Raw genomic sequence first — 288,358 nt, 5'->3', positions numbered from 1 at the left:
GGACTTTCTTTAACTAATTATGTGACTTCTGAAAGTAATTGGTTGCACCAGATCTTTTTTTAGAAGCTTCATAGCAAGGGGTGAATACATAGGCATGCACAACTTTTCATTTTTTGTATATTTGGAACTTTTTGAACAAGTTAGTTTTTCATTTCACTTCACCAATTTGGACTATTTTGTGTATGTCCATTGCATGAAATCCAAATAAAAATCTATTTAAATTACGGGTTTAATAAAACATAATAGGAAAAACGCCAAGGGGGGTGAATACTTTTGCAAGGCACTGTATTAGGCTAGCCATTAGACAGATTTTCTGTCTAGATTTTTTCTGACATGAAATTGTTTAGTGCAAATCCAACCCTTGTATTCTAGGTTTGGTACTGTACCTGAAAGTAAGGAGTTGACAATTTGTTGGCTAATTAAAAGGGAAATAATCTGGTGTGGGGAGTGTTGTAATTAAATCTTGTTTTTTTGTTGAGAACGAATTTAGAATACCGAGACAAAATCAGAAGGTCAATGGCATGGAGGTGGATTCCAGAGATGTTGGTGTTGATTGTGGGTAAATAAATATTTGCACAACAATTTTTGCAAGTCAAAGCCACAATTTCCTTTTTCTCAATGTACAAATTCATCTGCATGTAGGCCCAGGTATTTTACAGGAAATGAGCTGTCGTCATCAATGTCATGACACAAGTATAATGAAAGAGCCATAAGTTATAATATATGAGAATCATAATGTTAAGAGCCAATTGGTAGCATATTACATGGGAAATTAGTGCTTAGTGTATAATTTGCAATATTATATTGTGTGTTAATGGTGATTTACATTTTTTTGGTAGGTTAAATTAGCAATTTAATTTACTCAACATGTTCACAAACTATGTTTAATGAACGGAAGATTTTCAAGCAAACATCTGCTCATTACTGGATTGGTTAACGGCAGCGGTGGCCGCATGCAATTGACATAAAGTAGAGCAGAGCTGAACTTTTTATATTCCGGTTCAAGCAGGGTTCATGCCGCTCACCTTCCCACAATCCCCTGCACATTGCTCTGCATGCTCCCATTGAACATGAATGGGGGCAGAACTTTGTCTGGCGAATTCAGAAGTGGTAGAAACCCTATGTAAGGCAGAAAAGGAACCAGATGCTACTAATGGAAAGTGATGACTTCTGTTGGCTGCTCCCCATGGCAAGCTAAAGCTTTGCTAATTTCCTCCCATCTTGATTCAGCTCCGTGCACTGCTCACTGTCTTTAAGATATTTAAAATTGGGTATAGACAGGTGTTAAGTAGAGAGCCAAGGCTTCAACAAACCATTGGTGGCCATTATACAGTACACAAGAGAGGGGCAGTTGGCAGAGTGACAGGGCCAGAAGGAGTCTTTTTTATCGATTCCTCCTCAACGTCAGTACTGTCTTTGGACAATTCTTATCAGACATTTGTCACCTTTGTTTTCCTCTTTAAATCTTCTCCCTAAGTGGTTAATGTCAGCGTCAACATCGGTCTCTCTGGCTGCTTAGCTGGATTCTCCTGGTGATTTGGAGTGACACATTTAGCTGGTGCCTGTCACAGCAGCTAATAGACACACTCACACAAGAGCATCAACAGCCCATCCCCCGTTCCTCCTCTGATCACCCATCTCAGTTCTCGTCAAGACTTACTGTACCTGATCCACCTTCCTGTGTCCCTATCTTGCAACCGCCTCCTTGCCAATAGAGAACGACTGGGAAAGCCGCATGAGGAGAGTGGTGGTTGGCTTTCACCTTTCACGCCACCTCAGTGACATGTCTCATCATGCACTGCCAGGAGGAGAGGCTGTACCGTTCAAAGAGCTGACTTCCTATGGGAGTGGGGCGAGGAGGAGATATTTACTCCAAATGCAGTGTGCTTTTCTTATGAGCTCAGTAAAGTAGACTGGAAAAGTTGTGCTACTCTGAGTTAGTCATCTCTCTGCCCCTCAGCACTTCTGGTCTAGGTCTCTGAACAATTATATAAAAAAGAACAAAGGGTTCACAGGGGGGATGGGGGATGGGGAGCCCATTTCAAACGAATCTATTTTGAGGAGCGCCAATGGTCAAATTCTAAGTTGACTTTGTTTGCCTATGAAAATGTATTAATTCAACAGAATTTATTTCGTAATCAATAAAAGTAATTTGTATGTTACTAACATGCCTTTGTTGATATGTTCAGGTATATATTTTCCATCCAATTAAAAATCTTCAATTGTGTTTTTATTTGTCTGTTATGATTTAATACACTGCATTCGGAAAGTATTCAGGCCACTTGAATTTTTCAACATTTTGTTACGTTACAGACTTATTCTAAAACGGATTAAATTGTTGTTTTCCCTCACCGATCTAGACACAATACCTTGTAATGACAAAGGAAAATAGGTTTTTTGAATTTTTGCAAATGTATTAAAAATAAAAAACGTACATATTACATTTACATAAATATTCAGACCCTCTACTCAGTACTTTGTTGAAGCACCTGTGAAGGTTTTCTTCCGGTGAAGGAGAGGAGGACCAAAATGCAGCGTGGTTATCTTGATACATGTTTAATAAAAGATAAACACGAACAATACAAAACAATAAACGTAACGTGAAAACCTAAACAGTCTTATCTGGTGCAAACAAACACAGAGACAGGAACAATCACCCACGAAACACTCAAAGAATATGGCTGCCTAAATATGGTTCCCAATCAGAGACAACGATAAACACCTGCCTCTGATTGAGAACCACTCCAGGCAACCATAGACTTCTCTAGACAACCCCACTAACAACAATCCCATAACCTATAAAAAAACCCTAGACAAAACACACCACATAAATAACCCATGTCACACCCTGGCCTGACCAAAATAATAAAGAAAACACAAAATACATAGACCAGGGCGTGACAGAACCCCCCCCCCCCCCCCCCCCCCCCCCCCCCCAAGGTGCGGACTCCCAGCCACACACCTAAACACATAGGGGAGGGTCTGGGTGGCCGTCTGTCCACGGTGGCGGCTCCGGTGCGGGACGTGGACCCCACTCCAACAAAGACTTAGTCCACTTGCATCACGTCCTTAGATATGCGACCCTCTCCGCCAACCTTGGCCTAGTAATCCTAACCAAGGGCCCCACTGGACCGAGGGGTAGCTCAGGACCGAGGGGTAGCTCGGGACCGAGGGGTAGCTCGGGACTGAGAGGAAGCTCAGGCAGGTTGATGGCTCTGGCAGATCCTGGCTGGCTGGTGGTTCTGGCAGATCCTGGCTGACTGGCGGATCCTGGCTGAATGGCGGATCTGGAAGATCCTGGATGACTGGCGGATCCTGGCAGACTGGTGGTTCTGGCAGATCCTGGCTGACTGGCGGATCCTGGCTGAATGGCGGATCCTGGCTGACTGGCGGATCTGGAAGATCCTGGATGACTGGCGGATCCTGGCAGACTGGCGGCTCTGGCTGCTCCATGCAGACTGGTGGCTCTGGCTGCTCCATGCAGACTGGCGGCTCTGGCTGCTCCATGCAGACTGGCGGCTCTGGCTGCTCCATGCAGACTGCCGGCTCTGGCTGCTCCATGCAGACTGGCGGCTCCTTGCATACTGGCGGCTCTGGCGGCTCCTTGCAGACTGGCGGCTCTGGCGGCTCCTTGCAGACTGGCGGCTCTGGCGGCTCCTTGCAGACTGGCGGCTCTGGCAGCGCTGAACAGGCGGGAGACTCCGGCAGCGCTGGAGAGTAGGAAGGCTCCCGCAGCCCTGGACAGGCGGGAGACTCCGACAGCGCTGTAGAGGAGGAATGCTCTGGCAGCGCTGGACAGGCGAGGCCCACTGTAGGCCTGATGCGTGGTGCTGGCACTGGTGGTACTGGGCTGAGGACACGCACAGGTAGCCTGGTGTGGGGAGCTGCCACCGGAGGGCTGGTGCGTGGAGGTGGTACTGGATAGACCGGACTGTGCAGGCGCACTGGAGCTCTTGAGCACCGAGCCTGCCCAACCTTACCCGGTTGAATGCTCCCGGTCGCCCTGCCAGTGCGGGCTATTCCACCTCACTGCACTGGCAGGGCGACCGGGAGCATTCAACCGGGCTATGCAGGCGAACCGGGAACACCGTGCGCAAGGCTGGTGCCATGTAAGCCGGCCCAAGGAGACGCACTGGAGACCAGATGCTTACTCTAGCCCGGCCGATACGAGGAGCTGGTATGTACTGCACCGGGCTATGCACCCGCACTGGAGACACCGTGCGCTCCACAGCATAACGCGGTGCCTGCCCGGTCTCTCTAGCCCCCCGGTAAACACAGGAAGTTGGCGCAGATCCCCTACCTGGCTTCGCCATACTCCCTGTGTGCCCCCTCCAAGAAGTTTTTGGGGCTGACTCTCGGGCTTCCTTGCCAACCGTGTTCCCTCGTATCGCCTGCCCCTCTCTCCGGCTGCCTCTGCTCTCCTAAGTGCCTCCACCTGTTCCCATGGGAGGCGATCTCTTCCAGCCAGGATCTCCTCCCAAGTGTAACAAACTTTGCCGTCCAAAACGTCCTCCCCATGTCCATTCCTCTTTTCGCTGCTCCTGCTACCGCTGCCTGTCACCACGCCGCTTGGTCCTGTTTTGGTGGGTGAATCTGTTATGGTTGTCTCCCGGTGAAGGAGAGGAGGACCAAATGTAGCGTGGTTATCTTGATACATGTTTAATAAAAGATAAACATGAACAATACAAAACAATAAACGTAACGTGAAACCCTAAACAGCCTTATCTGGTGCAAACAAACACAGAGACAGGAACAATCACCCACGGAACACTCAAAGAATATGGCTGCCTAAATATGGTTCCCAATCAGAGACAACGATAAACACCTGCCTCTGATTGAGAACCACTCCAGGCAACCATAGACTTTTCTAGACAACCCCACTAACCACAATCCCATCCCACACCTACAAAAAAAAACTAGACAAAACACATCACATAAATAACCCATGTCACACCCTGGCCTGACCAAAATAATAAAGAAAACACAAAATACTTAGACCAGGGCGTGACAGCACCTTTGGAAGCGATTACAGCCTTGAGTCTTCTTAGGTATGATGCTACAAGCTTGGTAAACCTATATTTGGGGAATTTCTCCCATTCTTCTCTGCAGATCCTCTCAAGCTCTGTCAGGTTGGATGGGGAGCGTTGCTGCACCGTTATTTTCAGGTTTCTCCAGAGATGTTCAATCGGGTTCATGTCCGGGATCTGGCAGGGCCACTCAAGGACATTCAGAGACTTGTCGCAAAGCTTCTCCTGAACTATGTTGGCTGTGTGCTTGGGGTCGTTGTCCTGCTGGACGGTAAATATTTGTCCCAGTCTGAGGCCCTGAGCACTCTGGAGCAGGTTTTCATCAAGGATCTCTCTGTACTTTAATCATTTCATTTCCCTCAATCCTGATTAGTCTCCTAGTCCTTTCCACTGAAAAACATCCCCACAGCATGATGCTGCCACCATCATGCTTCACTGTAGGGATGGGGCCAGGTTTCCTCCAGATGTGACACTTGGCATTCAGGCCAAAGAGTTCAATCTTTGTTTCATCATACCAGATCATATTTTTTCTCATGGTCTAAGAGTCCTTTAGGTGCCTTTTGGCGACCTCCAAGCGGGCTGTCATGTGCCTTTTACTGAGGAGTGGCTTCTGTCTGGCCACTCTACCATAAAGGCCTGATTGGTGAAGTACTTCAGAGATGGTTGTCCTTCTGGAGGGTTCTCCCATCTCCACAGAGGAACTGTGGAGCTCTGTCAGAGTGACCATCGGGTTCTTGGTCACCTCCCTGACCTAGGCCCTTTTCCGCCAATTGCTCAGTTTGGCTGGGTGGCCAACTCTTGGAAGAGTATTGGTGGTTCCAAACTTCTTCCATTTAAGAATGATGGAGGCCACTGTGCTCTTGGGGACCTTCAATGCTGCAGATATTTTTGTGTACCTTTACCCAGATCTGTGCCGCTACGGAGTTCAACAGACAATTCCGTTGACCTCACGTGAGACCTTCTATAGACAGGTGTGTGCCTTTCAAATTCATGTCCAATCAATTGAATTTACCACAGGTTGACACCAATCAAGTTGTAGAAACATCTCAAGGATGATCAATGGAAATAGGATGCACCAGAACTCAATTTCGAGTCTTATAGCAAAGGGACTGAATACTAAATACGGTATTTCAGTTTTTTATAGTTAATACATTTGCAAAAACTTCTAAAAAACTATTTTTGCTTTGTCATGGGGTATTGTGTGTAGATTTATGAGGAAAAAATGTGTTTAATTTATTTTAGAATTAGACTGTAACATAACAAAATGTGGAAAGTCAAGGGGTCAGAATACTTTCTGAATGTGCTGTATTGACAGCATCAAATTCAAGTTTAGGACTTCACTGACAAGGTATCTCTTTATTATGAAATGTGTGCTGAGTTTATACCTGGGTCCATCTTTAGTTGGAACAATGATTAGGAGGTCACACCCTGATCTGTTTCACCTGTCTTGTGATTGTCTCCACCCCCTCCAGGTGTCCCTTATTATCCCTGATGTATATATCCCTGTGTTCCCTGTCTCTCTGTGCCAGTTCGTCTTGTATATTTTTCAAGTTAACCAGTGTTTTTCCCGTACTCCTGCTTCTATTATCTTTTGCTAGTCCTCCCGGTTTTTGACCATTGCTGTTTTCTGGACTCCGTACCCTCTTGCCTGACCATTCTGCCTGCCCTGACCCCGAGCTTGCCACTCTCTACCTCCTGGACTCTGAACGGGTTTTGACCTTTTGCCTGTCCACGACCATTCTCTTGACTACCCCTTTTGGATTGTTTAATAAATATCAAGACTCAAACTATCTGCCTCCCGTGTCTGCATCTGGGTCTCGCCTTGTGCCCTTATAAGCAGCTTATCCAAAATGTATCTTCATTGGCCTTTACAACTTCATGCTCATTATGTAAAGCTCAGATATAACCTATTAGATCAATAACTCAATAATACTCTCAATAACCATTCCATTCAGAGTGAGACATCTATGAAAACAAATATTCAGTCATATCTCTGAAGCAATTCACACAGTTACTTCTGTCTTTGGATGTTTTGGTCCAAAATGTGTTTTTCTTTTTGCCTTGATATTCCTTGCCTGGGTTTTTTTTTTACCTCTAGCTGAAGGATTGAAAGGTTGTAGTTGCCCCAGTCAAATAGATTTATGTTCTTGACTAGAATGTTTTATTGAGCTGTGTTTTTTACCTGCTGTGCTGTCAATAATCTGAACTTTTGAAGACTGCCCTTGATTTCCTCACTCCAGTGACTTTGCTTTGACCTATTATAAAGAGGAGTGTGTGTGTGTGGGTGTACGTACGCTCGCGCATGTGTGTGTGCGTGTTTGTTTACTTTCCAACTCTCTTTGTGACATGTACATTTCAGCTTTTGTCACATAAAAATGTCAGAGTGCAGTTTTAAATACTGTATTTGATTTAGCATTGAATGGTAATAGCAGCACTTATGAATCCCCAGTGGTAATTACATAGTTGAAACCCCATTAATGACATTTTTAAAAGCAAATGTATTCCACTTGCAACATGTTTCATTTCTTTAAATCAACTCTAGACACATTTCTTTAAACTCCTTGTCTTATCATATTTAACGTCTCTCTCTTTATATTTGACTTTCCCCACCTCTTAGACCCATAGATCCAATACATTCAAACAGCTCGCAATTTCAAGAGTTTGCTACTGATTCATTCAACATTTACAGTAAGTGCAGCAACAGTTTCATATCCACCGTAGTGTTATTGAAAGGGACATTCTATACATTTTTTTCTGACTTGCCTTATTGCATTTTCCTCCTTCTGTCCCACTCCTTAACTGTGCCCATATGTACTCGCCAATCAGCATGCGTACCATATCCTGGTTAGTGCCTCTTAATTCCAGCCAACATGGTGTCGAAAATGTAGCCATTTGGCTAACCTATGTTACACTACATGTATCTGTTCATGCTTGAAACTGATGTTGAAACTTGAATGGGTTAGTCAGTGGTACATTCCACCAAACCAAGCATACCCAAACAACAACATTGATTAAATAATGAGTATAAGGAAGTGCATAACATTTTCCAAAACCTAAATGCACGTTGTTCTAATTGTGGCAGGTTGTATGAACACTTCCCTTGTAATTCATGGTCATTCAACGTCACATTTCAATTGGCCTTGTAAACAAAATAAAGACTTTTGTTTGATTCCATTCTGTAGCTGCAGCTTGCCTTCCCCCTCATAAGCACCATCTATATATAGTGCTAACATGCGTTCTTTGTCGTGATCTTATCCACATTCTGATTGTGGCTTTTCTACAGAAATGTTTGTTGATCGACAAGGAATGCTATCAACCGGTTGGTCACCACTGCTATTTCACGCAGCAACAGCCATTTTGTTGATGGGTTTTGTATTGGAGAGCCGTTCTGGCACAAGTGAATCTTCTCACACCAGACTTTATTATATACATGTCCTCCACAGCTCTGGGTTGTAAAATATATAACAGGAGTGTCAGAGACAAAGTGACAACATGTCAATAGATCACCTGTAGGATGTTGTCCTCCACAGCCGTGGGTGGTAAAAGGAGCATCAGTGACAAAGTTACAACATGCCAATATATCATCTGTAGGATGTTGTCCTCCACAGCCGTGGGTGGTAAAAGATAGAACAGGAGGGTCAGTGACAAAGTGACAAAATGCCAATAAATCATCAGCTGGATCTTACGGTGCTTTGTAGAAGGAGGGGACAGGCTGTCGTTACTGAAACACCTGGGTCAATGGTGTCAGCAAAAGAAAGAGAGACAGACAGACAGACAGAGGTGGTAGATACGTATTGTATGTCTCAAAAGTAACGTTTTTCTCAACAAACAATAGAACAACCTTTCAATAGAAAGAGCAGAGAGAGTAGATACTTAACTGCTAAGTGGCTTCAAAGTATATTAGGTGTTTTTTTGGTGAATACTGATGTGGACATGACATGAGACTGCATGTTTTCTTTCCATTTGGCGGTCTGGCAAATCAACAGATTCTGATTGAACAAAAAGATTAGTAGAGCTTCACCACTACGAGAGAAGAAACATCTAAAGTGTCTTCAAAGAAAATGAAGGTGGCATCAGAAGCAATGGCTAAAGTACCAGCCTCTATTAGAGGAGGAGAGTGCCTTTGGGTTCACCTAATGTTGTTCCAGCTGAAAATACTGCCAGTGCCTGAAACAAAAACAAATCAGTTTTGAAACAGAGCTTTTCTATTGAGCCAGGTGGGCAACTCACTCTGAAATAGTTACAGCTATCTTCCTGAAGTTAGCGGAAACAACCAATGACTCTGGGTAATAGATTATCTTAGTGGTAAGAAATCAAAAGCATTTGTCAACAACAACTGTGATGGCAGTAAAACTAGGCTACCCACGACATGCAGTGTTGACTTATGAGGAGCTCTGCAACACACAGGCCTCTTTTAAATGTTGAGGCAGATTTTACAAGTCCTTTTTGAATACAGAGCAAAGTTAGAGTGATTATACCTTACAAAAGCCAAATTGTGTTTCTGAAATATGGAGGCTGAGGGTGCTGTCCATGGTGCTGGACACTTCCGCTTGGGTGTTTTGAAACTGTGCTGTTGTGAATGTTTTCATGTCTGTGCATATAATATATATATTTTATTGACAGTTGATTTACCCCAATTATCACAATTCACAACCTATGTCAAGAAAATAATAAGCTGTGAATTGCTCAGTATATAGTCATTTTTATTGAAACACTAGACATTTTTTATAACCATAGCTTAACTTACATGATATTATAATGTGTGTAAAGATTACCGCACTGAACAGAGTGTGGATATATTGTTGAGGGTTTATTAAGTTGGAGAAGCCATAAGAGTAGACCATTTGCCACAGCTTTAACCCACCCCAATTACCCACTAGCACATCAGACAGGTCTAGCATTGAACAAAAGTAACATCAATGTGATCCGATTAACAAGGGTTTGCTCAAACGATCTGAATCCTAATTAGGTTTTGTTGAACAAGGTAAAGCTTACATGAAGCCGAAGTGATCAAGATTAATCAAAGACGGATGCTGCCAAAGATGGTGGTTTTTGGGCCTTTTTAACCCAATGTTAAGTAATTTCAACACACTCAAGCATGTGGGAGAGCTAATAAGATAGTATGCTCAATGTGCTAGCTTTCTAATGTGTAAGATGCCCTAGGGAGTGGTACAAGCTTTTACATAAATGTATTTAATAGAAAAACAGGTTTAGGGGAAGCTTTTGAGGCTTTTAGGGGGAGCTTTTCAGGCGTGTACGATGCATTGCCTGATGCCCTCAAATAAATGTGTATTTGTCATATTAGCCGAATACCACAGGTTTAGACCGTACTGTGAAATACTTACAAGATCTTAACCAAGAATGCAGTTTTAAGAAAATAGTGTGAAGAAAATATTACTAAATTAACTAAAGTTAAAAATATATATATTTTTTAAAGTAACACAATAAAATAACAATAATGAGGCTATCTACAGGGAGTACTGGTACCGAGTCAATATGCGGGGGTACAGGTTAGTCGAGGTAGTTTGTAGGAAGGGGTAAAGTGACTATGCATCGATAGTAAACAGCGAGTAGCAGCAGTTTAAAAACAAGGGGAGGGGGGGTTGCCAATGCAAATAGTCCGGGTGGCCATTTGATTAATTGTTCAACAATCTTAAGGCTTGGGGGTAGAATCTGTTAAGGATCCTTTTGGACCTAGAGTTGGCACTCCGATACCGCTTACCGTACGGTAACAGAGACCACAGTCTATGACTTGGGTGACTGGGGTCTTTGACAATTTTTGGGAGCCTTCCTCTGACACCTAGTATATACATAGGTCCTGGATGGCAGGCAGTTTGGCCCCAGTGATGTACTGGTGTGTACGCACTACCCTCTGTAGTGCCTTATGGTCGATTGCAAAGCAGTTGCCATACCAAGCGGTGATGTAACTGGTCAGGATGCTCTCAATGGTGCAGATGTATAACTTTTTGAGGATCTGGGGACCCATGCCAAATCTTTTCTTTCTCCTAAGGGGGAAAAGGCGTTGTTGTGTCCTCTTCATGACTTTCTTGGTGTGTTTGGATCATGATCGTTTTTTGGTGATCTGGACACCAAGGAAGTTGAAACTCACATTGAGGGAGAGGTTGTTGTCCTGGCATCACACTGCCAGGTCTCTATCCTCCTCCCTGTTGGCTGTCTCATCGTTGTTGGTGATCAGGCCTACAGCCGTTGTGTCATCAGCAAACGTAATAATGGTGTTGGAGTCATGCTTGGCCACGCAGTCATTGGTGAACAGGGAGTAGAGGAGTGGACTAAGCATGCACTCCTGAGCGGCCCCCTGTGTTGAGGATCAGCGTGGCAGATGTGTTGTTGTCTACCCTTACCCCCTGGGGCGACCCGTCAGGAAGTCCAGGATTCAGTTGCAGAGGGAGGTGTTTAGTCCCAAGGTCCTTGGCTTAGTGATGAGCTTTGTCGGCACTACGGTGTTGAATGCTGAGCTGTAGTCAATGAACAGCATTCTCACAGGTGTTCCTTTTGTCCAGGTGTGAAATGGCAGTGTGGAGTGGGACTAAGATTGTGTGATCTGTTAGGGCGGAATGCAAATTGGAGTGGGTCTAGAGGTTCCGGGATGATGATGTTGATGTGAGCGATGACCAGCCTTTCAAAGCACTTCATGTCTACAGAATGAATGCTACTAGTTTGTAGTCATTTAGGCAGGTTACCTTCGTTTTCTTGGGCACAGGGACTATGCCCAACAAAACGCTCTCACGCTCTCTCTCTTGCTGTTTCTCTCTCTCTCTCTCTCTCTCTCTCTCACACACACACACACACACACACACACACACACACACACACACACACACACACACACACACACACACACACACACACACACACACACACACACACACACACACACACACACACACACACAGAGAGAGAGAGAGGCACACATGCTCATATTGCACATAGCATGCTTGTACACTATTTCCACCTTGTGCTGCCTGGGCAATCATCCATTATCCTCTGCATTGTCAAGAAATTTGGAGGGAGTATATATCGCAGTCAGGAGATCTCTTTATTTTGGCAAAATTGAGACCCGAGTTATGCATGTGTCAATGTACCATAATTCCCTTTTTATCCTCTCTATACGTATTCTGACCTTAGTCTTAAGTATGAGAATATGCTATTCACCTGCTATTTGTTTGAGGTGGAGCTCGAATAAATTAAGGTGTGGCAGAGGTGTGTCTACAGATCCGCCGTAATCTGTCATTTATTTAATTCCCTATTAATTCCACCACCTTTACACATGAGGAAACAATGAACAAGGTCTAGAAAAGCTGCCTGGTCCAAGAGGAAAGAGCATCTACTTCATTTTTTCTGAAATAAATAACACAATTCTCCATGTAATGAAATGTAAATCTTGATAAGATCTATTGATATGATCTCGGTAAGTGAGTAATCAATTTGAAGAAGGGGATTGTAAAGAAACAGCAATTATGTTATATTTTTCCATATAATCCCTGGAGACAAAGGTGAAACCAGCCATATGGAAACAGGCTCTGTTCCCTTATGGCGACAATGTTGCAGTAGAGGGACAGCATCCTCATGGGGGCCTCTACATTTTTTATTTAACCTTTATTTAACGAGGCAAGTCAGTTATGAAAAAATTCTTATTTACAATGACGGCCTAGGAACAGTGCCTTGTCCAGGTGCAGAACTACAGATGTTTACCTTGACAGGATTTGTTCTAGCAACCTTTCGGTTACTGGCCCAACGCTCTAACTACTAGGTTACCTTCCGTCCCCATGCCCTCGATCTGCTGGACATGGCCTCGATCCCCAGTCCTTCTCTTCACGCCAGCGTGTGGCCTGGTCTGGAGCATGACATGGGGCATGAACTGCATCCTTTTACTAGTGGTCATAGTCCAGGACAATTGCACCTATCTGGCTCGAAGGACCATGAAAAAGAGCGTCACCATGTTGTGGTCTCTGATAGAGGTGCCGATTTAGATATATGTGCAACTGTCCCGGCGTCACCCGTTAACAGGATGGAAATGACCAGTAGAGAACAGGGATAATATTCACACTTTATTTCCATACACCACACACACACACACACACACACACACACACACACACACACACACACACACACACACACACACACACACACACACACACACACACACACACACACACAGCAAACAGAAAGAGGATTGATAGTAGTGAATAATGATAGTAATAGTGGTTTTATGTTCAGTGACGCGCTAACACATGGTTGAGGAAATCCAGGGAAGGCCAGAGAGACAGTTAAGGAGAGTTGTTTTTTTAACACATTTTCAAAAAAAGTTGGTTCTACTTTTGATTGTATTCCTCCTTGGAACTAACAGATCTGCAAAACAAGTGTAAACTGTAAATACTTAAGCTGCCCCCAAGTATTAAATGATGTGAGAGCACATGTAGAATAACTTTACTGTAGTGCTAATAGAGAGTAGCATGTTAGCACTTTTGAGGGGAGTAACCAAATACACATTTTTTTTACATGAAAGTTAGTTTTTTCATAATATTTTATAAATGAATGATAATCTAAATCCGTCTGAGTAGCTCTCTGCTTCAGCTCTAACCACATGCATGCAGTAGTTGCTCAGTAAGGCCACAATCTCCAATCGGATTTTCCCCAAGCCTCATTCGTCTGTGTTCCTTAGTGCACAGTGTCCTTCTATTTAATTCCTATCCCCTAATTGTCAATCATCCTTATCGCTCCTGTGAGCAGCGAGGCGAGCTGCTACCTCTTCCCCTCCTAGTTTCCTGTGTCTCATTATCCCTATCGCATCTTTGCTTTCATTTGGTTAGATGTGAGGAGGTCTGATTTTGTCTCTTGCTCATTATCTATTTATCTCTTGCTCAATCTTAAAGTGTGAGCATGTCTGTCTGTGTATTACTGCATGGCTTGATTCAGTCTAGCCTGAATTGTAGTATTTACGTAGTAGCTTTAGGGAAAACTGTGATCAAATAAAGACACAAAATGGTTTGACTGTAATAACCTTTTTCTCTTTCCGCCTCCTCTTCCTCCTTTACAACAAAGATTTCTTAGTGTCCAACAAGCTTTCTCTGCCCTTAACCTTGTTCTGAACACCTCCAAAACAAAGGTAATATGGTTTGGTAAGAAGAATGCCCCTCTCCCCACCGGTGTGATTACTACCTCTGAGGGTTTAGAGCTTGAGGTAGTCACCTCATAGAAGTACTTGGCAGTATGGCTAAACGGTAGACTGTCCTTTTCTCAGCACATATAAAAGCTGCAGGCAAGGTTGAGTCTAGAATAGATTTCCACTATCGTAATTGCTCCTCTTTCACCCCAGCTGCCAAACTAACCCTGATTCAGATTACCATCCTACCCATGCTAGATTACAGAGACGTAATTTATATATCGGCATGTAAGGGTGCTCTTGAGCGACTAGATGTTCTTTACCATTCGGCCATCAGAATTGCCACCAATGCTCCTTATAGGACACATCACTGCACTCTTTATTCCCTCTGTAAACTGGTCATCTCTGTATACCTGTCGCAAGACCCACTGGTTGATGCTTATTTATAAAATCCTCTTATGTCTCACTCCCCCCTATTTGAGATACCTACTGCAGCCCTCATCCTCCACAAGCAACACCCATTCAGCCAATCACATTCTGTTAAAGGTCCCCAAAGCACACACATCCCTAGGTCGCTCCTCTCTTCAGTTTGCTGCAGCTTGCGACTCGAACAAGCTGCAAAAAAACACTCAAACTGGACAGTTTTATCTCCATCTCTTCATTCCAAGACTCAATCATGGCCACTCTTACTGACTGTTGTGACTGCTTTGAGTGATGTATTGTTGTCTCTCCCTTCTTGCCCTTAATGCTGTAGTCTGTGCCCAATAATGTGTGTACCATATTTTGTGCTGCTACCATGTTGTGCTGCTGCCATGTTGTCTTGCTACCATGATGTTGTCATGTTGTGTTGCTACCATTTTATTCCCTGGAGGACGTTTGCCTTTTCGCAGGAGGCCTTAAGTCTTTTGGTAGGCCTTCATAAAAATGTGTTGACTAGTTAAATAAAGGTCAAATAATAAATAAATAAATACTCCTTCTACTAGCTTACTCCTCCTGGCCGTCCTCCTCCTCCTTCTACTACTACTATGACAACTACTTATTTCAGGTTTCTAAATAAGTGAGTGTACAGTACAAGAGCAGTAGTTTGCAAACAAATACACTTTGTAAACGTTTCTATGATGGGTTCGATTGATTTTCCACCCGAGTGTAGCTGTTGTCCTCTCTCATATATTAAAGGCCATGTTGCAAGTAACATTTGTAAATATAAATATAATATATTGTGTATTTTTTCCCTGGGCTGCTATGTGTGAAGCATGTGCCCTATGTGTGAAGCACGTACGCTTGAAAGAAACGGCCCTTCAAGTGCATGACGCAGCCTGTCATTTTGACTGTGATATTCATACAGGTGAAGACTCAGGAGCAGACTGGAGACAACATATGGTGACAACGCCGGTTCTACAAACAAGTAGCTATTACTCCTCGGTCTGAATTCCTAGAAAAAAAAACTAAAATGATCTGCTTGTCTCTTGTATACGTGTTCATGATTTTTGTAGGTAAAAGGCATGAACTTGGCATTGCTAGCTGGCTTCTAACATATTTATCCTACTTTACTAGCACTGGCAAGCTGTATCAGGCAGCATTAATTGTGAGGGAAACACTAATAGCTATATTTACTGAGCTATCCATCTGATTGATAACGTTAATAAAAATTCCATAAGCTAGCTAGCTAGATTGCAACTGCTAACGTTAGCTAACTCCCACCATCAGTCTGAGTTCACCACCACTAGCTAAGTGGACTATAGCTTTGTTTCTAGAAAATAACAACTATATATTTAATAGCTATAATATTGACTATTGTGAAACTCTTTTTGTCAAACTACTTCGTTCCCCTACCAGTTTGACGCACTGGTGACTGAAAAAGTTGGCATGAGAAATGCCCTTCTTGATTTCACTGCAAGTTGGCTGTTGTTTTTGTGTAATTTGGCTGAATAGGCTTGTGCACATTTACATGAGTGTTTCATTAGTTAACTACATTACTGACCTACTAGGCTCATTCTTATTCATGTTTTGGGTGTTGTTGCATTTCAGATTAAGAGGGAGTTAGAGCTCTAGAAGCAGCATGCAGATAGACCAGGGCCCGTATTCATAAAGCATTTCAGAGTAGGAGTACTGATTTTAGGATCAGTTTTGCCTTTTATATCACAATGAATGATTACATTGACAAGGGGGAGCTTGTCCTAGATCACTATTCCCACTCTGAAGATGCTTTGTGAATATGGGCCCGAGAAGAAAGCTGTTGCCAAATACCTTGCACACCATTCTTTTACCACAGGACCCTAGAGTGGTTCCGGAAGCAAGGGCCTTACTTGAGAGTACAGCAACAGTCTCTCACAGCTATCCTGTCAATATGTATTGTATGTAACCACTCAAATTCATACAAACTACTATGGACCCAAGCACCAACTTATATTCACTTTGTCCCATTGTTTAATCTTGTCTGGGAAATATGTTTTAGTTGAGACACCTGTATGATATACATTAATAAAAAGGTATTCACTCTGAGACTTACATTTATTTATTTGAAACATAGCTTTTAAGTATTCTATTCAATATGGCACACTCAAATCTCGCAAATATAATGACTATAATTGCTATTTATGACAACAATAATTTTGTCATTTTTTAACATGTATGTTTTCATTTCCATTATGTCATGCAGAGTTTTCATAGAAATCTGCTCATTTGTGTCTTGTCTCAGCTATAGCCTCGAAATGCAATGGCCAACAATTAATTGTTTAACAATGATCAAAGTTACTTTGTAACTGAATGTACATAGAACACCTTTCCTTTGGGGAAGTCTCTTCCATCTGAGTGTTTGTAACCATATACAGTACCAGTCCAAAGTCTGGACACACCTACTCATTCAAGGGTTTTTCTTTATCTGTACTATTTTCTACATCAAAGCTATGAAATAACATAGGGAATCATGTAGTAACCAAAAAAGTGTTAAACAAATCAAAATATATTTATATTCTTCAAAGTAGTCACCTTTTGCCTTGATGACAGCTTTGCACACTTTTGCCATTCTCTCAACCAGCTTCATGAGGAATGCTTGTCTAACAGTCTTGAAGGAGTTCCCACATATGCTGAACACTTGTTGGCTGCTTTTCCTTCACTCTGTGTTCCAACTCATCCCAAACCATCTTGATTGGGTTGAGGTAGTGTGATTGCAGAGGCCAGGTCAAGAAAGTCTCTATTTCTCATTGGTGACCTTTAGTAGTGGTTTCTTTGCAGCAATTTGACCATGAAGTAACTACCTCATGAAGCTGGCTGAGAGAATGCCAAGAGAGAATGCCAAGCGTTTATTAAGGCAAAGGGTGACTACTTTGAATAATCTCAAATATAAAATATATTTGGATTTATTTAACACTTTTTTTGCTTACTACATGATTCCATATGTGCTATTTCATAGTTTTGATGACTTCACTATTATTCTACAATGTAGAAAATAGTAAAAAATAAAGGACCTTGAATGAGTAGTTGTGTCCAAACTTTTGACTGGTACTGCATGTTGCTGAGCTTTGATATTTGTAAAAAAGCTAAATGGATTCAAACACATCAAAAAGGAAAACCTAAAGTATTATGCAACATTTAACACACTACCAAGGATCATATCTATCATGACTGCTTCCAACAATAATACATCCTGATAACCTTTGAGAGCTGAGCTGTAATTAAAAAATATTTTATTGTGAGATTATCAAGCTTGTCTCTCCTAAAGTCTAAATGTCTATTCTGCACTTGGTTTCAATGCAAAATTTGTTTCTTAAAAATACCTGTGGCTTTACAGAGAGTTGGAAATGAAGTCAGTTGGGATTGTGCTGATCCTGATTACAAGATCCTGCCAAAGTTAAATAATTCAATCATACAACTCACAATGGCTTTTTTAAGCTCTAAAGCAAACAATACCTTGTTCTTGATTGGTTTTCATGCAAATGGTAGCTATTAACAGCTTTCAGAAATAGCTATTCTAACATTAATGCCAAACTGGGGTTACTGCTTAAAATGTTCTCCAAACAAGACATCAGCTTAGTATTTGTGTTCCAAATCAGCAAATTAATTAATTGTTCCACAGATTTTTGTCTAGCTTTTACAATTTTTTAAGTGCTAATGCTGTCTTTAGACAAGCGAGGAAACAGGACATGGTAAATAATATGTTTTTGTTCTCTAAAAAAGCTTGTCAAAATGTAACAAATTAAACTAAAGCCTCTTCATCAAACACAAGTGTTAATTACTGTCCTCTTCAGAAAATCACAGGGTAATTAAGAGCTAAAACATGATGGGAATGCAAAATCAAAATTTAATACATTTCAACTCTATATCTGACATGGTACAGGTGTCTTCTTTTTAAGCCCATAACCATGTGTATGATGAGGTGTATACTTTTGTCTCAAAGTAGACTTGTTTAAGTCGACCAAGAAACACTCTGTGTGGCTCTGATTTAGCCCACTGCAGTAAAAGGTTCATGTGGGAGGCAAACCATCTGCCTAGGGAGACTATTTGCTAAAGTTTACTTTAGCCTGGTAGACATACTGTCTTCATCACATATGTGCCTCCAGAACTGTATCCAGATTAGTGATGTGATTATTAGTGATATGTGAAAGGCATGGGGAAGCCCTTAGGCAGTGATTATGGTAAACAGAGTAGTGGCCAGAAAGGGAGTATAGGGAAATGTTGTTTTCCTAAGGCCTGTTATAAATTTCTAGATCGTCCATCGAGTTAGCTCAAACATGGCCTTTGGGTTGTTCCTGTCAATAAATGGAGGGAAAACATGTGTAGTGGGGAAACAGATGTATTAACATAGTGTAAAAGGACATAGCAATGTGAACTAATAGTTGAACTTGTGATAGGCCTGCCAGGACGGTAGGTAGTACTTTGTTTGTGTATGTCTGGTAATACCAATGACGCATCTAATTTTTCAATTGTCAAGTTCTGAGGGCGGGAGATAGCCTGGTGGTTAAGAGCGTTTGGCCAGTAACTGAAAGTTTGCTGGTTTGAAACCTCGAGCTGACTTGGTGAAACATCTATAGATGTGCCCTTGAACAAAGCACTTAACACTAAGGGCTTCTGACAAATGACTAAAATGTCAATTTCATTTGGCTACAAAGACTTTGTTGAGTAATCAACCAGTGTATCTGATTATTTGGCAACTTTCTCATTAGGTTTGGCAGTATGTTATCCCACTGACGTTCTGAGAATATTGTAGGAACATCAAAACATGAGAAGCGGTGCAGGCTGAAGTTACTCTGTCAGACCATTTGTTTATATAAGGTGACTAAAAAGCACTACATGACAGGCTTTTTAGTTCACAGCTCAGCCAGATTCACAGCTCAACCAGATGCAATTGATTTCATATTCTGGGGTCAATTTAAGCATTTTAAATGGAAGCTTATGATACTTATCTGAGGGTGTAATGAATGGTAATGTCCCTTAGATTGGATGGTTCAGTTACTAATGAACAATGCACAAAGTAAACCAGTTGGAGGTAACTGATATGGCTGAGGTCAGATAGAGATTAACAAATCAGATTGTGATGTTGTAGAAACTACTTCTTTACGTGTGAACTTTTTTCTTTCATTACAGCAAGATAGGCTACTCCACTGCATTATAATTCTAAATAAAATACCTATAGATGTAGACATTGTTTGAAATTCAGATAAATCAGATAATCACACAGAGACACAATCATGTTTGATCAAAAGACAGCCATCAGCATCAGAAATGAATATGGAGCATTTGTTTTGCATGATGGTATGACAAAGACAGAGGTGGATGACTCAACTGTGCTGACACCAATATTTCACCAGCCCCTTTAATGTAGGCTAGGGTCCTTTTTTCTCAAGTAAACTGCCTGTTGCTCAAGCGCTGAAGCCAGGATATGCACATAATTGGTACCATTGGAAAGAAGACAAGTTTCTAGAAATGTTAAAAATAATGGAGACAATAACACAATAGATATTGTAGGAGAAAGTCCAAAGAAAAAGCAACCAGAATATTTATATTTTGAGAGCCCATGCTCTTACAATGGAACAAATAGTGAAATAATTCAATCTAGCTCCCAGTATGCAATTCCTATGGCTTACACTGGGTGTCAGTAGTCTTTGTTCAAGGTTTCAAGCTTGTTTCTTCCAAAATGAGTAAGAATAATGAGTACAAGAACATCTGCTTGGAAATTTGTGTGTGCCCGCCATAAAGACAACGCGCACCTGCTAATATCGCTTTCCTATTGAACATACTTCTTTCCGTACTAAATATTATAGTTTGATTACATTTGAGGGTATCTGAGGATTAACCAGAAACATATTTTAACTTGTCGTAACAAAGTTTAGGGGTAGATTTTCAGATTCCTATCTTGGCATGTTAAACGACTGGAATACTCATATCGATGGTGCCAACTAAACAGACTTTTTGGGATATAAAGAAGGATTTTACCTTACAAAACGACACTACATGTTATAGCTGGGACCATTTCGATGACAAATCAGTGGAAGATTTTCAAAAAGTAAGTGAATATTTAATCGCTATTTGTGAATTTATGAAACCTGTGCCTATGGAAAAATATTTTAATGTGTGGCGCCGTCCTCAAACAATCGCATGGCATGCTTTCGCTGTAAAGCCTACTGTAAATCGGACAGTGCAGTTAGATTAACAAGAATTCAAGCTTTCAACTGATATGACACTTCAAATCAAATTTAATTTGTCACATACACATGGTTAGCAGATGTTAATGCAAGTGTAGCGAAATGCTTGTGCTTCTAGTTCCGACAATGCAGTAATAACCAACGAGTAATCTAACCTAACAATTCCACAACTACTACCTTATACACACAGGTGTAAAGGGATAAATAATATGTACATAAATATATATGAATGAGTGATGGTGCAGAACGGCATAGGCAAGATGCAGTAGATGGTATCGAGTACAGTATATACAGTGGGGCAAAAAAGTATTTAGTCAGCCACCAATTGTGCAAATTCTCCCACTTAAAAAGATGAGAGAGGCCTGTAATTTTCATCATAGGTACACTTCAACTATGACAGACAAAATGAGAATAAAAATTCCAGGAAATCACATTGTAAGATTTTTTATGAATTTATTTGCAAATTATGGTGGAAAATAATTATCTCAATACTTTGTTATATAGCCTTTGTTGGCAGTGACAGAGGTCAAACATTTTCTGTAAGTCTTCACAAGATTTTTACACATTGTTGCTGGTATTTTGGCCCATTCCTCCATGCAGATCTCCTCTAGAGCAGTGATGTTTTGGGGCTGTTGCTGGGCAACACAGACTTTCAACTCCCTCCAAAGATTTTCTATGGGGTTGAGAGCTGGAGACTGGCAAGGCCACTCCAGGACCTTGAAATGCTTCTTACGAAGACACTCCTTCGTTGCCCGGGCGGTGTGTTTGTGATCATTGTCTTGCTGAAAGAACCAGCCATGTTTCATCTTTAATGCCCTTGCTGATGGAAGGAGGTTTTCACTCAAAATCTCACGATGCATGGCCCCATTCATTGTTTCCTTTACACGGATCAGTCGTCCTGGTCCCTTTGTAGAAAAACAGCCCCAAAGCATGATGTTTCCACCCCCATGCTTCACAGTAGGTATGGTGTTCTTTGGATGCAACTCAGCATTCTTTGTCCTCCAAACACGACGAGTTGAGTTTTTACCAAAAAAATATATATTTTGGTTTCATCTGACCATATGACATTCTCCCAATCTTCTTCTGGATCATCCAAATGCTCTCTAGCAAACTACATGTGCTGGGTTAAGCAGGGGGACACGTCTGGCACTGCAGGATTTGAGTCCTTGGCGGCGTAGTGTGTTACTGATGGTAGGCTTTGTTACTTTGGTCCCAGCTCTCTGCAGGTCATTCACTAGGTCCCCCCGTGTGGTTCTGGGATTTTTGCTCACCGTTCTTGTGATCATTTTGACCCCACGGGGTGAGATCTTGCGTGGAGCCCCAGATCGAGGGAGATTATCAGTGGTCTTGTATGTCTTCCCTTTCCTAATAATTGCTCGCACAGTTGATTTCTTCAAACCAAGCTGTTTACCTATTGCAGATTCAGTCTTCCCAGCGTGGTGCAGGTCTACAATTTTGTTTCTGATGTCCTTTGACAGCTCTTTGGTCTTGGCCATAGTGGAGTTTGGAGTGTGACTGTTTTAGGTTGTGGACAGGTGTCTTTTATACTGATAACAAGTTCAAACAGGTGCCATTAATACAGGTAACGAGTGGAGGACAGAGGACCCTCTTAAAGAAGAAGTTACAGGTCTGTGAGAGCCAGAAATCTTGCTTGTTTGTAGGTGACCAAATACTTATTTTCCACCATAATTTGCAAATAAATTCATTAAAAATCCTACAATGTGATTTTCTGGATTTTTTTCTCTCATTTTGTCTGTCATAGTTGAAGTGTACCTATGATGAAAATTACAGGCCTCTCTCATCTTTTTAAGTGGGAGAACTTGCACAATTGGTGGCTGACTAAATACTTTTTCCCCCCACTGTACATATGAGATGAGTAATGTAGGGTATGTAAACATGATATTAAGTGGCATTGTTTAAAGTGGCTAGTGATACATTTTTTACATCAATTTCCATTATTAAAGTGGCTGGAGTTGAGTCAGTATGTTGGCAGCAGCCACTCAATGTTAGTGGTGGCTGTTTAACTGTCTGATGGCCTTGAGATAGAAGCTGTTTTTCAGTCTCTCGGTCCCTGCTTTGTTGCAACTGTACAGGCAGTGGCTCGGGTGGTTGTTGTCCTTGATGATCTTTATAGCCTTCCTGTGACATCGGGTGGTGTAGGTGTCCTGGAGGGCAGGTAGTTTGCCCCCGGTGATGCGTTGTGCAGACCTCACTACCCTCTGGAGAGCCTTACGGTTGTGGGCGGAGCAGTTGCCGTACCAGGCGGTGATACAGCCCGACAGGATGCTCTCGATTGTGCATCTGTAGAAGTTTGTGAGTGCTTTTGGTGACAAGCCGAATACTTGTATGTATCTAAATGTTTAATATCCATCATTTTTATGATTATTTATTTGAATTGCGCGCCCTCCAGCTTCACCAGAAGTTGTCCCGCTAGCGGGATGCCTAGCCTTGGATCAAAACAGCAGAGGACAAAAATGACCCAAACCCACTAACATTATAATGTCACACTAACAATGAGTGTGGGAGAGAAAACAAACTGAACATCTGAGATCAGAAGGAAATGGTATTGATTAAAACGTATTGGGTTATTGTTTTTCTGAAGACAGTTTTCCTGGTTTAAGTTTTAAGTCATAGCTGAAGAAGTTTCCCAAGGCATTTTAAATTCCTGACTACTTTGTGCAACAAAACATTCCAGAGATTTTTCTCATTTTCATAGACTCCCTGTGGGTGCCTAGTGTGCCTTTATCAAAGTGGCATTCGAAAACAGAAATTGCAATTCACCTCAACCCAAGTCAACTGTATGAGCATGTAATGTTCTGGGACTTTTAAACAATTTAGATCCAGGATTTCTACACTGCTTAATTATTATATTGTTGTTGCTTTTGAAACCTCCCCTTTGGTATTCCAAGATTGAAAGTCTTCTGCCTCCTTTAATGAAATGGTCTTTTACATGATTTTATTAGCTAGCATGCGCTGTCCAATTCCCAGCCTGCTCTGTCACTTGAGAGCGGGGATTCCAAATCAAAAAGGATGATGAATCCCACAAGAGGGAGGCCAATTTCCTTGCCTATCAGACTTTCAGGAGAGGGGTATACAAAGACCTGAAGAGAAAAGGGGGATTGGGGGTTAAATGTGGTTAGATGTGGGGGAACTATAGGCCTAAACTCTATGATCACTTTCCAAATTTAGCAGGAGTCTCACTATAGGGAAATTCCCCTCTTAAATTCTGATTTGCCTTCTGGAATGTACAAGAACTAAATGTGTTTCTTGGAGGACTTTACAGAAGGGTTTTGAAAATGATCCAGCCCTTCACCCCTCCCTCTCACATGCTGGCAGTTTAGCACCAATCAAGGTTCTCTATCCTCTACCCCCCCCCCCGACTCCACCGAGCGTACAACTCACTTCCAAGCAGCAGGGGGCATGTGAGCTGCTTTGATGGGACCTCATCACACTCTCCCAGTGTCAAATCATTTCCCTGACCTCATTACTCAGTTGCAGTGAGCACATGGAATAGAGGAGTAGGAGGAGGTTGGATTAGAGAGGACGTGGGATGCCCATACGATGTCCACTAGCCTCACAAAACTCATTTGAAGGTAACCCAGTACAAGTTTAAAAAATGAATGAAAGTATGGAAAAAAATGGGTAAATATGGGTAAAGAAAAAGCAGTATATAAATAATTTCCTGAGCTTTCTTATATCTCATAGATTTAGGACACACATTTCAAAACATACTTCCTTTTGATTTATTTTTTGATGATCTGTTTTGCCATTTTTTATGGGATAATAGCAGTAGCAGTCCAAATTTCAATGTTAAATCACATATATTCTTTTTTTATATGTTTTTTTATATCTGCAAAAGGGTCCTAAAATTCCAAATCAAATAGCTAAATGATTCTTGGTATGTCCATCTTAAAACAATTCCATATGTTAGCTTAGTAGAAACCCATCCCCGGGCGCTTGGGCCCTTAGACTCTTCGGTGCTGTGCTTACTAATACCCAATTGCCGTAGGCTATGCCATGTTCTAGAATGTTATGTATGTCCCTTATTGACTGAGAAGAATTAAGCTACATCAGCCTTAGAGAAAATGACTGGAGCTTGTTTTTGCTTTTCTACAAATATCATTTTACAGCTTTATTAAAATTGTATAGAAATGTAGTAAATATTTTCCTTGAAGGGGTACATTTTATATATCTTGAATATGGATCAACATGGATCACTTGAAATGGATTTGTTTGAATAAATTAGGGCTGATACAAATTAACAGTTGAAACAATTATTCAATACAATGAATCAAGGGTTCAAGTACATTTTCAACACTAGGTGATAAAATTTGCTGATTTCCCATGGCCACCAATAACTGTTTTTTCGTCCTCCATAGGACACCCCATAAAAAAAATCCTGGAATCACACTGCCCTGTAGATGACAAGGAGCCCACAGGAGTGTTGATTAAGTGATTTTGCTGAACAGCAGCAAACAAAACAGCTCAAAAAGAGGAGCCTAGCAGGTGATAGGATTTTGCAGCCATTATAGCCTAAGCACTGGCAAAGAGAATATTATTATAGATTTTTATCTTGAGTTACAGGCTATTGAATGCACCTACTCGTTTTTCTATAGCTAACAACAGGACTGGGAGCTATTGCTCAGGAGTAATGACATCATTTGCAAGGAACTTCTCTTTTGCATGGGCCATAAATGCCTTATTGGGAGGAGATTATCCATCCAAATGATTTGCTACAATGAATGCTGTGTATCATGTTTGTGTTTGATGTGATGTGTATATTAAACACATTTTCCCATCTCTGTCACATTTTCAAAATAGCAACAAAAAAATAACAGCGTTATCATGTCTTAAATGTTTGTTGGTGTTGGAGATGTTCTTTTAGATCTGCTTACGCAAGCCCCACCTGTCCTTTCTTTCACCTAGCGGATGCTCCTTTGTTTCCCCTCATTCTCTTCCCTTTCCCAGAGAGATAATCATGTATCATGTACAATTTCTATTTCAGGAAATGCTTTTCTATTTCCAGAATTAACACATTTAGATTCAACATTTGAGGTTGTGTAAACAAACAAAAAAAGGATGAAAAAAATACTCACGTGAAACCTTTTAGCCCTAATCACCTGTAGTTGTCTTTCCTGATACCTGTACTATTTTATGTGAATCAGAATGCAGCTTAATAATGAATTCCATCCCTTGAAACACACACACAATTCCTCAGAATCCCCCTACAGTACACTTAGGAACTCTGTGTGTGTGTGTGTGTGTGTGTGTGTGTGTGTGTGTGTGTGTGTGCGCTCGTGGACACATGAATAAGAATAGTAAATTAACAGAATTTTGACCAACTAGGGACATTTTGTTGGTCCCCACAAGGTCAAATACTACTTCTAGGGGGGGTGGGGGGGGGGGGGAGCGCGTCCTCCATCACACAGCCGTCCTCCATCGGATCGGTTCGGTGATGGACCTGACGATGGAGAGGATGGAGCGATGGGAGAGAAATGGTCTCCCGACATCCACCCCAGCTCCCCCACAGACGACGCAACCCACTCCTCCAACGTCATTGTCTGGTTCCGGCGCATTGCGTCTCGGCCCCCCGAGGGAGTACGATGGAGCGGCGGCTGGGTGCCAGGGTTTTTTGCTCCAGCTTGAGCTCTACCTGGCTACCGTTCGTCCGACTCCCTCGGGTGAGGAGAGTGTGAGCCTCCTCGTCTCATGTTTGACGTGTAGAGCCCTGGAATGGGCCAACACTGTCTGGAACGGCCCAGACTCGGCCCGGGACCACTATCCGGACTATCCATTTTCGGGACGTGTTCGACCACCCTCCGGAGGGTAGATTCACGGGTGAGCGACTGTTCCACCTCAGACGGGAGACGAGGAGCGCGCAAGACTTCACCTTGGAGTTCCGGACCTTGGCTGATGGTGCGGGGTGGAATGACAGAGCCCTGATGGACCACTACTGATGCAGCCTCCGGGAGGACGTCCACAGGGACCTAGCTTTTCGGGACACCACACTCTCCCTCGACGAGCTTATAGACATGTCGATCCGACTGGACAACCTGCTAGCTGCCCGCAGGCGTTCAGAGGGGGTCCTGTCAGTTCCACCTCCCAGCCCTCCCGCTCCAACTCCGATGGAGTTGGGAGGAGCTGCATCTAGGGGGACCGGAAGAGGAGGCTCCTCCTGCACCTACTGCGGCCGGAGAGGACACACTTCGGACCGGTGCTGGAGGAGACCGTCTGGGAGTCGAGATGACAGGTGGAACACTCACCCCAGGTGAGTTGGCACCAAACTCACCCAGAGCTCCCTGTTGGTCACGTGTTTTTATTTCGTTTTTTCCCTCTCTCCAGCATAGGGCGCTAGTTGATTCAAGCGCAGCTGGGAGTTTTTTGGATCGCGGACTCACCCGTAAGTTGGGTAAGCTGCACCGTTGGTGCAGATAGACCTACCTTTCCCCGTACACTCCTTAGATAGCCGACCGTTAGGGTCAGGGAGGCCACGATTCCGCTGGACATGGTAACGCAGCGGGATCATAGGGAGCAGATCAGTTTCTACCTTATTGAATCACCTGCGTTTCCAGTGGTGTTGGGGATTCCCTGGCTGGCTATTCACAATCCCCTCATTTCCTGGAGACAGGGGGTTCTTCAGGGGTGGTCAGAGGAGTGTTCAGGTAGGTGTATAGGAGTTTCCACCTGTGCCACGTCGGTGGAGAGTCCAGACCAGGTTTCCACTGTGCGCATTCCCCCAGAATATGCCGATTTGGCTATCGCTTTTTGTAAAAAGAAGGCGACCAAGTTACTACCCCATCGACGGGGGGAATGCATGATAAACCTCCAGGAGAACGCTGCACTTCCCAGGAGTCACGTGTACCCATTGTCACGGGAGGAGACGTTGGCTATGGAGACATAGGTCACGGAATCTCTGAGACAGGGGCACATCCGGCCCTCCATGTCACCCGACTCCTCAAGTTTATTTTTTGTGAATTGATTATCGAGGTCTAAATTCGATCATAGTGGGATTTAGTTGTCCGCTACCTCTCATCGCTACGGCGGTGGAATCATTCCACGGAGCGCGTTTTTTTTTTACAAAAATGGACCCCAGGTGGGCATATAATCTGGTGCGTATTCGGGAGGGAGATGAGTGGAAAACAGCGTTTAGTACCACATCAGGCCACTATGAGTACATCGTCATGCCGTATGGGTTAAAGAATGCTCCAGCTGTCTTTCAATCCTTTGTAGATGAGACTCTCAGGGACCTGCACGGGCAGGGTGTGGTGGTATACATTGATGCCATCTTGATCTATATTGCCACACGCGCCGCGCATGTCTCCCTGGTACGCAGGGTACTTGGGTGTCTGCTGGTGCATGACCTATACGTCAAGGCTGAGAAATGTGTGTTCTCCAAATGAGCCATTTCCTTCCTTGGGTTATCGCATTTCCACCTCGGGGGTGGTGGAGTGTGACCGCGTTAACGTTGTGCGTAATTGGCCGACTCCGACCACAGTAAAGGAGATGCAGCAGTTTTTAGGGTTTGCCAATTACTACCGGAGGTTTATCCGGGGTTTTGGCCAAGTGACGGTGCCTACCTCACTGCTGAAGGGGGGCCGGTGCGTTTACGGTGGTCGGCCGAGGCAGATGGAGCTTTCAACCAGTTGAAGGCGCTGTTTACTGACACGCCCGTGTTTGCGCATCCGGACCCTTCGTTAGCATTCATAGTGGAGGTGGATGCGTCCGAGGCTGGGGTTGGAGCCGTGCTGTCACAGCGCTCGGCACGCCACCGAGCGGAACTATGATGCGGGGGACCGGGAGTTGCTAGCTATGATAAAAGCCCTGAAGGTGTGGAGACACTGGCTTGAGGGGGCTAAGCACCCTTTCCTCATCTGGACTGACCACCGCAATCTGGAGTATATCCAGGCGGCGAGGAGACTGAATACGCGTCAGGCTAGGTGGGCCATGATCTTTACCCGATTTAGATTTACGATCTCTTATAGACAAGGTTGCCTCAACACTAAGGCCGACGCGCTGTCCCGTCTCTATGAAACTGAGGACCGGTTCATCGATCCTACTCCCATCCTTCCAGGTTCTAGGCTGGTGGCTCCGGGGGTATGGGAGGTGGACGCGGACATCGAGCGGGCGTTGCGGTTGGAACCTGCGCCTTCACAGTGTCCGACCGGTCTCAGGCACGTTCCGCTTGGTGTCCGTGATCAATTGATTCGGTGGGCGCCCACACTACCTTCTTCAGGTCATCCGGGATTGTGAGGACAGTACGGGGTCTTAGGGGGAAATACTGGTGGCCCACCTTAGCCAAGGACGTGAGGCTCTATGTCTCCTCCTGTTCGGTGTGCGCCCAGAGTAAGGCTCCTAGACACCTGCCTAGAGGGAAGTTAAAGCCGCTCGCGGTTCCACAACGGCCCTGGTCTCATCTATCGGTGGACTTTCTTACTGATCTTCCCCCATCTCAGGGGAACACTACCATTCTGGTCGTTGTGGATCGGTTCTCTAAGTCCTGCCGTCTCCTCCCATTGCCTGGTCTCCCTACGTCCCTACAGACTGTGGAGGCTCTATTTACCCACGTCTTATCGTATCTGATCGAGGTCCCCAGTTCACGTCCCGTGTTTGGAGGGCGTTTATGGAGTGTCTGGGGGTCTCGGTCAGCCTGACCTCTGGTTATCACCCCGAGAGTAATGGGCAGGTGGAGAGAGTGAACCAGGAAGTGGGTAGGTTTCTGCGGTCGTATTGCCGGGACCAACCAGGAGAATGGGCGAGGTACGTCCCATGGCGGAGTTGGCACAGAAATCCCTCCGTCACTCCTCCACGAACATGTCGCCATTCCAATGCGTGCTGGGCTACCAGCCGGTCCTGGCTCCGTGGCATCAGAGTCAGACCGAAGCTCCTGCGGTGGAGGAGTGGATACAGCGCTCTAGGGAGACCTGGTGGGCAGTCCAGTATGCACTCAAGCAGGCCGGTGTACGGCAGAAGAAGAGCGCTGACAGGGTCTGGCTCTCGACCCGAAACCTGCTCCTCTGCCTGCCCTGTCGGAAGATGGGGCCATAGTGTGTCGGGCCATTTAAAGTCCTGAGGAGGATAAACAAGGTGTGTTATAGATTGCAACTTCCCTCTTACTATCGCATTAACCCCTCGTTTCATGTGTCTCTTCTCAGGCCGGTGGTAAATGGTCCCCTACAAGAAGGTGAGGTGCCGGAGGTCCCTCTGCCCCCTCTGGACATCGAGGGGTACCCGGTGTACACGGTACAAGCTATTCTGGACTCCAGACGTTGGGTGAGGGGCCTGCAGTACCTCGTGGACTGGGAGGGGTACGGTCCGGAGGAGAGGTGCTGGGTACCGGTGGGGGACATTTTGGATCCTTCCCTCTTGAAGGACTTCCGCCGCCTCCACCCGGATCGCCCTGCGCCTCGCCCTCCGGGTCGCTCTCGAGGCCGGGGTTAGTGCGCCGCGGGAGCCGTGCGTCAGGGGGGGGGTACTGTCACGAATCCCGCCGAAGATTGTGCCTCTTAGTTGTGTCTGATTAGTTGCACCTGTTTCGTGTTTACGATTTGGTTGTGGGCTATTTAAACCCTTGTTTTTCTGTTTATGGTGTCTGATTATTTTGTGGTATTAATTTTTCCGATCAGTTTCATCCTGTTTGTTTTAACTGGGTCTTTACGCGCCCTTGTGTGTGTGGCGTGACCGTCTCTCAGTTTTTTTGGAAAATAAAGATCCACATCTTTTGAACTACCCTGCTCTCTGCGCCTGACTCCTCCACCCACTACTTATAGAAGCTGTGACATTAGGGTTAGGGTTAAAGTTATGTTTTGGGGTTAAGGTTAGGGTTAGGGGACTGAATTACGTGTTGTATTGAGGTACAGTTCATATAAGGAAATCAGTCAATTTAAATAATTTATTAAGCCGGAATCTATGGATATCACATGACTGGGCAGGCGTGCAGCCATGGGTGGGACTTGGAGGGCATAGGCCCACCCATTTGGCAAACAAACCCACCCAGTGGGGAGAAAGTCCCAGCCAATCAGAATTCCCTTTTCCCCAAAAAAGGGCTTTATTACAGACAGAAATACTTCTCAGCATTTTGTGGGGGTTGATCCACAAATTGCACAAAGATTCAAATTTAAAAGTGGAAATGTCAGAAGCCTTTTTAAACATCATACTACACATTTTAAATTTCCTGCATTGCTCTCCTGCAACAGGGTGATCAAATTAGACACTTAACTAATGGTGGATTATGTGCTAAATGCAATTAGTTAAATGTATGGATGTCATTGCTTGGGGCAAATCCGGCAAATTCCTATCATACTCTCACAATAATAGAGGGTATTTGAAGACCACAGGTTGTATTGTTAATTTATTAAAACCCCTGTCTCTTCTGATGGCTACCACTGATCTGAGAGCAGTAGTTTTGGTTTTTAATCTATCTCTCACCCCCCGCAGCTAATTGTCCAAGCCTCCCAGCTTCTACTTCACCCAAATCCAGAGAGCAGATGTTCTGAAATAGCTGGACCCGTACAAATCAGCTGGGCTAGACAATCTGGACCCTCTCTTTTTAAAGAGCCATTGTTGCAACCCCTATTACCAGTCTGTTCAACCTCTCTTTCGTATCATCCGAGAACCCTAAAAATTGGAAAGCTGCCGCGGTCATCCCCCTATTCAAAGGGGGTGACACTCTAGACCCAAACTGTTATAGAACTATATCCATCCTGCCCTGCCTTTCTAAAGTCTTCGAAAGCCAAGTTAATAAACAGATCACTGACCATTTTGAATCACACAGTACCTTCTCCGCTGTGCAATCAGGTATCCGAGCTGGTCAAGGGTGCATCTGAGCCACGCTCAAGGTACAAAACGATATCACAACCGCCATCGATTAAAGATTGTACTGTGCAGCCGTCTTCATCGACCTGGCCAAGGCTTTTGACTCTGTCAATCACCGTATTCCTATCGGCAGACTCAACAGCCTTGGTTTCTAAAATAACTGCCTCGCCTGGTTCACCAACTACTTCTCAGACAGAGTTCAGTGTGTCAAATCGGAGGGCCTGTTGTCTGGACCTCTGGCAGTCTCTTTGGGCGTACCACAGGGTTCAATTCTCGGGCAGACTCTTTTCTCTGTATATATCAACAATGTCGCTCTTGCAGCGGGTGATTCCCTGATCCACCTCTATGCAGATGACACCATTCTGTATACATCTGGCCTTTCTTTGGACAATGTGTTAACAAACCTCCAAACAAGCTTCAATGCCATACAACACTCCTTCCGTGGCCTCCAATTGCTCTTAAACGCTAGTAAATCTAAATGCATGCTTTTCAACCATTTGCTGCCCGCACCCGCCCGCCCGACTAGCATCACTACTCTGGACGTTTCTGACATAGAATATGTGGACAATTTCAAATACCTAGGTGTCTGGTTAGACTGTAAACGCTCCTTCCAGACTCCAATTAAACATCTCCAAACCAAAATTAAATCTAGAATCGGCTTTCTATTCCACAACAAATCCTCCTTCACTCAGGTCGCCAAACATATTCTAGTAAAACTGACTATCCTACCGATCCTTGACTTCGGCAATGTCATTTACAAAATAGCCTCCAACACTCTATTCAGCAAACTGGATGCAGTCTATCACAGTGCCATCCCTTTTGTTACCAAAGCCCCATATACCACCCACGACTGTGACCTGTATGCTCTAATCTGCTGGCCCTCGCTACATATTCGTAGCCAGACCCACTGGCTCCAGGTCATCTATAAGTCTTTGCTAGGTAAAGTTCCGCCTTATCTCAGCTCACTGGTCACGATAACAACACTCACCCGTAGCACGCCTCCAGCAGGTATATCTCAATGGTCATCCCCAAAGCCAACCCCTCCACAGCCATTGACTGGAACGAATTGCAAAAATCGCTGAAGCTGGAGACATATATTTCCCTCACTAACTTTAAACATCAGCTATTCAAGCAGCTAAACGATCGCTGCAGCTGTACATAGTCCATCTGTAAATAGCCCATCCCAATCTACCTACCTCATCCCCATGTTGTTTTTATGTACTTTTCTGCTCTTTTGCACACCATTATTTATGCTAGCACATCATCATCTGCACATCTATCACTCCAGTGTTAATTTTGCTAAATTGTAATTACTTGCTAATATGGCCTATTTATTGCCTTACCTCCTATTTGCACAAACTGTATATCTACTTTGTTTCTATTGTGTTATTGACTGTACGCTTGTTTATTCCATGTGTAACTCTGTGTTGTTGTTTGTGTCGCACTGCTTTGCCTAATCCTGGCCAGGTTGCAGTTGTAAATGAGAACTTGTTCTCAACTAGCCTACCTGGTTAAATAAAGATGAAATTAAATAAGAATTAAAATACCATGATATTTACGTTGCTACTAAGTAAACTTCCAGTTGTTCCCCACTATTCTACCTGCTAAAACCCCTCCCCATCCCAAGTTTAGTTGTTATCCCAGTGACCGGCAGACCACGCCCGTCCCCCCAGATCCCAGGGCCACCGAGAGACCGGGACATATCCTTCAAAAAGAGCATACAAGAGAGGGTACAAGGTCGTCAAGGTTCACATTAGCAGCTTTGAGAATTTACTTGTGTATTATGCTCACCCCTCAGGGGGCTTTGGTTTTGTAGAACCAACCCTGCCAGGCAGGCTCGTAATCTTGAGGGGGCGTTGCTGCTTTAGTACGTCTCCGACCACATTCATCTTTCTGATTTGGCTGCGTATAGGCTACTTACAGTAAGCACATAAAACATTTAAGGACTTCTCCTTAGTGTTTGGGTTGCTCAGGTGTGTGTCTAGGGTATAGGGTTGGGGACCATTCCATCATGATAGGACAGTAAATAAATAAACTATATTCATAATTTATTTAAAAATGTATATCCCATATCTGCACAAAATCGAAAGCTCTCTCTCACAACCCCTGCTCAGAAACACACATGGACTCTGGGATTTGCAGCCCCTATCGTTTTTTCACTCACTTAAACACTTTTCGAAAAACAAAAACACACACCCAACCTTCCATCACAATACATTCACACATACCCACATATTGTGCCTTCTATGTCCTCTGTGTTTTATCTATACCATGTTGATTGAGTACTTTTGTGTTCCAGTTCCTTATATTTGAAGATGTATTATTTAGCTAATTATCATTTTCTCTAATGCTGTCTTATCAATTTATGAAATACTAAAAATGGAAAGTCTAAAACAAATGATTTTCCAACATTCCCAATCTAGAATGGTATAGCGTAGTTGTGGTTTATTTCTTTAACAATTGTTGTATTTTATAACTTTTCTCTCTATATTGTTTTATTACAATCCCTATCATGGCTAGTATTGTATGTTCCATTATTAGACTCCTCTATGGTAACTTTCTAATATTTAGAATAACCATGGAGTAGTCTTTGTGTCTTGGAAAATTTGGCTATCAATATACAGCTAATCAACTACGAGAGCTACACGTTTCACTTTTAATCTATTTTCCTTGAAAATTGGATACAACACTTTGTGCCGTTCTGCAATTTCCTTTGGGAACTGATCATTCATGCTTATTTTCATGCCTGCAAGTATTTTACCCAGGCTTTTAACCATTATTTTATCTTTAAAGAAAGCAAATTTGGCAACGATTGGGCGCTCATATCTCTGTCAAAAAGTGTGCAAACGTTAGAGTTGGATTTCTTTGACAGCTTCGCGTGGGATCTGAAGCTCTGTAAGGAGGAACTCTCTAACTACACGCTCATGAAGTTCTCCTTCTTTCTCTTGGATACCAGTAAGTACCAGATTTTCTCTCCGTGGATCTAGTCTGTATGTCAAGTAAGGCTTCTCTCAGAAAGATGTTCTCCTTTTTAATTTCATTAACATCGGTTTCAATCTGATTGACTGTCCCTTTTAGCTTGTTTGTTTCTTTCTTCAATGTCGCAGCTTTTTCATCGCTCATCTTGAGGCTTGCCATCAACTCCTTTATATCCTCACTGACTAATTTGAGTATGCCTAGTTTGTCATGATCAATTTTAACAGATCGGTCTCCAGCCTTACCATTCCGGGTGGTGAAAAGCTTAAATCGTCTGTGTCCGTCGAAGAGTCGTGTTTTCTTTTCGGGATTGGTTCTCCATTATGTTTGGGTGTTGCTTGTTTTCATAATATTTGTCGATACATTTCTCTAGCCTTATGATTTGTTTTGTGTTGTTATCCAGATTTAAGGTTATTACCCACCAGTTTGTGAAGTGCTAATATTTAGACTAACTTACTGATATTGAGTATTACATGTTTATCTTGAGGTGCTCTACACTGCTCTGTTTTGTCCACCATCTTGCTGACTGCGACTATTGTGACTTTGAAAAACCCATATGGCAGTGCTCTGCGGTTTTGGAAAAGGGAATTGATTGGTCAGGAATAAAAGGTCCTACTCCCAGAGCTGCTCAAATCAACTGTTCTCGTTGCAAATCTCTTTCTACAAATGTACAAAACTTTTTACAAGCTTACGAATATCTTGGTAATGTGACAACAGTGACAGATCTCCGAGCATGTGCAGATTTAAAATCTGCAAGTGTATTTAACAGAATAGTCATACTTGTAAATGTATTTGCAATAATTTTGAAAATAAATGATGCTTGCAAGTCTTATTGAATAGATTCAAATGTAAAGTTACAAGTTTGCGACCGTTGTTAAATCTTTAACACATCATGATACAAGCTTGCAAAATGCAATAACTAATTTACGAATCGTACTTGCAACCACGAATCTCAATGTGTGACCACGATATTCAAAATACTAACTTGCGTAGTTCTGTCATCAGTATAATCCCATATAGGAGAGAGTGGTTTCGTCAATCTAGCACATTCTTAGCTGAATTTAAAGCTAACTTTATAAAAGTAATCTAAAATAATTTATAGATTTTTAGAGATTTTAAACTAAAACACTTTCTCTTTGTCATGTATGGACAAGGTTAATATAAACTGAAAGGTGAGTTACTAAAGAGTTCAGGAGCTCTGTTTGACATTCACAGTGGTGGGGGCAGACATTTTGATCAAGAGAGACCTTTAGAAAATATGCATATTTTCTCTAACATTAAACATACAAATATGTATTTTCAAGTTATAAAGAATTTGAAATCTTATAGTTAGTAATTGTATACTTTTGATTATACTATATTAACAAAGCATATAAGTAATTTAAATTGTTATTCATACAGTTTTGCTAAATAGGAAATACTGTACATTAAAAAATATTTCATATTTGTACTGTGTACTTGAAGCTTGTGTCTTCACAATTGACTACACCTCAGATATGTGTAACTATTTTTACCAGAAAGGTGAGATTTTAACCTTTCTTGGAGTATCCAGCATTTTTTTCAAAATATTTTAATCTCACTTTCCACCAATGATCTAAATATACTTTTCTGCAACCTGCCTCACCCAATGTGGTACGGATCTGCTTCTTTTATACCTTATAACTGGAACCTCCATCAGAAGCTAACCAGCTAACTAGTCACTAGCTAGTAGTCACTGTTAGCCACGGCTAGCTATCTTAACCTTAAGCTTGGACACCAGCCAGCTTTAGCTCGGCCAATACCTGCCAGTCTGCAGCGCGATATCAAGCCAGAGCATACCGGACTGCTTTTCTCCACCACATCACCGGATTCCTGTCGCACGCTCTGGGCCATTACACCGGCTCATTGCAGCCAGCTAGCTACAACCGAGTGGCTACTGCTGGCTAATGCCTCTGTCCCGAAGCAAGCACCAGTTAGCCTTGAGCTAGCCTCCAGCTAGGCCCATCTCCCTAAAAAGGTATAACCCCTAATTTGTGGGCTACAATACCTCTTTTGCCAATTGGCTTGGACCCTTTATTGCCGACACGGAGCCAATCCATTATGACTGGTCTGCCGACGTAATCATCCGATGTGGTTTCAACAGGCCTTTCCATTGCGATGTAGCCGGTGACCCATCTGCTATCCCCGGCCAGCTAGCTTTCTGAACGTTGTGCCTCCCGCTCGCCTAGCATAGTAGTGACTACCGAATGGCTGCCTGACTCCCTGTTGCTGCTCATTGGACCCTATGATCACTCGGCTACACATGCCTCTCTCTAATGTCAATATGCCTTGTCCTCTGCTGTTTTATTTCACCGTAGAGCCGCTAGTCCAGCTAAGCATGCCTTAGATAGCTCTTTGCCACACACCCACACATGGGGAGACCTCATCTGGCTTAGCTGGTGTCTCCAGAGATGCAAGGTCTCTCATCATCACTCGATGCCTAGGTTTAACCCCACTGTACTCACATCCTACCATACCCTTGTCTGTACATTATGACCTGAATCAATTCTACCACGCCCAGAAATCTGCAACCTTTTATTCTCTGTTCCCAACGGACTAGATGACCAGTTCTTATAGCCTTTAGCCGTACCCTTATCCTTCTCCTCCTCTGTTCCTCTGGTGATGTAGAGGTTAACCCAGGCCCTGTAGCCCCCAGCATCACACCTATTCCCCAGGTGCTCTCATTTGTTGACTGTAACCGTAAAAGCCTTGCTTTCATGCATGTTAACATCAGAAGCCTCCTCCCTAAATGTGTTTTATTCACTGCTTTAGCACACTCAGCCAACCCTGATGTCCTAGCTGTGTCTGAATCCTGGCATAGGAAGGCCAACAACAATTCTGACATTTCCATCCCCAGCTACAACATTTTCGGTCAAGATAGAACTACCAAAGGGGGAGGAGTTGCAATCTACTGCAGAGTTCTGTCATACTATCCAGGTCTGTGCCCAGTTTGAGCTTCTACTTTTAAGAATCCACCTTTCCAGAAATAAGTCTCTCACTGTTGCCGCTTGTTATAGACCCCCCTCAGCCCCCAGCTGTGCCCTGGACACCATATGTGAATTGATTGCCCCCCATCTATCTTCAGAGTTCGTACTGTTAGGTGACCTAAAGTGGGATATGTTTAGCAACCCGGCAGTCCTACAATCTAAGCTAGATGCCCTCAATCTCACACAAATGATCAAGGAACCTAGCAGGTATAACCCTAAATACGTAAACATGGGCACCCTTATAGATATCATCCTGACCAACTTGCCCTCTAAATACTTCTCTGCTGTCTTCAACCAGGATATCAGTGATCACTGCCTCAATGCTTGCGTCCGTAATGGTCCCGTGGTCAAACGACCACCCCCATCACTGTCAAACGCTCCCTAAAACACTTGAGCGAGCAGGCCTTTCTAATCGACCTGGCCCGGGTATCCTGGAAGGATATTGACCTCATCCCGTCAGTAGAGGATGCCTTTATTGATGCCTTGTTCTTTAAAAGTGCTTTCCTCACCATCTTAAATAAGCATGCCCCATTCAAAAAATGTAGAACTAAGAACAGATATAGCCCTTGGTTCACTCCAGACTTGACTGCCCCTGACCAGCACAAAAACATCCTGTGGCGTACTGCATTTGCATCGAATAGCCCCCGCGATATGCAACTTTTCAGGGAAGTCAGGAACCAATATACACAGTCAGTTGGGAAAGCTAAGGCTAGCTTTTTCAAACAGAAATTTGCATCCTGTAGCAGTAATTGCATTAGGTTTTGGGACACTGTAAAGTCCATGGAGAAGTCCCAGCTGCCCACTGCACGGAGGCTAGGAAACTCTGTCACCACCAATAAATCCATGATAATCGAGAATTTCAAAAAGCTTTTTTCTACGGCTGGCAATGCTTTCCACCTGGCTACCCCTACCCCGGCCAACAGCTCTGCACCCCCCACAGCAACTTACCACGCAGTTGTAAGTGAGAACTTGTTCTCAACTGGCCTACCTGCTTAAATAAAGGTGAAATAAAATGAAACTATACTGAACAAAAACATAAACACAACATGTAAATTGTTGGTTCCATGTTTCATGAGCTGAAATAAAAGATCCCAGATTCCATTTGCACAAAACTATTATTTGAATACATCACTGTTAGTTAGCATTTCTCCTTTGTCAAAATAATCCAGCCACCTGACTGGTGTGGCATATCAAGAAGCTGATTAAACATTATGATTATTACACAGGTGCATCTTGTGCTGGGGAAAATTAAAGGACACTCTAAAATGTACATTTTTGTCACACAACACAATGGCACAGATTTCTCGAGTTTTTAGGGAGTGTGCAATTGATATGCTGACTGCAGGAATGTCCACCAGAGCTGTTGCCAGAGAATTTTATGTTCATTTCTCTACCAAAAGCCGCCTCCAACTTAATTTTAGAGAATTTGGCAGTATCCAAATGACCTCACAACCACAGACCACGTGTAACCACGACAGGCCAGGCCAGGACCTCCACTTCCGGCTTATTCACCTGCGGGATCGTCTGAGACCAGCCATCCGGTCAGCTGATGAGACTGTGGGTTTGCAGATTTTCAACACAAACTGTCAGAGACCGTCTACGGGAAGCAAGCTCATCTGCGTGCTTGTCGTCCTCACCAGGGTCTTGACCTGACTGCAGTTTGGCATTGTAGCTGACTTCAGTGGGCAACTTCTCACCTTCGATGTCCACTGGCACGCTGGAGATATGTGAACTGTAACTCAGTAAAATATTAGAAATTGTTGTATGTTGTGTTTCTATTTTTTTCAGTGTCGTTTTTGTTTATGGCCCTTTCATGATAATTACCTTTGGACATTACGTGAATTACATTTTAGAGTAGATTTAGTTACATTTAACTGGTTTTAACCTTTGTGTGTTCCTATTGTACTTAGATTGGGATCAACCGTGTATCAGTGATCCACAAACAGAAAATAAAATGATCACATAATCCAGTGATGATTTATCCGTGAGGCACGCATGCACACACATATAATGGCCATGTGTTTGGTTGTTTTCTTATCCTATTCAATCATGACCACTAAATAGATTTGCTTTCATTTAATAGAAAATAGCATAGTATGAGTATGTTATTAACTTTTGAATGCAGACTATAGGTAAGCCTAGGTTTGGTTAGCCTGTAATGTACCTCTATGTCTGAGTAAATCCTTCTGCATCTCTCCCTCTATCTCTCTCTCTCTCTCATAGCCATTAACTAGTCTCCTGTGAGTTCCTGCATCCACCCACGTCCTCCCCCACACACTCCCAACTCCAGGTTGACCTCACCAGGAATCTTCAGATATTATGACGATTTTTTATATTCTATGGATCCCTGAGCTGTGCTTTATTTAACTTTATTAGATTTCATGAATTCTCAAGCACATGCATGAAAATGATGATGAATGATGAGCTGTAAAACTTTCTGTAGCTGATCGTTATTTTGGATCAAGCACAAAGCATGGCAGGTCATTCTATAATTTGCTGAATTTTCCAAACGCTGCAAAATAAACACATTATTTTCATTTCTTTGGATGCACTGAAATAAATAAGGCGTGCAACACTGAAGATTCAATTTTATTGAAAAAAATAATAAAAAGATAAACAAAAAACTAAAACAAAAAATCCATTATATCATTTTTTTAGGGGTATCACTGAAATAAGGTTTTTCACTACCATGAACAAAAATATGACTGTTTTTCATATCACAACTGGAATATGTTTTAAATTAGCCAGGATCATTTAGGAAAACTCTATAGGTTAACACACACAAGCACATGGAACATCTCTCGAGTTAAAGACGTGGATTTCAAGACCCATTTTAGACCCATTCTTATTTCAAACATGACCATTTGCAGTGACATGATATGAAGCTAAAGGATAATGTAAATATAGCCTAATCCATATAGTTGTCTGACCAGTCTGTCATAGAATGACATTGAGGCAACAGTGGGTCAAAACAACCTTAGTTCACACTTTATGTCCGGATGCTAAATCATCATGTAACTGCATGCCAATTGTATATAATCATTGTATAACAACTATGTAACAACCACTTGTCACATACTTAGAACTATGAAAAGGCTGTCGGTTCAATTACTATAATATTATTTTAGGGACACTTGGCTGAAACCAAGTTTATCAAACCTGGTCTGACATTTTACAATAGAAATCCATCTAGCTATAATCCCATGCTTATCTCAAATCTAGCTCTGCCCTGATTATTTTCATTAGAATGTATGTAATAGTTTTGTTGATTGGTTATTGTAACACTTTTACCATTTGATCACCTCTAAACCTTAATATTTGAGTGCAACAGTCAATTCAATATGTGACCTAGATATTTTTGAATGAATACTTGAGTAATCAGAACATCCTGTGACTGAAGATGAGTTCCAGCACCAGTAATGCATACATTGGTACACTGAGCCTGACGAACATTACTAATGCATTTCACACTCACTCACACATTCACGCACACACGCACACACACATACAGTACACAGACTCATGCACACATGCTTTATCAAATGAGATGCAAACACACACGCAATAGGTAAAAGTACAGCCATAGTGGATTGTTTCTTTCTTTTCTCCGTCAGTCTTTTTTTGAAGGCAGATCAGCTTTACACAAAGGTTTACCCATCCACTGGCTCAGAATCTTCACAAAGGATTCATTTTTCTATATGCCTCACTGCACAGCACTGAACAAACTTTAGAGTATGAAACACAGGCCTTTTGAAATGGAAATGAGCAATGATCAATAATTTTCCTGCTGTGAGATTGCACCTTGGACCTCCCCCCAACCTGGATTTGTCTCAGAAGAACAAACCTGATAAGGTATATTTTCACAGAAAACTCTCACAAAATCTCAGATTACACCCCCACATTTATCAGGGTATGGGATAAAAGGCTCTGCATCACTGGCATTGGCTGTAAACTGCTCCAGTGATTTGTGGGATAGTAGACAGTGTACTTGGCCTCCCAGTCTCTGGCAGGCATGCAGTTCACACAGCCACGCAATGATGGGGTTGCTTTCCCTGGCAGTCAGAGGTCTTTGTGGATCAAGCTAGACTCTTATATGTTTGGCCTGTATGGTCTAACCATGCCATCAACACCTAACTTCTCTACTGCTGTCTGTCCACTACTTAAACATACACTATGAGCCCACGTATACACTGTTTTAACTCATATAACCAAATGCATGCAAGGAGTCATGCATACACAAACCCATGCACGCACACACACACACACACACACACACACACACACACACACACACACACACACACTTACACAGACATACCAGAAGAAGAAAAAAACACACACACACAGAAATGCATAAGCATACACATAGATTCACAGACATACAAATGTCTTGAGAAATTTCAAAAGTGAGGAACTCTAATATAGAAAGCCTGATGTGTTCACCCTAGTCTTGAATCATTTGCAGAAAAGGGCTATGAGTTTTTTTTAAATAATTTCAAGACAGGCGGTCATATGGCTGGCCCTTTTTATTTAAAGTTAACGGAAATAAGTGGAGTGTAGCAGTCAAGTGTTCAATTATTGGCACATGTAATGTAGTGTTCAGATGTTCAGAGTGGAAACGAGAGATGCCAGACTTAAAATTAGTTTTCATGATTTCATGAAAACCCATTCAGCAGGGTGGATGTACATTAGAGCATGTATGATTTCAATACCCACCATTGAAAATGGATTGCAAATGGTTGCAGGTAAAGTAATAAGCTTTAGAGGTTTACAGATAATGGCACATTTCCACTTGATGTCTGATGACCAAAATGGGACTGTTGGTTGTCAATGCTTGAAGTACATCATATGCAGCATGATTTACGTTCAGTTTGTTAAACATCAAATGGATATGCCCTACACATAAATCACTCACTTTTATCTGTAAACCTCCAACGGTTATTGTTACTGCTATGTTTCGTTTGACCTCATTTCGGGAGATCACTAGCAATAATGTAACTTTAAAATAACATTAAAAAAACTTCTGTAAGGGTTGTTGGCTGTATGAAACCCTACCCTGCATCTACCAAAGCCCTGGACAACTATGGCCTGCTTAAAAACCTCTCTGATAAGGGCCTATTTGATTTGAATGTGAAATTCCAGGCATCGTGAGCTAGATCAGCAACTCCCTACAAAATATTGGTGTTAATCTGAAAACAAATAGTATCTGCATGCACAATTTCATGGGTTTGGGAGGGCAGGGGGGGAGGGGAGGGTAGAACCATTGAAAACAATCAAACAATCAACAGCTACAGAATCTCCATCATTATTCTTTTTTTAACATTTGATTGTAAATGAAAAAAATTGAATTGATGTCCGCAATCCATAGGTAGCACAGAAACATTTTTCATTAACACCCCTCTCCAGTCTTCCTTTACCCCCAGAAAGCAGCTGATTGTTCATCACGAACAATATGAAAAGAAAACACAGAAATTCCTCCACTTCCTCTGGCGTGTTGTCCTTGGTCCGTCCCTCCATCGCTGTGTACCCCCAACACACTGGTGCATGTTGTTGTGTGTTGAGGGAATGTGTTTGTGTGTGTACTCAGGGTTGTGTGGGGTTAAACAGAGGAAATAACACCCATGCTAAACATACGACGTGGTCAGCAGAGACGGAAATCCACTCACATACAAAAAAGGAATAAGACACCAAACTATCCAACCGTGTTACTATCAGGTTTGTCTTATTAACACTGGGTACACCTGGAGTAGGTTATCTGCAAAAGTCTTTTTATATCAGTCTGCAATGGTTCCTCATCGTACTGTTGTGGTATATCCAAGGCAAAGGAGGACTGTTATAATCCTTAGCTAGGTAGACTCACCATGGTAGTTGAGAGTTTGTTTTACAGTAGACACTGTTGCTCTGGCAGCCATGTTTATCAGCATCTTCGGTTCACAACAGGTGGCAAAATGGAGGGGTAAGGCTGCATGGGGTACATACAACCTTGCTCAAAGCCTGTAAAATGTGGAGGAATTCTTACAAAAAAAGGAAAAAGGTACATCATTCCTGTATTCCTCAACTGAACTTGGTCACCTTTTAATTTCCATATATTTGTAACCATATATATATACACTACCAGTCAGAAGTCTTAGAGCACCTACTCATTCAAGGGTTTTTCTTTATTTTGACTATTTTCTGCATTGTGGAATAATAGTGAAGACATCAACACTATGAAATAACACATATGGAATCATGTAGTAACCAAAAAAGTGTTAAACAATATATTTTATACTTGAGATTCTTCAAAGTAGCCACTGTTTGTCTTGATGACAGCTTTGTACACTCTTGGCATTCCCTCAACCAGCTTCATGAGGTAGTCACCTGGAATGCATTTCAATTAACTGGTGTGCCTTGTTAAAAGTTAATTTGTGGAATTTCTTTCCTTCTTAATGAGTTTGAGCCAATCAGTTCTGTTGTGACAAGGTAGGGGTGGTATACAGAAGATAGCCCTATTTGGTAAAAGACCAAGTCCATATTATGTCAAGAACAGCTGAAATAAGCAAAGAGGAACGATAGTCCATCATTACTTTAAGAATGTCAGTCAATGCAGACATTTTCTTCAAGTGCAGTCGCACAAACCATCATGCGCTATGATGGAGCTGGCTCTCATGATGATCGCCACAGGAAAGGAAGATCCAGAGATACATCTGCTGCAGAGGATAAGTTCATTAGAGTTAACAGCCTCATAAATTGCAGCCAAAATAAATGCTTCACAGAGTTCAAGTAACAGACACATCTCAACATCAACTGTTCAGAGGAGAATGCGTGAATCAGGCCTTCATTGTTGAATTGCTACAAAGAAACCACTACTAAAGGACACCAATAATAATAAGAGACTTGCTTTGGCCTAGAAACACGAACAATGGATATCAGACCGGTGGAAATCTGTTCTTTGGTCTGATGAGTCCAAATTTGAGATTTTTGGTTCAAACCGCTGTGTCTTTGTGAGACGCAGAGTAGGTGAACGGATGTCTCCACATGTGTGATTCCCACCAGGAAGCATGGAGAAGGAGGTGGGATGGTGTGGGGGTGCTTTGCTGGTGACAAGGTCTGTAATTTATTTTGAATTTAAGGCACACTTAACCAGCATGGCTAACACAGCATTCTGTAGCGATACGTCATCCCATCTGGTTTGCGCTTAGTGGGACTCTCAATTGTTTTTCAACAGGACAATGACCCAACACACCTCCACGCTGTGTAAAGGCTATTTGACCAAGAAGCAGAGTGACGGAGTGATGCATCAGATGACCTGGAATCCACAATCACACAACCTCAACCCAATTGAGATAGTTTGGGATGAATTGAACTGCAGAGTGAAGGAAAAACAGCCAACAAGTGCTCAGCATATGTGGGAACTCCTTCAAGACTGTTGGAAAAGCATCCCAGGTGAAGGCGATTGAGAGCATGCCAAGAGTGTGCAAAGCTGTCATCAAGGCAAAGGGTGGCTACTTTGAAGAATCTCAAATATAAAATATATTTTATGGTTATTACATGATTCTATGTGTTATTTCACAGTTTTGATATATTCAGTATTTTTCTACAATGTAGAAAATTATTAAAATATAGAAAAACCTTTGAAAGAAAACTTTGAAAAACCATTGTCCAAACTTTTGACTGGTACTGTATATATACAGTTGAAGTCAGAAGTTTACATACACTTAAATTGGAGTCATTAAAACTCATTTTCAACCACTCCACAAATGTCTTGTTAATCTTGTTAACAAACTATAGTTTTGGCAAGTCGGTTAGGACATCTACTTTGTGCATGACACAAGTAATCTTTCCAACATTCTTTTACAGACAAATTATTTAACATATAATTCAAGTGGGTCAGAAGTTTACATACACTAAGTTGACTGTGCCTTTAAACAGCTTGGACAATTGCAGAAAATAATGTTATGGCTTTAGAAAATTCTGATAGGCTAATTGACATCATTTGAGTCAATTGAAGATATACCTGTGGATGTATTTCAAGGCCTACCTTCAAACTCGGTGCCTCTTTGCTTAACATCATGGCAAAATCAAAAGAAATCAGCCTCTACAAGTCTGGTTCATCATTGGGAGCAATTTCCAAACGCCTGAAGTTACCACGTTCATCTGTACAAACAATAGAACGCAAGTACGAACACCATGGGACCACGCAGCCGTCATAGCGCTCAGGAAGGAGATGCGTTCTGTCTCCTAGAGATGGATGTACTTTGTTGTGAAAAGTGCCAATCAATCTTAGAACAGTAAAGGACCTTGTGATGATGCGGAAGGAAACAGATACAAAAGTATTAATATCCACAGTAAAACTAGTCCTATATCGACAACCTGAAAAGCTGCTCAGCAAGGAAGAAGCCAATGCTCCAAAACCTCCATAAAAAAGCCAGACTATGGTTTGCAACTGCACATGGGGACAACGATCGTACTTTTGAAGAAATGTCCTCTGGTCTGATGAAACAAAAATAGAACTGTTTGGCCATAATGACCATCGTTATGTTTGGAGGAAAAAGGGGGAGGCTTGCAAGCCGAAGAACACCATCCCAACCGTGAAGCATGGGGGTGGCAGCATCATATTGTGGGGGTGCTTTGCTGCTACTTCACAAAATAGATGGTTTCATGAGGCAGGAAAAGTATGTGGATATATTGAAGCAACATCTCAAGACAAAGCTTGGTCGCAAATGGGTCTTCCAAATGGACAATGATCCCAACCATACTTACAAAGTTGTGGCAAACTGGCTTAAGGACATCAAAGTCAAGGTATTGGAGTGGCCATCACAAAGCCCTGACCCCAATCCTCTAGAAAATGTGTGGGCAGAACTGAAAATGCGTGTGTGAGCAAGGAGGCCTACAAACCGGACTCAGTTACACCAGCTCTATCAGGAGGAATGGGCCAAAATTCACCCAGCTTATTTTGGGAAGCTTGTGGAAGGCTACCCTAAATGTTTTACCCAAGTTAAACCATTTAAAGGCAATGTTACCAAATACTAACTGAGTGTATGTAAACTTCTGACCCACTGGGAATGTGATGAAAAAAATAAGCTAAAATAAATCATTCTCTCCACTATTAATCTGACATTTCACATTCTTAAAATAAAGTGGTGATCCTAACTGACCTAAGACAGGGAATTGTTACTAGAATTAAATGTCAGGAATTGTGAAAAACTGAGTTTAAATGTATTTGGCTAAGGTGTATGTAAACTAAGGTGTATGTAAACTTCTGACTTCAACTGTCACCATGGAGATGACAGACTATTTGGTTTATTTTGTCGAAGAAGAAGCATTAAATAAATGCATGTACATAATTGCTCTCTTCATAACTTCATAGACCATCCCTCTGTTCATTCTTCCATACAGTATGCACATTGTTTTTTTTAATTATATTTTTTCACTATTGAGTTTCATCTCATCCCTCTGATGAAGAGGTCTCTGCAGTCTGGATTTCAAGACACCAGGGTGGTTTTACTGTAGATCCAGACAGGACGTTAGGGCTTAGACAATCTCATTGGCAGGGCTGAGTTGAGTCTGTGTGGGGTTCTCTAGGGCTCAGTAACTGGGTCTCAATAGGTCCATTAGGGCTCACACTCCTCACTCCTCCACCATTGAGTGTCAGGAAGCACACAGTCTCTCTGGGCGGTGAAGGGGAAAAGCTGCCGCTTTCTTCCTGCTTCCTGTTGGCCAGAGCCCTGAGATTCTCCTGGGCCTCCTCCAGGATAAGGGCCATCTCATTCTGCTGCTGGCCCCCCGTAGAGGAGGAGCAGGAGGTGGAGGCGTGGTGCAGTGTGATGAGGGAGCATCCTCCTCCTACTTCCATACTGGGCGTGGCGCTGCAGGTGGCTGAGCCTGTGGTGGCCGTTTGCAAACAGGATACCTCATCCTGGTTGCCCTGGACCGAAGGGATGATGGGGATGGAGCAGGTCTGAAATGGAGGAGGTGATGAGAGGCTGGGATGTCTGGGGCACCTGAGGTTCCTGGTCGAAGTGGAGATATCATGGTCCTGGCCCTGGTCCAGAAGACTGCAGCGCACCTCCACCCTGCTCTCCCATGACCGCTCAATCAACATGGGTGGTTGCATATTTAGAAAGGCATCCTGTCGCGGGTCGCTCCCAGCCCCCACAATCTGGTACCTGAAGGAGGGAAGAGAGGCAATAGAGACAGACAGACGGACGGAAATTACAATTGCTGTCAATTCCCACATGTGTACTCATTTCACTTCAAGAAAAGGTAATTGCTTTGAGTTTCATTTTAACTCAAGCCTTTAAAGCAACTGCCCAAACAAAACAAGGATACTCAGGGAGACAAAATTCACCTTGCCATCTCAGAGGCATGAAGAGCACACAAAGAAAAAGATGAGCTTGACATTTCTCTTTCATGTCTTTATCTAGCCAAACTCTCACAAAGTATGAACTGGATTATTAGTTGGGAGAGGTAAGAGGGAGTTCAGATACTACATTATTCATTTGACACATGAAATGGGGATACTTTAGTAAATGGAACAACCATGAATATTTAACTCAGCAAGAATGTGTTTGACACCTCTGAGTATCTAGGATTATTAATTAAGTAATCAACGATCAATAATATCCCATTAATATCGACATTTGTTCATGCCTTCACAAAACACTTTCAAAGTGATTGTGTTGTGGATATCTAATATAGACTTTTGCTCTCTCTTCTTTTTCTGTTTGTGACGTGGCATAAGCTACCGCACAATAGAGCAACACATCCTCTCTGAAATATCAGTCTGAATCGAGGAACAGTCTATGGCTCCCAGCTCATTATCTTTGTATACACTCTTAGAAAAAAAGGTTCCATATAGAACCAAAAAGGTTCTATCACTTGCTTCACATCTGAAAACCTTAAAAGTTCTATATATAACTATTTTATGGGGTTCTTTGGTCAGAACCCTAGGGGTGCTTCTTCACTGAACGTAAAATGGTTCAATATAGAAGCCTGTGTGGTGCAATTGATAAATATAAATATTTCTATGAATACTATTAAATAATGGACAAAATAATGCCAGCATAGTTTTCAGAATGTATTGTCATTATATGCAAACATAGTTAGGAAATATGCACTGGTGGCCAGGGAGGAATCTTTGTTTGAATGCTGGACCTTTATGGAACAGGTTCCTGAGAAGAACAAAAAAGGAGCAAAAACATGAGTGAATCTTCAGAAATTAACATGAGTTAATCTGCCAAAATAAACACAAAAATGCTATGCAGACATATAATTATTATCCCAAAAATGTTTTCACATGCGCCGAATACAGTGAAATGCTTACTTACAAGCCCTTAAGAAAGTTTGTCCCCTCATGCCTGGAGGGAAGCAAAAGTCATTCCCCTACCTATGACTGAAGAAGTAGACCAAGGTGCAGCGTGGTAAGTGTTCATGATCTTTAATACACAGAAAACCAAAAGGAATCACGAACGTCACGTTCTGCCGGCTTCACAGAGCTAACAAAAAACAAGATCCCACAACATAGGTGGGAAAACAGGCTACCCAAGTATGATTCCCAATCAGAGACAACGAAAGACAGCTGCCTCTGATTGGGAACCACACTCGGCCAAAACCAAAGAAATACACACAGCTTCTACTGCGCTGGAATGTCCGTTAGCTATTCCAAGCATAGCGGGCTCCATTGCAACTAACTAGCTGGCTAGAGATAGCTTGGTTTCCATTTTTCAACAATGTTTCTAATCATTAATGCTTACTGGTATTGGATGTCACGCGTTCACTAGAAAGGGATTCGAATTACGTGAACAAGTACAACATTACATGTTTTTTCCCGAGATGTGAGATGATTCATTTGTTTTCTGTAATATAGCTTTGAATCATGATATTTTGTACTGTTGAGGAAAATAGGCAGGTTTTTCGACTCATATCCTGACTTTTGAAAGGATTGCGTGATGATTAGCTTAGCAACCGTGTGATGCAGCATGACAATGTGAATGCAATTGGTCGACATTGAGCTAGGTGGAGTGTTATACTTTTCTTCATGTATTTGCCACTGGGATTCCTATCTCGTCCTTTCCAAGTATCTCTGGCTAGATACTGTAGCAAGCTAGCTAACAATAACTAGTTTGGTTGATGCAATCATGCTAACATTAATCATTTAGACTCTGAATAAATGTATTTGGCAAAAATAAAAAAGGTTAAACGATCTGCTGCTGCTACCCAAGGCCAAGGGGCACTGAAGTTTCTGAAAAGGCTAGTCCAATAATGTTCGTTGGCATATTATTTTATTTCCACTGATGGTGATTATTCACAAATGTTTGGGGTGCACATTTCACTGTCTTAAAAGTAAAAAATAAAAAAACTACAAATTCTGCTACAGAGCTGTCTACAGCGACAATATGAACACATTTCTCCAACCATAACATATGGATGGCCAATGCATAAAGAGAGAATTGATGGATTCTAGCACCATCATAACTTTCACAAATACAGAGACAAGCAGCAATCACTGTGTCTGTCTTTTTCAACTAGCTAGTGCATAGTGAAACCTACAGTTATGAACTGGTAATTCAGGCTTAGTTGGAATACAGTGCAATAGAATGAGTGACATTAAATGAATTCTACTTCATGGAAAGGGGATATTCATTTCAATTCACTTTTTCAAAGTAGTTGATGTAATCATTCAATATTTCAATTTGACAGGAAATCCGTTCCTACAGTTCAGTGCCAGGGAACCAACATCTGGTGGGCCAGATGGAGACCAGGAGGGGGGGGGAGCATCATAGGAGGATGGGCTCATTGTAATGGCTGGAATGGGATAATTGGAACAGCGGCAAACATGTGGTTTCCATATGTTTGTTGTGTTTTATACTGTTCCATTTATTCCATTCTTGACATTACAATGAGCCTGTCTTCCTATAGCTCTTCCCACCAGCTGCCACAGAAGTCTACTGTGTATAGTGATGAATGCATCCCTGCCTTAAATACATCTTACAGAATGAATAATTGCAAAAAGGGTTAGGCTACTTTAATTAACCACTTTACAAGCTAGCTTTCTAGGTAGCTAACGCTTGCAAATAAATGTGCATTTTTCTGATTGAATATGGCAAATGAAGCTATAGACTACAGCCTGACAAAATTAGCTAATTGTCACTTTATTTCTGTATTTCATTGAGTCAGATGAGGGGACCATGTTTCATGAAGCAATTAGAATACCTTTGTTGCTGACCTCTATGGAATGCACGTGATGTTAAGTGGGCTGACTGAACCAGTTTGTAGCTTTCAAAATGATTTATAACACATTATTTGTAATAAGTATTCGTGATTCAATAGCCAATTTATTCATTACATTACTTTTAAAAATATCTATATTTAGCTCAGTTTGGCATTAACCCAACTGGGGATCTCTGACAACAACTGCTTGTAAGTTGTTCTTATTAATCATAACATCTCCCTCAACCTGATCAAGACAATGGAGATGATTGTGGACTACAGGAAAAGGAGGACAGAGCATGCCCTCATTCTCAACAATTTGGCTGTAGTGGAGCAGGTTGAAAGCTTCAGGTTCCTTGGTGTCAACATCACCAACAAACTATCATGTTCCAAACACACCAAGACAGTCATGAAGAGGGCACGACAAAGCCTATTCCCCAACAGGAGACTGAACATTTTTGGCATGGGTCCTCAGATCCTCAAAATGTTATAGAGCTGCACCATCGAGAGCATCACGAGTGGTTACATTACTGCCTGGTTTTGCAACTGCTCGGCATCCGACCGCAAGGCACTACAAAGGGTAGTGCATACAGCCCAGTACATCACTGGGTACAAGCTTCATGCCATCCAGGACCTCTATACCGGCGGTGTCAAAGGCCCTAAACATAGTCAAAGACTCCAGCCACCCTAGTCATAGACTGTTCTCTCTGCACGGCAAGCGGTACCAGAGCGCTAAGTCTAGGTCCAAACGACTTCTTAACAGCTTCTATCCCCAAGCCATAAGACTCCTGAAGACTTAATCAAATGGCTACAGAGAGTATTTACATCGCCCCCCTTTTACACTGCTGCTACTGCTCTCTGTTTATTATCTATGCATAGTCCCTACATGTACATTTTACCTCAATTACCTCGACTAACCGGTTCCGCCACAAAATGACTCTGTACCAGTAACCTCTGTATATAGCCTAGTTGTTGTTATTTAACTGCTGCTCTTTAATTATTTGTTACTTTTATTTTTTACATATTTATTTTTCTTAAATCTGCATTGTTGTTTGAACACTGTTGCCCATGCTTCCGTGAAAGTTTCCCATGCTTCCCATGTTCAATGAACCATAAACAAGTAATGAACATGCACCTGTGGAACGGTCATTAAGACACTAACAGCTTACAGACAGTAGGCAATTAAGGTCACAGTTATAAAAACTTAGGACACTAAAGAGGCCTTTCTACTGACTCTGAAAAACAGCCACATTGGACTGAGACTGTTGTCCTTGCAGGCAATCTCAATGCTGTGCGTTACAGGGAAGACATTCCCCATTCCCCCCAGAAATGTCTGGGAACTTGACAGTGAGAGGACATTTCCTTTTTTGCTGAGTTTATTTGGAACTCACATGTGAAAAGGTTAACAAAGAGCTGCAGTTTCTTTCAGAATGGATGGCAAGGAATAAGTTAGTCCTACATTTTTCAAAAACTAAAGGCATTGTATTTGGACAAATCATTCACTAAACCCTACATCTCAACTAAATATTGTAAGGAATAATGTGGAAATTGAGCAAGTTGAGGAGACTAAACTGATTGGAGTAACCCTGGATTGTAAAACTGTCATGGTCAAAACATATTGATACAACACTATCTAAGATGGATAGAAGTCTTTCCATAACAAAGCGCTACTCTTCCTTCTTAACAGCACTATCAACAAGGCAGGTCCTATAGGCCCTAGTTTTGTCGCACCTGGACAACTTTTCAGTCGTGTGGTCAGTTGCCACAAAGAGGAACTTAGGAAAATTGCAATTTTCTCAGAACAGCGCAGCACCGCTGGCCCTTAGATGTACACAGAGAGCTAACATTCATAATATACATGTCAATCTCTCCTGGCTCAAAATGGAGGAGAGATTGACTTCATTCACTGAGCTGTCTGTTTGAACTACAGTACTGGCACACAGCTCAGACACCCATGCATACCCCACAAGACATGCCACCAGAGGTCTCTTCACAGTGCCCAAATCCAGGACAGACTATGGGAGGCGCACAGTACTACATAGAGCCATGACTACATGGAACTCTATTCCACATCAAGTAACTAATGCTAGCAGTAAAATTAGATTTACAAAACAGATTGAAATACACCTTATGGAACAGAGGGGACTGGGAAGCAACACAAACAGGCACAGACACATGCTTACAAACACGTGACAGCATACGCACTATACACACACGTATACATGCGGGTACAAATACCCATACCAACATGAGTATATACTACATACTATATAGTATTATGTCATTTCAGTATACTGTAAACTAACGTTATCATTTCAGTTGAGCATACTAGCGCTTCGCCTGTCTACCGGAAGTTGATGCTGTTACTATGCAACCTCTTGCTAGCTTGTTAGCATAACAAATTACTCGTTAGACATTTTACGATTTCGGGTGTGTTCGTAAATTCAATCTGGAGTGCCAAAGTGCGCTCTGGGTGTTAATAAATCCGCTCTCGGACCATTCAGAGTGCTCACTAGATGCTCTGGCCGATCCGATCATTCAACGGCAGCCAAGCATCCAAGCTAACTGGCTAATGCTGGCGAGCAACATCCAGACACAAATGAGAGAACACCCCACTCTGACCATTTTTCTCGCCCTTGCAGAGCTGGTTAGGCTGTTTTTATGTTATCCAGAGTCTTGGTGACTGTAACTGTGCTGCTGGCAACAATTTATTTATTTATTTGAATATGGCCACCGGCCATATTCAACGGGTGTTGAGCGTTAGTAAATTCCTCAATTATTCTGCCCTCTGGCACACTCAGACGAGAGTGCTCTGAAATCAGAGTAGAAAGTCAGAATTAACCATGTCCATTGAAACAAACAACGACTTTACCACATTTATAAGAATTATGTGAATAATCAAGTGAATAAACGTTGGGTAGGTAGTTAGATAGCAGATAGGTAATATCTGCCTGGCAAGTTCGATGTATTAGTATCCAACTAACGTTAGGTAACTAGCTAACATACCGGTACATACTGATGTAATGCTATGCGGTTCGTAAGGATAGCGTAACTAACAAATTGTCAGTAACTTATTTGAAAAGTCATGACTTTATTAAATTGCTCAGCATTTTTTAAACATTTGTCATAATTAGTTAAAGCAATGAATTTGTGTCAGCTCTCGTCAGACTTCGGCTGCATATTTTCCGCCATTTTCTTCAAATCTGAAAACGTTGTGACGTTCCCCCATTTTCTGAAGAATTGCATTATGGTCCCTAAAAGCACAGAAATAGTGTACACTGCTTGTATACTACGTGTTTTGGCCAATTTAGTACTACATCCAGGAACTTTTGGCATATCTATACTATGACCAATAAGCATACTATATACACAAATCACGTCACAAATAGTACGGTTAGTGTGGTTATTATGAGTATTCGAACACAGCTATGGATTGTGTGTTGTCGATATGTGGTAGTAGAGTAGGGGCCTGAGGGCACACACTTAATGAGTTATGAAATCTGTTGTGAATGTATTGTAATGTTTTTAAAATTGTAAAACTACCTTAATTTTGCTGGAGCCCAAGAAGAGTAGCTGCTGCCTTGGCTAATGGGGATCCATAATAAATTCAAATGCTCATGTTGGGTTTTTGAGCTAGCGCCCACTTGACTCCCATTCACTCCTTGTCCCAGAATCACCCAGAATGTACCACGTGGCCCATTGACGACACATGGGCAATGTCCACAATGGGCGTTGATAAGATTAGAATTTAGTTACCCATCTCCTCAAATTACTGTATATCATCCATGCACCCAACAGAGTGTGAATATACAGTGAGCTCCAAAACTATTTGAACAGTGACACATGTTTGTTGTTTTGGCTCTGTACTCCTGTATTTTGGATTTGAAATTATAATGACAAAGAGGTTAAAGTGCAGACTGTCAGCTTTAATTTGAGGGTATTCTCATCCATATTTATTTATTTATTATTTATTTACCTTTATTTAACCAGGTAGGCAAGTTGAGAACAAGTTCTCATTTACAATTGCGACCTGGCCAAGATAAAGCAAAGCAGTTCGACAGATAAAACGACACAGAGTTACACATGGAGTAAAAACAAACATACAGTCAATAATGCAGTATAAACAAGTCTATATACAATGTGAGCAAATGAGGTGAGAAGGGAGGTAAAGGCAAAAAAGGCCATGATGGCAAAGTAAATACAATATAGCAAGTAAAATACTGGAATGGTAGTTTTGCAATGGAAGAATGTGCAAAGTAGAAATAAAAAATAATGGGGTGCAAAGGAGCAAAATAAATAAATAAATTAAAATTAAATACAGTTGGGAAAGAGGTAGTTGTTTGGGCTAAATGATAGGTGGGCTATGTACAGGTGCAGTAATCTGTATATCGGGTGAACTGTTTAGAAACTATAGAAACTATAGCACTTTTTCTACATAGTCCCCCCATTTTAGGGGACCAAAACTATTGGGACAAATAGTGTATATGTGTATTAAAGTAGTCAAATGTTTAGTGTTTGGTCCCATATCCCTAGCACGCAATGATTACATCAAGCTTGTTGGATACCTTTACCTCTTTTTTTTAGGATGTTTCAATTTTTTTTGTAAATAAGAATATAATATGTTTCTATACATTTCTACCCTAGCTTCCTGGGTCAGATATACAGTACAGTATGGTTTAAGGTACATAAGATGTTTTTTTTATGGTTAATTTCTTATTTTTTTACCTTTATTTAACCAGGAAGGGCTCATTGAGATTAAAATCTATTTTTCAAGAGCGCCCTGGTGTAAGGGTTTTCTTCTGACGAAGAGGAGTAGTATGAAGGATCAGAGGACCAAAATGCAGCGTGGTAAGTGTTCATGTTTTTTAATGAATAACGAACACTGAACAAATCAATAAACGTGAATAAATCAAACCGAAACAGTCCCGTGTGGCACAGACACTAACACGGAAAATAAACACCCACAACTCAAAAGTGAAACCAGGCTACTTAAGTATGATTCTCAATCAGGGACAACGATTGACAGCTGCCTCTGATTGAGAACCATACTAAGCCGAACACAGAAATCCCAAATGATAGAAAAACGAACATAGACAACCCACCCAACTCACACCCTGACCATACTGAAACAAAGACATAATAAAAGAACTAAGGTCAGAACGTGACACCTGGAATATTAGGATTCCACTTTGTATTATGATCTATATGGATTTAAAGAGATATCTATATGGGTTTTATGGCTATGTAGATAATACTGTAGTGTTTAATTATGGTTTATGAATGCAAATGACAAAGTGCTTGGGATAGTAGAGCCTGGGATAGTAGTGATGATTTTCCAAATTGAACTGATGAATGAACAAGCTATTGCAGCTGTCAGACAGGAGCGTTCCAGAAAATTCTGGGACAGACTATTGGCCTGTTCATTCAGGAGTAATATCCTGAGTAAATTAAAATTCCCTAAATAATTAGAAGACCATTAAAGATAGACAGAATAGTGTATTAGAATGATATTGACCAGTGATGTGTAGGCCCGTGGAGGGTGAGGGACTTACGACCCAGTCTGACGGGGGCAGAACAGCCAAGGTCGATCATCAACGCTCCCTTATACTGTTTAAGTGACCTTGTCAGAGGAATCAATTACAGTGATAATGACCTTGTAGAAAGGAGCCAAGTTACAGCTAAGGCAGGTACTTTGATATCTGATTTATGCTGAAGTATCTCTACGCTCTGTCTGCAACACTTCACTGCAATGACAGACAGGTATTTGCATATTTCAACTTTGCCTCTGAATTCTTCAACTGGGGGATTCAGAGAAAGCCCTGAGAAACCTGACAGGTTTATCTAAAAATACTAGTAACAATAGAACACAAGTGGAGTTCTGTGTCCATGCAAGTCATTTTGGAGAGATAACGGCAGGTTTTCTGACAGGCATGGAAGAAGAGGGATAGCACTTCTTACTGGTTTGTTTGACTATTGTATGCAAAACATGTAGTTTATACATTCCTCCTCTCTCTCTCTCTCTCTATCATTGTGCTCTCACCTGTCTCCCTTTACCGCAGAGTCTCCATGGCAACTCAAGCTTGCACTTGAATGGGGATTCTCTATCTCTCTGCGCTAGTTGTCTGTAATCTGGAAATAGGTCAGTCTTTCCACCTAATCATGTGCTTCTGCCTTCGGGTCAGCTGGAGCCCATGTCTAGCACCTGGTATGTCAGCAGAGTTAGGCAGTTCCCCTGTAATTGCTTATTCTACAAGCACTTGACAGTGGTCTGGTCACCGAGCACAAGACATACTTACAATATCAACCAATTAGTTGACTGTAACAGTCCCTGTAACATGTGACCAACCTTATCCACATTTCTAAAGCATTGCCCTCTATTTAGAAGTTCCTGCTCAGATGGAACACCCCCAGAGCCTGTCTGTTTTAGTGAGTCATGCCTGGTGTCAAGGTCTCGCTGTAGAGCTGCCCACTGAATCCCTCCTCTCTGTAAGGCACTGACAAACTAAGAGAGAAGAATGGCAGCGCATGACTGTCATTGAAAAGACAATCCACAGCCGACAGGCCAAACACTCCTTTTGAGCTAATAACATTTTACTGCCGATCATAACACAACCTTATTTGTATCGTTGCTTAGCACATTGAAAAACAAAGAGAAGGAGCAAAAAACTTGTGTGCAGAGGGTCCCCTCCTTTATTCAGTTCTTAAAACAAGCTGCCTCTGAAATTTCTCCCCTTGAAATGAAATCTAAAGCTTTGTCGGTGCCGAGGCAACAGCGTTCCACATTCTGGGGCTTTTTTTAGAATGACGCGGCGAGGAGAGAAAGAGAAATTGAGAGAGACAGAGAGAGAGAGTGAGAGATAATATGGGAGTAAGAGAGAGAGAGAGGGTGACTTGAAAAGGAGAGAATTAAATGGAGAGGGAAGGGACTTGAGGAGGAGAGAGCGAGAAAGGAAACAGGAAGGAGAGAGAGAGAGAGAGAGAGAGAGAGAGAGAGAGGCAGACAGAGAGAGAGAGAGAAAGATTGACAAAAAGAGAGAGAGAGCGAGAGAGAGCTAGAGCAAGTGAAGGAGAGAAAGCAGCCGTCGCCCTGTGGGATTTGGAGAAAGGGACTCTTGTTTAAAGAGTACAGGTGGATCCATAAATCAGAGATGAAAGCTGTCGGAGGTGTGATGACGGAGGCAAACATAAGGGCCGCACAGCCAGGGATAAGAGCCTGGTATAGGCTGGGCCCATTATGCACCATTCCTCCTCTCCAAAACAGCCACAGCAGTGCTTTCTCTATGCTACAAAATAATGACTCCGACACCACTGCAGCGAACGGAAACAATCTGAATGTACCTAAACTCTTGGAGTCTGTGGCTAGGTGTGTAATCCATTTTGCTGTGATATGTTGCTCTGTCAAAAAACACATTGTTTAATATGTTTTGCTTGGCAGGCAAAATTTACAAACAAATGAATTCTGAGTTAAGTCATGGTTGCAGAAGTAGTATTCAAGGTGAAGGACATGATGTACACATTTCCACTATTACTGCTAAATTGAATGACAATTGACATGTAGTCATTACTAAATGTATCTGATAAACCAACAGCTTAACTTACCCTTTCAACAATTCAACTTCCCTCTCAGAGGACTCCAATTCCTGGAGGTGTTGGTAGGCGGGGCCAGAATGTTTGGATCCTCCAATTGGATTTCGTCTTCCTCTGGGTATGGGCGGAGTTTTACGAGGTACTGACCAATGGGTGGCTTTACTTATCTGGTCTGGACTATGAGACAGGGAGCTGCTTCTAAAATCAAACACAGGGACAGGGATCAAAAGTGATTTTTGTCACTTAAAGGTATTCTGTATGATACACCACATTAACTGTAGCCTACCATGGTTATGTTACTATCTCTATTGTGAGCCATCACATGGCTGTGGATGAGAAGATTTAACACCAGGAGTTCCCTCGTCCAGAAAATGAACAACTGAAAATTCACATCAAAACTGCCACAAGGCAACACACAGCTAGAATGCCCATCCTATTCAGAGGAAGAACATAAACTACTAAAGACATATTATTGGACAAGTGTGGCGATTGTCAATCCATCAGGGATAAAAGGAATCATGCCATTTCTCCAGTCAATTAAACTAGAGTTTCCCTTGTCACACAACTTTTGTGTCCCTCTGCTAATATTTCCTGTTTCCTGCTGCAGTGTGGGTTTTTGGGATTCTGCTGTGTTTTGACATGATTGAAGTTTGGGGTGTGAAGTGATTAATTTATCATGTGCAGTGAGGACTTTGAAGACTTCTCTCTGTCCCAGATCATATTTTTATTGGTAGTTTATCTCTAATGCACATAAAATGCTTATAGACAATTAAAACACATGTCATTTAATTCCAGATAAGCCTTGCAACTAACCAGCTGCCAAAGGAGTGAGGATAGAACAATGCGATGCACAAATAGTTCCTAGACACAAAATCCACTAAAGAGCTTGTCAAGTTTCAAGCTGTTTTGGAAACATATCTTCACTTCCATTTGCTGAAAACTGTATCCAAATGCCCCCTAAGCCGACACAATTCCAATCATACAAACTGAGATGATCCTTTAAAGTCCACTTATGGCAAGGTCGAGGACTGTAAGCAAACAATATACAATCCAGCCACTGAAAAAAAATGGGAATCAAATTGTTGTCGGATCTTAAAATGTAAAAAACAGGCGGGTGTGGATTAAGCCAAACAGACATAAAATGATTTGTTTATCTGTAATCCCAACAGACATGCATGGAAGGCTAAGGCGCGCACACAGACACACACACACACACACACACACACACACACACACACACACACACACACACACACACACACACACACACACACACACACACACACACTGACAAGGAAAGGTAGATCTCTAGAGCCACCATAATGACCTTGTAATTATGCAGGCAGGTTGGTGTGCTGGCGAAATTCACAATGCGTTATGAGTGAGTGCGGTTTTCCTAGTCCTGAAGTCATGTAAAGTCAATATAATTCCTTGGGTCCCGGCTCGCATGCAGCTCACTGAATACAAATGGAATACGAAAGCAGAGGATAGCAGGAAATACCACTGAGCAGTTAATGATGGATATCGGGCCTTTGAATGAGAGAGATCAGCTTGACTGTGATTGGACTTCATTGTAATGCTAAGGACTAGCTGTTCCCAGAGCTTTATATATGGCTAGCGCTGACATTTGAATCATATGGGATTTTGAATAATGTAAGTCTACGCAGTTATACATCTTTTGCCTACATGTGGTCTTCCAGTAAGCTAATGTCGTATAATGATTTAGGACACAACAGATCATTCCATTAGCGCATCATTCCGCAATGTGGCAATTTACTCAATGTAAATACAGCAGTTGGCTCATAAAGAACATTTAATGTAGTTGGAGTCAGATCTCTGACCCTTCGCTGGCATGTTCATCCCGGTTACAGATATGCGCATTAAAATGTTTATCTACAATTTAATTACTATCATTCATTAAAACATACAATAAATCCACAATTATCTCCGGCTGCACTGTAATGTGGTTAATTTGATTTCTCTCTTCTCTGCGTCTCTGTGAATTACTGTAAGGGGCATAGAACCAATCCTCATAGCACATTATTAGGATAATCACTATGATTTTTGTCCTTGTACGATGTTGTTCCACAAAGAAGTATGCATCATTCAGACCACTGAGATCTATGTGTGAACATCATACCTGTAATGTTTTCCTGTGTCTGGACCTCTGGAGTCGTCGGTAGGAGTGGCGTTGCACTGGGAAAAGCTGGACTTGCAAACAGCTCCCTCATGTGGCTGGGAGGACCTCTTACAATACTGCAAAATAAACAAAGACATTTAAAAACATATAACCTATTACTGTATCAGCATTAATCTATATTGATTAGATGGATCATATTGCTTGTTTAGGCATACCATAAAAATATGTTTGGACTATGCAAATAGTTAAGTACAGGTAGGCACAGATGTTTTCTTTTTAGCACTCCATTTCCAGAGTCAGTATGGAATGGCCATGTTCTTTTGGAGGCATATCTAAAAATGTACATCACTTAACATAACCCAGTGTGCTCACACACAATCCCCCCTTTGATTGCCACAGCGTGAGGTAGACCATTACGGGACTAGAGAAGAATGATTACAGGAATCTAAATGGCATTCCTGCTCTCTATATCTATTCCACTCTCCTTCCTCTATTTTGCTGTGTCAATGAGGGAGAACGGAAGAGAAATTGAAATTGAAGTAGAACTATACATCTCAAGTGTAGCATAGGAATGCTGATAGTTGATAAAGGAGTGATGTAGAGAAGGAGAGCCACTATAATTGGATATTACGCCCGGACAGACAGCAGATTAACCCAAGGAGGTTCCTGGTACCACTATCCCTGATAGCAACCATGCATTAATCCAAGATAAGATTATATTAAATAATTTCTCAGATTTATTTTATTATTGTCGCCTAGAGCCTAGAGCGCGAGCATGATTTATTAGGAATTCCTCACACTGAGAGCCATTTCTGATAATGGAGCTCTAATAATGAATTCACTGACACAATAGAAATAATACTAGGTCAAGTATAAATGGTTCCAATAAGGGTGTAAGAATCTGGGTTAAATAGATGGACTCATGCAGCAATTTGCCAACCAACCAGTTTAACTTGTTGGTGAGCTCAATTAACAGTACACGCAGACAATGATGATCTAGAATTTTCATTTTTGTGTTCATTTGGGAAATGTTAACTCATTAAAAAAACGTTTTCCGTTGTGCCCCAGATTCCTAATGAGTTAATTGTTACATGATTGATTTAATCGGGTAATAACTAAACATAGGAGGTAATTATTTGATGAATAGCAGTCTTCACATTAATGTAGTCACGTCACGACACTGCCATTATTCTCCTGACGTTGTCGGTAATAGGCTACTCCAGTGGTCGGCAACCTTTTCCATTTGGAGTGAACGTATCTTACCATTAATACCAATCTGGGTGCCAGTGATGATTTTCATAAGCACATGTTTCATTTAATTTAGAATAAATAGTATTGTATCTCAAAATCATTGTCTGTAGTTAATCTAAATCTAAATTATTATTTTTTTCACCTTTATTTAACCAGGTAGGCAAGTTGAGAACAAGATCTCATTTACAACTGGCCAAGATAAAGCCAAGCAGTTCAACACATACAACAACACATGGAGTAAAACAAGCATACAGTCAATAATACAGTAGAAAAATAACTCTATATACAATGTGAGCAAGTGAGGTGAGATAAGGGAGGTAACGGCAAAAAAGGACATGGTGGCAAAGTAAATACAATATAGCAAGTAAAACACTGGAATGGTTGATTTGCTGTGGAAGAATGTGCAAAGTAGAGATAGAAATAATGAGGTGCAAAGGAGCAAAATAAATAAATAAATACAGTAGGGAAAGAGGTAATTGTTTGGGCTAAATTATAGATGGGCTATGTACAGGTGCAGTAATCTGTGAGCTGCTCTGACAGCTGGTGCTTAAAGCTAGTGGGGGAGATAAGTGTTTCTAGTTTCAGAGATTTTTGTAGTTCGTTCCAGCATTGGCAGCAGAGCACTGGAAGGAGAGGCGGCCAAAGGAAGAATTGGTTTTGGGGGTGACCAGAGACATATACCTGCTGGAGCGCATGCTACAGGTGGGTGCTGCTATGGTGACCAGCGAGTTGAGATAAGTGGGGACTTTACCTAGAAGGGTCTTGTAGATGACCTGGAGCCAGTGGGTTTGGCAACGAGTATGAAGCGAGGGCCAGCCAACGAGAGCGTACAGGTCACAGTGGTGGGTAGTATATGGGGCTTTGGTGACAAAACAGATGGCACTGTGATAGACTGCATCCAATTTATTGCGTATGGAATTGGAGGCTATTTTGTAAATGACATTGCCGAAGTCGAGGATTGGTAGGATGGTCAGTTTTACAAGGGCATGTTTGGCAGCATGAGTGAAGGATGCTTTGTTGCAAAATAGGAAGCCAATTCTAGATTTAACTTAGGATTCGAGATGTTTGATGTGAGTCTGGAAGGAGAGTTTACAGTGTAACCAGACACCTAGGTATTTGTAGTTGTCCACATATTCTAAGTCAGAGCCGTCCAGAGTAGTGATGTTGAACAGGCGGGCAGGTAAAGGCAGCAATAGGTTGAAGAGCATGCATTTAGTTTTACTTGTATTTCAGAGCAATTGGAGGCCACGAGAGTTGTATGGCATTGAAGCTCATCTGGAGGGTTGTTAACACAGTGTCCAAAGAAAGGCCAGAAGTATATAGAATGGTGTCGTCTGCGTAGAGGTAGATCAGAGACTCACCAGCAGCAAGAGCGACATCATTGATGTACACAGAGAAGAGAGTTGGTCCTAGAATTGAACCCTGTGGCACCCCCATAGAGACTGCCAGAGGCCCGGACAACAGACCCTCCGATTTGATACACTGAACTCTATCAGAGAAGTAGTTGGCGAACCAGGCGAGGCAATTATTTGAGAAACCAAGGCTGTCGAGTCTGCCGATGAGGATGTGGTGATTGACAGAGTCGAATCCTTGGCCAGGTCAATGAATATGGCTGTACAGTATTGCTTCTTAAGATATTGTTTAGGACCTTGAGCGTGGCTGAGGTGCACCCATGACTAGCTCTGAAACCAGATTGCATAGCGGAGAAGGTACGGTGAGATTCGAAATGGTCGGTAATCTCTTTGTTGACTTGGCTTTCAAAGACCTTAGAAAAGCAGGGTAGGATAGACATAGGTCTGTAGCAGTTTGGATCAAGAGTGTACCCCCTTTGAAGAGGGGGCTGACCGCAGCTGCTTTCCAATCTTTGGGAATCTCAGACGACACGAAAGAGAGATTGAACAGGCTAGTAATAGGGGTGGCAACAATTTCGGCAGATCATTTTAGAAAAGAAAGGGTCCAGATTGTCTAGCCCGGCTGATTTGTAGGGGCCAAGATTTTGCAGCTCTTTCAGAACATCAGCTGACTGGATTTGGGAGAAGGAGAAATGGGGACTGCTTGGGCGAGTTGCTGTGGGGGGTGCAGTGCTGTTGACCGGGGTAGGGGTAGCCAGGTGGAAAGCATGGCCAGCTGTAGAAAGATGCTTCTCAATTATAATGGATTTATCATTGGTGACAGTGTTCTATCATCAGTGCAGTGGGCAGCTGGGAGGAGGTGTTCTTATTCTCCATGGACATTACAGTTTGTGTTGCAGGAAGCACATTTTTGCTTGAAAAAGCTAGCCTTTGCTTTTCTAACTGCCTGTGTATATTGGTTTCTAGCTTCCCTAAAAAGTTGCATATCACGGGGGCTGTTCAATGCTAATGCAGAACGCCATAGGATGTTTTTGTTTTGGTTAAGGGCAGTCGGGTCTGGAGAGAACCAAGGGCTATATCTGTTCCTGGTTCTAAATTTCTTGAACAGGCTAGTAATAGGGGTGGCAACAATTTCGGCAGATCATTTTAGAAAAGAAAGGGTCCAGATTGTCTAGCCCGGCTGATTTGTAGGGGCCAAGATTTTGCAGCTCTTTCAGAACATCAGCTGACTGGATTTGGGAGAAGGAGAAATGGGGACTGCTTGGGCGAGTTGCTGTGGGGGGTGCAGTGCTGTTGACCGGGGTAGGGGTAGCCAGGTGGAAAGCATGGCCAGCTGTAGAAAGATGCTTCTCAATTATAATGGATTTATCATTGGTGACAGTGTTCTATCATCAGTGCAGTGGGCAGCTGGGAGGAGGTGTTCTTATTCTCCATGGACATTACAGTTTGTGTTGCAGGAAGCACATTTTTGCTTGAAAAAGCTAGCCTTTGCTTTTCTAACTGCCTGTGTATATTGGTTTCTAGCTTCCCTAAAAAGTTGCATATCACGGGGGCTGTTCAATGCTAATGCAGAACGCCATAGGATGTTTTTGTTTTGGTTAAGGGCAGTCGGGTCTGGAGAGAACCAAGGGCTATATCTGTTCCTGGTTCTAAATTTCTTGAATGGGGCATGATACAAAAAATAACCAGGCATCCTCTACTGACGGAATGAGATCAATATCCTTCCAGGACCAAGGCGATTAGAAAGGCTTGCTCGCTGAAGTGTTTCAGGGAGCGTTTGACAGTGATGAGTGGAGGTCGTTTGACCGCTGACCCATTACGGATGCAGGCAATAAGGCAGTGATCGCTGAGATCTTGGTTGAAAACAGCAGAGGTGTATTTAGAGGGCAAGTTGGTTAGGATGATATCTATGAGGGTGCCCGTGTTTACGGCTTTGGGTGGTACCTGGTAGGTTCATTGATAATTTGTGTGAGATTGAGGGCATCAATCTTATATTGTAGGATGGCTGGGGTGTTAATAATGTTCCAGTTTAGGTCACCTAGCAGCACGAGCTCTGAAGATAGATGGGGGGCAATCAGAGGGTGGTCTATAGCAGGTGGCAACGGTGAGAGACTTGTTTTTAGAGAGGTGGATTTTTAAAAGTAGAAGTTCAAATTGTTTGGGTACAGATCTGGATAGTAGGACAGAACTCTGCAGGCTATCTTTGCAGTAGATTGCAACACCACCCCCTTTGGCCATTCTATCTTATCTGAAAATGTTGTAGTTAAGGATGAACATTTCAGAATTTTTGGTGGTCTTCCTAAGCCAGGATTCAGACAGGGCTAGAACATCCGGGTTGGCAGAGTGTGCTAAAGCAGTGAATAAAACAAACTTAGGGAGGAGGGTTCTAATGTTAACATGTATGAAACCAAGGCTATTACGGTTACAGAAGTCATCAAATTAGAGTGCCTGGGGAATAGGAGTGGAGCCAGGCACTGCAGGACCTGGATTCACCTCTACACCACCAGAGGAACAGAGGAGGTGTAGGATAAGGCTAAAAACTATGAGAATTGGTCGTCTAGAACGTCTGGAACACAGAGTTAAAGGAGGGTTCTCGGGGCGATAAAATAGCGTCAAGGTATAATGTACAGACAAAGGTATGGTAGGATGTGAATACAGTGGAGGTAAAGGTATTGAGTGATGATGAGAGAGATATTGTCTCTAGAAACAGGATTGAAACCAGGTGATGTCATCGCATGTGTGGGTGGTGGAACTGAAAGGTTGGATAAGGTATAGTGAGAAGGGCTAGAGGCTCTACAGTGAAATAAGCCAATAAACACTAACCAGAACAGCAATGGACAAGGCATATTGACATTAAGGAGAGGCAGGCTTAGTCGAGTGATCATAAGGGTCCAGTGAGTAGTGAGGTTGGTTGGGGTCACGGCGATTCAGACAGCTATCCGTGCCATCGGTAGCAAGCTAGCATAGGATTGAGGTTTGTTTTTAGCCACCTCGTGCATTTCCATCGGTAGATTAGTGGGGTTCCGTGTGGTAGAGGGGATCAATCCAATTGGCAAAATAGATATAGTTATAGTGACCCAAGAAAGATTATCCGAATAGACCTATTCAGATAGCAGCCGATAAGACAGCTAACGATTAGCTGGCCGTAGATGGGCATTCAGGTAACGTCACAACCGAGGGGCCAGTTGGATAACTCCCTCGGGCAATGCTCCGCATTGGCAGTAAAACAGGTCCGGATAGGTGATTGTAGCCCAGGAGTGGCTGATGGAACTCTTCAGCTGGCTAGCTCCGGAAAATAATTGACCCCAAAACTCAAGCATGAAACATATTTGTCAGTGTTTTACACTTACAGCACTGGAATTACATTTCTGGGTGCATGATATTCAGTTTCACTGGCATATAGGATGTTCTATGGACGGTCTTAAACTGCAGTAATTTATGTCTGAGATTATATGAACATGACTGGGCATTCAAACAAACCTGTATCCATCCATCATCATCAATATTATGCTGTGTACTCACTGGGCACCATGACAGTGTAGTCTGTAGAACTGTTTATACTGTGTCTGTGTGAAAAGTAGGGAATTAGCTATAAGTAGTACCTAGCCAGTTAGTATTATTGAATTACTATGGGTTTATTACCTACACACACTTCAGTGGGTATTGTAGGCAGGTAACCATGCAACAATTAAGATCAAATATTGTAGCCTTGCAACGTATGTGAATAGGCAACATTTCATTCTGAAGTCAGAGTTTATTTTCTCTCGCTTCAGCTCAAATAATGGACACCATTGATTAAGATCATTTACATAATTGTACATGGTTGCATGCTGCATACATAAGTGTGCATTCTTTGCATACTGTCTGTTGAAGCTTGCATCGAAAAAATGCTTAAAAATCTGTAAAAATGGAGTACGCATTTGAGAAGTGCCCTCTGTGCTCCATTTCACATACTTCGATTTGGACTCATTTGCGTGCTTGTAGTATGGTAGTATGCATTTTGAGAAACACCAATTAGCTAACGTTACACGTCAGTTACAATACTAGTTCAGCACTGGGAATAAATACTCAAACAGCAGTTGCCTTGCCAGCTAGATCAGTCAAATAAAGTGCAACCAGTTTCTGCTCTGCTTGCTTTTACAACTTTGAGGAAAAAATGCAACACATAGACAGTGTATTCACATAGACAGCAGTAGCAGACAGCAGCACCGTGCTGGTCAGAAGCTTTGCCTTCATACAGCCTGTCCAAACACTCTGTGGTGTCTGTGTGGTCCTAAATAATCCAGCCTGGTTGAAACCGCCAAACAGTCTACTTGACTGCTCTGAGGCCTCCACATGTTCCTAAATCACACCGAAGCCACTTTTTTTTAATAACAGGGCAATGATAAAACACAATGATAAAACAAAAATTCAATTTTAGAATATGGGGGGTGGGTCATGTCCCCCCCACCCACATTGAAATTTGAGCCACTGTTATTATTGTTTGCTGAATGCAATATTTATTTTCAAATTGATGGTAATAAAGTGTTATGACAATTCAGAAATCTCTAGACTAGAGAGGGAGGGAGGAAGGAAATTAGGATGCATGAAAAAATGTGACACGCTCCCACACAATGGGACTATGAAATGTCTTATTTTCAAAATAGACAGCTTCAAGGGCTAAATATTACACAAGGAAGAATTGCACCATGTCTGCTTTGTAAAAAATAGAGAGAGAAGCTCATGGTTTTAAAGATTTTAAAAGAGAGTCAGACATGGCTGCAGACAAGCATCATCTCACTGTTAATCCCTAGAAGCTCTCAGTCTCACATCAGAATTAGACATTCATCCATGTTTTCAAATGTCAAATTCCGAAGTTGTTCCAATCGTCACCTTTACGAAAAAAGATTGCAGTCAGAATGCAGTATAACTGAAGTACACAGCAGTATAACAGCAGTAGAACTGCAGTATGCAGAAAATACTCATCCAAAATCTTTTTTTTTTACTGCAGTAATTTTGCAGTGTAACTGCAGTAAGAATGCAGTTTATTCTGCAATTACTGTGTCCAAAAAACCACAGGTTACTGCAGTTACTGAACTTTTACTGCAGTTTCAAATCTGCCCCCCAAAAAATGATAAAGGCACATTTTGTCATACCCTGACCTTAGAGAGCCTTTTTATGTTTCTATTTGGTTTGGTCAAGGTATGATTTGGGTGGGCATTCTATGTGTTGTATTTCTTTGTGTTTGGCCGAGTGTGGTTCCCAATCAGAGGCACCTGTCTATCGTCGTGTCTGATAGGGAATCATACTTAGGTAGCCTTTTTTCCCACCTATGTTGTGGGATCTTGTCCTTGTATTGTTGCTGTTGAGCCCTACAAGGCTGTAGTGGTTCTCGCTTTCCTGTTTTTGTGGTTATCATTAAAGAATATGATTAACTTACCCCACGCTGCATCTTGGTCTAATTCGACCAACGACGATCGTCACACATTTTGAAGTGTTTAAGGTTAAGTTTAGGGATTAACTCCACATTTTTAAGGTTACGTTTAAGTTTAGGCATTAACCCCTAGAGTCAATTGACACACCGGTGCATCAGTCTAAATTACATAACAAAAAAATCCCCATCAAAATCAGTCAGTTTAAGCTAAAGATATGTTGTTTTGCATTGGATGCGTCTCAATCAACCGCATCCGCCAGTTTCGCACTTCCGCATCTGCGGTGAAAGGTGGCAGACCATGAGACATCCCAAAAATCGATCTTCTCATGAAAACGGTTCACAAGTGTCACGGGACTCGTCTGAAGGTAACCGGTATCGGTTGTAAAACATGTATGGAAGTATGTAGGTAGTTTTATGCCTAACCCCAAAAAAGGTTGAAATACGTGTAAAATAAATAAATAAACATATATATACAGTATCAGTCAAAAGTTTGGAGACACCAACTCATTAAAGGGTTTTTCCAACAGTCTTGAAGGAGTTCCCACATATGCTGAGCACTTGTTGGCTGCTTTTCCTTCACTCTGCGGTCCAATTCATCCCAAACCATCTCAATTGGGTTGAAGCGTAAACCAGATGGGATGGCATATAGCTTCAGAATGCTGTGGTAGCCATGCTGGTTAAGTGTGCCTTGATTTCTAAATAAATCACTGACAGTGTCACCAGCAAAGCACCTCCACACCATCACACCTCCTCCTCCATGCTTCACGGTGGAAACCACACATACCGAGATCATCCGTTCACCTACTCTGCGTCTCACAAACATACGGTGGTTGGAACCAAAAATCTCACATTTGGACCCATCAGACTATCGTGATGTTGTATTAGTTAATGTGACAACTGTTGCTCATAGAATGATTAAAGGTTTCTAATTTGCTTGATTAACTGATTCAAGCAATTATTAACTCATTAACCTGGGGCACCATGGGGAAATTAGTTTTATTGAGTTTCTATTTGCCAAAGTAACTCAAAGAATATCAGAATATGGATTTTACAACAGCCGCTAATTAATCAGTTACCTCTACAGTCTCATTCTGAAAGTCGCATAATCCCGGAATCTGCACGGACCCGGGTCTCACCAATGAGTTCGTACCACACCAATCTTAGTTGAGTATTTATTTACTAGAAAGCAAAAATTATGATAAAAGATACTCATACACAAAAACACATTCTAGGCTATTGATTAGAACTTAGTATAACGGGCCAACACACTATGGCGTGTGTTACCCAAAATGGGGATTTAAAAGAGAGAAAAAGAGAATGTAGACGAGAGAAATATACATTTGGGTGAATTTGTCAGTTATGCTTATTATAACCCTAGCCTTGCCCCAAACTGCCACTCTTATGGGTCAGAATACAATGATGTAATTAAGTGTGGAAGATCTCCGTGGATTCCCCGCGTGGACCGTTCAGGCTGCTCAATGACGCACAATGACGCACTCCGGCGCAACTCTCTGGTTGTCCTCACGATGTCAGGGTCCTTTTGGCTTAGGGGTCTGTTCCCTCACCCTTGCTCTGGAAGGTGTCTTCTGTGGACAGACAGCTATGTAGCTCAGAGCTCACAGCGTAGGTATGAAGCAGTGTAGATATCTACACTGTGCGTCATAGATATCATTGTGCGTCATTGTGCGTCATTGAGCAGCCTGAACGGTCCACGTGGGGAATCCTTGGAGGCAAGGTGGTCCGACTTGAATTCACCCGCTTAGACACAGCTACTCATCGATAGCTTGGGTAGAAAAATAATTATTTGTCTTCAAACTTGTGTTGCGTTTTGGGTTCGTTTACTTTTTAGACCTCGGCAGCAGCTTGGGTCACTTAGTCAGATCTGTTAATTCTTCACTCACAGGTTTTATACCCTCGGGTCAGAAGTGGGCATTACCGCCTTTAGGGCAATTCTCTGGGCGTACCAAGTTAAAAGGCAAGGTCTAGATTTGACTCAAATCCAATTTTAGACAACTAACTTCACATTTCATCTTTACCAAAACATTCTCTTTGATTTGGACATTTTCCACACAACGTACAATGTATAAACATCAAACATATACTATGAAAACTCGTTTAACGTTACATTGTTTTCGTAATAACTTCATAAATAAACCTTTAATAACAAAACAAAAATGACATACATTTTCATATTCCCTCTATCGTCATGACCACCATTGTGACTGATGGAAACCATTGTTCCAATGTCCCTTTATTGCATGTTTAATATTCTGAGGTTGGTTCTCCATATTGAGAACACACAGGAATGTTGTCTGTGGCCTAAGATTTACCATGGGCGTGAGGGGTCATAAAAGCCCCACATCTTCAGACCCCTAGATCTCTCCTCCTCTGTTGGGGTTGAGAGATAATCTGTAGGGTTGTGGTCTCCTGTAACCTGACCTGATCAGGACAGTCATGACAAGACCAAATGACAGATTACCACCGGTCTAATGCCCATTGCTCTCGTTTCTTGGCCCAAGCAAGTCTCTCCTTATTATTGGTGTCCTTTAGTAATGGTGTCTTTGCAGCAGTTTAACCATGAACGCCTGATTCACGCAGTCTCCTCTGAACAGTTGATGTTGAGACGTGTCTTGAACTCTGTGAAGCATTTATTTGTGCTGCAATCTGAGGTGCAGTTAACTCTAATGAACTTATCCTCTGCAGCAGAGGTAACGCTGGGTCTTTCTTTGCTGTGGCGATCCTCATGAGAGCCAGTTTCAACATAGAGCTAGATGGTTTTTGTGACTGTACTTGAATAAACGTTCAAAGTTCTTGGCTGACTGACCTTCATCTCTTAACTTGAGACTAGCCATCCCGGATCTGGGATCGTGAATACAGCGTCTAGCTCATTACCATAACGCAACGTTAACTATTCATGAAAATCGCAAATGAAATTAAATAAATATGCTAGCTCTCAAGCTTAGCCTTTTGTTAACAACACTGTCATCTCAGATTTTCAAAATATGCTTTTCAACCATAGCAAAACAAGCATTTGTGTAACAGTATTGATAGCTAGCATAGCATTTAGCGTAGCATTGAGCGGGCAACATTTTCACAAAAACAAGAAAAGCATTCAAATAAAATCATTTACCTTTGAAGAACATCGGATGTTTTCAATGAGGAGACTCTCAGTTAGATAGCAAATGTTCAGTTTTTCCTTAAAAGATTATTTGTGTAGGAGAAATCGCTCTGTTTTGTACATCACGTTTGGCTACCAAAAAAAAACGAAAATTCAGTCATCAAAACACCTAACTTTTTTCCAAATTAACTCCATAATATCGACTGGAACATGGAAAACGTCGTTTAGAATCAAGCCTCAAGGTGTTTTTCACATATCTCTTCGATGATATATCGTTCGTGGAAGTGTGCTTTCTCCTCTGAATCCCATGGAAAAATGCTTGCAGCTGAAGATTACGCACCAATTTCAACAAAGGACACCGGGCGGACACCTGGTAAATGTAGTCTCTTATGGCCAATCTTCCAATGATATGCCTACAAATACGTCACAATGCTGCAGAGACCTTGGGGAAACGGCAGAAGGTGTAGGCTCGTTCCTGGCGCATTCACAGCCATATAAGGAGACAATGGAAAACAGCGCCTCAAACATTTTGCTCACTTCCAGTTTGAAGTTTCATCTTGGTTTCGCCTGTAGCATCAGTTCTGGGGCACTCACAGACAATATCTTTGCAGATTTGGAAACGCTGTCAATTATATGCATAGTCGAGCATCTTTTCGTGACAAAATATTGCACTTAAAATGGGCACGTTTTTTTTATCCAATAATGAAATAGCGCCCCCATAGCTTCAAGAGGTTTTAAAGTAATGATGGACTGTCATTTTTCTTTGCTTATTTGAGATGTTCTTGCCATAATATAGACTTGTTTTTTTTTACCAAATAGGGCTATCTTCTGTATACCACACCTACTTTGTCACAACACAACTGATTGGCTCAAATGGGCAAGGCCCCTTTTTTTCTCAATTGCGGCCTGAATGACGTGCCCAAAGTAAACTGCCTGTTGATCAGGCTCTGAAGCCAGGACATGCTGTGCGTTTTCTTGCTAACCTTACATTGCTACCTGACAACTTTACGTTTTTTACTTTTTAATCAACGTTTATATTTTTTGTTTTCCCTCACTCAACTTTCTTTCTTTTTTTCATTCAACTTTTTCACTCCGGGCGCTATATCTGGACGTGGTTCGTCAGGACCTCCACCAGCCGAAGCTAAGTAGTAACATTAACATGATGCCTTCTAATTGCAGTCGCTGTACTCATAATATACAGGGGAACGATCGTCTTACAGCGAGGATAGCTGTGCTGCAAGCCCAGCTTCAGACGCAATAGTTAGGCAAGGGTAATTTCAGTGTGGGAAAGGATGAAACAGCGTCTGTGCCAGCAGTATAAATCCCCTCGCATGGTCCCCGCAGCCGGACAACTTTCTCATGACTTCTGGAGGGAAATGCTGTAGGAATGCTCAACCGGTGTCGCTCATTCAGCCGACAGAAACTTTCAACCGGTTCTCCCCATTGAGGAGCGAGTCGGAGTCAGAGGCTGAAACTTCTCTGGTCTCTACTCCCGTTACGGGGTCTGAGTCGCCGAAGCCTCCCACCATTAGCTCTGACAAATTGAAAACCCTAGTCATTGGCGACTCCATTACCCGCAGTATTAGACTTAAAACGAATATCCAGCGATCACACACTGTTTACCAGGGGGCAGGGCTACTGACGTTAAGGCTAATCTGAAGATGGTGCTGGCTAAAGCTAAAACTGGCGAGTGTAGAGAGTATAGGGATATCGTTATCCACGTCGGCACCAACGATGTTAGGATGAAACAGTCAGAGGTCACCAAGCGCAACATAGCTTCAGCGTGTAAATCGGCATTGAGTAATTGTCTCTGGCCCCATCCCAGTTAGGGGGAGTGATGAGCTCTACAGCAGAGTCTCACAACTCAATCGCTGATGGAAACTGTTTTCTGCCCCTCCCAAAAGATTGAATTTGTAGATAATTGGCCCTCTTTCTGGGACTCACCCACAAACAGGACCAAGCCTGGCCTGTTGAGGAGTGACGGACTCCATCCTATCTGGAGGGGTGCTCTCATTTTATCTACGAACATAGACAGGGCTTTAACTCCCCTAGCTCCACAATGAAATAGGGTGCAGGCCAGGCAGCAGGCTGTTAGCCAGCCTGCCAGCTTAGTGGAGTCTGCCACTATCACAGTCAGTGTAGTCAGCTCAGCTATCCCCATTGAGACCATGTCTGTGCCTCGACCTAGGTTGGGCAAAACTAAACATGGCGTTGTTCGCCTTAGCAATCTCACTGGAATAAATACCTCTTCCATTCCTGCCATTATTGAAAGAGATTGTGATATCTCACATCTCAAAATAGGGCTACTTAATGTTAGCTCCCTGACTTCCAAGGCAGTTATATTCAATAAACTAATCACTGATCATAATCTTGATGTGATTGGCCTGACTGAAACATGGCTTAAGCCTGATGAATTTACTGTGTTCAATGAGGCCTCACCTCCTGGTTACACTAGTGACCATATCCCCCGCGCATCCCACGAAGGCGGAGGTGTTGCTAACATTTACAATAGGAAATGTCAATTTACAAAAAACCCTGATGTTTTCGTCTTTTGAGCTTCTAGTCATGAAATCTATGCAGCCTACTCAATCACTTTTTATAGCTACTGTTTACAGTCCTCCTGGGCCATATACAGCATTCCTCACTGAGTTCCCTGAATTCCTATCGGACCTTGTAATCATAGCAGGTAATATTTAAAAACAATTCACATTGAAAAGTCCACAGACCCACTCCAAAAGGCTTTCGGAGCCATCATCGACAGTGGGTTTTGTCCAAGATGTCTCCGGACCTACTCACTGCCACAGTCATACTCTGGACCTAGTTTTGTCCCATGGAATAAATGTTGTGGATCTTAATGTTGTGGATCTTGGCTCGTAATCCTGGACTATCGGTCCACCATTTTATTCCATTTGCAATCACAACAAATAATCTGCTCAGACCCCAACCAAGGATCATCAAAGTCATGCTATAAATTCTCAGACAACCCAAAGATTCCTTGATGCCCTTCCAGACTCCCTCTGCCTACCCAAGGAAGTCAGAGGACAAAAATCAGTTAACCACCTAACTGAGGAACTCAATTTAACCTTGTGCAATACCCTAGATGCAGTCGCATCCCTAAAACCATTTGTCATAAGAAACTAGCTCCCTGGTATACAGAAAATCCCCGAGCTCTGAAGCAAGCTTCCAGAAAACTGGAACGGAAATGGCGCCACACCAAACTGGAAGTCTTCCGACTAGCTTGGAAAGACAGTACCGTGCAGTATTGAAGAGCCCTCAATGCTGCTCGATCATCCTATTTTTCCAATTTAATTGAGGAAAATAACAACAATCCCCCCCAAAAAATTATACTAAAAAGCAGCATTCCCCAAGAGAGGATGTTCTTTCACTTTCAGCACTAATAAATTCATGAATTTCTTTGAGGAAAAGATCATGATCATTAGAAAGCAAATTACAGACTCCTCTTTAAATTTGCGTATTCCTTCAAAGCACAGTTGTCCTAAATCTGCACAACTCCGCTAGGACCAAGGATCAAGGGAGACACTCAAGTGTTTTAGTACTATATCTCTTGACACAATGATGAAAATAATCATGGCCTCTAAACCTTCAAGCTGCATACTGGACCCTATTCCAACTAAACTACTGAAAGAGCTGCTTCCTGTGCTTGGTGCTCCTATGTTGAACATAATAGACGTCTCCCTATCCAACGGATGTGTACCAAACTCACTAAAAGTGGCAGTAATAAAGCCTCTCTTGAAAAAGCCAAACCTTGACCCAGAAAAGATAAAAAACTATTGGCCTATATCGAATCTCCCATTCCTCTCAATTTTTTTTGAAAAAGCTGTTGCGCAGCAACTCACTGCCTTCCTGAAGACAAACAATGTTTCAGTCTGGTTTTAGACCCCATCATAGCACTGAGACTGCACTTCTGAAGGTGGTAAATTATCCTTTAATGGTGTCAGACCGAGGCTCTGCATCTGTCCTCGTGCTCCTAGACCTTAGTGCTGCTTTTGATACAATCGATCACCACATTCTTTTGGAGAGATTAGAAACCCAAATTGGTCGATACGGACAAGTTCTGGCCTGGTTTAGATCTTATCTGTCGGAATGATATCAGTTTGTCTCTATGGATGGTTTGTCCTCTGACAAATCAACTGTAAATGTCGGTGTTCCTCAAGGTTCCATTTTAGGACCACTATTGTTTTCACTATATATTTTACCTCTTGGGGATGTCATTCGAAAACATAATGTTAACTTTCACTGCTATGCGGATGACACACAGCTGTACATTTCGATGAAACATGGTGAAGCCCCAAAATTGCCCTCGTTGGAAGCCTGTGTTTCAGATATAAGGAAGTGGATGGCTGTAAACTTGATACTTTTAAACTTTAAAACAGAGGTCCTTGTTCTAGGTTTAAAGAAACAAAGAGATCTTCCGTTGAATCTGACAATTCATCTTGATGGTTGTACAGTCGTCTCAAATAAAACTGTGAAGGATCTCGGCGTTACTCTGGACCCTGATCTCTCTTTTGACGAACATATCAAGACTGTTTTAAGGACAGCTTTTTTACATCTACTTAACATTGCAAACATTAGACATTTTCTGTCCAGAAATGATGCAGAAAAATGTATCCATGCTTTTGTCACTTCTAGGTTAGATACATGCAGCACAATTCTTTCTATCATCTAAGGCAGTGGTCCCAAACTTTTTATAGTCCTGTTCCCCTTCAAACATTCAACCTCCAGCTGCGTACTCCCTCTAGCACCAAGGTCAGTGCACTCTCAAATTATGTTTTTTTGCCATCATTGTAAGCCTGCACATTATTAAACATACTGTAAGAATGAGTGTGAGTTTTTGTCACAACCCGGCATGTGGGTAGTGACAAAGAGCTCTTTTTGGACCAGGGCACAAATAAAAATATAAAAATAATCAATAATTTTGCTCTTTATTTAGCCAGTTTACATAGAAAACTTTATTTGTTAATTAAAAATAGCATATAACACACTATGGATGAGGAAAGGCACTTACTCCCAATATACGTGAACTCCAAGTCAATGTAGTTCTAATCATATTTGCGCCTCTTTGATGGTCCAACGTTCCTGTCTGTTGTTCAGTGCTTTCCCGAGTAAGGGGGCAGTAGCTCTTTGGGCTGCATCAGATTCACAACAGTCAGTGTCCATGCTAGCTGGGCTAACAACAAATGTAGAATTACTGATGCTAGCATTGGATGTGCTCATGGAAGCAGAACTTGTGTCGTTGACAGGTGCAGGTGTAGTGCTGCTGGTAACCATTTATCCATTTTTTCTGAGCAAACGGAATGAGCATTAGCTACGTTTGGCTACATACGGACCGTTAGTGGAATTCCCGCGAGAGAGTAACGGTTAATGTGATTGGATGTTAATTATTTGACTAGGCTACCTATATTTGACATTGTGTTGTTATTTCACAGAACACTAGATGGTGTTGGCAGTGAAATGCGGCTACTCAGGTGAGAAAAAACCTCACCCAAACGTATAGTCCCATCGGAAAATTTAAATGGACTGTTTGAAAATGTGAATACATGTGAATGTGAATATATATATATTTTTAATAATATATATATTGTTTAAATGTGAATCACATTTTTATTTGGCGTACCCCAGACGGGAATACCTGATCTAAGGCATTTGCAATATATTTTACAACAAACATGGTATGGCCGTAGTGGGGTTGTCACAGCTCTCCCCAGAACTGTTGCACATTCTGTTCACCAGTTCCAGAGGTCTAAGTCACCAGTTTTCTAGGCTTCACTGAACGGGATTCATTATCATCAACCCCGGACTGTCTTGTCTTATTACACACCCCTGCTTCTCATTTCCCCTGATTAGTATGTTATATACAGTATGTTCCCTCTGTCCGTTATTGTTGTTCCCATGTCCGTTGGTTGTGTGAGTACCTATGCGTTGGTGCAGCTGTTATGCTGCGTGCTTTATCTATTGTGTATTACAGGTATTATCCTGTGTTGTTCAACGAGGTTTACCCTCGCTCTTTTGTTTGGGTACAGTCCAGTGTTTTGTATACGACTGGCCATGCCTTCCTCCTGGCGACTCCAACCCCGGCCAACAGACCCCCCCCCACCCCCCCACCCCCGCTGCTCCTTGCCCAAGCCTCCCCAGCTTCTCCTTCACCCAAATCCAGACAGCAGATGTTCTGAAAGAGCTGCAAAACCTGGACCCATACAAATCAGCTAGGATAGACGATCTGGACCCTCTCTTTCTAAAACTATCCGCCGCCATTGTTGCAACCTCTATTACCAGCCTGTTCAACCTCTCTTTCGTATCATCCGAGAACCCTAAAGATTAGAAAGCTGCCGCGGTCATCCCCCTCTTCAAAGGGGGTAACACCCTAGACCCAAACTGTTACAAACCTATATCCATCCTGCCCTGCCTATCTAAAGTCTTCGAAAGCCAAGTTAATAAACAGATCAGTGACCATTTCGAATCCCACCGTACCTTCTCCGCTGTGCAATCCGGTTTCCGAGCCGGTCACGGGTGTACCCACGCTAAAGGTACTAAACGATATCATAACCACCATCGATAAAAGACAGTACTGTGCAGCCGTCTTCATTGACCTGGCCAAGGCTTTCGACTCTGTCAACCACCGTATTTTTATTGGCAGACTCAATATCCTTGGTTTTTCTAATGACTGCCTTGTCTGGTTCACCAACTACTTTGCAGACAGAGTTCAGTGTGTCAAATCGGAGGGCATGTTGTCCGGACCTCTGACAGTCTCTACGGGGTACCACAGGGTTCAATTCTCGGGCCGACTCTTTTCTCTGTATACATCAATGATGTTGCTCTTGCTGCGGGCGATTCCCTGATCCACCTCTACGCAGACGACACCATTCTGTATACTTCTGGCCCTTCCTTGGAGACTATGCTAACTAACCTCCAAACGAGCTTCAATGCCATACAACACTCCTTCCGTGGCCTCCAACTGCCCATAAACGCTAGTAAAACCAAATGCATGCTTTTCAACTCATATTAAACATTTCCAATCCAAAATCGGCTATCTATTTCGCAACAAAGACTTCTTCACTCACGCAACCAAACTTACCCTAGTAAAACTGATTATCCTACCGATCCTCGACTTTGTCATTGTCATCTACAAAATAGCTCCCAAACCTCTACTCAGCAAACTGGATGCAGTATATCACAATGCCATCCGTTTTGTTACCAAATCACAAATCGACCCCACTCTGTGCAACTGGTCCACCCACACAGACAGTGTGGTGAAGAAGGCGCAGCAGCACCTCTTCAACCTCAGTAGGATGAAGAAATGTGGTTTGTCACCAAAAGCACTCACAAACCTTTATAGATGCACAATCGAGAGCATCCAATCGGGCTGTATCATCCTGCCGGGCTGTACGGCAACTGCTCCACCCACAACGGTAAGGCTCTCCAGAGGGTAATGAGGTCTACACAACGCGTCACCGGGGGAAAACTACCTGCCCTCCAGGACACGTACATCACCCAATGTCACAGGAAGGCCAAAAAGATCATCAAGGACAACAACCACCCGAGCCACTGCCTGTTCACCCCGTTATCATCCAGAAGGCGAGGTCAGTACAGGTGCATCAAAGCAGGGACCTAGAGACTGAAAAACAGCTTCTATCTCAAGGCCATCAGACTGTTAAACAGCCACCACTAACATTGAGTGGCTGCTGCCAACATACTGAGTCAACTCCAGCCACTTTAATAATGTAAAAATGTATGTAAAAAATGTATCACTAGCCACTTTAAACAATGCCACTTCATAGAATGTTTACATACCCTACATTACTCATCTCATATGTATATACTGTACTCTATACCATCTACTGCATCTTGCCATCTTGATGTAATACATGTATCACTACTTTAAACAATGCCACTTTTATATGTTTACATACCCTACATTACTCATCTCATATGTATATACTGTACTCGATACCATCTACTGCATCTTGCCTATGCCGTTCTCTACCATCACTCATTCATATATTTTTATGTACATATTCTTTCATTCCTTTGCACTGTGTGTGTAAGGTAGTTGTCGTGGAATTGTTAGGTTAGATTACTTGTTGGTTATTACTGCATTGTCGGAACTAGAAGCACAAGCATTAGCTACGCTCGCATTAACATCTGCTAGCCATGTGTATGTGACAAATAAAATTTGATTTGATTTGGCAGGTGCTATGTTTAGGTTTGAATCTGGATTGATTAACATTAAGAATACTATTTACAGATAGAAAATAACGTATCTGTTTGTTGACCAATGATTCAAGTATTTTTGCAAGACAAGGGAGCCTAGAAATGGATAGATACAGTGCATTGGGAAAATATTTAAACCCCTTGACTTTTTCAACATTTTGTTACATTACAGCCTTATTCTAAAATTGATAAAATTATTTTATTTCCTCATTCATCTACAGACAAAACCCCATAATGACAAAGCAAAAACAGATTTTTTTGTACTCAGTACTTTGTTGAAGCACCTATGTGTAATGCGATGCTACTGGTGGCAGAGAAGTCAGACACAGGAGTGCGGAAACTGATTTCAACAGTTGTGTTTAACAACCATAAACCACCGTAAACAGAATAATAATAAATAATGGGTTAAACAAAACCCGGTAAATACCAGCATACCGTGCACACGCATTACAACAAACAATTACGGACAAGGACATGGGGGGAACAGAGGGTTAAATACACAACATGTAATTGATGGAATTGGAACCAGGAGTGATGGAAGACAAGACAAAACCAATGGAAAATGAAAAGTGGATCGGCGATGGCTAAAGTCGGTGACTTCGACCGCCGAACGTCGCCCGAACAAGGAGAGGCACACCTGCAATCTTGGCACACCTGCATTTGGGGAGTTTCTCCCATTATTCTCCCTTCATCTCAAGCTCTGTCAGGTTGGATGGAGCTTCGCTGCACAGCTATTTGCAGGTCTGTCCAGAGATGTTCGATTGGGTTCAAGTTCGGGGTCTGGCTGGGCCACTCAAGGACATTCAGAGACTTGTCCCGAAGCCACTCCAGTGTTTTCTTGGCTGTGTGCTCAGGGTCATTGTCCAGTTGGAAGGTTGAACCTTCATCCCAGTCTGAGGTTCTGAGAGCTCTGGAGCAGGTTTTCATCAAGGATCTCTCTGTACTTTGCTCTGTTCATCTTTCCCTTGATCCTGACTGGTCTCCTAGTCCATGCGACTGAAAAACATCCCCACAGCATGACACTGCCGCCACCATGCTTCACCGTAGGGATGGTGCCAGTTTTCCTCCAGAAGGGACACTTGGCATTCTGGCCAAAGAGTTAAATCTTGGTTTCATCAGACCAGAGAATCTTGTTTCTCATGCTTTGAGTCCTTTAGGTGCCTTTGGCAAATTCCAAGCAGGCAGTCATGTACATGCTACTAAGGAGTGGCTTCCATCTGGCCACTCTACCATAAAGGCCTGATTGGTGGAGTGCTGCAGAGATGGTTGTCCTTCTGGAAGGTTCTCCCAGCTCTGTCAGAATGATCATCGGGTTCTTGGTCACCTCCCTGACCAAGGCCCTTCTCCCCCGATTGCTCAGCTGGCGGCCAGAATTTTCTTGGGGACCTTCAATGCTGCATAATGTTTTTGGTATCTTTCCCCAGATTTGTGTCTCAACACAATCCTGTCTTGGAGCTCTAAGGACAATTCCTTCGACCTCATGGTTTGTGTGTGCCTTTCCAAATCATGTCATATCAATTGAATTTACCACAGCTGAACTCTTATCAAGTTGTCAAATTATCTCAAGAATGATAAATTGAAACATGATGCACCTGAGCTCTAATTTTGAGTCTCAAAGAAAAGGGTCTGAATAGTTATATAAATATTTCAGTTACATTGTTTATACATTTGCAAAAGAATTGAACTTTTTTCACCTTTTCATTATGGGGTATTGTGTGTAAATTGATGAGGAAATAAAATACTTTTATCCATTTCAGAAACAGGCTGTAACATAACCAAATGTGGAGAAGGTCAAGGGGTCTGAATACTTTCCGAATGCACTGTAATTATCAAGATCACTACAATCCCCACACGTATGGGGTGGTAGTACAAAAGCTGCTTTCTGCACTTTTGGAATATTTCTTGATAATGAAGTTAAATACAAAATGTGTGTTACTGAGCCAGCATTGAGGGGTGCTGCATACTTAAGCAAAGACGGGTCCAAATTGTCAGCCCCTAATGACTTCTTGCTGTCAATAGCTAATAAGGCAGTGAGAACAGCTGTTTCTGTGAGTTACCAAAATTAAAAACCCTTACTTTTATTTCCCATGTCACGTGAGGTTGACTGATCATCCATCGAGGCAACTGGAGGCTGTACGTGGGAAGAACAGTCAACTGACTGGCCAAGAACAGTATGACCACCATTTATTTTAAATAGGAAACCAGCTGAGATAAATTATGATTAAAATAATCACAAATCTTGACTTTTTCAATAATGATGCAGGAGTCTAAATCTTCTACAAGGAAGTAGAGGAATTACCCCACTTCAACTAATTCATGCTTTTCCAGAATTTAGAGGGATCACTAACATAATCTGTCATAGCGCTAAGAATGTAGTTTGATTTGGCCAATTTTTTTATAATTTTTTTTATTTTACTAGGCAAGTCTGTTAAGAACTAATTCTTATTTTCAACGATGGCCTAGGAACAGTGGGTTAACTGCCTGTTCAGGGGCAGAACGACAGATTTGTACCTTGTCAGCTCTGGGATTTGAACTTGCAACCTTTCAGTTACTAGTCCAACGCTCTAACCACTAGGCTACCCTGCCGCCCCAATTGAAGCAAGGCAGTGCATCTATTTCTCAATTACCTAAATAGCTGCCAATAAGCTAACGAGACAGTTTGTCTAACCTTGGCCCAGGCTAGATTTCTTGTCAAGAGGATGCCTGAGAGTACAGGAGAGTACCATGGGATCGTTTGCTTTTTGGCTCTGAGTCGCTTGGAAGGGGTATGTTTATCATCAATAGAGGTAAAAATGAGCATAAAAATGTAAGTGCCAAAACAGGGTCTGGTACGCATCTAGTAGAAAAAAGATCTGAATAATATGCATCATGAAGGAGCACCTGCGGAGTGAATTTGAAGAGCAAAAATCACAATTTTACGAGGGTCACAGATTTTCAATTTGGTATCTCTAATGCAAGCAATAGGGCAGTGGTCTCTGTTATTGTTTGCAAAAACACCACTCAAATACTCATGGGGACGGTTAGTCAGGATAAGTTCAATCAATGAGGAGTTTTTTATATTCATCTGAGTTGGTTTCATTGTCAGCTGAGTCAAGTTGAACTCAAGACAGATATTCTTAAACTGATCTAAGGCATGTGTATCAAGATTTAAATCTCCTAACACAACCATTTCAGATACCAGAAAGGATTTTAAATAATCAGAAATACTACCAACAGCCTCCGCCGAAACTGCTGAGTGGCGGTAGACCGCAGCAATAAATGCATATGCATATTTTGGCTTACGGCCACTTTTATAACGAACAGCTCACATATTTTAGGGACAGAAATACTGAGAGAGCATGATGCCATAAGAGAAGATCTTAGATAAATAGCCACCCCTCCCCCACTTTTTCACGTGTGAAAAAGTCCAGGCTTAAAAATGCATTTTTATTAAAGGGGTACTTCAGGATTTTGGCTTTATCTACCACCCCAGAGTCAGAATTTGTGGAAAATTTCAGACCAAAATACCATTTTTATGTCTCTGTGCAGATTGAAGGAAGTTGCTAATTAGCATGAACTCAATTACTAACTAGCGTTAGTGCATTGTCTACAAGTCTATGGGAACAGCTAGCATGCTATCTGTTCCTGTAGACTACCAGATATTGTGCTAACACTAGTTAGCATTGGCTTGCAAAACTACCTCTAATGTTCTTCATACTGGACGCAGAGACATAAAAATGGTATCCAGAAGTCTAACTCATCTGACTCATCTGGGGGAGTAGATAATGGGCTTCTTTGTCAAAATCCCAAAGTATCGCTTTAAATTTACTGAGGGAAACCCCATGAATGCAGTACTCATAACAAATATACTGTCAATCCTTTGGACTTAAGACCAAAATGAGGACAGTCTATACCCAAGACTGCTCATCTAATACCACATTTTTTTTCTCTAGAACTAATCTAATGGATAAAAGAGTACCAGACACTGGTAGCAGATGTGTCCTGCAGTCAGTCCAGTAGTTTTGCTCTTTTTAAGAACCAATCAGAGACTTTGCACAGAGCCCAATACATCAGCACTGTTTCATGAAATCAACCCAGGTATTAATCTCAATAAAGAGAGGAGTAATGCAACATGTAATAGATGTGGCACGCACGGCGTTGACTGTTATGGCACAGCGGGGAGCGTGTTAGTGTAATAGATGTTTTAATCTAGGGGAGATAGTGGCCACCATCCGCCAGCGGGTTTCAGCTGCGACCACCCAGAGCAGAAACAGCTTTTATGATTTTGCGAATACGTTGTCAGGAACACATTTAATTGTTTTCTTTCACCCTAGCAGACTGCTGTAGCCTGAGGGATTCTGGGGGAGAGAGTGAGCCATCATTTAGCGTAGTACCTCCACAGAGTGTTGCTGCAGGTAGGGAGAAAAGGGTGGTATTGCAATTGTTTTAAAATCTGACTGCGAGACGCTAGAGCAATTGTATCATTTGACAGGAAGTAGGGGGTTGGGAGGGCAGGTCGAGGTGTGTGTGTCTGTCTGCGTGTGTGCTACTATCACTGATCCCCCCCCCCAGAGATGTTGTGAAATCCTGGTAACTGATATCTTGCAGACACAAATCGATATGAATATGTGCATGAAACAAATAGCCTGCATCAGCATCATTTCCCAATAGATTCCATTGGAAAGAAAACAGTCTCAGAAGATACATGGAAAGTGGAACAGCCAAACTCTGTTATTAAAACAAATAACAATAGCATCGACTTGAAGCCCAAGGTAATATAGTGATACCTAAATTCTGTGACGAGATACGTCATATGTGTACAAGTTACATGCGTGGAATGTTGAGTATATAAGTACCAACATCTTTGGTAATTAAGGTAATTAACAGAAAATCTATGGCAATCTATGGTAGCTTTTGTAATTTATTCTTGAATAACTTGAATATAAATCTATATTCATATATTGTATTCATTTTCTACATCTGTGTCCATATTGTTCATGAGTTTCTAGTAGACACACCATATAGTTCAAGAGAAAATAGCATAATTGATACCAAAAAATGCATCTAATCAACAATGGCATTATTTTCAATCAACTCTGCAACAAGTCCAACTATTGACTTTTTTCACAAATGCCACCAGTTTGATGCGAAAACATTGACAATAAATACTTATTGACATAGTCAAATAAATTAGTGTGTTAAAAAATACAATATAAAAATACAGTTTCATGCTGAAACCCTCATATCAAACACCAATGGTATTCACTAAGTTGATAGTTTATTAAGGATGATGTTTTACAGCTTTGTCATTACATTTTTCTATTTTAAAATCATCTTATTTAATGATTTCATATAATGTATTTTACATGTTATAAGGCCACACAGAGGGCCAGCAATAATTACAGACATCTGTGATAATCTGAAGTACCCCAAAAGGCCAATAGATGTCTTCTTATAAAATTCCTTGAAAGTTACACAAATTCTGGTAGTTTACTGGTAAACTTAGGTTTTCAGTAATATACCTTGGTTTTGCAACACTACGTGTATCACATTAAAACGATGCCTTCATTAGTGGCTAGATCTATAAGAAACCTTGAGAGCCATATCCTCAGGACTTAGTTGATGGTGAGTCTGAATGGAGCAGATCTATGGAGTGGTGTGTGATACCCAGACATCCCCATCTTTCTCCCGTGCACAGGCAATAACTTCGACTGATCTTCAAATGAACGCGGTGTTTGCATGAAAACAGCACAGATTGGAATATTGGACATAAATCTGTTGACAGAGGCTATTTAGCGGATGATGAATGACAACAATACACAGCCTAGGGTCCCAAATGACTGCGCAGTGTTCTCTGAAAGACTTCTCTGCTAACAGCGCTAACTCTGAACAGTTTGGGTTGGGTGGAAGGGGTGGAATAGACAGTTGTTTAGCATGCCAAACTTCAAAGACTGCTTGCTGCTGCAGCCCTGAGCGAACAACATATCTCCAACAGTTCTGCAGGAAAAAGACACTCTGCATAACTGGGTTATGAGATGTAGGCCGACAGCATGATCAGTCACCCTAGATACATGGAGGATGCAGAGGAAGAGGAGAATCCCCTCAGCATACTCACATTCTGCAGCTGCAGGCCCGTGTCAGGCCTCAGGCTCGATTTGGACGACTCCAAAGCAGAAGCGTTGCCGCTGTAGTTTTTGAGGCTGCAACTCTCTTTCAAGTGGGCCTGGAGTTTTTCTCTGCGTCTCCTGAGGGGGCGAGGGGGAGTACATATACGTGGCATGTTAACTAAATCACAGCATTGCCTTGACCTTTAACCCTCAGCCCCACTATGTGCCTCTTCACCCCTAGTCATTGCAGTGAAGAAGTGTAAATTTAGCAGCTCTGATGGAGTTGATAGGTTCCTGTGCTGTAACTCCATTATAGATTCCTTCCAAATGGCACTAGATCAAGGTTTTATCCGATTATCTTGTTGTCAGGCTGCTCACTCACTCACATCATTATATTACAGACCCTATAAAATTACAATGCAATTTATCAGAGGGCTTTCTGCTCCATATACCATGAATGACAGTTTGCCATTACAGCTTTGATGTTTGGCCCAGCGTGCTGGATGAATATATAAAGGATATACATTCTAGACAGGTGCTTTCAGGCGTTAACAGGATGTAAAACATACATAGACAAATATTGTGTGCAGGGCCCATACCAACACAATAAAACAAATTGTCAAGTTCCTTAAAATTATGTACATGTATTAATGTTAATTGGAGGGATATAATTGTGAATCCGGACTCTTACAGTAGGCTCTTTGACATGGAGTGGCAGCTGAAGCTAGATCAATAGCCAAATGCCTGTGGTGTGTGCTATGGTTTTAGGTGTATGAACTGAAATCCGACCCTATGGGTGCTCGTGTCCACCTACTTGTTCCGACAGTAGAGAGCCATACAGAGAATGCCCAGAACACTGATCCCCACGGTGATGCAGGTGATTGACAGCACTTGTCTCTTGTACACCTCCTTGCTCTCTGTTGAAATGAAGAGAAGAGGAAGAGCTGCCATTGACAGAGGAACAAAGAGCACAAAATAGGAAAAACTGGGAGAGAAGTTAAGGAACAGATGATCACAGAGAATAAAACATGGCGGCCCGTAGCTCGCTGTAATAATAATGTCTTATTTTCAAATGCCACTTTACAAACCCAAACTACCCCCCAGTTATTCTTAACAACGTCATATCATCGGATGCAAAGCCTTGTAATAGATGCTAGTAGTAATGTAGCCATGTCTGATTACAGAAGATAAGAGTTATAGCTGTAATGGTCATCATTAACACTAGAGCCGCTGGGCCTCGAGGAACCCCCCATAAAGCTCATGAGCTGTCATTCTAATTGCAACATGCTAACAGTGTAATTTCATATAAGCTATTGCAAAAATAGTAATTTGGTTGTGTTTATGAAGGTCTTAGGTAATATTAGAATACGAAAAATATATATATTTCAAATAACATGAAGCATTTTCATTAGTTTATGTTACTGTAGGCCATATGTAAAAAAAAAAAAAAAAAATGTAAAAACACAAAACACCACAATTCATGTGTTCAATAAATTATATTAGTGGAGTGCCTTTGTTACAACTATGAAACAGAAAGCATATGTCTTGGAACATGGTAACAGCTTATTTTTATAATGACAAAATAAAAAAAATACCTCAACCACCAAGACTCACGGTCAGCAAGACGAGCGGACAAATGAACATCATTAGACTAAACCTCATTATAAGAGCCAAGTGTCCTTCATAAATTGTGAAAATCAGAACCAAAACTATAACAGCATTATAATGAATGTACTGTACTATATATGTGTCTATAATGCAGCAGTAAAATATTTTGGATTATTGTCAGCTTGTGCTCACATGGTGTGGGTCTTCACAGAATTGCATCAGTTGGAGCATGTTCATGTCACATAAACAGCGAAAGCTGGTGAGTGCATTGCTGATGTTTTTTGCTTCAGATGTAAGCTCTCTAAGTGATGACATTTTGTGCTGATAATCAGCCTGTAGCATTGTCACCGGCTTGCTCTATCCAAACAGGGCTGTCTCCTGTCTCACCGTTTCATTTGGTACCACGGGCACCTGCTCAGTGTGCGCTTTTCTGGATTTTTTTGCATTTAGGCCATGAAGGTTTAGGCTGAGCCTCAGAATCAGAAGAAAAATCATCAGAAATGTCATGATTCATTTCTTCCCCACCATCTGAGTTATTTTCATTCAGATTTTGTTGCAACGCTAAGGTAGAATCTGCATCCATTTGTCTTGGACTGTGTCCATTCGTCTTTCACTATGTCCTTCAAGTGGGCCAGAATAGACTGATAAGACTGCTTGGATTTGGTGGTCTGATATAGAGTACATTCCACTTTGAGATTATAATTAGAATAGACAGAGTGTGAATTACACCGTGATTATAATAAAGACATAATTTATAACACACTGGTTGTGTTAATTTTTCAGTAGTCATGATGCTTTCATCTGTCAAACAAATGACTTCGAAAAGTGTGCCACCTGTGTATGTTCGTCCGTTCCAAAATAATTAAAACAGTGCAATGGATATACACTTCTGCCATTTAATGAATGGAAATAGTCATCTCTTACAAAACACCAAAAAGTGTTCCTAATGACATTGGGCCATTGATTAGGACTACATTAATTGATGCGTCTTGCTGACAAAATGTACTTTTTTTGTAGCTTGAAAAGTCAGGACACCTGAAATGGGGCTGAAACTCTCTCGGGAAAAATGGGATAGTCACCCTAACACACATGGTCAATTTACTAGACTAGGCTACAATGTGTAGGCCTATTACTATGAACTTCAAATAGGCCTACCGGTAGACAGTGATGTAGTAGCAAAAAAATAATAATAATAGGTTGGTAAACTTTGATTGGCGGTTATGGTGAAAAAAGTAACACTGCCTATACTTTCATTGCATTTTTCTGAAAAGGGCCTACACAACTGCCTGTAGCCTACCCTCTCAGCCGAGGCAATTTTACACACAGTGAGTTTACTACTTTTTTGTCTTCACTTCATGTTACATAAAACACTACCTTTATTTCCTTACATTAATGACAGTGTTCTTTGTAATTATTAAGCATATAACAAATTCATTAGAACTTTGCACTTAAACCCTGTACTATTCTTGGATCTTGGAGATCTCAGAAAATGCACTGTAATTGTAACTATGCCTATGTAACATTTCATTATGTTTTGAAACGAAAACAGTTCTCATGAGTACACAAATCCCAAATAATGTAGACCTATGCCAATGCAAAATCAAATGCTTCTAACCGAAAGAGCCAACTATAGGCCTACTCTTATTAATATTGGATGGATTGGATGTGCATTGGTGTTTAGCTGTAGACTAGTAGTCTAGTGATATTGGCGACCATTATCAGCTGATCCAGGAAGGAAAACATATATATCTAGAAAATAATAACGATAAATAAATGGTCTATTTATTCTGACCACGGACTGCACAGAGAACACCAATACCCGGGAGCACCTTAAAAAAAGAAAGCAATGAGCGCTCTGAACAGCTGACTGACAAAAGCAAACAATGATAAATCAACGGATAAATCTAATGCATTGGAATAAAGTCAGGCTATTTTTATCAAGGGCGCATGGCAAGCAGATGGCGAAAATGAGAATGTAGCCTTCAAAGGAAAATCTATGAGTTGAAAGGAGCTCAGCTGAGGCCAAAATTCAGCACTACTGCATTGTGGACAGGGAGGCGGTTTGTGATGCCACACAGAACTAAATGGTTTAAACCATGAAATGAGAGATGGGGTTGTTCATTTCATTTGGAAGCTTTTATTTTCATATTTACCACTGTAAAACATATTTACCACTGTAAAACATATTTACCACTGCATTTCAACAAAATAGGAGAATATTTTGGTTTGTTTTACTTTTGTTGCATTTAGGTGACTACTGTCTCATTCAGGGGAGCTGAGTACCCCCTGGCTCCCCCGTATTTCGTACCCTGAGAATAGATCAATACAATCGAATGGCACATCCTGTTCTTCATTTATAATTGGTGGTAACATCATTATGCATAGTTTGCTTCCCCTCACTCATCATCTCATCAACCCATTCTCCCCCTTTCCCTCCCATCATTTACTTCATTTATTTAATCTTATATGTATGAAAGTAGTTTCGGTATAGTTTAGGTTCAGTTGTGAGGCAATTATCAGTGTGATTATCACCTGGGCATGGCATCTTCAACTATCAGGAGAAGGAGCAGAATAAGAAAAGGCAATGGGGGAAAACCATTCAAAATATGAAATGCCCTCCTAAAACTGGGTATAACTCCAGTTCTGTTTGTGATATTAAGATTCTAACAATGACAGTGTGCTATATAGACGTATTTAGGAAAGGTCAGGGACAGATAGGGGCATGACTTTAAGAATGGCAGAGTAATGTTTATTTATTTATTTATTTATTCATGAGCAGTCCAAATGACTGTTTTAGTAGTTCTACTGTTAAGGGTGAAAAACGTTAGCTGCCGCTTTTCATATGAAAAACTAAATCATAGTTGACTTCAGAAGCATTAAAAGGCAATCAATCAGATATTGGCCGCACATTCTGTAAGATGGATTGTCCTTTTGAACAATTTACAAGTAAATGCTATGTCCTGCCTTGGTATAGAATCTGAAATTAGATCAGCTAGGCTATTGCAGTCCTACACACAAAAAAATGTGGGTTCTTCAAGGGGAAGGGAAGGGTGATGGTTCTATGTGGAACCATACTGACCAAAATAACTATTTGAGCCCTCAATGGTTCTTTGCAGTTCAATAAAGGGTTCCGTCCTCTTTTAGTAATAATGTAGGGGTGGCGGATCATTCAAATATTTTGGGAAATGGTTTGCTCACAGCTCTTTTTGTGCAACCATGAGTGAGTGTCATTCCAGTTTATCTAATCTGTTGGGTGTTATGTTATTAAATGTTATATATGAGTATGGCCAGTTACAGTGTATTGTGAAAGACTCACGTATGGAATGTGTCAATTGAGAATAGTTGACTAAATCTGCAGGTCTCAATTCTCTCCTCAGGGACGCCAGCTGTTCCCGAGCTAGCATACCAGATTAAAGTTCTTAATAAACACAGTAATAATTTTTACAATTTTAACAATATAATAAGGCCTTTAAACCAGAATGAATAACCCTGTATGGTTCTACAATGAACCTTTTGAGATTGAGAAAGTTTCTTTATAGAGCCATTCTCCATAAAGGTTCTATAAGAACCATAAAAAAGTGTTATATATAGCCCGCAAAATGGTTGTAACCATGGCGAAACCCTTTTTTGGTGCTTTATAAAATCATTTTTTAATGGTTCTTTATAGAACCGTAGGAAAAGGTTATTTAGAGCACCGTACAGGTTCCATTTAGAATTGTATGAGCATGGTTCTTTATATAACTTTAAAGAAAAGGTTACATAGAAGCACCAAAAAGGATTATGCTATGGTTACAAGCCAAATAACCCTTATTTGGCACTATATACACTGTAGAACCATTTGTTTTTAGTGTGTATCAAACAGGAATAATCCTACTGTAGCCAACCCATACTGTCAAGGCTCACTGCCTATTTACTTATGAGCATGATTGGCTATTGAATGAATGATTGAAACAAATGTAGTCTACTATTTGTGAAGCCAGTCATGTCAGAAAAGGAGAGACATCCTGTAGATGATGATTTAGGTCTATAAACTAAAACTTATTTTAACTTTTTGTATTATAATTCCTGTGCATCAAACACCTCCCATTTTCCCCAAACGAACAATAAGCCTATTTGCTTGCCTTCTACAAGTTGTGTGCACGCATGGTTTGAGATTTGTCTGGAGATACACATACTTTCCCTTCAAGTTAAACATTTCTAAATACCAACCTTTGCGGGAAAACTGTCTTACTCAAGGTTGAGAGTTTTTTTGTGCAAACGTACCTTTGATAAATGAGGCCCCTGGAGAGCTTCGGGCTCCTATTGGCCTTTATAGCCAACTGTAGAACACGCCACACATGAACCAGTAATACATTAATTTACTTTATCTTATCAAAATCAATATTGAAGCCAAAAGACTTGAAAGCTAGGCTAATTAACCACCTTCTCCCTCCCTCCCTCCTACCCTCCTCCCCCACCAGTAGATTCCAGGGTCAGTATTGTTGTTTTGATGTCTCTCAGCCGGAGTCATCACGTCACCACATTTACTGTAATTATGAGAAGAGAGGAACCCTGTTGTAGATGTAGGTAAGTGGCATCTGTAATTCCATGATAGCTAACACTCCATGTCACTCACAATATTGCCATGCTACCAAACAACTTCACTGATCATGGACTGTTTTATGTCCATAATTTCCCTGCATAGTATTATGATACACCGATGGGAAAATATTTTTGACGCTCTTCCTCTAATGCACGTCATAAATGCTGTGTGTACAAGCCCTGCTTGAAGGTATTTAAAGTGTGTTGTCAAGGTCAGCCGACATTACATGAAGATGTAGCCTACAGTACACAATCCCCTGTGCTCCCATTCACTGATTCAGAAAAATATTGTATTTATTTGCAGGCGTACAAGGTAATAATTTGTTTTCATTCGACTATGAAGAAGTCGAGGGATTTGAACGTAATTTTTTTTACATTTTTTTTTTTTGGGCAGAAAATGCCTTCTGGAACAAATTGTTAAATTACAAGCCTAGTTGGTTTAGCTACAAAAATATATCACGTAGTAGAACTGCATAAGTGTTGCTCTCCACTTTCTGGAGGAACAAGTTTTGAAAGTAGAATTAGAGTATGATAGCTAAGATGGGGAAAATTCTGGCGTTTGATTGCAAATTTGTAGACAGAGTTAAAAAGAGAACACACAGAAGGCTGTGTTATATAAAACACCTATCTCCGGATTACATCTTCAAACTAAGGGGCAACAATGGCATCCATGACAGAGGGAGAAGCGTCCATCCATGCATATGGGTATGAGAGTCTAGCTAGCTACATTTACAGATAATACACGTTTCTAATTTTGTCAGAAAGTACTTTTCTTTTCAAGTTAAAGTGTACCGCTAGCTAGCTAGCTAACGTTAGCTGGCTGGTTAGCTGGCTGGCTTGCTAACGTTACATGTGTGATCTGTGTAGTAATATTATTTTTACCTCAGAGCCATTTGCATTGCAAGTTATAGCCTAATGTTAGCTACCTAACATTGAACCTGGCTGGTTAGTTATCTGCAGAACCATGCAGGGTAGTAATGTTGAGTTGGGATTATGGTTCATTGTTTAGCTAGCTAGCTAGCTACATTTCTAACAAAAGACTCCGCTATGCAAGTAACTATTTCAATAGAATGTGAGGAATATTTTGGACTTTAATAAAGCCCTTTTGTGCGGAAAAACTAATTTATATTGGCTGGGCCTGGCTCCCCAGTGGTTGAGCCTATGAAATCCCAGTCCCACCCATGGCTGTGCCCCTGCCCAGTCATGTGAAATTAATAGATTAGGGCCAAATGTATCTATTTAAAATTGACTCATTTATTTTTATAAACTGTTAACTAAGTAAAATCTCTTGAAATAGTAACATTTATATTTTTGTTCAGTATATATAAAGTCAAAAGTTTGGACACACCTACAAATTCCAGGGTTTTTCTTAATTTTTTGTATTTTCTACATTGCAGAATAGTAGTTAACACATCAAAAATATGAAATGACACACATGGAATCGCGTAGTAACCAGAAAAGTGTTAAACAAATCCACAAATATTTTAGATATAAGATTCTTCAAAGTAGCCACCCTTTGCACACTCTCACACTCTTTGCACACCAGCTTCAAGAGGTAGTCACCTGGAATGCATTTCCATTTTTATTTAACTAGGCAAGTCAGTTAAGAACACATTCCTATTTACAATGACGGTCTACTGGGGAACAATGGGTTACCTGCCTTGTTCAAGGGCAGAATGAAAGGTTTTTACCTTGTCAGCTCGGGATTTGATCCAGCAACCTTTCGGGTTACTGGCCCAAAACACTAACCACTAGGCTACCTGCTGCCCCAATTAACAGGTGTGCCTTGTTAAAAGTTAATTTGTGGACTGTCTTTCCTTCTTAATGCATTTGAACCAATCAGTTGTATTGTGACAAGGTGGGCATAGCCCTATTTGGTTAAAAAAACGAGTCCATATTATGGCAAGAACAGCTCAAAAAAGCAAATAGAAATGACAGTCCATCATTACTTTAAGACATGAAGGTCAGTCAATCAAGTTTCTTCAAGTACAGTCGCAAAAACCTTCAAGCGCTATGATGAAACTGGCTCTCATGAGGACCAACACAGGAAAGGAAGACACAGAGGTGCCTCTGCTGCCAATGATAAGTTCATTAGAGTTGCCAGCCTCAGAAAATGCAGCCCTTATGAATGCTTCACAGAGATCAAGTAAAAGACACATCTCAACCAACTGTTTAGAGACTGTGTGAATCAGGCCTTCATGGTCAAATTGCTGCAAAATACTTGGGCCAAGAGACACGAGCAATGGACATTAGACCGGTGGAAATCTGCCCTTTGATCTGATGAGTCCAAATTTGAGATTTTTGGTTCCAACCACTGTGTCTTTGTGAGACGTAGAGTTGGTGAAATGAATGATCTCCACACGTGTGTTTCCCACAGTGAAGCAAGGAGGAGGAGAAGGTGTGGTGTGCTTTGCTGGTGACACCGTCAGTGATTTATTTAGAATTCAAGGCACATTTAAGCAGCATGGCTACCACAGCATTCTGCATCAATACGCCATCCAATCTGGTTTGCGCTTAGTGGGACTATAATTTGTTTTTAAACAGGACAATTACCCAACACACTTCCAGGCTGTATAAGGGCTATATGACCAAGATGCAGCAGGATGGAGTGCTGCATCAGATGACCTGGCCTCCACAATCACCTGACCTCAACCCAATTGAGATGGTTTGGGATGAGTTGGACTGCAGAGTGAAGGAAAAGCAGCCAACAAGTGTTCAGCATATGTGGGAACTCCTTCAAGACTTTTGGAAAAGCATTCCAGGTGAAGCTGGTTGAGAGAATTCCAAGAGTGTGCAAAGCTGTCATCAAGGCAAAAGGTGGCTACTTTGAAAAATCTTGTTTGTTTAACACTCTTTTGGTTACTACATGATTCCATGTGTGTCATTTCAGAGTTTTGATGTCTTCACAATTTTTCTACAATGTAGAAAATATTAAAAATAAAGAAAACCCTTGAATGAGTTGGTGATTCCAAACATGACCATCTGATACTGTTACATGATTCAGTGCATTATTTTAATATGAAGATATTACTCTTCCTCTGTAGTTTGTGCAGGAACTATAATCACAAAGTCGAAGACCTTTAATCACATACAGATGTAAGATCTTAATTTGATCACTCTTTTGTTGCTGCGAATTTTCATGCACTGCAGGAAGTGCAGATGAACTTCCACCGATCAAGCAACATTATGGAGTAAACTGTCACGTTCTGACCTTTATTTCCTGTGTTTTGTATTTAGTTAGTATGGTCAGGGCGTGAGTTGGGTGGGCAGTCTATGTTTGATTTTCTATGATTTGGGGTTTTCTATGTTTCGGCCTAGTATGGTTCTCAATCAGAGGCAGGTGTCATTAGTTGTCTCTGATTGAGAATCATACTTAGGTAGCCTGGGTGTCACTGTGTATTTGTGGGTGATTGTTCCTGTCTTTGTGTTTGCACCAGATGGGACTGTTTTAGGTTTTCTCACATTTGTTGTTTTTGTTAGTTATCTCGTGTGTAGTTTCTTTATCAATTAAAGAATATGAATAACCACCACGCTGCGCTTTGGTCCGCCTCTCCTTCAGATGAAGAGAAACATGACAGAATCACCCACCAACCAAGGACCAAGCGGCGTGGTAACGGGCAACGGCAAAAGCAGCAGCAAGAGAAGCAGGAGCAGCAGCAGCAGCAGTGGGAGAGGCTGCACTATTTGGAGAGATGGACTTGGGAGGAGATTCTAGACGGTAAAGGACCCTGGGCAGAGCCAGGAGAATATTGCCGCCCCAAGGCCGAGCTGGAGGCAGCAAAAGCAGAGAGGCGGCATTATGAGGAACTAGCACGGCAGAGCGGATGGAAGCCCGAGAGTCAGCCCCAAAAATTTCTTGGGGGGGGGCTCACAGGGAGTATGGCTGTGCCAGGTAGGATACCTGTGCAAACTCCCTGTGGTTACCGGGGGGCAAGAGAGACCGGGCAGGCACCGTGTTATGCGGTGGAGCGCACGGTGTCCCCAGTGCGGGTGCACAGCCCGGTGCGGTACATTCCAGCTCCGCGTATCGGCCGGGCTAGAGTGGGCATCGAGCCAAGTGCCATGAAGCCGGCTCTACGCATCTGGTCTCCAGTGCGTCTCCTTGGGCCGGCTTACATGGCACCAACCTTGCGCACGGTGTCCCCGGTTCGCCTGCATAGCCCAGTGCGGGCTATTCCACCTCGCCGCACTGGCAGGGCGACCGGGACCATTCAACCGGGTAAGGTTGGGCAGGCTCGGTGCTCAAGAGCTCCAGTGCGCCTGCACGGCCCGGTCTATCCGTCACCACCTCCACGCACCAGCCCTCCGGTGGCAGCCCCCCGCACCAGGCTGTCTCTCCGGCCCATCCTTACAGGGGCTCGCTCCTCTCCAGCGCTGCCGGAGTCTCCCGCCTGTCCGGCGCCGCTGCCGGAGTCTCCCGCCTGTCCGGCGCCGCTGCCGGAGCCTCCCGCCTGTCCGGAGCCTCCCGCCTGTCCGGAGCCTCCCGCCTGTCCGGCGCTGCTGCCGGAGTCTCCCGCCTGTCCGGCGCCGCTGCCGGAGCCTCCCGCCTGTCTGGAGCCTCCCGCCTGTCCGGCGCTGCTGCCAGAGCCTCCCGCCTGTCCGGCGCCACTGCCGGAGCCTCCCGCCTGTCTGGAGCCTCCCGCCTGTCCGGCGCTGCTGCCAGAGCCTCCCGCCTGTCCGGCGCCACTGCCGGAGCCTCCCGCCTGGCCGGCGCCGCTGCCGGAACCTCCCGCCTGTCCGGAGCCTCCCGCCTGTCCGGCGCCGCTGCCGGAGCCTCCCGCCTGTCCGGAGCCTCCCGCCTGTCCGGCGCTGCTGCCGGAGTCTCCCGCCTGTCCGGCGCCGCTGCCGAAGTCTGAGGCGCCAGAGCCCCTCAGCCCAGAGGCGCCAGAGCTTCCGCCCCTCTGTCCAGAGCTTCCGCCCCTCTGTCCAGAGCTTCCGCCCCTCTGTCCAGAGCTTCCGCCCCTCTGTCCAGAGCTTCCGCCCCTCTGTCCAGAGCTTCTGCCCCTCTGTCCCGAGCTGCCCCTCTGTCCAGTGGGGTCATTGAGAGGGGTGGCCATGATGAGAAAGCCACGGAGGCGGACAATAAGGCGGACTAAGACAATGGTGAAGTGGGGTCCGCGTCCTGCGCCAGAGCCGCCACCGCGGACAGACGCCCACCCAGACCCTCCCCTATAGGTCAAGGTTTTGCGGCCGGAGTCCGCACCTTTGGGGGGGGGGGGTACTGTCACGTTCTGACCTTTATTTCCTGTGTTTTGTATTTAGTTAGTATGGTCAGGGCGTGAGTTGGGTGGGCAGTCTATGTTTGATTTTCTATGATTTGGGGTTTTCTATGTTTCGGCCTAGTATGGTTCTCAATCAGAGGCAGGTGTCATTAGTTGTCTCTGATTGAGAATCATACTTAGGTAGCCTGGGTGTCACTGTGTGTTTGTGGGTGATTGTTCCTGTCTTTGTGTTTGCACCAGATGGGACTGTTTTAGGTTTTCTCACATTTGTTGTTTTTGTTAGTTATCTCGTGTGTAGTTTCTTTATCAATTAAAGAATATGAATAACCACCACGCTGCGCTTTGGTCCGCCTCTCCTTCAGATGAAGAGAACCATGACATAAACATTTATTTAGCTGTGACAAAGGTCAAATTAAGCCTATACATTTGTAAACAAATCAAATCAATATGAGAGAAACACATGACAATTTTGACATTATTATAGACCATTATTCTACTAATAAGATGCAATTACGCTGGAATAACTATGTAGCTAACAACTATATCTATACCTCCTGATGCATTGGAACGAATATGAATGGTAAAACTGGTATCTGTGTCGATTCCCTCCACTGTGTCTGACACCATTCCCTATGACTGTGAAACAGACAGATAACCCAAAACGCCATTTTTATCACAGAGCCCCTGCTGTTCCTAGTTTCAGCTGACAGACAGCCTTCTCCACCTTGCCATTAAAGGACTTGAGTCACGGGAAGAAGACTTTTTTGTGACATCCCTATATAGATGTAGATTCGAGCCAGATTGCTACAGCAGGAAAATAATCCTGGAGCAACAGGAAATTTGAATTATTATATTGATTAATTCATGCCAAAAAATATTTTTTTTTTGGGGGGGGGGTGTAAATATTTTGTTAGGGCAAATAAATTCTGACATTTTAAAGTGGAAATTACAAACTTTAGAGGCCTTTTTAAACCTTAAATACTCTACAAGTTTGCATTTCCTGCAGTACATCAGTGTGAGTACATGGTTTATTTGACCTGCCATGCCTTGGAGTAGAGAAGTTGGGGGGAAATAATAAAATAATGCAAGTGTGCACGTACAGGGCTGTCCAAAAGTCAGTGCTATTTATGTTTTCCACTCAGTGAAGCCTTTGATGGTCATGTTATACAGGGCAGGGGACTTTGGCCTTGGATGGTATCAACTCCTCTATTTTGCAGATGACTTCCCTTAACTGGATAATGACAGAGGAGACTGATATTTCACTCTCACTCCAGGAATCACATCAAAGAATATAACCCCCTCAATACATACATTCACACAAACAAGCACGTGAGCACACACACACACACACGCGCACGCGCACGCACACACACACACACACACACACACACACACACACACACACACACACACACGCACACACTAATTATGTTTTCTTTTTCTTCACATGGTCTCTTTTTAGACAGCATTCGACTTGCAAATGCAGTGTGAGTGATTGTAATTAAAATTACAATAGCAGAGCTGTAGGCGCCAGGCTGTCTCCTCATTCCTGTGTCCATTGTGAAGCTGTGGTCCAGAGAGCAACATGACATTCCCTTCCCAGTTATCACTTTGAGCCCCTTGCATATGCGTGGCAAGGATCAAGAAAACAAACCAAGCAAACAGAAGAAAATGCACAATGAAGCAATCTGTCACTTCTTCAGTCCTGCCAGTTGGAATGCAAGCCTCACAGTGGACGTAGGTAGCAGTCTGCTCAGGGAATGACGTGTGTTGACAAGCAAATACTTTTTATTGGCCAACAAAATCAAACATTATTACTCTCCCTACTGACGGAGGGCCTGGAGCAGCACACCCCTTTTATCTACCTGAGATCTTTCTCCACCTTCAGCTGTCACTGCCCCTCTCATTCTGTTTCTCACACCATTCCTCTGCATCCCTTTTTATATCCTCTCATCTGGAACTCCCTCATTCTTTTTTCTCTCTCTCTTGCTGCAGTATCTCTGTCCCCTTCAAACAGAAAAACAATTAGATTTCCCCCCATTGTATCACAGAAGTATGTTAGCCAGCAATACACAGTATGGGTTTCAGTAGATACGCTAAAGTTTGCTAGCTAGGTGGCTTGCAGGAAAAATAACTTAGGTAGGCACCATATTTGTCATCTGCCCTTTGTTGGAGCTGGCATCGGCTTAGCTACCTGAGCTTCTAACATTAACTCTTTGTTTGGAACCCTCTTCGCTATATTCCGATTGAGACATGAATGGTTGAATGTCACCATGTAGCCCCCCCCCCCATTCATTATAGGGTGTATCATTCAGCGCCTGATGCCCAGACCTGCCTTCCTCTTGGGCAATTATGTGTGAAACACATCCTACTGTCCAAGAAATGTCTCGGACATGATGAAAACATCCCTAGATTCCCCCAGTGTGAAATTCCCCTTTAAGTAGAGTGCATTGCAGTGGACTAGATTGGAAAGGAAATGTTACAGAATCCCCCTGCCGAGGGCACTGTAGGACTATTTTCCAGCGTGTGTTGTTTATTTGTCCGGCTGGCACCATAGAGTCTAGCTCTCACTCATCCTCACCCTTTCTCCCCATCACATGAGAGAATCAACATCACATCCAGCTCGTGGTCCCAGCCAATCAGACTGTCCCCCATGCACTCCACACTCTGGCCTTGCACTGGTCATGCATCCTCTGATTGGCCAGATGCTAGCTAGCGTTGCACTGGCAGGACAGATCCATGGCGTGCTTTGGTATATGTACATGGGATGCATGACTACAAAGTAAGTTGTTGTTGTTTAGCTTGGCTTTGTATAGCTCTACGTAGCTATTACTATGTTATATGCTGAAGTTGTTATTAGTATTGGTTATTGTTACCTCTAGTGTCATTTCTATGTATAATACTTGCTAATTATGTTGCTCATTTGTATAGCCTCATTGAATGATATTAGGGAACATGTTTACACAAACTATGTTGCTGTTATTATTGTTAGCAATCATGCTAGTCATTTTTCCTATATTGCTATGTAATACCTGGTTATTAGATACAGTCCTTACTAGGGCCGTGGCAGACATTACATTATGTCAGCTGGTAATTGCCATGCAAATGACTGCCGGTTTCACGGTAATTGACCATCAATTAACAAACACATTTAGCATCTCCAGGCCTACACGTAAACAAGCTGCTGATGCACGCCTTTGGAACAATGACAAAAAAGTGTAATAAATTAATATAATATACATCACAATAAATACATTATTTATTCTAACTACAGCAACAAGGGACAGCACATCTAACTACAGTTGAAGTCAGAAGTTTACATACACTGAGGTTGGAGACATTAAAACTAGTTTTCAGCCACTCCACAAATTTCTTGTTAGCAAACTATAGTTTTGGCAAGTCAGTTAGGACATCTACTTTGTGCATGACACAAGTAATTTTTCCAACAATTGTTTACAGACAGATTATTTCACTTATAATTCACTGTATCACAATTCCAATGGGACAGACGTTTACATGACTGTGACTTTAAACAGATTGGAAAATTCAAGAAAATTATGTTATGGCTTAAGAAGCTTCTGATAGGCTTATTGACATAATTCGAGTCAATTGGAGATGTACCTGTGAATGTACTTCAAGGACTACCTTCAAACTCAGTGCCTCTTTGATTGACATCATGGGAAAATCAGAAGAAATCAGCCAAGACATCAGAAAAAAAATAGTAGACCTTCACAAGTCTGGTTCATCCTTGGGAGCAATTTCAAAATGCCTGAAGGTACCACGTTCATCTGTACAAACAATAGCACGCAAGAATAAACACCATGGGACCACGCAGCCGTCATACCACTCAGAAAGGAGATGTGTTCTGTCTCCTAGAGATGTACCTACTTTGGTGCGAAAATTGCAAATCAATCCCAGAACAACAGCAAAGGACTTTGTGAAGATGCTGGAGGAAATAGGTACAAAAGTATCTATATCCACAGTAAAATGAGTCCTATATTGACAAAAACCTGAAAGGCCACTCTGCAAAGAAGAAGACACTGTTCCATAACCGCCATTAAAAAGCCAGACTACGGTTTGCAACTGCACATGGGGACAAAGATCATACTTTTTGGAGAAATGTCCTCTGGTCTGATGAAACAAAAATAGAACTGTTTGGCCATAATGACCATCGTTATCTTTGGAGGAAAACGGGGGAGGCTTGCAAGCCGAAGAACCTCATCCAAACCATGAAGCGCGGGGGTGGCAGCATCATGTTGTGGGGGTGCTTTGCTGCAGGAGGGTCTGGTGCACTTCACAAAATAGATGGCATCATGAGGGAGAAAATTACGTGGATTTATTGAATCAACATCTCAAGACATCAGTCAGGAATTTAAAGCTTGTTCGCAAATGGGTCTTCCAAATGGACAATGACCCCAAGCATACTTCCAAAGTTGTGGCAAAATGGCTTAAGGACAACAAAGTCAAGGTATTGGAGTGGCCACCACAAAGCCCCAACCTCAATCCCATAGAAAATATGTGGGCAGAACTGAAAAAGCGTGTGAGGAATGAAGCCTACAAACCTGACTCAGTTACACCAGCTCTGTCAGGAAGAACGGGCCAAAATTCACCCAATTTATTGTGGGAAGCTTGTGGAAGGCTAGCCGAAACTTTTGACACAAGTTAAACAATTTAAAGGCAATGCTACCAAATACTAATTGAGTATACGTAAACCTCTGACGCACTGGGAAAGTGATGAAAGAAATTAAAGCTGGAAATAATCCTTCTCTCTACTATTATTCTGACATATCACGTTCTTAAAATCAATTGGTGATCCTAACTGACCTAAGATAGGGAATTTTTACTAGGATTAAATGTCAGGAATTGTGAAAAACTGAGTTTAAATGTATTTGGCTAAGGTGTATGTAAACTTCGGACTTCAACTGTATGTACCATATGCTAGCTCATTTAACTAGCATTTAACAAGATATGTCATTATTCTACATTATATCATTTTATAGTAAGAAGAATATAATTGAACTTAGCTGAATAAAATAGGAAGAATATTTTTCCCATTCTGGAACTAGTGCGCATCTGAGTAGGTAGGTATGGTATGTTGAGTGTAAAAGTGATCATTTAAAACAGGTGCTATACGCTAGATCAGGTTATTTGTCATCTTTAGTTGTGAATGATGAACCTTAGAAATCAAAAAATATGTGGGCTGCATGATGCGATTATAGGCTTTAGATGATATGAAAAAGTAGCAAAGAAATTGTGCTGTCCCTTGCCTCTCATCAAGTAATCATATTTTCACCTGTCAAACTATTCTCAAATTAACTTTCTTTACTAATATGTCAACTTTGCTTCGATTTAGAATGGCCCATTATCACATGGGGAAGAACAGGAGCAGGGAAAACAAACTGCAAATCGCTAATGGAGGGCTCTTTCCCGCAGTTAGTTTTTTTAAATCATGAAGGTAGACTCCCCTGTTTTTATAGCAGAGCAATACTTAATATTAGTAGCTGAGAAATAAATACACTGTAAGCCCTGGCATTTCTATATAACCATAAAAACACAGTCTTTGAAAGTAAGTTTGATATAACATATGCATGTTACATGTGTGCATACATTATCATGTTACCAAAGAGCTCTATTTTCATGTCATCCAACAAATGTAAATGTCTGGAGTTTTCTAAATGGCATTGGCACTTGGATTGGAACTAGTGCTTTGGTCAGACGACATGAAAATAGAGCTCTTTGGCCATGCACACTAGCAGTAGGTTTGGCGTTGCAATGAGAATGCAGGAGCAGAAAATAATGCCTCCTGTAAAATATGGTGGTGGATCGTTGATGTTATAGAGCTACTTTGCTACCACTGGTTCTGGTGCCCTTGTTAATGGCATCATGAGCTTTACCCAGTACCAGGATATTTTATACAAAAACCTGGATGCCTCTGCCAGGAAGCTGAAACTTGAAGGCACACATCTAAATCCAAAAATAAATGGTTAATTGACCACAAAACATCTCCGGAATTGAACCCCATTGAAAACCTGTGGTTTGAATTGAAGAGTGCAGTCCATAAGCGCAGATGAAGGATAGCGTTTAGGTTTAGATTCACCCGCAGAGCGCTGCAGGTGTTTAATGTGCCTTCGCAGAAGGCAGGAATCGTGGTCACAGGCAGGCAGCAGTCATACACAGTTAGGCAAACGGCAGGTGAATCAAAACTAGGACTGAAGGCTATAACTGGTTCTCACAAACGAGCTAGGAAAAGGCTTAGTAGAGTCCAAATGAACAATACCTCACAAAGGCACAAACAGAATGAACTGAACTAAATAAGGAGCTGATGAGACCAGGTGAGTAACCAACACAGGCAAAATCAATGAACAAAAATGAAAGGCTGGGCTACGTCCAAGAACACATCGAAACAGTACACAAGGTTGACTTAGAAAATAAATACAGAACCTTACAGTACCCCCCCAAGGAAAGGCTTTGACGACCCAACGGTATGGGAGGGTGGAGTGGGCGGGCGGGGGAGCATAGGCAGACGCGAGGTCCGGCAAGCTGGTTCGACAAGGTCGTGGGCTGATCCGACATTCTGCATTGACGCTGATGTCCAGTGGGTCTGTTTGGGGGTCGACCCCGAGGTCGGGGAGCGGGACGATCCAGACGGTTATGGTGGAATGCCTGAATCATCTCCAGGTCGAGGATGTACTTATCGGAGACCCAGGACCGGTCTTTAGGCCCATAACCTTCTCAGTCCACTAGATAGTGGATGCAACTAGGCGTTTGGAATCAAGGATGGCCTGAATGGCATAGGCAGGTTCCCCTCCGACGTACAACGCTGGGGGCACACTGCGGTTTGAGAGTGGAGGATGAAGAGGACTGTAGGTGACCGGTTTTAACAGAGATACATGGAAGGTTGAGAAGATTGTATACTGACTCGATAACTGGCAGCAGTACATGACAGGGTTGATGTGATGGGTTATCTTGAAAGGACTGGCATAGGTCGGCGGCGTATGTTGGCAAAGCATTTCTGGGTTTTAGAGAATTCCTGCAGATGCCGGTGAGCTGTATCCCATACCGCTCACTAAGCTGAAACCAGTCGTCGACAGCCGGAATGGTACCAGGCTCCGCCTCCCAGGGAAAAATGGAGTGGTTGGTAACCATGTACACTCTGAAACGGAGTATGCTAGAGGGATGAATGCATGAGTTAGTTCTGAGCGTATTCAGCCCAGGCCATATACCGACTCCAGTCGTGTGGAGAGGCAGAACATTGCTGGCGGAGGTACTTCCCTATTTCTTAGTTCAGGTATTCCGTCTGCCCGTTGGTCTGGGGATGGTACCCGGAGGAGAGGCTGAGGGCGACCATCAGTCAGTCACAGAAGGCTCACTACACCCGGGAGACATATTGGGGCCCGCGGTCAGAGACGATGTCCTCCGGAATCCCATACAGACGGAACACCTGTTGCAACATACACTCAGCCAATTCCATGATGTTAGGTAAGTGAGGAAGAGGAACCAGACAACACATTTTTGAAAAACTGTCTACTATGATGGTGGATGGTGGTGTTACCAGAAGATTCAGGAAGGTCTGTGATGAAGTCAACAGCTATGTAGGACCAGAACCTGTGAGGGGTTGGCCAAGGTTGAAGCTCACCGGAAGTGAGATCATGAGGGCTTTTGATTTGGGCGCAGACTGGACAGGAGAGTACGTAATCCCCACCAGTGGCACCACTCCTCAAGGGCCAGCTTGATGGCGAGGAGTTTTCTGTTCCCCACATCGCAATTGTGGAGGATGGTGGAGGATAACTTCCTGGAGAAGAAGTATGGCTCCTACTCCTACTTTGGAGGCATCCACCTCCAGGGTGAAAGGATGGGTCGGATCAGGTTGGCGAAGGACAGGAGCTGAGGTGAAGAGGCGTTTCAAGTTGTTGAAAGCAGTCAGGGCGATGACCAGGTATTCGTAGTGCCTTCGTGTGGTGATAAAGGCCTTCTTCCATTCGTCGCCTTCACGTATACGATAAGGTTATATGCACTTCACAGGTCGGGGTTTGTATAGATGTTGGCGCGGCCCACCTGTTCAACGATCAGAGGAAGAGGGAAACGGTTCTTGACCGTGAAGTCATTCAGGGAACAGTAATCAATACATGGACCACCGTCCTACTTTTCCAACGAAGAAGAAGCTCGACGCAGCCGGGGAAGAAGAAGGACGAATGAAATGGTTTGTGTTTCGTCAATGTAGTTCTCCATTGCCTCATTTTCGGGATAGATGGGGTTAAACACGGCCCGTCGGTGGGGACAGTCTAGGGAGTAGGTCAATAGCACAGTCCACTGGGAGATGTGGTTGCAGAGTGGAGGCCTTGATTTTGCTGAAGACATTGCTGTACTGGGCGTATTCAGATGGTATGGTGGGTGGCACTGGAGAGGCAGAGTCCTCAATTGTGCTGGCTCTGCAGGGTAGGCTGAGACAACCGGTGAAGCAGGTAGAAGACCAGGACAGAAGTTCACCTTGTCGCCACGAGATGGCAGGGTCGTGATGACAAAACCAGGGGTGTCTGAGGCTGAGTCGCTGTTTGGGGGATGAGAGTTCCATGAGTTGAATGGTTTCGGTGTGGAAGACTCCAATCTGGAGAGTGACGCTCTGTGTTAGGTGCGTAATGAAGCCTATGACCAATGGCTGCCCGTCCAGGGTGTTAATCCTTAAGGGAGGGGTGACAGGTGTTAGATCAATGTCAAGCTCCTGTACTAGCTGGTGATCGATACTGGGATGGAGAATTGCTTCTGGGAGATATTTAGAAATAAGGACATGCCTACATGCATGGCAGAGGAGGGACTCTTCTCATCTCTCGGTGACAATGGCTGAGTAGATGATCTTTTTCAGTCAGGTAGCCTGACTGCCAACTTTCCTTCCACAGTATAGGCAGAGCCCTTCTTGGATCCGCCTTTGACGTTTGATACACGGGAGAGGAGCATAGCCCAACTGCATGGGCTCTGGAAGACTCGGACGGGATGACGGAATCATGGAAAGAGAAGGTTTCGGGTGGCAGAGTTCTTCGGTGGTGGTGGTCGATGGAGATGGACATACGAATGTATTGATTTAAATCCTGAAGGTCACCTCTACAAGAGGTCTCCAATAGGACGACCAGAAGGAGAGTGATCGAATACCTCTTTGAAGAGGGTGTGGAAATGGGTCTCGGATCTGAGTTCTGTGCTGTTGGCAGTCCATATTGCGGTGGCCCAATCCAGGGCTTTGCCTGTGAGTAGAGACACAACAAAATCCACCCTGCTCTTGCTGGTGGCGAAGTTAGTGGGGTTGTGCTCAATGTATTTGCTGCATTGCATCAGAAATCCCTGACATTTCACCGATGAAGCGTCATATTTTCCAGGCATGGATGTGAATGAAGGAGGTCTATGGGTTACGATACCTGGCATCGGAGGAGTAGGAATGGGCTGGTGGAGAAGATGGCAAATTTGCTCCATACGCTCCTCTTGCTGGGTTAGGCGCAGCTGTAGCTCCGCTGAATCGATTCCGTTTTTTGGGTGAGGTATTCTGTAGTGAATACTCAGGGAGAAAAAGGTGTAGATTCACCCGCAGAGTGTGGCAGGTGTTTAATGCACCTTCGCAGAAGGCAGGAATCGTGGTCACAGGCAGGCAATGGTCATACACAGGTAGGCAAACAGGCAGGTGAATCACAGCTAGGACTGAAGGCTATAACTGGTTCTCACAAACAAGCTAGGAAAAGGCTTAGTAGAGTCAAAACGAACAATACCTCACAAAGGCACAAACAGAATGAACTGAACTAAGGAGCTGATGAGACCAGGTTAGTAACTAACACAGGTGAAATCAATTAACAAAAATGAAAGACAGAGCTACGTCCAAGAATACAACAAAACAGAACACAAGGTTGACTTAGAAAATAAATACAGAACCTTACAGATATCAAGGATCTGGAAAGATTCTGTATGAAGAAATGGTCTAAGATCTCTCCCAATGAGTTCTCCAATCTCATAAAACATTTTAGAAAAAGGCTCAGTGTCGTTATCCTCGCAAGGGGATAACAACACTGGGGATACAACACAGGGGATACAATATTTTTGTTCAAAATATATTTCTCTGCGTAATTGTATTGGCACAAAATAAAGTTTAAATTTATTTATTGTACAATTCTACAACATACTATTTGTATTTTATTTAAATTTGTTGCTAATCTGGAAGATCCAATAATTCCAGACCACACTGAATATAGAGTCTTCCGAGTGGCACAGCAGTCTAAGGCACTGCATCTCAGTGCATGAGGTGTAATTACAGACACCCTGGTTCAAATCCAGGCTTGGGAGTCCCGTAGGGTGGTGCACAATTGGTCCAGTGTCTTCTGGATTTGGCCGGTGTAGGCAGCCATTGTAAATAAGAATTTGTTCTTTAGCTGACTTATATATTATATAAATATAAATTAAATATATTCACTGCTCAAAAAAATTAAGGGAACACTTAAACAACACAATGTAACTCCAAGTCAATCACACTTCTGTGAAATCAAACTGTCCACTTAGGAAGCAACACTCACTGACAATAAATGTCACATGCTGTTGTGCAAATGGAATAGACAACAGGTGGAAATGATAGGCAATTAGCAAGACACCCCCAATAAAGGAGTGGTTTTGTAGGTGGTGACCAAAGACCACTTCTCAGTTCCTATGCTTCCTGGCTGATGTTTTGGTCACTTTGAATGCGGGCGGTGCTTTCACTCTAGTGTTAGCATGAGACAGAGTCTAAAACCCACACAAGTGGCTCAGGTAGTACAGCTCATCCAGGATGGCACATCAATGCGAGCTGTGGCAAGAAGGTTTGCTGTGTCTGTCAGCGTAGTGTCCAGAGCATGGAGGCACTACCAGGAGACAGGCCAGTACATCAGGAGACATGGAGGAGGCCGTAGGAGGGCAACAACCCAGCAGCAGGACCGCTACCTCCGCCTTTGTGCAAGGAGGAGCAGGAGCCCTGCAAAATGACCTCCAGCAGGCCACAAATGTGCATGTGTCTGCTCAAACGGTCAGAAACAGACTCCATGAGGGTGGTATGAGTGCCCGACGTCCACAGGTGGGGGTTGTGCTTACAGCCCAACACTGTGCAGGACGTTTGGCATTTTCCAGAGAACACCAAGATTGGCAAATTCGCCACTGGCGCCCTGTGCTCTTCACAGATGAAAGCAGGTTCACACTGAGCACGTGACCGACGTGAGAGAGTCTGGAGACGCCGTGGAGAACGTTCTGCTGCCTGCAACATCCTCCAGCATGACCTGTTTGGCGGTGGGTCAGTCATGGTGTGGGGTGGCATTTCTTTGGGGGGCCGCACAGCCCTCCATGTGCTCGCCAGAGGTAGCTGACTGAAGGTCGGTACCGAGATGAGATCCTCAGACCCCTTGTGAGACCATATGCTGGTGTGGTTGGCCCTGAGTTCCCCCTAATGCAAGACAATGCTAGACCTCATGTGGCTGGAGTGTGTCAGCAGTTCCTGCAAGAGGAAGGCATTGAGGCTATGGACTGGCCCGCCCATTCCCCTTTCCTGAATCCAATTGCGCACATCTGGGACATCATGTTTCGCTCCATCCACCAACGCCACGTTGCACCACAGACTGTCCAGGAGTTGGCGGATGCTTTAGTCCAGGTCTGGGAGGAGATCCCTCAGGAGACCATCCGCCACCTCATCAGGAGCATGCCCAGGCATTGTAGGGAGGTCATACAGGCACGTGGAGGCCACACACACTACTGAGCCTCATTTTGATTTGTTTTAAGGACATTATATCAAAGTTGGATCTGCCTGAAGTGTGGTTTTCCACTTTAATTTTGAGTGTGACTCCAAATTCAGACCTCCATGGGTTGATACATTTGATTTCCATTGATCATTTTTGTGTGATTTTGTTGTCAGCACATTCAACTATGTAAAGAAAAAAGTATTTAATAAGAATATTTCATTCATTCAGATCTAGGATGTGTTATTTTAGCGTTCCCTTTATTTTTTTGAGCTGTGTATATATGTATAATGCATCTGATGGTTTATCATTTGTGGGTAGATATCGATATTTCCCAGGTATCTATGGTCATGTGTTTCTAAGAAGGAGAGTTATTAACAATGTCTCACAGTACATCGTCATTAACTACAGCTGATGTGCCAAACGGAGAGAGGCTGGCAGAATGGGGACACACTCTCCCGGCAAGACCCTACAGACACACGTACAGGCAGTGTCAGTGTGCAAGGATGCTGGTAGTTACTGTGCCAACAGTAATAAATCTCCCTCACTGTCTCCTGCCTCTCTGTTCTCTGCCGTTTCCAAGGAGACGAGAGAGAGAGAGGAAGGGGAGTTGCCATATCCCTCTGTGTAAAGGAAATTGCCTCCCTGTTCTCTGAATTACATTACATACATTATGGGATAGTGAAAAGTTCCCATCAAAACTAACTAAGTTATGTATAAAATAGAAATGTGATTTATAATTAAAAATGTGAAAAACAAACTAACAAACATGAAGGGTATGCACGTCATACCAGTATGATCATAAACATTATACACATCTCGTGGTTGCACAACCTGATTTCATTTAACAGGACTCATAGCAGTAAAAAAAGAGAAGCTTTCTTACCCATAAACTCAATGCCCAAGTGATCTGCTGTTCCGGTGAAGAGAAGAGAGGAGAGGAGGGGAGACAGGGACAAAGGAGGGAGGGAGGGAGAGAGACAGAGATAAAGCTATTAGAAACAATGCACTTTAACATCCTGTCACAGCATATATTAACAATGTCTGTGACTTGTTGTTGTTTCATGTAAGGAAGCTCCATAGCCTTCTGTATTCACATCATATAACTTCAGTAGACGCATGCTCTGGGCATAATCGGAGCTGACACTCAGCATGACTGCACCAAGAGACTGTGGCTCATTGTCCATGCTCGAAAAACACACCGTGCAAGAGTTGAGGTCTAGTCAATAACATGTATAAACCCTGGATGACTAACAATGTGCACTGTATTGAAGCCACAGCGCAGCCATCTTGGTAATCCTCCTCAAGACATCTTGGTATTCCTCCTCCTCAAGACGTGTATTCTATTACAGATCTCTCTCTCTCTCTCTCTCTCTCTCTCTCTCTCTTTCTCTCTCTTTCTCTCTTTCTCTCTCAGGACTTGAGCCCTAAGACCATGCCTCAGGACAACCTGTCTTGATGACTCCTGGCTGTTCCCAGTCCACCTGGTCGTGCTGCTGATCCAGATTCGGGCTGTTTTGCCTGTGACTATGGTATCCTGACCTGTTCACCGGACGTGCTACTTGTCATGCTGCAGCTCCAGTTTCAACTGTTCTGCCTACGGCTATGGAACCCTGACCTGTTCAGAGGACGTGCTACTTTGTCCCAGACATGCTGTTTTTGACCCTCTCTCTCCCTCTGTCCCTCTCTCTCTCTACCACTCCTGCTGTCTCGACCTCTGAATGCTCAGCTATGAAAACCCAACTGACATTTAGTCCTGAGGTGCTGACCTGTTACACAATCTCTACAACCAATGTGATTTTTATTTGAACGTGCTGGTAGTCTATGAACTTTTCAACATCTTGAAGAACGATCGGGCCTTAATGGCCATGTACTCTAATAATCTCCACTGTGCTTCTGTGCTTCTACACCTGCATTACTTGCTGTTTGGGGGTTTTAGGCTGGGTCTCTGTATAAGCACTTTGTGACATCTGTTGATTTAAAAATGGCTTTATAAATACATTTGATTTGGATTTGAGAGTACTAATGTTACTGTCCCCACTACAACAAAACACATAATTTAATACATGCAATTTTGTCCTTGAAACAGTTAATTGAAATACCGTAGAACGCTATTCATTCCTATTGAGGACTGGTCTACAAGGGAGTGACCATATGGCCGAAGGGTGACTTCAAAGCCTCTCAATGGCCAATACATAGCATCAGAAATGCAGGGTTTATATATGTCATTCGTTCTAGTGTATGTTACCGTCTGGAAAATAAATCAGTGAGTATTGAGATATCCTGGCATAAGACTTGTGCATACTGTACATCTTTGTTTACAGAAAGTGGAAGTTTGTTAACACAGTTTTGACTGTAGAGCTTAAATGGATGCACAATTGAGTTGCCATATATACAATTCTGTTTACATTCTTTATGTTCTACAGTGCATTCGAAAAGTATTCAGACCCCTTGATCGTTCCCAAATTTTGTTACATTAGTCTTATTCTAAAATGGATTAAATCATTTTTTTCCCTCATCAATCTACACACAATACCCCATAATGACAACGCAAAAACAGGTTTTTATAAATTTTAGCAAATGTATAAAAAAAAATTACAACTCAGTACTTTGTCGAAGCACCTTAACCAGCGATTACAACCTTGAGTATTCTTGGAAATTACGCTACAAGCTTGGCACACCTGTATTTAGGGAGTTTCTCCTATTCTTTTCTACATATCCTCTCAAGCTCTGACAGGTTGGTTGGGGAGCATATTAGATCTGGTTCAAGTCCGGGCTCTGGCTGGGCCACTCAAGTACATTCAGATACTTGTCCCAGAAACCACTCCTGTGTTGTCATATCTGTGTGTTGTCATGACTAGCCTGTGCGTGTCAGGTTACTGTGGACCATAATCCTACGGAGATATCTCTCACACCCACCAGCGGGGGAGAGATCGAGTGGGTTGGAGGTGGGGGGGGGGGGGAATCTTAGGGCAGCAGACAAAATCCCTTTGTCCTCTTGTATGGAGGAATGGAATGTATGATGGGCCTATGGAGAACCTACCTCAGAACAGTCAGCCAAAATGGTAGTAATGACGATAGATGGAATATGAAAATGAAGGTTGTTTTTTGTTATGTTATTAAAAGTTAAATGACAACGTTATAATGAAAACATTGTAACTTGAAGAGTTTTCACAATATGTACTTGATGTTTGCAAACTGTACATTGTGTGGAAAACTAACTAGGCGTAACTAGTTACACACAGAGAACTTGCCCTAAAGGAGGAAACACCCATTTCTGGTATAAAACATGTGAGTTAAGAATTAACCTTATGACTAAGTGACCACGGGCTGCAGCCACGGCCCAATTAGTTGTAACCCCAAAATGTAACACGAGTTTGAAGAAGACAAAGGAACCTTTTAAAATCTATGCTACGGATGAGTAGCTGTGTATAAGAGGGTGAATAAAAGCAGGAACACCCAGTTACCACTCTTCAAGGAATCAGGTGTCTATACTGTTTTCATTCCCACGCTGGAACCATCTACAGAGGTGATTAGCCTTCCTCAAAATACCCATCTTTCAGAACAAGGGTGAGGAAACAGACCACTAAGAGAAAGGACACTGACATTGTGAGGACAAACAGAGAGTTACACCCGGTAACCAAAGATGTGCCGCCAACCCGGTCCATGAAGAGACACCCCCATTGGAGACCTTCGACACGTAATTACATCATTATATTCTGACCCATAAGAGCAGCAGTTCAGGGCAAGGTTAGGGTTAAACTAAGCATAGTTTACAAATGTAGTGTGCTTTTCTCTCGTGTACTCTCTCTTTCTCTCTTGAAATCCCCATTTTGTGTAACACGTGTCATATTGTGTTAGCGCACTAGGGAACTGTTCTAAACAATAGCCTAGACTGTGTGTTTGTGTATGTGTATCTTATATTATCATTTTAGTTTGTTAGTAAATTAATAATCAACTCAATTGGTGTGGTACGGATTTTTTTGTGAGACTCAGGTTTGTGCAGATTCCCGGATTATGCAATGTTCTGAATGAGACTGTAGAGAAAATTAATTAATTAGCGACTGCTGTAAAATCAATTTTCTGATATTCTTTGAGTTAATTTGGGAAATCATTCGATGAACAGCAGTCGTCACATTAATCAATACAATGTTACAACAGTGCTTAGGGTCGTTATCCTATTGGAAGGTGAACCTTCACCCCAGTCTGAGGTCCTGAGCGCTCTAGAGCAAATTTTCATCAAGGATCTCTCTGTACTTTCCGTTCATCTTTCCCTCGATCCTGACTAGTCTCCCAGTCCCTGCTGCTGAAAAACATCCCCACAGCGTGATGCTGCCACCACCATGTTTCTCTGTAGAGAGGGTGCCAGGTTACCTCCTGATGTGACGCTTGGCATTCAGGCCAAAGAGTTCAACCTTGGTTTCATCAGACTAGAGAAACTTGTTTCTCATAGTCTGAGAGTCCTTTAGGTGCCTTTTGGCAAACCCCAAGCAGCTGTTATTGACCTTTTACTGAGGAGTGGCTTCCATCTGGCCACTCTACCACAAAGGCCTGATTGGTGGAGTGCTGCCGACATGGTTGTCCTTCTGGAAGGTTCTCCCAGCTCCACAGAGCAACTCTGGAGCTCTGTCAGAGTGACAATCAGGTTTTTGGTCACATCTCTGACCAAGGCCCTTCCACCATGATTGCTCAGTTTGGCCAGTTGGCCAGCTCTAGGAAGAGTATTGTTGTTTCCAAACTTCTTCCATTTAAGAATGATGGAGGCCACTGTTCTTGGGGACCATCAATGCTGCAGAAATATTTTGGTACCCTTCCCCAGATCTGTGCCTTGACACAGTCCTGTCTCTGAGCTCTACAGACAATTCCTTAGGACTTGTTTTTTGCCCTGACATGCACTGTCAACTATGGGACCTTAGATAAACAGGTGTGTGCCTTTCCAAATCATGTCTAAACAATCACATTTACCACAGGTGGACTCCAATCAAGATGTAGAAACATCTCAAGGATGATCAATGGATAATGTGTGCACCTGAGCTCAATTTCGAGTCTCATAGCAAAAGGTGTGAATACTTATGTAAATAAAGTATTTAGTTAACTCTCTGAAAATGTGGTTGGTTATTGCTCTGAGTTTGGGAGATAATGAGATGTAGACAGGGGAAATTAAAGGATGCAGTGGTGCGTCAGATCCATTGAACACTAATGAGGAGACCTCTCCATCTCTCCCTTTAATACACAGTGGACGGGAGAGGAACACAACAGAATATGTATTCTACGAAAATACTGTCGATGTACTGTATTGTACCTGTGAATAGAGAGAAAGGGAAAACTGTACTGCTGCCCTATCTGGATAAACTTTTAGTTTTTCATAAACTAAGGTTTAAGTTTGAAAATAACAAATGTGTACAGCAACATTTATCTAAATCCAGAGGTGTGGCAGTAAGGCAACAGGCAGCACAAACAGATGGTACCATTCACCCAGTTTGAACTGAACTGAGAGCTGTAGAACATGTTGTACAAATCTAAACTAGGTGCGCTGTAACAGTGCGAGAAGCGAGTAGTATAAGAATGGTCCTACACGGTAACCATAGCAGCCATACCAAAGGGAAAAATAATCTATAATTTTCAAAAATCTTTATTATATCAACGTCATGTATTCTACACCGTAGTGTCTGAGGCAGAAGAAAAGTTAACTTTGTTATTCAACTGGAGGTGACATTTGCGAATGACATCTCCCCTGTACCAGTGTGGGCAGGACTACGCGGAGCCCCAGGTAGAACAATATGGCAATGTTTACAATGGTGTCTGTTTGATTGTGGCCAGACGGAAAGGCAGGTGCAGCCGGTGGGGTACCTGTGACAGCAGGTAATCCTGCTTCCCTTCCACTCCACGTCTCCCTGAAGAACATCACTCACCATGCCAACATAGCCCGTCCACCTGTATGCAGGTTAATGTGGACTTAGGCAAAAGCCACTAAAATAGCCCAGAAAACAGCATCAAAATACAGACTCCCTAAAGCGGATCTTCTTGGAAAAAGCCCCTCTGTGATGGGTTTGAGCCCTGGTTGGCTGACATGATGTCCCATGTTGCAGTTGCATTTTCCAAATGTTTCTTCTTGTTACTGCTTCCCCCATCCACCAAGGTAGCCAGAGTAGCCTGTCAAGGTCAAGCCTTTGTGGTGAACCCTATGACGTGGTGAAAGAATGCTGAAGTACAATTGCAGGAAAAGGAAGTATTTAGCAGTAAACTACCAGTTTATTTTTTATCGGGAATTCATTCTAACGATTCACTATAATTGTCTTCTAATGGAAATCATATCTAGAGAAAGTCCCTGTCTACTTGCAAAGGTTTTTAAAGTTCATTACCTGAACTGTAATTAAGAATAGCAAACATGAGGAACAAGCAAATTCCATCTCTTAGACTACATCATTAGCTGTGAATTGCCCTTCTACCCATAGTGATGAAGAGTTGCTATACAGTCATTTCAACAACTGTACTTAATAATTCCAGAGGCTGCCCCGCACTCTCAGTTGACTTTGGTTAGAGAGAAGTGATCTGCTAAAGTCACAACTTCTCTGGTTTAGATCTCAGGTCAGGCAAAGCCTCTGTTGCACCCTTGAGCTTGAAACTTCAGATGTCATTGTCTACTCTAGCAGGATAAATGGATTCTGCTTCTTTCATAACTTTTGTATTTTGGATGCCTCCCCCCTCTTTGATATGGTACCATCAAATAAGTTACTACATATTCAGAGTGCAGTTCCTGGGAAGTTGTGTGTTACCGTTTTACCTTTGAGAGGTGAATACTTCTTGAGTATGAGTTCTCGTCAGGTGAAAGTGAGACAGCTGACTTTCTCCAAGTCTATAACCTTCCTCTATTGTCCGCAGACTGTGAATCTTTCGAGTTTATAGAGTTGCTATCAGCAAGGGAAAACTCTAGCCCTGACTCTCTTATTCTGTCTGACAAAATAAATTACTGTATCAACATGCTGAGGGATTGCATCATGTTAAGATTTTCAGAATAAAAGTGGTACGAGTATATAGTTTTTGACACAAAACTGTTTTCAATTGAAGTGTTCTAATTTCTAGCAAAGAAGTCAATGTGTTGACAGACAGCCTCCTCTTATAAGCTGAAATTACTTGAATTGACGATTACTTGAATTGGTGATCCGGGGTAATACTCCAGTTTATGACGTCACTCTGAGGTTAAAAAATATATATTCTGAGATTAAAGATGGATAGACTAGATTAAAGAAACACATTGGCTTTGACTATTTCTCTTTCACACACGCACATCCATTCTCTCTCTCTGTCAAGGTTTCTGAAGCCATTGTGCGGGTCGTTAAGACTAGCTCTGTACTGATGCCTGGAGGCTAGCATGTCCTTGCCTATGTCTCTCTCTGTTTCCATCTCTTTCTCTGTTGTGTCTGGAGGTGTTGCTATGGGAACCTGGTCCGCCTGAGAGCCTGCACACACCTTGTTTTGCCAGAATCTCTCTGACACCCATTCCCCACATCATAAATAAGTCAAACCCTAACTCAGGCTTTGAGACCTATGTATTCTACAGTGCGTCCACATCCTTTGAAACTTCTGTCACATTTTGTCCCAGGAGCATATGCAATTTAAAGTACTGAGTCTCGAGATTATTATTTTATATAAAAATGTTCTGACCCAATTTGTCAGAGGACAAAAGTAACTTTGTTTTATATACAGTGCCTTCGGAAAGTATTCAGACCCCTTGATGTCACGCCTTGGTCATAGTGTTTTGTGTTTTCGTTATATATTTTGGTCAGGCCAGGGTGTGACATGGGTTTATGTGTTTGGTTTCGTATTGGGGTTTTATAGGATTTGGGATTGCTATGATTAGGGGTGTGTCTAGTTAGGCTTGGCTGCCTGAGGCGGTTCTCAATCTGGAGTCAGGTGATTCTCGTTGCCTCTGATTGGGAACCGTATTTAGGCAGCCTGGGTTTCGCTTTGTATTTCGTGGGTGATTGTTCCTGTCTCTGTGTAGTGTTCAGATAGGCTGTATTAGGTTTCACGTTCCGTTTGTTGTTTTTGTATTTATTAGTTATTTCATGTATCGTCACTTTATTTTCATTAAAGATCATGAGTAACTACCACGCTGCATTTCGGTCCGACTCTCTTTCAACAAACGAAGAACGCCGTTACACTTGAGTTTTTCTCATTTTGTTACGTTACAGCTTTGTTCTAAAATTGATTAAATTAATTTGTTTCCTTATCAATCTACACACAGTACCCAAATAATGACTAAGTGAAAACAGGTTTTCAGATATTTTTGCAAATGTATTAAAAATAAAAAACTGATACCTTACATAACTATTCAGACCCTTTGCTATGAGACTCGAAATTGAGCTCAGGTGCACAAAGTATCCATTGATCATCCTTACTACAACTTGATTGGAGTCCCCTTGTGGTAAATTCAATTGATTGGACATGATTTAGAAAGGCACACACCTGTCTAGTTAAGGTCCCACAGTTGACAGTGCATGTCAGAGCAAAAACCAAGCCATGAGGTCGAAGGAATTGTCCATAGAGCTCCAAGACAGGATTTTGTAGAGGCACAGATCTGTGGAAAGGAACCAAAACATTTCTGCAACTTTGAAGGTCCCCAAGAACACAGTGGTCTCCATCATTCTTAAATAGAAGACGTTTGGAACCACCACCCTGGTTGTTCGGGAGGCGCTCGGCGGTCGTCGTCGCCGGTCTACTAACCGCCTCCGATCCCTTTTTCCTTTTCTGTTCATTTGGTCTTATTGGTTGCCTGTCCCTTATTTTGTTTCTTGATTTATGTCTATTTAAGCCTGTTAGGCCCGCCTATGTTCATGCGGGATTATTTTCTGTTAGTCGGGGTGTGCGTGTTTGTGTTCCTGTCCGTTTGTGCCCTGTGATGGGTTGGACTATTTTTCTGTCTGTTTATCGCCTATGGTTTTTGGCGTTCTTGTGGGAATCCCAATAAAGACGGTTTTCCCCAGTATCCTTTGCTCTGTGCAATTGACTCTGCATCCACCACTCCAGGCGATTGTGACATGCATATGTATTCACCCCCTTTTCCATGAAGCCCTTAAATAAGATGAAGTGCAACTAATTACCTTCAGAAGTCACATAATTAGTTAAATAAAGTCCACCTGTCTGCAATGATCTGTCACATGATCTCATTATATATACACCTGTTCTGAAAGGCCCCAGAGTCTGCAACACCACAAAGCAAGGGGCACCACCAAGCAAGAGGTACTATGAAGACCAAGTAGCTCTCCAAACAGGTCAGGTACAAAGTTATGGAGAAGTACAGGTCAAGGTTGGGTTATAAAAAATATACAAAATTTTGAACATCCCACAGAGCACCATTAAATCCATTATTAAAAAATTGAAAGAATAGGGCACCACAACAAACCTGCCAAGAGAAGGCCGCCCACCAAAAACTCAAGGACCAGGCAAGGAGGGCATTAATCAGAGAGGCAACAAAGAGACCAAAGATAACCCCGAAGGAGCTGCAAAGCTCCACAGCGGAGATTGGAGTATCTGTCCATGGGACCACTTTAAGCTGTACACTCCACAGAGCTGGACTTTATGACAGAGTGACCAGAAAAAAAATAAGAAAACACGTTTGGTGTTCACCAAAAGGCATGTGGGAGACTCCCCAAACATATGGAAGAAGGTACTCTGGTCGGATGAGACTAAAATGTAGCTTTTTGGCCAGCAAGGAAAACGCTATGTCTGGCGCAAACCCAACACCTCTCATCACCCCGAGATTACCATCCCATGCTGTAGGGATGTTTTTCATCGGCAGGGTCTGGGAAACTGGTCAGAATTGAAGGAATGATGGAAGTCGCTAAATACAGGGGAATTCTTGAGGGAAACCTGTTTCAGTCTTTCAGAGATTTGAGACTGGGACGGAAGTTCACCTTCCAGCAGGACAATGACCATAAGCATACTGCTAAAGCAACAATCGAGGGGGTTAAGGGGAAACATTTAAATGTCTTGGAATGGCCTGGTCAAAGCCCAGACCTCAATCCAATTGAGAATCTGTGGTATGACTTAAAGATTGCTTTACACCAGTGGAACCCATCCAACTTGAAGGAGCTGGAGCAGTTTTGCCTTGAAGAATGGGCAATAACCCAGTGGCTAGATGTGCCAAGCTTATAGAGACATACCCCAAGAGACTTGCAGCTGTAATTGCTGTAAAAGGTGGCTCTACAAAGTATTGACTATGGGGGGTGAATAATTATGCCCACTCAAGTTTTCTGTTTTTTTGTCTTATTTCAAAGTGGTAGGCATGTTGTGTAAATCAAATGATACAAACCACCCAAAAAATCTATTTTAATTCCAAGTTGTAAGGCAACAAAATTGGAACAATGTCAACAGGGGTGAACACTATCACAAGCCACTGTATATGTCTTTCTCTGAGACTAGGTTGCTTGTTGCACCATAAGAACAAAGGACAAATTACAGGCAGAATTTACATTGGTGGTTAGGGGAACTAATAATTTATGTAAAAGGTTATGAGAACTAAAATTACAAAGGTTAAGAGAATTTACATAGCAGGTTAGGTGAAATAGGTTATTTTTAGAATAAGGGTTAGATAAAATCCTACAGTTGTCCCCAGCGTGACACAAACACGCAACCAGCTTGTGCTGACCACATGTGGCACATCTGCCCTGTTACCTATGATAGACTATTGGTAGAGGGAATCGGAAGACTATTTTGTCTGAATGCGATACCTTTACAACCCTAGGAGGAAAATATTAGCACACTGCCAAATCAGTGTGCTAATGTGGCTATTAGTAATAGGCAATGGTAATAGTCACGGTATAAATTATTATAACAGAAGTGATGACATTAATGTTCATCATTTACTAGATTAAGTAGTGAAAGTTCATTTAATAAATGACAATAGTGCGCACGTGTACACACAGGCACGCACGCAGGCACGCACGCATGCACACGCACGCCTGAGTGTCTTTATTCTCTCACATTACATTAGTCAGCTAGTTTCTCTACTGCTGAGGTCTCTCTTTGCTGGAAAGCACTGTACGAATATAGAGTTTGAAAAAAGGGTCCCAGTAGAGTAGCAGATATAGTAACACTGTGTCTCAGAGTGCACTGCCTGAACCCACCACAACCCCACTCTCCTGAGATGGAAATGAAAAATGTGTCTTTCATTCTCACCCATTTGCAATGTGGTAATAAACAGTGGAGCTGACCCAGCACTACATACAATAGCAAGTTCCACTGTGACGGGGGAAGAGGCAGCTTTTGAGTTCAGAAAGTGCATGCTCCTTTGCTATAGAATCACAATCCCATATAGTCTCCATCACTTTCCCAGTCTCAGCTGCAGCAGATAAGGCTACAAGAGACAACCATTTTGAAGGCTGTGCTTCTTTGTGACCGGCTGAGGCGAGGAGGAGTAAATTAAGCCCACTGAGACCGGTGTCTCTGCAATGGGGATCTACCCCCAGCTTCAACCATTCACTGAGCCCCTGCTACCACTTACACACACCGACAGTGTCAAGCCCACTGGCACAGCCAGATTGCCAGATTGTCTCTATGTGCAGGATGTGTGTAACTGTGCTTGTTTGAAGTGGTAAGTTAATGGCAGTGCATTATCCTCAATACTCAGCAAGAGGCATTTATTTTCCATTGTCTTTACTTGCCCTCTGTGAATACCCATACAATCACATTTGTATTTGGTGTCATTAAAAGACTGAATTAATTAGCCTCCTGCTATACCAATATGCTTCTTCTGCAATTCAGAATACTGTATATACACTGCATCACTACCGTACCACCATTTCAACCACAATTACAAGTACTGTAAGGTGCGTATTAATATTTACCAGTAATAATACAGTGCACATGACCTAGGAGGCCCTTGAAGCGAGTATAGTGAAGCTGGTAGGTAAGGAGGTCCTGTCCTCTAGAGTAAGTGAGATGTACTATACTCTACACCTTTGTATCTGTACCCTCACAAAGGGTGGTAAATTTGGGGGGACTGCTAGTGGAGTCAGAGTAAATCACAGCCATAACAGCAGTAAAGCAAAACACATCCGCACACGCTCATGCACAAACACACACACACGTACATCACTGGGGCCGAGCTCCCTGCAATCCAGGACCTCTCTACCAGGTGGTGTCAGAGGAAGGCCCGAAAAATTGTCAAAGACCACAGCCACCCAAGTCATAGACTGTTCACTCTGCTACCATATGGTAAAGATGGCCCCGAAAAACATGACGTTTTACATTCTCCCAACCAATTGTACTTTTTTGTCATTTTTTTGTGTTTTGTATAACTTATTATTTTTATTATTGTGTACATAATGTTGTTGCTACCATCTCTTATGACCGAAAAGAACTTCTGGACATCAGAAAAGCGATTACTCACCGCGGACTGGAAGAAACTCAACACTTTAACGAGTCCGATGAGAAGGATATCCTGCTTTCACAGGAACAGGCCCAGATCCACGTCTTTTGCATGAAGTAAAGACACCGAAAAAGGGGCCGCAGCTCGGGCATCCTTATGAGAATCCGGAGACGAGCGAGTAAACTCCAACTGCCTTCCATTGTGCACGATGGCTAATATTAAAGAAGACTCAAGGTATTGGTCGCCTGAGGTAGAGTACATTATGATAAGCTGTAGACCACATTGTCTACCAAGAGAGTTTTCATCTGTGTTATTCGTAGCCATCTATTTACCACCACAAAATGAAGCTGTCACTAAGAATGCTCTCAACCAACTCTCAACCATAAGCAAAGAAGAAAATGCTCATTCATAAGCAGTGCTCCTAGTGGCCAGGGACTTTAATGCAGGCAAACTTAAATCAGTTTTACCATGTTTTAACCAGCATGTCACATGTGCAACCAGGGGAAAAAAATTCCTAGACCACCTTTACTCCACACAAAGAGATGCATACAAAGCTCTCCCCCGCCCTCCATTTGACAAATCTGATCATAATTCTATCCTCCTGATTCCTGCTTACAAGCTAAAACTAAAGCAGGAAGTACCAGTGACTCACTCAATACGGAAGTGGTGAGATGACGAGGATGCTTCACTACAGGACTGTTTTGACAACACAGACTGGAATATGTTCCGGGATTCATCAAATGGCATTAAGGAATAAACCACCTCAGTCATTGGCTTCGTCAATAAGTGCATCGATGACATCGTCCCCACAGTGACAGTACGTAAATATCCCAACCAGAAGCCATGGATTACAGGCATCATCCTCATCGAGCTAAAGGCTAGAGCTGCCGCTTTCAAGGAGCGGGAGACTAATCCCACTTATAAGAAATCCTGCTATGCCCTCAGACATACCATCAAACAAGCAAAGCGTCAATGCAGGATTAAAATTTAATCCTACTACACCGGCTCTGACACTCGTCGAATGTGGCAGGGCTTGAAAACTATTACGGACTACAAAGGGAAACCCAGAAGCAAGCTGCACAGTGACGAGAGCCTACAAAACAAGCTAAATGCCTTATATGCTCACTTCGAGGCAAGCAGCACTGGAGCTTGCACGAGAGTACCAGTGGTTCTGGATGACTGTGTGATAACGCTCTCGGTAGCCGATGTAGACAAAACCTTAAAACAGGTCAACATTCACAAAGCCGCCGGGCTAGATGGATTACCAGGATGTAATCCGCATGCGCGGAACAACTGGCAAATGTCTTTACCGACATTTTCAACCTCTCCCTGACCGAGTCTGTAATACCTACATGTTTCAGGTAACCTGCCAAAATGATTACCGCCCCGTGGCACTCACATCGGTAGAAGTGCTTTGAAAGTCTGGTCATGGCCACATCAACAGCATCGTCCTGGGCACCATTGACCAACTCCAATTCGCATACCGCCCCAACAGATCCAGAGATGACGCAATCTCAATCGCACTCAACACTTCCCTTTCTCACCTGGACAACATTCTCACCTATGTGAGAATGTTGTTCATTGACTACAGCTCAGCGATCAAACCAAAGTGCCCACGAAGCTAAGGACTCTGGGACTAAACACCTTCCTCTGCAACTGGATCCTGGACTTCCTGACGGGCCACCCCCATGTGGTAAGAGTAGGCAACAACACGTCTGCCACGCTGATCCTTAACACTGGGGCCCCTCAGTGGTGTGTACTTAGTCCCCTCCTCTGTTCCCTGTTCACCCATGACTGTGTGGCCAAACACAACCCCTAACAACATCATTAAGTTTGCTGATGAGACAGTGGTAGGTCTGATCACTGACAATGATGAGAAGGCCTATAGGAAGAAGGTCAGAGAACTGGCAGTGTGGTGCCAGGACAACAACCTCTCCCTCAATGTGAGCAAGACAAAGGAGCTGATCGTGGCCTACAGGAAAAGGCGGGTCGAACAGGCACCTATTAACATCGACAGGGCAGTAGTTGAGCGGGTCGAGAGTTTCAAGTTCCTTGGTATCCACATCACCAACTAACTATCATGTTCCAAACATACCAAGACAGTCGTGAAGAGGGCACGACAAAACCTTTTCCCCCTCAGTAGACTAAAAAGATTTGGCAATGGTCCCAGTTCCTCAAAAGGTTCTACAGCTGCACCATCGACAGCATCCTGACCGGTTCCATCACCGCCGGAAATGGCAACTGCTCGGCATCTGACCGTAAGGTGCTACAGAGGGTAGTACGAACGGCCCAGTACATGACTGGGGTCAAGCTTCTTGCCATCCAGGACCTATATAACAGGCAGTGTCAGAGGAATACACATAAAATTGTCAGAGACTATTTTTGTACACTGCTGCTACTCGCTGTTTGTTTGTTACCTATGCATAGCCACTACATGTACAGATTACGTCAACTAGCCTGTGCCCCTGTATATAGCCTAGTTATTCTCATTGTTACTTTTTATTTTGACTTTTTATTTTTGCCTACTTGGTAAATATTTTCTTCTTCTTGAACTGCACTGTTGGTTAAGGGCTTGTAAGTAAGCATTTCACGGTAAAGTCTACACTTGTTGTATATGTATGCTACAGAGGGTAGTGCAAACGGTCCAGAACATCACCGGGCCAAGCTCCCTGCCATCCAGAACCTATATATTAGGAGGTGTCAGAGGAAAGCCCATAAAATTGTAAGAGACTCCAGTCACACAATTTAAAGACTGTTTTCTCTGCTTCCACATGGCAAGTGGTACCGGAGCATCAAGTCCAGGACCAAGAGGCTCCTCAACAGCTTCTACCCCCAAGCCATAAGACTGTTGAACCATGAATTAAATCACCACCCGACAATTTACATTGACCCCCCCATCCCTTTTGTACACTGCTGATACTTGCTGTTTACTATCTATGCATAGTCACTACACCCCCACCTCCATGTATAAATTTCCTCAATTAACCTGTACCCCCGCACACTGACTCGGTACTGTTGTCCCTGTATATAGCCTTGTTTTTGTTATTCTTATTGTGTTACTTTTTATTATTACTTTTTATTTTAGTCTACTTGGTAAATATTTTCTTAACTCTTCTTGAACTGCACTGTTGGTTAAGGGCTTGTAAGTAAGCATTTCAAGGTAAAGTCTACACTTGTTGTATTCTGCGCATGTGACAAAGTTTAATTTGATTTAATTTGGTAATCAAAATCGGAGTGCCAAAAGCTACCCCCAAGCCAAAAAGCTACCCCCAAGCCATAAAACTATAGAACAATTAATAGATTGGCTACCCAGGCTTTCTTTGCTCTGACTCTATGCACACTCAATGGACTCTAGCCACGTACTCACACATACTTACACTGACACTCCAACACACACACACACACACACACACACACACACACACACACACACACACACACACACACACACACACACACTTTTACACTTTTACACTCTTCGCTTATGCTACTACTATTCTGTTTATTACACTGAACAAAAATATAAACGCAACATGTAAAGTGTTGGTCACATGTTTCATGAGTTGAAATAAAAGATCCCAGAAATTATCCATATGCACAAAAAGCATATTTCTCTGAAAGGTTTTGGACAACTTTGCTTACAGCAGGCCTCTCGGGTGGCGCAGTGGTTAAGGGCGCTGTACTGCAGCTCCAGCTGTGCCACCAGAGACTCTAGGTTCGCGCCCAGGCTCTGTCGTAACCGGCCGCGACCGGGAGGTCCGTGGGGCGACACACAATTGGCCTAGCGTTGTCCGGGTTAGGGAGGGTTTGGCCGGTAGGGATATCCTTGTCTCATCGCGCACCAGCGACTCCTGTGACAAGTGTGGCATATCAAGAAGCTGATTACAGCATGATCATCACATAGGTGCACCGTGTGCTGAGGACAATAAAAGGCCACTGTAAAATGTGAGGTTCTGTTACACAACACAATGCCAGAGATGTCTCAAGTTTTGAAGGAGTTTGTAATTGGCATGCTGGCTGCAGGAATGTCCACCAGAGCTGTTGCCAGATACTATAATTTTCATTTCTCTACCATAAGCCGCTTATGAGAATTTGACAGTTCATCCAACCAGCATCACAACCGCATACATTGTGAAGTCAACGTTGTGAACAGAGTGCCCTATGGTGGTGGTGTGGTAATGGTATGGACAGGCATAATCAATACATATAGACAATGAACACAATTGTATTTTATTGAATGCACAGAGATGCCGTGACAAGATCCTGAGGCCCATTGTGAGGCCCATTATTTTAACGGTATCTGTGACTAACAAATGCATATCTGTATTCCCAGTCTTTGGAAATGCATAGATTAGGGCCTAATTCATTTATTTTAATTGACTGATTTCCTTATATGAAATGTAATTCATTAAAACGTAAAAAAATGTTGCATGTTGCTGTTACATTTTTGTTCAGTATATCTATTCTGTTGCCTCGTCACTTTTACCACTACTTACATGCTCATCGGATGTGGCAGGGCTTGAAAACTATTATTGACTACAAAAGGAAACCCAGTCGTGAGCTGCCCAGTGACGCGAGCCTACCATACGACCTAAATGCCTTTTATGCTCGCTTCAAGGCAAGCAACACTGAAGCATGCATGAGAGCACCAGCTGTTCCGGATGTCTGTATGATCACACTCTCCGTAGCCCTCCCTTTGTTTTTAGAGTGCTGCTACTCACTGTTTATTCTCTATGCACAGTTACTTTACAAATTACCACGACTATCATGAATTACTAATGATCTACCACTAACCTTAAATAAAGCTTGTATGTCTATGTACGCAGATGATTCAACACTATACATACACCCACAGCTAGTGAAATCACTGCAACAATAAACATAGCAACCCATTCAGTTGTAGAATGGGTTGCTATGAATAAACAGGTCCTAAACATAACTAAAACCAAAAGCATTGCATTTGATAAAAACCATTATTTAATTACTAGACCTCAGCTGAATCTGGTAATGAATGATGTGGCTGTTGAGCAAGTAGAGGATACTAAATGTACTGGTGTTACCTTAGATTGTAAACTGTCATAGTCAAGGCATATTGATTATATTGTTGTAAAGATGGGAAGAAGTCTGTCTGTGGTAAAGAGGTGCTCTGCATTTTTAACACAACATTCGACCAAACAAGTCCTGCAGGCTCTAGTTTGATCACATCTTGACTATTGTCTGGTTATATAGTAAGGCACTGCAAAAAAAAGGATCTAGGAAAGCTAGCCCAGAACAGAGCAGGACATTTTGCTCCTCACTTTAATCAGAGGGCTAATATCAGCAAGATGCATGCCAGTCTCTCCTGGCTCAAAATAGAGGAAAACTGCATCGCTTCTTGTTTTTATCAGAAATATTACTGTGTAGAATATCCCAAATTGTCTGTATAATCATAGCTCTGACAGACATACTTACCCCACCAGGCATGCCACCAGGGGCCAATTCACAGTCCCCAAGTCCAAAATAGGGATGTGAACGTTTAAATGTTCAAACAAAATTGGGATCCTTAACAAAAAATCCCAAATGGAAAAACAATTACTTTTTATATATTTTTACAACAATATTTAAATCACAGTGCAGCTGGCTACCATGCTATTTCTCTTCCCTAATGATGCGAGTGTGTTCAGTCTTTGGTCTGTTGCGTGTAGAATATCCTAGCCAATTCATTGATGATAGGCCCTGCTTTACTGAAGTTGTGAGACATTGCAAGCCAAGAAATTGTGAAATACAGTATTCCATTGCAAGATTCAGCTTTTGATTGCCTATAGATAGGCCTAGTGCACGGTTCTGATTCTGTCTGCCTGGTGGCCGACCTGCCTATACTGTGCCCTTCCCTATCTCTCTCCATCTCTCGCTAGCTTACTATGAAGGTGTTTGTGTTCCTCAGAAGTACAGCAACTAATCAGTCTCCTCAGTTCCAAAAATACTGAATCTTAAAGAGCTTAAATAGCTTAAATAGCCAAAATGATTAGTCACAGGAATCAGGACTAATAAAGCCAATGCAACTGCCTGTTTACAAACTGTCGGCCTACCACATGGATGGGTATTCATAAAATTCCATTGCAGCCGACACTGTAGACTACATCCCAGTACCCAGGACCGAGTTTGGGAAACCCTGCTCTACAGAGCTGTACATGCTCGTTATCTTGCTCCCGGCTAGAGGCCACTCTCAGCCAGAACAAATCTCTGCCACCCTGACACACAGTACTGATCACCCGTTGCCCAAAATAACATCTACTGTCTATCAGTTATCAGTTGTTGATGCTGCCTAACACACTAGTGTTTAATTAATAGGGCTGTTATTATTTAGGTGTTCCTTCCTGTTTGCTCAGATCTATAAAGATGGGAAGTGAACTGGGATTATCCAGATGCCTCTTTCACAAGGATGGGAGTGTAACTTGTAACTCAGTATTTATGCTGCAGTAGTTTATGTGTCGGGGGGCTGGGGTCAGTTTGTTATATCTGGAGTACTTCTCCTGTCCTATTCGGTGTCCTGTGTGAATCTAAGTGTGCGTTCTCTAATTCTCTCCTTCTCTCTTTCTTTCTCTCTCTCGGAGGACCTGAGCCCTAGGACCATGCCCCAGGACTACCTGACATGATGACTCCTTGCTGTCCCCAGTCCACCTGGCCATGCTGCTGTTCCAGTTTCAACTGACCTGAGCCCTAGGACCATGCCCCAGGACTACCTGACATGATGACTCCTTGCTGTCCCCAGTCTACCTGGCCATGCTGCTGCTCCAGTTTCAACTTCCACCTGACTGTGCTGCTGCTCTAGTTTCAACTGTTCTGCCTTATTATTATTCGACCATGCTGGTCATTTATGAACATTGAACATCTTGACCATGTTCTGTTATAATCTCCACCCGGCACAGCCAGAAGAGGACTGGCCACCCCACATAGCCTGGTTCCTCTCTAGGTTTCTTCCTAGGTATTGGCCTTTCTAGGGAGTTTTTCCTAGCCACCGTGCTTCTACACCTGCATTGCTTGCTGTTTGGGGTTTTAGGCTGGGTTTCTGTACAGCACTTTGAGATATCAGCTGATGTACGAAGGGCTATATAAATACATTTGATTTGATTTGATTTAACTGCCAGAGTCGGTCTCTGATTTACATTTAGAGGGGTGATGTAAGCCTGTTCACCGGTTATTTTCTTTAAGCCCTGCTCTTACTTTACCCGGCAGATTAAATTGGACTAGTGATGTGTGTACAAGGCTTAACATCCCATGAGAGAATGTCCTTAATAAGGGCCTGCATTGTCCTTCTCTCCTTTTATTCTTCCCTATCTTTCTTTCTCTTGCTCTCTCATTCACAATTTCTCTCCCCCGTCTCTCATATCTCTCTCCCCCATATATATCTCTCTCTCTCGCTCCCCCACATCTCTCTATCAATTAAATTCAAGGGGCTTTATTGGCATGGGAAACATATGCTAACATTGCCAAAGCAAGTGAAGTAGATAACATACAAAAGTGAAATAAACAATAACAATGAACAGTAAAAGTTACACGAACAGAAGTTCCAAAATAATAAAGACATTACAAATGTCATATTATGTATATATACAGTGTTGTAACAATGTGCAAATGGTTAAAGTACAAAAGGGAAAATAAATAAACATAAATATGGGTTGTATTTACAATGGTGTTTGTTCTTCACGGGTTGCCCTTTTCTTGCGGCAACAGGTCAGAAATCTTGCTGCTTTGAATGAGTAGGTGTATCCAAATGTTTGGCTGGTACTGTATATTGAAAAATATACAATATTTTATCAGATACTAATTAGAGGATTTATTAGACTTTTTTATGTAATATTCTTTAGCCATACAAGAGTCTTATTTGTTTTTCATGAATCTTTTCCATATGGGAAGACCGTTTGAAGTATTTGAGCAATTTGAAAGGCATATGATAAGGTGTGAAAATTATGTGACCACAGTGATATCTTCACATTTCAAAAAATTGTATTAAGATAACTCTGGTGACTTGTTCAACTTACTTCAAATTCACTGAACAAAGACACTAATTGGAGTATGTCTCATTTACAGTACAAATACACTGGTGTTTGCTTCAAGCAAATTGACTTCTGACATTAAACAAATGTCATCTCTCTTAGTGAGTGTAAAGTGCCATAAAGGGATCATGTGAATTATATTTTCATTGGCAAGGATAACTTCTACATGATGGGAGCTGCTCGAAGCATAATGTTCCATTTCAATCCAAAACAGTTGTATTCAGCAGTCACTGACTCCCCTTTGAACAATCTAACAGCATTTGATAGGTGAAAACAGTGGAAGTTATATTAAGGACCATTGGTATGCTAGAACTTACCCCTTTGTTTTAAATCCATGAACAAGAGTAAACAAGGACAGAAGAGAGGGGAAACCTTTTGGATTGGAATGCAGCCCCAGAGTCAACTCCTCACGTATTCCCTCGTCCAAGTATGTTAGTTTGGCTAATGTGAGAGTGATACTGATAGACAGGCTGGCCGCTCCAGCAGCCCTGTGCAGGATGAGAGGGAGGGAGTGAGGGTGATTGGGAGGTGAGTTGGGAGGTGACTGCCCGCCAAGCTTGTGAGACTGTGTGCCTGTACCTGCAGGGCAGTGGGACCAGAAGGGAATCCAGGTAGACTGTTAAATGAGCTTCATTAATTCAGTATAACACCAGTCTGTCTAAGTTGAACCGTCTGCAAGGAGAGGTGGAGAATGCCGGATTCAGCCCGAGGTAAATGAGATTGAGGAGAGGCCTGTCAAAGAGAGCTGCTCACTTCAAGTTGGTTTGAGGATCCATGTTAAGTCTCAGCTACTGTATGAGCAAGGAGAAACAAATGGGTGTGACGATGTAGCTATACTCATATACTGTATATAACTTAAATTCTATACTCCGGATCATATTGGGTGACGGGGGGAGTAATGTGTTCTTACATATTGACATGACAGCTGATAATGTCATATAGTGTAGGTGACCAGCATTGTTGGGGGTAACGCAAAGTTACAAAGTAATGCGTTACAGCAATAATATAATTTTCTTTGTGGTAACGAGTAATATAACAGAGTACACTTAAAAAGGGTTATTCAGCTGTCCTCCCAAGGTCCTATCTGGAACCGGAAAAGGTTCTACCTGGAACCGAAAGGGTTCTACCTGGAACAAAAAAAGGGTTCTCTTGTGGGGACAGACAAATAACCCTTTTTTTAAAGTGTGCTCTGTTATATTACTTGTTACCGCAAAAAAATATATTATTACTGTAACATTATTTTTGCTGAAAGGGTTCTACCTGGAACCGAAAAGGGTTCTTTAAAGGGTTCTCCTACCTTTTTATCCATTTCAAGAAGTGAAATAGGCAAAGGCTGGCGTTTCAGATTAGAAAAAAACAGACTAATTTAAGGAGATTATAATTTAATCAGTAAATCATAGTGCTCACGATCACCATCCCTGAGTGCCGAAAATACGTAACTCAACCTTACCTCTCTAGTCTCATTTGTTTCAATGCAAAACAGCTGACTCCTATTCTCCACTGATTCTCTTCCACTCTAAACTCTTACTTCAACTCCCACACTGCAGCCTCTGGGAGCAGCCTGCCTCCTCCTGAAGCTATTGGCCAATAATGTAACAGCGAGTTGGCTTGGAGCAGCAGAGGAGGATAGAGAAACACATCTGACTACAATCATTACCACAGAGCTGTGTGGGGCAACTCAGGACAAGAACAGAGGCCTGGATTTATTTTTTACTGAAGTCCCTGAGGCTTTTTTTTACCACTCATTCGGATAGCCATGTTCCCCCAAAGTACTGCAAAAGCAAGTGATTGCAGACAATTGCTAAATTGTTTAATTTAAAGGAGATAGTTTAATTCTATTAAATAGCTTACAATGCTGCTCTTTGCTCGGCTGACATGTGTACTTACAATAGTACACTCTAATGATAATCACACCCCAGTCCTCTATAAGAAACGAACAATGGTACTAAATTCAGTGTCAACTTGTAAAACTTCTAACGAAAAGCATTAAAAGGCCATTTTGATCTATACTGAACAAAAATACAAACGTGACATGTAAAGTATTGGTCCCATGTTTCATGAGCTGAAATAAAAGATCCCAGACATTTTCTATATGCATAAAAAGTTCAGTTCTCAAAAATGTTGTGCACAAATGTGTTTACATCCCTGTTAGTCCACCTAACAGGTGAGGCATATCAAGAAACATGGTCATTACACATTACACAGGGCCTTAATAAAGCCCTTTTGTGGGGAAAAACTCATTCTGATTGGCTGGGCCTAGCTCCCCAGTGGGTGGGCCTATGCCCTCCCAGACCCACCCATGGCTGTGCCCCTGCCCAGTCATGTAAAATCATAGATTAGGGCCTAATGAATGTATTTAAATTGACTGATTTCCTTATATGAACTGTAAATCAGTAAAATAGTTGAAATTGTTGCATGCTGCATTCATATTTTTGTTCAGTATAAAATGAAGCAATTCTCTGTAGCATTCCTAACCATTAACATATCCCAGCCATGCAAATCACAGAGCCAGACAATAATCACTGTTTTCACCAGTCGACCTGGCAGGCTGTCATTATAACTTTGCAGCTTCTGACTGCTGTGGTTTTTACTGGGGACACTCACAACAGTGGATAAGAGAGGAGACAGTTATAACACAGCCAGGGGTGAAAGTAAACTGATACTGTCCAGTACGGCATCCCGGCAAAATAAATAGTGGGGTATGCCATACCGGTAAAACATGAGCCTATCACAATAAATAAAACAAAATGTTACAAAAACTGCAGGCTTTTACAACATTATTTACCATGACCGCATGTCAGCTGCATGAAAAATGTGCGAATGGACTTGAAAACGGGTGGTCGAGACTGCTCCAAAATGTGGTGTGGTTTGATGAGAACACTGACCTTTTTCCAAGGAAGAGATGACTGGCCGAGTCTGACGCACTTGAAAGCATTAATTCAGGCTACAAGTGTTAAGTGGTAGGCCGTAGATCGATCCCCATTGAGGGAGGAGCGGATTTCTTGTTTAAGACAATAAAACATTCTTATGATAACTAACAATTGTTTGTACGTTCAATTCTAATCATGTTTTGGCATGATTATATGCCTCATTTCAAGTAACTAGCTGCATGCTTAAAGCTGCAATAAGTAACTTTTTGGGTGACCCGATCAACTCAATAGCAAGCAAGTCTAAGAAGCGGTAGATATGTTCTATGTGCACTATTTCTATGCTTCCCGTCTTTTACTTTCGATTTTGAACACCTGCTTCAAACAGCTGAACATACATCGGGGAGAACAAGTATTTGATACACTACCAATTTTGCAGGTTTTCCTACTTACAAAGCATGTAGAGGTCTGTAATTTTTATCATAGGTACACTTCAACTGTGAGAGATGGTAATTAATTTGCATAGTGGTCCATCAGGGCAAACAGGGCCCTGTCCGCAGGTAGCTTTTGACGGGACGCCATCCTCACCCTCGACGAACTCATTGACATGTCGATCCGACTAGACAACCTGCTGGCTGCCCGCGTGCATCCAGAACGGGCCCTGTTGGTTCCACCTCCCGCCCTCCCGCTCCAATCCCCATGGAGCTAGGGTGGGCCGCATCGAGAGGGACCGGAGGAGGAGGAGGAGGCACCTGCACCAGGTGTGTTCAAATTAATTACTTAAAAATCATACAATGTATTTTTCTGTTTTAGATTCCATCTCTCACAGTTGAAGTGTACCTAGGTGTGTTCGGAGAGGACACACTGCCGATCGGTGCTGGAGGAGCTCGTCTGGGAGTCGGAAGGGCAGGCAGAGAACTCCTCGTTCACCCCAGGTGAGTCAGCACCAGACTCATCCAGTGCTCCCTGTTGGTCATATGTTCCTACTAATTTCTTTCTCTGAGTTTTCTCCCTCTCTGTTCCTACTAATTTCTTTCTCTGAGTTTTCTCCCTCTCTACAGCATAAGGCGCTAGTCGATTCAGGCGCAGCTGGGATCTTTATGGATCGTGGGCTCTCATTAAGGCTAGGGATTCCCCTGGTGTCGCTAGACCAACCCTTCCCGTGCACTCCTTAGATAGCCGACCATTAGGGTCAGGGCTGGTCAGGGAGGCCACGGTTCCACTGGACATGGTAATGCAGGGGGATAATAAGGAGCGGATTAGTCTCTTCCTTATTGAATCACCTGCGTTTCCAGTGGTGCTGGGGATTCCCTTGCTGGCGAATCACAATCCTGAGATTTCATGGAGACAGGGGGCTCTCCGAGGGTGGTCAGAGGAGTTTTCAGGTAGGTGCATAGGAGTTTCCATCGGTGCGACGACAGTGGAGAGTCCAGACCAGGTTTCCATTGTGCACATTGCCTCTGAATATGCCGATTTGGCTATCGCCTTCTGTAAGAAGAGGGCAACCCAATTATCACCTCATTGACGAGGGGATTGCGCAATAAACCTCCAGGTAAATGTTGCACTTCCCAGGAGTCACGTGTACCCGTTGTCAGTGACAGTGGCTATGGAGACATATGTCACTGAATCTCTGGGACATGGGTACATTCGGCCCTCCACGTCACCCGTCTCAAGCTTCTTTTTTGTCAAGAAAAAGGAGGGAGGTCTGTGTCCGTGCATTGATTATACAGGTCTAAATTCCATCACAGTGGGGCTTAGTTACCTGCTACCTCTCATCGCCACAGCGGTGGAAGCATTTCACAGGGCACGTTTTTTTTTCTCACAAAACTGGACCTTAGGAGTGCGTATAACCTGGTGCGTATCCGGGAGGGAGATGAGTGGAAGACCGCGTTTAGTACCACATCTGGCCATTATGAGTACCTTGTCATGCCGTATGGGTTGAAGAATGCTCCAGCCGTTTTCCAATCTTTCGTAGACGAGATTCTCAGAGACCTGCACGGGCATGGTGTGGTGGTGTATATCGATGATATACTGATCTATTCTGCCACACGCGCCGCTCATGTGTCTCTGGTGCGTAGGGTACTTGGGCGACTGCAGGAGCATGACCTGTACGTCAAGGCTGAGAAATGTGTGTTCTCCAAACAAGCCGTTTCCTTCCTGGGTTATCGCATTTCTACCTCTGGGGTTGTGATGGATTGTGACCGCGTTACAGCCGTAATTGGCCGACTCCGTCCACGGTAAAGGAGGTGCAGCAGTTTTTAGGGTCGGTTAATTACTACCGGAGGTTTATCCAGGGTTTTGGTCAGGTGACTGCTCCCATTAACTCACTCCTGGGGGGGGCGGCGCAATTGCGCTGGTCAGCGGAGGCGGGCAGAGCCTTCAGTCGCCTGAAGGAGCTGTTCACCGACGCTCCCGTGCTGGCTCATCCGGACCCCACTTTGGCCTTTATAGTGGAGGTAGACGCGTCCGAGGCTGGGGTGGGAGATCCGCCCCTGCGCTTTCTTCTCAAGGAAGCTCGGTCCGGCAGAGCTGAACTATGACGTGGGGGACCGGGAGTTGTTAGCTGTAGTCAAGGCTCTGAAGGTGTGGAGACATTGGCTTGAGGGGGCCAAGCACCCTTTCCTCATCTGGACTGACCATCGTAATCTTGAGTATATCCGGGCAACGAGGAGATTGAATCCGCGTCAGGCCAGGTGGGCCATGTTTTTTTTAACCAGATTTCATTTCACGATCTCCTATAGGCCAGGCTCCCTTAATACAAAGGCCAACTCGTTGTCCCGTCTCTATGACACCGAGGAGCGGTCCATCGAGCCGATTCCCATCCTCCCAGCTTCATGTCTGGTAGTACCGGTGGTATGGGAGGTGAACGTGGAGATCGAGCGGGCGTTACAGTTGGAACCTGCACCTCCTCAGTGTCCAGCGGGTGTGCAGTACGTGCCGCTTGGTGTCCGTGATCGTTTGATTCGATGGGCCCATACACTACCCTCGTCGGGTCATCCTGGTATTGAGAGGACAGTGCGGAGTCTTAGGGGGAGGTACTGGTGGCCCACTTTGGACAAGAACGTGAGGTTTTATGTCTCCTCCTGCTCGGTGTGCGCTCAGAGCAAGGCTCCTTTACACCTGCCTAGAGGGAAGTTACAGCCCCTCCCCGTTCCACAACGACCGTGGTCGCATTTGTCGGTGGATATTCTCACCGACCTACCCCCGTCTCAGGGAAACTCCACGATCCAGGTCATTGTGGATCGGCCTGCCTTCTCATCCCGTTGCCCGGTCTCCCTACGGCCCTATAGACTGCGGAGGCTCTGTTTACCCATGTCTTCCGGCACTATGGGGTGCCTGAGGGGGTCCCCAGTTCACGTCCAGAGTTTGGAGGGCGTTCATGGAACGTCTGGGGGTCTCGATCAGCCTGACCTCGGGTTTTCACAAAGAGAGTAATGGGCAGGTGGAGAGAGTGAACCAGGATGTGGGTAGGTTTCTGGGGTCGTTTTGCCAGTACCAGCCTGGTGAATGGGCGAGGTACGTCCCATGGGCGGAGGTGGCTCAGAATTCCCTCCGCGACTCCTCCACTAACATGTCACCGTTCCAGTTCGTGTTGGGCTACCAGCCGGTCCTGGCTCCATGGCATCAGAGCCAGGCCGAAGCTCCTGCAGTGGAGGAATGGGTGCAGCTCTCGAAGGAGACCTAGAGAGCCGTCCAGGAATCATTGAAACAAGCTAGTGGACGGCAGAAGAGAAGCGCTGATCAGCACCGCAGTGAGGCCCCCATGTTCGCACCGGGGGACCGGGTCTGGCTCTCGACCCGAAACCTGCCCCTCCGCCTGCCCTGCCGGAAGCTGGGGCCGCAGTGTGTGGGTCCATTTAAAGTCCCGAGGAGGATAAACGAGGTGTGTTATAGGTTACAGCTTCCTCTTTACTATCGTATTAACCACTCGTTTCATGTGTCTCTCCTCAGGCCGGTGGTGGCTGGTCTCCTGCAGGAAGGTGAGGTGCCGGAGGTCCCTCCTCCCCCTCTGGACATCGAGGGGTCCCCGGCATACACTGTACGCTCTATTCTGGACTCTAGACACCGGGTGAGGGGCCTACAATACTTTGTGGACTGGGAGGGGTACGGTCCGGAGGAGAGGTGCTGGGTACCGGTGGGGGACATCTTGGACCCATCAATACTGAGGGACTTCCACCGCCTCCACCCAGATCACCCTGCGCCACGCCCCATCGCCCCACTGTCACCTGCCTGTTCGGGCGGCACTCGGCGCTCGTCTACTATCCGCCACTGATCCCCTTTTCCTTTTCTGTTTGTTTGGTCTTATTGGATGCACCTGTCTCTTATTTTGTTTTTTTGATTCAGTCTATTTAAGCCTGTTAGGCCCGCCTGTTTTTGTGTGGGCTTGTTTTTCTGTTAGTCAGGTTGTGCGTGTTGTGTTCCTGTCTGTTTGTGCCCTGTGTTGGGTTGGACAATTTTATGTCGATTTTCGCCTGTTATTTTGGGCGTTCGCTTTGGAAACCTATTAAAGTCGGTTTCCCCAGTATCCTTTGCTCTCTGCGTTTGACCCACCACTCCAGGCGTTGTGACACACCTAGACCGTTAGCCATGGTCTTTGATGCTACTCCATCTGGAACTCTCATGTTGTTTAGAGGTGTAACCATACCTCACCTCTCTTTTTTAATTTCACCTTTATTTAGCTAGGCAAGTCAGTTAAGAACAAATTCTTATTTACAATGACAGCCTACTAGTAACCAGTGGGTTAACTGCCTTGTTCAGGTGCAGATGGACATGTTGTTACCTTGTCAGCTCGGGGATTCAATCCAGCAACCTTTCAGTAACTGGCCCAACTCTCTAACCACTAGGCTACCTGCTGCCCTGCTTAAGCCTGTTGACTCTCCAATAGGAAAAATGTTTTTTTTTTTATGGGAGAATGTGCTGCGCAGTTTCCTTAACTATAATAAGGATGAAGAAAAACAATTATACCTAATAAATCTAAATGTGCTAATGGAAAATGTCCTATTCATAAATGTAAATTCACTAACAAAAAAACACTCTTCTGTGTTCTCTATAAGGATTTTGAGTAGTACATTAAGACCATTCTACATTATTCTAATAAGAAAGCTGTTAAAACAATCAATACATCTGTATCTTTAAGGTCTTTGTATAATTTGTAATTTGTTGAACCCCCTAGCATATGTTATCATTGTCTGTTTGTATACCTCTTGTATGTATACTGTTTTTTCTGCTAAAAATAATTTTGACAGAAAGGGAGCGCTGCTATCGGATCAGCTTTCTCCATTCAAATCTTACCTTAACATTAGAATTATTTCACAACACTGACGAAGGATCAGCTGCTGTAGAGATATTACCACCTACGGCTGCAAATATTGAGGTGGCTTAGTCTAATGCTTGCCTAGTTAGATGAAGGTAAAAATATATATATATATTTGATGAGCAGGTGTCCACATACTGTTGGTCATGTAGTGTATCTGCAAATGACATAGTAGTATGCCATTTTTGGGGACCACTTTTGGCTCGTGATCACTACTTTCACTACTTTCAGAACTACTGTCTAAAAAATATATAAAAGTACTGGAGAATCTCATTAAGACAACTAGGTGAGGTTATCACAGTCATAGTAAGTACATTTTTCATCAGTAAAGAAGTTATCAGCAAAGTCAGTGCTATTATGAAAAGACAAGTACATTTACTCACATTTCTATTTATATGAGCTTGACAACACTGGATCTCCATAATGCTGCTTTCTCAGTGCATGGCACTTGCTTTATGTGTGCTACAGTACAACAGCTTTGAGCTTTCAGATTCTCTGAATCACATCCATAGAAAAACAATATTCTACATTGAACCATAAGGAACAGTCCACATAAAACGTACAAATACATTAATACACAGTAATAGACAAGAACAACATAAGATACTACATTATATTCAAAATAAAACATTAAATCAGTTATATATAGGAAAGACAGCAAGAGACAGCAAAAATACTGTTTACACACTATTCATATATAGATATTCATTTTATTGTATACCCTACAGTTACATTTGATTTTTAGAGAGAGGAGAGACACTGGGATACAGTAAGTTTTTATCTTTTTTTTTAAGCTAAAACTTGCTTTTTGCCTGAGTGACCTCTGGTGGCAGAGCATTCCAAGATTACATGACACTATACATAACTAAGTGCAGGCTAAATGTTGCTCTAACCCATATATTATCTAAAACAGAAATTACTACTACTGTATTACTGTGTCCTGCGAAAATCACTGGTAGATTTCAAGACATTCAAGACATTAGAACACTGTGAACACTGGTTAGCTCTCCACCATCAGAGAGCGAGAAGGAGGGAGGGAACAACCTCCCATCCTCACTCATCCCAGCTTTAATGGCCCATCACTAGGGAGAGCGCAATCCCCATGCAGCAAGCCGTTACAAAGCCCTAGTATCATCTGCATAGAACTCCCATATTCTTCATTACAGTCCAGATGACAATATCCATATGTCACTGTAAATGGCCCATCCAAAACCATTACCATGAACTTGTATAAATATTTTACAAGTATGAACAAGCAGAATCGCACAGAGCCTCGCCAGATGAATTGCCGCAATCAATATGAATTTACTTGTGCGCCTGTTTTATTCTTTTCCCATGCAGAAAAGGTAAATTGGCTTCAGCAATTGCAATCCATTAAGCCTACTGCATCGACATTCTATATTTACCTCTGGGGGAGGAATGTGATTTGTAGGACATAGATGCCTGGCTTGTTTTGGTCTAATTCTATACAGGCATAATAGATTTGGTCATCAGAAGCACAGAATTCTCATATGGGGACATTAAGGTATTATCTAATACTTTGCTGACCCTGCTGGAAAGCATCTCCTGGGGAATGATTCATGTGAGTAACTACTTATTTTGTATCCTCAGCCATCTTAAAACTGATCCAAGACTGTGCATAACAGAAAAAATGAATATGTTGCATAAGCTTTTCTCTAACATTGTAATTTGATTGACTTGAAGGATTACTGTGCAGATGAAATGCTCTTTCAGAGGGCTTATTCCTTTGTACAGCCTTAGCCCACCTTTGTTATTTATTATTAATAATGCAGCTCATTTTTATTCACCACAGGCCTACCATTCATCAAGACACATTTTAATTGTGACAGCAATTTCTGGGAGTTGTGCTTTGTAGTCTGTTGAATTTCAAATGCCTTTTATTATGGGATCTGTCCTCACACCTTCCAATGTTCATAAATGTACTTGCTGCTAATGTATTGTGATAGGGTTGCATACAAGCAGAAAGTAACTCAGGTGCTTATCTCTCTGAATAGGTGGAAGTACATAATAGTAGGAAGGCTGGAATACAACGGGTGTTTTTTTTTACAGAACGGGTGCTGAGTGCTGCTAAACCACCTCTTTCCATTCTTGCCAATTTGAATGCGGCATGGCGACGTCTCCAGAGATCAGCCGTTACACTTTTCACTCCTTTGTGGGAGAGGCGAGACGGTGCTTAAAGGAGTCTGCAGACATGCAGGGCCCCTTGCTCTATTTCAGGTGAATGAAAGGGGATAGAAGCGTTCTGCTGCAGATAGAGAACTGTTCAGTTTAGAACGTGTTTGATATGAAACAGCACAGTGTCATAAAGTAACATGTGGCATTCACCTGTTACTGAATCCTCAGGTTCATCTGAAGTGGAGTATGTTGTAGAACCTTACTGAATATATAGTAGTTAAAAGACCACAAATACATACGTTAATTGTAACATAAATAATGTTAACATCTGGACTGAGACTGATAGGCTGCGAGAGCACCTTGTGGTGGGGACAATAAAAGGCCACTCTAAAATGTGCAGTTTTTACACTGCACCATGCCACAGATGTCTCAAGTTTTTAGAGTGCAATTGTCATGCTGACTGCAGGAATGTCCACCAGAGCTGTTGCCATAGAATGTATTGTTAATTTCTCTACCATAAGCCACCTCCAACATCGTTTTAGAGAATTTGGCAGTATGTCCAACCGGCCTCACAACCGCAGACCACAGCCCAGGACCTCCACATCTGGGATCATCTGAGACCAGCCACCCAGACATCTAATGAAATTAGGAATATTTCTGTCTGTAATAAAGCCCTTTTGTGGGGAAAAACTAATTCTGATTGGCTGGACCTGGCTCCCAAGTGGGTGGGCCTTTGCCCTCCCAGACCCATCCATGGCTGTGTACTTGCCCAGTCATGCAAAATCTATAGATTAGGGCCCAATGAATTTAGTTCAATTGACTGATTTCCTGTAAATCATTGAAATTGTTGCATGTTGCATTTGTATTTTTGTTCAGTTTAGATATGGATTACAATGCGACTCAGAGCTCAAATGGCTGTGAGAGGTGGAGCCCCAATGTGGTAGGAGTGCAGTAGTGCACTAATGACTGACCACTAGAGGTTGAGACTCCATAGTGAGCTCACCCTTGAAGTCATCTGAACGCCTACTCTCTACAACCTAATCGGCCCAGTTGATTTATACTTTTGCATTTTCTATTATAGGAACGTGGGAATTAAACACATGAAGGCCTTTCTGCATTCGGACATGACTTTAAGGACTTTTTATGCATTCATAACCTGCAATCAAATATGCAAGTTATATTCTTCTAAATGGGAATTGTGCTGTGCTACAGATTTACATGGCCAAAAGTATGTGGACACCTGCTTGTCGAAAATCTCATTCCAAAATCATGGGCATTCATTTGGAGTTGGTCCCCCATTTGTTGCTATAACAGCCTAAATTCTTCTGGGAAGGCCTCCCACTAGATGTTGGAACATTGCTTCAGGGACATGCTTCCATTCAGCCACAACAGCATTAGTGAGGTCAGTTACTGATGTTGGGCAATTAGGCCTGGCTCGCAGTCGGTGTTCCAATTAATTCCAAATGTGTTTGATGGGGTTGAGGTCAGGATCAGGGCTCTGTGCAGGCCAGTCAAGTTCTTCCACTCTGATCTCAACAAATAATTTCTGTATGGACCTCACTTTGTGCACGGGGCATTGTGATGCTGAAACACGAAAGGGCCTTCCACAAATTGTTTCCACAAAGTTCGTCTAGAATGTCATTGCATGCTGTAGCATTAAGATTTCCATTCACTGGAACTAAGGGGCCTAGTCCAAACCATTAAAAACAGCCCCAGACCATTATTCCATTATTGAAATTGTCCGTGAAACAGAGTGATGGCCTCTACTAAAAAGAGGAGCATTCCATCAGCTTTCTATAGCCTAGACGTACTATTTATTTCTCAACTTTCCTAATAGTAAGCACATTGCTTATATTCACAACAGGATTATAGCCTACCTAGCAGGCATGAAAATAAACTACGGGAAAAGCTTCCTCATTCACTAATTAAGTGCATAAAGGACATATATTTTTGGATACATGTGCATGGTTTTCTTGCAACATTTTATAATCATAGTCGCACACCTCATTTTGTCACAACTTCCGCCGAAGAAGGTCCCTATCCTTGTTCAGGTGACGTTCGGCGGTCGACGTCACCGGCCTTCTAGCCACCGCCGATCCACTTTTCATTTTCCATTTGTTTTGTCTAGGTTTTACACACCTGATTTCAATCCCACAATTACTGTTTCATTATTTAACCCTCTGTTCCCCTATGGGTTTTTGTGAGTGATTGTTAATTTAGCATTTTGGTCTGTCATGGTGTGCTTGTCTTTGTTACTTTGTTTATTTGACATTTTGAGTAAAATTACGTTGATTGCTCATATCTGCTGTCGTGCGCCTGACTCTCTACACCAGCTACACATAGGACCCGTTACACATGTAGCTTAGCCCATAGGCCTACATGTTTTCATAAGGTTTGTATCACAATTAAAGTGGCCAAATAACTTCTTAAAATTAAGCACATGAATCCGCTTTACAATGGGTGTAGAGTCTAACTGGTATACATAAGCAGGGCGTGAGTTTCAAGTTTGGGGAAGATCATTTTCACGATAAAAATGCACCTTTATAATAAAAGCATTACATGCACAATTGCATTTGCGGTCACTTTTGATGATGGTGTTTTCTGATAATGGTGTTTTCATTCCCACTTATAGCTTACTACCATGTGCGCATTGCTGCGCTTATAATATGAAGACATTGCCTAATAGTTTATTAACATTTTAAGCTAAACGTTCTGTTGCGTCAGCCACATTGCGTAAAAATGTTTTTTGATACTAGTGGTTGTATTAATTTGGGATCTTTTGCATCCCACAACTGTCCAAGACTATGTTTGGAATATTTATTTCTCACACAGACTAGAATAGGTCAACTTTTGTACTATGGGGAATAGTAGATTGACATAGGCTAGTGCTTTTGCTGTTCACTAGGCCTACTCATCTTGTTGGCGGAAGAAAAGTAAATGTGTACAGTTATTCCAATATCTTCAATACGCACCTCAGAATTGGATAAAGACATGCGCAGTTGCATCCCTGATGTGTCTGTCTTCACTTGTAGCCTGTGAGAAAGACCTGATCATATGATGGAAAGCTACGTGAGCGAGAGGTGACTCTGGCCGCAAAAGGCATGGATTTTATAGGGTGCATTAAGGCCACACGAAAGGGATGCCGCCATGAAATAGTCATTTTCAAGTGCATGTCAAATTGAGAATGAGTGACTGATGTAGTGTGTGCAGCCTGCGCAAAAAAAACCAAAGCAGAGCTCAAGCCTTTCAAGCGACTTTTTTCAAAGCATCATTAGTCACATCATGCAGCTTTACAATGTATTAAAAATCAAAACATATAGCCCTAACATTTGTAGAACAACTAAAGTTACATTAATAACTCTAAATTAGACATATAGCAGTACCTATTTCTTTGTTAACCACTCAACACAGAATGGCCGCATGTGCCCACTCCCTCAAATCGGTTGGAGAAAATATCCACTATTTTATTCAGCTTTGTTCAATTGTATTCTTCATACTATTATACAATGCCATGGAATTCTGAGCTAATCTTGGCTGCTAAATGAACTAGTGTAGCCCACAGTCATTTGGCATAGCGAGATCAGGACCTAACATAAGGACAACTCAGAGTATGCTATTTTGTTCTTCTGAAATAGATTACATTTTCTTCATATCTTGCTTCTTAAGACCTGTGTAAAATAAATAATGGATTTATTGTGATAGCGTAGGCTATATTACATGGATTTATTAGACTTTTAAAATGTAGAAGTTCCAAAGGTCTGCATCAGTGGCTTGAAGACTATGTGTGGAAGACCGGAAATGCTAAATGTGTTTATGTTAATTAATGTTCAATTACCATGAGACTGACAGTTATTTGCTTGACAATCACGGCTGTCTAAATTTCGTGACCGCTGTTGCAACCGAGGACAGACGACGTTTGTGAGCTTGTGTAATCTACCATTTTGCTGCTAAGCTGTTTTTGACCATGGCAGCTCTAGCAGGTCTGAAATTTGAAGAACTGATTTGTTGAAAAGGTGGCATCCTATGACGGTGCCATGACTTCCATACGGGCCATTCTACTGCCAATTGTTTGTATTCGGTGATTGCATGGCTGTGTGATTGAATTTTATATACATGTCAGCAAAAGGTGTGGCTGAAACAGCCAAATCCACTAATTTGAAGCGTCCACATACTTTTATATACAGTATATTGTGTATCATAGGCCTGCAGTAGCTAAAGCTTAACAATATCCAAACCATACCAAACCTTCACAAATGTTTTTAAACTTTATTAGGGTAATATCAAAAGTAAGTCAAGCCATTGTTTATACGGAAAATACAAGTAGAAGAGCAAACGTAAACCAGAGAAAAAACGCATTACCCTCCACTGTGACCCTCCACCCCAAAAAAACACAATCCTCCCCAAAGCAACAAAAACAATTGGACAACTCTCCCCTATTTTGGACCACCAGGTTGCATTTTGATATGTCCCTTAGAGCCATGCAAAGGAGTATGCCTCAACAGCCCAGCCTAGAGTTTTCCTCAGCGATTTACCAGGTTGAAATGTTATTCTGTACCCAAGACACTGGGAGCGGAGGAGTGCTGGAGATGAAAGGAAGGGTGTTTAACATGGAAGGAGAGAGAAACGGATGGTGATTACATTCCCTATTCAAACAGAATACATTTGGTTTCACTTGACTCCTGCATGGCACATTATACTGTGAATGTTCATACAAATATAGTGTGCCAAGCAGTGAGATATTCTTTTCACAAACAAATCAAATATATGTTAAAGCATATCTATTCTGTTCCCTTACTGGTGGAATTTTGGCTGAATATAAGACTGCACTGGGAACTAACCTGGGCCAATCTGTTATTATTACATTTTGGCCAAATGACAGGAGAAACCCAATAACCCAATAACTTAGATCTAGAGTAGCAGAGTAAAACTATCAGCAGTTTGAAGCCATATTCCTGCAACAGATATGGGGTCTAATCAGTGAAAGGCTCCTTGAACTTGTAATAAGATTTGTCTTGGCAGGCAGAGTTATCCGAAGATCCCAACAGGCTAGTTCCAGGGGGAGACAGATGCTCCCATCCTCTTCTAAATCTGGACTTTGTCCTGCTTTGATGGAGAGATTAAGCCATGACCAGCATCCCAGTGGAGCTTTTGAGGATGAGGACAGTTCTTTTGAAAGGTTCCACCTCTCTTAGACCCACTGTGCCACTCATGACAGCCTTGGTGAGCCAAAGGCCTTGGCAGAATCAACCTGGCCTACCAGTGAGGCCCTGTATGTAATATTAGTTTACCTGGGGGACAGTGTGTGGAGGAAAGGAAGGAGAAGAAGGGGAGAGGCTGGGACAGTTTGAGCTGTAGGGGGCTGATGGGACAATGGAAGCCCAGATCATTTCTAATTGGGAGAAGGAGAATAGGGGTGAATAATATAACTGTTTAAACTACATGGTCCAAATGCCATGGTTGACAATAAAACACACCCTCCGCTTTTTGCTGAATGGATTTGGACTTCTGCAAGCTACAGCAAGGACTGTCGGTGCCAGTTTAATTTGGGCAATAACTTACACTCACTCTCTCAAATGACCACTCTTATGAATCTGTCACAGGTCTCAAACTAATCTTTTTTGCATTAAGTTTATTTCCCCAAACAAGATCAAATCAATAGAAATCACTTCTCGGTAGATAATCATGTCTTTAATTAACCTCTTTATTAAAAACTGTGAGGAATAAAAGTCACACAACGATTCAAGAGGAATCTGTGGTTAAGAACATGATACCCATGGAGCTTCCAAGGACGAACTCAATTAAAATCTCTGTACACAGACACTTAAAATGGCCGTGCATATGGACCAGGTGGATTTTGATGCTTTCTTCTAATTTCCCCTCAAGTCAAAAATGCAACATATTTACTCAGACGCTAGTCTGTAGTACTGCTGAGCCTAAGTAGGCTGACTCACTGAGGTTAGTGAAAGAACCAAGACATCAATGGCCCGGTATTGTGAGAGGCATTATGACCCTAACATAGGGTTGTTGTGGTCATGACATTTTGTCAGCTGGTTATTGTAATGGAAACGACTGCCTGTCTCCGTTATTTAACTTAAACTCAGAAGAACAGAATATGAGTCGGCCTACTGTATGTTATCTGGCTATGCGCCATGCCATAGGCTGTAGGCTTGTTCATTCAGCAGACAAGACTTGCTTACAAGTTCCGTGCCATTATTTTATATGATATGCTTTTATAGTAAGTAGAATGTAATTGAATTTAGCTGAATAAAATAGAAAGGATTTTTTTCCATTCCGGAGCAAGTGCGCATTTGAAGTGGCTATGTTGTGTGTAAAATTGATCATTGAAACAGGTCACAAACACTAGATTGACAGTTATTTGGCAACTTTAGTTGTGGATGATACAAACCTTAGAATGTCTTATAAATCAAAATGGCTGCATATATGGCTGCATAGTGCAACTATAGGCTATTTGTCTGCTTCTAACTCATGATCTCAAACACATAGATCCCCTGAACGCAGCTCACTCTCTAGATCCCAATCACCTGGATTCTGATCACCTGTTCACACACCTTTATGTTATTATCACACACTATGTAGTTCAGTTCTTTGCACCCCATCATTGTGAGGTATTGTTTGTTTTGTGACACTTCTATTCGGGGCTCTGTTTTTCCCATAATTTACTCCTCTCGTGTATGGTAGTTTTTGCCTGCCTCACTAACGAAGCCTTTTGCATATTCCTGCCTGTACTTTAGCCTATCGGATTTCATGTTATCAACCTGCTGCCTGATCTCCCAGATGACGTTACTAGCCTTTTCCCTGCCTGTACTGTTGCCTTTTTGGACCCCCTGTGTATGAATGTCTGCCTGCCCCTGGATCCAGCTACCTGCCTCCTCCTGTGGTCCTTTACAATAAACTCCTGCTGCGCACCCTGCGCTTGAAACCAGCTCTCTGTCTCCCATCATGTTCATTACACTATTGATGATTTAAGAAAGTCGCAAAAAAAGCTTGAGCTCTGTTCCTTGCCTCAGGCTGCACAGCTGTTCTCTCATCAAGTGATCATATTTTCACCCATCTGACTATTCTCAATTTAATATTGTCTTTATTAATATGTGACCCGTTTCAGGAAACTAGGCGTATGTCACGGGTCACTACTTCACACAAGAGCCATTTGAACTTAATCTTTTTTTATCAAAATGCGTTTTTTTGGCAGAAATGTCTTCAAAAAAACATGTCAACTTTCATGTGCCTTAATAACAAACGTGTATGCCATCTGTAAATACGAATACATTGATACATTACGAGCCTAATTGGTTTAGCCACAGAAAAAGTCAGCAACCTTCCCGCTAGCCATGATTAGCTGAGACAATGAGTGGCATGGACATGCCGAGAGATGAGTGTGGATTGGTCTGCCATATAGCATGCTTCTGTCTGTTTGAGCTGGTTAGTATATGTAGGTAATCCTGTCTAACGCGGCTTTTTAAAAATATATATTGCTTAGTAGAACTGCATAAGTGTTGCGCTCCACTTTCTGGAGAACAGGGTTTTGAAATCAGTGGAATTACAGTATGACAGTTAACTTAGGGCTAGGCCCCTTTTAATGTCAATTTCCGCCTGATGCACGTGACCAAAGTAAACTACCTGTTGCTCAGGGCCTGAAGCCAGGATATACATATAATTGGTACCAGTGGAAAGAAAACACTTTGAAGTTTGTAGAAATGATCAAATAATGTTGGAGAATATACACGTGACCATATTTTAGCGCCCCAAAAATGAACACTTCCAGTTCAACTGTAATATGAATATCACTGTAAATCACAATTTCTCCGCTTTCCAGCTAAATCAATGACGCGACCTTCATGCTGCCCTTCTCTGCATGATTGAAGAAGGCAATGGCGCTCTGCCCGATTTTTTTTTTAATTGAGGAGGGGGAAGCGAAGGCTACTGAGTAATAGTGAAATTTGGAGATATGTCCAACTTATTACCTCTAAAATGTTAATAAAACACTATAAAGAGCATATAAGGTGTCATTACATACCTATTTGAAGGGTTGTGTTGAATTTGAATAGGGTTTTTAGAGTGATGCTAAAGTTATCTTCACAAGTATACCGCGGCTGTCGCGGCTTTTGAGAGTCATGATGGCTTGCAGCGATGACACAGAAAATCAGAAAATGCATGCATTCAGTTGTACAATTGACTAGGTATCCTCCTTTCCCTGTCCCTTGGTGGAAAGCACTACCCCTGGTAGAAAGAAGCTGTATGGCAAGCAATGTGTTGAGTAATGCGTGCCATACGTGACGTCATAATACATCACAATGTATTGTACAGGGTCAGAGGGGTCAGTTTATTAAACTTTTCTCGAATACTATTGGTCTGTTACCATGTCAATCAACGCTTGAATAGAAACGTAGTTTACACCCAACACAGTCGCTACAGTCCAATTAGTTTTCATGGCAGGCCTCGTTTAAATACCGCGGGAACACAAAAACTGTACGGAACAGTGTTAGCTTCCGTTACATCTTCAAACTAAGGGCAACCATGGCATCCGTGATGTATATGGGTAAGATAGTCTAGCAAGCTACATTTTTAGATATTATGCATTTTTAATTTTGACAAAGTTATTTTCATTTCAAGTTAAAGTGTACTGTTAGCTAGCTAGCTAACGTTACTGGCTGGCTCACTCTCTAACATTACGTGTATGATCTTATTATTTTTATCTCAGAGCCATTTGCTTGGCTAGTTTTAGCCTACTGTTAGATTGCTAATATTGAACCTGGTTGGTTAGGTCCCTGCAGATCCATGCAGGGTAGTAAAGTCATGAGTTGGGATTATGGTTCATTGTTTAGCTAGCGAGCTACATGTCTTAACAAAAGATTCCACTATGCAAGTATGCATTTCAATAGAATGTCACAACGACAACTGTTGACAGACGTAGCTGTTAAATTCGCTCTGGCTATCTACTCCAATTTCAGACCAAGGGTAATATAGTGTAGCTAGCTATATTTTCAGATATGACATATTTCTAATTTTGACATACAGTCTTTTAATTTCAAGTTAAACTGTACTGTTAGCTAGCTAGCTAACATTAGCTGGCTGGCACATTAGCTAACGTTACGCGTATGATCTTATTATTCGTATCTCAGAGCCATTTGTTATAGCCTAATTTTAGCTAGCTAACATTGCATCTGTTTGGTTGGCTACCTGAAGATTCATGCAGGGTAATAATGTCATGAGTTGGGATTATGGTTCTTTGTTTAGCTACCTAGCTACATGTCTTAGCAAATTTCTCCACTTTCCAAGTATTCATTTCAATAGAATGTCACAAAGACAACTGTTAGCTTGGGTGCTTGATTGCTGTTGTAAGGACAGAATGCTCGGATCAACCCTTAAAGAGATTGGTGGAGCTAAAGCTTGTGTGAACGATGTGAATGATGCTGAATGGGTGTAGACAAAGAAGAACTCTCCAGTAGGTACCAAAAATTCAAAGGCCATTTTCTCACAAGTGAAGTTACAAGTTTGTCAACTTTCAAAGCATAAATACTTTCCCATTGATCCTCAATTGCAGTGTATGATATAACTTTTTGTTGCTAGGTGTCTCTGCTTTTATCCAATGTAAAAAACACAATTTCACATTGTGCTACAGAAGAGAGAATCAAGGCGGTCGGTCACATATGTCAAATTAGTTTAGATTTAGAATGGCCTATTATCAAATGGGAAAGAACAGGGGCAGGGAATAGCTCGAAAAGCTAATTGAGGCCACTTTGCCACCTGTTCGTTTTCCAATCATATGCTGTCTGGTCCTCTGGCAGTCTCTATGGGGGTGCCACAGGGTTCAATTCTCGGGCCGACTCTTTTCTCTGTGTATATCAATGATGTTGCTCTTGCTGCGGGCGATTCCCTGATCCACCTCTACGCAGACGACACCATTCTATATACTTTCGGCCCGTCTTTGGACACTGTGCTATCTAACCTCCAAACAAGCTTCAATGCCATACAACACTCCTTCCGTGGCCTCCAACTGCTCTTAAACGCTAGTAAAACCAAATGCATGCTTTTCAACCGGTCGCTGCCTGCACCCGCATGCCCGACTAGCATCACCACCCTGGATGGTTCCGACCTAGAATATGTGGACGTCTATAAGTACCTAGGTGTCTGGCTAGACTGCAAACTCTCCTTCCAGACTCATATCAAACATCTCCAATCGAAAATCAAATCAAGAGTCGGCTTTCTATTCCGCAACAAAGCCTCCTTCACTCACGCCGCCAAGCTTACCCTAGTAAAACTGACTATCCTACCGATCCTCGACTTCGGCGATGTCATCTACAAAATGGCTTCCAACACTCTACTCAGCAAACTGGATGCAGTTTATCAAAGTGCCATCCGTTTTGTCACTAAAGCACCTTATACCACCCACCACTGCGACTTGTATGCTCTAGTCGGCTGGCCCTCGCTACATATTCGTCGCCAGACCCACTGGCTCCAGGTCATCTACAAGTCCATGCTAGGTAAAGCTCCGCCTTATCTCAGCTCACTGGTCACGATGGCAACACCCATCCATAGCACGCGGTCCAGCAGGTGTATCTCAATGATCATCCCTAAAGCCAATACCTCATTTGGCCGCCTTTCGTTCCAGTACTCTGCTGCCTGTGACTGGAACGAATTGCAAAAATCGCTGAAGTTGGAGACTTTTATCTCCCTCACCAACTTCAAACATCAGCTATCTGAGCAGCTAACCGATCGTTGCAGCTGTACATAGTCTATTGGTAAATAGCCCACCCTTTTTCACCTACCTCATCCCCATACTGTTTTTATTTATTTACTTTTCTGCTCTTTTGCACACCAATATCTCTACCTGTACATGACCATCTGATCATTCATCACTCCAGTGTTAATCTGCAAAATTGTAATTATTTGCCTACCTCCTCATGCCTTCTGCACACATTGTATATAGACTCCCCCTTTGTTTTCTACTGTGTTATTGACTTGTTAATTGTTTACTCCATGTGTAACTCTTTGTTGTCTGCTCACACTGCTATGCTTTATCTTGGCCAGGTCGCAGTTGCAAATGAGAACTTGTTCTCAACTAGCCTACCTGGTTAAATAAAGGTTAAATAAAAATAAATAAATAAAAAAGTAGGCTACTCCGGTTATTTCACTCGCATCAACCACTGTTTGATGAGCATGCATCCTCTTGCTGGATGACAGGTGATATTTCGCCCCAAACTCTGTATGCTATGTGCTCTCCAACCATGTTCCTGCAGACACCCAGTGCTTAATTTGGGAAACCAAGTGAAATCTTTTTGGGAACATCGATAGGAACATGTTTTCACAACAAAATATATTTAAACAACTTGACAGCCCCTCTCTCTGCACGCTCAAGAAAGGAATGAAGGAGAGAGGGGAGGACATGGAAATGCACAGTGGTGAGATATTCTGTTGCTAAAGGTAATGTGTCAGCTCATCAATTACGCAACAATAAAAAAAATCCCATATTACTAGGCTATTCAAAATCAAATAGAAGGGAGGCTATCTTTGTAAGCCTGAACATCAATGAACCAACAGCATCGGCAAGGCCTATAGTTCTCTCCCAGACTCACGGATACAAACTTTGGAGCGTAGTTTATGGTAACCAGTCCAGCCAGTATGCATTATAATACAGTACACACTCAAAGGTGATTACAAAAATTTGTAACATTTTGGAGTATAGGTTAAACCAATTATGTACCAAAGAGATCTTAATTCATTCTTTCTTTTAAATATTTTTCTGCAATGTGTAATATGCAGTAGGCTATGTATTGTATGTTGGCACCAGTGGTGACCATTCAGGGCAGGGGGCTTGGGGGCTTGGGCCCCACCTGTTTTGAGCCCTACCTTTTGTGTTATTTTGTTATTTTGACATTTATATGTGTCACATATCAGTTTGCAAACAATGTAATAAAAAATGTTAATAAAACTGCACACAAACTTGGTCTCTTTTTTGCTTTCTTGAGTAAGGCAGCTCCAAAATGCAGCTGTTTCAGGCTACCTCAGTGCTTTCTGTGATGGTGGGGCAGTCAGTGGAAAATATGAAGCGTGGGGGTTGGTAATGTTCTCTAGTTGCGCCGTGATTGGCTCAGTGTTCTATGACTCATGGGGACACTACGTCACCGCCAAATGTAAGGGTAGAGCTTGAAAATTCAAGCTCCGTGGGTGCTGCCATAGAGTCACATTAGAAGTGCCCATCTAACATGCTGACCAGACCAGACACGTCGCGTGCGTGAGCGTCGCAAATTAAATTTAGAAATCCACGTTATGCAATTATTGCACCCACACTGCTTGCGCGCCAACGAGCGTCTGCGACACCAAGGGCTAAAATAGAACTCATTCCTAATTCTGACGCAGATCGCGCTGAAAGTCCTGCCTCTCCCATCTCCTCATTGGTTTATAGAAACAGGTACCCATGTGCCATCTCCTCATTTGTTATACCCACGTGGGTGACTGAAAGACGAACTGTTTTGCCGGTAGTTGTGGTAATACAATGAAAGTTTAGATGCGATTACCATGTAAATTATACGATGAAAAAACCTGGAAGGAGGAGAGATGACTAGAAACGATTTGGTTGGCCGTTTTATGTGTGGATTAATTGTCGGAGTAGAGGTCCTTGTGCATTTCAGGTAAAATAACAACTTAATGTTTATAAATTAGCTAGCAACAGCAAGCTAGCTAAATAGGACACATTAACGTTAGCTAGCAAGTGCAAGCTAGCTAGCTAAATTACATACATGTTTAATGATTTTTGAACTGTCCCCAAATTAATGTCATTGGTTCAGAGTTTGTTTTGATATTTTAACCTGCGTGTCGTGATCGCGTTTGGTGTGGGGGGGCAAAATACATTTATGCACGATAGCGCACGATGGTGCACGCGCGCAGCCGGTTTGGGTTCCGTGTTAGAAAGCTCAAGGTCATTGGCCACAGATACAATTACGTCAAATCACATTATATCTACAATAGCTTTGATTGGACTGATCATGTCAACATCATACTTTCAAAATATTAGCTAGTAGACATCATCATGAATAAAGTCAACAATGTAATGTACTGGCAAATGCTTTTTAATCCATGTTAAATGAAGAGAAATAATGAAGAGAAACATATCAGTGCTCATCGACCATTGAACATAAACATTACACAAGTTGGAAATAGCAAATTCAACAAATAGTGGTTTGGAAGGAATTAGTGGTTGACTGCAAGCATTGCAAAGCAATCACAAGCCTGCTATTCAGTGGGGTGGGTGTGTGGTTCCAAGTCTGGGATTAAGAGTCTCTTTTCCAAGCTTAAACGGATAAACATTCAATATTGGCCATGCTGTCAATCCAGCATGATTTCTGACACCCCAAAACAACTCGAAACTCAGAACTGGGAAATCTGACTTCAGTGGGTTCAAGACAGCTGAGAACTCTGAAAGAAACAAGCTCTGACTGAGAAAATACGTTTTGAATGGTCATCCAACTCGGAATTGCAAGTCTAGAAATTGGGCCTCTTTCTAGAGCTCGGACCTGAAGATCACTGACGAATATTGTAATTGCTTTCATTGTCTGCTTATAGGCCCCCATTATTTAACCTACGGTTCTGACTTGGTGTACATTGAGAATATTGTAAGAAAGGCCCCTTTTCTGAATTCTGTTCCTGTACATTTCAAAAGTGCTGAACAAATAGTTATATTGAGTATGTCAGTCCTAGCTCGCTTATTAACGTCTTAATCAAAATTCAAAATCAAAATTACAGATGGCCTCTTATCAGCTCGTCGTCCCCTTATGCCATAGTTTGTACATCACAATTGTTTTAGAACCCACATTTGTTTAAGCAAGTTAGCCATGATTTTTTATAGGCTGTAAATTAGGCTGAATGAACTGTCTTGCTGCCAGACAAGGCTCCACTGATAACTAGGTGTGTTAGTGGTTATGGTGTTGGGACAGCTTTATATAGGCACATTGTTTGTCAGCGTTATAGAGCATTAAATGTTTTGTGGCATTTTGTATTTATTTTACTAGGCAACTCAGTTAAGAAAAATTCTTAGTTTCAATGATGGCTTAGGAACAGTGGGTTAACTGCCTTGTTCAGGGGCAGAATGACAGATTTTTACCTTGTCAGCTCAGGGATTTGATCTTACAACCTTTACGGTTACTAGTCCAACGCTCTAACCCCTAGGCTACCTGCCTCTTTTGCTGGCATATATATTTTTTAAAGTGTGGGGGGGATTTGCACCAACAAGATTTACATGCTAAAATCGCCACTGAATGGCACAATCATTATTTGAATTCAGGTTCTTGTTTTTTTTGGCTTGGGCTCATATATAGGCCTATGCATATGCATATGCTCTAATATGCCAATGGGGGTTTTGAATTAGTCATCACCTTAGAAAGTGCTGTCCATTTCGTTGTTAGGCTTTGAAACAACATCCATAATGACAATGTTTTTCAATCAGGTTCAACCTTTTGTTGAATTTCTTTCTTCAAATTGATCAAGCACATTGAGGTGAGTTTAAAAGCAAGATACTGTTTGATGTGATTTTCAATTGTATTTGCATTGATGTCAGAGTGGTTAGAGGGACAATAGAGCCATGCGTACCAGGCCATTAGTGACATGATGGTCGGTAGTAGTGTACTAGTAGACTACCAAAGCATGTCCAAAGTGCATAAAAGCAGATTACAGTGCCTTAACGGTCACGTGGAATTTTACTGCGGTCATGACCTGTGACCTCCAGTGTGGCGGAAATACGGTCACCATAACAGCCCTACACATGACTGCCGGCGTGGTGGTAATATTGTCACCGCAACAGCCCTACTCTAGCAAACATACACAAATTAAAGAAACTCTGTTCCTTTCAAACGTTTTTTTTTGTAACTTTTCTTTTATCCCACTGTACAGTACACACACCCACATATTGTGCACTCACCAATGAAAGGAGATAGACAGCTATTGAGAATAAATGTCATATTTTTCAAGGACCTTTTTCCTGTGCCTCTGTTATATTCCAGAGGGCATTTTATCACTTCATCATGAAGGCAGGACATATCTGCTTTGATAGGACTGTACTAGCTTAACCATTATGTTCTGTTGGGGGGAGTTTCAACCTGGTCTCAGAGCATTTCTCTATTATTCTGAATGTAAATCCGTCACACTCCATTTAGAATGATAGATTACGTTTTGCATGGTATGTATTAATTTGTGGATGTCCATCCCCCATTCCATATTATATGTTATGTTACAAATTGGCAAAACATACAATATGTTACAAATTTGCAAAAAGTTTGATATTTTACGAATTCTAGCTAGGTAGCTAACGTTAGCTAGCTGGCTAACATTAGCGAGGTTTTAGGGTTATGGGTTAGGGTTACGTTTAGGAGTTTGTTTAAAGGATTAAGGTTAGGGTTAGCTACAATGTTTAGGGTTAGGGGAAGAGTTGGCAAACATGCGAAGTAGTTGCAAAGTAGCTAAAAGTAGTAAGTAGTTGAAAAGTTTATATTTAGCTAAAATGCTCAAACTGTCTATGATAAGATTCAAATCCACATCCTTTGGTATGCTAGACATTTGCATTATATGCTCCCCATCCCCCCAACCAACCACCCTACTTTCATTTTTGCCTTATGTAACAATCTGTCTTATGTAACCATACCAAACATAACACAATGTACATTTTACATTGTTAAGTCTAGTCTATAAAACCAGGCTGGGAGTTTAGGTGTGAGGAATAGAGGGACCATCCACAGCGACAGATTGATTTCTTCAGAAACTGGCATTGAGATAGTAAGTGTTTCTATTACAACACGGTAATCAAACTGAGAAAGATTACTGATTTGAACCTTCCCTCTTTACTGCCTATGCACTTTTGATACTTGTGAAGAGACAATGCCCTTTAATGTTCATGTTTATTGTATCTAATATGAATGTAGACCTGAAACCATGAAAACAAATAGGTGCAATGACTATTTCCGAAGTTTGTGTTTAGTTCTCATTAGATGATTTTAAGGAAAGGTTCTTACTCGGATCAGATAAGATGGAGTCGGTCTTCGGCAGGAACTGGTCGCAGCGTATACCTTGGTAGCCTTCTTTACACCTGTAAATAAAAATAAATGTCAGTCAACACATTGTGAACTTGGGGTGAAGCAGGGTTTGAGAAATTTGTTTAAAGGTTATAGTAGATTGCTGACAAGTGAATATGCTGTTTCATGTATCGTTCAAGCTCAACTCTATTATATCTGTGTCAGATATTGAATCCATCTTCCTTTTCTATTTGCTCACTCTTTCCCTCTTGCCCCTTCCACTTCTCAGAAGCTCTCAGCCCTATCCCAGTGTCAGGCAGTAACTTACTATAGAAACATGTTCTCAGGACCAACCTCTGAAGCACACACAGATTGCATATAATGCATGACCTTTCCACACAGAGCATAAAAACTGCATATACGCTAAGGGGCTTACACCAGGTCTAGGTTTGACATATCCAAGCTCGAGCAATCCTCTAAAGGCTCAGAGCTTGTTTAAACTCAGCTTCTTTTGTCTAATTGTTTTGGGGTGCTAAAGCTTCATTTTCAGTCATTAGGCAGACATGCTATTTCACACATAGTCATGCATTAAACCTATGCATTGATAAATATGAGCTTTGCTGGAAAATGTGCCCACACCAAGACTGAGTAAAGCACGATTCATGAACATTTCTATAAAGCTATGCAAATTAAGTCAGGGTTGTGGCCCGAGCACATATTATATGAGTCACATTTGTTCAGCATTAGACATTTCCCAATGTCCATGAGCCAAAAGGAGGAGGTTCAATTTCTGAAGCCTCATACCCAATAAGAAGGTACAGTCCTACCAGGATCAGAGAACATAATATGAAACATGCAAACCGGTGACTTGTAACAAAAATTTATTTTTCATTCTTGGTCAACCAGCAGTTCCTCTGACAGCCATTAGGACCAATTGTGCAAGCGAGAGGGAGCAAGATGCTGTGATTAAACAGCCAAAAAAAACCAGGGAGGGGTAAAGAGGAGAGAGACAGAGAGATTAGAGCTTAATTCAAATGCATGTGCACACGCACGCACACACACACCATGGTGCACACGACTTCGACAGATTTAACATGTTATCATTCAGATTGTGTCCACTCCTATTCCTTGAGAGAGGTGCAACACAATAAAACGGCAGGGTGTTTCAAATGGGCCCAGAAGGTTGCTTAGCAAGCAGGTGTATCCACGTAATTATTATTTCTCTCTCTTTTCTAATGTCTGTCTGTTTTGGACCCAAGACCAAACAATGTAAATGTTTTCTCTGGTGAATGCATGAGAATGATATAATCAGTATCTGTAACGGTTCTCTTGTGGTGAAGGAGAGTCGGACCAAAATGCAGCGTGTAGATTGCGATCCATGTTTATTCAACAAACGTAACACGAATCTAAATACAAACACTACAAAACAATAAACATAATGAAAACCGAAACAGCCTAATACTGGTGCACATACACACAGACCAAGGACATCAAGACACTAAGGACAATCACCCACAAAACCCAACACAAAACAGGCTACCTAAATATGGTTCCCAATCAGAGACAATGACTAACACCTGCCTCTGATTGAGAACCATATCAGGCCAAACATAGAAATAGACAAACCAGACACACAACATAGAATGCCCACCCAGCTCACGTCCTGACCAACACTAAAACAAGGAAAACACATTCGAACGATGGTCAGACCGTGACAGTATCCTTTGAATGTATATTTGTGTATGGTCATTGTATTTATTTGTATAATGGGAAATGTATGTGCATATATTTTTGTGGATTATGTACATTTTTCCTTGGCCATAATTACATTTTCGGTCCCACTATTCTCATGGCAGGCCCGTCTCCTGCCTGTATCTCTGTCTAGTTGCCATACTCTCTCCCACTCCCACTTGGCACAGTTTCCTGCCACTGCGTTTCTCGCCTGAAAACCTGCACCAGAATATTCATTAGGCTCTGGGACAAGTAAATGGAAATGTGAATGTTTCTCTGAAGGAGGCAGAAGGTATTGAGAGCAGCTCTGGTTTTAATTAGTGTCACAGTCATTAATTAGCAGGAACAAATAGGGGAGGGGGTTTGTAGAACGAGTTGTAGATATCACTAACCAATGGAGCCTGATGCACAAAGCTCAGTAGGCAGGAAATAAATATAAATACAAGGCCTCAAGCTGTCAGGTTTAGCCGAAGATGTGGAGAACACACACATCACAACATATGCAGGGCATCAACAGACTCAAGGAGCACCGCAAAGTCACACTGAAATGGAAAAGTTCAGATGTTGACATATGGAAAACAATTCTGTGTAGTATGAAACAATATACTCCAGTCTACTGTACTATCATACAGTATTGTATTACAGTGTATAATTTCTTGTTGTTCAGATCTTTTCATGACTTCAAAATGGTATGACAATATTGCGTTTTATCATAGCATAGCCTACAATTATGATTTAGCCTATTAAAGCACTAAAGAACATTCATTGGATTGGTAGAATACTTGTATTCAATTTTCATTACGAAATGGTGGACACTGGGAAATGTCAGTTTAGTGCCTTAAGTTTGATCTGGTGAAAAGAACATTTAGCCTGGTTAGCATCTGAGCGCTTTGTGCTGCTCTAGACAGTGGGCCTTTAATTAGGCTGAGGTGGTATAATCCCAGGGGGCTGAGAGGTGTTAGCTTTGAACACTGACTAAAGGAGATAATCTTGTTACACAGAGGTAGCTACACATAGTAACAGATACAAGTTAGGACGATCTGCTCCTAGCTGGTGGATTCAATCAAACCCGCCTTAGTAACACTATAGCCCCCAAGTATACATGCCATATTTCCAAAACTGAAGCATCTGGAGGAGAGACCGCCTAGTGTATGAGTGTGTGAGACAGATAGAGAGAGGGAGAATGTGCATGCGTGCAAGAGAGAGTGAGCAGCAAATCACTTTCTGGCTACTCGTGTACTTTATGCTGTGTATTTTGGTCAATAATACTTCCTCTTTATTGTGTAAGTGCTATTCTGGGTTTGTGTGCCTTTAAAAGACAGTAGACATTCATCGTGCCCCATGATTTAACATCAGATGCTAAAAATCTCAGTGCCAAGCAACACAAAATAGATTATGGATCTAAACCATTTCCACTCATGTTACCGTCTGGACATTTTGTCTGCAGTCGGATGTGCAGCAACTGCCCCGAGTCAAGCGTGAACGTCTATATAAAGACAGGGCACCACAATACATTTCTACAACGTTGACAGGACTTTTCAATGATTGTGTAACCTATCAGATTGCAGGCCAATTTTTGAGCATAACATTTCATTTTGGGCAAAGTGAGCAATGGATATACAGTATATTGTCTTGATTCTGTCCTCTTAGCCGCTTCACTTCACAAAACCTTATACTGCATGACCAAGTGGGCTTGACCCAATGCAAGGGTAGCAATAACTGTTAGCCACAAGACTAGTGTTCATTCCCCCTGCGCTCTCAGGTTAGGAGACCTATTGGAACAGTTGGTGCCGAAGAAGCACTCTCAGAGAGTCATTTTCTCAAGAGTGGACGAGCCATCATGCTCAACGGGGAAGCTTGACACCTACACAGGGATGACAAGAGTGAGGACAATGATCCCAGCATGAAAGCCGAAGGTCCCACACCTAGCAGTGAGGAAGAAAAAGTGGCACACCAAGATGAAAAATTCTACATTCCTATCAGAGACGTTTGCCTTTCCAACAGTGAGAGGAGACATTTAACGTTCTATAGACGGCTTGCAGTTGCATCACAAATCACCTAGCAACCCCACCAGGCGCCATGTTAGAATACCAGAGACTACTGTCTAGTGGAAGTCAGCATACCAGCAGAATACCACCCTGCATTCCACTGCTGGCTTGCTTCTGAAGCTAAGCAGGGTTGATCCTGGTCAGTTCCTGGATGGGAGACCAGATGCTGCTGGAAGTGGTGTTGGTGGGCCAGTAGGGGGCACTCTTTCCTCTGGTCTAAAAAAAATATCTCGGTGCCTTCTTTCAAATGGGCTGTGTAACGGGTGTGCTGACTCTCTGATGTCATTAAAGATCCCATGGCACTTATTGTAAGAGTAGGGGTGTTAACCCCAGTGTCCTGGTTAAATTCCCAATCTCACCCTCAAACCATCATGGTCACCTAATAATCCCCAGTTTTCAATTGGCTCATCCATCTCCCCTGTAACTATTCCCCAGGTTGTTGCTGCAAATAAGAACCTGTTCTCAGTCAACTTACCTGGTAAAATAATGGATAAATTAAAAAGTCCTCCAATTGTCCACATGGCCACCTGTGTTCTGCTTCCACCAGAAATATTGGGAAGAGGCAGTGTTTACTTACCTATTCAAGTAAGAAAACATATTTAGAAAATGATCAAAAACAATGTATTATTATCTAGCTAACAGCCATGGAAGAGGGTGAAAGGATTAGCTAGCAGTTCCAGCTGTCCGAGAAGGGAGAGTAGGCTCCTCTGGATAGGGTAGGTACCTTTGTGGGAGGACAGTTCCAGCCCCTAGCGAGGAAAACTACGAGGACAGAGAAATATCGCAAAATAATATTTAGTGCTGTCTAATTTTAGTATAATGCAGCCTGTTTCTTTGTGATATTTTCTGTCCTCAGATACAGAGCATTGAAAACTTGAATGCAGATAAAAAGGTCCCAATGAATGTCCCAATAGGGCACAACCTTGTGTCCAACCTACACACAACCGTGTGTACCATGTATTATATGTGTACCTATGTTAGCAAAGTTTGTAAACAAAAATGCAGTTTAAAAGTCACACACAAGGGGGCCACCCGGGTGGCGCAGTGGTTAAGGGCCAGCTGTGACATCAGAGACCCTGGGTTCGCGCCCGGCCGCGACCGGGAGGTCCGTGGGGTGATGCACAATTGGCCTAGTGTCGTCCGGGTTAGGGAGGGCCTGGCCAGTAGGGATATCCTTGTCTCATCGCGCACCAGCGACTCCTGTGGCGGGCCGGGCGCAGTGCGTGCTAACCAAGGTTGCCAGATGCACAGTGTTTCCTCCAACACATTGGTGCAGCTGGCTTCCAGGTTGGATGCAGTGCAGCTTGGTTGGGTTGTGTATTGGAGGACTCATAACCTTCGTCTCTCCCGAGCACGACAAGATAATAGCTACTAAAACAATTTTTTTTTGTTCACCTAAAACTATGCTTCAGTAATAATAGCCTACTTGTTACTAAGACATCTAACCTTTACATATGAGTTAGCCTACTTGTACACTTTGAAATTATATCAAATAGTGTTGATTCTTTGAAGTTACTATGTGTTTAAACTTATTTTCATTGTTAACTTAAATGTATTATTCAAGCTGAATTAGTGTCGATATTGATTAATCACAGATCACAATCCTGCAATAATGAGGGGAAGGGAATCTGTCTCAAAGTTTTCTGTTTTTCTGTGTTGTATTCTCGAATGAACATGTGCTTTTTGTTCAGTCATAAGCGCTCCAATTAGTTTAATTTGATGGTCACTCTTTTTTAGGATATCAGCCATGTGAACCAATTTTGCTGCTGATAATGGAATGCAGCGCCATTGCAGCCATAGGCTACAGCAATGGTTCAAAACTCCAGTCCTCGAGTAGTCCAACAGCACACATTTGTGTTGTAGCCCCGGACAAAAATACCTGATTCAACTCATTGAGGGCCTGATGATTGGTTGACAAATTTAATCAGTTGTGCTTGTCCGGGGTTACAATAAAATTGTGTACTGTTATTTGTACCCGAGGACCAGAGTTGGGAACCACTGGCCTACAGTATGATGGCATTAGCCTTATGGGCATTTGCAATGCACCCCTTGACATTGTGCATCTGAAGCAGAGAATAGCTTAATTCACACAATGTTTACATATTGTTCAGCTATATGTTCTCATTTAAAAAATTATACCATTAGACAATGTACAGTGCATTCAAAAAGCATTCAGACCCCTTCCCTTTTTCCAGATATTGTTACGTTATAGCCTTATTCTAAAATTAATTAAATACATTGTTTTCCTCATCAATCTACACACAATACCCATAATGTCAAAGCAAATTAATTTATTTAGTATTTAAAAAAATATGTACAAAATAAAAATCTGAAATACTTTATTATTTACACTCAAAATTGAGCTCAGGTGCATCATGTTTCCATTGATCATCCTTGAGATGTTTCTACAACTTGATTGGAGTCCACCTGTGGTAAATTCAATTGATTGGACAGTTGACATTATATGACAGAGCAAAAACCAAGCCACGAGGTCGAAGGAATTGTCCGTAGAGCTCAGAGACAGGATTGTGTCTAGGCCCAGATCTGCGGAAGGGAACCAAAATATTTATGCAGCATTGATGGTCCCCAAGAACACAGTGGCCTCTAACATTATTAAATGGAACAAGGTTGGAACCACCAAGACTCTTCCAAGAGCTGGCCGCCCAGCCAAACTGAGCAATCAGCGGAGAAGGGCCTTGGTCAGGGAGGTGACCAAGAACCCGATGGTCACCCTGAAAGAGCTCCAGAGATGGCAGAACCTTCCAGAAGCATCTCTGCAGCACTCTACCAATCAGGGCTTTGTGGTACAGTGGCCAGATGGAAGCCAATCCTCAGTAAAAAAGCACATAACAGCCAGCTTGGAGTTTTCCAAAAGGCACCTAAAGGACACTGTCCAGGAGAAACAAGATTCTCTTATCTGATGAAACCAAGATTGAACTCTTTGGCCTGAATGCGAAGCATCCCGTCTGGAGGAAACCTGGCACCATCCCTAAAGTGGAAGCATCATGCTGTGTGGATGTTTTTCAGCTGCAGGGCCTGGCAGACTATTCAGGATTGAGGGAAAGATGAATGGAGCAAAGTACGGAGAGATCCTTTGACAAAAACCTGCTCCAGAGCACTCAGAACCTCAGACTGGTGCGAAGGTTCACCTTCAAACAGGACAATGACCCTAAGCACACAGATAAGACAACATAGGAGTGGCTCCAGGAGTAGTCTCTGAATGTCCTTGACTGGCCTAGCCAGAGCCTGGACTAGAACCTGATCAAACATCTCTGAGAGACCTGAAAATAGCTATGCAGATCTGCAGAGAAACATGGCTGTGATTGTGCCAAGCTTGTAGCATCACACCCAAGAAGACTTGAGGCTGTATTCACTGCCAAAGGTGCTTCAAGAAAGTACTGAGTAACGGGTCTGTATAGTTATGTGAAGTTTCAGTTTACATTTTTTATGAATTTACAAAAATGTCTAAAAACAAGTTTTTGGTTTGTCATTATGGTGTATTGTGTGTAGATTGATGAGGAAAATAAATAATTTAATACTTTTTAGAATAAGACTGTAACATAACTAGATGTGGAAAAATGCACTGTTTATGGGGCTAATCATCATACGAGATTTTGTACATGCCTTTTTTAAATGCTGGAATTAAATCGTTTAGTGCAAATCCAACCGTTGTAATCGGTGTTGAAATGTATGGAGGCAGGAGTTGATGAGATCCTTAGCTTAAAACATACACACACCTCCTCCTATCAAGTTCAATGCCAGATACTTTCCTCCCAGATTGTCTGAGTGGCACTTGGAGGTGCCGTTATGATAAGACTACCACAACAATGACATTGTCGATGCTAAATGTTTTTACATTTTAAAATAAATAAAGATTAGTTAGGCGATAAGAAATACATATTATTCAATGCAAGGCAAAGCAGAGATGACACACAAAAATACTTTTCATTTCATATAACAATATAGCCTACTATGAAAGTACAGTATGTTTACAATATCATAAATAGTATTTTACATGTTGTTCCAAATTACATTTTATATATTCATATGGTTGAAGGGGGCACTTTTGTCATGGTGACAAGATGAAGGTAATCTCTACTTCAATGGCACAACAGAATCAGATTGACCAAAGCACAGCATAATGCCAACCATATTGTATAACTGAGGGATGTCTCTTTCATACTGTATCTGGAAAGGGACAAAGTAGTCTCTTTCAAACTACAAAGTAGTAGAAGTAAAAACGGATGGTGCTGCAGCATTGTTCATCTTTACAATGGCAATCCAGTCGACATGGGCGTCTTCATAGAGTTCAGCTGGTAAACCTACAGTACATAAACAAAATGAAAAACACCCCTGATGTTAGAATATCACTTCTTCACGTCACCTATACCATCAGGGCACTGTAATTGTTTGGTTGTGTTTAATTCATTCAGGTGTTTTAGTGCTATATAAAGATGAAATATATTGTTGGGCTGGAACAACCAATAGTCAACACAGGAGGTTGTCCTATCCCATTGAGGCCTTTGTCCTATGATGTAAAGTTCATACATTTTCACTTATATTATGAATAAAGTTCTCAGTAACACTTTAATTGACACCCAGCGTCATAACCCATTCTAACACTGTTATAACCATGTGGCAGCGTAGCCTAGTGGTTAGAGCGTTGGACTAGTAACGGGAAGGTTGCAAGTTCAAATCCTCGAGCTGACAAGATACAAATCTGTCATTCTGCCCCTGAACAGGCAGTTAACCCACCGTTCCTAGGTTGTCATTGAAAATAAGAATTTGTTCTTAACTGACTTGCGTAGTAAAAAAAAAAAAAGAACAGCTGACAAAACTTGCCATAAAATGGTCATGACACATTTATTTAGGCCTGTTGTGACACATGTTGCATTATTTTGTGGCTGATTATGACACCTACATCAGTGTCAAAATCCACAAATCCTACCACACAAGGCAAAACATCACATTACACCGTAGCCTAGAGTACTTGTTAACAGTATGTTTATGTTTAAAAACATTTTCAGAACTTGACCATTTTAAATTATCATTGTAATTGAGCACACATTGATGTTACTTTCATTTAATATTTTTACTTATCACTGAATATTTTTTACTTTACTTATCACTGAATAAATGTTGGTTTTGACACTCTTACAGTATGTAGATGTCATAACCAGCCATAAAATAACACAATTTATGTCACAACAGGTGTAAATATACAGGTCATGACAGTGTTATGAACATATTATGACAGACTATGACAAGTTATATCAGCTGTTATGACATATTATGATATGGTTATGACCGAGTTTCGTAACATATTAGAAGAACTTAAGCAGCAGGTTAGGATAATTAAAATAGCAGTTTAGGATAATTAGGTTAAGGTTAGGAAAAGGGTTAGCAAAATGCAAAAAACCTTGACGTTAATTTGACAAAAGCTGGATCCCTTCTAGCCATGAGCCCTTTTCATACATCTAGATTGCATAATTCTATTCAAGAAAAGGTTGTTTTTAGTGATCTGTTGTCAGTGTCAGCAGAGTAGGCCTAGGCTACCATCGACTCTGCTAATGTCTCCAGTAACATAAAGTGTAGTAAAATTGCATGAAATGTTTATTATAAGCCACATTTTCCCATGCAAAGGAAAGAAACATCTCTGATATATGCCATTACGCTCTCATTAATAGCCTAAATTATGACTATCCAATCTACTAATCACATTAGGAATACTAGGCTTACATTAGTCTGTAATGCGATGATAGGTGCATGCAATCCTTTGTTATAAAGGTGCAATTTCATGGTGAACAAAATAGCCCAAAATTTCCCAAAAACTTGAAACTCACGTCACACATGCTAAGAGCTAGACTCCAAACTATCTAGCTAGCTAATATTGACTAACTTAGTCTTGTTGTTAACATCTGATTAGAATAACAGCTAAACTAAACTTGAAATCGACCAGACTTACCAGTGGTGAAATGATCGGAGAAGACCCTGTACTGATAGCCGTCTGGGTTCAGGTCTTGATGGGCAAGAAGGTTTCTTAGCTTTTCTGACAGTTCAGGTGTTGTCGAAAGAGTTGATACTTTGGTCTTTCAACATGGCTGCCAGGAGGTGGCAACCCTCTATAGTTGCAGGAAGTCACCAACAAATGCCACTGCTTGAGTTCATTATTAGAAGCTGTATGATTATATCCCATTGTGAGGTTAAAATACCATTAAAGTAGAGATAAATGATTATAAATTCAGCCCTTATCTCTCATTCTTTCTCCCACTCTCCTAGCTATTAACACCTTATCAGTAGACCTCTTATCTTTGTGCTTAATATCACCCTTCCTAACTTACTTTGATTCGATTTTCCTTTTTTAAAATCTGTTCTATTAATCGAGTCGTTTATGGAAAGAGGGATATCTTTGGAGGTGACGTGCAACAAGCTAATAGTCTCTGTCTGAAGTGGTCTAGACCTTATCATGTTTCACCTATGCTGCTCCTAAACATTATCTAGTAGACCATATCTAGTAGACCATTATCTAGTAGACCAGTATAATCCAGTTGTCACAAAGACGACAGTGGCTATTAAATACTATCCTAGGGAAGAAAAAAACTTTCTGAGGAACCTGGATCTACAGAGGAAGCCTGCCTTTTTAAGATACACCGCTTAGGAACATATTATTTTCCTGGCCACACAGTGGTTCTGAGTAAAACTCAGAAGGAGGTGTCAATAACCCAAAATATCTCCTCTGTCCATGAAGGCTCCAGCTGTTGTTTACAACTTCCCCAGTGGCAACTAGAAAAATAACCCACCTCCTGAATTTACAAACAAGTGCAGGGGCAGCAGTTACAGGTTGCACTTTTAAGCATACATCATATCATACCCTCAGCTCAGTCAGAAGAGTTTGATGCTAACCCACTGAGTACACATTGGTTGAATCAACGTTGTTTCCACATCATTTCAATGAAATGGTGTGGAACTAGGTGCGCAACTTTCACTGGGGATGGGAGGGGGTTCATGTCCCCCCTACAATCTGAAATGTAATTTTTGTCCCCCCCAGTTTTATTATTACAATGTGATACAAAATGCGTCAATGGTTTGCTTCAGGGTCATGCGGACGCCTCAGAGTGGTCAGGTAGGCTGTTTGGAGTGTTGCGATGGCTGGATTTAGGACCACTTTGGACACCACAGAGCGAGCTAGCAGGCTATGTGAAGCCAAAGCTTCTGGAAGGCTGGCTGAACCAGCACGGAGAGTTGAGCATAGTTCACTGTGTATGTGTTGCGCTCTTTCACTGAGTTGTAAAAGCAAGCAGAGCAGAAACTGGCTACTCTTTAGATGACTGATATAGCTGGGAAAATAACTACTGTTTAGCTGAAATTAGTGTTTATTTGCATTGCTGAGCTAGTATTGTAACTGACATGTAATGTTAGCCATTGTTTAATCCCCTCTCAACTGACTTGCCTGGTTAAATAAAGGTAAAAAAAAAGGTTTTAAAAAATGACTCCAACACCATCATTAAGTTTGCAGACGACACAACAGTGGTAGGCCTGATCACCGACAACGACGAGACAGCCTATAGGGAGGAGGTCAAAGCCTATTCCCCCTCAGGAAACTAAAAAGCTGCAACATCGAGAGCATCCTGACCGGTTGCATCATTGCTCTGCCTACAGAGGGTAGTGTGTACGGCCCAGTACATCACTGGGGCAAAGCTGCCTGCCATCCAGGACCTCTACACCAAGCGGTGTCAGAGGAAGGCCCTAAAAATGGTCAAAGACCCCAGCAACCTCAGTCATAGACTGTTCTCTCTACCGCATGGCAAGCGGTACCGGAGTGCCAAGTCTAGGACAAAAAGGCTTCTCAACAGTTTTTACCCCCAAGCCATAAGACTCCTGAATAGGTAACCAAATGGTTACCCGGACTATTTGCATTGTGTGCCCCGCCACCCCTCTTTTACGCTGCCGCTACTCTCTGTTTATCATATATGCAAAGTCACTTTATCTATGCATTCATGTACATACTACCTCAATTGGCACGACCAACAAGTGCTCCCGCACATTGGCTAACCGGGCTATCTGCATTGTGTCCCATCACCTGCCAACCCCTCTTTTTACGCTACTGCTACTCTCTGTTCATCATATATGCATAGTCACTTTAACCATACCTACATGTACATACCACCTCAATAATCCTGACTAACCGGTGTCTGTATATAGCCTTGCTACTGTTATTTTCAAATGTCTTTTTACTGGGTACTAGGTACCCGTTTCCTTCACCTGTTTTGTGGGAAGTTAACTTTGTAGTTGTTCAGGGCACATAGCCCAAAGCTTCACAGTTGTTTTTTTGTTCTTCGTTTTGTTGGCGTCAATTATAAATAAAGTTAAAATGTACGCTTACCATGCTGCACCTTGGTCCAGTCCTTCAGCCAGCCGTGACAGTGACAAATAAACATTGATTTGATTTGCAAGTAAAAAGAGCTCTAGAGTACTATTAAGCCTATAAGATTAATTATATGGAGGATTTGCTATTTCTGTGTGAGGATTGTGTTTTTTTTGTGTTATTTTTGTTTCCAACCCTTTCCAAACCCAAAAATAAAAGGTTGTGTTGAGTTATTTGTAGTAGTTACTGTCTTGTCTCATCACTGCAACTCCCGTACAGACTCAGGATAGGCGAAGTTCAAGAGCCATGTGTCCTCCGAAACACAACCCAACAACCACTGCTTCTTGACACAACGCACATCCAACCCGGAAGCCAGCCGCATCAATGTGTCAGAGGAAACACCGTACACCTTGTGACCTGGCCAGCATGCACTGCACACAGCCTGCCACAGGAGTCGCTGGTGCACGATGAGACAAGGATATCCCTGCCGGCCAAACCATCCGTAACGACGCTGGGACAATTGGGCCTCCCATGGACCTCCCAGTCACGGCCAGCTGCTGCAGAGCCTGGGTTTGAATCCAGAATCTCTGGTGGTACAGCTAGCACTGCAATGCAGTGCCTTAGACGACTGTGCCACCCAGGAGGCCCAAGAGTTGAGTTATTGACTAGACTGGTTGGGGTTGGGCGTGCAGTCGGCTCAGGCTAGCTGGTCGATCTGGCTGAAATTTGATATAGAGGATGTCTTAATAAAGACAATCAAAATTATGAGTATTTTTTCAAGAGTTGTTCATTTGTTAGGCTACTGGTTAAAGGTGCAACACAATATTTACTGTTGAATTACCTTTGATCTAGTTCTGTCTTTTTAATCACTTAAACATATTTAATAATGATCTCTTACCTAGCTTGATGACTGTGGGGATTTTTGCTTATTTTATGTTCTAAATAGAGATGGCAAATTGGATTGTGTAAAAATGCAGGAAATGAGCTTTAGATGCCCCAGAAAAGACCCCTCGCTAGGTTATGTTCCCCTCACTTCTAAAACCAAAGTGGCACCCCTGCGTGGAACCTACATGTAGATGTTGAATTGAGATCTGTGCCCAGTGGGAAGCCACTAGAATATTTTACAACGCTCCCTCCCTCTGATGTGTATCAAGGTGATGCTTGTAAAAGCAAGTCAGATATGGTCTTCTATCACAATGCTATGCATGAATCAAAACGTGTTTTTGCCACACTTTTAAATAACTCTAATCAGGGGAGTGTGTAAATTGCACACTCCAAATTGCTTTTCATTGCACTGAAATTACATATTCTTCTCTCAAGAGATGTAATGAATTATTGGACCACAATGATTCAGATCAATAGCCACACAAGTTCATGCTTTATAAGGGAAGACAAGGGAAATGGAATTACTTTAATCTGAACTAATTATTTGTATTGAATAAGCATGTGTATGTGGATAATGTGAGGACACATATTAATTAAACCATTTTAATTAGATTTTTCGTTTTGTTTACTTTAACCAATAATTGCCTTAGCTTTCTGAAACGTGTGCTTTGGTGCAGGAATGGTCCATAAAAGCACATTTTGTCATTCATGTAGGCTACTTTTAATTTGTTGTAAATGAGGGATACAAAGTATATTGTAAGCAGGTGCTTCCGAACAGGTGTGGTTCCTGAGTTAATTGAGCAATTAAAACATCTCACCATGCTTAGGGCCATGTATAAAAATGCAGTTGCCCATTATTTTGGTTACCATGGCTAGAAGAAGACATCTTAGTGACTTTGAAAATGGGATCTTAATAAAGGAGCTTTAAAGGATGTGTGAGAGAGACAGAAAATAATCTTTGCTAAAAAGCTATTTTTGTTTATTTTTCACAATTTTAATTTAAAACAATCACCGTAAGGTACTTAATTGCTACCCAGAAATGATTTGACATTGAGATAAAAACAATTGCATTGCACCTTTAATTATACAGGTGAAATGACTCAACTCACTAGTGTCATTACTGAGTTAATTACCTCAGTCTATTTTGCCAGGGAGCCCCAAGCTTGCATTTGTCACTATGATGAGGACAATGAGAAAAAGAGAGCGTGTGAGAGAGAGAGAGCTAGGCAGAGATAGGGAGAGATATGGAAAGAGAGGGAGACAGCGAGAGGCTGTGGAAAAGTGAGAAATATTCACGAGAGAGAGGGGGGGGAGTTCTCACCTCATCTGGGACCTGTCTCTTGTCTCTGACAGTGCAGGCTGCAGCAGCTCCATCTGGCCTGTTAGCACTTGGTGCTCAGGGGTTCTTCAACTAACAACTCATGCCTTCAGCACAGGCTGAGAGCTGCTGCCCATGGCTCAGTGTCAAGACAGAGCCCTCATCATCTCACTGAGGATGTTCACACTACCAGGCAGGAACATGGGGAGCCACATTTTGGAATGGCAGAGGTAGTAGCCTAGTGGTTAGAGCGTTGGGTCACTATGCGAAAGTTTGCTCGATTGGAATCCCTGAGCTGACAAGGTAAAAATCTGTTGTTTTCTCCCTGAACAAGACAGTTAACCCACTGTTCCCTGATAGACTGTCATTGTAAAAAAAAATAACTGACTTGCCTAGTTAAATAAAGGTTAAAAAAAATACATTGAGTGTACAAAACTGCTCTTTCCATGACATAGACAGACCAGGTGAAAGCTATGATCCCTTATTGATGTAATTTGTTAAATCCACTTCAATCAGTGTATTTTTTTTACCTGAATTTAACTAGGCAAGTCAGTGAAGAAGACCCTTCTTATTTACAATGACGGCATACACCGGCCAAACCTGGACGACGCTGGGCCAATTGTGCGCCACCCTATGGGACTCGTATGGATGTGATACAGCCTGGGTGTGTATGAGAATGAGAGAGGTTAAAAACTTCTTAAGGCTAGGGGGCAGTATTAGGAAGTTTGGATGACTGACGTGCACAAAGTAAACTGCCTGTTACTCAGGCCCAGAAGCTATGATATGATATGATATAGATTTGCATTGGATTGAAAACACTCTGAAGTTTGTAAAACTGTTAAAATAATGTCTGTGAGTATAACAGAACTGAAATGGCAGGTGAAAAAACGAGGAAAATCAATCCGGAATTATTATTTTTTGAGGTCACAGTCCATTCAAATGCTTGTCTATGGGATATTCAAAGGAATTCCTCCCATATTTCAGTTTCTATGGTTTCCACTAGATGTCAATAGTCGTTAGAAAGGGTTTCAGGCTTGTTTTTTGAAAAATGTGTTAGTAGTTGTAGTTTTTCAAGGTGGCTCTCATTTTGACTGTAGTCTTGTGGCACACGTGGATGAGGGCGCACACTTCGTTATTTATCTCCGGTATTGAACATACAACATTACGTCTTAAATTGTATTGTTTATTTAGATATTAGGGTACCTGAGGATTGATTAGAAACGTTGCTCAACTTGTTTAGACAAAGTTCATTGGTAACTTTTGGGATTCCTTTGTCTGCATGTTGAACGGGTGGATTACTGAATCGAACACGCCAACTAAACTGACTTTTTGGGATATAAAGAAGGACTTTATCGAACAAAACTACCATTTGTTGTGTAGCTGGGACCCTTGGGATTGCAAACAGAGGAAGATCTTCACAGGTAAGTTATTTATTTTATCTCTATTTCTGATTTTTGTGACACCTCTACTGGTTTGGAAAATGTTTTTAATGCTCTTTTGTATGCGGGGGGCTGTCCTCAGATAATCGCATGGTATGCTTTCACCGTAAAGCCTTTTGAAATCTTACAAAGTGGTTGGATTAACAAGAAGTTACGCTTTTTAAAAGATGTAAGACACTTGTATTTTCATGAATGTTTTAATATTCCGATTTTTGTATTTTGAATATTGCGCTGGGCAATTTCACCGGATGTTGTCGAGGTGTGTCGTTTGCGGCACGCCTAGCCCAAAGAGGATTTATTAAAGAAGGATTTTTAAGCCTTGAGACAACTGAGACATGGATTGTGTATGTGTGCCATTCAGAGGGTGAATGGGCAAGACAAAATATTTAAGTGCCTTTGAACGGGGTATGGTAGTAGGTGCCAGGCGAACCGGTTTGAGTGTTCAAACTGCAACATGCATGTGTATGCCTAAGCACACTGCCCATACCCAGCAGCACTAAAGCATCTGTCAAACGGTGTGACTTTCCATAGCTTTACTGAACCATGCTCGTCATATATTGGTCTATCGGGGATAACAATGCCACTAATGATGGTGGCTCAGTCACACAATTAACTTCCTCTGTATTTTCTTATAGCAGTTGAATTTGCCAACAAAACATGAGACATAGGGGACTGCTGTTGCCTGTGGCACTGTCAAACAATGTTTATGGTTAGGGATGTGTGGCGCTGTGTTTTGGGCTTTATTGCCATCCTCTTCCTTGATAACAGCCCTATAAACAGGCACAGAACAGATGGGGGCACACAAACCCCAGAAGCCCAACACAACTTGTCTGGACAATTCTCTCCATTATTCCCATCCAAAGTCCAACAGTGGTGAAAGAGGGCATTGGAAGTGCAGGAATCTCCCATTCAGCTGATGCTGTTTTCTTTAAGGTGACTCTAAAAAGTACAACAAACATCTGGTAGGGGGAAAGCGGTGTACGCTGATGAAGCTTCCCCAGGTTTGACAGATGCAAAGTCAGCTCAACGTCAGGTTCATGACAATGGAGAGGTCCATTCCCCCTGTCTCTATGAGATCAACCTACACACAATTAATTCTCTGTTGTGTTTGACTTACAGGGGAATACTTTGGAATACTTTGGTCTGACATTAGCTTGTTAGTAGATGGATGAACTAATTACCCACACATATCCCCAGTCGCTCTCGACCTGTATTTTCTAAATTTCTCAACAGCAAGTTGCCGATGTTTAGCTTGCCTGTATTTTGTGGTGAGTGTTGCTCAAACTGACAACGTCAGACAGGGGGTGTCAAGGACAAATTTAATTATAGAGCAGCAGTTCCCCCAGGGAGGTTTGGATGGTTTGTGTCAAAATATTTTTTTTGTTGTTTATGTGTTTGTTGGATGCTGTAACAATATATATAATGTACAGTATATATAACAATAATATATACATTTTTGACCTATTTATTATTGATTCATTTTTTATAAATTCTCCGGTCTGAACTTAAACGACTAAAACCAGGTAGAAAGTGTGTAGAAATGATAATGAACATGTATTTTCTTTTAAATATAATTTGAATTTTTCTTCTTCAAATCTAAATATTTCTGTAGATACTGTAGAGATATTAGCAGCGCTATTTAGCAGATTTGGTTTATTTTGTGGTCTCAAACCAGTGAGCGTAACATTCTTCATCAAGATTATGGGCAAATTTGAATTATTGACAATGAAAAAGGTGGGACTGTATATACTAACAATATAGCATTAACCTTTTTGGGATAGGGGGCAGCATTTTCACTTTTGGATGAATAGCGTTCCCAGAGTGAACTGCCTCCTACTCAGTCCCAGATGCTAATATATGCATATTATTATTAGTATTGGATGGAAAACACTCTGAAGTTTCTAAAACTGTTTGAATGATGTGTGAGTATAACAGAACTCATATGGCAAGCAAGAACATGAGAAAAATCCAACCAGGAAGTGGGAAATCTTGAGGTTTGTAGTTTTTCAAAGCTTGGCCTACACATTGAGATATGGATAAAGTTGCACTTCCTATGGCTTCCACTAGATGTCATCCGTCGTGAATGAGGATTCTACTATAAAGGAGGGGCTCATGAGACCTGTTTGAGTCAGTGGTCTGGCATAGTGCCTTGGTCTCATGACGCGCGCTCCCGACAGAGTTTACCTCTCGTTCCAGTGCTTTTCTGAAGACAAAGGAATTCTCCGGTTGGAACATTATTGATGTTTTATGTTAAAAACATCCTAAAGATTGATTCCATACATCGTTTGACATGTTTCTAAAGGACTGTAACGTAACTTTTCGAGTTTTTGTCATGTGCCTACGCCTCATGAAGATGGATTATTGGGCTGATCATGCTAACAACAAGTGGCTATTTGGACATAATCAAATCAGTCATTTATTGTCGAACTGGGATTCCTGGGAGTGCCTTCTGATGAAGATCGTCAAAGGTAAGTGAATATTTATGGTGTTGTTTCTAACTTTGCTGATTCCAAAATGGCGGATATTCCTCTGGCTGTTTTGGGTTCTGAGCGGCGTTCTCAGATTATGCTTTTTCAAAGTAAAAAAAAAATCTGACACAGTGGTTGCATTAAGGAGAAGTCTATCTTTAAATCTGTGAATAACACTTGTATCTTTTATCAATGTTTAGTATGAGTATTTCTTCAAAATCACCGGATGTTTTGGAATCAAAACATTAATGCATGTAAGGCGCCAATGTAAACTGAGATTTTGGATATAATATGCACATTATCGAACAAAACATACATGTATTGTGTAACATGATGTCCTATGAGTGTCATCTGATGAAGATCATCAAAGGTTAGGGATTAATTTTAACTATATTTCTGCGTTTGTGACTCCTATCTTTGGTTGGAAAAATGGCTGTGTGTTTTTTTGACTTGGCTATGATCTAACATAATCATGTGTTGTGCTTTAGCTGTAAAGTATTTTTGAAATCGGACAGGTTGGGTAGATTAACAACATATGTATCTTTCATTTGCTGTATTGGACTTGTTAATGTGTGATAGTTACATATTTCCCCAAAAATATTTTGAATTACGCGTGCTGGCTTTTTTAGCGGAATGTTGCTAGCGGAACCCCTGTACTAGAAAAGTTAAACAAACAGTAGTTTTTACAGATTGAATTTTGGAACAAAAAAATTCAAATATTGGGTCGCAACTGAGACAACCTGGTTCAATATGTTAAAACCAGTTGAGAACCACTGCTATAGAGTTCACAACCATACAGCATTCCAGTGCATTCAAAGCACTTGCACCACAACATTCCCACACTGCCAAAATCTATTTGAAAGAAAGGAAAATGATTAAAATCTATCCATTTAGAATCAAACCACACATTGCAGTTAATTCAATGTCAAGGGTTGTAATACAAAATGCATTCAACAATGTATGTAATAACGTGAAGCTCAGTAAGTATACAGCATCATTTCATGCATATTTATGTGATTATCCTGGATATGCTGCAATCATATCCCCTCTGTGCTTTGCTAAGCCTGTTTTGCTCTAGGCATTGTATCACTGGTTTACTTGAATATATTGGTGTTAAGAAGACCTATATCTTTAAATAAAAATATCTTCAATTTAATCTGTATCCTAAACACTTGTTTTTTCCACTCAATCCACTGCGAGGATGATCTATGTTGTTTTTACATTGTTCCCAGGCTTTTGCTGCCCATTGAAAGCATGATACGGCTAATTTAAAGCAGAAGGCCCTCACTTATTGGTTGTAAACGTATTGCTCTGACATGGATGAAGGGGCATTATAGTATTATGTGTTCAGTTTTGGAGTTGTGCCAGTAGGTATAATTGTGGTCTACAGTCAAGCAGCCTCTCAGACTGTCCTGAAAGGCCTCATATTTACTGCCAGTTTCATTATCTTTATGGATGTACTGTAGCACTGCAGTCATTAGAGAAGCATCAGATCTCAAATTCTAACTCTGAGCACCTGCAACATCAGGATGTCTGACCTCCAATACTATGTACTTGATAAAATAAGAGTCGTTTTATGAACTAGTCATGTGTTCATCAAAGTGAAGTCAGTAAATTTCATGTTTTGCTCTCAATGTCAGATTTCTGAAGCTTTTTTTTGCCATTTAGGGCACTGCATTTTTGGCTGCCATTGGATCAATTGCAAATAAAATGTGTGCTTCATATCATCGCAATGAAATTTGCATGTTTGTTTTATTATGTTACACCCTAAAAAGGAACAGTATGGTAGTAGTAGTAGTAGTAAAGCCACGTGTTTAGGATTTGAACACATAACTAAACACATTTCTGTAATGCTTTTTAAATGTGTCAAGGCATTTAGGTTTTCAATGAAAATGCATCACAGTATTTAGATTGTAAACACCAAATCATTTTTCCCCCCTGTAACACTTTTTAAAGACATAAACACGTTTATTCAAGACAATGCGTTTAGGTTTTCAACACTAAACACTGGGGGTGTTTTTTAACACTAAGATGTAAAGCTGTATTTGTATATTTCCCAGCATACATTTAGAGTGAATGTGAGAATGTTTGTTTGCGACAGAGGCGTGGTTGTTGATTTCAATAAGTCTAATGAAGTCTTCACTAAGTGGCTGCCTAGGTGAATGTGCTTCAATTATGACCACATTTATCATTATCCTCAACATTGTGGTCTGAAAATCCTGGCTCAGGGGCCACATCAGACCTGCCAGTCACAATACCCTGGTTTGTGATGTGATTAGTAGTTCCTATCTGAATCCATCCAGAAGGAAAAATATCCACCAATTGGAATATTTTATCACCCACAACCTGCACAGAATGACTGCTATAGTAAAGGACTAAACAAGAAATACTACCTAAATCATCTAAACTGGACCAACCATGTTAGTAAAGGGTGCAATAAGTCCAACCCCTTCAAGATTGGATTTGTTTAGACTGTACGTTATTTATCTTTGTAAAGTATAAGATCAATTAATCAATTTGCATGAGGAATCATACAGTAGATATTAAAACAACCTTTTCTAAAAATCAACCTGCAACAAAGCATGCTGGAAAATATGATAAAGTGGCCAATCCCATGTCTCTTTCACTCTGAGTTAAAGGAAATGAAATCACAGTCGAGTAACAACAACAATACCACATGACTGAAAATAATCAAATGTCCTGTTTTGTAGGTAAGTTGACACTGCTAACACTGATCTGAATAAAAGGCATTAAAAGTCACATGAATTTCGATGGACTAAATGCATTCTAAACAGGACAATGAGAAAGTAAACACTAGTGTTTCAAATCTGAACACTTAGGAGATATACAGTAGGTGTTCTCCAGGTTGGAAACTGAGTGGAAAAATGCTGACTTTCATGTTCAATCTTGCATTCTAAACACCTGTGTTGAAGATGAGAACACTTACTGGCAAATCTAAATGCCTAGTGTTTAAGTTTTAGTGTTTAAGTTTTAAACACTAACGTTTAGCTTATAAATGTTTCATGGTTTAACAGTGTAGTAGTAGTAGTAGAAGTAGTAGTCGTAGTAGTAGTTGTAGTAGTATATAATTGGTCTTGGGAGGAGAGATCAGAGTATATCTGGAACACATTTGACAATTTGACGTTGTTCCATGAAAAATAATTGCCCCATTACATTTTTTTTCAGTAGGGTGAGAAGCTGAAATATGCATGTGATGAGAATTCTCCCACTGCCCCTCCCACTCTTTCAAGTAGGTTTACAGTTTTTCTTCCAAGCTCATTAATGCTAGATGCAGTAATTGTTTCCATGGAAACCATTTAAGAACACTGCTTTATACAGGTTTGAAATGATAAGAATAATATGTGCCTTCTTATTATGTCTTTGTGTGGTTGAACTTTCTTATGCCTAAAGCCCCTGGACCCTGAGCTTTTGAGGAGACCTCGGCTTTAATCCGGTTTAGGTTAACATTAAATATGATGTGAACATTGCCTCATGTGTTGATAGACACAATCTATTGCATCAAGGACAACAACTTCTCATATGTATAATTATCATAGATATTCTCTTTCCTAAAGGGTTTGAGAAAGTATTAAGAAAGAATATTGTATATGTTCTCTTCTAGTATTGTTCTACTATCTTCCTTACATTATGAGATAATATCATGTATAATCCTTTTATTCATTTGTCAGGTTGTGAATTTTATTCTAGAGCAGTGGTCACAAACCGGTCGATCGGGATCTTCAAAGCATACCTAGTCAATCACCAAACATTTCTATTGAAAAGACAACGATAAAGGCAAAAAGGCCTGCGCACTTGATTCAGAAGCACTGCGCATCGTGTAGGCAAAGTGTTCCCATTTTGAACCATTTCATTTGTCTGAAAAGACAAACTCCGCTTTAAAACAAATCTGAGTGGTACTGTAGATCTCGGCTTGCTTTTTCACTGAGAAAGAGATCTTGACTCTTGGTGTAGGCAGACAGAAGATGGTGAGGCAGGGCACCTTCTATGACTGCTTATGAGGAATGGAGGGTGACTAACTCCCAGAGAGCACCTAAACCGTGTATTAATGTAATTTAACTTCTTATGGCTGCAGGGCAGTATTGAGTAGCTTGGATTAAAGGTGCCCAGAGTAAACGGCCTGCTCCTCAGTCCGAGTTGCTAATATATGCATTATTAGCATTATTAGTAGTATTGGATAGAAAACACTCTGCAATTTCTAAAACTGTTTGAATGATGTCTGTGAGTATAACATATCTCATATGGCAGGCAAAAACCTGAGAAGAAATCCAAACAGGAAGTGGGAAATCTGAGGTTGGTCGACTTTCCACCCAGCCCCTATTGAATACACAGTGGGATATTGTTGCACTTCCTAAGGCTTCCATTAGAAACTGGTTTCAGGCTTCTCCTGTGAAGTGGGACCGGATGAGAGAGGAATGAGTCAGGTATCTGGCAGATTGCCACAGGCTCACGAGAGAGTTAGCTCTCGTTCCGTTGCTTTTCTACAGGCATAGGAATTCTCCGGTTGGAACATTATTGACGTTTTATGTTAAAAACATCCTAAAGATTGATTCCATACATCATTTGACATGTTTCTATGGACAGTAATGGAAATTTTTGACATTTCGTCTGCAACCAGGGAATGCGCTTCATGACTTTGGATTTGTTTACCAAACGTGCTAACAAAAGTAGCTCTTTGGACATAAATGATGGACATTATCGAAATAAATCAAACATTTAATGTGGAACTGGGATTCCTGGGAGTGCATTCTGATGAAGATCATCAAAGGTAAGTGAATATTTATAATTATATTTCTTACTTCTGTTGACTATCCAATATGGCAAATATCTTTTTGACTGGTTTGTTGTCTGAAAGCTGTACTCATATTATTGCATGGTTTGCTTTTTCCGTAAATCTTTTTTGAAATCTGACACAGCGGTAGCATTACGGAGAAGTGTATCTATATTTCCATGTCTAACAATTGTATTTTCATCAACATTTACAATGAGTATTTCTGTAAAATAATGTGGCTCTCTGCAATATCACCAGATGTTTTTGGAACTAGTGAACGTAACGCGCCAATGTATACTGATCTTTTTTTATATAAATATGCACTTTATCGAACAAAACATATATGTATTGTGTAACATGATGTCCTATGAGTGTCATCTGATGAAGCTCATCAAAGGTTAGTGATTCATTTTATCTCTATTTGTGCTTTTTGTGACTCTTCTCTTTGGCTGGAAAAATTGCAGAATTTTTCTGTGACTTGGTGGTGACCTAACATAATCATTTGTGGTGCTTTCGCTGTAAAGCCTATTTGAAATCAGACACTTTGGTGGGATTAACAACAAGATTACCTTTAAAATGGTATAAGATACATGCATGTTTGAGGAATGTTAATTTTGAGATTTCTGTTGTTTGAATTTGGCGCTCTGCACTTTCACTGGCTGTTGTCATACCAATCCCGTTAACGGGATTGCAGCCCTAAGAACTTTTTAAAGTGTGAGTGTTGATGTTATCTTTATTATCATCATTATAATGTTGTGGTATAGGTAGTAGAAACAGTATAATATTATGCAGTATTGTGAGGGGAAGCATTCTCATTTGGCGTGACGAGAAGAAAAAGGGCAGGAAAATGTGGATTTCTTTTTCTTCTGCAGCAATGACAAAATTGATTTTTGTGAGCAGTCACCCCCCACTGATTCAGAAACATACAGTACATACTGTAGATATGGTCTGCACATATCAAACATAGGCAACAGACATAATGGTCTGAAAACCCTAACTTAGCCAATCAGTGTTTGTCTTTCTCTCTTATCAAACCGACAACGGTGCAGATTTATATTGTATGTAGGGCAAGCTACCATTGATTTGGGAATGTCCAGTCCAAGCAGTTGGAGGGGATAAGTTTACATAGAGAGAAGATTTGAAAATGGAGACTTGAGTAAGGATGGGAGGGTGAATGAGAGATGGCCAGTTAGCACTGAAAGGAGGGGAATTGGAGGGATCCAGTTTATTTGGGCAGCTCAGAGCCTTATTACAGCCCCATAACTGGATTTCCAGTCCCAGCTTAACTTAATGGATGGATGGGGGGTTTCATCACTTCCCCACACATCTTTTAGGGCTGTAAGCTGACCAGGCACAACACATACACACTATTCAGGGACACAAACAAAACCTGATTCTGAGAAAAGTGTTGCAATTTTGAAAAGCGAGGGGGGACCAGACGGCTGAGAGTTTCAAGGAGGCTTGGCATTAACATCACTGATGAAGCTCGCCATGGGGTATCTAATCCCCTACAAAAACCAGAAAATCCTAAGGCACACACTCAAGGACAACAGTGACTACTTGTGATGCACTTCTGAGATGTTCCCGTATTAATATTAGACAGTGCAGCTCCAATAGAGGGGGTTATTCCCATATAATGGCCAATGCCAGATGTGTAGCCCCCAGCTTTGCTGTTTGCTTTCATAAAATAGCATTTCATTTTGGCCCAAAACAACTCAAGGCAAAAAGCGGCGTGGAACTGTCCAGGTCACATGTTCAGTTGCCAAAAACGCTAACCTTTGACCCTCAGATGCACACACAGTGACCCAGTCATAGTAGCACAGCTTTGGATCAACTCCCTTATGAAACATTACTGGTTTTTGAAGTAGTGCATCTTGAATTTGTACTGATGGTTAGGGGTCATACCCCATCTATCAACCATCAAGGTTATGTGATATACAAGGTACAAAGATGTAATATGGACCATCTAACTTTTCTTCCTTACCTCTGTAATCTAATGGCATTTCAATTCATTCCAATCTCAGAAGCAGCAGGCCTTGAAATAAATTAAATCACTGCTATTCACAGTAGCTTCATCATCAGCACTACATATTAAATGCATTCACTCTGAGTTCTGGATCAAAGTCTTTAGATAATCCCCCCTCCTCCCTTTGGAGCAGCGAATCTCCCACCTAGTTACCATAGCAACTAAATGTCAATGTGTCTGTAGGCGGATTGGCTACACCAAGTTCCTTCCCATCTTTTCTGAGAAGTGTCTGTTTATGTCCTGTTAATACAAATAACAGTAGGAAACTGTGACAGCGATCAACTCTCAGTCAGCTGATACTACTGAGGACTAGGGGCCCCAGTCCACTGCATCAGCCAGCACAGCAGGCACTGATCTGTCTAATTATGATCAGAGGCTTTAACCCATATCCTTGTCAGCATTCAGTAACGGAATCAAAAGCATTACGGATTGATCTGTATATTCACATGCTGCATTAACAAACACAGGTAAAAAAAAAAACATTACACACATAACACATAAATAGCTGAGATTTGCATAGGTAAAAGCATCTGACACACAACAGTGAAATGCATATACAGTATACAGTAATGAGTCAAAGACTCACAAATTGCATTATAAAAAATACACATATACACATGCGGACATTCTGGGCTGGTACAGGCTATGTATATATTGGCCTAATTTTCCAAACGTTGTTTGGCCTTTTGGCATATTCACTAACAATGATGAAACTATGCTGTCATTGTAATGATACATCTATTAAGATACCTAAATATGAGCTCTTGCATAGCATGACATGAATGTGGTATAGACATGCTATGGATATACACTGACTGTACAAAACATTAAGAACACCTTCCTAATATTGAGTTGAACCAAACCTTTGCCCTCTGAAAAGCCTCAATTTGTGGACTCATGGACTCTACAAGGTGTCGAAAGCGTTCCATGTTGACTTCAATGCTTCCCATAGTTATGTTAAGTTGGCTGGATGTCCTTTGGGTGGTGAACCATTCTTGGTACACACAGGGAACTGTTGAGGATGAAAAACCCTGCAGCGTTGCAGTTCTTAACCAAACCGGTGCGCCTAGCAGCTACTACCATACCCCATACAAAGGCACTTAAATATTTTGTCTTGCCCATTCACCATCTGAATGGCACACATACACAGACACAATCCATGTCTCAATTGTGTCAATGCTTAAAAATCCTTCTTTAAACCTGTCTTCTCCCCTTCATCTACACTGATTGAAGTGAAATCAATAAGGGATCATAGCTTTCACCTGGATTAACCTGGTCAGTCTATGTCATGGAAAGGGCATGGAAAAAGTGTTCTTAATGAAATACTCAGTGTATTTCATTAACCTTAAATAATGTGGTTGGGACCTGTTATAACACGTTCATGAAATGCTCATAGATGTGTAATAAATACGTTATGAATATGTAGTCAAAGTAAATCGTTACTGATGTAATGACAGTGCTAATCAACACTTTCTTTGCATCAAGTTACCCAAACTACAAAGACGTCCTCTGGAAATAACATGACACTCAAAATCCATTCTCTCCCTCAACAAAACAACAGAACAGTGTGCATTTCGATCTCCACACGAACATAATCATTATCCTTCATCATTTTGGGAGATTTTTCATTCAGCCCCCAGGTTTTGAGGGGCTTGAAACCATTATTCCATCAACCAAAGTAAATGTATAATACCAAAACACAATGCAAGAAACTTGAGACAAAAGTCCACTTGAGAAAGAAAAAGTAAAGATGAGTCGGCTGGGGTTTGTGGCCGGAAGTCAGGTAAAGAGTTTAGTGCATTTAAAGACTGGTACCAATACAGTGAGGTCAGATAAGTGGGGACACAGTGCAAGTACTGAAGGCCTGAACAGCTAGGTCTTGATGATTCTGAAGGTGGTTTTAGTGTGACAGCCCTCTATCACTTTGAAGAGGGGTCTGCACAAAACAAATTACCCTGGTGGTTGTAGGGTAAGAAGTGAGAGATCGAATCAGGTTAGTGTACTGGCTCCAGGCTCAGGAAGAACTATAGGAAAGACGGGTATTACATAACTAGTGTAATACAGGGTTGGGGAAGTCTACTTTGTGATTGAATTCTGTCAATTCAGGAATTGAATTGACCTCTTTCAGAATGACTTTTAGTTGGCTGATTGATCCTAAAATGTATTCTCTCGGTAACTGGTCCTATACCTTGTCCCATACACTTTACATACGCTGTATATAAGCTCCTTGGATCCACAATATGAACGTATCTGTAGAGCTCTCAACATAAATAATATTGGCAACAGCAAAGCTGTTTTTACGTGAAATGTCATGTGTAATTTTGGGATTTTCAGCATGAAATAATGTGTTTTTTCAGTAATGGTGACTTCTACATGGACACATATCACTGGTCCTATACCATCTCCCATACATTTTACAACATTAAATAAGAGTACAGCATGCCCTATGAAGCCTATGATGTGCCAACACAGACATCATGTGACCCAGAAAGAGATCATGTTACCGATCATGCTTACAAAATAAATTCTCTCTGCAGCAGGAGATTACTGCACAGCCAGGGTATCTATTAACATGCAAATGTCCAGGGAAAGGGCCCCCTCTCCTTATCTCTGTTTACTTGGTTTAGCTGTCACTACCTTGGGGCAGTGTGTAGAGCGGGCAGAGCTTGTCTTTTCACGGCTTATTCAAATTAGATGCATTTCCGCATGAGTTACAGTGAACAGGTCCACTTGGGTAACAAAGGCCCGTTGAAGGAAGGAAGGCCTCTGGGGTTGGAATATCTAAGGAGAGTAATGGGCTTAGTTCATGACATCAATGGGTTCGTAGCGTGATGTAGGGCTTCACTGACTGGGTGGTTGGTGTTGAGTTTTCATGCATGGCAGCAGTGAATGGTGGTGTGTCTGTCATCGTGTTATATTAAAGTACAGTAGCCGGCGCTGCAGTGTTTGGATCACCATGTGGGCTAAAACAGTTCAAATGGGTTGGAAGATTGGTAAGGATAGGCAGGGTGAGGATAGACAGAGGTAGCTCAATGGCACCTACTAATGGGCTGGAGACTTTTACTTTTATCATCATGTTGTAGTCATGGAAACAAACTATTATCCAACTAATTATATAGTTGATATAGGCCTACTGTCTACTGATTATCTATCATATGATGGGAGACAGGCCCTATGATTTCACACAATTGAAGAGTGTGTATTTATCTTTGGCTGCAGGCGCTTCATTAGCAATAAGTACATAGAGCCCAGGAACTACTAATTAGCAGATTCATTTTTATTCTTTAGTAAACGGTGTATGTTCTCGAAGTAGGTTTGACACATCAGGAACCATAGCATGAAAGTGGATTACTCTTGTTTAAGCAGCCAAGCTAGTGTTAATCTGCTAACATTGTCAGATGTAATAGGAGTAACACTGGGTCTTAGGCAGCCCAGATTAGGCCAATTTTTGGGCCACAATTGCATGGAGAAAGCCATTATCCTCTTCATGAGAGAGAGAGAGAGAGAGAGAGAGAGAGAGAGAGAGAGAGAGAGAGAGAGAGAGAGAGAGAGAGAGAGAGAGATTTCAAATTCAGCAGCTGCTGAAAAAAATGTAGCTTACTTGAATAGCATACATCCTTATCATAGGCTAGCTTGTCATGTATACAACGTGACTGCAAAAGAGACAGGTTGGAATGTAAATTCTCACTAAATTAATGGGAAGTCTAACTGAAATACGTGATAAATCAACCTTATTTTGTAAGTGGTGTTTTAACTTGTTGATAAAATGCGGTACATGACTATTTGGTTGTGGGACAAAATGCAAAATGCGGAACTGGCCCGCACAACCCGGGACATGCGGTCACCCTACTTTCAAAAATGTAAATAAATATTTAAAGCAAAAATTTAAAATGGAGAATAATGCATATTTTAGTGAGTTCCATGACAGGCAGTTCTCCCGAAGGTCTAGGGAATACAATTTAGTAGGCCTGTGTCACAGTGATTTACTATCATACTACTCTCTTAAAAAGTTATGTGATGTTCACAGTCCACTATAAGTTGATTTTAGCCTGGAGTGCAATCCTTCTGATCAGTATAATACGAAGCACCTGTCATATCTCTAAGATCTCCATCACACAAATTTGACCATACTGGTGCATATACTGTACGCTCATTATTTCACTTTCCTCCAACAGATGTTTCTCTCCAATCTTGCTGTAACTGGGACTTAACAGCCCACATCAGGAAATTTAAGTAAACATTCCTACATTGTAATCACCTCTTGAACATCTGTGGTGGCTGCACGGTTGGGCACCAACAAGCTGAGAAACACGGGGATGATCACACCCAAGCACTTCTCAGGAACACGGCAACGGTAAACAAAGACCTAGAGATGATCTATCTAAGAAACCATGTAACCTTCAAGTGGAGGAAGATGACTGATATTATGAGCAATGTTGCCATTCACAATGGTATTGATAGACACAAAATATTAATGCAAAATAAATCATAGTGAAAAGCAGATACATGATGGAGAGCCAACCCTGTTGCGCTCCTGGATGACAATGTCTCATTTATCTGACCTAGTCCTTGTGGGCTGAAATGTGTTTTTGTTCGATCTAAAGAAAATCAAAACATCATTGTGAGTGAGAGTATTGCCTATTTGTCTTCTAAAATGTAAAACTCAACTTCAGTGGATCAGTCAGATCAAGCTGCTACTCTTCTGTGATTCATTTCCAGGGGTCTCCTGTCAACCATAGGGTGTTTGTGTATGTTCATTTGTTTTTCCCCAAATATACCATTAACATAACCTTCTTTGTATCAGGGGCCACTGGCGAAGCATGACATGACAAGTCTCCTTTAAAGAAGTTGTGCCTATCACGTCTCTTTCTTTCTCTCCTCCTCCGGTCTCTCCTTTCATACTGCCAGAGAGGCCAAGTTCAATAATTCAGACCAAGGAGCATTCTCAGAGATCAGACCAAAAAAAAGATAGAAGAAAGAAGCAAAAAAAAAAGTTGCTGAATTCTTGAAGAACGAATTAATATTTCAAGGAGGCGCTAACTTAGCTTTGCCCGGCCTCAATTTATTTATTTGATTTGCTCCAGCAAGCGCTGGCATCATGACGGAAATAACGGTGGCACTCTCATGCAAATTTTGCATTAACACTCTCTGCAGCCCTCCTCGTCCCGTCTGAATTCATTATAGCTTCTGTGGCCAGCAGTTCAAAGTCACCAGTCAAGCTTGACAATGTGGTCAGCACATTCAAAACACTGTGCTGGGGGATTCAATTTCCATCACAGAGCCAGCACTCATTGCAAATGCAGTCAAAGGAGTGTGGTGCAGCAGTAGAACAGCACACTCATTCCCTCTCCACAAAGCCTATAACAGTGGGGCAAAAAAGTATTTAGTCAGCCACCAATTGTGCAATTTCTCCCACTTAAAAAGATGAGAGAGATCTGTAGTTTTCATCATAGGTACACTTCAACTATGACAGACAAAATGAGAAAAAAAATCCAGAAAATCACAGCCCGGAATCAAACCAGGGTCTGTAGTGATGCCTCTAGCACTGAGATGCAGTGCCTTAGACCGCTGTGCCACTCTGGAGCCCAATTAAACTGAGGCAAGTACTGCCTCAGAAGTGGGACAGAGAGGAGGGCCAATGAAGCACTACCTTAGTCCACGCTTAGCTGAGTCGATATTACTGCATGTGGTGTTCATCCCCCCCTACTCCCTCGCCAGCTCTCCCATTTTTAATTTTGAAAATGATAAAGTGCCCAGACAGCTCCACCGGGGCTAAGTGCTGGCCAGGGCCATATACGCCTGGATGAAACATTAAAATACATTTTAAAATCACTCCTATCTGATCAGGTTGGGAGAGTTCAGACCAGGGGATGAACTAAAAGTACCCACCTCTGCACTTTTACCACAATATAATTTAAGATTACTGGGAGTTTCATGTTTCCATTTGCAGTGATGAGACTGCAGTTCTGATCAACAGCACTCCCCTTTGAAACAGTTCACACTTATACAGTTCAGATATCTAACTTGCATACCCTCACACTTTAGGCTACTCATGGCAAATAATTACTTCATACCAAATATTTCAGAATACAATCAACTGCATTAACTGTATTATATCAATCCAATGGCTATTTTCATTCAGTCCAACCTTACCAACTTCTGTTGTCCATAAAATGTAGCTTACATTTTGCACTGCAGCACAAGGGCGTTTTGAATATCTGATCCATAGCCTGAGTCCCTAAATCTGAAAGAAATTGATTTGTAATTTCTCGCATTGGTTATACAAACGACTGAGGGCAGCTGATTAGTAAACAGGGTATTTGGGTGCTTGGCGTTGCAAAGCCTGGGGGAGTAGGTGGTGGGAGGCAACAAAGCGAGGCTTAGCCCAGCCTTAGCAATCACTCAGCCAGCAGGACCTTCATTACATGGCCCCTTAACAGCAACACACATCAAAACCGGAGCGTAACCAAGGCCGCTACGCACTCCCATAAACTCTTAAATAACACACCCCCGATGGGTGCTTATTTACAGTGCAACTATCACTTAGTTCTATGACTTGTCATCTATACTGGCTGTAGAGAGAGAAAATACTGGATAGAGGGTGTTATAAGTTGTTTATTACAGCATTATGTTCAGCTTTAAAAAGGACTTGTATTGTGTAAGGTTTCCAGACCTTAAATTCATTATGAATCTGCTGCTGACATCAAAAGCCTTCTCCTTTTGAGACGGAATTTTACGTGACGTGCAAATAATGCATTAGTTATTCACAAAGATAACTAGTACTAAATATTAGCATATTATGCAACATCTCTGGGGATGGGTTTGATCATTCTATGACAATATTTTGACAGTTTGAAGGAAAGCTATGGGTTTAGTTTCAAAGCTGTTTTAATCATTATTTTGAAATGTAAAGAAAAAAGATGTGACATTATGTTACCAGCATGAAATAAATGTATATGGAGTCCATTAAGTTGAGATGCCATGCAGGGATAAGATAACAACATCAAATATCAAACAACTCACCTATGTTGGAAAAAAAAAAATTATTTGATCCTTGCCAAATCTCTGCCTATGGCAGGGCTACAACTTTTTCCAAAGTCGGGTCATGTTGGCCATGACGGACTGGAGATGCAAAAGGTCATGGCGTCACATTGGAATACGGTGTGTGTGTGTGTGTGCATGTGTGTGCGTGTCGGGGATGTCAATGAACCATGACCCCCAATGAACAGTCTCAACAGGACACTTAGTTGAGATTTGATTTATTGACCCACAGAAACTATCAAACAGGCTTGGTTTTGTCCACAACACAGGGGTCAAATTAATTGGCATGGTTGGGAGATAGAGCTTACTGTATGAGACTACATGGAGGACAAGGTCATTGGGGACAGCTGACTGTGAGCTTGCAGATTAATTGACTGACACTAAAACCTGGCCGGGAAGGGTAACCCACTTAAACTTTTGTTCTTTTGCTTGAAAATGACTGCATTTTTTAGGGTGTTATATTTGAAAAGTTTATTCGCAAAACACTATATCCACCAATTTTCACAATTGTGTTTTTTTCATCAGAAATAATTGCTTGTGCGTCCCTTCATGTGTCATTTTTCTTCATGTATTGGGTCAGGCCAGGGTGTGGCATGAAGTTTTTGTATTGTGGTGTGTTTTGTCTTGGGGTTTTGGTATGTATATATTTGGGATTGTAGCTAGTGGGGTATTCTAGCAAAGTCTATGGCTGTCTGGAGTGATTCTCAATCAGAGGCAGGTGCTTATCGTTGTCTCTGATTGGGAACCATATTTAGGCCATATTCTTTGAGTTTGTCGTGGGTGATTGTCCTATTTGTCTTGATGTCCTTGTTTTGTTAGTTGACATAAGTATAGGCTGTTTTCGGTTTTCGTTTATTTGTTTTTGTAGTGTTTAGTGTTTACGTTTTGTTTACGTTTTGTTTAATAAATATGGATCGCAATCGACACGCTGCATTTTGGTCCGATCCTTGTTCTACCTCTTCGTCAGAGGAGGATATAGAAGAAAGCCGTAACAGAATCACCCACCACCAACGGACCAAGCAGCGTGTTAACAGGCAGGAGCCACAGGAGAGGCAACAGAGGCAGCAGCAGCAGGAGCAGCAGCAGCTGCAGTGGGAGAGGCTGCACCACCTGGAGAAATGGACATGGGAGGAAGAACTGGACGGTAAATGACCCTGGGCTCAGCCTGGAGAATACCGCCGCCCCAAGGAAGAACTGGAGGCGGCGAAAGCTGAGAGGCGCAGATATGAGGAGGCAGCACGGCGTAGCGGATGGAAGCCTGAGAATCAGCCCCAAAAATTTCTTGGGGGGGGGCTCAGGGAGAGTGTGGCAGAGTCAGGAGTCAGACCTGAGCCAACTCTCCCTGTTTATCGTGAGGAGCCTAGGAGGAGACCCGAACCAGAGCCGGTGTTGGAGGTGAGCGAAACAGAGACCGAGAAGGAGTTAATGGGGAAATTGGAGGAGAGAGAAATGAGGGAGTTGCTGTGTTGGTGCTTTTTGCATGGAATTCGCCCGACGGAACGTGTCGGGGATTTGATGGCACCTGGGTTAGCGCTCCATACTCGTCCTGAGGTGCGTGTTAGTCGGCTGGTGAAGTTGGTACCAGCCTCACGTACCAGGCCTCCTGTACACATCCCTAGCCTTGCACGTCCTGTGCCAACACTGCTCTCAAGATCTCCAGTACGCCTTCATGGTCTAGCCCATCCTGTGCCACCTCCACACTCCAGTCCTCCGGTAGCAGCTCCCCGCACCAGGCTTCCTGTGCGTGTCCTCGGTCCAGTAACACCAGTACCAGCACCACGCACCAGGCCTTCAGTGCGCCTCGCCTGTTCAGCGCAACCAGAGTCTCTCTCCTCTCCTGGGCTGCTGGATTCTCCCGCCTGTTTAGCGCAGTTAGAGTATTCCTCCTCTCCTGCGCTGCCGGAGTCTCCCGCCTGTTCAGCGCAGACAGAGCTGCCAGTCTGCAAAGAGCTGTCAGTCTACATGAAGCAGCCAGAGATGTCAGTCTGCATGGAGCAGCCCGAGCTGCCAGTCTGCATGAAGCAGCCAGTCTACATGAAGCAGCCAGAGATGTCAGTCTGCATGGAGCAGCCCGAGCTGCCAGTCTGCATGAAGCTGCCAGTCTACATGGAACAACCAGAGCTGTCAGTCTACATGAAGCAGCCAGAGATGTCAGTCTGCATGGAGCAGCCCGAGCTGCCAGTCTGCATGAAGCAGCCAGTCTACATGAAGCAGCCAGAGCTGTCAGTCTGCATGGAGCAGCCCGAGCTGCCAGTCTGCATGGAGCAGCCAGTCTACATGAAGCAGCCAGAGATTTCAGTCTGCATGGAGCAGCCAGATATGTCAGTCTGCATGGAGCAGCCAGAGCTGTCAGTCTGCATGGAGCAGTCAGAGCTGTCAGCCTGCATGGAGCAGCTAGAGATGTCAGTCTGCATGGAGCAGCCAGTCTACATGGAGCAGCCAGAGCTGTCAGTCTGCATGAAGCAGCCAGAGATGTCAGTCTGCATAGAGCAGCCAGAGATGCCAGTCATCAAGGAGCTGTCAGTCTGCATGGAGCAGCACGAGCAGCCAGTCTGCATGAAGCAGCCATAGCTGTCAGTCTGCATGGAGCAGCCAGAGCTGTCAGTCTGCATGGAGCAGCCAGAGATGTCAGTCTACATGAAGGAGCCCGAGCTGCCAGTCTGCATGAAGCAGCCAGTCTACATGGAGCAGCCAGAGCTGTCAGTCTGCATGAAGCAGCCAGAGATGTCAGTCTGCATAGAGCAGCCAGAGATGCCAGTCATCAAGGAGCTGCCAGTCTACATGGAGCAGCCAGAGCTGTCAGTCTGCACGGAGCTGTCAGTCTGCACGGAGCTGTCAGTCTGCAAGGAGCTGTCAGTCTGCAAGGAGCTGCCAGTCTGCAAGGGGCTGCCAGTCCGCAAGGGGCTGCCAGTCAGCACGGAGCCGCCAGAGCTGTCAGTCTGTAAGAAGCCGCCAGAGCTGTCAGCCTATATGGAGCAGCCAGTGCCGCCAGTCTGCCCAGCGCCGCCAGTGCCCCCAGTCTGCCCAGCGTCGCCAGTCTGCCCAGCACCGCCAGTCTGCCCAGCGTTGCCAGTCTGCCCAGCGCCGCTATATGAAGCAGCCAGAGCTGTCAGTCTGCATGGAGCAGCCAGAGCTGTCAGTCTGCATGGAGCAGCCAGAGCTGTCAGTCTACATGAAGGAGCCCGAGCTGCCAGTCTGCATGAAGCAGCCAGTCTACATGGAGCAGCCAGAGATGTCAGTCTGCATGAAGCAGCCAGAGATGTCAGTCTGCATAGAGCAGCCAGAGCTGCCAGTCATCAAGGAGCTGCCAGTCTACATGGAGCAGCCAGAGCTGTCAGTCTGCACAGAGCTGTCAGTCTGCACGGAGCTGTCAGTCTGCAAGGAGCTGCCAGTCTGCAAGGGGCTGCCAGTCCGCAAGGGGCTGCCAGTCAGCACGGAGCCGCCAGAGCTGTCAGTCTGTAAGAAGCCGCCAGAGCTGTCAGCCTATATGGAGCAGCCAGTGCCGCCAGTCTGCCCAGCGCCGCCAGTGCCCCCAGTCTGCCCAGCGTCGCCAGTCTGCCCAGCACCGCCAGTCTGCCCAGCGTTGCCAGTCTGCCCAGCGCCGCTATATGAAGCAGCCAGAGCTGTCAGTCTGCATGGAGCAGCCAGAGCTGTCAGTCTGCATGGAGCAGCCAGAGCTGTCAGTCTACATGAAGGAGCCCGAGCTGCCAGTCTGCATGAAGCAGCCAGTCTACATGGAGCAGCCAGAGCTGTCAGTCTGCATGAAGCAGCCAGAGATGTCAGTCTGCATAGAGCAGCCAGAGCTGCCAGTCATCAAGGAGCTGCCAGTCTACATGGAGCAGCCAGAGCTGTCAGTCTGCACAGAGCTGTCAGTCTGAACGGAGCTGTCAGTCTGCAAGGAGCTGTCAGTCTGCAAGGAGCTGCCAGTCTGCAAGGGGCTGCCAGTCAGCACGGAGCCGCCAGAGCTGTCAGTCTGGAAGAAGCCGCCAGAGCTGTCAGCCTATATGGAGCAGCCAGTGCCGCCAGTCTGCCCAGCGCCGCCAGTGCCCCCAGTCTGCCCAGCGTCGCCAGTCTGCCCAGCGCCGCCAGTCTGCCCAGCGCCGCCAGTCTGCCAGCGCCGCCAGATCTGCCATTCAACCAGACTCTTCCAGATCTGCCAGTCAACCAGACTCTTCCAGATCTGCCAGCCAGCCAGGATCTGGTAGATATATCTACCTGCCTGAGCTTCCTCTCACTCCTGAGCTTCCTCTCACTCCTGAGCTTTCTCTCACTCCTGAGCTTTCTCTCACTCCTGAGCTTTCTCTCATTCCCGAGCTTCCCCTCAGTCCCGAGCTGCCTCAGTCCCGAGCTGTCCTTCAGTCCCGATCTGCTCCTCAGTCCAGTGGGGTTCTGGGTGAGGACTACTAGGCCATGGTCGGCGGCGAGGGTGGACTATCCAGGGACGAAGGGAGAGGGGACTAAGACATTAAAGGAGTGGGGTCCACGTCCCGCGCCGGAGCCGCCACCATGGACAGACGCCCACCCGGACCCTCCCTATTGTTTTGAGGTGCGTTCGGGAGTCCGCACCTTAGGGGGCGGGGGGGTTCTGTCACGCCCTGGTCAAAGTATTTTGTGTTTTTTCTTCATGTATTGGGTCAGGCCAGGGTGTGGCATGGAGTTTTTGTATTGTGGTGTGTTTTGTCTTGGGGTTTTGTTATGTATATATTTGGGATTGTAGCTAGTGGGGTATTCTAGCAAAGTCTATGGCTGTCTGGAGTGATTCTCAATCAGAGGCAGGTGCTTATCGTTGTCTCTGATTGGGAACCATATTTAGGCAGCCATATTCTTTGAGTTTGTCGTGGGTGATTGTCCTATTTGTCTTGATGTCCTTGTTTTGTTAGTTGACATAAGTATAGGCTGTTTTCGGTTTTCGTTTATTTGTTTTTGTAGTGTTTAGTGTTTAGTCGTGTTTACGTTTTGTTTAATAAATATGGATCGCAATCGACACGCTGCATTTTGGTCCGATCCTTGTTCTACCTCTTCGTCAGAGGAGGATATAGAAGAAAGCCGTAACATCATGTACAATATTACTGTTCTCAGATGTTTAATTCATATATTTTAGATGTGTATAAATATATATTTTTGTGAAAAACGCTATATATAGTACATTGTTAAGCTGTAATTTAATGTTTGTATCCAGGATATTCGACTGTGATATGTGGTTGTTTCACATAGATATCTTAAGATGAATGCACTTTAAGTCGATCTGCATAAGATTAACGACAAAAAATATAAATGTTTTACATACAGATCTCACATTGCCGTATTGCATTATTATTTGTTTTATTAAATTTAAATATTGATGTTGAAAATGTATCATTTGTACATTTCTGTATTACAAAATACAGAACAATGACAGTATGAGTTTAGGTGAGAGCTGTTGAGAAATCAGTTTGCTGAGCTCATTCGATCGGTGGTATAACAGCTGTAGACGGAGCCAGACACATCAAATATTTTGCTTGTAAACCCCAGCCCTACCCACACACATTGTTGGTTTTGGTGTACTCTCATCCTCCTTCCTAACACACACACACACTATAACTCTCTCTTTTACACACACACACCCACATATGCATGCAGGCCCGTACACAGGCATGCACTTATGCAGGCAGGCACACTCACATACACACAGTAAGTCTATATGCTGTATTAACGCCAGCTTCCACATTGCCACTGCTCAGGATCTTTGGCCTCACCAAGTGCCCTGAAACATTGTATGTTGTCATGGTAACCCCCATTAGTGATGGTCCAGAGTGGGATAATGGGTCAGGCAAATCACTCAAGTGCAACTATGTGTTACTACATACAATTTGTTGAAACTCTGCTTTACTAAACAGCCTAGGATGGAGCTGTAAAAAAATCACAGACAACTAATTGGATTGGTTTGACTATTGCGAACTGGTCAGTAGGGAAAAACCGCTAAGGCATTTTGGCCTAGGTCTTGCATGCCCGGCTTACTGCTGTTTCCGTGCTTCAGATGGCGGGACACTGCTGGTGCTGCTTTCTTTTTTCCCTGCCTGATTTTAATTACAGTGTCACTGAGTCTGCAGAGAGCAGTAGTGTATAGCCTTGACCCCAACGCGCTATCGGTGGCTTGGGACTTGCATACTCTCTTGGGCTAACTTCCTCTAACTGCATATACCCAAGGCAGCACCCTGTGGCAATGCCATCAGGGGGGACTGCCAATGGGACGACTCTGCCATGGCAGGATGATTTGGGGAGCAGGCAAATTATAAGCTGTAATGAATAATCTAGTGGAGGACAAAAGGAAGAGAGTACATACCTAGTGACACATTGGACAGTATAGATAGGGATGTTCTGAAGAGAAGAATATAGAGAAAACACAGTTTTGTTTACATGACAGGAGGGTGAGGAAAGAAGGAACAGTGGAGAGAGGGAAAAAAACAGTGGAGAGAGGAAGAATAGAATTGCCGATGGAGATAAAGTGTTTAATGTGGAAGGGGATTAAGAGAATATTAAATTAGACCCAGCCTATCGATCACTGCATTGCAGCTGTATGGGACGTGTTGCATATCAGAGAGATTCAATTACAGTCCAATAATCAGCTCTGATTCCCAGGACCCTGAACCAGAGATGGCTGGTTTGCTGGGCCAGGCTGGTGCTGAAACAGCCTCTGCTACAGTGCATTCGGGAAGTATACAGACCACTTGACTTTTTCGTTACAGCCTTATTCTAAAATGGATTTTTAAAAATCTACACACAATACCTCATAATGACAGCAAAAACAGGTTTTTAGATTGAAAATGTATTAAAGATAAAGTACAGAAATATCTTATTTACATAAGAATTCAGACCTTTTGCTTAGTTGCATCCTGTTTCCATTGATCATCCTTTAGATGTTTATACAATTTTATTGGAGTCCACCTGTGGTAAATTCAATTGTTTGGACATGATTTGGAAAGGCACACACATGTCTATATAAGGTTCCACAGCTGACAGTGCATGTCATAGCAAAAACCAAGCCATGAGGTACAAGGAATTGTCCGTAGAGCTCCGAGATGGGATTGTGTCAAGGCACAGATCTGGGGAAAGGTACCAAAAGAAGTATTGAAGGTCCCCAAGAACATTTTGGGAGAAGGGTCTTGGTTAGGGATGTGACCAAGAACCTGATGGTCACTCTGAAAGAGCTCCAGAGTTCCTGTGTGGAGATGGGAGAACCTTCCAGAAGGACAAACATCTCTGCAATACTCCACCAATCAGGCCTTTATGGTAGAGTGGCCAGGTGGAAGCCACTCCTCAGTAAAAGGCACATAAACAGTCCGCATGGAGTTTGCCAAAAGGTTTCTCAGACCAGGTTAAACAAAATTCTCTGGTCTGATGAAACCAACATTGAATTCTTTGGCCTGAATGCCAAGAGTCACATCTGGAGGAAGCCTAGTTCAAATTCCAACAGGACAATAACCCTAAGCACACAGCCAAGACAACTCAGAAACTCCCCAAATAGAGGTGTTCCAAGTGTCATACCCAAGAAGACTCAAGGCTGTAATCGCTGCCGAAGGTGCTTCAACAAAGTACTGAGTAAAGGGTCTGAATACTTATGTAATTGTGATATTTCAGTATTTTAAAAATAAATAAATTAGGAAACATTTCTAAACCTGTTTTTTCTTTGTCATTATGGGGTACTATGTGTAGATTGATGAGGGGAAAAAACTATTTAACCCATTTTAGAATAAGGCTGTAACAAACAAAATAAAATTGAATATATAAAGGGGTCTGAAAACTTTCCGAACGGACTGTATATAGTGATCCATTCTGTTTTCTCTCCACAAAGCTATTCATCTCCCTCCCTCGCTCTCTCTATTCAGTTCCCTTACTCTATCTTCCTTTTCATCTCTCTTTCTCTCTCCATCTCTAATGTCACAGTCAATCTCTCTAAATCTCTTTAAATTCTCTGTCCCCTCTCTTCTATTTATGTATTTATGTCTATTCCCTGCTGTTTTATTCTCTCCTGGAGACTGGAGTGGAGTATTATGGCATCTGGTTCTTATTCTCTCTATCCTGTTTTTCATCGACACAATACTCCTCTCACTCCAAAAGCAATGTGTGCATGTTATTTTCCATTGGTCACCCCTCTCAACGCTTCCTTGCAATAATTTCAGACTTTTTCCTTCCTATTTTCTCTCTCTGCTAATATCCACCAGTTACAGTCACTACTGAATACACCTAATTATGTTCTTTGTTAAGACAGATTGCTCTTTTTTGTCACCCTAAAGGGACATGTTCATAGTCATAGGTTAAGCTCCAACATGATTCACTTTTAATTGACAGATGACTAAGTGTAGGCTACATCAGAGTGTATAATGCCATCCAATTAGTGGTAGGATTGGCCTTGATGCTACCCTTAACAAGATACAGTCTACGATAGGATATATGCATAATGAATGAACCCACATATGGACCCACTCCAGTTTGCCGACAAATTGAATAGGTCCAATGGCACTATAGGACTGTTTTGCTAGCACAGACTGGAATATGTTCCGGGATTCATCCAATGGCATTGAGGAGTACACCACCTCAGTCATCGGCTTCATCAATATGTGCATTGACAATGTCGTCCCCACAGTGACTGTACGTACATATCCCAACCAGAAGCCATGGATTACAGGCATTACCCGCATAGAGCTAAAGGCTAGAGCTGTCGCTTTCAAGGAGTGGGAGACTAATCCAGACACTTATAAGAAATCCCACTATGCCCTCATGTCACACCCTGACCATAGTTTGCTTTGTATGTTTCTATGTTTTGATTGGTCAGGGTGTGATCTGAGTGGGCATTCTATGTTGTGTGTCTAGTTTGTCTGTTTCTGTGTTTGGCCTGATATGGTTCTCAATCAGAGGCAGGTGTTAGTCATTGTCTCTGATTGGGAACCATATTTAGGTAGCCTGTTTGGTGTTGGGTTTTGTGGGTGATTGTCTCCTGTGTCAGTGTTTGTGCCACACGGGACTGTTTCGGGTTTACACGTTTGTTGTTTTTGTAGTTTATTCATGTATAGTTTTCTTATTAAAAAACAAACATGAATTTCAACCACGCTGCATTTTGGTCCTCCTCTCCTTCAACAGAAGAATCCCGTGACACCTCAGATGAACCATCAAACAAGCAAAGCGTCAATACAGGATTAAGATTGAATCCTACTACACCGACTCTGATGCTCGTCGGATGTGGCAGGGCTTGCAAACTATTACAAAGGGAATCCCAGACGCGAGTTGCCCAGTGACGTGATCCTACCAGACGAGCTAAATGCCTTTTATGCTTGCTTCGAGGCAAGCAACACTGAAACATGCACGAGAGCACCAGCTGTTCTGGATGACTGTGTGATAAAGCTCTCGGTAGCTGATGTGAAGAAAACCTTTAAACAGGACAACATTCACAAAGCAGCTGGGCCAGACGGATTACCAGGACGTGTACTCAAAGCATGCGCGGACCAACTGTCAAGTGTCTTCACTGACATTTTTAAACTCTCCCTGACCGAGTCTGTAATACCTACATGTTTCAAGAAGACCACCATAGTCCCTGTGCCCAAGTAAGCGAAGGTAACCTGCCTAAATGATTACCGCCCAGTGGCACTCATGTCAGTAGACATGAAGCACCAAGTGTAGGACCAAAAGGCTCCTCATCAGCTTCTACCCCCAAGCCATAAGACCGCTGAATAATTCATTATGTCGCCACAGGACAATTTACATTGACGACCCCTCCCCTCCCTTTGTTCACTGCTGCTACTCTCTGTTTACTATCTATGCATAGTCACTTCACCCCATCTACATTTACAAATTACCTCAACTAACCTGTAACCCCGCACACTGACTCGGTACCAGGGCCCCTTTGTATATAGCCTCGTTTTTGTTATTCTTATTGTGTTACTTTTTATTATTACTTTTTATTTTAGTCTACTTGGTAAATATTTTCTTAACTCTTCTTCAACTGCACTGTTGGTTAAGGGATTGTAAGTAAGCATTTCACGGTAAAGTCTACACTTGTACTCAGTGCATGTAACAAATCAAATGTGATTTGATTTGAAGATATTGTCAACCTGGCACCCCACCACACAGTGCAACACCTGGATCTTGTTCAAAGACTTTATGCCAAAGATACTGGACTACCTGAGGAACAGAAGCCAGACAGTCAAGGTAGACAATCTGACATCTCGCCCGCTGACCCTCAGTATTGGTGCACCACACCCCCCCCAATTTTTTTTCCCTCTTCACAAACCATCTCAGCAGTGGTGTAAAGTATTTCATTAAGGATCGGACCCTTTTTTTTCAATTTCTGCCTAACATGACATACCCAAATCTAACTGCCTGTAGCTCAGAATCAGAAGCAAGGATATGCATTTTCTTTTGAAAGAAAACACAAGTTTGTGGAAATGTGAAATTAACATAGGCGAATATAACACATTAGATCTGGTAAAAGATAATACAAAGAAAAAGCATTATCTTTTTTTTTTTTTTTTACAACATCTTTCAAATGCAAGAGAAAAATCACAATATATTATTCCAGGTTAGGCACAATTTCAAATTAGGCCTCTAGATGGCAGCAGTGTATGTGCAACGTTTTAGACTGATCCAATTAACCATTGCATTTCTGTTAAAAATGTTGTGACAAGACTGCCCAAATGTGCTGAATTGGTTTGTTAATACATTTACAAGTTCATAATTGTGCACGCTCCTCAAACAATAGCATGGTATTATTTCACTGTAATAGCTACTGTAAATCGAACAGTGCAGTTAGAAATGAAAGATTTGAAGCTTTCTGCCCATACAGGATATATCTATGCCCTGGGAAATGTTCTTGTTACTTAAAACGTCATGCTAATGACATTCGCGCACGTTAGCTCAACCGTCCCGTGTGGGGACACCGATCCCATAGAGGTTAATTAAGTAATTTTGGGGGGTATACTTTCCTTTACTATTCATATTTTTTTACAACCTTTATGTTTATTCTACTACAGAAAATATGTATTTTTTTACTCTCATACATTTAACTTGACACCCAAAAGTCTAACCAAGTAAAATAAAATGTTATTTGTCACACACGCTGAAATGCTTACTTACAAGCCCTTAACCAACAATACTGTTCAACAAATAGAGAGAAAATATTTACTAAATAAACTAAAGTAAAAAATTAAATAAAAAGTAACACAATAAAATAACAATTACGAGGCTATATACAGGGGGTACCGGTACCGAGTCAATGTGCAGGGTTAGAGGTTAGTCGAGGTCATTTGTACGTGTAGGTAGGGGTAAAGTGTCTGGGGGTGGGAGGGTCAATGTAAATAGTCCAAGTGGCCATTTGATTAATTGTTCAGCAGTCTTATGGCTTGGGGGTAGAGGCTGTTAAGGAGCCTTTTGGACCTAGACTTGGCGCTCCGGTACTGCTTGCCATGCGGTAACAGAGAGAACAGTCTATGATTTGGGTGACTGGAGTCTTTGACACATTTTTGGGCCTTCATCTGACACCACCTAGTATATAGGTCCTGGGTGGCAGGAAGCTTGGCCACAGTGATGTACTGGGCCGTACACACTACCCTCTGTAGCGCCTTACGGTCAGATCGACAAGCTGCCATACCAGGTGGTGAGTCAACTGGTCAGGATGCTCTTGACGGTTCAGCTGTATAACTTTTTGAGGATCTGGGGACCGACGGCAAAATCTTTTCAGTCTCCTGAGGGGGAAAATGTGTTTTGATGTGTTTGAACCGTGAAAGATAGTTTTGATGTGGACACATAGGAACTTAAAGCTCTCGACCCGCTCCACTACAGCCCCATCGATGTGAATAGGGGCATGTTCAACCCTCCTTTTCCTGTAGTCCACAATCAGCTCCTTCGTCTTGCTCACATTGAAGGAGAGGTTGTTGTCCTGGCACCATACTGCCAGGTATTTGACCTCCTCCCTAAAAGCTGTCTTATTGTTGTAGGTGAATCAGGTCTACCACTTTTGTGTCATCACCAAACTTACTGATGGTGTTGGAGTCGTGCTTGGCCACGCAGTTGTGGGTGAACTGGGAGTTCTATTTAAATATATATATATATATTTCACCTTTATTTAACCAGGTAGGCCAGTTGAGAAGAAGTTCTCATTTACAACAGCGACCTGGCCAAGATAAAGCAAAGCAGTGCAACACAAACACAGAGTTACACATGGGCTAAACAAAAGTAGTCAATAACACAATTGAAAAATCTATATACAGTGTGTGCAAATGTAGTACGATTAGGGAGGTAAGGCAATAAATAGGCCATCGTGGCGAAATAATTACAATTTAGCAATTAAACACTGAAGTGATAGACGTGCAGACGATGAATGTTAAAAAATAAATACTGGGGTGCAAAGGAGAAAAAAAACAAAAAAACAATATGGGGAGTTATTTGGGAGGGCTATTTACAGATGGGCTGTGTACAGGTGCAGCGATCGGTAAGCTGCTCTGACAGCTGATGCTTAAAGTTAGTGAGGGAGATATAAGACTCAAGCTTCAGTGATTTTTAAAATTAATTCCAGTCATTGTCAGCAGAGAACAGGAAGGAAAGGTGGCCAAAGAGGAGTTGGCTTTGGGGATGACCAGTGAGATATACCTGCTGGAGCGCGTGCTACGGGTGGGCGCTGCTATGGTGACCAGTGAGCTGAGATAAGGTAGGGATTTACGTAGGAGCCAGTGGGTTTTGCGACAAATATGAAGCGAGGGCCAACCAACGAGAGACTACAGGTCGCAGTGGTGGGTAGTATATGGGGCTTTGGTGACAAAATGGATGGCATTGTGATAGACTACATCCAATTTCCTGAGTAGAGTGTTGGAGACTATTTTGTAAATGACATCGCCAAAGTCAAGGATCAGTACGATACCCTTGTAAAACTGACTATGTTTGGCAGCATGAGTAAAGAATGCTTTCTTGAAAAATAGGAAGCCGATTCTTGATTTAATTTTGGATTGGAGATGCTTAAAAACCACACTAGGGTATGTGGGATGGTAGCGTCCCACCTGGCCAACATCCAGTGAAATTGCAGAGTGCCAATTTCAAAAACAGAAATACTCATTATAAAACTTCATGAAGCATACAAATGTTATACATCGGTTTAAAGATTAACTTCTTATTAATCCAACCACGGTGTCAGATTTCAAAAAGGCTTTACGGAGAAAGCATACCATGCGGTTATCTGAGAACAGTGCCCAGCAGACAAATCATTATAAACAGTAACCAGTCAAGTAGAGGAGTTACACAAGTCAGAAATAGTGATTAACTTCTTGGCGCACCCATCCCGTTAGCAGGATAATTTTCGTCAACATCCGCTGAATTGTAGAGCGCCAAATTCAAATTAAATTACTAAAAATATTTCATTTTCATGAAATCACAAGTGCAATATAGGAAGTCACAGCTTGGCTTGTTGTTAATCCACCTGGCGTGTCAGATTTAAAAAAAGCTTTACAGCAAAACTATCCAAGCGTTTATCTTAGGACATCTCTCTCAGCAGACAAAACATTACAAACAGCTAGCAGCAAAGTAGATTGCTTTTCTGACTTTCGTGACCAATCAAATGAATTGCTTACGTTTGATGCTCTTCGGATGTTTGCACTCACGAGACTCCCAGTTACACAATAAATGTTCCTTTTGTTCCATAAAGATTATTTTTATATCCAAAATACCTCCATTTGGTTGGCGCATTTTGTTCAGAAATCCACAGGCTCGAGCAGTCACGACGAGGCAGACGAAAATTCCAAATAGTATCCGTAAAGTAATATTTCAACCGGAACATAGCTTTTTCAATAGGAGAGAGAGAGAACATGTCTGATCCAAGCTGTTGCGCATGCAAAACTCTGCTGGTATCCAGCCAACCACTGACACGATGTGATCCTTCTCGCTCATTTTTCAGAATAAAAGCCTGAAACTATGTCTAAAGACTGTTCACACCATGTGGAAGCCATAGAGAAAGGAATCTGGTTGATATCCCTTTAAATGGAGGGAAGGCATGCAATGGAACAGGGAGATGTGTTTCTCTTAGGCACTTCCTTGTTAGATTTTCCTCTGGTTTTCGCCTGCAATATCAGTTCTGTTATACTCACAGACAATATTTTGACAGTTTTGGAAACTTTAGAGTGTTTTCTATCCTAATCTGACAATTATATGCATATTATAGATATTATAGGGCCTGAGAAATAGGCAGTTTCATATGGGTACGTTTTTCATCCAAACATCAAAATACTGCCCCCTACACTCAACAGGTTAAATTAATCACTTACCTTTGATGATTTACTCAATAAATGTTTGTTTTGTTCGATACAGTCCATGTTTATATCCAAAAACCTCAGTTTTGTTCGCGCGTTTTGTTCAGTAATCCACAGGCTCAAACGCAGTCACAACAGGCAGAAGAAAAATCCAAATAGTATCCTTAAAGTTTGTAGAAACATGTCAAACAATGTTTATAATCAATCCTTAGGTTGTTTTTAGCTTAAATAATCAATAACATTTCAACAGGACAATAACATTGTCAATATAAAAGGTAAACAAGAAAGGCTCGATCTCGCGCATGAAAATACTCTGGGTCATCTCAGTGTCCACTCCTTCAGAGTGCTCTTACGCCCTCATTTTTCAGAATACAAGCCTGAAACAATTTCTAAAGACTGTTGACATCTAGTGGAAGCCATATGAAGTACAATTTGAGTCATACGTAAATGGATACTGTAATGGCAATCAATAGAAAACTACAAAAATGTAAAGATCCCACTTCCTGGATTGGATTTTGTCTCAGGTTTTTGGCCTGCCATATCAGTTATGTTATACTCACAGACATTATTTTAATGTCTTATTTTAATGTCTGTTAATTGTAGAGTGTTTTCTATATCAATTATATGCATATCCTAGCTTCTAGGCCTGAGTAGCAGGCAGTTTACTTTGGGCACGCTTTTCATCCGGAAGTGAAAATAGTGCCCCCTACCCTAGTGAAGTTTTAATGTGAGTCTGGAAGGAGAGTTTACAGTCTAACCAGGCACCTTTGTATTTGTAGTCCACATATTCTAAGTCAGAACGGGCAGGCGGGTGCGGGCAACGAGCGAAAGAAGAGCGTGCATTTAGTTTTACTTGCATTTAAGAGCAGTTGGAGGCCACTGAAGGAGTGTTGTATGGCATTGAAGCTCGTCTGGAGGCCAGAAGTATACAGAATGGTGTCGTCTGCGTAGAGGTGGATCAGAGCGACATCATTGATGTATACAGAGAAAAGAGTCGGCCAGAGAATTGAACCCTGTGGCAACCCCATAGAGACTGCCAAAGGTCCGGACAACAGGCCCTCCGATATGACACACTTAACTCTATCTGAGAAGTAGTTTGGGAAGCAGGCGAGGCAGTCATTTGAGAAACCAAGGCTGTTGAGTCTGCCGATAAGAATGAGGTGATTGACAGAGTCAAAAGCCTTGGCCAGTTCAATGACAACATCTGCACAGTATTGTCTTTTATCGATAGCAGTTATGATATTGTTTCGGATCTTGAGCGTGGCTGAGGTGCACCCATGACCAGCTCTGAAATCAGATTGCGTAGGGGAGAAGGTATGGTGGGACTCGAAATGGTCGGTGATCTGTTTGTTAACTTGGCTTTCGAAGACTTTAGAAAGGCAGGGTAGGATATATATAGGTCTGTAACAATTTGTGTCTAGAATGTCTCCCCCTTTGACGAGGAAAATGTTGTAGTTGGGGATGGAAATTTCAGAATTTTTGGTGGCCTTGCTAAGCCAGGATTCAGACACGGCTAGGACATCAGGGTTGGCGGAGTGAGCTAAAGCAGTGCATTTTAAAAAACTTAGGGAGGAGTACAGGGGGGGACTAAGCACGCACCTCTGTGGGGCCCCTGTGGTGAGGATAAGGGTGGGTGGCAGATGTGTTGTTGCCAACCCTGACCACCTGGGGGGTGGCCCGTCAAGAGGTCGAAAATTCCAAATAGGTCTAGGATCCAAGAGGTCTAGGATCCAATTGCAGGGGGAGGTGTTTAGTCCTTAGCTTATTGATGAGCTTTGAGGGCACTATGGAGTTTAACACTGAGCTGTAGTCAATGAACAGCATTCTCACATAGGTGTTCCTTTTGTCCAGGTAGGAAAGGGCAATGTGGAATTCGATTCAGATTGCATCATCCGTGGATCTGTTGGAAGAGTATGCGAATTGGAGTGGGTCTAGGGTTTCCGGGATGACGTGTTGATGTGAGCCCTAACCAGCCTTTCAAAGCACCTCATGGCTACAGACGTGAGTGCTTCTGGACGGTAGTCATTTAGGAAGGTTACCTTCGCTGCCTTGGGCAAAGGGACTATGGTGGTCTGCTTGAGATTGAAAATGTCAGTGAAGACACTTGCCAGTTGGTCCGCGCATGCTCTGAGTACACGTCCCGGTAATCTGTCTGGCCCCGCGGTCTTGTGAATGTTGACCTGTTTAAATTAATTCCTTGCATCGGCTACAGAGGTGTAGTAGGATTCAATCTTAGTCCTGTGTTGACACTTTGCCTGTTTGATGGTTTGTCGGAGTGCATAGCGAGATTTCTCACAAGTGTCCGGATTAGTATCCTGCTCCTTGAAAGCGGTAGCTCTAGCTTTTAGCTCGGTGTGGATGTTGCCTGTAATCCATGGCTTCTGGTTGGAATATGTACCTACGGTCACTGTGGGGATGACGTCATCGATGTACTTATTGATGAAGCCAGTGACTGAGGTCGTATACTCCTTAATACCATTGGATGAAGCCCGGGAACATATTCCAGTCTGTGCTAGCAAAATAGTCCTGTAGCATAGCATCCACGTCATCTGACCACTTCTGTATTAAGCGAGTCACTGGTACTTCCTGCTTTCCTTTTTGCTTGTATGCCGGATCAGGAGGATATAATTATGGTCAGATTTGCCAAATGGAGGGCGAGGGAGAGCTTTGCATGCGTCTCTGTGTGTGGCGTAAAGGTGGACTAGAGTTTTTTCCCTCTTGTTGCACATGTGACATGCTGATAGAAATGAGGTAAATCAGATTTTACATTTCGAAACTCAGGCAGGACAACAATATGGTCCAATTCACGCACCTATCAATATAACGTGTTGTCATCCCTTCTGCCTGTGATCTGGCGGACTCACTAAATACAAATACTGCGTTTGTAAATTATGTCTGAGCATTGGAGTGTGCCTCTGTCTGTCTGTAAATAAATAAAGAAACAAAAAATAGTTTTGTCTGGTTTGCTTAATATAAATAATTTGATATATAGCATTTCCTTTTCCTTTTTCCTTTTACTCAAGTATGACAATTTAGTACTTTTTCCACCATTGTACCTTGTACCAGATACTTTTAGACTTTTACTCAAGTATTATTTTACTTGGTAACTTTCACTTTTACTGGAGTAATTTTCTATTAAGGTATCTTTACTTTTACTCCAGTATGACATTTGAGTATTATTTTCACCACTGCATCTCGGGAGACCTCAATTATGTTTTTTTAAATATGCTGACAACACCACCAGAATCAGTCTCATCATATGCAATAATGAAACACAGTAACGCCTCAAAAACCACAGACATAGACTAACAGAAGAACCCCGACAGATTCTTTCAAATTCCTTGGCACTTACATCAGCGACTCATTGAAACGGGATATCAACACCAACCACATCATCAAGAAGGCCTAGCAGTGACTGTACTTTCTAAGGCAACTGAAAAAGTACAGGGTCATACAACAGCTGCTGGTTCGTTCAGTTTACATAGCCATCATCCAGAGCATTCTCACATCATGCATTACAGTTTGATATGGGAACACGGACAGTCACACTAAAATGAGACTAGAGAGGGTTGTGTTGAAAGCCTAAATGATCACTGGCAATGACCTTCCCACTGTGAGCTCTCTGAACACAAAGCACACCTTGCTTTGTGCACGGGCCATTGTCATACTCAAACAGGAAAGGGCCTTCCCCAAATTGTTGCCACAAAGTTGGAACTACAGAATCGTCTCGAATGGCATTCTATGCTGTAGTGTTAAGATTTCCCTTCATTGGAACTAAGGAAAAACAGCAGCTGACCATTTTTCCTCGACCAAACTTTACAGTTGACACTATGCATTCGGGCAGGTAGCGTTCTCCTGGCATCCACCATACCCAGATTGTTATGTCAAACTGCCAAATGGTGAAGCATAATTCATCACTCCAGAGAATGCTTTTCCACTGCTCCAAAGTCCAATGACGGCAAGCTTTACACCACTCCAGCCGACACTGAGCATTGGTGATCTTAGGCTTGTGTGCAGCTTCTCGGCCATGGAAACCCATTTCATTAAGATTCCGACAGTTCTTGTGCTGTTGTAGCTTCAAGAGGCAGTTTTGGAACTCGGTAGTTGCAACCGAGGACAGACAAGTTTTACGCTCTACGTGATTCAGCACTCAGCGGTACCGTTCTGTCAGCTTGTGTGGCGTACCACTTCGCCGCTGAGCCGTTGTTTCTCTTAGACAATAACAGCACTTACAGTTGACCTGGGCAGCTCTAGCAGGGCAGACATTTGACAAACTGACTGGTTGGAAAGATGGCATCCTTTTGACACATCCTATGACCATGCAATGTTGAAAGTCACTAAGCTCTTCAGTAAGGCCATTCTACTGCCGATGTTTGTCTATAGAGATTGCAAGGTTGTGTGCTCAATTTTCTACACCTGTCAGCAAAGGGTGTGGCTGAAATAGCCAATTCCACTAATTTGAATGGGTGTCTTCAAACTTTTGTACATATAGTGTACGTACACTATATATATATGCAAAAGTATGTCGACACCCCACTCTTAAAACGGGACTGGAAGACATAATTAATGCATTTTTGCGTCCCTGCATGTTAACTGGTGGATGAGTAACTGCTAAGATTCAACGCTACAGCACCGCTTTTGCCATGTCTTTCCGTTTCTTTCTCTTTTTCTTTCGGTCTTTTCTCCAAGCTGCTTACCGGGATTCAATTACTACCATATAATCACTTTTCATCCCCAAGGCTTGACGTGTCCCCTGGTCTGGAGAGAGAAAAAATGAATTATTCTCTGACCTTGACACTCTCCCGCTCTCTCTCACACACACTCTCACATACACACACACACGCACGCACGCACGCACACACACACACACACACACACATACACACACACACACACACACACACACACACACACACACACACACACACAGATATTTAAATTGTGTAAATATTCCATAATAAATAATACATTGCTAAATTAATAAATTTATTATGTTAAAATTGGTCATAGGAAACCTCAGGATACCGAATTTAAATTGTATCAGACAGAGAATGTATTGATTGATCGAGATGCGCATAGATCGGGAAGAGGAGGTTCCAAGCATTCTAATGCACCTATTTTTGCCAAACAACTGCAAATTACTGTTGATTGTGACCTGTGAAATGTGGTCCCACTCCTCTTCAATGGCTATGCGAAGTTGCTGGATATTGGTGGGAACTGGAATACACTGTTGTACACATCAATCCAGAGCATCCCAAACATGCTCAATGGGTGACATGTCTGTTGAGTATGCATGCCATGGCAGAACTGGTACATTTTCAGCTTCCAGGAATTAAGTACAAATCCTTGACATCCTTGACATGGGGCCATGCATTATCATGCTGAAACACGAGGTGATGGCAGCTGAAGAATGGCACGACAATGGGCCTCAAATTGCCATCGATAAAATTTTATTGTGTTCGTTGTCCATAGCTTATAACTACCCATACAATAACCCCACCGCCACCATGGGGCACTCAGTTCACAACGTTGACATCAGCAAACTGCTCACCCACTTGACGCAATATACACTGTCTGCCATCTGTCTGGTACTTCTACAGCATGCCAGTAGCCATCAAAGATGAGCATTTACCCAGTGACGTCGGTTACGACGCCGAACTGCAGTTAGGTCAAGACCCTGGTGAGGATGACGACCACCTAGATGAGCTTCCCCGAGATGGTTTCAGGCAGTCTGTGCAGAAATTATTTTGTTGTGCGAACCCAGTTTCATCAGCTGGCTGGTCTCAGCCGATCCCTCCAGTGAGGAAGCCAGACTTGGAGGTCCTGGGTGGCGTGGTTCCATGTGGTCTGTGGTTGTGAGGCCGGTTGGACATACTGTCAAATTCTCTAAAACTATATTGAAGGCAGCTTATGGTAGAGAAATTATCATTCAATTCTCTGGCAACAGCCCTGGTGAACATTCCTGCAGTTAGCATGCCAATTCCAAGCTCCCTCAAAACATGTGACATCTGTGGCATTGTGTAGAGTGACACACCTGCACATTATAGAGTCTGTTTTTAATGTTCCCTGCACAAGGTGCACCTGTGGAATGATCATGCTGTTTAATCAGCTTCTTGATATGCCACACCTGTCAGTTGAATAGATAATCTTGGCAAAGAAGAATTGGGCCATAGAAAAACATGTCACTTGCTTACATAGTGAAACTGTGTCAACGGCCTGAATCCAATCTGGAGTCAGTCAGTCTACATCTGTAAACCATACAGTTAGCTTCCAAACGAGATTACTTTATTACTCAATCCATGTTTATAATCGAGGGATGTCAATCGTTGACCCTATTTTTATGTTAGATAAAGTGCACAGTTGTGTGTCATACTGATCCCCAGGTCATGAACGGATGCCAGGACCTACCAGAAGGAGGAAAGGTAGGTATCATAACATGTCCAGCAATGTGATTGCAATGGTTTAATTCACTGTTCACTTGCTATTTTCACAGCTTGTCAGGCAAGACCTCAGAATTAAAGTGTGTCATGCGACACAAGTACCCTTGTGACACCTCCTTTGTTGTTGCCAGTCTCCCTCAACTCCTATGAAAAGGACACACCATAAAGGAAGGTAGATTTGGGTAAATAAACCATGGAAATGGAAATGTTGTTCTAAAGTTGTACTATACAAATCAAATCAAATGTTATTGGTCTAATACACATTTCAATATCAAATCAACTTGTAATAGTCACATGCGCAGAATACAACAGTGAACAACAGTGAAATGCTTTCTTACATAGCCCCTAACCGACAGTGCAGTTAAAAAAATACAGATAAGAATAAGAGATAAAAGGAACAAGTACTGTAATTTAAGAGCAGCACTAAAAAATAACAATACATACAGGGGGGGGGTGGTGGTCAATGTGGGGGGCACTGGTTAGTTGAGGTAGTACACCACCTGGTATAGAGGTCATGGATGGCGGGGGGGGGGGGGGGGGGGGGGGGCTGAGCGCGCACCCTTGTGGGGCCCCTGTGTTGAGAATCTGCGGAAGTGGAGGTGTTGTTTCCTACCTTCACCACCTGGGGGCGGCCCATCAGGAAGTCCAGGAAGTCCAGTTGCACAGGGCGGGGTTCAGACCCAGGGCCCTGAGCTTAATGATGAGCTTGGAGGGTACTATGGTGTTGAATCTTGAGCTATAGTCAATGAACAGCATTCTGAAATAAGTATTCCTCTTATCCAGATGGGATAGTGCAGTGCAATGGCAATTGCATCGTCTGTGGATCTATTGGGGCAGTAAGCAAATTGGATATGATCCTTAACTAGCCTCTCAAAGCACTTAATGATGACAGAAATCAGTGCTACAAGGAGATAGTAATTTGGTTCAGGTATATTTGCTTTCTTGTGTACAATCACAATGGTGGACATCTTCAAGCAAGTGCGGACAGCAGACTGGGATAGGGAGAGTTTGAATAGGTCCGTAAACACTCCAGCAAGCTGGTCTGTGCATGTTCTGAGGACGCGGCTAGGGATGCCGTCTGGGCCGGCAGCCTTGCAAGGGTTAACACGCTTAAATGTCTTACTCACGGAGAACGAGAGCCCACAGTCCTTGGGCAGTGGGCCGCATCGGTAACACTATATTATCCTCAAATCGGGCGAAGAAGGTGTTTAGCTTCGCTGGGAGTAAGATGTTCGTGTCTGTGACGTGGATGGTTTTCCATTTATTTATTTTTATTCTTATATTTATAAAATGTTTGAATTTAACCCCCTTTTCTCCCCAATTTCTTGGTATCCAATTGTTAGTAGTTACTATCTTGTCTCATCGCAACTCCCGTATGGGCTCGGGAGAGACGAAGATCGAAAGCCATGCGTCCTCCGAAACACAACCCAACCAAGCCGCACTGCTTGTTAATACAGAACGCATCCAACCTGGAAGCAAGACGCACCAATGTCTCAGAGGAAACACTGTGTACCTGTCAACCTAGTTAGCTTGCACTGCGCCCAGCCCGCCACAGGAGTCACTGGTGCGCGATGAGACAAGGATATCCCTACCGGCCAAACCCTCCCTAACCTGGATGACGCTAGGCCAATTGTGCTTCTCCCCACAGACCTGCCAGTCGCGGCCGGCTGCGACAGAGCCTGGCGCGAACCCAGAGTCTTTGGTTGCACAGCTAGCACTGTGATGCAGTGCATTAGACCACAGCGCCACGCGGGAGGCCCTGGTTTTCCCTTTGTAATCCGTAATGCATTGTGATTCCACTTTGTCGATGTATTGATGTTTTGCCTGTTTGAATGCCTTAGGGAGGGAAAAACTACACTGTTTGTATTCAACCATTTCACAGTCGGCTTGGTGGTTAGCGCATTCAGTTTTGCATGAATGCTGCCATCTATCCACAGTTTATGGTTTGGGTACATTTTAATAGTCACCGTTGGAACAACATATACACTTCCTGAAGAACTCCGTCACCCTGTCAATGTTATTCTCACAGGCTACCTTGAACATATCCCAGTTCGCTTGATAAAAGCAATCTTGAAGCATGGATTTTGATTGGTCAGGTACTTTCTGGTCAGGTACTTCCATGGGTACTTCCTGTTTGAATTTCTGCCTATAGAAAGGGAGGAGAAAAATGGAGCCGTGATCTTATTTCCCGAAGGATGGCATGGTAGGGCCTTGTAGGCATCTCGAAAAGGCGAGTCGCAATGATCTAGTGTTTTCCCTAAATGAGTACTACAGTCGATGTGATTATAGAACTTCGGTAGCATTTTCCTCAAATTTGCTTTGATAAGATCCCCAGCTACAATAAATGCGGCCTTGGGATATGTGGTTTCCTGTTTGCATAAAGTCCAGTGTAGTTCCTTGAGGGCCGTTGTGGTATCGGATTGAGGGAGAATATACACAGCAGTGGCTATAACCGGAGATAATTATCTTGGGAGGTAATACGGTCTGCATTTGATTGTGAGGTATTCTAGGTTGGGTGAACAAAAGGACTTGAGTTTCTGTATGTTATCACAATCACACCATGAGTAATTAATCATGAAACATACGCCCCAGTCTTTCTTCTTCCCGAAGAGTTCTTTATTTATACTTCTTTATACCTCTTCTCTGCCGGCGGCAACTTGGAGCAGACTCTAGGATAAGTTCAATTGCCCTGGGGGGTACGAACAAAGGATGAAATTCGTATTCCTGGTCGTAATGCTGGTAATACTGGTGAGTTACCGCCACTCTGATATCCAAGACATTCTTTCCGACTATATGTAATAACACAAAAAAAATACGTTCTGGGCTAATAATAGAAGAAATAATAAACAAAAAAACTAAATACTGCAAAGTTGCTTAGGAGCTAGAAGCAGAGTTGCCATGTCTGTCAACTGATTTTTGATTCATTGGATAAAGTGTAGGCATACTGTCTTTATAAAGATCGGAAAGATCTTTGGAAAGATCTAACAGCGGACATAAGGAGAAATGACTGAACAACTGATGTCAACTGAAGACCACAGGCATTCAACTCACAGAAGTTGATATCTTTTCCATGGTAACATGAAAAACATTGAAACTTTCTTAGCAAGGCATTGTAGAATAAATGTCTTATGAAACACATTCCAGACATTTATACGGTAAGACAAATGAACAGGAGTTCAAAAGGCCATGTTTACATTATATTCTCCTGAGAATATGATACTATGGTGTTCAGGAATGAGTGGATTATGCTCTTTCCATAACTGATTTGACAGAGAAATATCAGCAAGATTGGATAGCCAGCTTCAGCTATCACCAAGCTATGCTACTGTAGCTAGCTGCTGTCAGCTTGGCTAAACACAATGTCAGCACAGGCTTTAGGCTACACATAGAACTGAATTAGCTGACCATCTTGAAATGGCAAGTCATTCAGGAGGGTAGACGTCATCAACTTCAAAATGTAAGGTTATGACTATAACTACTGTTCCCTGAAGGAGGTCTAGTGGGAGATACACTGTTTAGGGGGCACACTGCCACGAGCTGGATTAGAAAAACAGACATGAAGCTGGACACATAACCTGATACCCCTAGTCCGTTCAACGTACGTGCGTACAGCTCGCACCGGTTACAGGGCATGTAGCCTCTGTTGCTCTTCAGAAGGAAAATGAGGAGGTGAAAAGGGAAATATATCAAAGCTAAGGACCTATAGGAAATAGCCGGACCTTCGGGGCAAAGGCAATGTCACCTTAGAATTGCCCGGGATGAACTGACTACCAGATAACGTGTGAAGGTCCCCAATACGTTTAGCTGAGGCCAGAACCATGAGCAGGGAGATTTGTAGAACCTTCAGATCCACAGGCTCCAGAGGCTCAAAGGTGCCCACACACAATTCCTCCAAAACCAGTGCCAAGTCCCATGTAGGCGCAATAGGTTTAGAGACTGGACTGAGGCAACGAACACCTTTCAGGAACCGCACAACAGGGGGTGGGCCCCCGGCGAGGCCCGGTCAAGTCCCACATGACACGCTGAGATAGTGGTCATGTACACTTTTAACGTGGAGATTGCCTGCCCCTGCTCAAAAATCTCCTGTAGGAACATAAGGAAATACCTTAAAGAGCACTGAAATGAACAAGTCCTTTATCTTGGCACTAGATCTCAAACGCTTGCTACTTTTACGCATACAGCCCTCTCATGGAGGGCACCCTTGCAGACTGAATGGTAGCAATAACATTCACTAGTAAACCTCTAGCCATCAGGTTGGCCCTCACAGAGGCTAGACCAATACGCACCAAATCTGAGCTGGAGAAAGAAAGCTCATTTCGGGGTTCATATGAACCACAGAGAATGTGTGTGGGATAATAGAATGGTCATGTCCAACCCTGCTTGTTCTCTCAACTTCACTGTCAACCACCAATCGCCTACAGGGCCCATAACCTGTATCAATAGACACCTCATAGGGACTAGTCAGCTACAGGCAGGAATTAGCAACGACCCACAATAATGAGCCATCCATGGGGAAGGGTTCCCCCTTGTGGACAGAGAGTGAATCACCAAACGTATTACTCCCACCCTGGGGAGATTGATATATCCCTTGAACACCATGGAACGCAGAGTACCTGTCGTCACAGCAATACTTTGTGGAGTAGCACAGCTTCTCGGGGGCTACTTCCTCATTGGAGGAGCATGCAAGACCTGCTCTCTACTCCCTCCAACTTCAGGAATTGAAAATAGGAATGGGGTTGCAATAGCACCCAGGGATCTCTAGTAAGCTGCTTTCATCGGAAGTTATGCATGCTAGCTGACGTTAGCCAGGAGGCTCTTTAGTCTGCTCTAGGCTAGCTGACGTTAGCCAGGAGGCTCTTTAGTCTACTCTAGGCTAGCTGACGTTAGCCATGAGGCTCTTTAGTCTACGCTAGGCTAGCTGACCTCTTTGACCACAGCTCAGTCCGTTTAGAATTACCAAGCGACATAATGCTACATATACTAAACATGAGAGCTACCCAAGCAACTCCACCATGGAGAGGAAGGAATAGTTAGTAGAAGCTAGCTCACCTGATTGTGCACTGATAAGCATCTAAACCAGAACGCTGTGGCTGTACAGTAACATGCTATACATGACGTCAGAGCTGAGGCTCTGCGCTTCACAGGGCTGTATTGGGTTTGAATGACAGACGTTCTGAATTTTTGTGCCTCACGCGACAGGAAGCTGCCCCCATCCCTCCCGCTAATGTTTTGTTGTCAGAGTGAGGGGAATGCTGGAAATTAAGAAGACCATGTATTTAGAAAGATGAGATGTTGATTATTATAATAAAGTAAATACAAGCAAGCCGAACACCCATGAGTCCAAATGTGCACTTCACACTTCCATAACACTTCCATAACATAAAACATGTCATATACAACGTTTGTGATCACTATGTTTCTCTGAATTGCCTTGTCAAATAAAATAAATACAATTGTATTGGTCACGTACATATATTTAGCAGATGTTATTGTCGGGTGTAGTGAAATGCTTGTGTTCCTAGCTCCAACAGTGCAGCAGTATCTCCAATCCAGACTCACATTAAGCATCTCCAATCCAAAATTAATTATAGAATCGGCTTCCTATATCGCAACAAAGCATCCTTCACTCATGCTGCCAAACACACCCTCCTACCGATCCTCGACTTCAGTGATGTCATCTATAAAATAGCCTCCAACACTCTACTCAACAAACTGGATGCAGTCTATCACAGAGCCATCCATTTTATCACCAAAGCCCCATACACTACCAACCATTGAGACCCGTACGCTCTCGTTTGTTGGCCCTCGCTTCATACTCGTCGCCAAACCCACTGGCTAAAGGTTATCTACAAGTCTCTGTTAGGTAAAGCCACGCCTTATCTCAGCTCACTGATCACCATAGCAGCACCCACTCGTAGCACACGCTCCAGCAGGTATATCTCACTGGTCACCCCCAAAGCCAATTCCTCCTTTGGTCGTCTTTCCTTCCAGTTCTCTGCTGCCAATGACTGGAACGAACTGCAAAAATCTCTGAAGCTGGAGACTCATATCTCCCTCACTAGCTTTAAGCACCAGCTGTCAGAGCATAGCCCATCTGTAAACAGCCCATCTATCTACCTACCATCCCCATACTGTATTTATTTATTTATCTTGCTCATTTGCACCCCGGTATCTCTACTTGCACATTCATCTTCTGCACATCTACCATTCCAGTGTTTAATTGCTATATTGTAACTACTTCGCCACCATGGCCTATTTATTGCCTTAACTCCCTTATCTTACTTCATTTGCACTCACTGTATATAGACTTTTTGTTTTCTTTGTTCTACTTCTTTATTGACTGTATGTTTTGTTTATTCCATGTGTAACTTTGTGTTGTTATATTGTGTCGAATTGCTATGCTTTATCTTGGCCAGGTCGCAGTTGCAAATGAGAACTTGTTCTCAACTAGCCTACCTGGTTAAATAAAGGTGTTCTCAACTAGCCTACCTGGTTAAATAAAGGTGTTCTCAACTAGCCTACCTGGTTAAATAAAGGTGAAATAAAAAAAATAAAAAATAAAAACGTATCTAACAATTCATCACAATACACACAAATCTAAAAGTAAAATAAAGGAATATTAATAAAGGATATTGTAAAAGCCATATGTTATAATTTAGCTCGTCATGTTGGCAATAGAACAAGCTTTCAAAATATGCCCAACTGACCCGGATTGCGATTTATAAGGGATCAGACAAAATGTAAACAAATTTAAGGTGGTTTCAGTTATGGGGAGTTTTTGTTATAGATCATTTATTCCAGAGGAGGGTTATGTAATTTGTAATTAATGAAATGTTATATTGCTCAGGATTTTAGATTTAGTTGATTATTATATATCGATGCTATGTGCCCGATGCTGCCCCTCATCCCTGATTCTCTGCTGTTAGTGCAATATCAAGTGTGCCTAGTGTGGTCTCAATCAAATGATCCATAGCCTATACTATAGACAATAGGCCTAGGCTATAGGAAAAGCATGCTTGGAGAAGCACAGAGCAAGGTTATACAGTAATATCTAAGAAAATGTACTTCCTTCATGAGTTTTTGTGCTGCTGGGATGGTGTATATAAAACTAGGGTACACTGCATTACACACTGCAATTGATAGGCTATCCCAATCATCTGCCCTGCCCTGCCCTGCTCTAGCTGATGTAAACCCTTCTTTGCTGCCTAAAGAGAGGAGTCAAAGGCTTCTTCCAAAAATAACTGTTTATTTGTCCAAGAAATGCTATATCTGTGCACGCGGACTAGGCCTACTGATGTTCCATTCAGTTTGAGAGGGAGATCGCAAAGATGAGAAGAATTGATTTTAATAAAAACAATGTTTAGTTGCCCAAAATAAAGCTATTTATCAGAGTTAAAGGGATATTTCAGGATTTTGGCAATTTATGTATTTCTCTGTGTCCAGTTTGAAGGAAGGGCCTCATTGCCAAAATCACAAAGTATCCCTTTAATGTGTTTGACAGACTCAATTAATGGGCTCTATTTTGGGCTGGTGTTAATGCACATTCGTTGGCAATTTCAACCTGTTAAATCCAGCACTCTGCTATTTTCAAACTGGTGCGTAGGTATTGGTAATTTACCTGTCTTATATCATCTCGCTTGTACTCATATGGGAGGGTTGGAAATATTACATAAACATGATCCAAAGTGTTAATTTCAGGCAACACTTGTAGGGATATTTAAGACCCACCAAAAGCTGGTTTTAACGGTAACGCGGTTGGTTATGGCATGAATTTTGACAGCTGAAACGCAGCCAATTCAGCCATGATGCACACTGACCATATGCGTATGGAACAAATGTTATGTGCTTTAGGTGCCTGCATACTTTGTATTTCCCATTTATTTTTATTTGATTAAAAACCAAACATAGTCTCCCCTCCTCTCAATTATTATTATTTTTTTTGTCCTGCCCAATGCAATCAAGTAGTCAATACCGTGGATAAACCGTTTGGCTCGTCAGACCGCTTGGAAATAAATCTTAATCACCAAAGCTTTATTAAAACAACAATTCTGAGAGAAGCAAAATAGTAAGCTGACATTGTCTTTTTATCTATGTATTAGTCAGGGCCTAGATTATTTTAGCCATGCAGCTCCCATTTTGGACATGCGTAAAACCCCGTCCATGATGCAGGCTACATATGCCCATCATGAATCAAATGTTGTATTTAAGTTCAAAACCCAAGTGCTCTATATGCTACCCTTACCCTGGGCCGACTAAAACGAAGGGTGGTTAAACAGCAATGCCTCGTGTCTTTTTTATCCTGAAGATTTGATGATATCTTCACATTTTACATTTCTTTATTTTTTATTTTATTTATTTTTTATGATCGCTTGCTTTTCGAAAATTTTATTAAAACCAAACTTATTCGAACAATTCACCATCCCAGTTTTATGGTGAGAACTTCTGTGGTGCGCATGCAATGCAACTTCTGGAGAAGTGTGAATGAGATCTGTAAGATGTCTCCAATATCTTTATAAAACATTATATTTGGAGGCAGTATAACGGTGAGTGGACATTCTCCCTTTCTCTTGGTATTGGATCTTTGTCCAGTTACAATTTTTTGGGGGATGCGCATAAAACCCTCCATGGTCTGCATTTTGATATAATACTGTGTGCCCATGGGGAGCAATTATGATGCCTGTAAGTGTACTTAGACATAGCTTATTTATTTGTTGTTTCATTTTGTTTAGAATTTGATTAGAATTATTCACTCACTTTTTAGGCCTAATCAATAATGAATGTAATATTGCTTATTGACAATGTTTGGCAAGTCCAATGTTTGACATGCTCAGCCATAATGCAAGTAGGCCTTAGCCCCTATATCAGTGCGAATTCTATGTATATATTTCCACACTGACACCATGCAATTACTTAGAACAATGTGGACTGCGAACAGGTTTAAATTAACATATTTATCAAAGATTGGTTAGGTCTACATTTAGTTTTTTTCTGTAAGCTATTTAACAAACTATAACAGACAAATATTAGTATTGGAGTTGATTCCAAGGCAATACATAAATTACTGAATACAAAACTTGAAGGAACCACATACATGCATTTAGCCATAGAGCACATTCTGATTGGCCAGTGAGGGGCCAAGCCTCGACACACACAAACTAGTTTTTTCCTCCAAAATCCAGCCCTTTCACACCACCACCAGCACTGCACTCATCATTAATGGTTGTGGAAATAGCACAAATATTTAAGATACACCCCCGAAACCTAAAGCACTACTGCCAGCGCTTAGATGTACCATTGCGTTAGGTTTGTTAAAATAGAGACCATAGTCTACTGTCCATCGATTTTGTCAGCTAATTCCTTCATTCACCATGGACTTCTTAAATATCTCAGTGTCAGTGAATGGCTTGGTGTGTTAGGTTAAAACCAGAGCTCGAATTGAGGGGTATGTGATGGTATGGTGGCTTTTGTTACAGAAAATGGTTAAACGGTTAGGCCTACCCCTTGTCAGTTCAAGATTTTGAAAAGTAAATGGACCTGATTATTTAAAGCCGTCGATAATGACTCTTTAGTCCGCCATGCTTTATGGTGGAAATAAGCTGTAAAATGCTGGGGAAAGACGTGACTCCGACACATATGGGATATAGTTGGTTTGTCTCTGACATTCAGAGGCTGAGCTACAACGGAGGAGCCAAAAAATGTACTTTGCTTGGGAAGTAATGTGTGATTACGTCACTATCAATTGATTTCCAACATTTCAACGGGCTATTTATTATACAACATACCAACTCTAAATCAGTCAGGAGCAGGCCAGGTAGCCTAAGAAGGAATGAAAATGAACTATTTAGGCTATATTATTAATATTTCAAGGCTATAGCCTGCCGTTTAGAGACAAATTGGGAAGCATTTGTGATACGCTACAAGCTGGCACGAGAGCTCAGCATTTCAACAACAGCCCTTCAACAACATGCCTATACATTTTGCATGTAGGCTGTATGAAATGAAATGTAAAAACAATATTTACTTATAACTAAATAGTAATTAAACAAAACATGCCTAATTATGCTACACAGTGTCTTTGTATCCACTTATACAAACACGAGTTTGGCCTGTCTTTTTTGAGAATCATGTGGTAGGTTATGCATGCCTAGTTTGTCAATTTAGCCTTGAAGGAGCTGTTATATTCCCATGCCTTAATCACAGTCAATACAAATCTATGTTGTAACCACAATATCATTCAATAAATTAAATTAGAAAATTATAGCTTCCCAAATGAAAAGAAGTTACAGGTACATACAGCAGAAGTCGGCAGTTTACAAACACCTTAGCCAAATACATTTCACAATTCCTGACATTTAATCCTAGTAACAATTCCTTTTCTCAGGTCAGTTAGGATCACCACTTTATTTGAAGAATGTGAAATGTCAGAATAATAGTAGAAAGAATGATTTATTTAAGCTTTTACTTCTTTCATCACATTCCCAGTGGGTCAGAAGTTTACATACACTCAATTAGTATTTGGTAGCATTGCCTTGTTTAACTTGGGTCAACCGTTTCGGGTAGCCTTCCACAAGCTTCCCACAATAAGTTGGGTGAATTTTGACCCATTCCTCCTGATAGAGCTGGTGTAACTGAGTCAGGGTTGTAAGCCTCCTTATCGCACACGCTTTTTCAGTTCTGCCCACACATTTCCTATCGGATTGAGGTCAGGGCTTTGTGATGGCCACTCCAGTACCTTGACTTTGATGTCCTTAAGCCATTTTGCCACAACTTTGGAAGTATGCTTGGGGTCATTGTCCATTTGGAAGACCCATTTGCGACCAAGCTATCGCTTCTGACTGATGTCTTGAGATGTTGCTTCAATATATAAACACAATTTTCTCCCTCATGATGCCATCTATTTTGTGAAGTGCATCAGTCCCTCCTGCAGCAAAGCACCCCCGCAACATAATGGTGCCACCCCCATGCTTCACGAGTTGGATGGTGTTCTTCGGCTTGCAAGCCTCCCCCTTTTTCCTCCAAACAGAACGATGGTCATTATGGCCAAACAGTTATTTTTTTGTTTCACCAGACCAGAGGACATTTCTCCAAAAAGAACGATCTTTGTCTCCATGTGCAGTTGCAAACCGTAGTCTGGCATTTTTAAGGTGGTTTTGGAGCAGTGGCTTCTTCCTTGCTGAGCAGCCTTTCAGGTTTTGTCCATATAGGACTCGTTTTACTGTGGATATAGATACTTTTGTACCTGTTTCCTCCAGCATCTTCACAAGGTCCTTTGCTGTTGTTCTGGGATTGACTTGCACTTTACACACCAAAGTACGTTCATCTCTAGGACAGAACGCATCTCTTCCTGAGCGGTATGACGGCTGCGTGGTCACATGGTGTTAATACTTGTGTACTATTGTTTGTACAGATGAAAGTGGTGGTACCTTCAGGCATTTGGAAATTGCTCCCAAGGATGAACCAGACTTGTGGAGGTCTACAATTTTTGTCTGAGGTCTTGGCTGATTTCTTTTGATTTCCCCATGATATCAAGCAAAGAGACACTGAGTTTTAAAGTAGGCCTTGAATACATCCACAGGTACACCTCCAATTGACTCAAATTATGTCAATTAGCCTATCAAAAGCTTCTAAAGCCATGACACCATTTTCTGGAATTTTCCAAGCTGTTTAAAGGCACAGTCAGCTTAGTGTACGTAAACTTCTGATCCACTGGAATTGTGATACAGTGAATTATAAGTGAAATAATCTGTCTGTAAACAATTATTGGAAATTACTTGTGTCATGTACAAAGTAGATGTCCTAACCAACTTGCCAAAACTATAGTTCGTTAACAATTATGGAGTGGTTGAAAAACAAGTTTTAATCACTCCAACCTAAGTGTATGTAAACTTCCAACTGTAACCAGGTGCCCTCCAATATCTACAGTCCTTCAGTCCCTAGCTGATTTACAATGCATCATCAAAGGCAATATGTTACTTATTTACCACCGGCGCAACATATCGATAAGCTCCTTATCTCCATAAGCCACGCTGCCATTCACTAATAGGTTGTTATAGAGTAACTTTGTGACCCTAATAAAACCTTCAGGCTCTTTATCTCCCCACCCTGCTTAATTCTGGCCCATTGGCACCTCCACACTTATGCAGACAAGCCTCTTTGTTCTTCATTGTCAGTCGTAAATACACAATTGACTCTGAAGAAGTGTGCCTGATCCTGATCATGGTTTATGGTGCCTTCCATGTGACCTGGGTCGTCCAAATCACAGCCCAGTGCAGTGACATAATTACAGCAGCATCACAGCAGCCAGCAACACAGGCTTTACCAGGCCACACAATTACCCCTAATTACCCTGCCTCTGTCTACTCAATTACTGTGACACAGGCTCGTCAGGCCCTTAACAGCCCACTAACAACCAATGTCCTCTAGGTAACCTGTCGTGTGTGTGTGTGTGTGTGTGTGTGTGTGTGTGTGTGTGTGTGTGTGTGTGTGTGTGTGTGTGTGTGTGTGTGTGTGTGTGTGTGTGTGTGTGTGTGTGTGTGTGTGCGTGTGTGTGTGTTGGTACAAGGTAAGCAGAGCATGGTGTTTGTGCGCACGCATGTGTGTGTGAAAGTATGCTGCCATTATACTGAAGGGATGTGGTTTCTTTTCTTTTCTCTGGGAAGCCAAGTAATAGTCAAGGAGACATCCTAATAGCATGCAAGATCTTAACCACAATACTGATGTGGTTTAACTAGGAAACACAGCTAATAAAGGGTTAGCTAATAAGTAATCAAGTTGTACATTCTTTTCTCCTGGCTATTTTTGGCAGACTGAAGACTGAGGGGCAAAATGCAATTAACACGTTTTTGGGCTTCTCATTTCCTCTTTGATTCAAGTAGCACAGCCAAAGAGGAAATTATTTCAGCCAAGGGATATTGTTCCATGTCTCGTTCTCAAGAGCCCCTTTGAATCCACAGCCATCCTTCTGTCCCTCCACTGGTTTAAAAAGGAAAATTGATTTCCTTGGGCCCTTCTATTCTCATTATCATCTGAAAATTAGAACAAAAAACACAGCCTCACAAAAATAAGATAAACAAAGGAAAAACATACAATACTGTTCAAAAGTTTGGGTCACTTAGAAATCTCCTTGTTTGTGAAAGAAAAGCACATTTTTTGCCCATTAAAATAACATCAAATTAATCCGAAATACAGCGTAGATAATGATAATGTTGTAAATGACTATTGTAGCTGGAAACGGCAGATTGTTTTATGGAATAACTAGGCGTACAGAGGCCCATTGTCAGCAACCATCTCTCCTGTGTTCCAATGGCACGTTGTGTTAGCTAATCCAAGATTATAATTTTAAAAGGCTAATTGATCATTAGAAAACCATTTTTCAATTGTATTTGCACAGCTGAAAACTGTTGTCCTGATTAAAGAAGCACTAAAAATGTCCTTCTTTAGACTAGTTGAGTATCTGGAGTATCAGCATTTGTGGGTTCGATTATAGGCTCAAAATGGCCAGAAACAAAGAACTTTCTTCTGAAACTTGTCAGTCTATTCTTGTTCTGAGAAATGAAGGCTATTCCATGCAAGAAACTGAAGATCTCGTACAATGGTGTGTACTACTCCCTTCACAAAACAGTGTAAATTGGCTCTAACCAGAATAGAAAGAGGACTGGGAGGCTGCGATGCACAACTGAGCAAGAGGACAAGTACATTAGAGTGTCTAGTTTGAGAAACAGACGCCTCACAAGTCCTCAAATGGCAGCTTCATGAAATACCAGTCTCAACATCAACAGTGAAGAGATGACTCCAGGATGCTGGCCTTCTAGGCAGAGTTGCAAAGAAAAGCTATATCTCAGACTGGCCAATAAAAATAAAATATTAAGATGGAGAAAAGAACACAGGCAATGGACAGAGGAATTCTGCCTAGAAGGCCAGCCTCTTCACTGTTGACGTTGAGCTTGGTGTTTTGCAGAGGAACAAACTCCACTGGAGAACAAACTGGACGAGCTGTGTTTGAGACTATCCTATCAACGGGACCTGAAGAACTGTAGTATCCTGTGTCTCTCAGTAACTTGACTGAACAAAGACATGGTTAATATTCTAGCTGTTTTTCTATGCATTGGAAGGACAGCATTGGGAAAACTCAAGGGGGGTGATGTGTCTCTTTGTTAACAACAGCTAATGCGCAATCTCTAATATTAAGGAAGTCTGGTGGTTCTGCTCGCCTGAGTGAGACGACCTCAAGATAAGCTGTAGACATTCACCTTTACTCCATACATAGATGCATACAAAGCTCTCCATTTGGCAAATCTGACCATAACTCCATCCTCCTGCTTACAAACAAAGACTCAAACAAGAAATACCAGTGACGCGCTCAATACGGAAGTGGTCCGATGAAGCGGATACTAAAGCCACAGTACTGTTTCACTAGCACAGACTAGAATATGTTCCGGAACTCATCAGATGGCATCAAGGAGTGTACCACATCAGTCACGGCTTCATTAATAAGTGCATCGACGATGTCATCCCCACAGTGACTGTACATATATATCCCAACTAGAAGCAATGGATTACAGGCAACATCCGCACTGAGCTAAAGGCTAGAGCTGCCAATTCCAAGGAGCAGGACACTTAACACGGACATTAAAAAGAAATCCCACTACGCCTTCCGACAAACCATCAAAAAGTCATAGCGTCAATACAGGACGAATCCACTGACGCTTGTCGGATGGGAGAATGCTGTCCATCGACTACAGCTCAGCATTTAACACCATAGTACCCTCCAAACTCGTCATCAAGCTCGAGACCCTGGGTCTCGACACCGCCTTGTGCAACTGGGTACTGGACTTCCGGACAGGCCGCCCCCAGGTGGTGAGGATAGGTAACAAAATCTCCATTCCACTGATCCTCAACACTGGGGCCCCACAAGGGTGCGTTCTGAGCACTCTCCTGTACTCCTTGTTCACCCACAACTGCGTGGCCATGCACGCCTCCAACTCAATCATCAAGTTTGCAGACGACACTACAGTGGTAGGCTTGATTACCAACAAGAACTAGACGGCCTACAGGGCGGAGGTGAGGACCCTCGGAGTGTGGTGTCAGGAAAATAACCTCACACTCAACAACAAAACAAAGGAGATGATCGTGGACTTCAGGAAACAGCAGAGGGAGCAACCCCCTATCCACATCGACGGGACAGTAGTGGAGAGGGTAGTAAGTTTTAAGTTCCTCGGCGTACACATCACGGACAAACTGAATTGGTCCACCCACACAGACATCGTTGTGAAGAAGGCGCAGTAGCACCTCTTCGCCCTCAGGAGGCTGAAGAAATTCAGCGTGTCACCAAAAGCACTCACAATCTTCTACAGATGCACAATCGAGAGCATCCTGTCGGGCTGTATCACCGCCTGGTACGGCAACTGCTCCACCCACAACCGTAAGGCTCTCAAGAGGGTAGTGAGGTCTGCACAACGCATCACCGGGGGCAAACTACCTGCCCTCCAGGACACCTACACCACCCGATGTCACAGGAAGGCCATAAAGATCATCAAGGACAACAACTACCCGAGCCATTGCCTTTTCACCCCGCTATCATCCAGAAGGCGAGGTCAGTACAGGTGCATCAAAGCAGGGACCGAGAGACTGAAAAACAGCTTATATCTCAAGGCCATCAGACTGGTAAACAGCCAACACTAACATTGAGTGGCTGCTGCCAACATACTGACTCAACTGCAGCTCACTTCAATAATGGATATTGATGGAAATTGATGTAAAAAATGTATCACTAGCCACTTTAAACAATGCCACTTAATATACTGTTTACATACCCTACATTGCACATCTCATACTGTAAGATAGTAGTTGTGGAATTGTTAGGTTAGATTACTCGTTGGTTATTACTGCATTGTCGGAACTAGAAGCACAAGCATTTCGCTACACTCGCATTAACATCTGCTAACCATGTGTATGTGATGTGGTAGTTTGATGTGGTAGTTCTTGCTTGGATACCCAGGCGTGAGCTGCCTAGTGATGTGAGCCTACCAGATGAGCTAAATGCCTTCTATGCTTGCTTCTTTTGTAGCAACGCTGACCCATGTGTGAGAGCACCAGCTGTTCTGGACGACTGTGTGATCACAGAACAACTTTTTGAGAATGCTATTTATTGACTACAGCTCAGCTTTCAACATAATTGAGCCCTCCAAGCACTACACTTAACTAAAGACCCTGGGAATGAACACCTCCCTCTGCAACTGGATCCTGTACTTCCTGACAGGACACCCCCAGGTGGTGAGGGTAGGCAACAACCCTCCACACGGGGCCCCTCGGGGGTACGTGCATCTTCCCCTCCTGTACTCCCTCCTGTACTCATGACTGTGTGGCCTTGCATGACTCCAACATGATCATTAAGTTTGCCCGACGACACAACGGTGGTAGGCCTGATCACTGAAAACGATGAGACAGTCTTTTGGAGGAGGTTAGAAACCTGGCCATATGGTGCTAGGACAACAACCTCTCCCTCAACGTCAATAAGACAAAGGAGCTGATCGTGGACTACAGGAAACGGAGGGCCGTACACGTCCCCATTTACTTCGATGAGGTTGTAGTGGAGCAGGTCGAGAGCTTCCAAGTTCCTCTGTGTCCACATCACTCAGGATCTACCATGGTTCAAATACACCAACACAGTCGTGACGAGGGCACGACAACACCTCTTCCCCCTCAGGGGGTTGAAAAGATTTGGCATGGGCCCTCAGATCCTCAAAAAGGAGGATCTGCACCACTGAGAGCATCATGACTGACTGCTTCACTGCTATTTGACCAAGAAGGAGAGTGATGGAGTGCTGCGTCAGATGACCTGGCCTCCACAATCACCCACCTTCAACTCAATTGAGATGGTTTGGGATGAGTTGGACCGCAGAGTGAAGGAAAAGCAGCCAACAAGTGCTCAGCATATGTGGGAACTCCTTCAAAACGGTTGGAAAAGCATTCCTTGTAAAGCTGCTTGAGAGAATGCCAAGAGTGTGCAAAGCTGTCATCAAGGCAAAGTGTGGCTACTTTGAAGAATCTCAAATATAAAAAATGTTTAACACTTTTTGGTTACTAGATGATTCCATGTGTTATTTCATAGTCTTGATGTTTTCACTATTATTCTACAAGGTGTGTCCAAACTTCTGACTGGTACTGTACATATCTACCTTAATTACCTTGTACCCCTGCACATGGACTTGTTACTTGTACCCCTTGTATATAGCCAAGTTATCATTACTCATTGTTTATCTATTATTACTTGTATTATTACATGTTTTACTTTTCTATTATTTCTCTATTTTCTTTCTCTCTGCATTGTTGGGAAAGGCCCATAAGAAAGCATTTCACTGTTAGTCAACACCTGTTGTTTACGAAGTTAATGACACATATTTGATTTAATTCCAGAAATATAATTTATAGCAACTGGTCAGGGAATGTAGCAGATCACCAGATCAAACGGAATCAGATTAACAAAGATAATTCTCATTCAGGTTGTCATTGGTTCTCCCATTATGTTCCATGAGGAACTTGTGGATCATAATATTCTGTCTGACATGTGGCTGCACAATACCATTAGCACCACTAATTGGTCATATTCTCTCTCTCTCTCTCTCTCTTCTCTCTCTCTCTCTCTCTCTCATCTCTCTCGCTCATCTCTCTCCTCTCTCTCTCTCTCTCCTCTCTCTCTCTTCCTCTCTCTCTCTCTCTCTCTCTCTCTCTCTCTCTCTCCTCTCTCTCTCTCTCTCTCCTCTCTCTCTCTCTCTCTCTCTCTCTCTCTCTCTCTCTCTCCTCTCTCTCTCTCTCTCTCTCTCTCTCTCTCTCTCTCCTCTCTCTCTCTCTCTCTCTCTCTCTCTCTCTTCTCTCTCTCTCTCTCTCTCTCTCTCTCTCTCTCTCTCTCTCTCTCTCCTCTCTCTCTCTCTCTCTCTCTCTCTCCTCTCTCTCTCTCTCCTCTCTCTCTCTCTCTCTCTCTCTCTCTCTCTCTCTCTCTCTTCTCTCTCTCTCTCTCTCTCTCTCTCTCTCTCTCTCTCTCTCTCTCTCTCTCTCTCTCTCTCTCTCTCTCTCTCTCTCCTCTCTCTCTCTCTCTCTCTCTCTCTCTCTCTCTCTCTCTCTCTCCTCTCTCTCTCTCTCTGGAGAGAGTGATAGAGAGCACAGAAAATTGTTAGCAGACTGATACCGTCTCAACCATTTTGGCATCTATAGATAGGTTTACATTCAATTTGTGACAAATTGTCAAGCCAAAATTATAAAATCGTTAGAAAACATGATGTGCATGTTTCCATTAAATGGACTTGTTTTGGATAAAAGGTTGTGCGTGATGACACAATGCACATAAAAATAACTTTTACTGTTAAATATCCATGTACAAAATAAAAAGTACAAGTTAAATGGGTTTATCACATTTTCAGCTTTAATGATGGTTTTGTAAAAAAATGTTTTTGCTTATATAGCGAATGTGCACACTTCAGTATTGGCACATGCGCTCTGCACAACAGCTTGCATAAACAGTGTGGGTACAGCCTGCATGTTGAGATTATTATAGACAAACGAGCAAGAATATTTGTTTGTCAAATGGCAGCCAATCATAATATGATGGTTATTATATCAATATTTGCACACAAAAAAAGCATTTCAACAGTCATTTCTATAAAAAATGTACAGACCCAAAAAGATCCCTCCTGTCTAACGTATTTTGCTTTTCAACATTTGGAAAGTTTACTGAAAAATTCGCTGTTTCCATCATGAAGGCCTGTCGTGACATTTTTTATCCAACATGTACTTTACTCACATAAAAAGGTTGGATGTGTTGGATTGTAGTTTGAAATACTTGATATGATAGAAGTTAATGGTTACAAGTATGACGAATATACAGTTGAAGTCAGCAGTTTACATTTATATACATACATTAGCCAAATACATTTCAACTGTTTTTCACCATTCCTGACATTTAATCGTAGTAAAAAATCCCTGTCTTAAGTCAGTTAGGATCACCACTTCATTTTAAGAAGTGATAGTAATAGTAATAGTAAAGAGAATTATTTCTTTCAGCAATTATTTCTTTCATCACATTGCCAGTGGGTTATAAGTTTACATACAGTGAATTAGTATTTGGTAGCATTGCCTTTAAAATACTTAACTTGGGTCAAACATTTCGGGTAGCCTTCCACAAGCTTCCCACAATAAGTTGGGTGAATTTTGGCCCATTCCTCCTGACAGAGCTGGTGTAACTGAGTCATGTTTGTAGGCCTCCTTGCTCGCACACACTTTTTCTTGAGATCTTGTGTTAATATATCCACATAATTTCCCTTCCTCATCATGCCATCTATTTTGTGAAGTGCACCAAAGCACCCCCACAACATTTTGTTTGTTTTCTTCTTTTTTTTAAATTAAACAGGTAGGCCAGTTAATAATACGTTCTCATTTACAACTGTGACCTGGCCAAGATAAAGCAAAGCAGCGTGACACAAACAACACAGTTACACATGGAATAAACAAATGTACAGTCAATAACACAATAGAGAAAGTATATATACAATGTGTGTGATGGCGTGAGGAGGTAAGGCAATAAATAGGCAATAGTAGCGAAGCAATTACAATTTAGAAAATTAACACTGGAGTAATAGATGTGCAGATGATGACGTGCAATTAGAAATATTGGCGTGCAAAAGAGCAAAAAAGTAAATAAAACAATACGGGGATGAGGTAGGTAGATTGGATGGGCTATTTACAGATGTGCTGTGTACAGCTGCAGCAATCGGTAAGCTGCTCAGATAGCTGATGCTTAAAGTTAGTGAGGGAGATATAAGTCTCCAACTTTTTGCAATTCGTTCCAGTCATAGGCAGCAGAGAACTGGAAGGAAAGGCTGCCAAAGGATATGTTGGCTTTGGGGATGACCAGTGAGATATACCTGCTGAAGCGCGTGCTACACGTGATGCTACCACCCCCGTGCTTCACGGTTGGGATGGTGTTCTTCGGCTTGCAAGCCTCTCCCTTTTTCCTCCAAATATAACGATGGTCATTATGGCCAAACAGTTCTATTTTTGTTTCATCAGACCAGAGGACATTCCTCCAATAAGTACGATCTTTGTCCCCATGTACAGTTGCAACATCTGGCTTTTGCATGGTGGTGTTGGAGCAGTGGCTTCTTCCTTGCTGTGCGGCCTATCAGGTTATGTCGACATAGGACTCCTTTTACTGCGGATATTGATACTTTTGTACCCGTTTCCTCCAGCATCTTCACAAGGTCCTTTGCTGTTGTTCTGGGATTGATTTGCACTTTTCACACCAAAGTACATTCATGTCTAGGAGACAGAACGTGTCTCCTTGCTGAGCAGTGTGATGGCTGCGTGGTCCCATGGTGTTAATACTTGCGTGCTATTGTTTTTTTACAAATGAACGTGGTACCTTCAGGCGTTTGGAAATTGCTCCCAAGGATGAATCAGACTTGTGGAGATCTATAAAAAAATCTGAGGTCGTGACTGATTTATTTTGATTTTCCCATGATGTCAAGCAAAGAGACACTGAGTTTGAAAGTAGGCCTTGAAATTATTATTATTTTTTTTTAATTTTACCTTTATTTAACCAGGCAAGTCAGTTAAGAACACATTCTTATTTTCAATGACGGCCTGGGAACAGTGGGTTAACTGCCTGTTCAGGGGCAGAACGACAGATTTGTACCTTGTCAGTTCGGGGGTTTGAACTCACAACCTTCCGGTTACTAGTCCAACGCTCTAACCACTAGGCTACCCTGCCGCCCCAAATACATCCACAGGTACACCTAATTGACTCAAATGATGTCAATTAGCCTATCAGAAGCTTCTAAAGCCATGACATAATTTTCTGGACATTTCCAAGCTGTTTAATGGCACAGTCAACTTAGTATATGTAAACGTCTGACCCACTGGAATTGTGATACAGTGAATTTTAAGTGAAATAATCTGTCTGTGAACAATTGTTGTAAAAATGACTTGTGTCATGCACAAAGTAGATGTCCTAACAAACTTGCCAAAACTATAGTTTGTCAACAAGACATTTATAGTTTGGTTGAAAAAATTATTTTTAATGACTCCATCCTAAGTGTATGTAAACTTCCGACTTCAACTGTACATGGTGGGGTCACTGATATCAGTGAGCAGTCCAGACCACAATACGCAGGCATCCTAACCACGGCATTTTATTAGCAGCGGATACACCTGGAAAAAGAGAAAAGTAAAGACCTGAGACGTAAAATGGAGCAGGCAGTAGACAAGAACAAGTCGATGAATAAAAACTAGGCATATCCGAAGGGCATGCGCATAGATTAGCGGCAGCATTGGGGTTGCCAAACCTAAAATGACCTTTTAAAATATTTGTTCATGAACATGAAGGACATTGTAGTGCATTGGTTACACAGAATCATGGGGGAAAAGAGAGTAAATCGTTAGACTGCGAGAGGAATTCTACCATGCCTGAGGGCGGTAGAAGCGACAGACACGGTGTTGCATAACACTGCTTTAATTACAATGGGGCAAAAAGTGGATCTGTACATAATCTGGACATAATGGACATAATGGGAGTTAACGTTAAATGGGGAAAATCTACAATTCCATAAAATTGGTACTTTGAATCCGACATCGTTAATGCCGTTGCCTGGAGAGTGTGAATCGCATACATGTGACCCAGATATAATTACTCCAAAGCCTTGGCCCTATTTGCAAGAGACAATATTGGAATGGGGACAAGTATTGTATACAGATGGCTCAAGCTACATGACCATAGAAGGGAAGGGAGTAAAAAAGTACACTGTGTGTGATGACAGGGGTGTAGTAAAGCCTGGCCCACTGCCAGCCTCTGTGTCAGCCCAGGGGTGGAGTTATATGCATTACCCGAGGCCTGTAGGTTGTCAGAAGGTGAGAATGTTACAATATACACCGATTCTCGATATGCATTTGGGGTAGTTCCTAATTTCGAAACATTGTGGTCACAACGGGGCATGTTAACAGCGACAGGAACACCAATTAAAAATGTACATGAGGTAGTGGCATTATTAGAAGCATGTCAGCTACCCAGTAACTTAGCAGTGGTGAAATGAGAAGCTGAAGGTCAGTCGATAACTTTCAGACTAATGCAACCAGAACTAAAAACATTTCAGGAGGTTGAAAAAGTTGACACAACCATTGCTGATGATAGAGCAGCAAAGGATAGTGTGGGGGAAGTGTTATCACGTAAAAGGAGGTTTTATTCACCAGTAATGCCCTTTAGTACTGCAACTAAGGGAGTGAAGTGGTCAGAGAATGTTTAGACACCAGCAGACCACGAACCTGGGGAAAGATAGCTTTTTGGGGTAATTATACTTTGGACAACATCCTAAGGTGTGAATATAGGAACCAAATGATTCTTACTGTCAAACGTCAGGGGGAAGAAGAGGCATACAGTATGAGCAGACGAAGGCATATTTACAGACTCATTTAGGCACTGAACTAGTGACTGACAATTATACATTTTTTGCATGTATAATTAAGCACAGCTTAACGCATTATTAATGCTTGTTATGTTCTGTGTTTCTTTTTGCTTTACACGTCTTGTGCTATCACTCTCTTAAGAACCCAAAGGAGGAAATGGAGAAAGTAAAAAGCTCTAGCTGAAATGGAGGAAGTCAAAAGCTCCAGCTGAAATGCAATTATTAGTTGTACGACGAGAGGGGGGAATAAGAATGTGCATAGTGTGATGATAGATCAGAGGCCATAAGTATCAGAGGTGTAAACATACTAATCAACTGTAGATTTTTGTTCATGTTCCATTTTCTGTTCATTTATAAGTCATTTCAAAGTGTATGTAATGTTGAACAGTATGGAGGTACTATTAAAAAAGGGGGGGGGGGACTGTTGAATTGTAGTTTGAAATACTTGCTATACTAGAAGTTATTAATGGTTACATGAGGAATGTATATGGTGTGGTCAACGGAGGTTGGATAAGAAGTAGGGCTTACTAAGTGAGGGAAAAGGCAATCTCTCGGTTGCGGTCACTGATTAAGGTTAAATAGCTGTGGATTAGTGAGGAATGTGGGCCTTAGGTCAGGTTAGATGAATGGAGAAGGAACAGTTTTTTTTACATACATCACTTAACTTCCTACCTAGCAACAAATATGTATTGTTTAGAGGTGCAAGGAGGAGACTCTCCCTCAAGGAGGGTATAAATACTTGTGCTGGTGGAAACATGTCTTTGTCTTTTCAGCTGATTGACCCAGTGGGTGAATAAACTTGGTTTGAGCTTTGACTAGTTGTCTGTTAGTTTTTCACTCTGTTGGTCTGAACCTAACAGATGGAAACCTGCTTACTCTCATCACTCAATGACAATAACAGCCCCCCATTTGAGTCCATGCACATAAATAACCTGGGGCTACGTCAAAAAGCTCCTCAACTTGTATTAAGCCCAAAATGAAAAATAATCACGCAATTATGGCAATGTTTCTGGAGAAGATTATTATCTAATCATAGTGTAAACAATGCCAGGAGTTGTTTTGCTCCTGTTTGATGATTTCCCCAACTCCAATTGAGGTGATTCTACTATCATCAATCACATACTAGACCTGCATAATTGCAGCAATCAGTTATTGGAAGAAGAAAGTCCTTAAAATGTTGAATAAGTAACAGATTTTAATGATAATCCCTTGATTTAAAACACATAAGGTGATATTCGGAAGATTATCACATACAATTAACAACTTTCCTTCCACATAAGGACCATGCCAGAAGTTTCTGAACATTTCTGGACATTTTGAAAGAAAATGGAAACATTGGAAAATGAAAACACTATGAAGAGTTTATTTCCAAAACGCTATATCTCACATGTTTTTTTCTCACTACAAATGATTGCTTAAGGGTACCTTCATCAGTGTGTAAAAGATTACTGTTCTCAGATTTTAAATTTGGAGATTTGAGATGTATATTAAAAAGTTTTTTTTTTCATTTTACAAAAACACTATACACTGAGTGTACAAAACATTAGGAAAAACTGATCTGTCCATGAGATGGACTGACCAGGGGAATACAGGTGAAAGCTATGGATCCCTTATTGATGGTACCTGTTAAATCTACTTCAATCAATGTAAGTGAAGGGGAGAAGACAGGGTAAAGAATGATTTTTAAGCCTTGACACAATTGAGACATGGATTGTGTATGTGTGCCATTCAAAGGGTGAATGGGCAACACATACGATTGAAGTACCTTTGAACTGGGTATGGTAGTACGCACCAGTTTAAACGTGTCAAGAACTGCAAACGCTGCAGGGTTTTTCACACTCAACAGTTTCCTGTGTGTATCAAGAATGGTCCATCATCCAAAAGATATCCAGCCAACTCGACACAACTGTGGGAAGCAATGGAGTCAACAAGGGCCAGCATCCTGTGGAATGCTTTCGACACCTTGTCCATGGCCCGAATAATTGAGGCTGTTCTGAGGGCAAAATGGGGTGCAATTCTATATTAGGAAGGTGTTCCTAATATTTTGTACACTCAGTGCACATACAGTACATTGTTTATCTGGAATGGATAGTTTGTATACTGTATATTGGACTGTGAAATGTGGTTGTCTCACCTAGCTATGTTAAGATCAATGCACTAAGGCGATCTGGATAAAAGCGTCTGTAAAATGTAAACTGTAAATGTTTTACATACAGATCTTATATTACTGTATTGATTTAATTTAAAAAAATATATACAATTAATATTGACGTCTCAAATGATTCACTTGTACAGTTCTTTATTAAAATTGAAAACAGTACTACTTATTTCTCTGAGAGAGGCTGATACAGTGGCGGGAAAAACTATGTGAACCCTTTGGAAATACCTGGATTTCTGCTTGAATTGGTCATAAAATCTGATCTGTTCTTCATCTACGTCACAACATTAGACAAACACAGTCTGCTTAAACTAATAACACACAAACAATTACACATTTTGATGTCTTTTATTGAACACACCGTGTAAACATTCAGAGTGCAGAAATAACCCCAACCAAATGTTTTCTGTAGTTGTTGATCAGACCTGCACAACAGTCAGGAGGAATTTTGGTCCATTCCATTTTACAAAACTGTTTCAGTTTAGCAGTATTCTTGAGATGTCTGATGTGAACTGCTCTCTTGAGATCATGTCACAGCATCTCAATCGGGTTGAGGTCAGGGCTCTGACTGGGCCACTCCAGAAGGCATTATTCATTCTGTTGAAGCCATTCAGTTGTTGATTTAATTCTTTGTTTTGGGTTATTGTCCTGTTGCATCACCCAACTTCTTTTGAACTTCAATTGGCGGACAGGTTCTCCTGCAAAATATCTTGATAAACTTGGGAATTCATTTTTCCGTCGATGATAGCAAGCTGTCCAGGCCCTGGGCCAGCAAAGCAGCCCCAAACCATTATGCTCCCTCCACCATACTTTGCAGTTGGGATGAGGTTTTGATGTTGGTGTGCTGTGACCTTTTTTCTCCACACATAGTGTTGTGTGTTCCTTCCAAACAACTGTAGTTTCATCTGTCCACAGAATAGTTTGCCAGTAGTGCTGTGGAACATCCAGGTGCACTATTGCAAATTTCATAGGAGCAGCAATGTTTTTTTTGGACAGCAGTGGCTTCTTCCCGTGGTGTCCTCCCATGGACACCATTCTTGTTTAGTGTTTTACGTATCATAGACTCGTCAACAGAGATGTGAGCATGTTCCAGAGATTTCTGTAAGTCTTTAGCTGACACTCTAGGATTCTTTTCAACCTCATTGAGCATTCTGCGCTGTGCTCTTGCAATCATCTTTGCAGGACAGCCACTCCTAGGGACTTTCTCCATTTATAGACAATTTCTCTTACCGTGGAGTGATAAACATCCAGGCTATTAGAGATAATTTGTAAACCTTTCAAGCGTTACGCAATTCAACAATTCTTAATCTTAGGTCTTCTGAAATCTACTTTGTTCGTGGCATGGTTCTTCACATCAGGCAATGATTCTTGTGAATAGCAAACGCAAATTTTGTGGGGCAAGGCAGCTCTAACCAACATCTCCAATCTCGTCTCATTGATTGGAATCCAGGCTAGCTGACTACCGACTCCAAATTAGCTTTTGGTCATTAGCCTAGGGGTTCACATTATGTATTCAGTATAGACAAGAAAAATACAGTAATTTGTGTGTTATTAGTTTAAGCACACTACGTTTGTCTATTGTTGTGACTTAGATGAAGATCAGATCAAATTTGATGACCAATTTATGCAGAAATCTAGGTAACTCCAAAGGGGTCACATACATAGCCACTGTACATAGCGTTTTGCAAAAAAAAAACATGATTATTTGTCTCTCTGCAATGAAACCATCAAGTGATAGATTTCAAACAAATACATGTCTGTTATTGAACAAACCCATGCCATTATTACATAGTGGAAAAAACAGCACCCTCTCTCATAAATTCTTTAAACAATAAAAGCTTAAATTACCAACGTTTCTGAAAATTTATATATATTGTTTTGGAATTCAACTCTTTATATGTGTTTTTGGGGAAAAGAGCTGACTTCCTACAATTCTACACATTTGCCATGGGGCAAATGTGCAGTTTTATATCTAACCTTATGCTATTGTGCACATTTTGCCATGAGGCAGATATTTGTTTTCACTGTTTTACAGCTAATTTCCTGCAATTCTACACAAACCGATAGAAAATTGTGCCATTTTATTGCTAGTCTCATGCTATTCTACACATTTTGCAATGAGGCTGAATGGATGTAGCATTTTTAAAGCTAATTTAATGTAATTCTATAAAAAGATATCCATGGTTTATCATATGTTCATATGCTATCTGGGGAGGGGTGGGTTGCGACCTCAAGGGTAGAGAGGAGGGGGAGATGAAGACTCAGAGACACAGAGTGATGGATCTATTAATCAATGAAGCCCAAACAATAGAAATAGGGGTCTTGTGAGATGAGAAAATAAATCCAAGAGCAAAACATATATATACATTTTAAATCCCTGGAACAGATAGCCTGGGAAAAAGCCTGTCAAAAATGTATTTGATTTGATTTTGATATCCAAGGACCTTGACTGGTGATTTAGCCCAGGTTAAGCCCTGCTTAGAGTGTATCTGTGAGAGTTGGTTCTAAACAACTTCTATAACTCTAACATCTGTAGCCACCCAACATTATACAACCCATAAATGAAAGGCACAAGACACTTTCAAATGACCTCCACAATGTGGATAGTAAAACATTTAATGTGTCCGCTGTTTGTCTGAGACTAATAATAAAAACTAATGGACTCAAGTTTTGCTTTTCTCCTCTCTGGTGCTCTTTCTCATCTTTTTATTTGTTGTGTTTGTGTATGTACAGTTGAAGTCGGAAGTTTGCATACACTTCGGTTGGAGTCATTAAAACTCGTTTATCAACCACTCCACAACAAATTATAGTTTTGGCAAGTCAGTTAGGACATCTACTTTGTGCATGACACAAGTCATTTTTCCAACAATTGTTTACACTTATATTTCACTCTATCACAATTCCAGTGGGTCAGAAGTTTACATACACTAAGTTAACTGTGCCTTTAAACAGCTTGTAAACCTGTCAGGAGGAATGGGCCAAAAGTCACCCAACTTATTGTGGGAAGCTTGCGGAAGGCTACCCGAAACTTTTGACCCAAGTTAAACAATTTAAAGGCAATGTTACCAAATACTAATTCAGTGTATGTAAACATCTGACCCACTGGGAATGTGATGAAAGATATAAAAGCTGAAATTAATCATTCTCTCTACTATTATTCAGACATTTCACATTCTTAAAATAAAGTGGTGATCCTAACTGACCTAAGACAGGAATTTCTGCTAGGATTAAATGTCAGGAATTGTGAAAAACTGAATTTAAATGTATTTGGCTAAGGTGTATGTAAACTTCCGACTTCAACTGTAAGTATTCAGACCCTTTGCTATGAGGCTCGAAATTGAGCTCAGGTGCATCCTGTTTCCATTGATCATCCTTGAGATGTTTCTGGTAAATTCAACTGATTATACATGATTTGGAAAGGCACACACCTGTTTATATAAGGTCCAACATTTGACAGTGCATTTCAGAGCAAAAACCAAGCCATGAGGTCAAAGAAATTGTCCGTAGACCTCCGAGACCAGATTATGTTGAAGGAACAGATCTGGGGAAGGGCATCAAAATATTTCTACAGCATTGAAGGTCCCCACGAACACAGTGGCCTCCATCATTCTTAAATGTAAGAAGATGCCTGTCCAAACTGAGCAATCGGGGGAGAAGGATCTTGGTCAGGGAGGTGACCAAGAACCCGATGGTCACTCTGACAGAGCTAAAGAGTTACTCTGTGGAGATGACAGAACCTTCCAGAAGGACAACCATCTCTGCAGCACTCCACCAATCAGGCCTTTATGGTAGAGTGGCCAGACAGAAGTCACTCTTAAGTAAAAGGCACATGACAGCCCACTTATAGTTTGCCAAAGGCACCTAAAGACTATCAGACAATGAGAAACAAAATTCTCTGGTATGATGAAACAAAGATTGAACTCTTTGATTCAGAGTCATGCCAAGCATCATGTCTGGAGGAACGTGGGAAAGATGAACAGAGCAAAGTATAGAGAGATCCTTGATGAAACCTGCTCCAGAGCGCTCAGGACCTCAGGCTGGAGCAAAGGTTCACCTTCCAACAGGACAACGATCCTAAGTACACAGCCAAGACAGTGCATGAGTGGCTTCGGGACAAGTATCTGAATGTCCTTGAGTGGCCCAGCAAGAACCCGGACTTGAAACAGATCGAACATCGCTGGAGAGAACTGAAAATAGCTGTGCAGCAACGCTTCTCGCATAAGAGGATCTGCAGAGAAGAATGTGAGAAACTCCCCAAATACTGTGGTGGAAATTACAACGTCATGTAATTCACATAGTTTATATTAGAATGTATTGTTATAGTAGTACTTTCACACCCTGTCTGTTCTTCTGAGAGGAGCCTCTGAGGCTTAACTCCAACAGTTGATTTACGATGTCTTGGTGATAAAACCCAAAGACTGCTTTCCATTCCATGATTAGTGTCTGTGTGAAATGTTGGCCTGTCTGCCAGTGCCAGGCAAACCTTCCCTCCAGTTTCTTTCTCCCACATTGCAGATGAACACTGGACTTCATAATTTGAGGGAAGGACCTAGTGTCCTATGTTACATTAGTATTTCTGTATAAACAATAAGTAAATGACCTAGAGACATACACCATCACCATGTCAAATCAAATCAAATCAAATTTGATTTGTCACATACACATGGTTAGCAGATGTTAATGCGAGTGTAGCGAAATGCTTGTGCTTCTAGTTCCGACAATGCAGTAATAACGAACAAGTAATCTAACTAACAATTCCAAAAACTACTGTCTTATACACAGTGTAAGGGGATAAAGAATATGTACATAAGGATATATGAATGAGTGATGGTACAGAGCAGCATAGGCAAGATACAGTAGATGATATCGAGTACAGTATATACATATGAGATGAGTATGTAAACCAAGTGGCATAGTTAAAGTGGCTAGTGATACATGTATTACATAAGGATGCAGTCGATGATATAGAGTACAGTATCTACGTATGCATATGAGATGAATAATGTAGGGTAAGTAACATTATATAAGGTAGCATTGTTTAAAGTGGCTAGTGATATATTTACATCATTTCCAATCAATTCCCATTATTAAAGTGGCTGGAGTAGAGTCAGTGTCATTGACAGTGTGTTGGCAGTAGCCACTCAATGTTAGTGGTGGCTGTTTAACAGTCTGATGGCCTTGAGATAGAAGCTGTTTTTCAGTCTCTCGGTCCCAGCTTTGATGCACCTGTACTGACCTTGCCTTCTGGATAACAGCGGGGTGAACAGGCAGTGGCTCGGGTGGTTGATGTCCTTGATGATCTTTATGGCCTTCCTGTAGCATCGGGTGGTGTAGGTGTCCTGGAGGGCAGGTAGTTTGCCCCCGGTGATGCGTTGTGCAGACCTCACTACCCTCTGGAGAGCCTTACGGTTGAGGGCGGTGCAGTTGCCATACCAGGCGGTGATACAGCCCGCCAGGATGCTCTCGATTGTGCATCTGTAGAAGTTTGTGAGTGCTTTTGGTGACAAGCCGAATTTCTTCAGCCTCCTGAGGTTGAAGAGGCGCTGCTGCGCCTTCCTCACGATGCTGTCTGTGTGAGTGGACCAATTCAGTTTGTCTGTGATGTGTATGCCGAGGAACTTAAAACTTGCTACCCTCTCCTCTACTGTTCCATCGATGTGGATGGGGGGGTGTTCCCTCTGCTGTTTCCTGAAGTCCACAATCATCTCCTTAGTTTTGTTGACGTTGAGTGTGAGGTTATTTTCCTGACACCACACTCCGAGGGCCCTCACCTCCTCCCTGTAGGCCGTCTCGTCGTTGTTGATAATCAAGCCTACCACTGTTGTGTCGTCCGCAAACTTGATGATTGAGTTGGAGGCGTGCGTGGCCACGCAGTCGTGGGTGAACAGGGAGTACAGGAGAGGGCTCAGAACGCACCCTTGTGGGGCCCCAGTGTTGAGGATCAGCGGGGCGGAGATGTTGTTGCCTACCCTCACCACCTGGGGGGCGGCCCGTCAGGAAGTCCAGTACCCAGTTGCACAGGGCGGGGTCGAGACCCAGGGTCTCGAGCTTGATGACGAGCTTGGAGGGTACTATGGTGTTGAATGCCGAGCTGTAGTCGATGAACAGCATTCTCACATAGGTATTCCTCTTGTCCAGATGGGTTAGGGCAGTGTGCAGTGTGGTTGAGATTGCATCGTCTGTGGACCTATTTGGGCAGTAAGCAAATTGGAGTGGGTCTAGGGTGTCAGGTAGGGTGGAGGTGATATGGTCCTTGACTAGTCTCTCAAAGCACTTCATGATGACGGATGTGAGTGCTACGGGGCGGTAGTCGTTTAGCTCAGTTACCTTAGCTTTCTTGGGAACAGGAACAATGGTGGCCCTCTTGAAGCATGTGGGAACAGCAGACTGGTATAGGGATTGATTGAATATGTCCGTAAACACACCGGCCAGCTGGTCTGCGCATGCTCTGAGGGCGCGGCTGGGGATACCGTCTGGGCCTGCAGCCTTGCGAGGGTTAACACGTTTAAATGTCTTACTCACTTCGGCTGCAGTGAAGGAGAGACCGCATGTTTTCGTTGCAGGCCGTGTCAGTGGCACTGTATTGTCCTCAAAGCGGGCAAAAAAGTTATTTAGTCTGCCCGGGAGCAAGACATCCTGGTCCGTGACTGGGCTGGGTTTCTTCCTGTAGTCCGTGATTGACTGTAGACCCTGCCACATGCCTCTTGTGTCTGAGCCGTTGAATTGAGATTCTACTTTGTCTCTGTACTGGCACTTAGCTTGTTTGATAGCCTTGCGGAGGGAATAGCTGCACTGTTTGTATTCAGTCATGTTACCAGACACCTTGCCCTGATTAAAAGCAGTGGTTCGCGCCTTCAGTTTCACACGAATGCTGCCATCAATCCATGGTTTCTGGTTAGGGAATGTTTTAATCGTTGCTATGGGAACGACATCTTCAACGCACTTTCTAATGAACTCGCACACCGAATCAGCGTATTCGTCAATGTTGTTGTCTGACGCAATACGAAACATCTCCCAGTCCACGTGATGGAAGCAGTCTTGGAGTGTGGAGTCAGCTTGGTCAGACCAGCGTTGGACAGACCTCAGCATGGGAGCTTCTTGTTTTAGTTTCTGTCTGTAGGCAGGGATCAACAAAATGGAGTCGTGGTCAGCTTTTCCGAAAGGGGGGCGGGGCAGGGCCTTATATGCGTCGCGGAAGTTAGAGTAACAATGATCCAGGGTCTTTCCACCCCTGGTTGCGCAATCGATATGCTGATAAAATTTAGGGAGTCTTGTTTTCAGATTAGCCTTGTTAAAATCCCCAGCTACAATGAATGCAGCCTCCGGATAAATCGTTTCCAGTTTGCAGAGAGTTAAATAAAGTTTGTTCATGTAAATCTTGTAAATCTTGCTGTCTGTTGCGTGAGAGCACAATGTACCCGTATATAATTTTACATATCTGTTTTTAGTCACGGAGACTCAGGAGGACTATAAAGAGTTGTAGCTGCTAATTTGGGCTTTTGACAATCACCATTGGGTGACCAATAATGCTCCATAATTGCAATAATTATTTATAAAGTTTGATGGATTTGAGAAAATCGAAAAGTCTTTCTTTTGGGTAGAATAATTCCATGACATTACAGGTGTGCGAAGCTTGTAGCGTCATACCAAGAAGACTAGAGGCTGTAATCGTTGCCAAAGGTCGTTCAACAAAGTACTGAGTAAACCTGTTTTTGTTTTGTTATTATGGGGTATTGTGGTATTGTATTCTGACTCATTGTCAAAATCACAAACTATCCTTTTAAATTTAAATAAATAATAAATAATAAATAATTTAAAAAAGGTATGACTCATCACACTGGAGTGTGTTGATCTAACCTTGTACAGAACGCTGATTAAAATTGGCAAGTGAACACCAGGTCTTTAATTAGCAATAATTCTATTTGATTTAATCAGGTGCCTCTGATATTCAAGGCTATGAGCATATGCTCTGCAAGCATTACCATACCTAAATCAAAACACAGAGAAAGCTGATCCTCCCCTCCCTCTCCTCTATCTGTCTATTCCCATCCCGGTCATCTCTCCCTCTTCCATTTTGCTGGCATAGTGAATGTCCTTAATCACATCTGTGGGGGTTCATTAGCAGACTCTCTGTCTAGATACAATATTTGGACTCTTATCCTAATTTTCTCCAACCTCGAAAACATGCATCTGCATCAGAGGCACTCATTATTCACAGAGAGGGCTTGTGTGAACCCCACTGATACACAATCAATTTCACACGCTGTTGGCATTCAATGCAGGCAGGATAAAGAGGGGAGATATTTCAATTTTTTACTAAAGCAGATGGGTTTTTAGGCACCTGAGATACAGACAACAGGGAGAATAGATCTGCTGTTTGTTTACCGTACATGGCGCACACACACACACACACACACACACACACACACACACACACACACACACACACACACACTTGGGATCAATCTACACAACACAACCTTTATCCCCAAGGCTTCACCCGTGATGGCTGAGTATATGAAATCACAGGGTGTCAAAAACAATATACCAGATAATACAATTGTCCCCCTCCATATACAGTATCTGATGTACCTGTGCTCAGGTGCATTGTGGGTACTCAGGAGCTGTGGAAATTCTCAGATGAGGGAAAGAGAGGTTATATATTGAAAGGCAGTAGCTTCACTCAACGTCCTCTGGCCTGGCATCAATTCCAAGGTTATGGCAAGTGGGAGGGTAGAAATGTTGGGAGAAATGGAACTGAATCCCTTTTTGTGTCTATTTGTGTCTCTCAGTTTGCTATGAGGTGCCACAGTCAGAAAACCATAAGGAAGGAAGATCTGAACACATCTGCTTTCCTTCCCTCCCCTTCCCCCTGTACTCTCTGAACTTTGGTGTTTTCTGGAACAGCAGTTTGCTGCAAGAGGTACTCTGATTTTTATCTAATGCAAATGTCAATCAAGACGAAGGGAAAAATGCAGTCGCACTTGACTGAGAGGAGCCAAACTACCTCTGAAAAAAGTACCTCACCATCTGCCCGTCGTGACCTGCACGAGCCTGTGGATTACTCAACAAAATGCGCCAACCAAATGTACGATTTTGGATATAAAAAATAATCTTTATCGAACAAAACAAACATTTATTGAGTAACTGGGAGTCTCGTGAGTGCAAACATCCGAAGATCATCAAAGGTAAGCAATTCATTCTATTACTTTTCTGACTTTCGTGACCAATCTACTTTGCTGCTAGCTGTTTGTAATGTTTTGTCTACTGAGAGCTATCCTTACATACGCTTGGTTTGCTTTTGCTGTGAAGCTTTTTTGAAAGCTTTTTTGAAATCTGACATGCCACGTGGATTAACAACAAGCTAAGCTGTGTTTTGTTATATCGCACTTGTGATTTCATGAAAATTTAATATTTTTAGTAATTTCATTTGAATTTGGCGCTCTGCAATTCAACGGATGTTGACGAAAATTATCCCGCTAAAGGGATCGGTGTGCCAAGAGGTTTTAAGATGAATGCACTAACTGTAAGTCGCTTTGGATAAGAGTATCTGGTAAATAGACTAAAATAGATTTCGGGTTCGGACAGGGTACGACAGTTGAACGAAGCTCATGAGGCATTTATAAGTTATATTCTTCAAGAATAAATGCTTATATATCATTAATTTATAAGTCCAAAAATGGATGCAGCAACTGCACATTGCCACTTTAACCTCTTTCAGCTAGGGGGCACTATTTTATGTTTGGAAAAATAACGTTTCCAATGTAAACGGCCTGTTTCTCAGGCCCATATGCTAGAATATGTATATAATTGACAGATTATGATAGAAAACACTCTAAGGTTTCCAAAACTGTCAAAATATTGTCTGTGAGTATAACAGAACTGATATTGCAGGTGAAACCTGAGGAAAATCAAACCAGGAAGTGGCTTCTATTTTGAAAGCTCCATGTTCCATAGCCTGCCTTCGCTCAATTTAAAGGGATATCAACCAGATTCATTTTCCTATCGCTTCCTCAAGGTGACAACAGTCTTTAGACATTGTTTCAGGCTTTTATTTAGAAAAATGAGCGAGACAGATAACATTGCGTCAGGTTTCGCATGAGTTTTGTTTGCGCAACAGAGCTTTCCTACTGAAAAAGATAGTGCCGTTTGATATATTATCGATGATATATTTTAAAAACAACCTGATGATTGATTATAAAATGTTTGACATGTTTCTGTAGACATTACGGATAGTATTTTGAATTTTCGTCTGGTTCTCGTGACTGCTCGAGCCTGTGGATTTCTGAACATAACGCGCCAAACAAACGGAGGTATTTTGGATATGAACATAATCTTTATGGAACAAAAGGAACATTTATTGTGTAACTGGAATTCTCGTGAGTGAAAACATCCGAAGATCATCAAAGGTAAGCGTTTAATTTAATTGACTTTCTGATTTTCGTGACCAAGCTACATTGATGCTAGGTGTTCATAATGTTTTGTCTAGTGATCGATAAACTTACACAAACGCTTGGATTGCTTTCGCTGTAAAGCACATTTTCAAAATCTGACACGACAGGTGGATTAACAAATTGCTAAACTGTGTTTTGCTATATTGCACTTGTGATTTCATGAATATAAATATTTTTAGTAATATTATTTGAATGTGGCGCTCTGCAATTCAGCGGTTGTTGATGACAATTATCCCGCTAACGGGATAGGTAGCGTCAAGAAGTTTTTAAGAGGCTGCACACAGTGAATTACCTTATAGGACCTCCTCAGGGCATAGAATATGTCTTGAATATAAACCTTCACAGTGCACCAACTATTTGACTTAAATTAAACTAAGGCTTCAAATGCCTAGCTCTGGGAAATTGATATTCACAGCCCTTTCATCATGGACACAAACTCCTCAACACCACCGCCATTCCAGTTCCCCACATCAGTCTAACATGAGCAATTAGAACTCTAAGTAGTAGTAGGCCTAGTTATTTTGTCTAAGCCCAAGACACCAGACTGCCAGACTTCTGCTATTCCTCCGTGCAACTGATCAATCAATAACAAATGGCATGATGAGGCTATCTAACAGGCATTGATCTAAATTATTAGCCTGGCCCCAGATTTGTTTATGCTTTTGCGAATCTCATTGTCAAAGTCAGGACTGACAGTTCCATAAGGAGTTTCATATTCATTTCAGATAACACCCTTATTCCACCAGGGAGAAGCAAACATCCCCAGCTGCGTGCAAGGCATCTCAGTCTCAATAATATTGACAGGGCTTTGCATGGATCTCAGCTTTCGTTTCCAACCTGCACTTCCGCACAGTGACAGCTGGGATTGCCTTTCTCCATTGCCACAACGGCGGGGAAAGGCTTAACGTCCCCTTGTTACTAACTAGATGGAGGCCCTTACAGTCGGTTTCAAAAAATAAATTGAATTCCTGCCCAACAGATAGAATAAATAAACGTGGTAGTGTGTTCAAGCCCTGTGTCTCTCTGGGAAGACCAAGCCTGGCCTGGCTGACACAATTAGGGATAGATTTGTATTAGAATACAGAGAGATGGGGGGGAGAGAGAGAGGGGTGATGTAGAGGAAGAGAGAGAAAGCGATAGAGAGAGAAAAAGTAACAGAAATAGAGAGTAAAACAGAAGCTATCTATGCAGAAGTGATCTTCAAAACAAAACAACTTTAGCCTGCAAAAATGTTGTATTGAAAAATGTGGGCTACAGAAAGAAACAAAATAGTACAATTTGAAGCCATAGGGCCTTTTGTGACTAGCAATCCCGGATCCGGGAGCATAATCATAGCCTCAAACGAATTAGCATAACGCAGCGGACATAAATACCCCTAGAAACTTTTCCTATTCATGAAAATCGCAAATGAAATATATTGAAACACAAGCTTAGCCTTTTGTTAATCACACTGTCATCTCAGATTTTCAAAATATGCGTTACAGCCAACGCTAGACAAGCATTTGTGTAACTTTATCATGGCATAATGCTATGCTAGGCTCTGCTGGCAGCAGGCAACATTTTCACGAAAATAAGAAAAGCAATCAAATGAAATCATTTACCTTTGAAGAGACTCCCAGTTAGATAGCAAATGTTCCTTTTTTCCAAAAATATTATTTTTGTAGGCAAAATAGCTCCCGTTTGTTCATCATGCTTGGCTGAGAAATCGACCGGAAAATGCTACCACTACAACGCCAAACTTTTTTTCCAAATTAGCTCCATAATATCGACAGAAACACGGCAAACGTTGTTTAGGATCGATCCTCAAGGTGTTTTTAACATATATATTCGATAATATATCTGTCGAGGCAATTGGTTTCTCTTAAGAAGCGATTGGAAAAATGGCTACCTCAGTATTTTACGCAAGATTTTCTGCGGGAGACACCATGTGACCACTTGCTAAATATGGTCCCTTATGGCTATTCTTCAACGGAAATGCGTAAAAAGACGTCACAATGCTGTAGACACCTTGGGGAATACGTAGAATACGTAAGCTCATTCGTAGCTCATTCACAGCCATATAAGGAGTCATTGGCATGAGGAGGTTTAAAAAAATGCAGCACTTCCTCATTGGATTTTTATCTGGGTTTCGCCTGTAACATCAGTTCTGTTGCACTCACAGACAATATCTTTGCAGTTTTGGAAACGTCAGAGTGTTTTCTATCCAAAGTTGTCAATTATATGCATAGTCGAGCATCTTTTTGTGACAAAATATCAAAAACGGGAACGTTTTTCATCCAAAAATTAAAATATTGCCCCCTAGTCGCAAGAAGTTTTAAGTATTACAAGCAATAGAAATGTCCAAAGGTTGAACAAAAATTGATTCGTTTTTATTATGAGAAACAAGATGGGTATGAAAATGGTCGTCAAGTCGTCAATGTTTGTTGAAATGCATGTAAGTCTGTGTTGGTGTTTTTGTCTTTACTCAACTTTTTCTTCATGTTGAAGGTTGGGTCCCAGCAGACTTCATCTCTAAGTTTAATGTATCTATATTTGTGAATTGTTAAGTTGCCTATTGTCTTTGTATACAGTATATGTTTGTATTGTTTAAAACCCAAATATGTATATATTTTTTAACTGAATTGCAAAAAAATAATACTGTTACAGTACTTAACTCAAATCAAAGGGGTAATTTGAAACTAAATCCAGTGCTATAATTACCATAATCAACATAGACCACTGAACTCCAAATAGCCATGTGTAAGTGTATATTCTCCAGTGAGTGCCTTGGGGTTTTGTTATGCAGATTTATTTTTATATAACAGCACTGACTAATTTAGTGTTTAGATGAACACAAATGTTTTGATAGCATGTTGCCCAAAGCAAGACACCATTGTATGTTTCTGTTAGGGAGTACCCTCAGGTAAACAAACAACGTCATTTTTTACTAAGAGTATTAAACAGTGATTTGATGAATGGAATTAATAGTTTGGGAGGCAGATTTTAGCTACTTTGAGACTTGTAGGGAAAGGTTGATTCATGATTTATGATTCTATGGAAAACCGTTGAGCAGAGGATCAAGATTCATCTGAACATTAAAAATTATGCATTCTGAGACAAACTGCATCTGGAATAACATCAATTTTTCCCCGTTAATACAATGATTGATGATTAGTCTCAATTCTGTGTAAACTCAAATTGAATTAAACATGCATCGATCCAATGTTTCATGTGAGACTTGTCATTCTTTGTTGATAATTTTATTTTAATTTTACCTCAAAGCATGCCAAAAGAAAATACATTCTCAGAATTCTTCCCTTTCAGATGCACTACAGTGTTTTATCACTGATAGCCTCTCACTCTGCTGAGGCTTTTGCCTGGAGATCATCGAATGATATGCCCTTACCCGTGCAGTTAGACGAGGCATCATTAACAACGTAGAGAGATGAAACTGAACCAGTATTATTATTTCCAAAAAGCTCTCACAGTCTCAAATCAGAATTAGATGTTAATCGAAGTTGTTAAGGTTAAGTTTACGCATTAACTCCACATTTTTAAGGTTAGGGTTAAGTTTAGGCATTTACTCCGAAGTCCTAAGGTAGGCATTAACTCCAAATGGTTAAGGTTTGGGATAGGCTTAAAATTTAAAAATATATATATACTGTATATATTTTTGCGTTGGATTCAAACATACAATTTTTTTCCCATCCACCATCCCAGTCCACAATGCCCTCACAAAACCGAAACCTAAAAGGCTCCTTAACAGCTTCTACATCCAAGCCATAAGACTGCTAAACAAATAATTTGCATTGATCCCCTTTTTACGCTGCTGCTACTCGCTGTTAATTATCTATGCAGAATTGTAGAGGACGGGGCCATACCCGAGGTAAGATTAGACCCAAGTCAAATAATTATAGAGTAGCACTCTCCTAAACAAAACATTTTAGTACTCATCACTTCATTCTCTACCAGAAAGTTGTTTGGCCCTCTTTGAAGACCTGCATGTTAATAGATTCCTATGTTTTCATTTATAAAGCCATTTTACAAAAAGTCCCAATGTACCTAACATCTTTACCAAACTTTAGACATACGAGTTACCACACCTGGTCTCAGTAAATTCCTTTGATCTCTATTGAGTCAGATCAATCAGCTTTTAGTTTTCTTGCATCTTATTTGTGGAAAACTCTTCAAAAAGTTCTTACATTTCATGTTTTGGTGCCACTAGGGCAATTCAGAAGGCTGTTTGAAGAAATTATTACGGATGAATGTGTTCATTTTTTTATGATCATGTTGTTGTTTCTATTTGTATTTTGTATTAATATTGATGTGTGTATTTTCTGTAATTTATGTAATTCAGTGCTCATCTGTAAAAGAGACCTTGGTCTCAGTATGACCAAAATAAAAAGTTTAAAAAAATACACTGCTCTCTTAGATTCTCTTCGATGTGTACATGACTGTGTGTTTATGTAGTACTCTTCGCAGCATTAACGGGATACTTCGAGATTTTGGCAATGAAGCCCTGTATCTACTTCCCCATAGTCAGACGAACTCATGGATACCATTTTTATGTCGCCGTGTCCAGTTTGAAGGAAATTAGAGGTAGTTCCGTGAGACAATTCTAATTCTAGTGTTAGCTCACTGACAGGACGTCTATGGGTATCTACTGCAGATACCGATAGACATCCAGTCATTGCGCCTACGCTGGTTCGCGAATATGCTAGCTCTAGATAGCAACATTCTTCAAACTCTACTCGTAGAAATAAAAATGATATTCACGAGTTCATCTGACTCTGGGGAAGTAGATGAAGGGCCTCATTGCCAAAATCCCAAAGTTTCCCTTTAATCCTGTGTAAAACACATGTAACAGAGTTAAAAATGTAGTCTTGGTTATATGTGAGTTTCACCAAAATGAAGTTGTCTACCAGTGTTGATGGAGCCTCCAAGAGGTTAAAGATGTTACTGCAGATCTGGTACAACGTGTGTTGCTGATGTTCTCCAGCAGACAAAGCTATTCCTATACTAGAGGTACATGTACATATCCTGAAACATGCTGTCTGCAATAGTTCATATGTTTTACAAGAAATAATGTTTTCTAAGTTGAAAACGCTAACACATTATAATTATTATCCATGTTGGGATGTGAAGGTGGATGTACAGTTTAGCTTGCTAACAATAACTTCTTTTAGTTATAACTTTTTTGCTCTGCGCCACGTTTTTGTAAGCTAGATAGCAAGCTAGCTAGCGAGTGTTTGAAATCATCACATTTCTGATGCAAGCTGCATATGTATGAGGATTGTGCATTAAGTGATTTATGAAAAGTAAATGTTTTACTTTATTTTACAAATCCAGATCCTGTCACGTTTGCAGTGACCCTTGGGCATGTGTGAAGACATTCACACATTGTGTCTGTCTTCCAGGAATAAATAAGACCCGAAAGCAAGTCCTGTGTCTGTCATCCATCTGACCAACCAAACAGAGTTACACATACTTTCACAGAATTCCATGGCTGACGCATTTACCACTACTCAGCATTAAAACATCAGGCCTTCAGTGCCCTGGTACTTCCAGAGAGAGGCTACATAACAGAAGTCTTTGAACAGCCAGCCGACTGGAAGTCCTCAGATTATGATTTGGAAGGAGTTTGTTCGAGGACGCAATTAGAGAGGCTCAGTGTTTGAACAGGCTAAGTAGTCAAATAAGTAGGACGACTAAAACTACTTCACCAATTACCACCGTTCAAACGAGGACACTTGGTCTCGTGGTTTCTTGGCTCATTGGTTAGGATTATTAATTTATTAATTCCTCTACTCCATTGTACCTTGGGGTGGGTAACTTGTAAAGAACCTACTGCATTAATCACTCAGAAATGTCTTCACTGAACTGCACAATAGGTCTAAGACGTCAATCTTTTAATCACAAGTGTTGCACAAGACTACAGTCAATTTTACTAAAGACCACCCTGTGGGGACAAACTTCTGTAAAACTGACACTTTAAATCCGACAGAAAATGAAGTCTGTGCACCACAGCGGGTTAACTAGTAGAGTCACCATCAAACTAACTACCTGACAGAATACTGTTACTGTCTGTCAATAACAGTAGACTCTTTCAATCTTTCCTCTGTTAAAGATGCACTCTGAGATCTTAAGCATAACAAATTCATAACATATTGCACAAATTGGATTTGTAACATACCACATGAATTGCAAAATACGTACGATATCATACAAATTGCAAAGTCATATCACACACGAAATGGATGACATAGTACACGATTGGCTGAAATAGTACACAACAAACAGGGACAATTTTTTGGTCGTGAGCACCATTTTCAAAACTACTGGCTGAAGTTATACAAAAGTTATAGAGTGCATCTTTAAGCCTCTTTCACACACACATACACAGTCGTCTTACCTGCAATGTTTGTGTGGGCCACTCAGCGTCTCGATGACAAAGCATTCTCCATCATTCAAGCAGTAGGCCAGGTCCTTCACGTGACATTGCTTGAAATGCTCTGAGCGCATTTGAGGAATGGTGGGTGACGCTGCAGAGAAAATATCGAAATTACAGAAAAGTGAGATGGAGAAAGAGAGAAAAAAGAAAGAGATAATGTTAGTTAAAAAATAACAAGGAACACATTTCATCAGTTCATATTCAAATCAAAACGATAAGACATATATTTCTTATGCCGATCTACGACTAAGTAGTAAGCAACATGTAAGACTCAAAAAGGTACTCTAAGAACTGAAAAAACCTAAATCAAATAAAACTCCCAACAAATTCCCCAGAATTGCACAGTAAGACCACACCCTGCACTGCTGCAGCAGGAGTAGCCATGTCAGTGTTTTCCTATTAGTCTCCTTTGCAGGTTTCATTACTGTAGAAGTGACAGTGGACGTGCTGTAATACACTGTATGTAAAGTTAATACAAAGCCCAGTGTTTGCTTAGCTCCTAGTACATCACTGAGAGAAGATGAATGAGGGATGCTGATAATCTGTCCTGCTCTGATTCATTCTGGAAGTATTCAGGAACTTGACTCCTCAAAATGATTAATAACACCAAGAGCCTACGGTGTAGTGAGAATATCAACTTTGCCTAACTGATGACAGTCCTATTAAAATGCTAGACCATGCCTCAATGGTCCTTCAATGGCTAATGTTAGCTAGCTAGCTATTGGCTGTGTACAAGGGGATTGTTTGAAAGAGAAACTCACATCGACTACTATGAGAGATGGTACTCCCTTATTTCCTGTTATAAAATCACAAAAATGCCTTGCTAGCTGACTTACTTTCCGCTGTCGAAGCACTGTTTCCTGAAGTATTCTGCCCTGTTCTGAAAGAGCTCCCTGGGTTTACCGTCATGCTGTGGATGTTTGGTCAGTTAATTTGTTCATTTTGAGAGACTAATTACTAAGCACTTCCCTGAACAAAACACATTGTGGGCACTCCTCATTATTCCTCAAAGTTTGTATTAAACCAAGAGAGAGAAACTCATCGCTCTATTTCGTTTCATGACAATTGAGCTCAGTCAGAACTTGTCACTTTTTTCAGTCCATTTGATGACAGCAGTGAGTGACGGCGAGTGGGAATTACAAGCCAGTGGCTGACAGCACATCATCTGCTGCTGAACAACAGCATTGCAGCATGTGGGTCGCATAGTAAAAAGATCCGTTAAACCATGAAGCACACGGGCATCTTCCAACCACTCTCGCAGCTGCCAAACTGAGCAGAGTCACTGCTGCTAAGCAGAGAGCGCACTGAACAGAGAGTGCAGTTGCAGTAATTAATGCAATAATTCTAAATGTACCCTGACACGTCGCAAACCACCATTAACAGGTCTGTGACCCACCTCGACCCATACTTTAAGAAAGGCTGGTCTAGACCTGTTGTTTAGAAAGCATGTGACGGATTACATTTGATTATGTGGACCTCTGGTTGAGAGTCTCTCTGCATGCAGAGTGTATGCCATCCAGAGGAACTGGGGCTCATTTCACTGGGTGTTTTGTTACAGAGAGGGGAACATCTCCAGTAAGAGTGCCTCTCTATAGCTGCCACAAAAGGGAAGTGCTCTTCACCCCCTATTGAAATCTCTTTTTACGCCAGGGAATCCAAGTATAACACAACCAGAGCCAATGGAAAGGACTCTCAGGCAAGGCCCAGGGGACAGACGGTCACCATGATGTTGGAGCACCACCAAAGCATTGCTTTTAAAAGGAGATGGATATGTATGCTGGCTGTCATTATAAGCTTTCTTCAGTGTTAATGACAGCCCTTTCTGAATCTACCCTGTTCTACTCCTTCTCCCATAGAACAACAGCAGAATTTGACTTGACTGTATTTGTGACCCCTCGAAAACTCGTGCAAAATACAGGAACAGATTATTTGACCTCGGACCCTAACGTCTAATTACCACCATTGTTTGCTTCACTACTGCCTCACTCAACTCAACTCCTTCACTCCTTTCCTGTAACGGTTATCTTGAGTTGATGGAGAGGCGGACCAAAACGCAGCGTGGTTATTATTCATGGATCTTTAATAAAGAAACTATACATGAATAGACTAACAAAACAATAAACATGAGAAAACCTAAACAGCCCTATCTGGTGCAAACACAGAGACAGGAACAAAGGAAATAAAGGTCAGAACGTGACATTTCCTTTATCAACCAGACCTGATGTGATGAGCTATAGCCTTTGGAGTTGTTTCGTTTCAAATACTTTGAGTGTTTAAGGCTGCCTGAAGTGCGATATGGGTGGGTTTTGCACTTTTGGGACAAATTCATTGATTATATAGAGCCACACAATCACAATCAAGCGCAGTGAAAGTAATTGAAAGAAAACAAATACTATCTTAACCTAGGTCTGCTATCAACTGACAATGAATTGCTGGACTAAAGATATAAATTAGCTCCAGAGATATGTAACTCCAGTGCATTTACATGGATTTATACGCTGAAATTTTGGTTAAGAAACAAGTACAGAAACAGACTCAATGCTGAGCATGACCTCAGGGTTGCACTGTCAGAAACTGAGACCAGAATAGACCTGCTTGTTGAAAACTTTAACTAGTCACACACCTATCATTAGGACTGTGTGTGTGTGTGTGTGTGTGTGTGTGTGTGTGTTTTATGGTCTACATCTGTGTGATGTGATCAATCAGTTTATTCCAGGTCAGAAGATAAAATATTTATTGCATTTTAACAGCAACAGTTCCAACCTAGACTTGTTTTCAACAATCATTTCTACAGTATGATTAAATTCTTATTTACAATGACGGACTACCAAAGGGCAAAAGGCCTCCTGCTGGGACAGGGGCTGGGATTAAAAATTAAAAATATAGGACAAAACACACATCACGACAAGAGAGGCAACTCAACATTACATAAACACTCAGCACCATATATTTGGGGAGTCTCCCACATGCCTTTTGGCGAACACCAAACATGTTTGCTTATTTTTTCTGGCCTCTCTGTTGTAAAGCCCAGCTCTGTGGAGTGTATGGCTTGAAGTGGTCCTATGGACAGATACTCCATTCGCAGCTATGGAGCTTTGCAGCTCCTTCAGGGTTATCTTTGGTCTCTTTGGTGCCTCTCTGATTAATGCCCTCCTTGCCTGGTCCGTGAGTTTTGGTGGACGGCCCTCTCTTGGCAGGTTGGTTGTGATGCCCTATTCTTTCATTTTTATAATGGATTTAATGGTGCTTCGTGGGATGTTCAAAGTTATGTATATTATTTCATAACCCAACCCTGATCTGTGCTTCTCTACAACTTTGTCCCTGACCTGTTTGGAGAGCTCCTTGGTCTTCATAGTACCGCTTGCTTGGTGGTCCCTCTTGATTCGTGGTGTTGCAGACTCTGGGGCCTTTCGGAACAGGTGTATATATACTGATATCATGTGACAGATCATGTGACACTTAGATTGCACACACCTCTTTTCCATATTTAATTTTTTTGAATATTTTGAAAATAGTATTTTTTTTTTCATTTCACCAATGTGGACTATTTGGTGTATGTCCATTATATGAAATCCAAATAAAAATCCATTTAAATTCCATGTACTTTTTAAGCCACTCTAAATCTGTGTGATGTGGTCAATCAGTTCAGAATTAAAATGATGTATTGTATTTTAACAGCAACAGTTCCAACCTAGACACATACGTAAGAGTGTTTTTAGTGGGGACAAATAAACATGAGTAGCTATTTATATGGGCAGTTCATTTAACTGTTATTTGTCTATGTTGCATTTGTTCATGGGCATACAGTAAGGGCAATGAAATGTACCCATATTACGTATAGTCACATGTTTTCGTAAACTTGGGTCCCAGACAAACACTGAATTTCTAATTTGGGTCCCAGGCTGAAAAGGTTTAATAACCCCTGGTCTAGACTAACAGTGAAATGTTTAAGGACTCTTCCCAACAATAATGAGAGAAATAAAAATATAGAAATAATAGAAAGTAAAACACGTAATAATATGTACAGAGTCAATGTGCAGGGCTACAAGGTAATTGAGGTAGATATGCAACCTTTATTTAACTAGGCAGGTCGGTTAAGAACCAATTCTTATTTACAATGACGGCCTACCCCGGCCAATGCTGGGCCAATTGTGCGCCGCCCAATCACGGCCAGATGTGATACAGCCTGGAGTCAATGCAAGGAACTGTAATGACACCTCTTGCACTGAGATGCAGTGCCTTAGACCGCTCAGGAGCCTTAACTAGGAATAAACCAAGAATAAAGTGACAGATAATAAACAGTATTCTTAAGTATGGGTTCCTCTTGTCCAGGTGGGAAAGGGCAGTGTGGAGCGCAAAAGAGATTGCGTCATCTGTGGATCTGTTGAGGCGGTATGCGAATTGGCGTGGGTCCAGGGTGTCTGGGATGATGGTGTTGATTTGAGCCATAACCAGCCTTTCAAAGTATTTCATGAATACATATGTGAGTGCTATGGAGCGGTAGTCATTTAGACAGGCTACAATGGCGCACAGGGACTATGGTGGTATGCTTGAAACATGTACAGTACCAGTCAAAAGTTTGGACACACATTCAAGGGTTTTTCTTTATTTATACAATTTGACCAAGACCGAGAGTGATGGAATGCTGCATCAGATGATGCACTGGCCTCCACAATCACCCGACCACAACCCAATTGAGATGGTTTGGGATGATTTGGACCACAAAGTGAATGAAAAGCAGCCAACAATTGCTCAGCATATGTGGGCTCCTTCCAGACTGTTGTAAAAGTATTCCAAGTGAAACTGATTGAGAGAATGCCAAAAGTTTGCAAAGCTGTCATCAAGGCAAAGTGTGACTACTTTGAAGAATCTCAAAAGAAAAACTATTTTGATTTGTTTAACACTTTTTTGGTTACAACATGATTCGATATTTGTTATTTCATAGTTTTGATCTATTCACTATTATTCTACAATGTAGAACATAGTAAAACTAAAGAAAAACCCTGGAATGAGTAGGTGTGTCCAAACCTTTGACTGGTAATACAGATATTACACTTTGGGTCAGGGAGTGGTTGAAAATGTCAGTGAAGACACACCAGCTGGTCAGCGCATGCTCTCAGTATCCTGGTAATCCGTCTGGCTCTGCGGTGAGCGTGATCACACAGTTGTCAGAAACAGATGGTGCTCTCATGCATGGTTCAGTGTTGCTTGCCTCAAAGTACTCATAGAAGACATTTAGCTAGTCTTGTAGGCTCACTTCAATAGGCAGAAGCCGGTAACTGATGTGATAAACTCCTCAATGCCATTAGAATAATCCCAGGACAGTCTGTGCTACCAAAACAGTCCTGTAGCTTAGCATCCGCTTCATCAGACCACTTCAGTATTTAGCGCTTCACTGGTACTTCCTGTTTGAATTTTTTCTTGTAAGCAGGAATCAGGAGGATAAAGTTACAATCAGATTTTCCAAGGGAGAGCTTTGTATGCATTTCTGTGTGTGGAGTAACACTTGACATGCTGGTAGAAATGAGTTAAGATGGATTTCAGTTGTCCTGCATTAAAGCGTGGCTTCTGGATGAGCATTTTCTTGTTTGCTTATGGCCCTGTACAGCTCATTGAGTGTGGTCTTAGTGCCAGCATCAGTTTGTGGTGGTAAATTGACAGCTACAAAAAATATAAATGAAAACTTTCTTGGTAAAAGTATGGTAATAGTATGGTCTACAGCTTATCATTCGGTATTCTAACACAGGCGAGCAGAACTTCGAGACATCCTTAATTTTAGAGATTGAGCACCAGCTGTTGTTAAAAGGATACTTTGGGCTTTTGGCAATGATGCCCTTTATCTACTTCCCCAGAGTCGGTTGAACTCATGGATACCATGTTTATGTCTTTGTGTCCAGTATGAAGGAAGTTAGAGGAAGTTTCACGAGCCAATGCTAACTACCATTAGCACAATGTCTAGAAGTCTATGGGTATCTTCATCCAAATCGAGGTTAGTGAATGCTGTTCAGATGTCCAGAAGCTATTTTCCGTCATCTGAAACGATGGCGTAAACATTATATACAAAAATAGTTAAGAACGGTGCAAGAAAACACACAATATAGTGGTCAGGAGCAAAAACAACTGCTCTCCATTGCAGCGCCATTCTATTGCTTAAGTAGCCAACATCCATGAAGCACACTTGAGAGCCTCTACTGTTTTAATCAAAATAGACCTTTTAATTTAATACTTGGCTTGTTGGGTATTCAGCATCTCAAACTGCCAAGAATGATGGCAGTTCTGCAGTTTTTTTCTATCTTTGTAATGAATTATGGAGATGTCACGACTCTTTGAAAGAAAGTTGGGCATTCAAGGGCAGATGATTTCATGAGACAGCTGCCTGTCAATCTTAGAGGAACCCAGGCAACATCTGGGAAATCTGAGGAGAGTCCCTCCCATCAGATCAATACACCACTACTAGGTCATGGATAACACAGATTTCCACTCTTGCTTCCTATTTGTTTTCCCCTTTAGCGAAAGGCCCAGCTCCTGCTCTAAAGTTACTCTACAGTATGTCACTGTGCTAATGATTGAGGCAGAGTGATGTCATGATGGCAGGATGGGAAGGAAATTTAGGACATTGTGCTTTCTAAGGTGAGAAATTGACCTTATGCTCTCTGTTGCATCCTTCAGTCTCGATTTCTGTTTTTTTCTGGGAGTGTGTAAGTGTTGTGTGAGGATGTGTTGGAGGAGGTTAAGGGATGAGATCCTGTGGGCGCCATGGTAATAGTGTCCTTCAAAGTAACGTTCCCCCAGAGTGCATTGCTTGGCAAGCTGACTGATAGTGAAGGTCGCTGAGTATTGATTCGACCAAGGAACAGAGAGCAGAACAACAACATAGAAGAAACTAGGACAACAAACCAAACAGGATACAAGGTCTCCTGCAGTGAAATACTTTTTATAGCAGGAATAACCTGTACTATACTCTCAGAACTTTATCCTCTTCTCTGACACACCAGAGTCAGTGAAGTATATGAAAGGTATTCCGTCTGATGACGCACGTTGCCTCCGTCTAAAGAGATTACAGTACATACGTAGGTGATACCAGCACACAAAAACTCATGCAGCTTTCATTTAAAAAAGGGGATGGTTAGATGGGAATCCCCTGAGGGCACAGGAACAACCTATTTTACTTCTGTTTAAGGCTGTTTACTGTTTAGTTTCATAACAGTAGAAAACCTTAATGGTTATGGCTTTGGTCTAAACCCCTTTCATGACCCATGAGTCTCATTGTATCAAATAATTTCACATCCCAAAGGACAACATTAGCTGAATAGTAGTCTCAAGACTCAATGACTCAAGTAAAAACTAATATTTCACTTTTTTTAACAAAAATGTTACATTGATACACAATGTGGGTTTAGGGTTCTCACATGGTCATATCTCCATGTTACAGCGCATTTACGGAAGACAGTGTCACGCCCTGACCTTAGATATCTCTGTTTTTCTATAATTTTTGGTTAGGTCAGGGTGTGACTAGGGTGGGTACTCTAGTTTTGGTATGTCTAGGGTTTTTGTCATCTAGGGTTTTTCTGTGTTGGCCTGATATGGTTCCCAATCAGAGACAGCTGTTTATCATTGTCTCTGATTGGGGATCATATTTAGGTAGCCATTTTCCCCCATAGTTAGTTGTGGGATCTTGACTATGGTTAGTTGCCTGTCTGCACTAAGTTGTATAGCGTTTTGGTTGTTGGATTTTGTTAAGTGTTTCATTCATTAGAAGAGAATGTACGCATACCACGCTGCTCCTTGGTCTCACTCATACAACGGGCATGACAGACAGATGGAAGACAAAGGCACCAACTGTGCTAATTAGCTATCTAGCATGCTCGGAAGACGTGTTTGTAATGGAAGAAGGCCGCCAGGAACGTGTTGTCACTGAAATATTGTTTCATGTGATGTAAAGGTCTTTATGTTTCTAGAACCATATTGCAATTTAGAATTGATTCACGTTTAGATGGAGTATTTAGCTGTTTTGGCTGCCAGAGCCAGTCTACCTCTGAAGATATCATAAGGTCCTTGGACCTTACAGTTTTTCCCAATTGTTTACTCACTAAAATTGGAACTTGAAACGCAATCACTGAAACCTGAAACTCATGTACTAAATCCCTAAACCAAGTCTGCAAAATTGCAAGCGCAATTCCTGCTTTACACTCAGTTTTCAATTCTATATCACACTTTTTGTAAAACACTACACACAGTTCTCTACATTGGGCACCACATTCAAAATTAAAATCTCTTTAGTCCCTCTGGAAAGCAATGCCAGTCACAATTCCAAGCTCTATAATTGGCAACACCCACAACTCACAGGTATAGTTGCTGAATTGTTCACTTACAAATCAGAGCTTTAGCACTAAAGGCCACAGATGAGCTCTCCTGTTTTGGAGGAAAATTTAAGTCAATGGTGACGCAAGAGGTAAAGGAGTGGAAAGGAGGTTGTCTCAGATGAGATCAGGGTCACATTGGTTGACCATGTGCTCGGCCATGGATTGAGTATGAGGAAGGTTGGGCAGAGTTCAGCCAAACCTGAGCTGCTACACTACATCTATCATCCGTACATTCAGAAATGAGAACCGATAAGTTACTTACCATCTACACCCTGCTCTAAGTATGTATACCGCAGTCTGGCATATCAATAGGCCTTTGTTACTCAGTAATTGTGATTTTAGCATATTGTAACCAATCATATCATTTGTGGATCTTCTGCAGAACTGAGAGACGGCCAGGCCATGGTGGAAGACTCCGGCTGTCACACCAGAACAGGAGACCGCTACTGTGAACATGATCGTGGCAAACAATACCATTAGACAACAAGAAATCCAGAACCACATAATCGCAGACAACAAAATATTCAGTAACATTCACCAGATGGGCTTGTCTACATTGGACCGTGTACTACAGTGTAACTGACTCCGGATGAAACAGGTCTACAGGGTGCCATTTGAGCGAAACTGAGGGTTAAGGAACAGCGCTATGAATATGTGCAAGTAAGTACTATACTGTGAATTTACTGTCATCAGCACTGTATAGACACATTACAGTACAGTAATCCATTGTATTGTGCCTCACCATATTCACTGCTCTAGGTCTGTCACATTGTCTTGTCTGTTTCAGAGTCTTGGAGCTGGATGCTGCTTCAATTCAGCATGTTTATATTTACCTTGAGGCTGGCTTCAACCTAGCCAAATGAAGGGGTCAGGAACCAAACATTATTGGCCATTGTGAATGTCCCTGGACATCGTGGAGGGAATATCACCATGTGCGCAGCCGTTAGACAGCAAGGCATCCGCCATCACCATGCCAACCTTGGTCCCTACAACACCGCCCTTCATCACATTCCTGGACACACTACATGGAATCCTCATTCCAGCCAAGCAGAGGGGTGGACCAGAGCAGCACAGGTATGTTGTCATCTGGGACTACATGAGTTTCCACCGGGCTGCAATGGTCCGTAACTGGTTCATCGACCACCCACAACGTATTGTTCTATACCTCCCACCATATTCCCCATTCCTAAACCCAATTGAATAGTTTTTTTCCGCATGGCGATGGAAGGTGTATGACCGCCATCCTCTCGCACGCATGCCTCTTCTCCTGGCAATGGAGGATGCATGTAGTGATGTTGATGTGGGGGCTTTTGGCAGCTGGATCCATCACTTCAGAAGGAGAGCATGGCTTGTGATGTAGATGAAGTTGCTGTGGTCAGACCAAAATAGGAGGCAGGATGTAACCTAATGTCTTTCTACACTATGCATGTTTTATCTTTTTGTTTAGAGCTTTGAAAGAATGAGCCACTTCAGGGTTTTCTTTACAGAATGAAAACATTATCTTAGTGAATATATTCTCATTTTGTGTATTGAAAGTGTTACATACCAAACAAGTCTTAAAAATAATGCATTTTGGAAATAAATGGGAATGGTTTTATTACTGTATTGCATGTGTGTTTATTTATGTAAACTCAGCAGAAATGTTGTAAGATTTCATTGTAAATTAATTAAACACTGTTTGCCATGGTTGTTCAATGAACCATAAACAGTTAATGAACATGCACCTGTGAAATGGGCATTAAGACACTAACAGCTTACAGATGGTAGGCAATTAAGGTCAGTTATAAACTTAGGATACTAAAGAGGCCTTTCTACGGCTTCTTAAACACACTGCAGCTGCCCAGGGTCCCTGCTCAGCTACGTGAATGTGCCTTAGGCATGCTGCAAGGAGGCATGAAGACTGCAAATGTGGCCAGGGCAAGAAATTTGCAATGTCTGTACTGTGAGACGCGTACGACAGTGCTACAGGGAGACAGGACAGATAGCTGATGGCTACAACTGCCCGAGTTACATCAGGAACGCACAATCCCTCCATCGGTGCTCAGACTGTCAGCAATTGTCTGAGAGACTCTGAGGGCTTGTAAGGCCGGTACTCACCAGACATCACCAGCAACAACGTCGGCTATGGGCACAAACACACCGTTGCTGCACCAGACAGGACTGGCAAAAAGTGATCTTCACTGAGAAGTTGCAGTTGTCTCACAAGGGGTGATGGTCGGATTCACGTTTATCGTCGACGGAATGAGCGTTACACCGCTCATTCCTGGAGCAGGATTAATTTGGAGGTGGAGGGTGGTCTGGTGCGGTGTGTCACAGCATCATCAGCCTGAGCTTGTCATTGCAGGTAATCCCAATGCTGTGCGTTAAAGGGAAGACCTCCTCCCTCATGTTGTACCCTTCCTGCAGGCTCATCCTGACATGATCCTCAGGCATGACAATGCCACCAGCCATACTGCTCGTTCTGAGCATGATTTCCTGCAAGACAGGAATGTCAGTGTTCTGCCACGGCCAGCGAAGAGCCCGAATCTCAATCCCTTTGAGCACGTCTGGGACCTGTTGGATCGGAGGGTGAGGGCTAGGGCCATCCCCCAGAAATGTCTGGGAACTTGCAGGTGCCTTGGTGGAAGAGTGGGGTAACGTCTCACAGCAAGAACTGGCAAATCTGGTGGAGTCGATGCACTGCAGTACTTAATGCAGATGAGGGCCACACCAGATACTGACTGTTACTTTTGATTTTGACACCCCCTTTGTTCAGGGACACATGATTCATTTCTGTTAGTCACATGTCTGTTGTTGAATCTTGTTATGTTCATACAACTATTTCCACATTAAGTTTGCTGAAAAATGCATTTGACAGTGAGAGGAATCTTCTTTATTTGCTGAATTTATATTTCAGTAGGTATACATTACTGTAACAATATTTTAGAACCAGCTACAGTGTAACACTGAAAGTGCAAAAGGCATAAACCTACTGATATTCATAGTAGTGTTTTGTGTTGAGCACATCAATGTGTTTTAGACAGATATATTCACATAAGTGTGTCATTTTGATGCAAAAAAAAACATTTTGGAAAGAGAACAGTTTTGTTTGAGATTTGTAGACTTTTGCATTTTGTGTTATGGGAAAATGGCCCAAAGATTCAGCAAACGTGTAAATAATTGTGGAAAACTGTAACGGTAGGCTCCTTAAGAGTACATTTTGGGCTACCCCAAAATGGACCTGCTGCTGCTAATGCAGTGACAAGCTAGCTAAGGATGGAGGTTACATGTGAGTAAAAAGGAAAAAGTGATTGGACGTTTAATTCGAGCTGATAAAGGGGGACATACAAAGCTACAAGTGGACATTTTTGATAGCACCATAGAGGATTGGGCTACATATATCGAGACTTGAGCAGTATTTCTTTGCAAGAAGAGGAAAGGAAAGTGCGGTACTTCTCAGTGTTATGGGAGCAAAAACATATAACTTGCTACGTAGCCTTACAGCACCGACAAAGCCAGCAGAGAAAATCTTCAGAGAGGTTGTAGATGTGTTAGACTCACCTAAATCCGAAGCCACTGGTCATAGCCAAAGGTTTCCGAAATGTTTCCAAAACGGAATCAGTTTAAGCTAGAGATTTCATTGCATTGGATGCATCTCAATCTACTGCATCCGCTGATGTCTCTTTTCCGCATCTACTGTGGAAGGGGGCCGAGCTAAAATTATGTCTGTCAGACCATGAGACATCCCAAAAATCGGTCTTCTCACGAAAACATCTGTAGCGCCTGAACGGTTTGGCATAATGTTATGATACTTCTATGGAAAAAGGAGACACTCACGAACACGATGGTGTTCTCCATTTCTGCTCTTCCGATCCACACAAGCTTCACAGGACTTGTCTGAAGTCAGTACTGCAGATCTTCCAACTTCTGTCTGTAGGGTCTGTTTTGCTCTAGGACAAACACAAGGCTTGACTCCTATGGAGTCAAATAAAACACTATTTTGGGGTTTATATTGTCCCACCCCCATGTTGTGTTAAAACTACTCTGGTTATGGTGTTGGTATTTTGGGAGTTAAAATTACACCAAATTGAGTAAATATCCAACACACAAAAATGTGCTTAAATTTACCTCCAATTTACATTTTATAATTTCCAATGTAGTTTTTAATCAACAACCTTGCCATTTTACACTTTTTGTGTGTTGTTCTGAATTAACGATCAACTCCAGAAGAGTACATTTGTCTTTAGGGTAACATAATTATAAGGGTGTTATGGTGAATATTTCTTAATGTGTTACATTACAGTGGTTTGCAATTTGATATCCAATCTATGTTAGATCGAACTTGCAGGAAGATTTCCAGCACTTTCACATCACCCACAACCTGCATGTAGAATTCCTGTCAGAGTAGTGGGAAAAATACAATACATGGAGACTACCTACACCATGTAAACTGGAATAACTATTTCATTAACAGTTTTATAAATCCAACCACTTACATTTTTGATTAGTTTAGAAATCTGTGGATGTGACACCCGTCTCTGGTTACTGTTAATGGAGTTAAAAGTTATCCTTCCCAATCAACTCCAGTTATGAACAGTAATTGCAGGTTAAGATAACTCCCAGTAGAGTCAATTTAACACTACTTTTTTAACACTGAGTTCAAATATCCTTGATTTACTGTGCATGTGGTTTTCACACGACTGGCAGACTATGGCTTGAGAACAAACAAGCAAATGCGAGTCCTTCAAGGACTCTGTCGTGTACTGCAGACATTCAATTGACAGACACGGCCTTCACAACACAAATTCCTACACAACCTTTCCACTGTGTTGCACCCACTGCACTGTTCGCTGCAACTGGAAAGCAGAACAGAAGTGGTCAAAAGACTGAACAAGCGTTCAAGAACGCAAAACAGCTGATCACTTCAGATCAGATACGAACACATTACAACCTATCCTACCACTACGCCCTAGCCTGCAACGCTTCTCTGTATGGCATTGGGCTGTACTGTCCCTGGAATGGGGGGGGTGAAGAAGTTCAATCAGTAAACACTTAATTTTACAGTTCACCAACCCCTGGTCTCGATCTTCAACCCACAGAAGTGTGTTCCAGTTATGGCACCTGCACAATTACAGTGGTGTGCGTTGTTCCTAGGCACTCAAGACTACACTATTGAGTCCAAGGGGACTGAACAACATGGAAATGCATATGGACTCTCAAGCCTTCCACTGAAGTTACTTCAAGCTGAGAGTGCTGCAATGTGTACCTAACCAGCTGACTCAGATGGGGCCTATGCCTGTCACGAAAAGAGACTAACAGATACCCAACGCTGGCTAAAGTCTACGAGCTGACTGTGAAAGGTCGGCTAGCACAAGGTGATATGTGCTTCCGAAGTTCTCCACCCGACGTGACCAGTTGTCAGTGTGTCAAGGCTGTGTCGTGGGGTGCACGTTAGAGGTCGACCGATTAATTAGGGCTGATTGAAAGTTTTTATAACAATCGGAAATCTGTATTTTTGGACACCGATTTGGCCATTTTTTTTTTTTATATTACAAAAATGTTTTTACACCTTTATTTACTCTTTATTTAACTAGGCAGGTCAGTTAAGAACACATTCTTATTTTCAATGACGGCCTAGGAACGGTGGGTTAACCGCCTTGTTCAGGGGCAGAATGGCAGATTTGTTCCTTGTCAGCTCGGGGATTCAATCTTGCAACCTTACAATTAACTAGTCCAATGCTAGCATAGAAAATGTGCTCTCTCGTTAGGGCACTTGTGGTTCAGAGGAGCTAGGCAACATCACAGCTAACACAATGTCTTCAAACTGAAGCTGAAAAGACTGAAAACTTTGTTTTGTTTTTATCTTTTTTCAATTGACATTTCTTTGTATACATCCATAAAATGACGCCAGCTCATTCTCTCCTCGACTGGCTGACTCTCTCTCTCATCCCGACCCCTACACCTTCGTTACTACGGGACAGTTGGAGATCAAATTTGAATATTGAAACAAGGTTGCAAATGTCGGAGACATATAGCAAGGATTATACTAATCTCCGCTGTTGAAAACAAAATGTTAGTCTAAAAGAAATGTGAGATAATGTCCAGATGCTTTTATAGTGGAGATCAAGTTTATAACTTCCCTGTCTGGGCTGATGAAACAGTGGATTGCGCAGTCAGATGGAACAGAGTAAATAGGCATTTTAATGTCATAGAGTTAGCCAATGGTAACTTGTAAACAATCAGCATTCAGGGTTAGACCCACCCGTTGAATAAAATGTTTTGTACATTCAATGTATGTAAACAGACCATAAATGTGTCAATTTGCTGTCTTTGAAAGCTGTGAGTGCTATTACTGTAAATGATACAACATCAGTACTTGTTGCATTAACAACTTGTCTGTCCTAACATCAACTGATTTCAGGCAGTGTATGGATGGATTGATTGCATTGTTTGAATGTAATGTTGGCATTTTGGCAGTTAATTTGAAAAATTGATGGATTCATTCCTATATAACTGGCTGGCTATGCAGCCAACAAACATACCATGCAGATAAATTATTCAAATTCATTATTTTACACAATATATAAATCACAGCACTGGCAAACCATGGTTGACCAAAATGGTTTACCTTAATCCAATCATAGGAAGGTTCATGCCCATTCTAGTATTATAATTCCTAATTCTATGGTGCAGCCTGTCCTTGCCCACTCAGAGGTCATGACAATCACGGATGTCACAAAGAGGCAAACGCTCAGGGAGCCAGAACATTGCCAGCAAGCACTGGGGGAGACTTGTTTGTTGTGTGCGCTTTGGTGCTTCTTTTTTTACCCTCCACCCTTCCTGCCGTCATCCCTCTTTCCACCATTTCCCCCCTGCTATTCTGTTCACCTCCCTCCAGCCTCCGATTTGGACTGAGGGGGTCACTGGCAATTTCCTGACACGAAAGAAAGGGCATCTCTCATCCCCTCTCTCCCCAGGCCACACGGAGCAGGTGGCCCACTCTCTCCAGATTAGCCCCCATCCTGTTTATGTAACTAATGATGTATAAAAGAACAGCAATCAACCCAGCACAATGTTCTGGTCTATAGAATATCAACTTTGCCTAACTTATGACAGTCTTATTAAAATGCTAGACCTTTCCTCAATGGTACTTCATACAATGGGAGTTAGCCTAACTAAACCAGGGTTGAGCCAAGCCATTGTGTTTTTCATTTCACGTATGCTGACAGTACACATTAACCAACATTTCAACTTACAAATCCATGTAAATGCTCTAGAATCTACGTATATATAGAGCTGATTTATATCTTTAGTCTGGTAATTCATTGTCAGTTGATAGCAGATGTAGGTTCAGATAGTATTTGTTTTCTTTCAATTACATTTACTGTGCTTGATTGAGTTTGTGTGGCGCTGTATAGACAATGAATTTGTCTAAAATGTGCAAAACCGACACATATTGCACTTCACACAGCCTTAAACACTCAAAGTATTTGAAACAAAACAACTCCAAAGGCTATAGCTCATCACATCAGGTCTGGTTGATAAAGGAAAGGAGTGGGGGAGTTGAGTTTGTGTGTGTGTGTGTGTGTGTGTGTGTGCAGGACATCTGTTTGAAAGCAGAGCCAATGATAACGCAGTGAAAAGAAGGTTGCAGAAGAGGCCACTACAGTAGAGACGTGAGTGCACTGGTGAGGGGGTTCGGTATAAGGACTTTATTACTGCACAGCATGATCCAATAAAGATAGCATTGCACCTTCCTTGCCTCCGCTCAGAACCTTATATATCTGGCCGATACATTTCCAGTGAATCACCTTCCCAGAAATGGGGTCTGCTCATTTAAGCTGACCAACCTGGCCTGTATCTCTCTCTATATACTGAACCTGGCGTTCAGCTTACAGGCACGCAGAGGAGAAACACTCATCAAGTCCATTTTATATTCAGATCAATGCGAGCCAGGCAGCGTGGTAAAACGGGTCGATAGAGTAGAGAGAGACTTTGAGAAAGGGGGAGATAGAGAGAGAGATCTCATGGGGCTAGGGGAATGGGCTGAGAGTTGAAAGCCTGTGGTGTCACAGTGAAAACAGAAAGAACAACAGGACCTTGGTAGAGATGGACAGAAAACAGCAGGCAGAGAGAGAGAGAGAGAAAGACAGAGAGTGAAAGAGAGAAAGAAAAGGAGTATATTGGCAGTAGGAGAACCAGTCTCTGTGCTGATTTAGGGTGCCCTGCCTGAAGAATGTCCAGAGGCTGTGTGTGTGTGCGAGTGTGCGTGTGCGTGTGTATGACACTGCTCAGCCGAGTAGGGGGAATTCATTACAAAGAGGCAGTGAAAAGCCATGGCTGCTACTGCATTGCAGATGTTTGGCCAATTGCATGAGAGGGACCTTGAACAAATCAATACATATAAGGAGATACACATCTTCAACAAATACAGTATATACAATTACTGACTACACACACCCACAGGGACAGTCACATGCACACGCTTTTAGTGACTCGGTTACAGGCTCACTTTGAGAACATCTGGCAGATAGCAATAGGCTGACGAACTGCTTAATCTGTCTGTCTGTCTGCCCAGTCTAGCCACAAAGCTGACCCATATCTCGCTCTCTCTCTCTCTCTCTCTCTCTCATCCACCCTACTGACTATATATCCACCTGCACAGCGACATATAAATGTCCTTTAGCATTGCTCTATCATTGTTCTCATCACCAGTCTTCATACATATCCCAAGCCTCTAGGCAAAGCACAAGTAAATATGCCAAATGTTCCGTAATGCCACCAAAAAGCCACATATGTTGGCAGAATCCACCTCTGGTTTCCTTTTATCTGACAGCTTAGTCACACCTGGCTCATGTAATCAGGCCAAAGATTAGTGAAGGGAAAGGGGATAACTGTATACACGATGCCTGTACCAATAATACTGGCCTCGGCCTCAGAACCACTGTTTGGTTGTTCTGGAATAGTGGTCAGTTTGGGAGATGGGATTTACAAAATGGTTTTAATTTGTAGTGTTATCCAAAGATCTTGTTTAGGTAGAGTGCAAAAGAAACTAAAGCTAGATACAGGGGTGTCAACACCAACGGAAATCCTTTGAAATTGATAAAAACCAATTGCAGTTAAATCACGAAAGTCAAGAGGCCAAGAGCTAGGAGGAGGTCAAACAATCTTAGGAAAGTTGTCTTCATGATGCAAGAGCACAGTTCCAACCCAGTTTGAGCAAACAGCTGCTTGCCTAGTTAAATAAAGGTTACATTCTGAAAATGTGGAATTCTTATCTTAGAAATGTACTTTCTTAACATTTTCAATTCTTATCTTAGAAATGAAGGTAATGATTCTCAGAACTGTTCTAGGGAGTTCAGAACATCTGCTACCACATTTAATTTGTTTATAAGTCATCCATCTCCATTGTAACAGTACTGCAATGCTAATGTGTCAATTTGAAATGGGGTTCCTCTGTTATTATATAGCTCCACAATCTTGATAATGTCTTGATAGTGTCAGCATTTGTGATGTTGACATGGAATTGGGGATACTGATTAAAGACATATTCCACTGAGATTCTACAAGCAAATGTTTTTATTAGCCTAGTAATTGCTAGAGGAAGTTGTGTTAGAAGTCTGCCTGTCAGTTCCTCCTCCGTAGCTTCAACCAGAATCATTAGATCATCAGTTGAAGGTTCTTATAAAGATACAATTCCTCCTGTTTTTACTGTATTCTATCCCACTATCGATTAAATGGACTAAGTATACTGGACTAAGTATTTCAGACTGAAAGTCACCTTCCCCTGAGTCTTAGTGGAACGTATCTGTTTCTAATTGGCAAATGATCACCTGATATGCATCTGGACAATATGTAGCCTTTACTGTAGCTACATTACAAACCCAGAGGCCATTTAATCAGACATATTTAATTAGCGATGGGATAAGGATAAAGAGTGGACATTTTTACCCATCAACCTTCCTCAACTGTGTTTTCAAAGCAACAGATACAAATCTAACAGACACTAGCTGTGTTTGAATACTCATACTAACCGCACTAACCATACTATTTGTGACTTAAATTCAGAATATAGTATGCTTATTGGGCATAGTATGGATATAGTAGTTAGTATGCCAAAGGTTCCTGGACGTGGTTCTACATTCGCAAAAATACGAAGTATACAAACAGTGGACAGACACTATTTCCGTGCTTTAAGGGCCCATAATTCAATTCTTCAGAAAATGTTTTCAGATTTGAAGAAAATGGTGGAAAATATGAGAGCGGGAGCGTATACAAATTCATTGCTTTAACTGATTATGACAGATGCTAAGAAAATGTTGAGCAATGTAATAAAGTCATGACTTTTCAAATAAGTTACCTTATGCGTTATGTTGGCTGGCAATTTGTGAGCTTTGTTATCCTTACGAACCACATAGGATATCGTTACAGCAGTATGTACCGGTATGTTAGCTAGCTACCTAATATTAGTTGGCTGCTAATACATCAAACTTGCTAGAATATTAACTATCTGCTATCTAACTAACTACCCAACGTTTCTTGACTTGATTATTCACACGATTCTTAGTTAAGTGTTATTGTCATTGTGCGTTCTCAATGGACATTCGGGTGGTTCGTAAATTCTCTCTGGCTATCTACTCTGACTTCAAAGCACTCTCGTCTGAGTGTACCAGAGCACAGAAAAACTGAATCATTTACGAATACTCAATACCCGTTGAATTTGGTCAGTAAACGTCAACAAAATCAGAATTAAATTGTTGCCAGCAGCACAGTTACAGTCACCAATTTTTGGGATAACATGAAAACTGCCTAACCAGCTCTGCTAGGGTGAGTAAAATGGTCAGATTGAGGTGTTCTCTCATATGGTCAGAGTGAGGTGTTCTCTCATTTGTGTCTGGAAATAGCTAGCAACTTAGCTTGTGTGCTTGACTGCCCTTGTAAGGTCAGAATGCTCGCATCAACCCATACTCCTCGGCCACAGCATCAAGTGTGCACTCTGAACACTCCCAGAGTTAAATGCTTTGAATGTATAATCTGACAACGCTCTGAATTTATGACGCCCAGTGTACTCTGTGCCGCACTCTGGCAGTCCAGATTGAATTCAAGAATACACCTGAAGTCGAAAAATGTCTAGCTAGTAATTTCTTATGCTAACAAGCTAGCAAGAGGTTGCATAGCAATAGCATCAATTTCCAGTAACAGGTGAAGCACTAGTACACACAACTGAAAGCATACCGTTCGTTTACAGTATACTAAAATTAACTAACAGTATGTAGTATATACTAGTTAGGTATGTAGTGTACAGTATGTTAGTATGGGTGTTTGAAACACTAATCAGTGTTCTCAGATCTCAGACAGAAGTCATAGTCTTAGGCTCCTGATAATACATGTGAATGTGCCCTGCAGTACTCCCCTAGATTATATAAAACAGTGCTGGAGAGGGAAGATTAGTGGCCAATGTGATCAATAAGAGGATGTCTGAAGATTTACAAGAAATCTAATCATTGATCTTCATGGGATGAGTGAGTGTGTGAAGTTCTAAGAGAGTCTGAGAATAGGAGCCTAAATCTCCATCAGTAATGCCATGGTAACTTACATTATGTAAGAATAACTTGCAAGATGTATGACAGAGCTAACTTTGAACATCCAAGAGAATGAGACAACCACACCATCCCTGGCTCCACACTTCACCCCCTTCTGAATGCCCTGATAGACTTGTCAGCTTTTTCCCCCCATATAATGAAAAACATTGTGCCTTTCTTAATTAAACCTATTACTTCAGGGACAGGTTAAATTGTCCTCACTCTGAAGCATCAGTGGCTCTGTGGGGTTTATAATCACATATCCAGAGAGAGAGAGAGAGAGAGAGCTTATAGTCACACTATCGAGAGAGAGAGAGAGAGAGAGAGAGAGAGAGAGATTATAATCACACTATCAAGAGAGAGATTATAATCACACTATCAAGAGAGAGAGAGAGAGAGAGAGAGAGAGACAGAGAGATTATAACCACACTATCAAGAGAGAGATTATAATCACACTATCAAGAGAGAGAGAGAGAGAGAGATTATAATCATTAATGTTAATATTTAACACCTTAACATGATTAATATTATATTAGTCATGTTAAGGTGTTAAAACAGAATAGATAGTCATAATCATGAAATGCCCAGAGGGCACATCTAAGTCACAAATACCAGACAGAGAGGGACAGAGACAGCGAGAGAGAGAGAGAGAGAGAGAGAGATTATAATCACACTAACGAGAGAGAGATTATAATCACACTATCAAGAGAGAGAGAGAGTTTATAATCACACTATGGAGAGAGAGAGTGCGAGAGAGTGAGAGTTTATAATCACACTATGAAGAGAGAGAGGAGAGAGAGAAAGTTTATAATCACACTATGAAGAGAGAGAGATACTTTTTAATCACACTATCAAGAGAGCGATAGTTTATAATCACACTATCAAGAGAGAGAGAGAGAGAGTTTATAATCACACTATCAAGAGAGAGAATTTATAATCACACTATCAAGAGAGAGAGAGAGAGAGATTATAATCACACTATCATGAGAGAGAGAGAGTGCTTGTAATCACACTATCGAGAGAGAGAGAGAGAGAGAGAGAGAGAGATTATAATCACACTATCAAGAGAGAGAATTTATAATCACACTATCTAGAGAGAGATTATAATCACACTATCAAGAGAGAGAGAGCATTTATAATCACAATATCAAGAGAGAGTGCTTGTAATCACACTATTGAGAGAGAGAGAGAGAGAGAGATTATAATCATAATCATTAATGTTAATATTTAACACCTTAACATGATTAATATTATATTAGTCATGTTAAGGTGTTAAAACAGAACAAATAGTCATAATCATGAAATGCCCAGAGGGCACATCTAAGTCACAAATACCAGACAGAGAGAGACAGAGACAGAGAGACAGAGACAGAGAGACAGAGACAGAGACAGAGACAGAGACAGAGACAGAGACAGAGACAGAGAGAGAGAGAGAGAGGAGAGAGAGATTATAATCACACTAACGAGAGAGAGATTATAATCACACTATCAAGAGAGAGAGAGAGATTATAATCACACTATCACGAGAGAGAGATTATAATCACACTATCATGAGAGAGAGAGAGTGCTTGTAATCACACTATCGAGAGAGAGAGAGATTATAATCACACTAACGAGAGAGAGATTATAATCACACTATCAAGAGAGAGAATTTATAATCACACTATCAAGAGAGAGAGAGCATTTATAATCACAATATCAAGAGAGAGTGCTTGTAATCACACTATTGAGGAAGTGATTATAATCACACTATCGAGAGATCATTTATTATAAGAGAGAGAGAGAGAGAGATCATAATCACACTATGAAGAGAGAGAGAGAGAGAGAGAGGAGAGAGAGAGAGTTATAATCACACTATGAAGAGAGAGAGAGAGTTTATAATCACACTATGAAGAGAGAGAGAGTTTATAATCACACTATCGAGAGAGAGAGAGAGAGAGAGAGAGCATTTATAATCACAATATCAAGAGAGAGAGAGATTATAATCACAATATCAAGAGAGAGAGAGTTTATAATCACAATATCAAGAGAGAGTGCTTGTAATCACACTATTGAGAGAGAGAGAGAGAGAGAGCGAGAGATTATAATCACACTGAAGAGAGAGTTTATAATCACACTATGAAGAGAGAGAGAGAGAGTTTATAATCACACTATGAAGAGAGAGAGAGTTTATATTCACACTATGAAGAGAGAGAGAGTTTATAATCACACTATGAAGAGAGAGAGAGTTTATAATCACACTATCAAGAGAGAGAGAGAGTTTATAATCACACTTTGAAGAGAGAGAGTGCTTGTAATCACACTATTGATAGAGAGAGAGAGAGAGAGTTTATAATCACACTATCAAGAGAGAGAGAGAGTTTATCATCACACTATCAAGAGAGCAATAGTTTATAATCACGCTATCAAGAGAGAGTTTATAATCACACTATCGAGAGAGAGAGAGAGCATTTATAATCACACTATCAAGAGAGAGAGAGTGCTTGTAATCACACTATTGAGAGAGAGAGAGAGAGAGAGAGAGAGAGAGAGAGAGAGAGAGAGAGAGAGAGAGAGAGAGAGAGAGAGAGAGAGAGAGAGAGAGAGAGAGAGAGAGAGAGAGAGAGAGAGAGAGAGAGAGAGAGAGAGAGAGAGAGAGAGAGAAAGAGAGAGAGAGAGAGATTATAATCACACTATGAAGAGAGAGAGAGAGAGAGTTTATAATCACACTATGAAGAGAGAGAGAGAGGGGGGAGAGAGTTTATAATCACACTATGAAGAGAGAGAGAGTTTATATTCACACTATGAAGAGAGAGAGTTTATAAACACACTATCGAGAGAGTTTATAATCACACTATGAAGAGAGAGAGAGTTTATATTCACACTATGAAGAGAGAGAGAGTTTATAATCACACTTTGAAGAGAGAGAGTGCTTGTAATCACACTATTGATAGAGAGAGAGAGAGATTGTTTATAATCACACTATGAAGAGAGAGAGAGAGAGAGAGAGAGAGTGAGAGTGAGAGTGAGAGAGTTTATAATCACACTATGAAGAGAGAGAGAGAGATTATAATCACACTATCGAGAGAGAGAAACCTTATAATCACACTATGAAGAGAGAGAAATAAATATAGAATGAGAGAAAGGGAGAGAGGGAGGGAGAGGACAGCAGGAGAAACAGACTGCTGCACAACTGCAATAAACCCCCTCTCCATTTTCTTACAAAACCCATTTAGTTTCTAAATGTCTAGAAACTAAGCTCTAGCAAGATCTACGCTTAGTTCTAAACAACCGGTTGCCAAATACAAAAGGACAGCGAAGTAAAGCAAGGCATTTGGGGAATTAGAAACATATTGAGTACAGGTAATGAAATGTAGTGTGGTGAGGTCTGAGTCCGAGTAGGCACTTTCTATTGAGCCCCCCATCTGTCACTCATGCACGCACATATATATACGCACACACACACTCATAAAGCCGAGTTTTGCCATGGTGTTTATCGGTATGACACATTCACAAAGACATCCATCGAACAGCAGAAGGTAGGCGGCACATCCATTACACACACATTCGCAGGCCCTAATAGCTTCTGCTCCACGCAACTGCTCTGCACAAACGGGCGACTTTCAACACCACAGACAGCGACTCAAATGCCAGCGAGTAGGGCTACTTGTAGACAGCTCTATACACACAAAATGCCAAGTCGACATCGCTACTGGTTGAGATATATACTGACACAATATATTTTTTTTATTTACCTTTATTAAACTAGGCATGTCAGTTAGGAACAAATTCTTATTTACATTGACAGCCTAGGAACAGTGGGTTAACTGCCTTGTTCAGGGGAAGAACAACAACTTTTTACCTTGTCAGCTCGGGGATTTGATCTAGCAACCTTTCAGTTACTAGCCCAACGCTCTAACCAGTAGACTACCTGTCGCCCCGAAAGTAATGTAATAATTTATTACATGTAATGTAATAAAAGTAGACAGCACTACTGTAAATAAACACTTGCATTTATGTTTACTTGTCAACAAAGTCAATCCGTCTATCCTTCTGGGTAAAGACATCCGTGACTGAACGGTAAAACTTCTCCCTGTTGACCCTCAGTTATAAAAGTCTCTCGGTCTTGCTCTAGGTCTTGAGATGATGGCAAGCAATAATGGGTGGCAAGAAATAAGTTAGTCCTAAATATATGTTTAACTAAAAACACTGTATTTGGGACAAATCATTCACTAAATCCTAAACTTCAACTAAATCTTGTAATGAATAATGTGGAAATTTAGCAAGTTGACCAGACTAAAATGCTTGGAGTAACCCTGGATTGTATACTGTCATGGTCAAAACATATTGATACAACAGTAGCTAAAATGGGGAGAAGTCTATCCTTAATAAAGCGCTGATTTGTCTTCTTAACAACACTGTCAACAAGGCAGGTCCTACAGGCCTTAGTTTTGTTGCACCTGGACTACTGTCCAGTTGTGTGGTCATTACAATTGGCCTAGAACAGGGCAGCACGGCTGGCCCTTAAATGTGCACGGAGAGCTAACATGAATAATATGCATGTCAATCTCTCCTGGCTCAAAGTAGAGGAGAGATTGACCTTATCACTCCTTGTATTTGTAAGAGGAATACACAGAGTTTGTTTAAATGACTAGCACACAGCTCAGGCACCCATTCATACCCCACAAGACATACCACCAGAGGTCTCTTCAGAGTCCCCAAGCCCAGAACAGACTATGGGAGATGCAGAGTACTACATAGAGCCATGACTACATGGAACTCTATTCCACATCAAGTAACTCATGCGAGCAGTAAAATCTGATGGAAAAAGCAAATACAAATAAACTTTATGGAACAGCAGCGACTGAAAATACACTCACACAGGAAGAGACCCTCCCATTCACACAAACGATACCATACACACTATACACACACATACAGTTGGGCAAAAAAAGTATTTAGTCAGCCACCAATTGTGCAAGTTCTCCCACTTAAAAAGATGAGCGAGGCCTGTAGTTTTCATCATAGGTACACTTCAACTATGACAGACAAAATGAGGAGAATAAAAAAATCCAGAAAATTCCATTGTAGGATTTTTTATGAATTTATTTGCAAATTATGGTGGAAAATAAGTATTTGGTCACCTACAAACAAGCAAGAATTCTGGCTCTCACAGACCTGTAACTTCTTCTTTAAGAGGCTCCTCTGTCCTGCACTCGTTACCTGTATTAATTGCACCTGTTTGAACTTGTTATCAGTATAAAAGACACCTGTCCACAACCTCAAAACAGTCACACTCCAAACTCCATTATGGCCAAGACCAAAGAGTTGTCAAAGGACACCAGAAACAAAATTGTAGACCTGCACCAGGCTGGGAAGACTGAATCTGCAATAGGTAAGCAGCTTGGTTTGAAGAAATCAACTGTGGGAGCAATTATTAGGAAATGGAAGACATACAAGACCACTGATAATCTCCCTCGATCTGGGGCTCCACGCAAGATCTCACCACGTGGGGTCAAAATGATCACAAGAACATGTGAGCAAAAATCCCAGAACCACACGGGGGGACCTAGTGAATGACCTGCAGAGAGCTGGGACCAAAGTAACAAAGCCTACCATCAGTAACACACTACGCCACCAGGGACTCAAATCCTGCAGTGCCAGACGTGTCCCCCTGCTTATGCCAGTACATGTCCAGGCCCGTCTGAAGTTTGCTAGAGAGCATTTGGATGAGAGCAGAAGATTGGGAGAATGTCATATGGTCAGATGAAACCAAAATATAACTTTTTGGTAAAAACTCAACTCGTCGTGTTTGGAGGGCAAAGAATGCTAAGTTGCATCCAAAGAACACCATACCTACTGTGAAGCATGGGGGTGGAAACATCATGCTTTGGGGCTGTTTTTCTGCAAAGGGACTAGGACGATTGATCCGTGTAAAGGAAAGAAGGAATGGGGCCATGTATCATGAGATTTTGAGTGAAAACCTCCTTCCATCAGCAAGGACATTGAAGATGAAACGTGGCTGGGTCTTTCAGCATGACAATGATCCCAAACACACCGCCCGGGCAACGAAGGAGTGGCTTCGTAAGAAGCATTTCAAAGTCCTGAAGTGGCCTAGCCAGTCTCCAGATCTCAACCCCATAGAAAATCTTTGGAGGGAGTTGAAAGTCCGTGTTGCCCAGCAACAGCCCCAAAACATCACTGCTCTAGAGGAGATCTGCATGGAGGAATGGGCCAAAATACCAGAAACAGTGTGTGAAAACCTTGTGAAGACTTACAGAAAACGATTGACCTCTGTCATTGCCAACAAAGGGTATATAACAAAGTATTGAGATAAACTTTTGTTTTTGACCAAATACTTATTTTCCACCATAATTTGCAAATAAATTCATAAAAAATCCTACAATGTGATTTTCTGGATTTTTTTTCTCATTTTGTCTGACAGTGTACCTATGATGAAAATTACAGGCCTCTCTCATCTTTTTAAGTGGGAGAACTTGCACAATTGGTGGCTGACTAAATACTTTTTTGCCCCACTGTACACATGGATTTTGGCTCACATCAACACCATTATCCCAGAAACCCTAGACCACTCCAATTTGCATTCCACCACAACAGATCTACAGATGATGCAATCTTTATTGCACTCCACACTGCCCTTTCACACCTGGACAAAAGGAACACCTATGTGAGAATGCTATTCATTGACTACAACTCAGCGTTCAACAAGATAGTGCCCTCAAAGCTTATCCCTAAGCTAAGGTCCCTGGGACTTAACACCTCCCTCTGCAAGTGGATCCTGGACTTCCTGACGGGCCGCCCCCATGTGGTAAGGGTAGGTAACAACACATCCGCCACACTGATCCTCAACACGGGGGCCCCTCAGGGGTGCGTGCTCAGTCCCCTCCTGTACTCCCTGTTCACTCGTGACTGCACGGCCAGGCATGACTCCAAAACCATCATTAAGTTAGCCGATGACACAACAGTGGTAGGCCTGATCACTGACAATGATGAGACAGCCTATAGGGAAGAGGTCAGAGACCTGACCATGTGGTGCAAGGACAACAACCTCTCCCTCAACGTGATCAAGACAAAGGAGTAGACTACAGGAAAAGGAGGACCAAGCACGCCCCCATTCTCATCAACGGGGCTGTAGTGGAGCAGGTTGAGAGCTTCAAGTTACTTGGTGTCCACATCACCAACAAACTAACATGGTCCAAGCACACCAGACAGTCATGAACAGGGCATAACAAAAACTATTCCCCCTCTAGAGACTGAAAAGATTTGGCATGGGTCCTCAGATCCAGCTGCACCATCGAGAGCATCCTGACAGGTTGCATCACTGCCTGGTATGGCATCTGCTCGGCCTCCGACCGCAAGGCACTACAGAGGGTAATGTGCACGGCCCAGTATATCACCGGGGCTAAGCTTCCTGCCATCCAGGACCTCTATACCAGGTGGTGTCAGATGAAGGCCCTAAAAATTATCAAAGACTCCAGCCACCCTAGTCATAGACTGTTCCCTCTGCTACCGCACGGCAAGCGGTACCGGAGTGCCAAGTCTAGGTCCAAGAGGCTTCTAAACAGCGTTTACCCCCAAGCCATAAGACTCCTGAACATCTAATCAAATGGCTACCCAGGCTATTTGCATTGCCCCCCCCCCATTCTACGCTGATTCTACTCTCTGTTATTATCTATGCATAGTCACTCTAATAACTCAACCTACATGTACATATTACCTCAACACCGGTGCCCCCACACATTGACTCTGTACCATTACCCCCTCGCTATTGTTATTTTACTGCAGCTCTTTAATTATTTGTTACTTTTATGTCATACTTTTGTTGGTTAAGGGCTTGTAAGTAAGCATTTCACTGTAAGTTCTATTCCTGTTGTATTCGGCACATGTGACAAATACAATTTGATTTGATTTGATTTATTGTTCAAATCCAGAGTCCATGGCCAGGGTGTCACTGTCCCAGTCATCTGGAGTTTTCCTCATAATCAAGCACGTAGATCAGATTGGTACAGGAGTTCCATCTGGTTGCCATGGCATCTGTTTCACAACCTCGTCTAGTAGATGGGTGCGTTTGGTTGATTTGTTAAAAAATGAGTCCCTAAACGGTCTTCAAAAATCTTTACACTCAGGAATGAATTTGGCAGACAGAGAGCACCAACTTCAACTTGTGGGTATAACAATGGGTGAATGTGGCTTCAGGTACTTTCTCTTTTATCGTCGCCTGGACCCCATTCTGCTCTGATGCAATCACAGAGGCTCCATTATAGATTTGAGATACCAATTTTTCAATGCAGTTCTAATTGCCCCATATATCCAAAACGTATTCTCCAAATGGTGCCGCTGTTGGAGAACTGCAGGCAGGGGAAGCAGTAGAGTCGGCTGCTAGGAGCGCAGCCACAGAGCCAGTCTTTCCACTGATACCACTCAGATTGAAATGATTGGGTTATTTTCTGTCCCTTCCTTTGATGTAGGTCCCGAAGCTCAACTTAGAAAACTGCTTCAGATGCAATATGTTAGCCATCCTGATTTTTCTATTGCGAGCAGTAAAAAGAACCTCCTTGGCAGATGACATGTGTGGTCCATAGGCAGGAGCGAGCTCAGCCTATAGCCATTTCTTTTTTCACTCCAATACACAATTTGTGTGTGCATTAGCTGGCAGTATAATGTAGAAACACACATGCGCAAGTCATGTCAATGTCACGCATTGAGTTTGAAGGGCGAGAAAGGCACACGGCGGGGCTACTTTTCTCCTGGCCTCCTTGCCGATGTTGTACCCCATCACCGCAAATTTGGAAAGTAGTATTAGAAAAATCGATTTTATAATGCAGAAAAAACATGAAGGTGACAAAATTATTATTGATCAATTGTAGCCTATATTTATTTATTTTTCATGACAGTTGTCATCGTACATTTTCACAGGGCACTGCCTATCCTGAGTGCACATCACTGACGTGTAATCTCCAACATCCTGACAGTTGGGGCCTTTAGGGCAATTTATGTGGATGTTAGATTACTTTGTTTTACCGGCGAACGTGTTTGTTTCATATGATTGTATTTTGCTTTTCGTGCTTTGTGTTTGTTTTTCACGTATTGTGTAATTTATGTGAATGTACTGTAGATATGTAGAGTGAAATTGTCTTCTGCGAAAGAGGCTGTGTTCTCCTGGCTTAAATAAAGTTACAAATACAATACAAATGCAGGATGTCTATTTATTCGTCCTTCCTCATCTCCCTGTCACTATGTGATGTGTGGTGTGGTGTCAATGAATGTCGACACATCATGTGTGTCGCCCACTGAGATATATAATTAATCTCCCTGTATGGGGTGGCCCAGAACCCCAACTCCAGAGCACAGAGGGCACAATACTGCACACTATCTATAAACCTGTAGACCGGTAGCAGGGAGAAGGCAGACAGAAAATCACATGAGAGCAAGAATGCATAAGTACAGACGCACATGGAGGTATCCGTAAAACATCAACATTATGTGTACTACTATATACAGTTGAAGTGGGAAGTTTACATACAAGTTTTAATGACTCCCACCTAAGTGTTTTTCAACCAATCCACAAATTTCTTGTTAACAAACTATAGTTTTGGCAAATCGGTTAGGACATCTACTTTGTGCATGACACAAGTAATTTTTCCAACAATTGTTCACAGACAGATTATTTCACTTATAATTCACTGTATCACAATTCCAGTGAGTCATAAGTTTACATACACTAAGATGACATGGCTTTTGAAGCTTCTCATAGGCTAATGGACATCATTTGAGTCAATTGGAGGTGTACCTGTGAATGTATTTCAAGGTCTACCTTCAAACTCAGTGCCTCTTTGCTTGACATCATGGGAAAATCAAAAGAAAACAGCCAAGACCTCAGAAAAATGGGAAACTTCCACAAGTCTGGTTCATCCTTGGGAGCAATTTCCAAACACCTCAAGGTACCACATTCATCTGTACAAATAATAGTACACAAGTATAAACACCATGGGACCACGCAGCTGCTTCATATCGCTCAGGAAGGAGACGTGTTCTGTCTCCTAGAGATGAACGTACATTGGTGCGAAAAGTACAAATCAATTCCAGAACAACAGCACAGGACCTTGTGAAGATGCTGGAGGAAACAGGTACAAAAGTATCTATATCCACAGTAAAACAAGTCCTATATCGACATAACCCGAGAGACCGCTCAGCAAGGAAGAAGCCACTGCTCCAAAACCGCCATAATAAAAGCCAGACTATGGTTTGTAACTGCACATGGGGACAAAGTTCGTACTTTTTGGAGAAATGTCCTCTGGTCTGATGAAACAAAAATAGAATTGTTTGGCCATAATGACCATTGTTATGTTTGGAGGAAAAGGGGGAGGCTTGCAAGCCAAAGAACACCATCCCAACTGTGAAGCATGGGGGTGGCAGCATCATGTTGTGGGGGGTGCTTTGCTGCAGGAGGGACTGGTGCACTTCACAAAATAGATGGCATCATGAGGGAGAAAATTACATGAATATATTGAAGCAACATCTCAAGACATCAGTCAGGATGTTAAAGCTTGGTCGCAAATGGGTCTTGCAAATGGACAATGACCCCAAGCATACTTTCAAAGTTGTGGCAAAATGGCTTAAGGACAACAAAGTCAAGGTATTGGAGTTGCCATCACAAAGCCCTGACCTCAATTCTATAGAAAATGTGTGGGAAGAACTGAAAAAGCGTGTGCGAGCAAGGAGGCCTACAAACCTGACTCAGTCACACTAGCTCTGTCAGGAGGAAGGGGCCAAAATTCACCCAACTTATTGTGGAAAGCTTGTGGAAGGCTACCCGAAACGTTTGACCCAAGTAAAACAATTTAATGGCAATGCTACCAAATACGAATTGAGTGTATATAAACTTCTGACCCACTGGGAATGTGATGAAATAAATAAAAGCTGAAATAAATCACTCTACTATTATTCTGACATTTCACATTCTTAAAATCAAGTGGTGATCCTAACTGTGTCACGTTCTGACCTTAGCTAGTTTTTGTCTTTGTCTTTGTTTTAGTATGGTCAGGGCGTGAGTTGGGTGGGTTGCCTATGTTCCTTTTTCTATAATTTGTGATTCTGTGTTTGGCCTGGTATGGTTCTCAATCAGAGGCAGCTGTCAATCGTTGTCCCTGATTGAGAACCATACTTAGGTAGCCTTGTTTCACTTTTGAGTTGTGGGTGATTATTTTCCGTGTCAGTGTTTTGATCCACACGGAACTGTTTCGGTTTTGTTTTTTCACGTGGTCATTTATTGTTTTGTTTTGTTCACTGTTCATTATTCTTTAAAAAAAACTAAGATGAACACTTACCACGATGCGCATTGGTCCGATCCTTGCTACTCCTCAGAAGAGGAAGAGGAAGGCCGTTACAAACTGACCTAAGACGGGGAATTTTTACTCTGATTAAATGTCAGTAATTGTGAAAAACTGAGTTTTAATGTATTTGGCTGAGGTGTATGTAAACTTCTGAATTCTACTGTACATGTTATCTTTGGTACAGTATCTTTATGGTTTGATGCTACACTTAGAAAAAAGGGTTCGAAAAGGGTTATTTGGCTGTCCCCATAGGACAACCCTTTTGGTTCCAATTAGATCCCCTATTTGTTTCAGATAGAACTCGTTTGGGTCTGTGGATAGGTTTCTACCTGAAACCCAAAACGTTCTAGGTGCAGGGTTTACCATTCCTTAGCTGCTGAGAAACACATCAAAAGTAGCCAGTGTTGAAGGAAAATCCTCATTGACATAATATGACCATGTACCATGACATCGTACATTTTATTTTATTTTTAACTTTAATATATCATACACATCATGCATGAAATGGGATCTCATGTCAATATTAGAAGGGTGTATGACCGTACTATGCCTACATCGACTTTCAATGTATTTCCCCACACATATAGATATTCATCTACACTCACACAAGTCTCCAATAACACTTGATGAGATTTTCCCCATCGTATTGTCTCCACTTATTATGAGATGCTATTCATGCCTCGTCTCGTCTCTCATGCTCCTGGTGCCAGCACACACACACACACACACTGTTAATAAACAGGGAAACGTACTCAAGCTCTTTTTTACCTCCCCTCTTCCTGCCCCCATTATTACAGAGAACGGCTGACTTGCTCAACCTTTCCAACAACCTCTACTTCCCATCCATATTCTGCTGCAAGGATGCAAGAACACCATTGAGCTATTTTATCCCATCACACACACTTGCACATTTGGATTTGACATTTTAGTCATTTAGCAGACTCTCTTATCCAGAGCGACTTACAATAGCGAGTGGATACATTTCCATATTTATTTCAGGAATGGTCCCCCGTGGGAATCGAACCCAACCCTGGCGTTTCAAGCGCAACGCTCTACCAACACATACAGACAGTCACTTGCCTGGGCATGTACATAAGTGTATGAGTCTTTATGTGTATGTATATGTAGTGTTTGTTATGTGTATGTAGTGTTTGAAATGTGCAAGTCTTTCTGTCCATGCACAGTATGTGTTTGAATGTACAGTAGCACGTGTATTTTTGTGTGCGAGAAGGACAGATGGAAAAGAAAGGAGAGGGATGTAAAGATTTTCTTCCATTTCTCCCATAATGGCTGTCCTCTTTGCAGAATCCTCCCGGAGGCACTGACTCTGCTTCCCATCAGTCAGAGAACACACGCCACAATTTGTTTTACAGCCCGGCTGTTTCAGGGAGAATACAGCACCACTATAAATATACCCGCCCATGAACATAGCAATATAGTCGACAAACAGAAAACTGTAAATGTAAGAAACACTGAACCCATGGCTATAACAGGTCCAGGAATATCATTATCTGAATGGCCTGGAAGGTGTTATATGGTACAGGAGGGTCTACAGTACACTGTAAAAAGTAATTAGTTCTACATCTATTTTGTGGAAACCCATTGCCTAGAACCCTTCGAGTAACCCAACTTAAAATATTTCAGTGTTCAATACGTAATAAAGTGATATCACCACGCATATGGTTATCTTTTTCAGTTGTAAATACTTAACTGTTTTGTGTTTCATGAACTTTTTAACACTAAATTGAATGATGTATTCTGAACTATAATGATTGAAGTTACTTGACCATTAATGTTTGTGGTAATGAAAATAAAAATGTAGGGTCCCTTCTACTTAATATATACAGTGGGGCAAAAAAGTATTTAGTCAGCCACCAATTGTGCAAGTTCTCCCACTTAAAAAGATGAGAGAGGCCTGTAATTTTCATCATAGGTACACTTCAACTATGACAGACAAAATTAGGAAAAAAAATACAGATAAATCACATTGTAGGATTTTTAATGAATTAATTTGCAAATTATGGTGGAAAATATCTAACATGTAATCTCACAATTCCACCTAATACACACAAATCTAAGTAAAGGAATGGAATAAAAATATATACATATAAATATATGGATGAGCGATGGGCATGAGGCAATAGATGGTATAAAATATAGTATATACATGTGAGATGAGTAATGCAAGATATGTAAACATTATTAATGTGGCATTATTAAAGTGACCAGTGAAAAGTGACTATTTATTAAAGTGGCCAATGATTTCAAGTCTGTATGTAGGCAGGAGCTTCTCTGTGTCAAGGGATCAGTGTCAAAAAGATGGCTAATTGATGGTTGGGGACATGAAGCTGATGTCTGGATTCAGCTCTTAATCAGTAGAGCAAGTAGGTAGTTACAAGGCTTTAATCCAATAACGTATAGCAGTACATGCATGTGGTCAGCCTGCCAGCATTTATTATAGCAAAAAGTTCTTTGAGCGTATTCATATCCCTTCCTAGGTTACTTGACCTCTCCCAAACCCCCTCTGGCCCTCTTCTCCTCTTTCCCGTCAGTCAAGACACTTTTGTTTAATCAATCAAAACATCTCAATGGCTTTCTGCTGACAATCCATACCACTTACTTGAGTTGACAACAACGGATTTGTTATGATTTAATTTATCGATTCCTTTCTTTCTCTGCACCAGCAGCAGAATCCTTAAGGTATCTGCGGGCTCACCGGGAGAGAGGCATTCATCCATGGCTGACATGTGAAAGGAAAAGGCAGGGTCCTCTTTACAGTCTGTCTGAGTCACATATGTGTGTGATGAGCCTGACATGTGCAAGCATGCGGAAGAAGGGATAGAATAGGTGTGAGGGGGCATCATATTGCGCTTTTCTCTGAAACCAACAGGCAGAGGTGAAGTCAATGGCATCAGCAGGAAAAATGGGTGAATTAATCGTAGATCAGAACTTTCTTACAGTATCTGTCCCCCAAAAAAGTGTGTGTGCAACTGTGTCAAAAGCCAAGATCAATGACAGCTGTGAGATTGTGTTTATAGTTTTTCCATCAGTTAGTCAGTCGGTATCACTATATAATTCACTTATCAGCCTCCATTATAATAATTGCATTAGATTGGAACGTTATATATGTTTGAACATCTTTGTGAAATATTGCTGGTGGGATTTTGAGCGTGATATGTTCAACACCAACCTGCTCTCTCTCTCACTCGGCTTCCTACATTCTCAGTTAATTCAGTCCAATCAGCCATGTGTGCTCAGTGTTCCTGCCATCCCAGCAGCACAGCACAGTTAATGATACGCAGCCAAGCTCTTGTGGCTGAGGAGCCAGTGCTGATTCCATCATATCCACACATAATAATGATATCTTTGATTCAATATAGATGGGAGTGGGATTCATAGTCTGGAAGATATTCATGTTTTCAGATCAACCAAATTGAGAGTTAAACATTTTGCCAAAAAGTATCGCTGGAAGCAGCTGTGCCATCTTAAGTAAGCTCATTGATATTCTTATCACATACGGGCCGGCCCTAACCATCATCACTTTGTGAGTCAGTGGATCTGTCTCCTTACCCAGGCAAAACGCTGCTAATCTCCCAGTATAGATCTGAATCTAACCGTCAATTCAATATTTACTCACTATTGTTGGGCTAGGTAGGAGCCTGAAAGCAAGCATAAACTATTTAAATAAAACAAATCTGTATTTTTTTGTGTGCACATGTGCTTTCAAGGTTTGCCACTGCTTGGTTAAGTGATGTTTACGTTGGAAGCTTCCTCACAGGTCAACACTATTTCAATAGACTATGTATGATCGCAATACTTGCTTCCAGAAGCTCGTCATCTGTATTCTTCAGATGAATGATCCATGAAAGTATAAAAATATAGTTAAGTGAGGATACTACATGTACGTACATGTCAACATCAACACACAGTGACAACATACAGTACAACACAAAGATTAGAAGAATCTTTGAAAGCAAAGGTGCACCAGTGCACGAGAGGTCTTGAGACTCCTCCACTCAGAGTCTGGAATGCCTGTTCAACACGATTTGGCTGGAGTATTTTTAAGGAGATAGCATTTAATGAGCTAAATCTTGACATAATGGTATGACTATTTTGGCTAGCAGATGAACTAATTAATTTTAGCGATCTCCATGACAATGTTTTACCCTGGCAGAAACTCAAACATACATATGATCATGTGGAAGCACATGTAAAAGTGGGAAAAGTACTGGAAAATTGTCAGGATGAGCAGGAGAGCTAATATTGTCTTGTTTTAAGTCCTCTTAAGTTTTTAGAAAGCAGGAGAGCTAATTACGCCTCGATCGATTGGGAAAGGAATACGACCAAAATTGCTCAGTTGGTAAAATGCAATGAACGAGAAAAAAAAAGAAAAGGGAATGAGAGAAATATTGTCGATAAGATCATTTTGGCCATAGAGAATGACAAAGGAAGACATGAACGGAAAGAGAGGGAGGGAGTTACTGTAGGTGTGATATTAAGAGTAGCAAATTAGAGTGTGTGTGTTATTGCTGAATGTCGGGCTCACCTCAAATTATCTAATTTACACTTGGTGGGATTGCAGTGACTGAAATACGATATGATGTTGGATCTATTCAGAGATCTATTTTTAGAGGTTCTGGAATGACAGTGGCATTGAACGCTGGCATATGAAGCCACACCCATCTGCGGTGATACTGATCCAGGTTGGGGAGTCAACTGACCACAGACGCAAGGCCTGTGTCAAGAAGTACTGCTTAAAACATCTGCATGCCCAGACCATCAATTCTACATCAGTCTTTGGGCAGCACTGTGTATGCAGGTATCTGATTCAGGCTTACCATACTCACCCAGAACTCTGGGTAAGTAGAATAAGAATGAATAAAGTCTATCTACACTAGTCCACACTCTGCACATGTGATTCACAATGATTGGTAAAAGCCAAACGAAAAGCTTGTCAAAGCAATTAATGCGTGATTTTACAAGAGAGCAGAGGTCAAATGCTTGACGACAAGTCAAGGAAAGGGCTGAACCACCACACAAAGATCAAGAGAGTAAAAATGCATAGAGCGGAGAGGGAGAAAGAGAGCCTTTTCCTATCTAGATTACGTAAGCAGGTTTTGTTTTGCTATGTTTTAGGAATGTGTCCCATTGAGAAAGAGAAACATATGGAATTTCAGTGACATCCACAGTTTGAGAGAAAAGAGAACCATCTGCTATTGAACAGACTCCCACAAAAGAAACGGTGAAGATAAGATACTACAGACCTAGGTACCTCATACCGAGTAGATAACACTTTCCACCATTTTCTTAGTATGACACACATCGTGCTCTGTGCTTGATAATGAAACAAATTACAAAGACAAAAAGATGACAAGGAACAAAACCAGTAAGGCAAAAAAAAACTAAAGAAACATCTTCATTGACAATCAACATCGACCTTGTTACTTTTGAGTGTTAAATATGTTGCATTTATATAAGAACTAATGTATGAAATCCCAGTGTAAATGCCAAACGTTGGTCTTGACACATCCCAGGGAATGAGTTCAGTTGGCCCGGGCCAGATCTCCCAGAGGCAGGCAGCAATCTAAGGTCACATCCACTGGTCTCGTCACTGATCTTTTAAGACATCAATCAGGAGTCCCCTGGCCATTTTGCTCAGGCCTGTCTATTCTCTTTAGCCCTCTGTGACCTGGACAGCCCCACATATCACAGCCTACTGTCACTGGAGAGCCCTGTTTGGCTGGGGGTCACATGGCCACTGTAGCCCTCACACATTTGACCAGACCAGACACAATCACAGATACACACAAATGGATATGGCAAAAACACACAAAGAGTGTGTGTCTACGGTTGTGTGTCTCTACCACTTACAGTCTCTATCAACCCAATTGCCAACTATCTCTGTTACGCACATGCACAAGGCATGGACACACACATATCTCTCATACATGTATATCTCATCTCTCATGTCATCTATATATTTTTAGCTGGATTAGGTTTGATTCCTCGACTAATGGAATCTAGTCTTGCCAGACGAATACATATTTTTGTGGCAGGTAATGCTTACGTGAGTGTGTTGGGGTGAGTGTGGGTGTTACTGGGACACAGCATACAGATACACAGCACATCCAGACTGCTCTATTAGCCCCTATTGTCACACTCTCCGCAGCAAAATCAGAAAGAATGGCCCCTGTTTTCTGTGCACTGGACCACAACCCCATGGGGCTGGAATGAGTGCCTCTCTTTTCATCTCTACTCTTTCTTCTTTTCCCTTTCACCTTCATCACCCCCTCTCTCTGTCTGCTGTGCTCTCTTTCCTCATCTATCACCAATATTCTCTCTCTCTCGCTCTCTCTCTCAGCAGACCAGAGCTGTAGATTACAGATGAGCTAAGGTTAGATCGGAGGACACATTGCAGATCCTGGCCTATGGAGCTTTCATCACACCAGGCTGGGAATTAGGGAAAGAACAACCAAGCTTAGCTTGACTGTTGGTGCACAGTTAAATTAATATGTTACCCTTTTTCTACCAGGTGTTGTGGAGAGAGGAACACAAATACTATAACCATTTTATTTTACTGCTCAGTAGTTTAATTTCCAAGTGCTGTCAGGCTTGAATTGACAAGATAACTTGAAAGTCTGTGTTACAAACTTAAAATCCTGTCAGAATATGAGAAGAGAAGAGTAAAATATTATTGTTCTCAGAATTTGTATCAATCGATTTAGATGTGAATGAAAATGTGTATTTTTGCAATATGCTATATATCCATTGTTTGCTGGAATGGAATGTTCGTAGCCTGTATATTTGTCTGTTATTGTCACAACTCCCGCTGAAGTTGGCTCCCCTGCCTGTTCGGGCGATGCTCTGCGGTCGTCGTCACCGGCCTACTAGCCGCCACCGATCCCTTTTTCCTTTTGTGTTAGTTTAGTCTTATTAGTTTCACCTGTTCCTATTTGTGTT

General features: G+C 42.0%; 1 protein-coding gene and 1 long non-coding RNA gene across 2 annotated transcripts; one reads left to right on the top strand and one right to left on the bottom strand.

The window, feature by feature from the left end:
• Window positions 1-46,757: 46,757 nt before the first annotated feature.
• Window positions 46,758-250,226, bottom strand: LOC109899126 (pro-neuregulin-3, membrane-bound isoform). Its single transcript, XM_031835625.1, has 8 exons — window positions 250,103-250,226; window positions 155,838-155,911; window positions 109,979-110,005; window positions 86,770-86,872; window positions 85,964-86,093; window positions 60,507-60,622; window positions 58,379-58,564; window positions 46,758-47,736 (listed from the first exon to the last, which is right to left on the bottom strand). Exons 1-8 carry the CDS (start codon window positions 250,210-250,212, stop codon window positions 47,112-47,114), a joined length of 1,371 nt encoding a protein of 456 aa, XP_031691485.1. The 5' UTR covers window positions 250,213-250,226; the 3' UTR covers window positions 46,758-47,111.
• Window positions 250,227-257,808: 7,582 nt separating this feature from the next.
• Window positions 257,809-260,192, top strand: LOC116376205 (uncharacterized). Its single transcript, XR_004211612.1, has 3 exons — window positions 257,809-258,785; window positions 258,887-259,164; window positions 259,292-260,192. It is a non-coding gene; the product is annotated as an uncharacterized LOC116376205 (long non-coding RNA).
• Window positions 260,193-288,358: the final 28,166 nt, after the last annotated feature.

This window comes from Oncorhynchus kisutch, linkage group LG11 (assembly GCF_002021735.2).
Source record: "Oncorhynchus kisutch isolate 150728-3 linkage group LG11, Okis_V2, whole genome shotgun sequence".
In the NCBI taxonomy this organism is placed as follows: Eukaryota; Metazoa; Chordata; class Actinopteri; order Salmoniformes; family Salmonidae; genus Oncorhynchus; species Oncorhynchus kisutch.
Note: the sequence above shows the minus strand (reverse complement) of the source record. Positions and strands in the feature narration are given on the sequence as shown.

Bases quoted from the DNA above. Each gene is read 5' to 3' on its own strand.
- LOC109899126 (XM_031835625.1), bottom strand. From the start codon at position 250,212: ATGCGCTCAGAGCATTTCAAGCAATGTCACGTGAAGGACCTGGCCTAC. The intron at 110,006-155,837 runs GTAAGAACCTTT...TCACCGGAACAG, and splicing joins CTCCATCTTATCTGATCCGA to CAGATCACTTGGGCATTGAG. The intron at 58,565-60,506 runs GTATGATGTTCA...GTTTGATTTTAG, and splicing joins GACACAGGAAAACATTACAG to AAGCAGCTCCCTGTCTCATA.